The sequence below is a fragment of the Phalangium opilio genome, unplaced genomic scaffold (genome assembly GCF_054372755.1).
Source record: "Phalangium opilio isolate 3A_F unplaced genomic scaffold, DU_Popi_V2 ptg000042l_1, whole genome shotgun sequence".
Taxonomy (NCBI): Eukaryota; Metazoa; Arthropoda; class Arachnida; order Opiliones; family Phalangiidae; genus Phalangium; species Phalangium opilio.
In genome coordinates, this window is record NW_028324166.1 from 2,010,728 (window position 1) to 2,273,051 (window position 262,324).

The 262,324-nt window shown below is 37.5% G+C and overlaps 23 protein-coding genes, 3 long non-coding RNA genes and 3 other non-coding genes across 32 annotated transcripts; 10 read left to right on the forward strand and 19 right to left on the reverse strand.

The window, feature by feature from the left end:
• Positions 1-678: 678 nt before the first annotated feature.
• On the forward strand, positions 679-5,910 carry LOC149678237 (nose resistant to fluoxetine protein 6-like). The gene is made up of 13 exons (XM_089837014.1): positions 679-979; positions 1,471-1,709; positions 1,775-1,889; positions 1,963-2,050; positions 2,714-2,814; positions 2,883-3,059; positions 3,644-3,918; positions 4,750-4,829; positions 4,905-5,027; positions 5,101-5,221; positions 5,289-5,469; positions 5,532-5,674; positions 5,731-5,910. Exons 1-13 carry the CDS (start codon positions 679-681, stop codon positions 5,908-5,910), a joined length of 2,124 nt encoding a protein of 707 aa, XP_089693140.1.
• A 485-nt stretch (positions 5,911-6,395) lies between these two features.
• On the reverse strand, positions 6,396-10,765 carry LOC149678238 (cytochrome P450 4V2-like). Its single transcript, XM_089837015.1, has 11 exons — positions 10,573-10,765; positions 9,583-9,692; positions 9,418-9,503; positions 9,136-9,335; positions 8,238-8,307; positions 7,626-7,749; positions 7,405-7,560; positions 7,171-7,344; positions 7,023-7,089; positions 6,623-6,802; positions 6,396-6,562 (listed from the first exon to the last, which is right to left on the reverse strand). Exons 1-11 carry the CDS (start codon positions 10,763-10,765, stop codon positions 6,396-6,398), a joined length of 1,527 nt encoding a protein of 508 aa, XP_089693141.1.
• A 4,020-nt stretch (positions 10,766-14,785) lies between these two features.
• Positions 14,786-18,533, reverse strand: LOC149678239 (glutamate-gated chloride channel-like). The gene is made up of 11 exons (XM_089837016.1): positions 18,474-18,533; positions 18,306-18,387; positions 18,123-18,213; positions 17,964-18,049; positions 17,826-17,893; positions 17,123-17,358; positions 16,596-16,678; positions 16,368-16,511; positions 16,164-16,248; positions 15,699-15,972; positions 14,786-15,338 (listed from the first exon to the last, which is right to left on the reverse strand). Exons 1-11 carry the CDS (start codon positions 18,531-18,533, stop codon positions 15,024-15,026), a joined length of 1,524 nt encoding a protein of 507 aa, XP_089693142.1. The 3' UTR covers positions 14,786-15,023.
• A 7-nt stretch (positions 18,534-18,540) lies between these two features.
• On the reverse strand, positions 18,541-22,544 carry LOC149678240 (glutamate-gated chloride channel-like). Of its 2 annotated transcripts, none has more exons than XM_089836250.1 (9): positions 21,439-22,544; positions 21,278-21,366; positions 21,143-21,207; positions 20,835-21,073; positions 20,673-20,755; positions 20,407-20,538; positions 20,020-20,101; positions 19,709-19,958; positions 18,541-19,644 (listed from the first exon to the last, which is right to left on the reverse strand). In XM_089836250.1, the coding sequence occupies exons 1-9, from the start codon at positions 21,495-21,497 to the stop codon at positions 19,327-19,329; spliced, it is 1,317 nt and encodes a 438-aa protein (XP_089692376.1). In that variant the 5' UTR covers positions 21,498-22,544; the 3' UTR covers positions 18,541-19,326. The 2 variants fall into 2 exon arrangements, with proteins under 2 accessions (XP_089692376.1, XP_089692375.1); XM_089836249.1 differs by having other exon boundaries at positions 20,398-20,538.
• A 105-nt stretch (positions 22,545-22,649) lies between these two features.
• LOC149678241 (uncharacterized) lies at positions 22,650-23,849 on the forward strand. Its single transcript, XM_089836251.1, has 2 exons — positions 22,650-23,190; positions 23,466-23,849. The coding sequence occupies exons 1-2, from the start codon at positions 22,789-22,791 to the stop codon at positions 23,847-23,849; spliced, it is 786 nt and encodes a 261-aa protein (XP_089692377.1). The 5' UTR covers positions 22,650-22,788.
• A 674-nt stretch (positions 23,850-24,523) lies between these two features.
• Positions 24,524-28,505, forward strand: LOC149678242 (uncharacterized). The gene is made up of 2 exons (XM_089837017.1): positions 24,524-25,174; positions 28,075-28,505. Exons 1-2 carry the CDS (start codon positions 24,524-24,526, stop codon positions 28,456-28,458), a joined length of 1,035 nt encoding a protein of 344 aa, XP_089693143.1. The 3' UTR covers positions 28,459-28,505.
• A 2,530-nt stretch (positions 28,506-31,035) lies between these two features.
• LOC149678243 (xylosyl- and glucuronyltransferase LARGE2s-like) lies at positions 31,036-157,046 on the reverse strand. Its single transcript, XM_089836252.1, has 20 exons — positions 156,717-157,046; positions 121,537-121,649; positions 105,093-105,260; positions 66,658-66,751; positions 53,698-54,031; positions 49,679-49,787; positions 43,162-43,378; positions 42,456-42,642; positions 41,278-41,408; positions 40,663-40,746; positions 37,100-37,177; positions 36,782-37,009; positions 36,230-36,259; positions 35,997-36,155; positions 35,557-35,658; positions 35,281-35,493; positions 35,024-35,179; positions 34,655-34,959; positions 34,078-34,176; positions 31,036-33,652 (listed from the first exon to the last, which is right to left on the reverse strand). Exons 5-20 carry the CDS (start codon positions 53,798-53,800, stop codon positions 33,556-33,558), a joined length of 2,298 nt encoding a protein of 765 aa, XP_089692378.1. The 5' UTR covers positions 53,801-54,031; positions 66,658-66,751; positions 105,093-105,260; positions 121,537-121,649; positions 156,717-157,046; the 3' UTR covers positions 31,036-33,555.
• On the forward strand, positions 94,311-94,849 carry LOC149678244 (uncharacterized). Its single transcript, XR_016366051.1, has 2 exons — positions 94,311-94,716; positions 94,809-94,849. It is a non-coding gene; the product is annotated as an uncharacterized LOC149678244 (long non-coding RNA).
• A 1,531-nt stretch (positions 157,047-158,577) lies between the features above and the next one.
• On the reverse strand, positions 158,578-159,991 carry LOC149678245 (thiol S-methyltransferase TMT1B-like). The gene is made up of 2 exons (XM_089837106.1): positions 159,442-159,991; positions 158,578-158,916 (listed from the first exon to the last, which is right to left on the reverse strand). The coding sequence occupies exons 1-2, from the start codon at positions 159,913-159,915 to the stop codon at positions 158,677-158,679; spliced, it is 714 nt and encodes a 237-aa protein (XP_089693232.1). The 5' UTR covers positions 159,916-159,991; the 3' UTR covers positions 158,578-158,676.
• Positions 159,992-160,630: 639 nt separating this feature from the next.
• Positions 160,631-161,909, reverse strand: LOC149678246 (thiol S-methyltransferase TMT1B-like). Its single transcript, XM_089837018.1, has 2 exons — positions 161,433-161,909; positions 160,631-160,873 (listed from the first exon to the last, which is right to left on the reverse strand). The coding sequence occupies exons 1-2, from the start codon at positions 161,907-161,909 to the stop codon at positions 160,631-160,633; spliced, it is 720 nt and encodes a 239-aa protein (XP_089693144.1).
• Positions 161,910-162,565: 656 nt separating this feature from the next.
• LOC149678247 (thiol S-methyltransferase TMT1A-like) lies at positions 162,566-164,117 on the reverse strand. Its single transcript, XM_089837019.1, has 2 exons — positions 163,641-164,117; positions 162,566-162,805 (listed from the first exon to the last, which is right to left on the reverse strand). Exons 1-2 carry the CDS (start codon positions 164,115-164,117, stop codon positions 162,566-162,568), a joined length of 717 nt encoding a protein of 238 aa, XP_089693145.1.
• An 18,655-nt stretch (positions 164,118-182,772) lies between these two features.
• LOC149678248 (cytochrome P450 4V2-like) lies at positions 182,773-185,163 on the forward strand. Its single transcript, XM_089837020.1, has 7 exons — positions 182,773-182,977; positions 183,355-183,424; positions 183,656-183,779; positions 183,846-184,013; positions 184,064-184,237; positions 184,304-184,370; positions 184,633-185,163. The coding sequence occupies exons 1-7, from the start codon at positions 182,773-182,775 to the stop codon at positions 184,836-184,838; spliced, it is 1,014 nt and encodes a 337-aa protein (XP_089693146.1). The 3' UTR covers positions 184,839-185,163.
• A 279-nt stretch (positions 185,164-185,442) lies between these two features.
• LOC149678249 (nose resistant to fluoxetine protein 6-like) lies at positions 185,443-191,839 on the reverse strand. Its single transcript, XM_089837021.1, has 11 exons — positions 191,539-191,839; positions 191,123-191,349; positions 190,943-191,057; positions 190,782-190,869; positions 189,299-189,554; positions 186,523-186,602; positions 186,328-186,450; positions 186,134-186,254; positions 185,886-186,066; positions 185,681-185,823; positions 185,443-185,622 (listed from the first exon to the last, which is right to left on the reverse strand). The coding sequence occupies exons 1-11, from the start codon at positions 191,837-191,839 to the stop codon at positions 185,443-185,445; spliced, it is 1,815 nt and encodes a 604-aa protein (XP_089693147.1).
• An 11,092-nt stretch (positions 191,840-202,931) lies between these two features.
• Positions 202,932-203,024, reverse strand: TRNAI-UAU (transfer RNA isoleucine (anticodon UAU)). The gene is given in 2 exon segments: positions 202,932-202,967; positions 202,987-203,024. It is a non-coding gene; the product is annotated as a tRNA-Ile (tRNA).
• A 73-nt stretch (positions 203,025-203,097) lies between these two features.
• TRNAI-UAU (transfer RNA isoleucine (anticodon UAU)) lies at positions 203,098-203,190 on the reverse strand. The gene is given in 2 exon segments: positions 203,098-203,133; positions 203,153-203,190. It is a non-coding gene; the product is annotated as a tRNA-Ile (tRNA).
• A 74-nt stretch (positions 203,191-203,264) lies between these two features.
• On the reverse strand, positions 203,265-203,357 carry TRNAI-UAU (transfer RNA isoleucine (anticodon UAU)). The gene is given in 2 exon segments: positions 203,265-203,300; positions 203,320-203,357. It is a non-coding gene; the product is annotated as a tRNA-Ile (tRNA).
• A 9,362-nt stretch (positions 203,358-212,719) lies between these two features.
• On the forward strand, positions 212,720-216,332 carry LOC149678253 (uncharacterized). The gene is made up of 9 exons (XM_089837107.1): positions 212,720-212,922; positions 213,181-213,714; positions 214,017-214,050; positions 214,117-214,259; positions 214,843-215,386; positions 215,448-215,550; positions 215,727-215,859; positions 215,912-215,996; positions 216,062-216,332. The coding sequence occupies exons 5-9, from the start codon at positions 215,135-215,137 to the stop codon at positions 216,233-216,235; spliced, it is 747 nt and encodes a 248-aa protein (XP_089693233.1). The 5' UTR covers positions 212,720-212,922; positions 213,181-213,714; positions 214,017-214,050; positions 214,117-214,259; positions 214,843-215,134; the 3' UTR covers positions 216,236-216,332.
• Positions 216,333-217,491: 1,159 nt separating this feature from the next.
• LOC149678254 (adenosine kinase-like) lies at positions 217,492-221,095 on the forward strand. Its single transcript, XM_089836255.1, has 11 exons — positions 217,492-217,603; positions 218,110-218,184; positions 218,347-218,400; positions 218,478-218,556; positions 218,628-218,803; positions 219,245-219,350; positions 219,515-219,685; positions 219,897-219,932; positions 220,025-220,139; positions 220,641-220,727; positions 220,811-221,095. The coding sequence occupies exons 1-11, from the start codon at positions 217,587-217,589 to the stop codon at positions 220,936-220,938; spliced, it is 1,044 nt and encodes a 347-aa protein (XP_089692381.1). The 5' UTR covers positions 217,492-217,586; the 3' UTR covers positions 220,939-221,095.
• A 441-nt stretch (positions 221,096-221,536) lies between these two features.
• On the reverse strand, positions 221,537-225,789 carry beg (malonyl-CoA-acyl carrier protein transacylase beg). Of its 2 annotated transcripts, XM_089836253.1 has the most exons (6): positions 225,488-225,789; positions 225,174-225,304; positions 224,843-225,058; positions 224,639-224,726; positions 223,105-223,322; positions 221,537-221,990 (listed from the first exon to the last, which is right to left on the reverse strand). In XM_089836253.1, exons 1-6 carry the CDS (start codon positions 225,603-225,605, stop codon positions 221,595-221,597), a joined length of 1,167 nt encoding a protein of 388 aa, XP_089692379.1. In that variant the 5' UTR covers positions 225,606-225,789; the 3' UTR covers positions 221,537-221,594. The 2 variants fall into 2 exon arrangements, with proteins under 2 accessions (XP_089692379.1, XP_089692380.1); XM_089836254.1 differs by lacking the exon at positions 225,488-225,789 and having other exon boundaries at positions 224,843-225,063.
• A 2,435-nt stretch (positions 225,790-228,224) lies between these two features.
• On the forward strand, positions 228,225-230,518 carry LOC149678256 (uncharacterized). The gene is made up of 8 exons (XM_089837022.1): positions 228,225-228,430; positions 228,932-229,083; positions 229,139-229,394; positions 229,467-229,618; positions 229,676-229,767; positions 230,032-230,190; positions 230,257-230,326; positions 230,396-230,518. The coding sequence occupies exons 1-8, from the start codon at positions 228,225-228,227 to the stop codon at positions 230,470-230,472; spliced, it is 1,164 nt and encodes a 387-aa protein (XP_089693148.1). The 3' UTR covers positions 230,473-230,518.
• A 754-nt stretch (positions 230,519-231,272) lies between these two features.
• On the forward strand, positions 231,273-233,899 carry LOC149678257 (2-Hydroxyacid oxidase 2-like). Its single transcript, XM_089837023.1, has 8 exons — positions 231,273-231,487; positions 231,639-231,790; positions 231,852-232,107; positions 232,792-232,943; positions 232,998-233,089; positions 233,302-233,460; positions 233,533-233,602; positions 233,683-233,899. The coding sequence occupies exons 1-8, from the start codon at positions 231,273-231,275 to the stop codon at positions 233,766-233,768; spliced, it is 1,182 nt and encodes a 393-aa protein (XP_089693149.1). The 3' UTR covers positions 233,769-233,899.
• Positions 233,900-235,580: 1,681 nt separating this feature from the next.
• Positions 235,581-237,870, reverse strand: LOC149678258 (E-selectin-like). Its single transcript, XM_089837108.1, has 7 exons — positions 237,849-237,870; positions 237,468-237,550; positions 237,063-237,092; positions 236,789-236,974; positions 236,167-236,280; positions 235,998-236,093; positions 235,581-235,936 (listed from the first exon to the last, which is right to left on the reverse strand). The coding sequence occupies exons 2-7, from the start codon at positions 237,502-237,504 to the stop codon at positions 235,749-235,751; spliced, it is 651 nt and encodes a 216-aa protein (XP_089693234.1). The 5' UTR covers positions 237,505-237,550; positions 237,849-237,870; the 3' UTR covers positions 235,581-235,748.
• A 1,303-nt stretch (positions 237,871-239,173) lies between these two features.
• On the reverse strand, positions 239,174-241,376 carry LOC149678259 (sushi repeat-containing protein SRPX2-like). Its single transcript, XM_089837110.1, has 3 exons — positions 240,357-241,376; positions 240,182-240,289; positions 239,174-240,120 (listed from the first exon to the last, which is right to left on the reverse strand). Exons 2-3 carry the CDS (start codon positions 240,267-240,269, stop codon positions 239,933-239,935), a joined length of 276 nt encoding a protein of 91 aa, XP_089693236.1. The 5' UTR covers positions 240,270-240,289; positions 240,357-241,376; the 3' UTR covers positions 239,174-239,932.
• Positions 241,377-241,663: 287 nt separating this feature from the next.
• LOC149678260 (uncharacterized) lies at positions 241,664-244,145 on the reverse strand. The gene is made up of 4 exons (XR_016366258.1): positions 243,811-244,145; positions 242,186-242,266; positions 241,989-242,024; positions 241,664-241,911 (listed from the first exon to the last, which is right to left on the reverse strand). It is a non-coding gene; the product is annotated as an uncharacterized LOC149678260 (long non-coding RNA).
• A 287-nt stretch (positions 244,146-244,432) lies between these two features.
• Positions 244,433-245,877, reverse strand: LOC149678261 (E-selectin-like). Its single transcript, XM_089837024.1, has 5 exons — positions 245,838-245,877; positions 245,746-245,775; positions 245,210-245,401; positions 244,893-245,126; positions 244,433-244,614 (listed from the first exon to the last, which is right to left on the reverse strand). The coding sequence occupies exons 1-5, from the start codon at positions 245,875-245,877 to the stop codon at positions 244,433-244,435; spliced, it is 678 nt and encodes a 225-aa protein (XP_089693150.1).
• Positions 245,878-248,057: 2,180 nt separating this feature from the next.
• LOC149678262 (E-selectin-like) lies at positions 248,058-251,577 on the reverse strand. The gene is made up of 6 exons (XM_089837025.1): positions 251,135-251,577; positions 250,423-250,623; positions 249,892-250,071; positions 249,454-249,654; positions 249,101-249,328; positions 248,058-248,239 (listed from the first exon to the last, which is right to left on the reverse strand). The coding sequence occupies exons 1-6, from the start codon at positions 251,148-251,150 to the stop codon at positions 248,058-248,060; spliced, it is 1,008 nt and encodes a 335-aa protein (XP_089693151.1). The 5' UTR covers positions 251,151-251,577.
• LOC149678263 (E-selectin-like) lies at positions 251,183-253,678 on the reverse strand. The gene is made up of 7 exons (XM_089837026.1): positions 253,651-253,678; positions 253,560-253,589; positions 253,080-253,259; positions 252,445-252,657; positions 251,791-251,970; positions 251,261-251,347; positions 251,183-251,205 (listed from the first exon to the last, which is right to left on the reverse strand). Exons 1-7 carry the CDS (start codon positions 253,676-253,678, stop codon positions 251,183-251,185), a joined length of 741 nt encoding a protein of 246 aa, XP_089693152.1.
• A 985-nt stretch (positions 253,679-254,663) lies between these two features.
• Positions 254,664-261,474, reverse strand: LOC149678264 (uncharacterized). 2 transcript variants are annotated; one of them, XM_089836257.1, is made up of 9 exons: positions 260,160-261,474; positions 258,975-259,067; positions 258,799-258,896; positions 258,172-258,262; positions 257,950-258,102; positions 257,727-257,853; positions 257,451-257,668; positions 256,708-256,988; positions 254,664-256,019 (listed from the first exon to the last, which is right to left on the reverse strand). In XM_089836257.1, exons 2-9 carry the CDS (start codon positions 259,017-259,019, stop codon positions 255,761-255,763), a joined length of 1,272 nt encoding a protein of 423 aa, XP_089692383.1. In that variant the 5' UTR covers positions 259,020-259,067; positions 260,160-261,474; the 3' UTR covers positions 254,664-255,760. The 2 variants fall into 2 exon arrangements, with proteins under 2 accessions (XP_089692383.1, XP_089692382.1); XM_089836256.1 differs by having other exon boundaries at positions 258,975-261,474.
• On the forward strand, positions 255,786-256,316 carry LOC149678265 (uncharacterized). The gene is made up of 4 exons (XR_016366052.1): positions 255,786-255,858; positions 255,951-256,031; positions 256,104-256,187; positions 256,261-256,316. It is a non-coding gene; the product is annotated as an uncharacterized LOC149678265 (long non-coding RNA).
• Positions 261,475-262,324: the final 850 nt, after the last annotated feature.

A 262,324-nucleotide genomic window follows, 5' to 3' on the forward strand; every position in this document is an offset into this window, starting at 1 on the left:
GGCTTAATTACTGTTATTATTACTGTATATATTTAATTGTACCTTACAGATATATTTTTACTGCCCATGCGTCGAACTGCCTAACACCATACGTTTATTTTGCCTTAGAAATGTTCCCTGCTTAATCGATATACCTGAGATATAAAGTTTTAAGTAATTTTTGGCGAACATATTTTTCCTCAATTACCATTAATGATAAATTTTAGAACTCTTAAACATGCCAAAGTGAAAACAAACGATTAGAAGAAATAATTACGACCTGTCCATTTCAAATATTCGGATTCTATTTAAAATAATGACTTGTCTATTGTAATTAGAAGTCGATTAAAATCGTGGAAACTTCCCGTATTTATTTCCTATCGCGCTTGATTTTGAATTCGCGGTTGATAGCTAATTAGAGGTTGATCTGCTTATGTTAAATGTCAATAGGGAGGTAACAGTTCTGACCCTGAAACGTCAAACCCGTCTATCTCTTACTGGAGTTCATCCCCCCTAACGGTTGGAAACAGTATTCTACGCGCAAAAATGCCAACCAGAGGGGGGGGCTGCGTGACGTCAACTATCTCTTCCCCGTAGCCACTTGTTAGCTCTCTGTACATTTTCCAACTGAAAAGTTCTATATAAGGATTTTATAACGACCGGTTTCGTCATTACCCAAAAACCGAGCAAAGGAGCAGCATGAGAAATTTAACGTCCCTGGTTTTCTTGAGCGTTTTAATCGTCGAGAAATTGATCAGTTGTGACGCCGCAAAGTTTAGCGTTTTGCCAAACCCAGAAGTAGAGGTTTCCGAAAAAGAAGCTTACCTAAAAATATTAGATTTGGAAAAAAGATTGAAATCAGTGACAGAATCTTTGATCAAGAATGTTTTGCCATACGCCTACAGATTGGGTTCCGAAGCTGAACTAAGTGGAGAATGCTTGGGCACTCTACTGAAATTTATGACGGCTTTGAGAGACCTCAAACTATGGGCTGTTGAAAGTAAGTACATCTTCGTATCTCACATTTGAAAACGCAACGTTAATGCGAAAATAATTGTATACTCAATATTCGATTAAACGTAATTTTAAAATTGAAAAAAATAATTACCCTGAAATCTTACGAAAATCTTTTTCAGACGATAGAAATTTTTGACTCAATTAAATGGGTCAACTAGAGTTGAGTAAACTAGTAGGACGTGTGAACAATAGTTGAACAAGCTGAATCACCAAATTATAAATTGATAGCCCCTCGACTCGCAGCCTTTAAACAGAGCTAAAATTATTACCCTTACTAGGCGTACGGAAAATATGAGTGAAAAGCTCATCGAAATTTGCTCACATTAACAAATGATTAGCCGTAATCCTTGCTTCATTAAATTTACTTCTTTTATGATTGTAACAGCACGACACGAACGGAAAATCTGGTTCAATAGCCCCTAGATGCGCTAGAACCCTCGTTGGAAGACTTTAACACTTTTACACTTGTTACAGTGCTCGACGCCACTGCGAAACCTAACAGCGGAATGTTATCGGGGAATACGGTGTCACTCGGCAACTATCAACAATGTCTGAACATAGAAATTCCCGACGATGATAAGTACCTGCGAGTCCCACCTAAAACTGGACAGTATTGCATCCTTGCCATTCGAACGCCCTTACCACCCAGACCTGACAGATTGAAATTCTTTGGACAGGTTTTTCAAAAAATAAACGCCACCTTCGAAACCCAGGTTGTTGAAATAATAAAAGCAAAAAATTGTTGAAAACTAATTAAAATCATAATCGTATTGTTCAGCTAATGAATTACTTTCGAGAAAACTTATTCGGAATGTACGACCTTCCCGCCAAACTGGGACTTTGCGTACCTTCCACTTGCTCAATGGAAGATTTGACCAAGATAGCTACTCTGGGTATAAAATTTATATTTCTTTCATAAATGTGATAATAGGTTTTTGAGCATATGGAATGAATAATGCTTTACAGCGGGGAAAGAGTTGGGGATAAATGCTGAAATGGAATCTTGCGAATTGCCAGAAAAAATGCAACTCGACCAAGTACAAATCATCGTAATGTACGTTGTAACTTGTTCATTTCCAAACTAAAGAGCGTGTAAATTAATTAATGAATATTTGAATTCGGAATTACGCGTTTAACTTCTATATTCTAGCAATTACGATTTCGTAAAATATTCTATTGCACAACGAGGTCCACCCGCAACAATTTCCCACGTGTTTATGTTTCAGTTAAGAAAACGTAATTGCTCATATTGTCAGAAGTAGGATGAGACTAGAAGTAAAGAGCTCAAGCATTGGTAATAGATCCTGCATGCACTAGTGAACAAATTTGAGGATTTCATGCAGCTTCCATCGCGCCTACACTAGACTGAGAAAAAAATTGGTCGAGTTCCAAAAATATTTCCTACCCCCTTCCCCTCAACCTAAAGCGGCCGAACACGGACGAAGCGGGTGCTTGAATCTAGTTCGGCCGTCTACCACCGCGAGCGTCCCACGTTTTGGGGGGAAAATTCATAAACCGCTGCTAGAGGGCCAACCGTCTGTGTGTTATCAAGAATATTCACTTTCGCCAAGTGAAGAATTTGGTTAGCTTAGTACTTCTAGTCCCTTATAATACTTCTGATATTGGAGATATGGAATATTTACTTTATTATAAGAAAAGAAAATTTCGAAACGTTGATTTCAAGGCACGAATGAATGATGATGATTTTATGTTACAGATGCGGCTTATCAGCATTTGCAATTGCGTGCTTAGTGTCGACTATTGTGGTTGAAATTCACGATTGCAATCGAGAACCGGACGCTCACGTACATAAAAATAGTAAGTGCGCAGGGATAATTGGTCGAGATATAGATGACATTAAAAATGATGATGACTATTGTTTGCAGAAAGCTGGGCCTATCGAATGATATTGTCATTCTCTGTTCTGTCGAACTTCAAGAGATTCATGAGGACTACACCATCCAAACCTTTTTCATTGGACAGCACGATGGGTTTAAAATATATGTCGACGTGGATGGTCATTCTCCTCCACGCATACACTATTTTCGACACGAACTTGATAGGTAACAAAGTTTAATATATTCAATTGCGTATTAAAATAGATGTTTTATTTTTAAACTTTATAGGCAACCCCTACAACTATAAAGCAATGACAAAAGGTGTTTTACATATTACTGTCATGGGGACATTAATGTCCGTGGAAACATTTTTCTTTATTACGTAAGTCTGGTCAGGACAGAAGTGATTAAACCAAGGAGGTTTGGAGCCAGACAAAATGCAAGTAGTCCCCCGTTCAACAAACGATACTGTTCCCTTCCCCTTCCGCTACCCCCTCACGAAAATAGAGCGTATGTTCTCGCGCATGCGTTCAAGCCTCCTTGCTCTAGCCTAATGAGCTTGTTTATATTTTTCAATATCTCTCGTTTCCTAAAACGGTAACGTGCGGCTCGCCAACGGCAAGTTGTGCGTCGATATTGCGCACCACTGTACGCGGTAGCTACTAGCTGCCCCGTGTTTTAGCTCCTCCCTTTCCAGAACCCATCTCTCTCTCTCCCCTCTTATACATCCTCCATGATTAAACAGAAGGCAGTGATGCAGTGAACACTTTACGACAATAACTAGAAGAAAAGCTCGCTTTCGTTCTTAGCTCCACCTTTCTTTTGCAGTGCTACACTGATGTCATACAAAATAGTTCAGACGTACGATGCCAGCGGAATATATGATCCTTTCGTTCGAGTGCTACGCCGAATATGGCGGTTACTGCCGGCATTGTTAATCGTTACTGCCGTTGGTTTTTTACTGCCTTTACTGGCTTCTGGACCCGAATATAAATTTTTTATAGAAGACAAGGTCGAAAGTTGCAAAGTAAATTGGTGGAAAAATATATTGTTCGTTGGAAACTTTGTTGCACCCAATAAGATGGTAAATATCGTGACTTTCATTCCAAAAACGTTATCCTTCAGAAAATAGTTTTATCATTGTTTGCTGAAAATATGATCGAGATTTTTATTCAAAACTTTACCAATATATTGTGTAATTACGCTCCATCCTTGCTCAAAATTTCACTATAAATTCGTAAGAAATGTGGGCCTTAAGTTGTCACTGGTTACTGAGAGTTTGTCATGAAGTGATTGAGGTAGGTCATAGATTCTCGAAAACCAATTCCTGATGAAGTGCTGTGAAAGTCTTAGTTCAGATAGGAAGATGAACTGCAAAACCGATTTTAGACAATTCTAGCGTCGTTCTTGAACTAGCTCTCAGTAAGTCTCTAGCATTACGAAGAGTCATACTTATGAAACATATCTTATAAACTCATTATTTCACTAAGCCACCCTATTATGATTCCAAATGCGATAAATATTTGACAAAAAACGAAAAGATTTCTTTATTTCTATTGCTAACGTAAGGGGCTATTCACAAATTACGAAACACAAAAAAATTATCAATTCCGAACCTCCATTGTTATAAAAAGTAATAATCGGGGAGATCCAATCGTTTTAATTTTGTCACTGTCGAAAAGCGAGTTGAGACTGAAAACATATGTTCAAACCCTCCCCCCCCCTCTGCTTCATATCCACGTTAAATAATTAACGAGCTTGCTCTGTAGATGGTGCCAAATCTAATTTACTAAATTTAGCTTTATCTCTAATCTATCTGTCGTTTCCAAAATTTAATCCTTATTGAAATGAAATTTTAGTGGCTTCTCTAGAAAGCCTAAACACGAGTATAGAATTACCTTAAATGATTTTCCAGTGTTTGCCTCACTCGTGGTACGTGTCCGTCGACATTCAATTATTCCTGGTTGGTATCGTTTATTACGCCCTGCTGTTCAAGTACGTTCATTATAAACCCTGAGCATTAGAATCGAAAACATCTCTGTTAACCTCTCCAATTCATTTCCAAAATAGGAAAAGAATCTTGGGCACCGCGTTTCTCGCTTTGCTATTAGCGGGAAGTGTACTGTCCACCGGAATTATAACGTACATTTTTCAATATCCACCAGTTACTCAAGCCCAATACGTGGATTATAGGTATTTATTCAAATCCTCATTTGGAGAGGCAAGGGTTCCGAACTAATTATCACACATATTTCGATATCGCCAGTCTAGTATTTCAGTTTTTCAAAAACATCTACCTCCAGCCTTCTACTCATCTCGGGTCTTACGCGGTAGGGTTATTCCTCGGAACCCACCTAGCCCGACATCCAAAAATCAAACTTGCCACTGTGAGTGTCGACTATTGCCTATTTACAATCACATAAAAACAACTTAAATTAACCACCACTGTATTAGTTAACGTCACTTATCGGATGGGTTCTAGCCACGAGCGTTGGTGTTACAGTCGCCATATTCCCGTGGGGATCCGGTTTATCATGGACCATGCTCGAAGCGGCAATCTTTGCGGCCTTTCAAAGACCGGTTTGGAGTTTATACGTGGCGTGGATTGTTTTCGTTTGTTTCATTGGCAAAGGAGGTATTTGTTGATGATATATGATAATAATTATATCTTTATCACAAGCGTATTTTGAATTACAGGTCACGTGAACACTCTGTTGTCGTGGCGAGGGTTTCAACCATTGCTCAAAGTCTCATACATGATATATTTGATTCACTTTGAAGTGCTTCAGGTGTACACTTATTCCAGACAGGGTCCTTTGTATCTCTCCCATAGCACATTTGTAAGTTGAAACATAATTTGATGAACGCGATCAAATTTATCTCTTCGTGAATTTAGATCTACAATTTCTTCGGAACCTTATGCGTCAGTCATATCTTGGCCTTCGTACTATACATATTTTTCGAAGCTCCTTTGCTAGAGTTGGAGAGTGTGTTTTGGGCTTGGTACCGAGGGGAATTTCGTAAAACTGCTTGTGTTAAAGATATGGATAAAGATAAGTTGAGTTCGCGTTTATAAGACAATGTTTGATTGGTTCTATTCAAGGATAATGTTTAATGAAAAAAATGAAGTAAAACATTTTACTTCGATGATAAAAATACAAAGTATCGGATTTTTTCAATAAAACTTTAAAAAACACATATTTTAACTTCCTAGTTTGAAATAATTTTTCTTTGAAACGGAACGCACTTTCAGATATTTAGATACGCATTTCACAAAATGCCGACTCCTTCAATGCTTTCCTGGTTTAATGTTTTAATATTCGAGATTGAATTGCGAGGAAACTATATGGTTTTAATAAGTGGGACAGCTTTATAGTTCAGGCTGTATTGATCTCTCAAATTATTTAATATAATTTCAGAACAACTAATGTTTGTGTATTTACTAATATATTTTATCACGTGGCTCTTCAAAAAAAGCGCATTTGTCATAGTTTCTTCAAGGTTTAGTCACTTGTTAGAAAAAAATAAATTGAACAAGTGAAATTCAATACAAAAACATTCTCAATTATTCTGGATTCTGGACTCGAAATGGAGGGGCATTTCATGAAATTTTGTGACAATATCAAAAGCTGGAATTACTTTATCTCTCGGTAATTGGGAAGTGATTCGGAAATGGCGTAGAATGTTCGCTACAAGTACTTTCAATTCTAACATGGCGAATGCTTGTCCTGAAAAACAGTTGTAATGAAGTGAAGTTATTATTTTTTGAAAGGAAGGTGTTGACGAACCGATGCAATTGCGGGGACCGGCCGCAAATGGGATGTAGGCAAATGGGTGTCTTCCTTCGCTGTTCTCCGGGTTGAATCTGTAGGGGTCGAATACTTCTGGATTGGGGAAATACCGGGGGTCGTGATGAACGCCTTGAATCAAGATGCCGCATATAGCACCCTTTTTAAGAATTTTCTCGCCTAAAATTTGCAATGGTATTATTTTATCAAGATATTTTGAAATATAAATGATAGTGAATTAAAGCCAATGTTCTGTTCTAATTTTTAGACGTAGAAAAAATAGAGAAGCACACTTTGAATTACTTTATTTGCATGGGAACTTGGTAAAATAGTAAATTATTTATGTTAATTTTTTTTTTTTTATTTTAGTAAGAAAGAAAGTAGTAAGCTGAAAACGAACCTATTTGTAAGTCTTCTGTTAGCTCGCGAGCAATCAAAGGAACTGGAGGTCTTAGCCTGAGCGATTCCTGCAAAGGGTTAAGTTGCCTTTCACTTAATATTGGAAAACTTGTAATACATTTGCGATAACTATTGAACAAAAATTTAACCTTCATGACGTTTTCGAGGAAGGTCAAGTGTTTTAAATCGGTGTATTCAATGTCTCTTTCGATGTCCGTTCCACAGACGGAAGTCAACTCTTGGTAGACCTTTTCTTGAATCTCCGGGTAAAGACCGAGCATGTACAGGGTGAATGTAGTAGCGGTTGCGCTAGTGTCGAAACCCTGCGAAAGTAATTTCCTATGACCTTTTCACATTTTAAAGAGCACTTTGTTGTTTGTTACCGCTGCAATGAAAGTCACGGCTTCGTCTCGTAGTTGTTTATCGCTCATTAGTTCGGGGTTTTTCTCAAGCATTTGTAGAATTATGTCCGCAAAGTTCACATTACTAACGTTTTCGTCGGGCTCTTTCATATTCGCCTTAACTTTCGTCAACTCCGTCTGCGAATAAAGTTGGTTTGTTTTCGGAATGTGTCAGGTCCGAATTTCAAATAGCGTCTACTTACTTGGAACGTCTCGTCAATTAATTTAACCGCATTTACGACATCTTTTCCCTTGGCTGTCATTTGGAATATCTTGTCCGACATCAACCATGGCCGAACTAACCGGTAGCTGAAGCCTTCTTCGCAACTAGTGTTAATGAGGATTTTAGTTAGGGCACAATAATTAGGCGCGTAGAAATCGATTAATTTCAGGAGAGCCTTGAACTGTCGAACTTAACTGTCGCTTAAAAGTATATTATCTCACTATGCTAGCTCTATTTTGCCTCAACTCTATATTTTTTATTGATGTGGACTAAAATATTTAACTTGTCTTCTAAAGTATCCATCTTTATTTAAAGCCCGAAATATAATTGAACATCCGGTATGTGGTCAACAAAAGCGTTAGTTATGGTTTCAGACAAAGGGACTGCAGTGGACTGGTAACTTTAGCCCCATTTAACGTCTTTGGATCCACCTACCAGATATTCCGTCTTAACTCCACGCGACGTTCGACGTTCTTCTCACGTTAATTCGTTTTATTTCGCTTATACTAGGCCTAATTGCAGTTTCATAAAAGTGAAAAAGCTAAAAATAGGGAAAGTGGATGCGGAATGAATTTAGTTTTCTTGATGGTACCTTTTAATGGCTTTGAAAAAGATATCTCCAAGATGTTTGTTACTTTGATAATCTATGTCATTAACAGCGTCTATAAGAACAAATTATTAATGTTGTCTTTACTCTTAAGGACAGCTGAAACATTTGCGTACGTAACAGTTCGGAAAGTAAATGGTGATTAGCATTTTTCTGGTATGTCAAGGTCACTCAAAATTGCCAGTCAAAGAGGGGGAAATAAATTAAACCTATTTCCCACTGTGCAAGTGTCGGAAAAATTAAGTCCATGCTTAAAGGGAATGAGAAGCTTCGTTTGAAAAACCCCTGATTTATGTAACAAAAGATAGAATTAATTTCTGTGAATTCAAAAATATCAAGCTTTTAATTCTCCGATTTCTAGTTATTTGGCAATATGCATTTGAAAATCTTTCATATGAAATTATTTCAAATCCACTTTTGATGAAAGGCTAAAACGTTCCCCTTAGGCTGACGTCACAGATATATTTTTCACGTGAGATGGTGCCACTCTCTTCGCTATCAGACCCAGAGTTTAGACTGGCGAGAAGCTCGAGACGCGTATAGGATTCCCGCGCTTTTTTCCCTCACGTCATAGTGATGTCATCAAACGGGCGAACAAGCTCGACAATACTTTGTCGATTGATCGAAACTTGAGTTTTCAATGGATATTAAAAATATTAACTTTGGTTCAATTATATTAAAAACTCGATATTTTGAAAGTAGAGACTTGAAAGTGTAACATAATACCACTTTCGTGGGAAAATATGATATGAAATTTTAAATTCGCGTACCCTTTAAGCGTCACTCTGCAAACTAATATATGTCTAGGTTGTAATATAATGAAGTCTTGCCTGCTTGATGCCATACTTTATTTCGATACATCGCTTTAGGATTCTCAATTTACCCATGATTATGTATAATGCGCACTTCTTGATTGACTCCGATATGTCTATAATATTGGAATCAGATTTGGAAATGTCTCCTTGAAATTGAGAGATCACCATTTTGACGTGCTTGTTCATCATGGGAACGAACTCCTTGATGCTCCCAAGATGAAACATCGGATTCATCAATTTCCTCTGTTTCCTCCAAAGATCCCCATTGCTGAAAATTTCAAATTTAAATTGCTGTTTAGAATTTTGCCTGATCATATGATATGTAATTATATTTTTTAATTCACTCTTACCTCGTTAATAGACCATTTCCCAAAAATATGTGGAATAAATTGTAAAGGTCGGCTTTGTTGATTTCTTTGCTATTGGTTAGCGCAACCTTGAAATAAGTGGTCAATTGGGCGGGAGTTAGAGAGGTCAGTCCCAAATTTGTAGCCACACTTTGAAAGGTCCCTTACCTTAATTAAATCTGGATCAACCAATACTACGAGATTTTTATGAAATAAATTGAAATCGAAAAGTCCTTGACGAAAGATCGAAGCCATTCCCATAATGGTTTCCAAAAAATCTGAAAGTTGAAAGATCTTCAATTTGGAATGTGCAGGCTTATGGTTCCATCATTTTCCGCGTGTCGAGTGGCCATAAATTACGTCGAATAGTACAAGTACGTTTTAGTAAATGCTGTAACTCAATAATGTAAGCATTCCAGAATTAACTCTGACTATTATCAAAAGTACGTTAGAAAAATTACAAAGTGTGTAACAGGTATTTTAGAAGGCCTTTTTGAGCGGAAAGAATTATTTCTCCTAGTCAGAACAGTCTCGCTTATATTTCATCCTCCAAAATTGAACTTAAATAGTGACATTTCGTAGTGAAAAGTCGGGTGAGAAGTAAATACGGTCGGACATACGTAAGGAAGAACAGTCTTAAAGTAAGGCGCGGGTCCAGTGGATCCCCTACAAGGTGACTTTCCTTACTCCAGTTTTGGCTTGGCAAATACACGAGGCATTTGTGGGCGGGATTTACACGTGCACTTATAAATCCCGCCCGCTAGCCTTCGCCAAGCTAAACGCGGAGTTCAGGAGTAAAGTCAACTTGTAGGGGATCCACTGGACCCTCGCTTCGCTTTAACTACATTTCAGATAATTTTACATTTAATTAGCATTGTATTTCGGTTTCTGACTTAAATTTTAGGGGTCATCTGTAAAAAATTTCAATCTTAGCTTGAAAACGGTGGCCCGAAGGGGAATTGCCATAGAGCATTTTCGACTCAAAATCATTCAAATCCCCCTTAATTTATGGCAGACTTAACGGCAACACCCTGAATATTGAAGGTCGATATTTGAATGATCAGAATTGAATTTGCCACTAGTATTGGTTGGCTCACATCACCTCCATATGGGTATTCTATCTATAAAACAAGTTATTTAAAATGGTCTATTACTCACAAGTTGTAGAGGTGATGTCTTTAACGGGTGGAAATAATTTTAGAAATCTGGCGTGACCAAAGGCGAAGAGCGACTTGAAACCGTAATTTGGATACGAATTCCAAATAAATGGAAAACTTTTAAGCAGAGACGATATAAATGCCATCAATTTATGAATCACTTCAAACGCGAACAGTAATATCTTCAGCGACATGATTGCTTGTTGTTTGATGGAAAGACTAATAATGCAGTGATCAACAATTCGACCCGCGGTGTTTATACGCAGGATTGAGTTAATTTAGTCTAACTAGTCAAATCTTTTAATTTAAATTTGTTTTTCATTAAAATTTTAGCAAAAATGTTTATCTTAATTTGCATAAGAAAGTCTAGTCTTGGCTAACAAAGTGGTCATTAAGGAGAAAGCCAAACCAAAACCACTTATCATTTCAAGCTGATATATTATAAAGACATTACTTTCTTACAAACTTTCTTAATAAGAAGAAATCAGATTAAGATCTCGAAGTTTTATAATATTCTGGCACTGTTACTTCGTATTTATCTTTTTTATTTTGCAACTGGAAATAAAATTTAAAAATTCTTTTTGGTTTTTTTTTTCAAGTTTCACCTAAGGGTCTATCATTAAATATTGTATATATATTAAGGTATATCGTCTCGGTACGTTTTTACCGCCATGGGCAGTATGCGTCGACTAAAGTTACGTGTGGAAAAATGGCAATCATTTGAGAGCTGCACATCGAGGAATTATTCACTCACATTTTCTGCACGACTTTTAAGGCTTTCGTGTAATAATTTTAGCACTGTTAAAGGTACCGCAAGGAGGAACTATTCATAACAAATATAACAGAGGATTTAGTACCATTTGAGCAGTTATAGAATTCACCCTAGCACGGTGCGATAGTAACCCATCTGAAGTTTGATGAGCAAGGAGAGCAAACAAAAATGGTGCCATGAGCCCGGGAAGAATCATGTTACATAACTAAAGTATTAAGAGGATACAGAGTGTCATCCTTCTTCTATTATCCCCTTCTGCTTCTCCAAATTGTTAACTACGTGAGATGAAAGTAGTGTTGTCTTAATGCAAATTCAATCTCGCTTGGAAGCCCAGAAATAATAATATAACATGGAAAAGGGTTTTTATCCATCACTTTGAAGCGAAGCTTTCCGACGTTGATTGATGAAGTCTTAGGATGGCAACTATGCTATATCAACAAAAGTTTTAAAAGAAAACTTTCATAAAGGGTTTGTTACACTTGTGTGTTTTTGTCCCACGTCAAGACAATCGAGGTTTGTGCCTACTTGATTGCTGAGGATTTAGTAAATACCAAACAGTTATAGAATTCACAATAGCACGGTGCGATTTTTACCCATCTGAAGTTTGATGAGCGGAAGAGCACGCAAAAATGGTGCCATGAGCCCGGGAAGAATCATGTTACATAACGAAAGTTATGTTCTGGTTTTATATATTAGAACAGGTATAGATTTAATTTTTGAAGTAGGAATGGAGAACGGTTAGGATTTACTTCATTCAGTCCGACTCATAGATACCCAGTATAGAGCCCCTCCCTCCAACACGTAACGAAAAGTTTAAATAATCTTATTGGCTCACTTAAACAGTACGTTTTGATGACGTTACTGACGGAGACGGCGAAAATTACGTAATTCCTTTTTACCTCTGTCGCTATGACCCTCCCGCCTCTTCTTTCATACTCCCGCCCCCTGTCCCATGGATGGGGGTCCAGGACTTTGACGCGCGCCCACATTACTCTGTTCTCCATACCTACTTCTAAAATTAAATCTATCCCTGATTAGACTATAAAAACCTGCGTAGAGGCAACTAAAAAATTTTATTTAAAAATATCGTTAAGCCTTTTAATTGCATTTCGAAACTCGGCGCGTGTCAAACCAATAAACGGAGACTTTTCCTTTACGTGTCAATATGTAGGTAGCGAATATGTGTGTAGTGTAGAATTTTATAAACTTTGGTGATGCCTATCTACTACTCTCTTCGATGGCTTTTGTAAACACTTTTAGAAAGATGCCGTACATTATAAGAATTGCCAAACTTAAAAATATTGATTTTGCTCGAGAAATCTGTCTTTATCGAGGCGTACAGTCAATTTTGGTATTTTAAATATGAAACTAGGCCTACATTTAAAATAAAAAATCTCGTTTTCAAGGTTCAAAATTAATTACTACTTATGAAGACAAAATGGTTATATAATAATGGGGTGTTACATTTTCGCTTTTTGAAGGTGGTGTTATTTATTATCCCTAAAGGCTTAAAGACTAGATAATACTTTATTATCTGTCTAGACACAAATTTGAAATGTGATTTGCATTATGTTTTATTTAGAAAGAAACATTTTTAACAAATTTCAAATTTAATAAAACAATACTTAATTCCAATGATAAAATGTTACTGGTCTAGAATAATACGTTCTGAAAAGGCTTAATAGCTAGAGGGTTCGCGGACCCAGCCTTGGTGACCTCAACTAAACCACATCTAATGAACCTTAATTTCCCCTTGCGTTACTGCTATTAAACACGCAAATGTACAAGTTGTTACTGATAAGTTTGCCATAAATTTAAAGGTGTCTTCACTGAGTGAAAAGTGTCAAAGAACGTGGGGTCTAAAACATACAGTATAGTTTAGGTGGTGTGTGAAATTGGCACAGATGAGGAGTAAGACATATCAGCCTGCTCATCTTGTTTAGACAATTTCAATAGCCTCCAATCTAAGAACTTTAATAAGGCAGAAGTGTAAGTTTAAAGGTAGAAGTGTGTCTAAGCTGGTTATGTTAAAGTAGTTCAAATTGTAACAACACGATTAGCAAGGTACTGTGGGAGACGTTCATAGTCGGACTTGACCCATCACTATTTCTTCTCCATCATACTCTTTCCTCTAAGGTATCAGAGTTATCATCCCCTTTAAATACGTGGCGTATTTCTTTATTCTTGTCTCTCATAACGGAATAGAGAGAAAAAACGTCGCTGACGGAAATGGGTTTAAATTCTTGGTAAATTTCAAAAGAATGTTTAAATAGCTGAAGAGCAGAATTTTTACGCTTAAGGGCTCTTTTCCACTTTGGAAAAGAAGAGAGCTGCTTTTAACAACAAAACCCACTGCCACCTACACGTTACGGGGTTAGTAGATCAAATGGGAAGGTTCTCCCCCTTGCTAAATTATCAACTTTAATCAAAAATAGCCACAAATCGAAGTACAAATTAATAGACCCTTTTCAAAAGGACTAATATAGGGTTAAGATCAAGGAGGATGTATAAGTGAGGAGATGTTCGGAGTCAGACGACGAAATGCACGTAGTCCCCCGTTCCACGGTTACCATGGTTACCGCTACTACCTCAAGGCAAGAACGTGTACGTTGTCGCGCATGCGTTCAAGCCTCCTTGCTCTAGCCTCACGATCTTGGTTGTAATTTTGAATATCTCTCGTTTTCAACAACGATCACGTGCGCCTCTATTAACGGCTTGCACGCCACTGCATGCGGTCCCCACTTTTATACGTCCTCCTTGTTAAGACGGATCACTTGGCATGTAGACAACAAATACTACACATGACTTCAAACAAATGGACTATGTTGGACTGGTAAATTCTAAGCTCCATCTAACGACTTTGGGTTTAAATACCGGATGTTAAGCCTTAAGGCAACAACATGGCCAAACCGCAAACTATATTACCTCTGAATGTTTAAAGGGGTAATATTTTACAAGGACGTTATGCTAAGCGAGTTGTTTCTGCACCAACCTTCTCTTAATATTTATAAACCCTAAAGCGACATCTCTGGGCAAGAAGTAAAGAAAGAGATGGGATAGGTACTCCAGCGGAAGAAGATCTTAGAAAATGTTTGCAAAGATAATGGAAGCCTAATGGAAATTCTTTCCATAGCTTCCGTTGACAAGGCTAGGCTAAGAGACTTGGGCTACTGCTACTTTTAAAATTTTGAATTGAGAAAAAACTATTTGATCTAAGTTTTAACATAAAACTCGTTCATTACAAACTATGTAACCGATTGTCCTAAAAAATAGGCAATTCAGTAGGCAAAAATAATCATAATCCTATTTGTATGGATTACTAAAGTTATTTTTATCAGAGACAACAAACTAAATGTTTAAGATCCCATGTTTTTTGACATTTTCACTCAGTCTGACCCAAAGAACATTCCCTTTAATTATGGCAGACTTATCAGAAACACCCTGTATTATTACAGTTATTTTATTGACACTGATCACTATGTGAATCCATAAATTCGTTAGGTGAAATTTCACTCTGTACGTGATTTAAACATCAATTGATATTTGATTTTCACTTGTCACGTGTCCATGAATTTGAAGCCGCGTGTATAACCGGAGTTCGATACTTGATGGTGTTTACATTGATGAAGTAAATCTCAAAGATAATTGACTGTTTTAATATGCAAACTAACAAAGTCCTACTAATAGTGAAGTTCAGAGGCTAAATTCATGAAATGAACCCAATACATAACCGTGAAACCAATGAAAGCTAGTGGAAAGAAGATCCTCGATGCTCTATCCAAGGCATTGTCTCGTTTATTTGGTACTGGAGTAGGTTTTCCTTTTCCACACTGACAGCTGCAGCAATTTGAAACCACTGAGGTTTTGGTCTTCATTCGTCGATTTACAATGTCTTTGTTAATGTAATTTATTTTGACACAATTGTCAGACCAAGCATTAACCATTTGTCCTTTCTTTGACAAGGATCTGTTGTTATTTCTTCTAATTTTGGATATCTGTTCGAATTCAGAGTAATTAAGTATTAATATGATCGGAGTGTTGAAATGGCATCATGGATATGTATAAATTATAACGTATTATGGATTGCCAACTAGGCTAAAAAGCAGGGCACCAAATACAAGTTACACCCAGGCATGTGAGACGGCGGAAATAGCTAGGTCACGTGGGGAAGGAACTACATCTCTCTAGTGGGTTTGAAATTTTGCCCATGCGCAAAGAGAGATAGAATACGAATTTCCCTTTCACTCTCTAGGTGGGGGGTCATATTTTTCTCTGCTGAACGGGCGCTAAAGCGGAATGCCTTGTGGTAGGTAAGAGATGGGAGTCCTTACTACGTTAGTAGAAATGGTACATACGTTAGTATTTATCGTCCTACGAACTAAGTTTGGAGAATGTCGACTCCAAGCTTGGGCCAGAGTGAATTCAATCAAGGAGAGGAATACGGTTATCATGCAACCCAAGAGCCAAACATCCATGGCCGTCATGTAATCGAGGGTTGGTAATGAACCACGGGCCTGAGTAATCGAAGTTGCCAAAGTCAAAATGGCCGTCACTCCGAGGGTTACACGTCCAGGAACAGCCGCGACGTCAAGCCAGAAAGACACGAATGACAAACAAACGACAAGAAAACTAAACCGTAAGTAATTATTGGTTAAGTTTGGTCTATAGGTAGGGTATGTTTGCGCTAGAGTCGTTTTCTGTATTTGAAAATACATATTATATTTAACTGTTTTTGAATCTTCCCGATTTTTAAAGCTAATGAAGAAATACAGAGAACGATATGTTTCTTGTAGCTATATCGTTAATTGGAAATATAGTACCTTGGCACGTAAGTGTTTACAATACTGGCCATTAAAGATCTTACAAAGACCACGTTTGCAACTAGCAGTTCCTTAGAGCCGAAATCTGAAAGAGTTAACGCAAATCTCATCAGTTAAAAATTCTGTTGCAAAACTTGAAAAGTGGTAGACATTTTTAAACAATGTCTTTGGTCAATTTCCCACACTTCTAAAAGCATTACTTACGCCACGTTGTAATGTTGGTATTGAGAAAGATTATGTCAAAGTTGAGTGGCTTAATTTTGTTTTCGTAATACACTCCGTTGAAAGGCTTTAATTTCCTAACGTGATTCCACCACCGAAGGCGAATTTCTGACTTGGTTGAGGCAACTATACATTTAAAAAAACAATAAATGTAGGGACAACGGCTGAAGAAAGGAGTCGTCTGCTATAACAGAACCGCGAAGCACTTACGAAGTCCGATTTCCAGTGAGCAGAACTGTTTATCCATTGGATATAGATGGAATTTCATACTACAGCTAACCGTCAGCATGTACCTGATTTTAAAATTTAAATACCTATTTATCATTTAGAAAGAGCAAGGATGCGGAATGTAGGAGAGATAGGCGCTCTAACTGTGGAACAGCTAAGGTCTGGTGGGGCGCTAGAAAGTGGGATGCAATACTCGGAAAAATGGCGGGCGGTGGATGATGCGAAATATGAGAGAAATAGACCCGCGATTTTCCCGAGTATTCCTCCTTCATTTTCTAGCGTCCCACCGAACCTTAAGTGATCCGCATCCTTGGAAAGGGGGTGTTGAAAAAGTATTACAGCCTAACTGTGGCTGTTCAGTTCATTTCATTTTAATGGTAAGAACCAAGGTTCTAGATTAAAAGAAAGGATTTGGTTTATGTCAGTTGAAAAACTGAAATTAACTAACACAATAATCGAGGAAGACAAATTTAAAGGGCGAGTGAAAGAAAGGACCAACAAGTTCTTACCGCCCTTTTCGAAGAGCTTGAAGGGTTCCAGTTAAATTAGTTAGTCCTGTATAGGTATTTGGTAAAGTGCCCTCGTATAATCTCGACTTCTTAGCATTATGAAAAATTGTATCTGGCTTCCAAATGCACTTGTCTATGAAAGAAGGAAGTGTTTTGTGCCATCCTACTTGAGCCTCGGTAATGTTAATGGAACTATCTGTCCACATCTCCTGGAGTAATACTTGCAGTCCGAATTCCTGTTCGATGTGAAAAAGAACAATTAAAAACCTCAGTCTAAATGTAAATTATAGACTGAAGGTATTTGTTTTTTTGAGTAATAAGAAAAGCAAAGGACCACTCGTTGTAACCAAGAATTCATATATTTCTTCTACGTGGTATGAACTCTCTTTCTCTAAGGTTTACCCACATCAGCACAGATGTAGCCAGTGAGGTCGGAGAGACTAAATTCTCCGTCAGCCCCCTTACAAAACTGGTACCACCACCAGGGCAACCGCGGAGAACGTTCTCACTGTTCTAACCGTCGTTTCTTATTTACCCTTTTAAATTTCCTTCTTAACGGATCACGTGACCTCTGGCTCCTCCTCTGTGCGCCGAGGCACTGGAGGTAGGTGCGCGTGAGATACTGACGCGATGGTGTCGTTAAAATTACCATCTCTTACTTTGACCCTCTCCACTACCCCCGTGATGTAGCCATAAACCTTACCATATTTTCTTCGGATATATCGTAGACTGACGTGATGTGTAATATTACGGTTACAATAATCGGCGATGCTAAATTATATGTTAAAAAATTAATATAATTTGAGATTTCCTAATTAACAGAAAGTGATTTAGTACTCACAGGATTGTGTGTATTCTTCGTCATTAACACATACTTTTGGTTTTACTAATTTCCAATCGATGACTTCTTTTGCCTGTTGACCGAAACTGCAAACAAATTATCGATGATCTATTAGCATTCGAAATTACTTAACAAAAGTTTGAAACTAAATTTTTTTACGTAATTTGCCCATAAAAAAATCCTAAAAATGAAAAGATAACTAAATCTTTAATGATCATGGTGTTTCCAATGTCAAATCTCCATGAACAGTCTAATTTATCGGGAATAAATAAATTAAAGTTTAAAACTCATAAGTAACAACTGGTAACAATCAAATATTAAAGTTAATAAATTGTAACTTACAGTATATGGACTTACACGAAAACCTAAGGGGCGGTGGAGTCCCGAATTGGTCGATCCTGAATCTTTTATACCGAATGGTTCGCTATTAGGTAGCAAAATATACTTTATTCTCAGAGCGACATGGTAGGACAAGTTAAATAATAGCCGTCGATAAATGCACTAAAATACACGGCAAAGGCAGCTCGCTATTTGAACAGAAAATGCAATTTCCAGAACTTGGGTAGACATGCATCGTTGAATTTACGTGCGTACATTTATTTTTCCTATAAGAAATGCTACAAAGTTTTGTTCAAACGCACTTAACATTGAAGCGAAACTTGGGGCGTACTAATACTTAATGTTAAATCAATATTAAAAGAAAACAGTGTTTCTTTCTCAAGTGCACCATATAGAGATTTAATGGGAAAGCACCGAGGCGAGATAACATTTATGGGTCTTGAGATATTGCGCACGTTGACGAAAAAAAATAACAATTAGTGCCTAAGCGCGGTTAGCTAAGACCACTTCGATGTAAATAAGTGGGAAAGACACGGGGGGTAAAACTTTGCCTTCCATCCCGCTTTTTAGCGCCTGCGCAGTAGTCTTTTTGTAACATGAGAGTGCGCAAACACGGCAAGGGATCAACCTACTTGTATGCCAATACTAAGAGTTCTCAACCCCCTTTTTTACGTCGAAATTATCTATTGGTGCATTTTCTGAAAAGGTCACTTCATTTTTTGGTGTCAGCAATAAATATTGCACCTTTGGAAATTGCGCTTATTACGTTATTTGCTTGATTTGGCTATAAATTGCACCAGCTGAACAAACAGTTGGCTTCACTGAACAAACATAGGTGTTCTGAATTATTATTTTTTAGGAGTTCACTAACGTATGGAGTACTTGTTCATTTTGAGCAGATTCTGTATTAATACAAGTTGTAATGCTGTAGTACACAATAAACTATAGTTCAATTCAATTCAATATTTCCTTGCTAAAAAGAATCAATTGTCTTCCATAATCAAATCATTTCTAATAAGGATACTTAGTTATAAGCTAGATTCATGAAATACAGCCAATAGAAGACGGTGAACGAAGTGAAAGCCAATGGAAAAAAGATCCGCGATGCCCTATCCAAAGCATTGTCTTTCTTAATGACACTTTCTGGTTTCTTGCACATTGATTCGTCAACCTTGGATTGTGCTACGCGCATCATTCTTCGTTTAAAGAATGGGATACATCTCGTGGAACTTCGTCGCTTAACGTTGAAAGTGTTAGGGGATTTTATATCCACACAATGGTCGGTCCAACCGAAATTTGATTTCTTCACAAACTGCTTCGAATCTTGACTGGTTTTCGGTTTCTGCTCAAGTAGTAGATATGTATGTATAATTTTCGAAATCACCCTTATACAATATTCAACGTACTGCATTTGGAGTTTGTCGACTCCAGGCTTGAGCCAGGGTGAATTCAATCAAGGACAGGAACACGGTTATCATGCAACCCAAGAGCCACACATCCATGGCCGTCATGTAATTCAGAGTTGGTAAAGAACCACGGGCCTGAGTGATCGAAGTTGCCAAGGTCAAAATGGAGGTCACTCCGAGGGTTACGCGTCCAGGCACGGCCGCAACGTCAATCCAAAAAGACACCATAGACAAGCACACCACCAGAAAGCTAATATTAACAGAAGATCATGTTTAAGATATTTAACTTTGGGAAAAGGATGTAGACAAACCTTGGTACGTAGATGTTAACAATACTGGCCATTAAGGACCTTATAAAAATCATATTGGCGAGAAGGACTACATTTCTAGAACCTAAAGCCAGCGTAGCCGTTTAGTAAAAGGACTATACTTTTGTCACCCTTGACAATGGCGGAATTCCAGTTCATTTTGAGCCATTAAGTCTTTGATACATTCAGACAGAACATATCTGCGAAACGGGGTAGGTATTATTAAGTAACTCTCGCCCATTGTATAACTGAAGTTGTGCAATTATCGAGGGTAAACGGTAGAATAGATCTGAATTGGTTCCGCCGGCGGCTTGGAATTCATTATTTGATGGAACTCCGGAAGCCACCGTTGAAACCAATCACAATTACGAAGAAACGCACTTTTCGTACCTTCAGGCCAAGTAGAGTTTGCATCAATAAATACAATGTCAAAGTTAAGTGGTTTAATTTTGTTTCTGAAAGTAACAGCAATGGACTTATCTTCATCCCATACAAGATCAAAAGTGCTACTAGCAGATACCACTGGTATCAAAGGAATAATTCAATGGCATAGAGAGTAAATGCCATAGTTTCAAATAATAGGTTACATTTCAAATTATTGAATGTGTTACTCCTTCTACGTCACTATCACCAGGACAGAAAAAATTATGACTTACGAGTTGTAAGCTCAAGTGAACAGTGTTGGGTATCCAAGGGATATAAATGAAAATCCATATTGCAACCTACAATTAGCATATATCTGTATGATAGAAGACATGACGTTAATCATCTTAGAAAATGCAAGTTCTTTTGCGCAAATGAAGAAAGATTTTTTAAACCTCTCTACTTGATGTAGATGAAAAGATTCACCCTCCACAACTATTCTAGTCAGGCTATTTGGTATGGTGTCCGTATATAAAGTGGAACGTTTCGCGTTTTGGAATATAACATCCGGTTTCCAAATGCAATCCCGAATGGAATTTGGAAGAACAGCCCATGATACCGTATTGACGATCACGGTAAAATTTAAATACGGGTCCAACCAAGTCAGGGTTACTAGCACTTGCAACCCAAAGTCCTGCGAATAACGCAGCGGTATTATAACACCTTGTAAAACAGCGATTCCAAGACGATGAAGAAATCTAACCATGTTTTCTTCGGAAATTTCGTACACCGAAGTAATAGCTAGTTTGACTTGAACTTTTTTAACGTCTAAACCGCGTCATTATAAAAAAAAATCAACAAGTTATTATTGCGTCTCTGAATCATTTAACGTTCTTACCGGGAATGTTGAATTCGTCATCATTTACGCATATTTTTGGTTTAATCGTTTTCCAGTCTATAGGTTTGTCCTCGAGGTCTTCGCTTTTCCTTAATTTATGATAAAAAAGGGTTGTTAAGAAGAGCACAGAATTCTGCGCGTTCAAATATGTCTCGTATTACATTTGCAGGATTCCAAATTGCAATAACAGAAGATGGGCAAGCAATAATTGTTTCATCATTTTGTAATCGAATGACAGAAATTTAGTTAACAATTCGATTCAGTTACCAACTTGAGTTCAATACAAATAATGTAGAACTAACACTCGACGCTTATAAAGATTGGAACGAAGTAAATGGTTTTGTTTACGTATTTTGCGAACCGATAAAGGCTTTCCTCGTTGGAGTTGCTTCGATGAATTCATTCGCGTGCGTTAATGGCTCTAAGAAACGCAGGTGGGCATAGTCCGTGAAATAGAACTCCAAATAGTTTAGTAGAACCAGAACCATAAGCAATATGATAACTTTAAGTATTTCACCTTCCATTGCCATCATGGATATGGATTACAGTCTCTTACGTTCCATATGGCATTTCGCTTAGATACCCATACAGCAGAGAAAAAATATAACTAGTAACCCCCCTTCCTACCCCTTTCCAACCTTCTGAGTCAGAGAGAAATTCTTATTTTTCTCTCTCTGCGCATGGGCGAAATTTAAAACGTAAAAATGTTCGTAGAGAGATAGTTAGTTTTCCCCACGTGGCCTCGCTATTCCCGCCTCGACTTACAGCGTCGTGGGTGTAACGCGTATTTGGTGTCCAGCTTTTTGGCCTAGTTAGGAATCCATTATAAGTTAGTATTTATATTAATTCTTGTTGCTATAATGCTCAATTATTTAAAGGGTTTGTTTTCTACTATGTTACGCGTGAAAATGGGAGCGTTTACACGTTGAGGGCCGTTTAAAACCATGTAACTCCTTGCTGTTTATACCTATTGGCTCAGTACGTTTCAATGAAAGGTTTGAAAAATACATTTGTTGGCGGTAATCATAAACAACCACATTCAGTGTCGCATTTATTGTTATTGCGTTACATATGGTAGACCCCATAATTAAACATTCGACGCCGAGTTTTTGATTTACCAGTTTCTGAAACGGAGTTAATCTTTTGGTCCACGATAAATTATAGGCCGTGAAATTAACCTTACGGAAATCGAGAGCTCGATAAACCCAAATATAAATATTAAACGTTTTCAGCCTATGTAGAAGGATTCATACGATTTATGCATAATTTATCCTCCATGGCTATAACTCAACAATAACCTTTGTACAATTTTCCCTTATGATAAAAATAAAGTGAACGGTATAACGTACACTAACGCAAACAACTATTTTACCATATGCTGCTTCGAAATTCAATACATTTACACTCGAGCTAAAACCGTTTGTTGCTCGTAGTGTAAACGGAAGTCGCACTTCGTACCCGCATTTCGACTAGCTTGCAGATTATACTGAAAACATCGTAACGCTGCAAAAATGCCTGATCTACGAAACAAAGTGTCCATCATAACTGGTGCGGCGTCGGGTATTGGACGCGCAACCGCAGTCCATTTCGCTTCCTTGGGGTCCTTCGTGTCCTTGATAGATCTTAATGGTGATAACCTGGAAAAAACTCGGGAAATGTGTTTGAGTCAAGGTTTAACCGCTGACCAAGTCTTAACCGTAACTGGTGACCTGACTGAAGCCGACGTCCAACATTTGCTAATCAAGAGTACAATGGATCATTTCGGAAAATTAGATATCTTGGTTAACTGCGCTGGAATAGGTAAAACAAATCAATACGCCTCTTCAACAACTATGGAGGATTTTGATATCGTTATGAATGTCAACTTGAAGGCTGGTTGGACGTTGATTCAACTTTGCGTTCCATATCTGAAGGTAGGTTAAGTTTAAGTTTGTTTCATTAAAGAAAACCAAGCTGAAATTGGAAGCGTATCTATATGTAGAAGTAAGAGTCTAGACCGACTGACCACGTCAAACCGCTTTATAATGCATACAATAGCACTAAGGTTACCATAAGCGAGTATTCTTCTTTAAGTACCCATCATTAGGTTTTTGGTGGAACTTCTGCTGAACCCTTCATTTACGTCAGCGCCTAAGACTCTCAAGTATGAGGTTTATAAACCATAAAAATGCTATATCTATATTTTTAGGAAAGCCATGGTACCATCGTTAATGTGTCCAGTATGGTTGCTGAAATCCCTTTTCAAGGTTCCGTACCGTATTGCATCAGCAAGTCATCTATGGACCAATTGACCCGTTGCGCCGCTATGGAGTTGGCCCCTTTCCAAATCAGGGTCAATTCTGTCAACCCGGGATTCGTTGACACTAACTTATTACGGAATAGCCAAAAAATTGACGAGATAGAGCACGAAGCCCAGATGAAAATATATGCTAACAAAATCCTGTTGAAGAGATTAGCCCAACCGGTAGAAATCGCCAAGACCATCGCTTTCTTGGCTTCGGATGAATCGTCTTACATGACTGGTGTTAATTTGCTCGTGGACGGTGGATATATCCTTGGTTTAGGTTGTTAATAATAAGTAAATAAAAACCTCAATAAAGTTGAACATTACTAATGTAACTTGCGTCTAGTTTCTTTCAAATTATTAGGGATAGATGTAATTTTAGAAGTAGGAATGGAGAACAGAGTAATATGGGCGTGCGTCAAAGTCCCGGACCCCCTTCCACGGGACGAAAAGGGGTTTGAAAGAAGAGGCGGGAGGGTCATAGCGACAGAGGTAAAAAGAAATTTCGAATTTTTCGCCGTCCCCGTCAGCAACGTCATCAAAACGTAGCTTAAGTGAGACAATAAGATGATTTAAACTTTTCGTTACGTGTTGGAGCGAGGGGCTCTATACTGTGTGGTCTATGACTCGGACTGAAGTAAATACTAACCGTTCCGTTCTCCATTCCTACTTCTAAAATTGCATCCATCCCTGATATTATAAATATGCTATGTTTTAATAACTAACGCGATATATTTCTATCTTCTGAAAGTTACGTGCCTGTCTGTTACTAATTGACATAACTGCATTCAAGATTAATTAACACAAAAACACTACGTAATAATGACAATCACGGTGGGTGGCGGAGTTAACTCTTATTTTCACCAACACAAATTGTTATTTGCCAATCAAAACTAGCTTTCATAGAAGCATGTCCAATTCTATCAACCCCGGACCTGTTGACACCAAATGACCACACAAAAATGCCTATCACAAATGTTATGTTACCTGAACTTTTCCTTCAACAACGGCGCAACAAAAACATTTTTACCATTCATTGCCTTGAAGTTGAATACATTTACGTTCCAACTCCACAAATTAAACCTACACGTTGCTCGTACTCTAAACGGTACAGGCACTTCATAATAAATCCCACGAACAAAACAAAAGTACAACAAGTGTTAGACTCTCTATCCACCAGCTTAAATTTTTTAATCAAAACCGTTGTTAAAATGGTGAGTTTAAAGAGGAAAGTGTCCATCATAACTGGTGCGGCGTCGGGTATTGGACGCGCGACTGCTGTCCACTTCGCTTCTTTGGGGTCCTTCGTGTCCTTGGTAGATCTTGATGGTGATAACCTGGAAAAAACTAGGGAAATGTGTTTGAATGAAGGTTTAACCACTGACCAAGTCTTAACCGTAACTGGTGACCTGACAGAAGCCAATGTCCAGCACTTGCTAATTAAGGGTACAATGGATCACTTCGGAAAATTGGATACCTTGATTAACTGCGCCGGAATAGCTAGACCAAAGCAATACGCCTGTTCGGCAACAATGGAGGATTTTGATGTCGTTATGAATGTCAATTTGAAGGCTGGTTGGACCTTGATTCAACTTTGCGTTCCATATCTCAAGGTAATATTTTGTTATTGTTAATAAAACTGAAATGTACCTAGAAGTAAACGTCCAGGCAGACTGACCAAACCAAAACGCTATAAATATGAAGGTAGACCTGCAATATAGACCACTCAATGGTCAATATTCAGGGCGGAAGTTGAGGTAACAAAGTAGGTCATACATTCTTTCTGCTCAACCCTATGTAGTTATTTCTAGCAACTTTCAAGTTCAATAAAACTACGCTAAATTAGGCCATCGTAGATCTACAATGACCAGGGGTTCGCCACCGTCTCCAAGAACCCAACCACCAAACTACTTCTAATGAACCTTTCCTAGAATGCTACCGAAATGAACCATGCATAAAATTTGGTGAAACAAGAAAATAAGCATGTTCTGAATAAACATCTAAACTAACAAACACGTAGAATCACTTTCTGAAATATAAATAGGATAGGCAGATTGCACAGGCGTGCGCAGGGTTTTCAGTAAGGTCGGGCCGCCTAGTTAATTTTGCGCCCCTACCCCCTAACAAAAATGTTCTTAAGAATTCCAAAGGCCATTCTTTGGAACCCTATGGAGCCCTTGGGATCATTTCCTAAAGGAACAATTCCCAAAGACTTTCTTTGGAATTTCCTAAAGAAGTCTTGAGACAAATGTCCAAAGAATGTCTTGAGATTATTTTCCAAAGAAATTCTTTTGGAATTCTAGAGATAAATTTCCAAAGAAGGTATAAGGTTTATTTTCCAAAGAAACTCATTAGGAATTCTAAAGATTAATTTCCAAAGAAGGTATAACGAATATTTTCCAAAGAAATTCTTTAGGAATTCTAGAGGTAAATTTCCAAAGAATGTATAAGGTTTATTTTCCAAAGAAACTCTTTAGGAATTCTAGAGATTAATTTCCAAAGAAGGTTTAACGAATATTTTCCAAAGAAACTCTTTAGGAATTCTAGAGGTAAATTTCCAAAGAAGGTTTAACGAATATTTTCCAAAGAAATTCTTTAGGAATTCTAGAGGTAAATTTCCAAAGAATGTATAAGGTTTATTTTCCAAAGAAACTCTTTAGGAATTCTAGAGATTAATTTCCAAAGAAGGTCTTGGGTTTGTTTTAAAAGAAATTCTTTAGAAACTCTTGAGATCAATCTCCAAAGAACATCTAGGGAATATTTGCCAACGAAATTCTTCAAGAATACTTGAGATCAATTTCCAAAGAACGTATGTGGAATATTTTTCAACGAAATTCTTAAAGAATTCTTGAGATAAATTTCCAAAGAAAGTCTAGGGTTAATTTCCCAAAGAAATTCGATAGGAATTATTGAGATAAATTTCCAAAAAACGTCTATGGAATATTTTCCAACGAAATTCTTAAGGAAATCTTGAGATAAATTTCCAAAGAAGGTCAGGGGTTAATTTTCCAATGAAATTCGTTTAGAATTCTAGAGATGAATTTCAAAGGACCAGCAGATATATTAGCAATTATGCTTTACATATAATTATCTCAAAATATTTTACCCAAAATTGTTTTGCTTAAGTTTTCCTGCATAGGCATTGACTTGATAGCTAAATAATTAAAAACGTTTCACAAAGGCTTGTCCCGTAGCTAAGGCTCAGCAATTGCTGAAATGGTTTATCATATTTACCTATTTTCGTTTTTTTTTCCTTTAATAATTCGTGAGGTGTTTATGCAAAGGATAAATTAAATTAAAAGTAAAATACACGTAATTAAAATCGTGTTGTTTAGATTTACATGCAGGGAGTATAAGCTGGCAGTCGAAACTTTCGCTTTTGAAAAGTAAAATTAACCTTAAATTAATTCTTTTGTGACATGTTTTATCTTTATTTCGAGCGTAATTAGAGTCCCAAATAAATATTTTTTAAAAAATATTGTAGATAAAATTAGGTTAAACGCGTTTCTGGTACTCAAAAAACTCTCAGTGAAAATACATTATTAAACTTAACAACTACATATGTATCTACTGCTTGGCCATTGAAGCCTCCAAAACCCCCTTAGTAACCCATACAATTGCACAAGATTAAAACTTTCTGCCGTTTACGGATGTTTTTAAGTCGATTATATGTCTGACTTTATAAGCAGTTTCGCACTGCATGCGGGAACTGCCCGTGCTATAAGAAGTGTTGTTCAGCATATTAGAACTGCACTCCCTGCATTGGGATATGGTTCTGCATGTGAGAACTATCCTCGTTTCTAGAGGGCTAGATTAATTTACCCCATAATCTTCCCTATATTTCCCGAGAAAATTCCAAAGATATTTCCCAAGAAAATTCAAACGTTATTTCCCAAGGAAATTCCAAAGTTATTTCCCAAGGAAATTCCAAAGATAATTCCCAAGAAAATTCCAAAGATAATTCCAAAGATATTTCCCAAGAAAATTCCAAAGTTATTTCCCAAGAAAATTCCAAAGTTATTTCCCAAGAAAATTCCAAAGTTATTTCCCAAGAAAATTCCAAAGCATTTTCCAAAGAAAAAGAAACCAATATTCCCCAATTTCCCTAAGAACTCCTTAAGGATTTCTAAAGAAATTTCCCAAGGAATTTTCTAAAGAGTTCTAAAGAAGATTTTTGTAAGGGTTAACACCCGAGACTATACGAGAGAACACAAAATTTTCCCGTCCCCCGTCTGACCATCGCATTTCTCATAGTGGCTCTGTTATTCACATTTCCGTTCCCTTTCGGCGTTTCGCTGATGTTCCTGCAGTCTGCAGAACTAATACCCAAATTTTGCGTCCTTATTTTTCCGGCTTTTGCGCCCCCTTGAAACATTTCATGTCGGGCCAGGGCCCACCCTGCCCGACCCGTGCGCACGCCTGTGCCAGATTGTAGGCCATTTGGTTTCAGTTTCGCCCTCTAAATGTCATGTATGATGGTTATAAATCAAACATTTGTCAAAACTAATTTTAGGAAAGCCATGGTACCATCGTCAATGTGTCCAGTATGGTTTCTGAACAGCCCATAGAAGCTTCAGTACCGTATTGCATCAGCAAGGCGTCTATGGACCAATTGACCCGTTGCGCCGCGATGGAGTTGGCCCCTTTCCAAATCCGGATCAATTCTGTCAACCCGGGACCCGTTGACACTAACATAATACGGAATAGCCAAGTCCTTGACGAGAAAGAGCATGAAGCCTTGATGAAAATATGGGCTGACAAAACCCTGTTGAAGAGATTAGCCCAACCGGTTGAAATCGCCAAGACCATCGCTTTCTTGGCTTCGGATGAATCTTCTTACATGACTGGTGTCAATTTGCTCGTGGACGGTGGATACATCCTAGGTCAAGGTTGTTAATAATAAGCAAATGAAAACCTCAATAAAGTTAAACATTACTAAAGTAACTGGCGCCTGGTCTTCTTTTTCAAACCCGAAAGTTTTAAATACCAAATGCGGGATACGTATTTGAATCTTCTTCAAGTTATTTGTCTCTGAATTTCCTAATCTTCCCATTACACTTCTGTTGATAATATATATTAGTATTACCAACGTATAATTTAAGGGACTCATATTTACGGAAATAATTTTGCCACCTGCTGTTATGAAACCGAGTTGTTTACCAGTCGCTTTCTGTGTTAAATTTCTATACTTCCTGTTTCACAAATTGTCCAATGTTTCCGGATATCCGCTGACCCGAATTTAAGCGTGCGAACACGGAAACAAACACACCAAACTGAAACTCTAAATGGGAAATTCCCCCTACATACACTCGACTCGCATTTGAACGTGTCGTTTTTCTAGTTTACAGGCAAAAAAATGCCTAATCTAAAAAACAAAGTGTGCATCATAACCGGTGCAGCGTCCGGTATTGGTCAAGCCACAGCCGTCCATTTTGCATCATTAGGAGCATTCGTGTCCCTCGTGGACCTAGATGGAGATAATCTAAAGAAAACTCGTCAAATGTGTATAGACCAAGGCTTAGAAGATAAACAAGTCTTAATGGTAATTGGAAATCTGATTAAAGCAGACGATCAAGAGAGAGTCGTTCAAGAAACAGTGGATCACTTCGGGAAATTAGATATCTTGGTCAACTGTGCTGGATTATTTCGAAGTGATCAATACGCCAGTACAAGCACGATGGAAGAAGTTGATTTCATGATGGATATAATATTCAAATCTGGTTTGCGTCTGATTCAACTTTGTTTGCCTCATTTGAAGTTGACCAAAGGCGCTATCGTCAACGTGTCCAGTTTAGCGTCTAAGTTGGCGGCTTACCAATGTTTGCCTTACTCCGTGGCCAAATGCAGCGTTGACCAAATGACACGTTGCGCGGCGAAAGAATTCGCTGAATTTAAAATTAGGGTTAATTCTGTCAACCCCGGAGTAGTTGAAACCAACATATACAGAAATATGCCCAACTTTGATCCTGCCAATTTCGAAAATTTAAAGGAACAGTGTCAGAGGACAACTCCTTTAGGCAGAATTGGTCAAGCGGATGACATCGCGAAGGGCATCGCTTTCTTGGCATCCGATGACGCATCTTTCATAACTGGAATTAATCTGCTTATCGACGGAGGAAGTTTATTGAACTTTGTATAAGGCGTTAATGAAAAGCAGAAGTTTATTTATAATGAAGCACTAATGAATAATAGTTTACCTCCACTTCTATGCGTTACTACCTAAACATTAAATTACCTTTTTGCTAAAAATATTAGGTTTGTAACAAAGAATATATAAAATAAAATTCTTTCGGGACAGAAATTTGTTAATTCTGTTTAATTAAACGGTAAACCAAATCAAACTAAATGAATTTTACTATTAATCGGAATGGTATCTGATTAACGAGAATTAAGTGTAGGCAAAAGGTAGAAATAACCCGGGAACATCATAAAATAAATTTGGTTATGCTAATCCCAGTCAATAAAGAGCAACAGCGTAATCTGCCCGGGGCCATCTTGTTGAAAATATTTTAGTGGAAGATTTTGATGACGTACGGTGAAAATCCAACCTGATAACTGTCAGTCAACTTATTATTTAACAAAAACTATAGGTTCCATAGAAGCGACTCCTGGTGTGACAATAGGTATAAACACAAAAAATAAATATGATTTTGGAGTTCTTCCATGAAACCCCAAGCCCAAATTGATTGAGGAGTAAGCCTACTTCAGAAAAGAGAAATAATGTTGCTAGAGATTTGAGGAATACAAAGTTAACAAGACTAATTTCCCTTTCTACTTTGTTGCTTTACAAAATTGCATTAACCAGTCGTAAATTCTGTTGACTTTCTAACCATTGTCTAGTCTCATCAATTAACGTTGTTAAAGTCACGCAACTATAACCCTTGGTAAACGTATACAATTTGGTGTAAGGGTACACGCTGCCTACGAAAAACGTACAGGAACTGTGCCCTTTCAGACAAAGTTGCTCACAAAAATTATATACTTTTATCTACCTGTGGATTATGACGTGTTATTCACACATGCCTGACATATATATAATATATATAACTGCGCCGTAAAGTGTACGTTTTAAGATGTTATATAAGAATATAATATTTTAATACTTACGCAAAAAAGGTTATGTTATTGCAATCTGTTATTCCTTACCACGCAAATTCATAAGATATGTTCCATAAGTTTTTCACTGGTTATTGAGAGGTCACAGATTCTCGTAAAGCGATGCCTGGTGTCTGGTCATTGACCAGTGGTCAAGCGCTGTCAAAGGCTTAGTAATGCAGACTAAATAGGAAGATGGACTGCAAAATTAAATGAGTGTAGGACTTCAATCCTCCCTTATCGTTCACGAACTAGCTCGAGCTGTAAAGACTGGAGATAAAATTTTCTTTGGCTATAAATGCTAGAAACGATAATTAATAATTCTATCCCTTTAAGTTTGGGATATCTAAATTTATAAAATTAATTTTGAATAAAGATATTAATTTGAGTCAACGGATTTTCTTTTAATTATTCCGTTTGAATTCCGAGTTTCTTCGCGATTTTCTCGTTTACAATTTATTTAAACCAAAAATTTGGAATTTGAAGCAAATCATCGTGGTTAAAATATCTATCAATTTGGAAGAATATGTACTGTACTACTTTTGTTATTTAAAAAATATCGCGGACTAATACATCGTGTTCAGTAACAAAGGTGTGACAGTGTACTATATGTACACCGACAATGCTGTTACAGACCCTTTTCAAAAGGTGGAGGGGCCAGAGTGTCGTCTGCTTGATATAATAGGTTGAAGAGAAGACTAACTATCCGTCTTCCGTACTATATTTAGATCCAAAGACGTTAGATGGGGCTTCAAAGTTACCAGTCCAACAAACACCTTTTGTTTGAAGCCACATCTATTGTCTTTGGATAACAACTTCACAAGATGGTCAAACACCCCCGTGTTTTGAAAAAGGTCTATTATTGATGAACATACCGATACTAGTCTAGGCTGGAAACTAATAAAGATCGGGCATGTAAGCCTTGTCAGTAAAACCCATAAAAGTCCGTCCGTAGAACGCTTTCCAGGACCATGGGACGGGACTTTATAAGCATGCTAATATGACAGAAACATGAAAGAACAATTAATAATACAGCCCAATTTTATCTTCTAACGTTCTCATGAGTTAACATGAGTTGATGTATTTTAAAGTAAATGCTAATTAACATAAAGGGATGAGTACTAATAAAATAAAATCTAATTAATGCACTTTACATTAAAATAAATGCAACATAGGACTTATAACCTTTACACCTTTTTTTTTTGCTTTTCTTGCAAGGTTAGTGGACGAAAAAAATACGCTATTGAAAATAAAGTTTCACAAAATTCAATATATAGATGGCGTCACTACATTATTCTCTACGATTCGTCCTTGAATGGATTCATGTATAATGACACATTAATCCTTGGTTAAAAATTCATTGAACAGAAGCTGCCGTTTGAGTTTTTTTTTTTGCGCGCGCGTTTCCACTACGCCTGCGATGAACGTCACAACACGTGTAAATTTCCCGCCTCTTTTTCCCGCGAAAAAGCGGTATATTTACTCAGGAAGGTATGTTTCTATCGACCTTTATCGAGTTCCGGACGTTATTGTAAATTTATTAATTGGTTAGAGAGATTTAATTCCCTGGTTGGTTAATTGCACCATAAGTAACAATTTTTTTCTAATAACAATAAGTGTGAAACTACAATGAAATAAGTAGCGCATTTCGCGTTGAAAGCATATAAATAGGGCATGTGCAAATACTTGTAACCCGTATAGAGTAATTTCTTTCCCATATATGGGAACGTCATAACCCTCTATCTCTTACCTTAGTGATATCCCCCTTCCGGGGTCAAAATTAAATGTAGGAGGAAAAAATCGTCTGCTACGGGAAGCATTTAGCCAGGAGATAATGTATTTTTGTAAGTAACAAGGGTTATCCAGGTTTAGTATACATAAAGGTATCTTAGCGGCATCTATAGAGACCTTTCAGTGGGATGAATACTACGTCAGACCCTCCAAAGTCTTATCTCGGTTTTGGCAGGGAGAGAGGGAGATGCCGCGTGAATAGCGCGAGGTGTCTCTCTTTTGGGTGGGGAAGTAAATTTCCCAGCCAGCGGGGGTAGTATCGACCGGGCCACCGCGAGCTCTACTGCGCAAAATCCAAAGTTTTTATCTCATATAGCGACTATTCGTGATGTCACTTCGCGCATGCTCAATGATCCACCGAATGACCCAAGGTAGAGAGAGAGAGAACATAATATTTCATACCCCCGTTTTCAACCCCTTCCCGCTAGATACGAGTTCTGTTAGCATTAGACGGCTTCTCCCTCTCTCCCTGGTTTTGGCAGCCATATTGGTGGGTTTCAGCTTTCCTCCTGCATTTAACCCACCAATATGGTCGTGTAAATTATCTCACAATTCATAGCTCCTCCCACAACTGAAGGCTCTCTCGATTAAAGGTAATAAGGTAATCCAGCCTAAATGATACTCACTTAAAGCTAATTTCGGCATCTGTGGCGCTTCTAACATGCTGGTTAAATGCAGGAACCAATCAGAACTCGTCCATGCAGGAGGGCGGAGCTAAAACTAGCCTTTGCTAAGCTTAGAGTATCCTTATGAGCATTTAGTGACAAAGTTTAAACTAAATCATTATGAAAAACGAAATTCAGTCCAACCTATTGTTATTAGGTTACTTATGGTTGATATAATTGTAGCGGCGGCCATTTTGAATTGATAATACCCTGCATTCCTAGCTAGAAGCGCTGTAAAACTTGCAAAGTTTCATATATGTATATAAATATTATGTACATTTTTTTCTTTGCTCTGATTTCTGGTATATATAGTTTAGTTAATTCAGTCTCAGTTCTGTTCTGTTCTTACTCGTTTTAAGTAAATTTCAAGAAGAGGAAAAACCAGCACACAACACGCACGCGCAAGTCCGTATTAAGTTTCTTTAGTTTAATTGAGGTTCCGGCTACCTCTTTCGTTTTCGATCACCAGCCGAAAACTGTCGGCCACCGTAACGTTTCGAAAGATCCGTTACAAATTCACTTTTCAATATTTTCAAGCATCTGAAATTAAATTTTAATATTAAAGGTTATCCTAATTAAGTTAATTATGATGTTAAAACAATTATTTTAACATCCTAGTTAAGTTAATTATGATGTTAAAACAATTATTTGAACATCCTAATTAAGTTAATTATGATGTTAAAACAATTATTTGAACATCATAATTAAGTTAATTATGATGTTAAAACAATTATTTGAACATCCTAATTAAGTTAATTATGATGTTAAAACAATTATTTGAACATCCTAATTAAGTTAATTATGATGTTAAAACAATTATTTGAACATCCTAATTAAGTTAATTATGATGTTAAAACAATTATTTGAACATCCTAATTAAGTTAATTATGATGTTAAAACAATTATTTGAACATCCTAATTAAGTTAATTATGATGTTAAAACAGTAATTTAATGAAGTAATTACTTTCTGTATTGGTAACTGGAACGAAATTTGGCTATGTCAAAACTAGGAGCGTGTGGCATGTGGACAGCGAATCCATTGGGTAACACGATAAATTCGTAACTGAAATGAAACAAGTTACATTTAATAATTACGTAGTTAATCAACTGATTAATTAATATCGGAAGGGGATAATAGAAGAAGGATGACACTCTGTATCATCATAATACTTTAGTTATGTAACATGAATGATTCTTCCCGGGCTCATGGCACCATTTTTGTTTGCTCTCCCTCTCATTAAACTTCAACTGTTTGGTACTAAATGCTCAGCAATCAACACATAAACCTTGATTGTCTTGACGTGGCTGGGACAAAAACACACAGGCGCATAAGCCTTGTCAAATAGTTAAGCAGAGCTAATAGAGTAATGATGAGTAGGGAACTATTTATCGCGTATGTGATTCGGTTTAGTAACCTTGCTATAATAAATGTTAATTCTGATGTTGGGAAGAATCATGTTACAATTACCCCACCCGCTTTGTGATTGGTACACTTCTCTCGAAGAGAATGAAGTATTATATTAGAAAAAATATGTAAATACCCTTGAGCATAAAGTTCCATTATGTGCGACACTTTATTCCATCCGAATCCGACAAATCTCGTGTCGTATTCGGGAACATCACGACGCACGACAATGTAGGGTTCGAAGTCGGGTTCCCACTGCACTCGGTATGGTGTGGTCGCGGTTCGCCACTTGGCGTAATTGGTGGGGGCGTGACCGCGAGTCCACACGTGATACCGAAAGGTGAAGAGCGTCCCCATATCCAACATGGATAAAAGATCCGCTTTCGATTTAGGAAAGTTCAAACGATATCGCTGCGTTTCGAACGCCGGAACTATCAGAGCCTGAATGGACAATCAAATGCTCGGTTTGTAACGATGTCGCAATTAAGCAGGGACAGTTACTCACCTTCTTGGAATCGACTAGGCCAAGGGTCCCGAAGGACTTCTTGAGGTACTCGTAGAGACCGAACATGGGAAGAAAGTCAATGTCGGTTAGGAACACAAAGGGAGTGGTCACCTGTTGCAGAGCTACGTTCCGTAAGAGGTTCACGGGATAAAATGGCTGCAAAGACAATTACATTTTCTCATTTTCAAGTACTTAAAAGTGTCGTCTATGATCGCTAAGCCTAACAAATGCTAATAAGAATACGTTATTAAGCTTACCCCTTCTCGATAGACAATATGGTAGCCAACATTTTTTCTGCTTTGCAGGATTTCTGAATTTAGTGTGAAACTAAGAAATTGTTGGACTTCGGAATCCGACATGTAAAGAGCCAAACTAATGGGACCTTCCCAATGCTTGCACAAGGATTCCACCATCTGCAGTCTGTCCATAGAGAGCTGAGCGACTAGGGTCACGTCATTACCATCTGGAGTCTATCACATAATCATGACATATCTTTAAAAAAACCACTTCCAAATGATGAAGGATTCACTTACGGGTTCATAGTCGTACTCAATGTAGTATAAATGAGTTCTATGTTGAACCACTCTGGAGCGACGGAATTCGTAGCATGGATCGTCTTCATCCGTTACTTTCAACTAATTACAAGAGCTAGTTTTACTAATTTGGACTTAGGCATAGCATAAATTTATATGTTCTATTGGAATGGCCGTTTCGCATAGATCCTAGTTCAATGATGAAACGCGTAATGTGTGTGTACAATAATCTTAAAGCTCTTTATTGGCTGATAAGTTAAAAATACAGGGAGGAGATAACACCAAGGTTACTAAGCTCCATATAGAGTCTTTATATCTTGGCGTCACGTGGTGCCAATGACGTATTTCAAATAATTTGGCCTACTTTACAGTTCCTTTTAACTAACCTTGTCAGAGCCCGAAGTTTCGTACTAAATAACCCATAATTAATGAGTACTTACGGCTTCCTGGAGATGCGAAGACTTGGTGTTATTGCAACCAATCAGTTCTCGTCGTAAAAGATTTCCGTCATACTCCAAAAACGTCAAGTAAAGATTACGGAAGAATTCTACGTGTTTGTTGCTCACTTTCAACTTTTTTGGTGAATTCCAATGAATAACCTTTCAAATGTTTCAAGACAAAAAATTGGAATAAAATGGAGTCGTGTGTTACACAAACGTTTTCTAACTCTTACTTTTAAATCTTGAACTTCGGTGTAACAAAGCTGTAATATAAACAAAAGAACGTATTTCACGACCTATTTGCCTTTCATAATATCAGTGGGGGATAATAGAATAAGGAAGACACTCTGTATGTTCTTAATACTTTAGTTATGTAACATGATTCTTCCCGGGCTCATGGCACCATTTTGTTTGCTCTTCCGCTCATCAAACTTCAGATGGGCATCGCACCGTGCAAGGGTCAATTCTATAACTAATCAAATGGTACTAAATCCTCAGCAATCATCCCACAAACCTCGATTGTCTTGACGTGGAGTGACAAAAACACACAAGCGCATGTGCCTCGGCAAATAGTTTAACGCTAATATAGTAATGATGAGTAGGGAACTATTTATCGCGTATGTGATTCGCTTTAGTAACCTTGCTATAATAAATGTTAATTCTGATGTTGGGAAGAACCATGTTACAATTACAGTCCCCGCTTTGAGCTTGGTACACTTCTCTCGAAGAGAAGACGTATAATATACTTCTGATAATATTTAATTAATTAAAAGGGTTTGACGTACTTCGCTGAGAGTATTATCGCTAAGTTGTACGTTCCATTGGCACGGTAATTTGTATATCAAATAGGGATGTTGTTTGAGAACGGCGTTAAAGATATCCTGATCCGCCAAGGATGTGAATAACATGCTTAAGAGTTCCTTCTCAGCTGTCATCCGCCACATTTGCATCCAAGTCAGACTGTGAAGGCGACGCAAATACAGCAAAATCACGCCAGTATTGAAACCACGACCCTATTATAATATAAACATACTCTATTATTATACACTAATTTAATTATATAAATAATTAAATAATTAAATTTCATTATAATCAAATTGTACCAGTGCAGGCCAAGGTCGATGTTTCTTCCATAACTTCCCTAAATACCAATCACTCTGATTTTCCACAAGTCCAATCACCTGCAAAAATAATTTGGTAATTTAACAATTAAGAATACCGAATTTCTTTATCTACAACCAGGGATAGATTTAATTTTATTAGTAGGAATGGAGAACGGGTAGTATTTCTTCAGTCCGACTCAAAGCCCCTCCCTCAACACGTAACGAAAAGTTTAACTTATCTTATTGGCTAGCTTAAACTACGTTTTGATGACGATGCTGACGGGGACGGTGAAAAATACGCAATTCCTTTTTACCTCTATCGCTATGACCCCGCCTCTTCTTTCATACCCCTCCGTCCCGTGGAAGGGGGTCCGGGACTTCGACGCGCGCCCACATTACTCTGTTCTCCATTCCTACTTCTAAAGTTAAATTCATCCCTGTCTATACGAATGTTCACTATCTTTTCGCGTGAATTCATTAAATACAACTGTACTCTTAAACTTAATAATTAGAGAAACAATTTGCGTAAAATTTCATTACAAAAGAGAAACCGAGTTACGAATTATAAACTTCCACGACACGTCGCGCTAATTAATTTAAAGCTCTGAACTTTTACTTTTGAAAAGCAACCAAAAATCGGTGGAGCGCAAAAATCTAGGCCACACTCATTTCCGCTAACTTTGAAAATTAATAGCGTCTGTCTTTCGGGAGTGTTGTTAACAAAAGATAGTCTAAACTCGTGGGGTCGAAAACGTTCCGAAATTTTCAACATCAACATTTCAAAGAGAAAATGTTCGAGCACAATTTAGTAGGCCTACTTCAATCTCAAAACTTAAGCTTCAACAGCCGTTTAGGCACACGAATATGTAGTGTTGACTCGTGTAGGAATGAAAATAGTGTTGAAAATGTGAGACATAGACTTAACACAATCTTTGGTGAATTTAAGATCCAGGCCCAAAATTTGTATTAAATGGTTTCCGTCAAAAGCTAGTTACATAGACAACTGTCCGACACCCGCTATATTAAAACCCAACCGATCTAGGCCTAAGAGGAGAGTACGGGGTATTTGAATTGTTTTAACTTCTCGTAAAAGTCCATTGAAATGGCGAAGGCGGCCTCATTGGCTCACAATGACACCTAGCTTAATAACACTTCATATTTAAGAGTTTTAAAATTTTATATTTCTTTTAATCACCAACAGCTTTCGGAGATAGAGTTTCCTAGAAACCAATATGTACTTGAGAAATAGTAAAAAGTATCATAAAAAGAATAAGTTTGCAACCATAAACGAGATGGTGTTCAAAGTAAGGGTGAAATAGTAAATCAAGCGATTTTTTATCGATTCATCTACTAATTATAAAACCATTCTGCATAGCGAAACATCAAAATTCAAATTATTTTGAGGCTTCATAGACAAATTGGAATTTGCACCTCCGACCAATCACGTAACACCCCGCCTTCTTGCTGGCAAAATTTAAGTGGCACACTCCGTCTCGAATGAAATGCGCGAGATTTGATAAAAGTTGAGCGCAGTGTCGATGTGACAATCGTGGCTTGAGATATAGAGCGTGGCACGGGAATTTTTTTAAAGAAAGCAGGGCGTCATGTGATTGGTCGGAGGTGATAATTTCAAAATATCTATGAAATCTCAACCTAATTTGGAGTTTAAAAATATTCTGAGTAAATATTTCCTGGTTTGTTTCACAATGAAGATTGGTCTTATAACAAGTAGAATAATCTTTCAAACTCCTATTCAGAAATTTAGCATCACGATGGCAATTGAAAAAGTCACACTTATTATTAAGCTACTTATGATTCTCTAGGTAAAGTTTGCGGTTTCTACTTGAGAAAGAGAGGGGGTGGGGAAGTAGTGGGTGGACTAGATAGAAACATATATCGGCTTAATGAATATTTCAAAGGGTTGCTCGCGCCAGATGTGGAGGCGGCTACAACAGCAGCGAAGAATGGAGAGGCGTTTGCGGTCGGGGTATCTTTCTGCTATTCTAGACCAAAGTATGATTTTCTTGTTTTTAGTTTATACCCGGCAACGTTTTGCAATGCAAAATACCCCCAATGTTACGAAGGAAACGGCTGAAATTAGTTCAAGATGCGGTGAATCAGTTTCTAAGACAAAAACATCGTAACTGACCTAATAGGGATACCAAGAATAGGTTCCTCTACTTGGAATCTTTAAAAGGTAATTTTCTATTCATTTCTTCTTGAATTAAAGGGAAGTAGGGGTAGAAACCGTCACCCCTGACGTCCTAGATTATGTATTTGAAACTAGAAACCACGTGATTTTTACGTAGCTAGCGACCTCTACCGAGACTCCTTCGATCTATGAGTGCCAAACCCGAATATAAAAAAGTTGTCTTTGCGTATTCTAAACGAGTAAATCTAGGGTCAACGATTGTCCTATATATATATGATTAGCCAATGAAATACGAGGAAGGAGGAGCCTGTGATTTAACAAAGTTTTACTAAGCTCTTTCCCTTATCTTCAATCAGATATTTGTTTGGGCAGTGCCGGAATATCCACTAGGCACTGTAGGCACGTGCCTAGGGGCCCCCCGATGGTCAACCTTAAGCTCTCATCTGTCATATTGCAATGGGCCCCCAAACGCCAAGTGTCTAGGGGCCCCCGAGAGTGTTAACCCGGCACTGAGTATGGGGCCTAGGGTTTTAAATATTCCAAGTAGAAGAAATGTAAACCCGGTCACGTGTCTATGACCTATTTCAAAATATGTTTACCAACCTTCATTTGAATCTCTTTAAAATCAAACACTGTAAACACTGTTGGTTTTCGAACAAAAGTCGTTACGTAATTCAGAGCCAACCGAAGTTACTACCTTTTCTTGTAAACACATGGGAATATGTAGGCAGTGTTTCACTGTTTCTTTTTCCCCAACTCTTTCAAATCTCAATTTAGGGTTTTTGGGGGGTTTGGAAGTATGGATCCATCTCGGGCAAGATAGAGCTTAAGCTAGTTTATGAATTATTCAACAGTCGGTAAAGACGCCGTGTAAAAAGGCAATCAATGCTAATACGTTTTCAGATATTCATTTCTTATAGCGTTTTCCTTTGGGTCCTCGCGGAGCGCTCCCATGGAGGAATAAAACTAGGAGATCCTATTTTTCAAAAACAGTCTTTAACGAAGCTGGAAACTAGTAATACCATTTTTATTGCTCCTTGGGAGCGCTCCGCGAGGACACAAAGGAAAACGCTATGAGGGTGGTATGTACCAGCTTCCCTAAACCAACTTCCGAGATTCGTACAATCGAAAGTTAATAAAGATATAGTCCATACGTTTCATACTCCGCGAAGCTATTTACTCTTAGTTTCGCTATAGTGACGTCATTTAAACGTCATATGGGAGTCAATATCAATTGTTTTAAACGTGAAAGTATCATAATACAAGATGGGTGAAGGTTGGCAGTCAAATATGAAATTTCAAATTCAAATTCCCAGCTAACTTTTTGTTTCAGATTTCTAAATTATTTTCTATTATTGCACGTAGGGTTCAGGCCAGACGTTGATTGTCAATGTTAACAGTGGGAACTAACCTGTTTTGAAGTAAACTTCCTAAATATTCTCCATAGTTCAGCGATATCCGTAGCGAATGTAACGTCAGTATCGAGAACAATAACCTGAAATAAACAAGAATAGGAATTCAACAAAGCAACAGAATAATTTTTTATACAGACAAAATAATTCTTTTCAAAAAGAGGGTTGCCATATCGCCTGCTAGAAAGATACAGGATTAATACGGAACATTGATGGGTATATGAACAGCAGAAATGGCTTCAAAGTTACCAGTCCATCGAGGTCTTATCTAACGCCTTTGCTGTCGACATACACATCAATGTTCAATCATAAGACAATAAGGTGCTCAAACATCAGACTATTTTACAACTAACTTTTGAATTAAAGCCAATTAAATTCTAGAATGATTAACAGGAATTTAGAATGTGCTGATAATCCTAAACCGATTCAAACTAATAAACAAGAAATCAGCTTAAACTATTCTTTTACAGCCTCTGATGCGCACACCGATGCGTATGTACAACAAAATCGCAACTTCATAGACTATCACTACTCCCCTTTATAGACCCTCTCTGATTCTTGCTAAAAATAGGACACAAGTAGTCAAGACTAACGATGGTTCTTTCAATGTATACCTTTTCGAGATCGTCAGGTAATGCCTTAGGCAAGACTAGCTTCATTAGACCGTAGACTCCCGAGTAGTGCTTGTTGGGAATCCAGGCCACTTCGTTCTGTAGGTTGTCCGCCAAGTAAAAGCTCACGTCAACTGAAATTCAACCCGAAAGCAATTTTAACAAAGTTCCTCTCTACGTTACGTTCTTTGTCTTTGAGAAGTTGTATTCAATTCAGTTGTCTTAGAGAAACTGTACTATACGATCTCGATTTCAGTTTCTATTATTATTTAACTTATATCAATGGCTCATTATACTTTAAGTATTAAGAATCTAAGTTTTAACTATAGCCTGTTAAAGTATGAATGAAGCGGTGGGTTCATTATAAATTTTGTTCAAGTGAGAATGAAACTATGAGTCAACAATTTTTTTAATCGAATGTTTTTCTATTATGAACAGAGGTAAAGCGAATGAACAATTAGCGACCGACATCTCACGTGGCTTCACACCGCGATTAAAAAAAGGCGTGAACTTTGCTTCGACATTCTTCGATGGTTGCCAAAATACAAGTTTTGAGCAAATGTAAGCCATTTTTATCAAATTAGCTAAAAAAAAAAAGGTCTGAAACGCGTTTAACGAAATGAAACTCGAAACAAAGGGTATACGATTTTAGTGGCGGAATAAAGTTTGTGAGGTGTCGGTCGCTAATTGGTCACTCGCATTACCAGTCTTGGGCCTAAGTGGTCACTCACTTTACCATTGTTTTATTACAAAAAAAACAACTTTTGAAACCATTGAAAAAATATATAATATGAAATGAAAGGTTTTGGTGGAAGTTTAATTAATGATCTTGATGTTATTTTATCAATAGAAAGTTTTCACACATGGAGGATTCTCACCATTTGCACCTGGAAGCCAGGCTACCTGGAGGACAAAGCATGCGAGGTTTTGTCCTCCAGGTAGCCAGGTTTCCAGGTGCAAATGGTATGAATCCTCCATGTGCGAAAATTATCTATAGATCTAGTGATTAAAAAATGGTTGTGGGACCATTTCATTGCCCCTTTAAGCCCAATTCCAATTCCAATTTCAATTACCCATCGTAATCTGAAGGGGTTTTCGCTTTTGGGCACGTAATTCGTCGAGTACGTACGGGACTCGCAATCGATATGATTAAATGAAGTTATAGGGGAAGGTTTAATTACCAGCTGGAATGTTCCAAGTGTTGAAGAGCGTCTGCAAGATGAGCTGGGCGACGGAATCGGAAATGAAGTGGAAATGAAGGGGATTCTTCCTGTAGAAGAGAACGCTCTTGATCAACGTCACCACCGAACGGCTCGAATTGTAGCCCGCGCAAACAATCGCCACGTGGATCACTTCGCATTTAGGGACCTGTCAAACACACAAACACGCACATTCAAGTTCAAGGGTTAGCCTTAATTACTTTCTATTTACGGTTTCTAGTACGCTACTATAGTGGAATGCGCCTAAAGATGCACCGCTCTAGTACGCTATTAAGAGGTCATTGTTGTACCAGGGGTAGGTTTAATTTTAGAAGTAGGAATGGAGAACGGAACGGTTAGTATTTACTTCAGTCCGACTCATAGACCACCCAGTATAGAGCCCCTCCCTCCAACACGTAACGAAGTTTAAATTATCTTATTGGCTCACTTAAACTACGTTTTGATGACGTTGCTGACGGGGACGGCGAAAAATACGTAATTCCTTTTTACCTCTGGGGGGTACGGGACTTTGACGTGCACCCAGGTTACTCTGTTCTCCATTCCTACTTCTAAAATTAAATCTATCCCTGGTTGTACTACAATTACGCATCGCCGAAAGTTTTCAACTGCAGTCTGAGATTTGGATTCCATTTTCGGTACACCATTAAAGTTGGCCGTCAACGCTTACCTCAGGTTCTTGGTGAGCGCAGAGCACGGGTTGTTTCAACCTGGCCAGTTCATCGGGCGAAGGAGGTGAGTTGCCATTGATGTCATCTTGGGAACCATCGTTAAGGAAACCCTGGACGGCCAGACGAGCTTCCTTCAAAGCGGCAACGCCGGCGGACCCGTTTAACGCTTGAAGTTGCGAATCCGATAACAACTTCAATAAGTGGTTCTGGGAAACGCTGCAAAATAATATAAGTCCAGTAAAAATCAATACACGTTTACTTAAACTCTCTATAACCCAATTAGAAGATTATATATGAATAATTACTGGTTTATATTCTAACTGCACACGCATGTTCATAGCTATTTTTTATTCCAGGAATACATACAGATACTAGGTATCATTGTTGCTCCATATATATACCCCATGTACACTGGTTTGTAGGCCGGGCTAGGGAAATTACGCCTCACAATTCTTACAGTGATTTCTTATGTTGTGCATCGAGAGGTAAAATTCGTCATACATACTGATTAGTCTAGATCTCATCCCACAAAATCTACCTAGATAAGTTGAGAAAATCTCTACACAATGATTCCTATTGCCTTTATGCATTCCTGAGTATAGCCAAGGTAGTATTGACTTTTCCATATAAATGTTGCTCGATTTCTTCCACATTGCATAAAAAAATCGCCGCAAGGAAAACTTCTTGAATTCCTTTCAAAGTCTCTTAAAACTTTAAATCTAACAAGATATTTTACGACTACGTAAAAGCTACGTGTGTGAATTGCAAAATCAAATACCACCACCTCATAATAATTACCGTCCCCATTGAGGTTTTGATTAATTTCGGATTAAATTTAAAACGAAAGTCGGCACAGCGTCAAAATTAGGAACATACACTTTGAATAGTCCTGAATTTCTTATAAATAGATAAGCACCATTCCTGAGAATTTGGCACCAGAGGCACATATAATAGTTTAAAAGCCATCAATTAGTGTCAGGTGACGTTGCAGCGATTTATAGGTTTAACAGTGTAAGCTATTGCATTATTTGAGTTGGTAGTAATCAGAATTACCGGTTTAGAGAATTGTTCTTAAGAATTTCTTAGCAATTTTTTTTCTTCACGCATCTGATCTCAACCAAGAGATTGACGAAGCCACAAAAGTCTTTGGTGTACTTAGCCCACAAACAGGGCAACATCAAAAACCTTTCCTATAACCTATATTATGATCACATAACCAATCACGAAACTAAAAAAAACCTCATCATAACCAGTTCCTCACCAACATAATATTTCGCGTGCACTTACATCCACAAACACACATCCACTAACAGGGCCACAACAAACACCCTATAATGTAAATTACGTTAACATAACCAATCACGTAGCTAAGAAAACCTCTTCATAACCAGTTCCTCACCAACCTCAACTTTCGTGTGCACTTATATCCACAAACACACGTCCATGGCACTAACACAGTCACAACAAACAAACACCCATCCCATAACCTACGTTAAATTTAACCAACCAAATGGGGTAGATAAGAACCTGAAAAATTCTAAATGGTCCAAGACACAAACTTCCATTACATCATAAAATACAAATTGCAAGCGTTTCCAGCTGCTGAAAGTTCCGCGACGATGAACACGGAATCTTGATAACTAAAAAGGAATAGCTTAGGCCTATACGTAACATAATCCCCCCTAGGAAACCCCATAATTTCCTCCAAACCTACTATACCACATACTCCATCAAAAAAACTTGGGGAAACTAATCCTTAGAACGTGACTTACAAGATAGTAGTAAAAAAAGTTTTGGGAAATAAATAGGTGTAAAAAACGTAGTGGTGGAGAGAAAGGGGTGTGGTCTTCTACAAGCATTAACACCACGAACCGATGCTTAATGAGCGTTGAAGTTCAGTCGCCGGTAAAACTAATTAAGAGGCGGCGAGGCGTGAATATTAAGGGGTGGCCCGGGGGCTGGGACTCGTAGCCCACGTGCAAAGGTGTTGCCAGGAGATAAGTGCCCCCTGCAGAGCCGCGAATAATTGTTTTATCTGGTCGCGGTTAAAATTAATAAACAGATTTAAGGCCACTGCTGCCTGCTTCATGACGACGACGCTGTTCCCTACGCTTTATAACATAAGGGAAGGGAAAGTGAGGGGATATTTCCCCCTTTTCCTAAAGAGGTTCAAGGCTAAGAGGTTCCCAGTTTGCTGCTAGCCTTTAGGGGTGAAAGATGGTAGCCTTAACTTCCGTACGGGATTTAGATCAAGAAATGGTTATGACGTACTTTTGTTCAAAAGCGTTTTACAGGGTTGCCACAGGTTTTTCATTCCAAAATTCCCTGACTTTTCCACCAGGTTTTCTCTGACCATCTAAAGTCAATTTCCCTGAACAATTATCAAACTTACACAATTAGAAAAGTAAGAATGCAGCCTTTAAAAATGCCTTATTTATCATCAGCTTTGTACTTACAATTATGCTAATTTTATCACAGTTTTTAATTGAAACTACTATTTAGTAGTTAACAAAACTTTATTAGGAACTATCAGAATAAGTTAATGTAGGCCTATAGAACATTACAATTGTCCCGTATTTGAGCTGGTGCGCCTAGTTGGCTGTGACTTTAGATTTTCAAGTCAGTATGCAACGGAAATTCCATGACTTTTACGACAATTTTCAAATTCCCTGACTTTTCCAGGATTTCCAAGTACTGTAGCAACCCTGGTTTTAGTTCAAAATGAACTGACTAACTGCTTATAGTACAAGGTTGTTTGTCCAAGATTTTACCATTTTCAAAATTCCCCGACTCTACAGATCTAAGTACCGAGTTACTTCAATACTTTAACCAGTGACAAACTTATGGAACATAATCTTATGAACTTATGGAACATAATCTTATGAACTTATGGAACATAATCTTATGAACTTATGGAACATAATCTTATGAACTTATGGAACATAATCTTATGAACTTATGGAACATAATCTTATGAACTTATGGAACATAATCTTATGAACTTATGGAACATAATCTTATGAACTTATGGAACATAATCTTATGAACTTATGGAACATAATCTTATGAACTTATGGAACATAATCTTATGAACTTATGGAACATAATCTTATGAACTTATGGAACATAATCTTATGAACTTATGGAACATAATCTTATGAACTTATGGAACATAATCTTATGAACTTACGGAACATAATCTTATGAACTTACGGAACATAATCTTATGAACTTACGGAACATAATCTTATGAACTTACGGAACATAATCTTATGAACTTACGGAACATAATCTTATGAACTTACGGAACATAATCTTATGAACTTACGGAACATAATCTTATGAACTTACGGAACATAATCTTATGAACTTACGGAACATAATCTTATGAACTTATGGAACATAATCTTATGAACTTATGGAACATAATCTCATGAACTTATGGAACATAATCTCATGAACTTATGGAACATAATCTTATGAACTTATGGAACATAATCTTATGAACTTATGGTCCACCTGGAATTAATTGATAAGTTCGTAATAGCCCTGCTCAGTCCGTTAAAACATTTTTACTAATTTGCAAAACATGCAATATATGGGGAGCTAAAATTAAACGATCTGCTTTCCTAAGATAATAAGTTTGTTGCCAACGAAATTTGCAACTTCAGCTAAACCTTGGCCGAGAATTAAAAAAATAAAAAAAAAAACGAAAAATATATTTAATAGTGGATTTTTATTTTCTATTCAACGCTATCAGTTTTCGACATCCCCGGCCTCTATGGAGTAAACAGTGAAAGCATTTTTAATTAATTTTCGCCAGGAAAAAAAATAAATTAAATATTCAGAGTAGCTATATTTAAGATTAAAAGGTTAATATTAGATTAAACTAAAAAATGGAATTTTTCATTAAATTAATCTCTTTGATTCAGAATCAGAATATACAGAGTGTTTTTAAAAGGTCTACCAGAAATTAATTGGAGATGTTCTATGAGAAATCAATTTTGAGTCAAAAATGTTCAATGACATTTTGTCGTCCGGGCCATTATTTCCGAGTCATAATTTAGGTGTTTTAGGGACGACCCCTGAATTACAATAGAAATCATTGTCTCAATCAGTTTCTTAATCAAATGTAAGGGCTAAACCGTAAAATACTCCAAACATAACTTGAAACGGTGGCCAGAACGGCGAAAATGTTATAGAACATTTTAGACTCAAAATCGCCAAGTCAGGACTTCTACTCACACAGATAAAAGATCACGTGACTGACCTTCGAAAATCAACATTTTTGTGAAGCTAAAATAAAAAAATTTGGTTTCCTCACGATAACTCTCAAAAATTCATAAGAATCGGAGCTATACTTTGTGAAAAAAATCGCATTGTAATGAAACGAAATTTGAGTGTACCCAAAACAACATTTCCTCCATTTCTTCCGCCATTTTGTTTTCTTACAAATTGAGTAGAACTTAATGTAGCCTTTTATTAGAAGGCAGACATCGTAAAAGCGCGTAATTGCTATTGGATTGATCAGCAACTAGGGTCCTACGCACTCTCCATAATCAATTATAATTCCTTATTCGTTCCCAGAAGGGTTGCTTATTCGGTAAGACTTCATTTATTTGGCAAGGGCCAAGGCTTAGCAGTCTGGATAGAGAGAGAGAGAGAGAGAGAGAGAGAGAGAGAGAGAGAGAGAGAGAGAGAGAGAGAGAGAGAGGGAGTATAACCATAAGCTTATAAGATATGTATCAGATAAGTATGACACTACCAACACTTCGTAATGCTACTGAGAGACTTACAGCTCAAGCTAGTTCGAGAACGACAAGCGAGAATTGAAGTTCTACACTCGGTGGTGGTTAATTTTTCAGAACTTCATTCTTCCTATTTAGTCTGCATTACTAAGCCTTTGACAGCAGCGCCTCACCAGGTTACCTCGAATCTATAACCTACCTCACTCACTTCAAAATTACAAGCTCTCAGCAAGAAGTGATATCTGTTTTATTAGGCAGACGGTATAAATTCGCCTCCACATTTCCAGCTCCTTATCTCCAGTCCAAACGTATAGTAGGTACCCCGGAGTTAATCCCCGCCTCTAAATTACAACCAGCCAGCATCTCATTGGTTCTTGAAAACTCCTCACGTCAGCGCGACGAGAATGCCGAAAATTACAGTCATATTTTCCGACTGAGGAGAGAGTAGCGAAATAGCCCGGGGCCTCCTTTTACGTCCCCCCTTGTATTTTGAAAGGGGGACTAGGACTATGGCGCGCGAATACTTAGGAGGCATCTTAAACCTTCTCCCTAATAAACTACATATAACTTCTTGGCTCTCAGTGAACAGTGACAAACTTATGGCCTACATATCTTATGAACTTATGGTCTAACGGAGTGAAGAGGGAGAAAGGGAGTGCTAGGGGGAAGGAAGGTAGTTTCGTTTTCATCGGCACCATCCATTTATCAAGCGGCTAAATGGATTGAAATGAAACCTACGGGATCGGCCAGCTGACGATTAAAAGCATGCGGGCAAAATGAGGAAATAAAAGCCCAAATTGAGTGAATTCAGAGCCCGGAACTGATCCGCGAACAATGCAATGGGGCTAGTTATTCAGTCTTACGCAATTGTGAATGTAAAACTAACTTAGCCAACTCGTGGAGTAGAGGTTTTGCTTGGGATTAATAGCTTTGTGATTGATTTCATTTCGTTTCGTACAGAAAATGAACTAATTTTACTCGTAAAGGGTTAAAGTTTTATTTCGTCTAGCAAGAGGTTTTGATCGTTTGTGAAAATGAAGCTCAGTTATTTTTGTCAAAATGAAAATATTTTGAAAGTGGAAAATTAACATTACCATATATTTAATTGGTACAAATACTTCACTTGACGGATCTATGTTTATGTTTATATTTATGTGTGTTTTAACCTTCCATTACCACTGGATCTTATTCTTAATAAGAGTAAGCGCCATCTACACCGTCGTTAGGTAACTACATATCAAGCGTTATTAACAGACGGACAAAGAAAGTTGGCTATTGTTTCTTGCCAAAATATACACATTCTTGGTGCACACGGTATTTTCCGTCGCAGAAAGATATTTACACGATACAGTGAGTGAAAGTGAAATAAGCGCCATCTACACTAGCTTCCGGGCAACTACACATCAAGCGTTATAAACAGACAGACAAATGTTAATTGTAGCTCGACAAAATGTTCAATCGATTTGCAACGACGATGTTTGGCGTCTACACATCAAGCATTATTAACAGATAGAAATAGGTCCACTGTTTATTACCAAAATGTTTAATAATTTTTGACGTTGCAAATACTGCTTTACATAATACTTAAGCGCCATCTACACTAACTTCCGCGAACTACACATCAAGCGTTATAAACAGACAGACATAGAAAGTAGTCCACTGTATCTTGCCAAAATGTTGATACTGATGAAGTAATTAGAACTACCCGAGTTTCATACTCTTGTCTTATTTTCTCATTTACTTGAAAAAAAGGTAAATTTTTATTTACCTGAGCTGCATTCTGAGTAACTGATTCTGTTCCTCGACTTCACGGACTCTTTCAGCCAATTTCGCTTCTTTCTTGTTAAAACCAAGAAGATTATCGGTTGAAGGAACTTCTGAAAATACCCCAAAAAAGAAACAATTAATTCAAGAAAAACCAATCATTTAGAGATAAAAAAACTCAAATTTCAAATCAATATTAAACTAGAATTTCCGTTTTGTTCACCCTTAAAACTGTAAACCAATAGAAAAACACGTGAACCGGAAGTGAAACGACGCAACAAAAAAAACTCTTTAATTTCCTGACACTTAAAAAGGAACTATAATCTTGTAATTCTCTTTGAAAAGCTTGAAGCTAGTTGAAACGTATTTTCCGGCAGTAGCGGAACTTCCAAAAATAGCGAAAAAATAAACCCTCCATTGCTGCTTTCAGAAGATCTGTTTGAATTCGCTTAAAACGCATTGAAAATTTAATTTCCATCTCAGAACTAGGAACTTCCGGAAGCGATTCAATTGATTTTTACGGTGGTTGTCATAGGGCATTTCAACGCAGTGCGGAAGCCGTTGTTTCTATTGCGTTTAAAGGTATAAATAAATGGCTTAGGATGTACGTTTCAATTGTGCCCAAAAGGGTGGATTTAAAGGATAAATCAAATGATTTTTATCCATTATATTAGACCAATTTGCATAATGAAACATCCGGGGAATACCTCCTAATTATGTAAAAATTAAAATTATTTTGGGATTTCGTAGTTAATTTGAAATTGGAACCTCCAACCAATCACGTAAGGCCCCGCCTTCTGGTTAACAAAATTCCGGCGGCACGTTTAATGAAATTAAGCGCGAGATTTGATAACATGCCACGTGAATTTTGTTGACAAGAAGGCAGGGCGTTACGTGATTGGTCGGAGGTGCAAATCTCAAATTACCAATGAAATCTCAAACTAGCTTGAATTTTAATATTACTTTAGGATTTTTCATTAATGCTTGTTCACAGCGTGAATTTTGTTGACAAGAAGGCAGGACGTTACGCGATTGGTCGGAGGTGCAAATCTCAAAATACCTATTAAATCTCAAATTAACTTAAATTTCAAAATGACTTTGAGATATTTCATTAATATACTTCTTTACAACGTTAAGATAATTAAATTTAAGTAATATTTTAAATATTTTTCATATGTTTTTCTAGGAATTTTTGTATAATTTATCAGCGTAGAGTCCTTTAGAGAAAGATACGTCGATAACTCCATGGCATCATCTATAAATAACTGATATAAATTGACTTAGGGGGATTTGCCTTCATATATTAATGAATAGTAAATGAAGCCAGAGAGCTTCTCGGAATCACCATAAGCTTTCAAGGGATGTAAACACCGTTTCATCTTACAGATTCACAGAACGTGACCGAGTAATGGTATAAGTATATAAGATGGATGTCTCCAAAATAGTTTGAGTCGGATATAGTAGTTTAGTTTTTAAAGTATGGTTTCTCACTTGAAACAAATTCTTACAACGTATATTAAAATAACATAAGTTCATAAGATATGTTAGTCATAAGTTTGTCGATCACTGGTAACTTAGAAACTGGAGCTTGTCATGAAGTGAGTGAGGTAGGGCATAGATTCAGGGTAAAGCGACGCCTGGTGAGGCGCTGCTGTCAAAGGCTAAATAGGAAGATGGACTGCAAGACAGTGTAGTCAATTCTCGTTTGTCGTTCTCGAACTAGCTCGAGCTGTAAGTCTCTAGCATTACGAACTTGTATAGGTATTGTAACACTTGACTTATGGAACATATCATATAAACTTATGGTACGAAATTTTCCGATTTAAATTGGATGACTTTTTCCAGGTTTTCTCTGACTTTTTTTCTAAGATTTTCATTGACATTTTTAGTCCTAATTGTTATTGTTCTAAATATAAGTCCATTTTCATAAAACACACAAGGTTCCTTTTTTCTATTTTAGCAAACTCCTACTTATCGAACCGAATGGTTTCTTAACCGTAAGACCCTGAACGCACTCGTGAGTAAACCGTGGAAAAATTCCATCAATGAAAACCGCCTTAGGAACTGAAGAAATTCAAGTCCGAGGTATTAGTGTCATTAAAGACAATCTCCACGGACTCCATTATTGGAAATTTTCAATTAAAATCGGAACAGGCGTACGGGTAAGGACAACCGGCCCTAATCAACGCCTTTGAGGTGAGTATCTTATGAAGTTCGTTCTTTACACGTGAACGCACCGATTCGCATTCCATCCCATTCCCTAAGGATCACAGGAGCTCTTCAATCAACCAACTTCAAGGTACAATGAAATATAACACTGAATGACTACAATCAAGAAGTGACATCTAGTTTACTAGGAAGAAGGTATAAATTTATTCATCCACATTTCCAGCTCTTTATCTCCAGTCCAAATGTATAGTAGGTCCGGACTTTATCCCCGCCGCCTCTAAACTACAACCAGCATCTCATTGGTTCTTGAAAACTCACGACGCGAATAACGAAAATGACGTATTTTCCGACTGAGGAGAGTGTAGCGAAATAGCCCGGGGCCTCCTTTTACGTCCCCCCTTGTATTTTGAAAGGGGGACTAGGACTATGGCGCGCGCGAATACTTAGGCATCTTATAACTTCTCACTAGTAAACTAGATATCACTTCTTGGGTGGTGCCTATGACGTATTTCAAGTAATTTTTAACAAACCCGCCGATGCCTTTTCTACAGACACTGTAACTTTCATAATTAGTCAGTTAGAAGTACGATGTCTATTCAAAACCACGAACCCTACCAAATAGGGTAAGGGGTAATCCTTCAATTTCATTTTCACTTGGAAATCTTCTTGGGTAGAGGGCGCTAGGGTATGATGATGACGACGTGACAATTGTATATACATCGTACAGAGAATGAAAGTGGGACGATCGAATTAGGAGCACTTCCATCCATTGTTTTGTCGGAAGCTTCTAGCTTATTTCTCCCTAAGCGACGGTAGGGGGCTCTCGCTCGCTATCAGTCCATTAAGGTAAGACGCGCGGTGACTTCTTTGACTGGCTAATGAGAATCGCTTTAAGGCGGACTAATAATATAACCCCCTGCTATATAGCTATCATCTCCATTGGGGATTTCTCGGCTGAGACAGAATTGGTTTGATTGAATGAATGAAAGCCTTTATAAATCCCTCTTGGATATCTCGGACTATAGCAGAAGAATTATCCTTCCAAATCGTCCATTGCTATTAAAAGGATTTCCCCAACCCAATTCGCGAGCCAAATTACCAAGGGTTAGTTAGTAAACGAAATGCGTTGTCTTATACCATGGAGAAAGTTTATCTATATAGGCAGAAATATATATATAAATAGTTAAGCAGTGCTAATAGAGTAATGATGAGTAGGGAACTATTTATCGTGTATGTGATTAGGTTTAGTAACCTTGTGCACTCCAAATGTTAATTATAATGTTGGGAAGAATCATGTTACAATTACAGTCCCCGCCGCTTTGTGGTGGTACACTTCTCTCAAAGAGAAGTATTATATCCTTCTGATAAGAGATAAGTGTACCAACCACAAAGCGGATGTCTTAATTGTAACATGATTCTTCCCAACATCATTTTACATTTGGAGTGTACAAGGTTACTAACCCGAATCATGCACATACGCGATAAATAGTTCCCTACTCATCATTACTCTATTAGTGCTGCTTAACTATTTGCCAAGGCGCATGCATGCGCTTGTGTGTTTTTGTCCAACGTCAAGACAATCAAGGTTTGTGCCTACTTGATTGCAAAGGATTTAGTACCATTTGAACAGTTATAGAATTCACCCTAACACATTGCGATAGTTACCCATCTGAATTAAGTTTGTTGAGCGGGAGAGCAAACAAAAATGGTGCCATGGGCCCGGGAAGAATCATGTTTAATACATAACTAAAGTAATAAGAGGATACAGAGTGTCATCCTTCTTCGATTATCCCCTTCTGATAATCTTTAGTAAGTTGCTAAGTAATTTATGAAATAAAGAGAATTTTGACGTACCAGTTTCATAGGTGACGAGATAGAGCAGAAGAAAAACAGGAACGGAAAATATGACGAATAACCCAATCAAATTGAGCTTCCTCCGGCGAATTTTCGAATACATTTTTTATTTTAAATATGGCACTAAATTCGACTTCAACCGGTCTCAGCCAGGGTAGCGATGAGCGAGCGACTTGACTATGTAGAGAGGTTATCGAGGTACATTTGATCAGCGACGAAGGAAGGCAGTCTCGGACCACGTCGTGAAACGGCAAAACCCAATGTTAAGCCTCGGCCTCCGCACACAACTGATACTCGATAAACAAACTGCTTCAGTGGCCAGCATAACCAAATCCTGCAAAGAAAAAATAAATAACAGATCAAAGTTTTAGATTTATCTCTTTCAAACTAAGTTAGTCCCGAATCTATATCCTAATGGTAGGAATACAACCGACCATAAGTTTATAAGATATGTTCCTTCCATAAGTATGACACTATATATACTATGTAATGCTAGAGACTTACAGCTCGAGCTAGTTCGAGAACGACGGAAGCGAGAATCGAAGTCCTACACTCGGTGGTTAATTTTACATGCAGGACTTCCATCTAGGTCCTATTTAGTCTGCATTACTAAGCCCTTGACAGCGCCTCACCAGACGTCTTCACTTTACCTCGAATCTATGACCTACCTCACTCGCTTCAAAATTACAAGCTCCAGTTTCTAAGTTACCAGTGACAAACTTATGGCCAACATATCTTATAAACTTATACAGCTAATAGAAACCACTACGTAGCCAATTTCTCAACGCATCTAGGCGGGCTTTGTGGGAGGGGTTAGACCAATAATTAAGTATAACGAATTTCACCTCGCGAATAACGAATCTCGCTTCACTTCTAGCGATGCTATCAACCAATGAAATCACAGTAAGAATGACGTCAGAATAACGAAACGTACAACGCAATGTAGCCTATTATTCATTCCAACTTTATTTATTTAAACATTTAAATTTCTTTTTCATATTATAAGCGTCATAATTACGGTATTAATTGAGACAAACTACCTGCGACTAAATTATTCCTTAGAATATTTTTTTTTCTTAAACTAAATTAGAAAGGAGAAAGGTGTTAAACCAGATCTCCTTCATTTTTTTCTCTCGTCTTCCTTTTTAACGGAATGAGATTAGAAAGAAGCGACTCTAATGAGCTTATTACCATACCGGTCCCTTCAAGAAGAAATACTGACAAGTACAAGCAATAAACGGCCGTCTCCTTTCCCAAGGATGAAATTCTATAGAAAATAGCGTACTAAGTGGGCAGGTAAACACTGCTACCGAAGATAGCAGCGAATTTTGAGGAAAGAGCTAGACTAAAGGCTCTTTCAGACGATCCAACTTTTCGACTCTGTTTGATGGGTCAACTCGAGTTGAATCAACTAGTTGGATCGTGTGAATTGAAGCTGGATGAGTTGAGTCACCAAAAAAGTTGGACAAGTTGATACAACTTTTTGACCCATCGAGCTTAGTCAAAAAGTTGGATCGTCTGAAAGAGCCTTAAGACCAGGGAGAAAAGAGGTGCAAGTTGGAGCGACAATGATGATGGGCGAGCTGCTTTTCCCAGTGTACCTCGTGTACACGTCACTACCCTTTAGTAGGCGATTGTTAAGTGCTGCCGCGTAGCGCCATTGTATTTGTATGAGAACTAGCTTCTATTTTTAAGACACAGGTGGCATTCTTTACGTTTCATGTACTGTACGACCCTACCTAAACGCTGAGGATGATGGGAGGATTTCGGTGTAGTTCCGTAGGCAACGTTATAGGTATGGGGATGGGGATGACCGCTCCTACCCTTCTCCTTCAAGGCTATGACGTATTTTACCTAGCCAATAATCTTTCTCACTTCGCGTTGCACAAAGCGCGTTCGTAGGACCTCGCCTTCGTTCTCAAGCCCGTCCCACATAACCCGCATGGAAGAAAAGGATACACGAGTATTACAAATAGCTGTATGCATTCCTGCTTAAAATAACAGAATTTTACACAGTTGAGACTGGGATATAAAGCTTAATTCTCAGTGTCGGTTTTACCTTTGCCTGTTACCACTTAACACAATGACTCCTTGTAAAAAGTCTAAGTCTTTCTCGTAGGATAAGGCCCAAACAAGAAACTGGTGGGTATTTCTTTTATTATGTTGAGCCTAGCGTCCAGGCTTTTATCAGGGCAGAACGGACAGAAGCTCCGAGAGTATTCGCGGACATAAATCTTCATTTGCTTAGTCATTATGAATATTAATCACTCAGCTAGCTATCCCGTGGCCTGCCTGGCGAGCTCGTGGAAACGGGGAAGGAGAGTGTTGAAGGCATGACGTTGGACCGCGAGCTAGGGGATAACACTCTTAAAGGCCTTAATCGTTAATTATGGCTTTAGTTTTCCAAATTAATCCCGAAGCTTTGTATCAAGAATTAATTAGCGTTTCATGACCACGTATACTGGCTAAACCGCCCGACTGAGGTTCTAGAGTGACAAATTTCAGAAACAAAAATTAGGGTATGGGATAATAAATATGGTGAAAATTTGTGACGCGGTGACGGGATACGGTTTTAGAGACTTAAGGCCTATTCAGAAAAAAATTTCATATTGCCGTCGGTCACCTCGGTACGTTCATTTCCCTGTTCAGAAGTTAGAGTGGCGTTATGGTTATTTTTGAACCAAGACTTTTGAGTACGAAAATAGTTGCTCATTCAAAATGACATACACCGCACCAGGGTGGGAAATAAGGATTATTTTAAAACTGGACATTGGGCCAGCAACCCCCATGGTCTGGAATAAATAAACTTTTCCATGACCATTGACCAGGGCGCGTCGCCTGCTAAGATAAAGAAGTGGATTATTAAAATGGTTGAGATAATGTCTGGACTCTGGCTACCCTTGAATTTTCATAGTGGTCCCGTGGACATACTGACCCCCCTCCGATTTAATTTTTAAACTGGTCATTTGCCCTGTGCCACAGCCTTATTTCCCAAGCTGTCCCGCACCAACAATCCTAAAAGGTTTCATATGTCGTCTGCTACACCGCAGCTATCTCGATCACGCGTCAGTTACTTGCGTATGATCAGGTGAGCTATGGCTAAGGAAAAGGCGCTAATGAAGTGGCGCCATCTCGATTCACAGCCCAAAACGAAATTACAAAATTTTCAAACTACACCCGTACACGAATCTTTTACCTGTGCACTGATAACGGAACGAAATTTACGCATGCTCAGTAGAGCTCTATTTCATGGAAGATAAGCTCTACTATGAAGACAGGATATTGTACGTCCATTTGAACACCGCTTCGGTAAACCATGTTTTAAAAACTTCTTATTGATCTAAGACTCGAGTAAATAAAAATTATAGGTAAAAAGAGCGTGATTTTGGGATGAAAGTTGGCATAACAAAAAACCTAAGACAATCCGATAACATCTACCTAATACCCCGGGCCGTTGTTGCGTCATGCTGGATAATTCTTCTTGAATACAAAAGGAAGTAACTTCTAAGGTTTGGCCTTAGAGAAGATATTGCGATTTCGCATTTGAAACGCGATGCGATTGGGAGTTTTCTTATTGGTAAGGCTTTCGTTTCGACTTATTTTTTTTTCTTGACTTAGCAGATAATCGGCTTACTAAGGGAACTTAGCTGATATTATTACATCCCGAGATGCCAGCTTCAGCTTCCGCTTCCGTATTATCGGAAGCAAAAATCTGTTACCGCAAAGGTCGCACGGCCCGGCTTAAAAAGAAAAACATGTACGAAGATTTCTCGGTATACCTGTGGTGGATTTTCGCAATCTATAGTATACCGAATTGGAGTAATATTCGAGTAGACTTTGCTGAAATGTAACGCAATTTCAATTAAATTTACTTTAACTCCGATAATATTACTTAGAACATGGAGGATAACAATTGAAAACAACATAAAAAATTCATAAAAAAATTTGTTATCAACTATGGACTTTAAAATTCTAAAGAGGAGATCTCTGTGCTTATTTCCGGCCCTATCTTAGTTCTGTATCGAGAACGCAAAGCGCAATTTCATACTATCATCAGGGATAGATTTAATTTTAGAAGTAGGAATGGTGAATGGTTAGTATTTACTTCAGTCCAACTCATAGACCACCCAGTGTAGAGCCCCTCCCTCTAACATGTAACGAAAAGGTTAAATTATCTTATTGGCTCACTTAAACAGTACGTTTTGATGACGTTTCTGACGAGGACAGTGAAAAATACGTAATTCCTTTTTACCTCGGTCGCTATAACCCGCCTCTTCTTTCATACCCCCTCCTTCCCCGTGGAAGGGGGTCCGGGACTTTGGCGCGCGCCTACATTACTCTATTCTCCATTCCTACTTCTAAAATTAAATCTATCCCTGCTATCATCCAAAGGGTTTCTGATATCTGAGACTTGGATAATGAAAACTGAACATTTTCAGGAAAACAATGAAGTATCATCCATCCATAATTCGTATCTTTAACAACTCTTAGACGAAGCCGTACTATATAAAAAAGAAAGCAGCGTAAAAGCCGCCTCATAAAACGGCAATCCCCAAAATGATATTTCTTTTTATAGGTGAATGAACGTAAGTATCGGTCTGGTTTCATTACAGTGTTTCCGCGATGGTACTGTGCCTTTCTTTGTGGTGCCAAGTGACGTTGTATTTAAGATTATACTGGAATAGATGGTGATACTTTCGGATGATCGATCTTGGCTGGCGTGGAAAATGCCATAAAGTTACAATCTTTCTCGACGGACATTTTTTCCCCTTACCTAACGCCATATTCCCTCGGCATACAGGCCTGGCGAAACACGTGCTTGAAAGCCAATGCATAACCAACCATATTTGGTTCCGTCTCTTAATGCAACTTCTTAGCTCGAAACTCATATTATTCGCGATAACGTCGTTGTAGATGTAGAAGTTGTAGAAAAACGTATTTTTGTAAAGCCAATGCATAACCAGCCATATTTGGTTAGCGCACTTTCTTCATTCAGAACTAATATTATTGACTACAACGTCGTTGTAGATGTAGAAGTTGTAGAAAAACGACGTACTTTTGTAAACTCAATGCATAACTAACCAAATTTGGTTCCGTTCCTTAACTTCTTATCTCGAAAATAATATTATTCACGATAACGTCGTTGTAGATGTACAAGTTGTAGAAAAACGTACAGTTTTTGTGAAGTCAACGCATGACCAACCATTTTTAGTTCCGTCCCTTTATGCAACTTCTTCATTTGAAACTAATATTATTCACTATAACGTCGTTGTAAATGTAGAAGTTGTAGAAAGTTGTACTTTTGTATATTTTTGTCCCAGGAATGATAAGTCTCGGGGGATGTTCTTTGGGTGACTTTGAGTCGAAAATATTCTATGACACTTCGTCACCCGTTCCACTGTTTTCAAGATAAGATTTGAATGTAATTCAATTTAAAGGGTCATCCCTAAAATACTCTGACAATCTTAACTTGAAAACAGTGACTCGGACGGCAAAAAGTCGTAAAACATTTTCGACTCAAAATCACCTAGAGAACATACCCCACAACTTATCATTCCTGGGACCAAAATATTCCAATTATACTAAACAAAAGTACAACTTCTACATCAACAACGACGTTTACGCGAATAACATTAGTTTCGAGTGAAGAAGTTGAATAAAGGGACGGAACCAAATATGGTTGGTTATGCTGCATACAGTAAAATTCGGCGGTTCTACTCTAGAGAAGCCGGCATTAACACAGAGTCATCCCGTGTTGTTTGTCTTTTACATATATATCGATTGCAAGGTCGTAAATCTTTATAACTCTCGCAATGGTAAAGAAAAGTCGTGGCTTGTCGCGAATCTTACGCCAAAAAATGCGTTTCTTCCCCCTTATGTTAAAGCCAGAGCTTTTACGTTGCTCCTTTCACGCGTGCTTGAGTTCCCTATGCTTTACTTACACGGAAACTCTCCTTAGCTAGGCCTTGGCTTTGACTTTTTTCCCCATAATAGATGTCGAAAGCGTGCACGGGGATTTGCATGATTTCAAAATTCCATATATATTCATCCATAAGTTTATAAGATATGTTAAATGATAAGTATAACACTACTTATACTTCGTAATGCTACTGAGAGACTTACAGCTCGAGATAACTAGTTCGAGAATGACGGAAGCGCGAATTGAAGTCCTACACTCTGTGGTTAATTTTGCATGCAGGACTTCCATCTAGGTCCTATTTAGTCTACATTACTAAGCCTTTGACAGCGCCTCACCAGGCGTCGCTTTACCCTGAATCTATGACGTACCCCATTCACTTCATGACAAACTTATGGATCTCCCATAGAACAATCCCACTGTGTGTACATCTACTCGATGTCTGCGGTTGAAACGTAAGGACTTCATTTCTTAACAGGTTTTCTATTACATTTTTATAATGAATTAAAATTTCAAAAGTTTTTCTCTACGAAACTCATTGGGTAAATTTACAGAGACTAAAAAAAATAAGGAAAAATTGGGAATTCAATAAAATAATCGATTGATGCTGCAGTTGAAACGAGTCTGGATTAACATATAGAGAGCTAAATTACACGTGCAACCAGACCAATAATATAAATTTGAATATTAAATCAAAACCACAGTTTAATAATATGCGAGTCTTCGTTCGCACTACTACAAAACAGAATTTGGTCTAATTAATTCTGTTGCGGTAAATTCAATCTTGGGCCTCAGAGTTTCGAAGATAACCAGCAAATTAGTAACGAGCATACGAGGGAAGTTTAGATTAATACGTTAATTTATTTTAATTTCGTTTAAACAGTTATTATTTTGAAATTAATTCCGAGTGACCTCGGCATACCAGAAAAAAAAAATCTGAGCGCCATAAACCAAAACCTCCAAAAAGTAACTTGGTCCATTTGCAATTAATGATCCTACTCAGAGAAGTATTGCCACTCGTTTGTGACGGCAATTCAACAGCTATCTACAACATACTGAAAAGATTGCAGTATTCTGTTTGATTCAGTTCCAAAAACCCGAGGTTCTCCCAATTACTGGCAACACTGAACCACGGTTAAAGTTTAGAAATAGTAAAACTACAACTCATAATATAGTTCTTTACATAACACATTGCACATCCCTTTAAAATAGCAAGATAAGTTGAATTTACGACGACGAATGATAAGGTTACAATGAAAACAGGGCATCACTTAAATTAAACTAAACTTTAAAGAATTTAATTTTCCATCCACTACAGTATTTCATCATTGGCTTGGCGATAAGCAAAATTTAACAAAAAATATTTTGGAGTCTTTTTAAAAAGCCATCCCTGGATTTTACAACCTTAGAATGTCTTGACCAATCATATTAACAACGTATCGAAAAGTATCTATTCGAAGGGTGCAACGTTAATATAGCCGTCTGGCTTGAAAGGACCTGATAAGAGTAATGGTTTATTCAATAAAATTTCCATCGTCTGCGAGAAGGGGGCGCTGCACGCTCTATTGCCGGAAAGCCATTAAGATAGGCAATGGACACGAGCCTCGTCCGTGACAATGAAGCAGACGCATGCAAATCGAGACACAACTCGGCCTTGTGTGTGTAAGTATATAGAAGCAACCAGAAAAAACCAACGCCAAGAGTTTGCTAGCAGAATTATGCGAGGGATTGGACATTGTTCAAAAAACTGTAATTTACCAATAAAAATTTGGAGAAAGTAAAATTTCCAAAACAAATTTTGGGGATATTTATATTTGGGTGTTCCAGTTTAGGACTGACTGTTCCAAGTTAGGACTGTAGTCAACCTCCTGTTCTAAAACCCATTTTAATGGAAAATTATGCGCAGTAGCAGTGTGAAATTGGGTGCAATAGATCGGCAATAGTTCAAAGTTTATGTATTGGTCTGGGTGTTCCAGTTTAGGACTGACTGTTCCAAGTTAGGACTGTAGTCGACCTTTCCTTAAACCCAGTTTGCTAGAAAATTATGCGCAGTAGCAGTGTGAAATTGGGTGCAATACATCGGCAATAGTTCAAAGTTCATGTATTGGTCTGCTTGTTCACGTTGATCAGTAACTTATTTGGTGTTGAAATATCTGACTTTCGAAAGATTTCGAGAAAGTGTTACTGATTATCTATATCTATATAAATCAAAGTCCTGACTGACTGACTGACTGACTGACTGATAGGCTGACTGATAATCAACGCCCAGCCCAAACCGCTTGCCTTAGAAGGCTGAAAATTTGCAGGAACGTTACTCATAAGTAGTAGGCGCGTACTAAGAAAGGTTTTTCCAATCAGCCGCCATCTTAAAAAATGGCGCCCAGAAATGTAAAAAATCTTTTCTATGCAACAACGTCCGCGCGTTTCAACCGATTTCGCATATATTAAGTACACTGGTTTCCTTTAACCTATAGACGGGCTGAATGGTCTTACGGGTTCGATTTGTCGCCATCTTTTTAAATGGCGGCCAGAAATTTAAAAACCCTTCTTTATGGAATAATGTCCGCGTGAAAAGTAATCGAAAAAATGCATCCCTAGGGGCTGACGGGCAATGCCGAGGGCCTTCGCTCCAAAATTGGTCATCAGTTAAATCTGCCCATTCTTTGTATCATTTTGATGGAAGTTCTTATTATACGCCAGCGACGCCGCGGGTAACAGCTAGTATTACATAGTTTTGATTCTAAGAGCCAAAATTTGTAAACTGTTTGGTAATTTACCGGTAAATAGTCATTGTACCGCCATTTTGGTCATGACAAAGACTCATAATTTTAGCGAGTGTCCCACACCACCTTCCGTTTTAACCGCCTTGTATAACATCTCTTCATTGCCCTTTTGATGGTTGAACGGAATGTTAAGTCCGGACACAGGCATTGGTCCCGATCACAAACCAACCTGTGGTGGTACAACGCATCCGCACCCCCTGCCATCTATCGGGAAACCTATTACCTTTATCGTTCGTTTCCCGCTCTCTTAAAAAACCACAGCACCTACAGCCAGAGACTCCATGGTATTTTTAAAAGCGGCTCGATAATGGTATTTTGCCAATGAGTTTCGTAGCTTGAGCTATTGGGCCCACCTTTGAGCATGGGAAAAATATGGCTGGCACAGAGGAATAGACCGTGTTCAAAAGGGGGGGGGGGCGAATTCGTCTGCTCTATTTAGGGTTAATATGGAACATCCGGTATGTGGACCCAAAAACGATTGATGGGGCTTCAAAGTTGCCAGTCCTCTATATTGTTTGAAACCATATGAGTCTGTTGTTAATATACAAAACAATGTGCTCAAACATCAGACTTTTTACCCCCGACTTTTGAAAAGGATTTGAGAAATGTCCGGCCATAATTACCGCCCAATAAAAAAATGTCCGGCCATAATTACCGCCCAATAAAAAAATGTCCGGCCATAATTACCGCCCAATAAAAAAATGTCCGGCCATAATTACCGCCCAATAAAAAATGTCCGGCCATAATTACCGCCCAATAAAAAATGTCCGGCCATAATTACCGCCCAATAAAAAATGTCCGGCCATAATTACCGCCCAATAAAAAATATCCAGCAATAATTACCGCCCAATAAAAAATATCCAGCAATAATTACCGCCATAAAAATGTCCGGCAACACCAATGAAAATTCTCTATCGGCCCAATAAAATACTCTATCGTACACGTTAAAATGCCGTTGACAAAAATTTCCGTTTTGAAACTCGGTAACAAAAAATGCCTAAAATATCCGGTATAAAATTGGCCAAGAAAAATACCCGCTAAAAATAGTTCACACTAATTTGAGTCGTATTTGAATAGGAGATCTATTATACTTTTTTCCCCGCAAACAAAGTATGATATTGCGGCCACGAAAAGGGATTTTAGAAGCGGAATTAAAAAGTTTAGAAAAAAAAAGAATAAACGTCAATGGCTTGGATAATTAGCGGATAAGGGCTTCCGAAATAAAAGTAAAACGAAAAGGGTTGCAAAGAACAAAGAAGAATAAACCTTGTTGGCTTTTAAACATTGTCAAACTATCACTTGTTAAAGCTAAAAGGGATACTCAAGTTCAACTAGAACTACATTAAACACAACACCACTTGAAAATATGAAAAAAAAAAAATCCAACGAGTAATGTTATAGCTATCTTTATCACACAAGCAGAAAAGAGTCTTGGCGTCCTTTATCTGCCAGTAGGTTTTCGGGCCGCCATTTTTGAAGATGGCGGAAAATCAAAACCCAAAAGCCATTAGGCCCATCTTTAGGTTATAGGGAACCGGTGTACTAAATATTAGAGAAATAGCTTAAAACGCTAGGACGAAGATTTTTACGTTTCTGTCCGCCATTTTCCAAGATGGCGGAGGAATGGAAAAATATTTCTTAGTACCTGCCTACTACTTAAGAGTAACGTCCCTGCACAATTTCAGCCTTTTTGGTAAAGCGGTTTAGACTGGGCGTTAATTATCAGTCAGTCAGTCAGTCAGAACTTCGAGTAATTTTTATGATCGATTTATGTGTTACTTGCCCATTAATATAAATAAAAAAAAATTACGGTAATTAGATTTTGCAAAGTCTTTGAAGCTTTGATTTTGATTGAAATTTGAACTTAAATCTGAAACTGCCATCCCAAGCAATGGTTTTCAAATTTCACGACAATACGTTTCAAAATTCATAGAACACCACGCACATTCAACCCTAAAAACAAAACTGAACTGAACTGAACCACAAACTCCTACTGTTATCCAAGAACTGCATATCATCCATCGATCTATTCCGAATCATTTCTTGGTAAAAATAGAGAACATCGAACGTAATCGCGATTGCGAAGAAAATGGGAAGACGGGAGAAGCAAGTCGCTTGAGCTTATCATTAAGGTTAAACATAAAGAATAAAAACACCCTTCCTCCAACCCCAAATCCCATCTTGCTGGGGCCCCGAAAGAAAAGCGGACTACATATAGGCAAGGGCTATTACGTAACTTGGGCTGCAATCGATCAATAAACGAACTTTTGAAACTATTTCTATGGTATGAGGGTCAGGATAAGAAAACTGAAATGAATCAGAAACCCAAATCTAATTCACTGGCATCCAAGTTATTTTCACTATATCTTTTACGCTACTGCCACTGCTACTGCTACTGCCGCACGCGGCTATCTCTCTACTTCGTACAGATTACAGAAGCTTCCTACGAAAACGTTGGCAAATAACAAGTTCGACAACGCGAGGACTAAAATTCCCGAACAGATGAAATGTTTTAATTCTTGGATCTTTTACTAAACTGAACTTCAGTGTTTTCTTTGTCGATACAGAAATATTTATTAATGGTAGGCACGTGCAAGGATATAGGCAGGATTATGGTATGTCAAGGTCATTTTAAATTTTATTTTAGTACAGTTATAAGCTAGGCAAGATTTATGAATTTTATAACACCAACAAGCGATATCTAGTTTACTAGGGAGAAGGTATAAGATGCCTAAGTATTCGCTTGTCATAGTCTCAGACCCCCTTTCAAAATACAAGGGGAGGGGACGTAAAAGGAGGCCGGGTTATTTCGCCTCGCCTCAGTCGGAAAATACAAGTAATTTTCGTCATTCGCGTCGCGCTTTTCAAGAACCAATGAGGCGGGGATTAACACTGGACCTACGTTTGGACTGGAGATAAAGCTAGAAATGTGGCGCGAATTTATACCTTCTCCCTAGTAAACTAGATATCGCTTCTTGATAACACCTTATAGGGGATGCGAAGGCTAAAATATTTAATAACGGCACGCACTAGTAAGGGGATCGTTAAGATTCAGGTATATCAAGTTCACTTTTAAATTTTATTTTAGTACGGTCATAAAGTTGGCGTGAATTATGAGTTTTATAACACACTGTTGACGCGGGTTTAACACGGATTTGCCTGTCAATGGTTAGGCGGTCCAAGAATCCCACCCAGAAAGTGTGACACAAATAAACCCTGTAAACTATGAAATCTGGACAGATTAAAAAAGCGGGCATTTATGTGCGGGATTGGTAATAGTACGCACGATGCGTCGAGATTTGAGCGCGTGCTTGGAAATCAAAATTGAGGTCGCTTCATTAAAGGCTTAATGGTCCGAAAGCCGACATACTTTTCAATGGAAGCCACAATGCGATACGAGGGGGCGCCACCTAACACTAGAAAGAAGAGAAGAACGGGGGAAAGAAAGAAAAAAACGCTTAACGCTACCGAAATCATTTTCTAAGCTATTAAGAAGACAGATATAAACTTTTCTAACATTTTTTAAGTAAGCTTTACAACCCTACGTTACTTGGCAGCGATAACAAAGGTAGCCCCTACCTTTGTAACTCTACCTGAACTATGCCAAGTTGAAATTAAAAAAATAGAAAATAAAATGAATTCCAGTTGATATTGTTTACGGACTTAATGTAGCTTGCCTTACACGTTTTCGTGTACACGCAGCGTGATATTCCCAAGGATTTTTTTGGTACACAAAACACCAGTCCAGGTCAGGATGGGATAGCTAAGTACTATGCCATATGGACTAGTGGCAGCCCATGTTATTTCTCTATTGAGTTTAATACAGTCAAAGGTGGAATGCTGCCATTACTCTATTGGTTGCGGTGTGACATGGAATGGATGGATATTGGAGCTGTTCTTTATGTTCTCTTTAAAAGGCTAAGGTGATACCTGCATATTTCGGTCTTCACTGTTTTGTACAGTACGCCATTTTCAAAATAGTCTATTTCAATGTTTTAAATTAGGTTAAAATGAAACCTAAGCCGACCAAAGGGGAAGTTCAAAAGCTAGGCCTAATCGTTTATTGTTCTACCTTCGAAAAGTTTTCATTAAGAATTCGTTACGAGTGTGCATCTTTAACTGTAGCTAGAATTCTAGAATCATCTTTAACTATAATTAATTTAAATCTAATAATCAAGAACTTTCAATATTTTATCGCGGTACCTAAGCCTTGTCATTCAAATACTTCGCGATTACAGTTTATGAAAGAATTAGGCTTACCTAAATGATCACGTTTCTTCAAGCAATTTAGAATATCCACCCACCAAACGTCTTGTAGGAGTTTAACAGCGCTGATTCACAGGTTGAAATAAATCTGTAATTAAAATAATTATAACTTAATTTAATATACAAAGTAATCATTCAATTAATAAAAGTTAAAATAATTAAATCTAAAATATTAATATTCACCGTAATAAATTGCTAACCACACTCCACCAAAACCGAACGATAAAAACTAGACCGTTGATTCACGAAACTAAGACTCAGTTGCCTATTGGGGCTGCGCAGAAACCCAAATTGGGAATTTCGTTTTTAATAGGCCAGATTGGGTTCGAAGGTCAGGGTCCTAAAACGCGATTTTTCATATTGGCTATTTCCGTGGAGTAATTTCATTGGAGTGACAATGAGTTTCCTTAATAATAAATTAATCGCAGCTATATGTCTCCTTAAATATTGCTCCATGGTGGAATATTTTCTTAATGCCAATTGAAAATAGGTCAAAACATTTCCGCAAAACCAGAGTAGGCCTTGTTCTAATTTCACAATATTAAATTTTCTATCGGAAATTTATAACCGCCACTTTTGACGTCAGGCACAATATATTTGAACTTAGAAAAAACTACAGAAAGTTATTAATCTCCTACCGGTAACTATGTCAGACCAGGGATAGATTTAATTTGAGAAGTAGGAATGGAGAACAGAGTAATCTGGACGCGCGTCAAAGTCCCGGACTCCCTTACACGGGACGGGGGGTATGAAAGAAGAGCCGGGAGGGTCATAGTGATAGAGGTAAAAAGGACTTTCACCGTCCCCGTCAGCAACGTCATCAAAACGTAGTTTAAGTGAGCCAATAAGATAATTTAAAATTTTCGTTACGTGTTGGAGGGAGGGGCTCTATACTGGGTGGCTATGAGTCGGAATGAAGTAAATACTAACCGTTCTCCATTCCTACTTCTAAAAATTAAATCTATCCCTGGCCAGACTAACAAAAACTGATGGCCTAGGCGTCCTCTAAAAATACAAAGTCCTTGCCAGTAGGTTAAATAACCTTCAAATATAATTCCATTTCCTATTACGATTTACGATTGCCCTTGGCATTAGAAAAGCACTTTCAAGTGCTCAACTCAATCGGATCAACCGTCAAATGACATAATTAGGAGAGGACGACCAAAAGTTGAGTAAAAATAAATTCCAACAAAAATATCAAATATTTTCAAATCATTAAACCGATTTCCTCTCCTCTCTTTGGCGACTCGGAAAATTTCAAAAATCAAAAAATTACAAAATTCCCTTAACTCTCTAGGGACGCGAACATCCCTGTAATGGCAAATACTGGCGGTGCATTGAGTCATGGACTTTGTACACTCTAAAGGGGACTAGCAAGCAGCAGACACGTATAAGGAAGGACGCTCGGAAAGACCAAAATTCTCCACTGTTTTCGAGTTAAGATTGGATGAGTATTTTACGGATGTCCCCTTAAATTTAATTAAGAAACGGATCAATTAAGGGGTCATTCCTAAAACACTCAAACCTTAAAGGAAAGCGCGGCTCCGTTAATGCCCCTTATAGATGGGTTTTCTGCTACACAGTGGCTAAGCTTGCTAAAGGCTAGTTAAGCCAAAGGCAGGAACCAATGGGAACTAGTGCATTAGGTCTGATTGGTTCCTGCCTTTGGCAAGGTAAAATTCGTGTGCAGAAGATTAGCCAGAATGCTATGGGTGATCATGGAGCCGCGCTTTCCTTTAATTTGGAACCAGTGGCCCTTGTGGCAAAATGAAATAGAAGTTACCAGGGATAGCTTTAATTTTAGAAGTAGGAATGGAGAACGGAACGGTTAGTATTTACTTCAGTCCGTCCGACTCATAGCCACTCAGCATAGAGCCCCTCCCTCCAACATGTAACGAAAAGTTTCAATTATCTTATGGGCTCACTTAAACACTACGTTTTGATGGGACGGCCAGAAAAATACGTAATTCCTTTTTTATCTCTGTCGCTATGACCCGCCTCTTCTTTCATACCCCCTCCGTCCCGTGGAAGGGGGGTCCGGGACTTTGACGCGTGCCCAGATATTACTCTGTTCTCCATTCCTACTTCTAAAATTGAATCTATCCCTGAAGTTACATTTTCGGCTCAAAATCTCCCAAAGAACATCCCCCTTAATTTCACTGTACCACTTTTCCAATCCCATATTTATTTACTAGATCCATGGTTTAGTATATTATCCACTGGCATTGGTATCGAAAGTTGATCCGCCTTTCATTTTAGTGACAAGTAACCTTCGTTTAACTCATAGAATATTCATGGAATCAACCTTAACACTTAACATCACCGAAGAAAAATGTTCAAAGGATTAAGTTAGGGTCAACGCGGTTGGCCCTAATATATATAAAGTTACAGTGAAGCAATAAATACAAGGTGTGTAAGGAATCAAAAATGACCGTTTTAGAAGAGAACCAAACACCTAACACCATGGGGGCTTACCTAGTGTCAACACGCGCCGCTAGAGGCAGTGCGAGTCTAGCTCGCCTCCCTAGGCGTGTAGTGACCACTCGGGCTCCATCTGGCGCCAAGGAAATAACCCAAGATGGCAGCCCCCCCATGTGTCGGGGCATACGTTTGAGCATAAGTTTATAAGATATGTTCCATAAGTATAACACTATATATAGTTCGTAATGCTGGAGACTTACAGTGTTCGAGAACGACAAGCGAGAATTGCAGACTACACTCGGTGGTTAATATCGAAACTGTGCATTTTCCTATTTAGTCTGTATTACTAAACCTTTGCCAGCGCCTCACCAGGCGTCTTTGCTTTACACTGAATCTATGACCTACCTCATTCACTTCACGACAAGCTCCAGTTTCTAAGTTGCCAGCGACAAACTTATGGCCAACATATCTTATAAACTTACTTTCAGTTTGCAACAAAAACACCCTGTACATAGAGAGTCGGTAACAAATTATTCAAAGTGGGCTTCGCGTTAACGGGAAGGCGCGATGGTCGTCGGGTCGGGTTGGGTTGGGCCTTGGCGTAAGTTACAATAGCTTTATTTTTCTTCGTTGGGCGGCTAACAGCCAATATTCGCTCCATCAAATTTCTAACGGCCTTACGCCCGGGACCATCTAATGGTAGTCGGGAACCCATCATCCAAGGATGGGTGGAAGCAGAGCCAACCAAGGGTACGGGGAATAAAATCCCAAGGCCTTTAACCTTATGGCAGGCGACACTCAGTCTAGATTATACTTCAAAGCCAAAATATGGTAACTAACTGCATCGTAAACAACCTCTCCGGAATTGGTTAGCCATACAGGGATTGAAATTGAGACATCAAAGCGGTATATAGGATAGTTTGTTGCAAGATGCATGACTGCTATATTGTACGAGGCTATTCAAAGGGAGATATTTTGCAAACCTTAATTTGGTCTAATGAAATTTAGCGCGAGATTTGATAACAATTGCACGCGGGTGTGACAATCGTGGCAAGATATTTGATCATAATTGCAAGCAATGTGACAATCGTGGCGCGAGATTTGATCAAAGTTGCACGTGATGTGACAATCGTGGTGCGAGATTTGATCAAAGTTGCACGCGATGTGACAATCGTGGCACGAGATATAGAGCGTGCCAAGAAATCTATGTATTCCTGAAGAGTCTATGAATAAGCACTTGACTTTCCATTTCACCCTCCCTTTAAAGAATATTTTGTATTTTCTACTAAGGGTTGTCCAAGATAACACGTTTTTGTTGTAAGAAAAACATAGTCATAATGCGATGTAAATGTTGCCGATGTAAATGGAAGAAGGGTAAGGATGAAGTTATTGCAATATTGCTGCCTTTTTTGCGTCATAACCAATCCTCCATTAATAGAGTGAATGTCGCTATATGGTCTGGGAACACGAATAAGGAAAACACTCTACAAACCACGAGCAATCTTATCAACATTTCCCCAGGAGTAAGATTGTTTCAGAGAGAAGACAATTAAAATTAATTCAACTTAACTATCGCCACTTTCCCTAACATCTGTTCAACGCGGTGTCAAAAAAATCTTAATTAGGTGATCCACCCTTTAATAAAACTAGTTTGGTCTAGACGGCCGCCTGACGCACCATTGAACCTAAAACCAAAACCTAACCACGACCCTAACACCAACGCAGACCCGAACCCCAACACCAACGCAGACCCGAACCCCAACACCAACGCAGACCCGAACCCCAACACCAACGCAGACCCGAACCCCAACACCAACGCAGAGCCGAACCCCAACACCAACGCAGAGCCGAACCCCAACACCAACGCAGAGCCGAACCCCAACACCAACGCAGAGCCGAACCCCAACACCAACGCAGACCCGAACCCCAACACCAACGCAGACCCGAACCCCAACACCAACGCAGACCCGAACCCCAACACCAACGCAGACCCGAACCCCAACACCAACGCAGACCCGAACTCCAACACCAACGCAGACCCGAACCCCAACACCAACGCAGACCCGAACCCCAACACCAACGCAGACCCGAACCCCAACACCAACGCAGACCCGAACCCCAACACCAACGCAGACCCGAACCCCAACACCAACGTAGACCCGAACCCCAACACCAACGTAGACCCGAACCCCAACACCAACGTAGACCCGAACCCTAACACCAACGTAGACCCGAACCCTAACACCAACGTAGACCCGAACCCTAACACCAACGTAGACCCGAACCCTAACACCAACGTAGACCCGAACCCTAACACCAACGTAGACCCGAACCCTAACACCAACGTAGACCCGAACCCTAACACCAACGTAGACCCGAACCCTAACACCAACGTAGACCTGAACCCTAACACCAACGTAGACCCAACCCTAACCTTCGCCAACATTATTATCCAGGCCTGAGCGCGCTCCTATTTCGAGAATTTTTTCGGTATCTTTTAATTCGCCGAATGCGTCCGCAAGGGGCGCGCTTTAGAGCCTAAATTTCCCGCGAAATTTGAAACGCAGCAAAACTTGGTGTCGATCCATATAGTAGACGATGGTCATTCCCTCTTTAAATGGCTGAGGGATGAGATTAGGTAATAGAACATCAAGAATTATTAGAATATTAGGGAATAGTTGGAACTTCTAAATTTAAAATATAAAACAAGGAATTTAAGAATGAAAAAAACCTTTCTATTTGTTTAATTTTTCTAGTAAGTTTTTTTTATTTTATCTCATTTTAAAAATTGGAATTTACTTAATTAAAACAAAAGTGATTCAGATTGTTTTAAAACATTTTAAAACAATAAATAATATAGTGCCAGATTAAAACTACGAATAATATAGTGCCAGATTAAAACTACGAATAATATAGTGCCACATTAAAACAATTCTATTCCTATTTTTAAAATGTGACCCTATTTTATTCCTGTTTTTAAAATGTGACCCTATTTATGCCTATTTTTAAAATGTGGCAATATTTTATTTATATTTTTAAAATGTGACAATATTTTACTGCTAATTTTAAATTGTCGCAATATTATATTTATATTTTTAAAACGTAAAACTATTTTAGTCCAATTTTTAATATGTGACGCTATTTTATTTATATTTTTAATCGTGAGACTGTTTTATTCTTAGTTTTAAAATGTTGTAACATTCCTATGTGATAAGAAAAGGTAATTTTAAATGTAAAAGTGCAAACAATTCCCTAAGATTCTAATAATTCGCGATTTTGAATTACCCAAACTCATCTCTCTACCCCACAGTTTTTCTGGCTTTAAAATTTCGCGGGAGAAAAAAGGTTCTGAAAAGCGCCACCTATGCGTGGTGCCCAAATACGCCTTTACTCCCTTCCCGGAGATAGCGCGCTCAGGCCTGGATTAATAATGTTGGCAAAGCCCTAACACCAACGAAAACTCAACCCGCATAAGCACGACGTAAACGTATCTCTAACCAAACCTAATTTTAACCTTGTCCAAAGTTGAAACAACAATTGTAACACAAAACCCCTTTGCAAAAGAGCTAGGGTTCTGCTACTCGTGGCTTTCATAGTGTATATTTGGGTCGAATTGGACGATTACCAGGCAGGCAGGCCGAGAATAGTCGCAAATATAGTGATGTCACCATTGGCAACGCAGAGATCCATTAAATCCGTTTTTCCCCCCAAACCCCGTTCACCCTTGGCCAGGCTGTTTATTACTGTAGCCCTTAGTTCTCGGTATAAAAGCCTTGGGACCTAATCGTCCGTTCCGTTCATTTTGGGCCTTGGCTAAAATTTCCGGGCGAGACCCATCAGAACAGAAAGGGCCTCGGGACCAAGTAATGGAGTGTGCACCAAGCTAAGACGATATCGTCTAGGAAACTGCAGGAAGGATAAAAAGCCGGTGTCCAGCCCTAGTCAATGGTACGGAAATGGCCTGAAAAATATAGATGAATTCTTCACCCTTTCTGATTAGAAATTGGGAGGTGAGGAAATATATATAGCAAGCGGAAATGTCCGAAGACTGAGTGAGACTGGACAGTATTCACTAGTGTCTTATTGTTAATGGGGGAAATTGAAAGTGACCAATGGCTTTCTGAATTAAAACGCGGGCTCATAGAAACAGTTTGATATAAAAAAGATATTCGTATTGGTGTGTTTAAGGCTTAAGCAAGAATACATACAGTTAATTGGAATCATACTGTAGACATTTTCTCAACGTATCTAGGCGGGCATTGTGGGAGGAGCTAGACTAATCATTATGTCTGACGAATGTTGCATCACGAATAATTTATCTTGCTGAACATCCCGACCGCTCCTGATATCTCGCGTTGCTACGTCATAGTCATATGGTTTATACGCAGACAACCAACCAATGAAATCACAGTTAGAAAGACGTCAGAATTATGACTCGTGAAGGAAAGCACTCAGGAGTCAGGCCCCGCCCAAATATAAAATAACAAGAGAGATATTGAGGCAAACTTATTCCTAGTAGCTGTATGTATGCATTCCTGGTCTAAACAAAATCCGCCGATAAGCCTTGACTCTAGACGGCGTTCTTGGCAAAAGTTCTCAAAAAAAAAGAGATCTAAGAAGAAAAAATGGGGGTCCATTTTGAAATAAATTGCCCAAACTTAAAATCACTTTACAGCAAATAAAAACGCGAACGCAAAAACCTCGAAGAAAACAAGTCTCATAGTAGAGTTGGAGGTTTTATCACTCAAGAGTAAACGAAACGATTCACTAAAAGGAAATCGGGGATTGAAAAAATATTACATTTCCCAAACACCATCTGGGCCTACGGGGAAATTTTCAAGATGAAATTTTCCTTCCACATTCCTATATAGCATAATATTTGCCCATGTGTAATGTATACCACCCACAAAAACTCATATAGTTACTGAGAATGTTGCAAGATAGAGGTGCGGCTTCCATCAGGTGAAGGGGTTCGGGGATAAGACGCTAACCTGCCCACCATTGGAAGGTTACGGTTATGGTTTCGTTAGGTTTATGTTAATGTAAACTTCATTTTAGGGTTAAATTTATGCTACTTTAGGTTAGGCTTATGTTACGATAGGTTAGGCTTATGTTACGATAGGTTAGGCTTATGTTACGATAGGTTAGGCTTATGTTACGATAGGTTAGGCTTATGTTACGATAGGTTAGGCTTATGTTACGATAGGTTAGGCTTATGTTACGATAGGTTAGGCTTATGTTACGATAGGTTAGGCTTATGTTACGATAGGTTAGGCTTATGTTACGATAGGTTAGGCTTATGTTACGATAGGTTAGGCTTATGTTACGATAGGTTAGGCTTATATTACGATAGGTTAGGCTTAATTTAGGGTTAGATTTATGTTAGGTTAAACTAAGTTTATTTTAGGGTAAGTTTATGCTATGTTAAATTAAAATTATTTTAGGACTAAATTTAAGCTAAGTTTGTGTTAGGTTTATTTTAGGGTTGCGTTTATATTACGTTTATTATAGGGTTAGATTTAAGTAAGGTTAGGGTTCATATGTTCTCAGGTCATATATGGGTTCTTGACTTCAGAGATAGGTAAACAGTAAAATATGTAAACATGCATATATTCATACATTTAGGGACCAAGGGAACCGATTTAAAATAAGGAAGGACACACGAAAAGTTTATTTCCAAAGTCACGTATCTTTAGATTAAGTTATAAATGAGAGTTACGGACTTTTGGAAATAAGAGTTGACGGCATTTCATGTCACTTACATTACAATTATAAGTTGGATCAAACGCCGGTCGCGAGCCATAGATATTTGCCACCAATCCAGAAGGTGACACAGTTATGACGCCACCGCGCATTATATATTAGCAATTAACACTAGTATTTATTATTTATATTAAAACGAACCGACTAATAATATTTTTGAATATTTAATTAAGTTTTTTAATGATAATACGTTATTTCATCAATCTCGAACTATTAATAAAAATAGTTGAATGCAAATTTCATTATTTTAAATACTAGACAGGGGTCTACGATAATATCAAAAGTACTAGGGTGAAGCTGCCATACAGGCGGTTCACTTCTCATGTATTTTCCCATAGCCCCTGTAGAAATGTTTAACCCGCAGCACACCACTGTTCAGGGGAAAGCTAGCTTACAGAAATGGAAGATATTTTGTTTAAATACAGCTGCTTGAACGTAAGATTTTTAGTCTATGGTCTAAAGGGGCCTTGCATTTTCATGGGTCTGCATTTTAGCGTACCGATTTATTCCGTTGTCAATCTAGCGTCACTGTAGGCCATTGTACGTGGAATAAGTTTGAGGTGATTTATATTCCTACCAAGGATTTTTTTTATCCAATTTCAATTTGGCATTCTGCATAGGAATTGAATATTTCTATGGGGATATGGAGCGTGTGTATTGCTAGGCAAACACCGGTATTGTACAGGGTGTTTCTGATAAATTTAGGGGCAGTGTTCTTTGGGAAATTGATTTTGAGTCGAACATGTAACTTCTATCTCCATTTTGCAACGTAACTTGAGAACGGACGACAAAATGTCATAGAACATTTTCGACTCAAACTTGTCCAAAGAAGATCATCCTCTTTCATTTTGGACTTATCTTTCACGAACACCCTGTATTTCGCATTTCATAGTCGTCTCTATGCTTTGTTACGTGACATTTCCTCTTCAAAAGGTACGGCCAATATTCCCAAATATTACCACCATTTTTACTTGAATGCAAAATAATTGTAACTCCAAATAGAACGTTTTTTCTTTTTTTTTTAAAGATAGAACTAGATTTGTTGCGTTGAATTAATAACGTAATAATTTTCGATTGGCTCATTTTTTTGATCAAAGTATTGGTCGGAATATGGGTCAAAGTATTGGTCAATATATTGGTCAGAATATTGGTCAATATATTGGTCAATATATTGGTCAATATATTGGTCAATATATTGGTCAGAATATTGGTCAATATATTGGTCAGAATATTGGTCAAAGTATTGGTCAATATATTGGTCAGAATATTGGTCAAAGTATTGGTCAGAATATTGGTCAAAGTATTGGTCAGAATATTGGTCAAAGTATGGGTCAAAGTATTTGTCGGACTATGGGTCAAAGTATTGGTCTGAGTATGGGTCAAAGTATTGGTCGGAGTATGGGTCAAAGTATTGGTCGGAGTATGGGTCAAAGTATTGGTCGGAGTATGGGTCAAAGTATTGGTCGGAGTATGGGTCAAAGTATTGGTCGGAGTATGGGTCAAAGTATTGGTCGGAGTATGGGTCAAAGTATTGGTCAGAATATTGGTCAAAGTATTGGTCTGAGTATGGGTCAAAGTATTGGTCAGAGTATGGGTCAAAGTATTGGTCAGAGTATGGGTCAAAGTATTGGTCAGAATATTGGTCAAAGTATTGGTCAGAATATTGGTCAAAGTATTGGTCAGAATATTGGTCAAAGTATTGGTCAGAATATTGGTCAAAGTATTGGTCAGTGCATTGATCGGACTATTTGCCGAAATAGCACTTGCAATACTGAACAGATTCTCGCAAAAATAAAATATAAAAATGAAACAATAAATTCAATTAAATCTAAAAGCCAAACCCAAAATAAATCAGAAACATTACACAACACAACAAAACCCGTGCTTCGAAGTGCGAACCTGTCTTACATTTTTCAATTCTAAACTTGCCTAAAACTAATATTACACACATATATAGGCAGGACCTAGCGAGCGAGCGAGCGAGAGTTCTTCAAAGGAATTTCATAAACAATGTTTTAACTTCTTGGCCGCTTTTAAGAAAAGAATTTTTGAAGAGAAAATAAAACGAAAAATACTACAAGATTAAATTCTTGGAAAGTCTTGGTCTTGCTTACTTACGTAGACCAAAGTTTAGGTGAGATAGAACAATTGCAGCAAAGAAGAATGAGGGCTCACTCCTGTTTTGGTCTGTGTGTGTGTATGTGGGGTTGCATTGGGGGAGGGGCAACAGAGAGAGAGGGGGGAGGTGACGGAGCTAGCTAGGGGGTTGGATCTTGGGGGAGAAATAGGATCATGCAAGATTTAACGCGCTTCTTTCTTTCCGAGCGATCGATTTGGGGAGTGAAGGGGGCTATAGGGGGTAGAGGGGGTGGCGCCAACGGGAAAATAGTTCCACATGGACGGAGTCGAACGCCCCAGTCAGCCTGAGAATCTAAAACAAGCCGGGGTAAACCGTGTTAACAAGGAGGTTCACAATATTGTGATCCATCATCGGTGTTCGGAAAAAATAAATACAGGCATGTACAATGCGTTATGTAGGGGGGCGTGTCAAGAACTATATTTTGAAGTAGTGTTACTTTTTCCTGGAGTAGTGATTGGGTAATGTCACGTGATGGTCAGCGTGGAACGACAAGGCGGATAGATTCCGCCTAGAAATTCACGCATGCGCAGTAGAGTTGTATTTGATGGAAGATAAGCTTGATATAGGCCCCGCCCGTAGCATATTGAACATCCCATTAAGGTTAGGAGTATTTTAACACAGTCGCCATCTATTAGGAATTTTCGGAAGCTTAAAGTTTTAGATACTTTGTTATAACAATTTATCTAACTGATTTTTCTTTCACATGAAATAGGGAGTAACTAAATGAATGCCTGATAGGAATGAATAGCTATACCCCTTTTCTCTTAAAATGGCGGAGAAATTTATGGACTCTTAAGGCAAGTTCCCTTTACTCGCTGTAACAATCACGTGGGCAGAAACGGTAGGCACGTTTACCCTCTGCAATTTATTTTATGTAAAACCGGTTGAACAACTAAAATTGAGTTTCCCACTACTACTACAACAACAACGACATCTAACAACTCCACCGTGTACAAAAGTATTACTTTCCTAAAAGATCCAGTTAGAGAGTGGGGCTAAAAATTGAAAAAGACATTGGCGCCTCCATCGTAATACGTGGAGAGAAATGAGAAAATGGTTATACCTACTAGACCCTCTATATAATATAGCCACCAGCACCGAATCCCTTACCCGGAACATACAAAAAAAAAAGAATAACGAAACATATACAGAAGGTGTTAGCGAGGTGGAATAGGACCCCATATCCAATCCCCGGCACCACCGCTTCTTTTGGAAACGGCGGAAATTTGATCTTCGAATCCGGCGAAGGAGGTGAAAAACGGAAAAGGATGGACCATTTCGATCAGAAACATCTCCCCCCTTTGACAGTACATCAATTTTTTCACAAGTGATGCACGAGCAAAGGCAGGAATGAACAAGCTCTTAAATAAAATCGAAAAGCCCTATAGAAGAGGTCAAATCCGTCTTAAGATTGGCACCAGAGACATAAACGGGTCTTTACGCTTTTGACCCTACTGACAGATGACATTGGTGAAAAAAAGTCAAATGTCTTTTAAAAAATGGTGGTACATTTATTGTATAACGAATGTTGCGCCGTCTGAAGGCCCAGGTGAGTAAATAAAGCTTAAACGCCCTCCCTCCTGCAAATCTAAGCCGTCGCGCGTTCAGTTGCGTGGAAGTGACTGCCAAGGCTTAACGCTAGGGCGGGCTAAGAGTCTAAGACCCAAACCGAACCGAAAGTAAATAAAATATAACGAGCCCCCAGAATCACGGATCATATAAAAAGAATGAACAAGTCCAATATGACAAGCTTTAAACCTCTTCTACTAGTTTTTCTTGTAAGAAATGAAATAGCTGCTAAGAAAGGCCTGTTTTATAAGAAATGTTGAATGAAATACTTCAGGGTTTAAAATTGGATTGCGTGAAATACATGTTTAGTCGTATGTTAAGTTAGGTGTAAACTAGTTGTTTATTTGTTTTGGACTTCGCGCGTCGATAACCGTTTGAAATTTAAATACCATTTCGAAACCAGACTCGAAAACTAGATTATTTGAAAAATATTTTATAGTCAAAAATTCGATTAATTACCTAAAAAATTCAGTTGTTTCAAAAACCTAAAAATTCAATTCAATTGCAAGAAAAACTCGATTAATTGCCAGAAAAATTCAATTGCAAGAAAAACTCGATTAATTGCCAGAAAAATTCAATTGCAAGAAAAACTCGATTAATTGCATGAAACATTTTATAAATTGTTTGAAAGAAAGTGGAGTGGTTCGGAATTTGAAGCTATAAACATTTGAAAATTATTTCTTCTCAAATGTCAAAGAATTCGAGAATTTTTGTATTATATGCTTTCCAAAAATCAATATTGGAATTTTCTACGAATTTATAAAATTTCTTTTGCGATCAAATTACGTTAAAAATCGATTAATATATTCGAAAGAGGAGAATAATAATATTTTATAAATTTCTGAATTGGGACAGAGCAGTACAGAAATATTCCCTAATACCCAACGTCATAACCCGGCTTGTCCAATCAGCCTTAAAGGTGGCTCTTGCGCCGCGCCATCTGACGGCAATTTCGCAAACCTACGACGTAATTAAGTTACCCAATCTTTGTAAGTATTTTCCAGACCCACCACCAGTGGCGCTGAATAAGAATAAGACCTATTTATTAAGCTTAACAGCTAAACGTGAAAACTAAACTTATCACAAATAAATAAATCCAAACCAAAAATAATAATAATAGGGGCCTTTTTCATTGAACCATTAATCTTTGAAAGCGAAATCCGATGAAAATAATCGGCAATTTCCACCTGGCCCGCAAAACCGCGCGAGCGCTTCTCCATCCGATAATCGCTTAAAAAGGACAATGCGATCTATTATTGTCTTGAGACAAAAACAAACCCCCAAGAAGAAAGCAAAATTCAATGCAGCCGACAGAGATAGAAGGCGCTCGCTGAAAGGAGATCACTTTCGCCAGAAGTAGCTTGATAAAGAAAAGTATGAAAATAATGAACGTGCTTCCCATTGAGGAGCTCATAATTTCTTGGGACTGGGAAGTATGCATTATAAAGAAGAAGATGAGACGCGTTTAAAAACCAACGCAAGAGTAGTCCCCAGGGCGGTGTCTAGTGTTGTTACCGCCACTGTTCTCATACTCAGACCAGGGTCCCTCCCAAAACCAAGGCAATTAGACACAAGTTCCACAACTAGGGTCATAGCACATCATTGTTCATTGTTAAAGTGAGACAATCCTCGTTACATCGCTGTAGCTACTAGAAGTTCCCGGAATAGACCTTTTCGATGTTAAAAAAGAGTTAGGCAGTCCTCAGTATCGGGACATACATACAAGGGGGTTGAGTGCACATTGCCATCCGTCTCTGATAGACCTTTTCGATGTTGAAAAAAGAGTTAGGCAATACTCAGTATCGGGACATACATACAAGGGGGTTGACACATTGCCATCCGTCTCTGCGCACTCACATGACACAAAAAGACTACAGCGCAGGCGCCAAAAAGCGAGATGGAAGGCAAAGTTTTACCCCCGCGTCTAGTTACATCGAAATTGTCTATTTATCAGCGCCCCTCAAGTCCTTTGTGTTTAACAGGAGTTCGGGGCCAAGTACAACCCCTATCAAGACTACGATGCCAGAGGCAGCACGGTGCGCGGCCGAGTTGCGCAGTAGAGATACATCTCATATTGCATCCTCTCGCACCAAGACTTGAAATTGTAAACCACCCCGATCATACTGATTGCTACTACTACTATAATTGTACTCCAAGTTGCTTTCACCAAAGATAGCTTTGAAAGCGTTGGCGGAAATCATATTTCACATGAAAATACAGCATTGTGTCATACTTGTTGTTGTTACGATACTTATGGTATAGCCTTTATTCAGTGACTCAATGGGTATAGTAGTAATATTCTCAACATTGTCTCGACCAGAGATGAATGTTCAAAGCTTTTCCGCTGATAAGGGACATGCACTCTTCCATAACTTCCTCGGATAGCAGAATGTCACATATACCACAGGGAACTGAGTGCCAAATGGCATTAACTACGTTATGTGACAAAAAATAAAAACCCAGCGTTTCTTTGTTTAACCCACCATAAAAACCCATTTAATAAAACCCATAACTAAAATCGTAAATTTTGATGAAGTTAAATACTAAAATAATTTGTTTTTAATTTAAAGGCAGTTTAATTTTTTATTTAATCTTCAAAAATAAACTATTTAATAATATTAGAAGGGGATAATTGAAGAAGGATGTCACTCTGTATCCTCTTAATACTTTAATTATGTAACATGATTCTTCCCGGGCTCAAGGCACCATTTTTGTTTGCTCTCCCGCTAATCAAACTTCAGATGGGTAACAATCGCATCGTGCTAGGGTGAATTCTATAACTGTTTGGTGTTTACTAAATCCTCAGTAATCAAGTAGGCACAAACTTAGATTGTCTTGACGTGGCTGGGACAAAAACACACAAGCGCATGCGCCTTGGCAATAGTTAAGCAGCGCAAATAGAGCAATGATGAGGGGGAACTATTTATCACGTATCTGATTCGTTTTAGTAACCTTGTGAACTCCAAATGTTAATTTTGATGTTGGGAAGAATCATGTTACAATTACACCACCCGCTTTGTGGTAGGTACACTTCTCTCGAAGAGACGACGTATTATATACTTCTGCTTGCACTTATTCCCGTACGCGAGTTGTTCAATTCAACTGCAGAACAAACCGATAACGCGTACGTAACAAATGCCAACTACGCACTCGAAATGGAAAAATGCATAACCTCAGCTTAAATTCCAAATACACTTTGTAAACCAATATATTTGAAACAGTTTCAAAAAAAAAAGAAAACTTAATTTTCCTGAGTTATCGTATTTTTCCTCGAATAACGGGTGAATGCTGACAAAGGCATGGAAAAGATTGCACGGGGGTAGTTTCGCTGACTGCGGAAGGCTTTACAACACCGCAGGCACGACCCTAACAATTTCTAGTTGCATGTGGACAGATAGAGGGGATGCGGCCGATCAGGGGCCAAGCGGACACACAATCTCTCGCCATATATACTCTACACTCTTCTCCAATTTCTAAACTATACACTATAGAACTAAGATGCCTAGGACGAATAAGTTAAAGGAGGTTTAATCGTGGCATGCGCGAAAAGCAAATTTTTTCGTATCGATTCTGATACCGAGTATCGTTTAGAGTAATTTTTTTCAATCGATTATCGAGTATTTTAGGCTTATCAAAGTATCCAATAACTTTTCATAGTTCGATTATTTGTAGAGTACTCGATAAATATTATCGATCAGCACACGATAAATATCGGCAATCGTCTCGATTTGTAAAACTAGTAAAATCGATTATCGGATCGAGTACTCGATCATGACTATATTTCAAGGAAATGTCGGTTCTTGTGGCGCCCCTAGCATGCTGGCTAATTTTCTACGCAACAATTTTATCGTTGCCAAAGGCAGGAACCAATGAGACCTCGTTAACGTCGAGGGCGGAGCTAAAACTAGCCTTTGCAAAGGTTAGCGGGCCCTCCACCCCTTGACTATGGGAGCATCTAGTGGCAAATAAACTAAACCATAACCGAGACTCTCTTTAAAAAACAAAACATTTGAAAATAAATAAATAAATTACTTTAAAATATCCGAATTATCATTTTGTTTTTGTCAGTCCAAGACGAAGACGAGTGAGCTCGGGAAAGTACCCTAGTCGCGTCGAGATAATTTTGTCGATTGATTTTTTTAGGATCTTCTCTGTCTTAGCTCTTAAGCCCCATTCAGACTAGAGTAAAATCTTACGCTCCCATCGGTCGCCTCGTTAAGTTTATTTCCTTGTTCAGACGCCAGAGCAGACGACTTAATACGAGTCGCGTACATGGTGATAATTAAACCAATTATTTAGAATAGTAAAATAGAAGAAAATCCAAAATGACAAATACCGCACCTAGAATCCTAAAACTTTTCATATATCGTCTGCTAAAGCGTAACTCAGTAAGGCATGATCGAGTGAGCTATAGGCAGCGTGGAAAATAAGGCGGTGGCACAGGGCAAATGACCAGTTTAAAAATTGCCTAGACCAGTTTAAAAATTAAATCGGAGGGGGTCAGTGGTCCACTTGACCACTAATAAAATTCGAGAGTAACCAGAGTCCAGAAATTATCTCAACTATTTTAATTACCCACTTCTTTAGTTTAGCAGACGATGCGCCCTAGTCAATGGTCATGGACCAGTTTATTTATTCCAGACCAGAGGCCCAATGTCCAGTTTTAAAAAAATCCTTGTTTCCCACCATGGCTTGAGTAAAAGGCACTAACAAGGTGGCGCCATCTCGATGCACTGTCCGTCGAATATGAACATTTTCAAACTGAAACCGCGAACCTTTTATGTGTCTAATTAAGCGAGCAAAGTGACCGTCTGAATGGGCCTTTAGGGACGGGTTGGTCGTGGATGGATGGTTCTATAAGCTTGGAGAACGTGAGGGAGAGATGCTTTCCGAAAGATTGGAACCCTGCAGAAAAAGAAGTATATCTACGCCACGAATAAAGATAGATATATGTTCCACGCGCTCAGACAACGTAAACACGTCGAACCAACTCTTCATCCAATTTTTCCAATCTCGGAAGATGCTCCGCTTCTATAGTAACGCTGATTCGATATCTTTTCAGATCCATGGTTAGAAAACTAATACATTTGTTTGTCTTGTTGTATGTACTATCTGCAGGAATCATAGTGTAGCCATTTTGTCTCAAACTCCATGACTAACCTGACTTCGTGAAACGATATTAAAATTACTTGACCTTTCCCTAACCTTTTTGAACCATTTTAATTAGTCACCCTTGATAATTTTAATTTACCAGGTAAACTATATCAGGTTAAAAATACGGTATTACAACCATATTACGTTAGTTCTTAAGATGTGTTCCATAAGTTTGTCGCTGGTTGCAAACTGGAGCTTGACATGAAGTGATTGAGGTAGGTCATAGAATCAGGGTAAGGCGATGCCTGGTGAGACACTGTCAAAGACTTAGTACAGACTAAATAGGTGAAGATGGACTGCACAGTTAACCACCGAGTGTAGTACTTCAATTCTCACTTGTCGTTCTTGAACTAACTCGAGCTGTAAGTCTCTCAGTAGCATTACAAAGGATAGGTAGTGTCAAAATTGCTTGACCTTTTGTTGACCTAAAGTTACGGTATTACAGTCATATTTGTTACATAACAAACAAATCTGTAGTCACACCCAAGCATTAGACGCTGAAACCATTATAGACAACAGCCCCAACTTGTTCTCAATGTTCTAAGGTAGCATCCTTCGTTTGGCGATTTTGAAGAGAGAGAGAGAGAGAGAGGGAGAGAGGGAGAGAGAGAGAGCTCTGAATTACGGAAAAGGTTTATCAAATCAATATCAAGTGCTTAGAGCAGCTAGCTCCGTGCAGAAAGTGAGTGTAGCAGCAGTAGCTAGCTCCGAAAATGGAAATTTAAAACGTCCCTCAACGACTACTGCATCGAGAAGCCGTTTCTCTTCTTTTATTTTTCATACATGAAGAACACTAACTCTTTTGCTACCATAGCATCCCTACGCCTTTCTTCCAAATGCCATACCTTTACCCCTTCTCTTCCCCCAAATATGGCAATCTAATATTACTCTTCGAGAGCCCGGTGGCGGTGGGTGTAGGTGCAGCTACGTCGTCTATGCTTTATGATGGCTTTGAATTTAAAACCAGCCGACGGGGAGAGCTCACGACGTCACATTTTACGAATCGACAATTCACAAAAACATAAGTAACGTAAACATAATAAGTAGGCCTATGACTTGAAAATACTTTTCAGAACCTCCTGGAGGGGGGGGGGGTTAAGATAGAAACCTGAGCTCCCCCATTGTATTTGTAGTGGGTTACGTTTTGGGTTGAATCGGGTTGTTTTGGTTTTGGGTTGGGGTTGGGTTTTGGTTTAGGGTGGTTTACGTTCAAATTTGGTTTGGTTTAGGGTTGTATTGGGTTTGGTTTAGGGTTGTATTGGGTTTGGTTTAGGGTTGTATTGGGTTTGGTTTAGGGTTGTATTGGGTTTGGTTTAGGGTTGTATTGGGTTTGGTTTAGGGTTGTATTGGGTTTGGTTTAGGATTGTATAGGGTTTGGTTTAGGATTGTATAGGGTTTGGTTTAGGATTGTATAGGGTTTGGTTTAGGATTGTATAGGGTTTGGTTTAGGATTGTATTGGGTTTGGTTTAGGGTTGTATTGGGTTTGGTTTAGGGTTGTATTGGGTTTGGTTTAGGGTTGTATTGGGTTTGGTTTAGGGTTGTATTGGGTTTGGTTTAGGGTTGTATTGGGTTTGGTTTAGGGTTGTATTGGGTTTGGTTTAGGGTTGTATTGGGTTTGGTTTAGGGTTGTATTGGGTTTGGTTTAGGGTTGTATTGGGTTTGGTTTAGGATTGTATAGGGTTTGGTTTAGGATTGTATAGGGTTTGGTTTAGGATTGTATAGGGTTTGGTTTAGGATTGTATAGGGTTTGGTTTAGGATTGTATTGGGTTTGGTTTAGGGTTGTATTGGGTTTGGTTTAGGGTTGTATTGGGTTTGGTTTAGGGTTGTATTGGGTTTGGTTTAGGGTTGTATTGGGTTTGGTTTAGGGTTGTATTGGGTTTGGTTTAGGGTTGTATTGGGTTTGGTTTAGGGTTGTATTGGGTTTGGTTTAGGGTTGTATTGGGTTTGGTTTAGGGTTGTATTGGGTTTGGTTTAGGGTTGTATTGGGTTTGGTTTAGGGTTGTATTGGGTTTGGTTTGGGGTTGTATTGGGTTTGGTTTAGGGTTGTATTGGGTTTGGTTTAGGGTTGTATTGGGTTTGGTTTAGGGTTGTATTGGGTTTGGTTTAGGGTTGTATTGGGTTTGGTTTGGGGTTGTATTGGGTTTGGTTTAGGGTTGTATTGGGTTTGGTTTAGGGTTGTATTGGGTTTGGTTTAGGGTTGTATTGGGTTTGGTTTAGGGTTGTATTGGGTTTGGTTTGGGGTTGTATTGGGTTTGGTTTTTGGTTGTTTTGGGTTAATTGGGTTTGGTTTTGGGTTGGGTTTGCTTTAGGGTTGGGTTTGCTTTAGGGTTGGGTTTGCTTTAGGGTTGGGTTTGGTTTTGGGTTGAATTGGGTTTGGTTTTGGTTTAGGGTTGCATTGCGTTAGGTTTTGGGTTGGTTTGGTTTAGGGTTGAATTGCGTTAGGTTTTGGGTTGGGTTTTGGTTTAAGGTTCAATTGCGTGAGGTTTTGAGTTGAACTGGATTTGTTTTGGGTTGAATTGGGTTAAATTGGGTTTGGTTTTGGGTTGGGTTTTGGTTTAAGGTTCAATTGCGTTAGGTTTTGGGTCGAATCGGGTTCGGTCTTGGGTCGAATCGGGTTCGGTTTTGGGTCGAATCGGGTTTGGTTTTGGGTCGAATCTGGTTTGGTTTTGGGTCTAATCGGGTTTGGTTTAGGGTTAACCTTCCTAACTTATAAAAGGAACTGTAATACTTATAGTCTAGTACATTACTTCTGACAAAACTATAGAGGAAGGAAAATAATCTAAGAGTGTGATAAATAATATTTCTGGTAAATTTCCAATTTTCCTATATTATTCTTCGCGACTTTGTATATGCCGTGACCTAAATTTTCAAGTGTCTTTGACACGTATTTTTCATCAGGGGAGTCGAGAGGGAGATGCGGCCGGCAATAAAACGCAAGAGGTATCTAGAAGCACAATGGAGCAAAATCAAAATGCAGATTTCTAACACAATCTGTGACATGAACAGGAATAACAATTCCAAAATAAATAGTGTTACGGAACCTTTTTAATATTGGGAATAGACAGTTAATTTTGGTAACCCGTTACTTATTTATCGATAATTTCCTGTCAGGGGTCAGTTTCGGGTAACTTTTGTTTCCTGTTATTAATGACAGGCGAATCAATTTTGGAAAGTTTTAGTTTTCGTTTTCAATATATTTTTGTCGTATTTTCAATGGAGCATTCGATGTTAGGCCTAATCGACTGGCAAATTCATAATAGGCCAAAGTTAAGAAAGAAAATAAATTCCTTCTCTCCATTGATGATGGGTGTCTGCAAAGTTCGTAAACGCCTCTCGGGTTTGTTTGTCTTTTATATCTACGTTTCATTACATAACATGCAGTTTATGGAAACAGGGTTTCTGGTGGCCTTGAGTCTGTGTGTCTGTGCAGATTGTGTACACGAAAATAAGGTTTGAGAGTCTTTTATATCTACGTTTGATTATATAAACTGCAGGTTATGGAAGCAGGGTTTCTGGCGGCCTTGAGTTTGTGTGTCTGTGAAGGTAGTGTCCACGAAAATAAGGTTTGCGAGTAATAACTGCTTGTTGAAATCTCATGGAACATTTTCGACTCAAAATACTGGGTGTTTATGAAATCTTCGTCAGAAATTAGGGGGGGGGATGTTCTTTGAAAGATTCTGAGTTGATATTGTTCTATGACATTTTATCGTCCGAGCTATAGTTTTCGAGTTAAGATTGGAGTGTTTTACGAATGACTCCTCAAATATAATTAAGAAACTGAAAAACCATCCTAATTCAATTAAGGGGTATTCCATAAAACACTGAAAACACAACTTGAACACGGTAGTCCTTAGATCAAAATGTCACAGAATATTTTCAACTCAAAATCGCCCAAAGAACACGCCACATAATTTAGGATAAACCTTTCACAGAATCACCCTGATTATTTGGGGTAAATCATTATTTGCTAATATTCATACTCATACTAACCACACGTAGATATATTACATTATAACCTAATGTTTCTTGTTATATTTAGTCTCTAAGCATAAAAAAGAAATACCATTCTAAGTAATAACGTCAAGGGATAAAAACTTGGCATGTCGCTAAGGGTATGTCCCAATATAACATTACACGTCTTACACCAAACATCTCTAATTCCTAAGCCTTTTATCCACTGGAAAGTGAAATCAGAACCGAATATGGAGTAATTTCCCATATCACATGACCCTAAGCACTATTTACAATAAGATACGCAACGTACCTTCCGCCTTTGTGACAAGTGACACGGTTAAATACCAACGACGATTAGAAAGGGAGTGATTACGATACAAACAACCAACCAGAAGTAAATCACAAGGAGTACTAAACTTTATAAGGACAGGGATCAGTAAATGAGGAAGGACTACATACACTCCTGAACAGTAGGATGAACTTGAGGTGTAAATTGGTTGTAACAGGTCTTGCACAATTTTTACCGCCCCATGGAATTGTCAAGTTCGGACGAGTTTTACACTCCTCATCGATTCGCTCTTGATAAAACTCTACTCGAATCAAAATGCCAAACATATCCTAGATTCTCAGAGCAAAAGTTCCTCTACTCCTATTGGCTATTATTTATAAAACATTCCCACGTGATCTGCCTCCAAGCAATTACGCAAAGCAATGTAAAATGTCAAAGTATGTACACGCACGAGCTCATGAGTAAATAAAAACATATTAGCTAAACAAACGATAAAATAGTATCGTCAGTAAGTTCAGTTGAGATCTTAATGCCGAAGCTTAATAGACCATTCATTAATCAAGGCAGAGAAGAAAATACCACACTGCGTTCGCAGTTGGGAAATTGGTGCAAACGTGCTAGCAGAAAGCAATTTTTGGCTTCTACTCCATTATCATAGTTAGGGTTAAGATGTACGCGCGGCGATCGGCTTGGTTACGAGAAACGTCTAGCCTCCCAGAGTCCCAATGGCAGGGCTTCCACCGCAGGTTCACGTGACGTAATAGCGGCTTTTCTTATCATTTTTCGTGAATCAACCGCCTTATATACCCTAAATTTGTGAACATTATTAGAGGCATACACTTGAATTCAAACGTCAACAATAGCTATGTTTAAAATGATTTTCGGAATAAAGTTTCTTAAAACGATTTAACTGGAACGAATGCAAATTTCTGACGATTAAAATAATTAATATTAATTATATCTATTTAATTATTCAAGAAAAACCACTTTAACTTAATTGCGTCTCGACTCGGAGAGGTTTATTTTGGTTTCCCAACTTGTTATGTATAAATGTTGATTATTCCGTAGCATTTTTGATATTCTTCATTATTTAAAGTGCCTTGCGGTTGAATTAATTCTCCTTGAAAGGAACGAAACGAAAAAACCTAAGGAAAGGAAAAACTTAGGAAGAAGTAAAGAAGCTACAGCCATGAAGACAAATATAATACGCATCAACGAAAAGCAAATAATCTTCCCTGGTTCGCTGCTTATCTTGGCCACAAAAACAGAAGGCAAAGTCGGATCCTGCACCGGGATAAGCCTGCTCCCGGGCCGTAATAAGAAATCCCCTCTCTGCTATAATCGCCTTAGAGACGACCATGGATACCAAAAGACCCCCACCATAAGTTCATAAGATATGTTCCATAATAAGTTTGTCACTGGTAACTTAGAAACTGGAGCTTGTAATTTTGAAGTGAATGAGGTAGGTCATAAGATATGTTGACCACAAGTTTGTCACTCGTAACTTAGAAACTGGAGCTTGTCATGAAGTGATTGAGGTAGGTCATAAGATATGTTGACCACAAGTTTGTCACTGGTAACTTAGAAACTGGAGCTTGTCATGAAATGAATGAGGTAGGTCATAAGATATGTTCCGTTCCATAATTTTGTCACTGGTAACTTAGAAACTGGAGCTTATCATGAAGTGAATGAGATAGGTCATAAGATATGCTGGCCATAAGTTTGTCACTGGTAACTTAGAAACTGGAGTTTGTCATGAAGTAACGTAGGTAGGTCATAGATTCGGGGTAAAGCGAGTAAGCGACGCCTGGTGAGGCGCTGATGTCAAAGGGGGCTTAGTAATGCAGACTAATAGGACCTAGATGGAAGTCCCGCAAAATTAACCACAGAGTGTAGGACTTCAATTCTCGCTTCCGTCGTTCTTGAACTAGCTCGAGCTGTCTCTAGCATTACGAGTGTCATACTTATGGAACATAACTTATAAACTTATGGTGTTCTTGATACTAGCAAAAGCAAATATAGTAATAAAGGAAAGTAATCTATAGTAGGCGAAAATCGCGTGAGTCAAGGTCTGCAGTATAAACGCAAATATTTGCACACGTGATTCATAATAATTGCCTCTTTGTCATTGGATAACAAAATACAGGGTGAACTGTTCTTTCCAAACATAGTAATTATAGCTTCGAGGAGAGAGAAGGATGGGGTGGTAATATCTTCATTTGTTTTTGTAAATAAATAAGGACATCAGTTAGACATCAATTATTTAAAATTGGGGATACCACGAGGCGGCTAATTGCGGGTCAAATTGGAGCGTTCTCGGAGATCCGATAGAATGTGGCCGCAGACTACAAGTTTAGGAGCGGTACAATCGGTTACCAGAGAGGCGCATTCCGTAATCTAGTTGCTTGCTGGTCTGACCATGGGTTTCATCTCTTGGACTAAAGTAAGAAAGGACGTTGATTCATTTGTCTTTGGATTCGAATCAGTCTCAACCATCAGGCAATTTTACGTCGTGTAAGTTTAGTTGGCGCATAGTTCCAATTTCTCTCAATATGGGTTGGATGTTCGGCATTTAGACATTTCAAGATTATGAGGTTTTCATTGACTGAGATATTAAAAATTTTGACATCTTGTTCGAGAGTTTTAGATTTTCAAGGTGATTTCAAGATTTTTTTAAGGAGATTCCAAGAATTTTTAATGAGATTTCAAGATTTTCAAGAAGATGAGTTTTCAAGATTGTTTTTAATTTTATTTCGGGTTTTAGTGGCAAATTTTTAAACTTTGCAGTAGATTTCAAAGTTTAGTAATAAAATTCCGAGATTCAAAGAGTATTTCGAGATTTTGAAATTATGACATTTTAGGCTGACATTCCGTGATCTTTAGATTTTGACATGAGATTTTATGACATGAAGGTTGACATATTGTGATTTTTACTCAGATAATAAACGTGGAAACAATACTGAACTAGCCCAAACACAATTCTTAGAAAACATATTGCAACTCGAAATGATGCACTCTCCTTCAAAAAATACGTCTAAGAATCTTCTTCCCAGTTTTAGTTCCAGGCAACGGAGGAAGTAGCCGCTGGTTCCTCTGCAAGCTATAGCTGACTCGAAATCGATCAGAGAGAGAGGATCCTCGGAAAACGGGAGGAGTATTTTGGAGATTGAGATAAGAATGATAAAGCCATTCCACCCGATAGATCAACCTATAACACCACCGGCCGGGCCTCGCACGGAACACCCAAGCTCTACTCCATCTGAGCCTTCAACCATTCGGGGCTACCGAAGCTACTGGCTCCCAGTTTGACTAATGAGAAATTAATCCTTCCTCGAGATCCGATAGACGACTAAATACCGCCCAGATCGAATCACGGACGGACCTCCCCGGTGAAGGCACGTCCACCAGCACGTAACCATTTAAAAAACTACACGTCATTGTCATCAACCTTGAGTCTTTGTATTATATAAGATAGCATCGTTGTTGGACTAACCGAAAAACCTGTACTTGTACAGATACCTTGGAGGAAAGTGGTGCGACAGAGTAGAAATATGCCACTTGCTATACTTCGTAATGCTAGAGACTTACAGCTCGAGATAACTAGTTTGAGAACGACCGAAGCGAGAATTGATTGGCCACACTCGGTGGTTAATTTTGAATGCAGGACTTCCATCTAGGTCGTATTTAGTGTGTATTACTAAGCCTTTGACAGCGCCTCACCAGGCGTCCCTCGCTTTACCCTAAATCTATGACCTACTTCAATCACTTCATGACAAGCTCCAGTTTCTAAGTTACCAGTGACAAACTTATGCAAGAACATATCTTATGAACTTATGCCATAACCTTGCCTCTATATCCCCATCAATGGCAAGGAAGTCGTCCCAGCATACTCGGTGGAGTTTTGGTAGGGTCGTACGTGGTACATGAAAGTCGACAGTGCCCCCTGTGACTTAAAAATAGAAGCTAATTATTCCGATCTCTAGCATCACTTTTTAAATGGAGCTAGGTGGCAGCACTTAACAATGCCCTAGCAACGGTAGGGGCGTGCAAGAGGTACTCTGGGTACTTTCATTGTTGCACATGGCCCACCAACATTGCTACTCCGTTTCACCTCACTTCTCCAAGCTTGTACGTCAATGAGTATTATAACCCCCAAACAGGAGTTGAGGTCTTAAGTCTAACAATCATTTTTCAATTACAACCCGCAATAAGTAACTAATTAGTAGTCACTACACCACGCGACATCGCACGTTTTTGTTTTCGCGGTCACTAAAATGAGGGTTGCAGTATCGTCTGCTTCAATAGGGTCAGGGTTAAGTCGGATGGGTGGAAACCAAAGACTTTACCTTAGGTAGGGCATCAAAGTTACTAGTCCACTATATTATTTTATCATTATAAATCAGTAAAAATTAAAAATGGTAAGTGTTGCATTCTCCGCCACAAACAAATTAATCCTTTTAGCAAAATAAAAAAGAATCAGGATATTATAATTAAATTAATTAAATACCACCACGTTGATGTTAATTGCAGTAGTAACGCGATTATATCTCTAATACCAGGAACCTTTCACTGTTTAAAGATGGAGAGAGAGACTTATTTCTACAACAGAGTGAGGTGAGTGGCTCGGGACGGGACTCAGTAACTCAGAGTTCCACTAGCGAATCTGATTCGTAATTCACGGTTCGTTGGGTTCTAAAGAGTCCAAGTGCTAGATGTCCTCTAGCTCTAGCTCTCTCTCCCTGTCTCCATTTCCAAAGTTGTCCCCTTTTCTTCTGGATACCCAAGATAAAAAAGCTACCTCTAGTGTACGAGTCTAGAGATACTGAACGAAATCGACGTTCGATAAAAATCAGAAACGGGGATTGAGCCAGGAGATCCCTTTATAAGTACGCAAGAGTGCATGGGTAGACCGGCCAGCACCAAGGGTTCTTTGAAACAATTGTTAAAGGTACTTATCAACTTTCTAAGGCGCTGCTGGAAGGATTTGACTAACGAGTTTATGGTGTTAATATTCATCCAGATGTCCTGCCCTGAATGACAGATGAAATGTTACAACAGTACAAACAGCTTCACCTATAGAAGGCTGACATTTTTCAGGGACTTTACTCTTATGTAGTAGGAACGTACCAAGGAAGATTTTTGCAATCATTTGCCATCTTGAAAAATGGCGCCCAGAAATCTTAATCACGTTTCTTGAAGGAATGATGTTCTAGAGTTTCAACAGATTTCACTAATATCAGAAGGGGATAATAGAAGAAGGATGACACTCTGTATCCTCTTAATACTTTAGTTATGTGATGTTCATGATTCTTCCCGGGCTCATGGCACCATTTATGTTTGGTCACCCGCTCATCAAACTTCAGATGGGTAACTATCGCACCAAGTTAGGGTGAATTCTATAACTGTTTGGTGGTACTAAATCCTCAGTAATCAATCAACCCACAAACCTTGATTGTTTTGACGTGGCTGGGACAAAAACAGATAAGCGCATGCGCCTTGGCAAATAGTTAAGCAGCGCAAATAGAGTAATGATGAGTAGGGAACTATTTATCGCGTATGTGATTCGGTTTAGTAACCTTGTGCACTCCAAATATAAAAAGATGTTGGGACGAATCAAGTTACAATTACAGTCCCCGCTTTGTTCAGTACACTTCTCTCAAAAAGAGAAGTGATATATACTTCTGATAATAGCAATATATTACACGGATGATAAAACATTGCATTTCCCAGGCTTCGGTTTAACATAATATGATCTGTAATCCATTTTAGCAGCAGATCTTAATCCAATTTCCTATAACCATTACTTCAAGTAACGCTGGGATCACACTCATATTTGGGAACTGTGACGTATATACTCTGATATCCGGAGCTTGGTGGAAGGGGGTAAGAAATTCGGTTCGTTGTGCAATTTCACCAAATCCCGGACGCGCCCTGACAGTTCCGGATAGCCCCGAAGAAACTGATATATAAGTATTATTATAGACCTATATACGGGAAATAACAGGCTGATTTCTTCTGATTGTGTCAAAGGTCAAGACGAACGAACAAAAAAATGTAATTGGATTCACGTATCCTAGACCATGGATCTTATAAGTAAGCCCTATAGTGGGTATAAAAAAAAACTGGTAGAGATTTCTTTGTTGTTTTGATAAGTCTACCATAAATTAAATGGTACATATTCTTTAGGTCAACCTGGGTATAGAATGTGTCGAAAAACACGGAGTCTACAACATTTAGTTGCATTGATTGACCAGCGTACACATGGTACACTTCTTCTAGATGAAGGTTTATTATCGTTCTTAGTTTGAAGACTATTGAAGGCTGATGTGTCCAGGGAGAATTGAGGTAAGATCACGGAGCTTCTATTACAGGGAGAGGAAACTCGGTCTCTTCCCCCTCGCTCTTAGCGTACCTCGGTTCTGCGCACCGTTTTCATTCCTCGCGCGCACACTGAGCCGAAGTAAACAAAGTCTGACGTCATTTTCTTGTCGTAAGGAAGTTGGAGGAACGCTTGTAGACAAGGCTTACCGACCGCCGTTGAAAGTTTGAAGACGTTGAACGTGGTCGTGTAGCTCCGTTGTGCTCTGAACAAATCCAGATTATATTAAGCTCCGTGATTATGTTGAAAATAAAGGTTTTGTGACTATACAAATGGAGACAAAAGCCTCTCTCCCTGCTAAGACTAAAAAGGTACGGACTATAAACTTTAATTCCTGGCCATAAAAGGACGATTTATATCGTGAATCGCTTCTACAGCTTCCGTAAACACATTTATTCTTCTTCCCCTTTTTACAAACTAACTGATTGTAATCGCAATCCATTTTAATTTTTAAAATTGTACCAATTATTATAGGAATTAAACATTAAAAAGTCCGAGGCTTATGTCTTTCTACGAACGAGTGAAGGCGGCCATCTTTGTTGTTTACCTAGGCTCCAATTTTTTACCAGTGAAAACCGAGGGGGGGATTAAAAATGTGCCCCTTTTTATGGACAAATAGTGTCTACGTTTCCTAAGGGCCTTTACAGTACTTGAGGGGAAGGAAGTTTCCTCTCCCTGTTAATAGAAGCTCCGTGGTAAGATGGAGTGGTAAAAATGATGGGTGACTTGCGGAATGCACCGTAACTCTGGTGTACCTCGTGCACGATGCTACCCTTCAGTAGGCGATTGGTCAGCGCTGCCGCGTAGCGCCATTGTATTTGTATGAGACCTAGCTTCTATTTTTAATACACAGGGGGCGTCCCATACGATTCCGTACTGTATGACCCCTACCAAAACGCCACTAAGGATGCTGGGAGGACTTCGGTGCCGTGGGGGCACAGAGGCAACGTTATAGGTATGGAAATTACCACTCCATCCCTCTCTCCTTCAAGGGTACACATCTAGATAAAGGTAGAGTAGCGTTCCTAGTTTGAAGACTATTGATGTGGGGGTTCCCACTCCAACCCTCTCTACTTCAAAACATGTCTAACTCCAAATATTTCCTTGTTTTGGGGGAAAATCAATGTTGTACATCCCATGTTCTTTGACACATTTCAGTTCATAGTTTGACCCAAACAACACATTGATCCCTGTAATTTAATGCAAACTTATCAGAAACAGACTGTATACTCCTTCCCGTAATTTACTCCTGAATCTGAAGGCGATATTTAATTCCTACACTTTTAATATTTAAATATATGCTAATATTATTTAAATATACCGAATTATAAGTAAGATAAAATCAAATAAAAACAAAATTGCAAATATCTTATTTGAAGAATGCCTTATCTTACAACTAACGATATTTGAAATCTTAATGAAAAAATGTTTATGGAACGAACGAAGTTGTTAAAAGACTGACTCGATTTTATACTGAAAAGTTTATTTAAAGTTTGTAAGTAAACAAATCATAGGACAAATATAAAATAAGATATAAAAGAATTTCTTTTTTAACTTTAAGATTTCCAAAAATTCATCTTGCACTTTTAAAAGCTGTGCTATGAAAGATAGTGAACCAAGGAGTTGACTTTTTAGGGGTTCGTGGTGTCGGATACTTCACCAAAAATTTTTTTTTTAAAATAGTATTCCATTCTTCAGAATACGTAATAATTTGGTTTCCAGTTTGATATTCAAATAAGGTTTTAGTCACCGATTTTAAATTTAAAAAAAAAGGGTAAAAATATCCGACCCCTTCGATAAAGGACTGTATCAACTTTTGGCGCGAGATAGCGGGAGTTTTTAAGACTCTTCGAAGAAAATTTCAATAGAGCTTTGAACCAAGAAGAAAAAAGCAAAAAAAAATTTATATTTTTAAAAATTTTCTTTTTAAAATTAAGTTCACAGTAATAATTTCAAGAATCTTTTCACGAAAAGATGAAAAATTTATATAAAAAAAGAAAAGAAATTTCAGTTACTAGGAAAACAAGATAGCAAAGACAAGATAATAGTAAAAATATGTACAGTATGTACATGTACCTAGACCTATCTGGTTGAAATTTTAATAAGAATTAACATAACAAACTCATAAATAGAAAAATAATAGCAAATTAGCGTGTCGAATGAAATTCTAATTTAGCACGAGATTTGATAAAAATTGCACGCGATGTGACAGGCGAGATATAGAGCGTGCCACGAGAATTTTCTTTACACGAAGGCATAGCGTTACGTGATTGGTCGAAGGTGCTAATCTAAAATTACCTATGAAATCTCAAACTAAGTTTAGAATTTTAAAATCATTCGTTATGGGTATTCCTTTAATGTTTCACTATGCAGATTGGTCTCAAAATTAGTAGAGAATCGATAAACAAAAATCATTATGTTTACCTTTTGAAATGCTTTTAAATGCTCATCTAACCTACTGCTAAACTAAGCCATATGTAATGAACGAAACCAAACTAAAAACATCAAAACTCTTGTGAATATTGAAAGAACTTAATGCCTAAAACCACTGCATCATTTAAGGTGGTTTATACTGTAGTTCATTTCTAAAGACTAAACTAAACGATATTGAAATGGTTATGTGTAGTTCATGAAACCATGGATATGTATAAATATTTACGTATTATGGATTACCAACTAGGCCAAAAAGCGGGCCACTCGCGGAGGTAATTCTGCTGTAAATCATTCAAGGCCGAATGAGCTAGGTCACATGGGGAAAGGAACTATATCTCTCCGGAGAATCCTGATTGGTGGGTTTAAAATTTCACCCATGCGCAAAGAGAGAAAAACGGACGAATTTCCCTTTAACTCAAAATTGCTTGGAAAGGGGGGGGGGTTGCTAGTCATATTTTCTCTCGAAGCCTCGTGGAACGTAAATGAGAGATGGTAATCCATAATACATATCCATGATGGAACTACGACATTAAGTTCGATTACATAAGCACCCAGGCTTCGTTTGCGATGCATTTGAGAGGAAAGGATAAATTTTTAGGGCATAGAGACGATAGCAAACTTCAAACAGTGTTTTGATGAAAAGGGGTTTGAAAGAGAAAGAAGACGAGGGGGTTTTGTTTACTCAGCATTACGGACTTTTGTTAACCCTTCTGGAAAACGCGAATAGCTCTTTTTTTGGCGAGCACCTTTCTATATTCTCTCTCGCTCTCTCTCGTCTGGCCCCATTTTCAGCCCGCGAGCTGCTGCGCTCAAACTCACTCCGTCCCTAAGCTTTGCTCGCTCGCTCTCCCAAGAAGAAGAAGAAGTGACCCTAATGAATGCAAATTATTCACCTCTCTTTCCGTGCCAGCTTTCTACACCCCGTTTTATACAGTCTCGTGGAATACGCTTTTATCTCCACCGAAAAACCGTATGGGAAGCTAATGTAATGACGATTCTTGTAGTAGTAGTAGAGGTTGTTGTAGTACAAAAGATATATACACTCCGTATTACACAGTCTCTTAAATTATCTTTTTAGTTCCAATATAATAGTAGTAGTTGAGGCCGTGGTAGTAGTAGTTGACTATCAACACTAGTACACTCCACAGTCTTAATTCGCTTTTAGTTAGAACAAAAATGCAATGAGAAGATAATATATTCACGTTTCTTATAGTGTTAGTAGTTGTATTAGTAGTATTTGTAGTACTAGTATTATTAATAGTTGTAGTAGCAGTGTAGTATTAGTATTATTATAAATAGTTGTTGTTGTAGAAGTAGTAGTAGTAGTAGCGTTAGTAGTAATAGTAGTGGTAGTACCGCAGTAGAAGTTGTTGTAATAGTAGTACAAAACCTGATGAAGTAATAATTTTAGGAGGAAGTGGGCTGCTAGGTTTGGTACCTCACAAAACGAGGGTAATCATAAACATTCACTGAAAGTTATGTCTCACACTACAAACACAATTTAATTCAAAAAAATTGTAAATTATAATAAACCAAACGGGTACGATAAATTTTAAGATTCACCATAACTATTTATCGCGTCAGTTAATACAATCCCGGACATTCTAGTCATTTCTGAGCGAAACTAAACTCTCATACCATCCACCCAACTTGTTTATTTTCTCTTGGCTGTTTGAAGCCTGTGATACAGGGGGTTTGAATTTAGGCGAATCGTCGGCGGGAATCACGAATCCTTTGTACGCTTTGACACGCGTAAAGAGAATATAAAGAAAGTAACCCCCCCCCCATTTCACCCCCCCTCCTATCCAGCTGAATCTTTTGTTCCGGAGAATTTTTTCTTTAAAGAAATTCTTTGCATGTGTAATAAAAGAAAGAATAGAAAGAAAAAAATGAAGAAAAATTTAAAACGTTTCTTATAACACTAGAGAGAGAGAAAAATAATTTCACTCCTGGATATTTGATTAAGACGTTCTTTAAGAAGCGGCCGGGCTGCTTTGAACTGTAACTAATTAAGACAGGCGTCGAGCAAAAAGGTTGATATATATATAACACACACCTGAGATATTGTTTAAATACAGGTGGAATTAAAAGGATAGTGTTTAAAAGAGCTGAGGTAGAAATAACAGTTGAAGCAAGCAAGAACGGATTCAAGTAAATAATCTGAACGTTATACCAGCAAAGAGGCTACAAAAAGGGGGAGTATAAGGCTAGGCTGGAGTGTTTTCGCTTTGAAATTTTTCCTCTAAGCTTCCGGTGCGCGCGCATCTTTATTTTTCTCTGCCCTCTTATTGGTTGAAATATGGTGAACCGGATATTATGGGAATTGAATAAAAACTAAAAGCAAGAGCTAAAAGAAAATGCCTTGCCAATGTTGCTAGTTTCAACTCCCCTTCTTTATAACCTCCTTGATACCAGAGATACATATTACAGAATATAGATTATGAATTAAGGACTTAAAGGGAGGGTGAAAAGGAAAATAAACTGATTTTGTTATAGATTTTTCTACTGATTAAGTATAAGACTAATCTGTATATTAAAACACCTCCGACCAATCACGTATCGCCCTGCATTCTTGTTAACAAAACTTCCTAATTGGCAGGCTCTATGTCTCGCGCCATGATCGTCACAATTGTTATCTAATCTCGTGCTAAATATCATTCGACATGTAGCATGTCACGAGAATTATGTTAACGAGAAGGCGGGGCGTTACGCGATTGGTCGGAGGTGCTAATTTCAAAATATCTATGAAATCTGAAAAATAATTTGAATTTTAAAATCATTCATCATTGGTATTTATTGGATGTTTCATTATGCAGATTGGTCTTGTAATTAAGGCCATTTCAGACTATACAACTTAATGACTCAATTAAATGAATCAACTTGAGTTGAGTAAATAAGTTGTGTCGTAAGAACAAAAGTTGGATTGCAAGTTAAATCACCAAATTAAAAATTTATCACCGACCAACTTCTGTTGACTCAAGCTTTTGACCCATGTAGTTGAGTAGTCAAAAGTTGTATCGTTTGAAAAGAAAATGTCCTCAAGTAGAAGAATCGATAAAAACACTTGATCTTCCTCTTCTTCACCCGCCCTTTAATCAGGGCTAAAGGTAGAGGTATAATAGCGAAAGGGATTCCGTTCGTCTCATCTGACAATGTTTCATTAAGAAGGATGTGCATTATGAGCTAGCACAGGGTGAACGCCTACGCGTCAGGGATTTTGACGCTAACTTTTACACGTACACGTACATGTACATACGCCGTCCGGGAGTGGAAGGAACGATCAGAGTCAGACACTCCTCTATTAACGTGTCACAATCAAGGCGTCTTACTATTACCTAATAGCATTTTCGCTTACAAAAAAGCCTTAAAAGAATTAAGCTCAGTAGAAGAAGATTTTCAAGGGATAATAAAGGTTAATTCCAATCATTACAAATGCGTAAATTCTGACTTAAATGCGCATTTAAATTACGCAGAACGTTAATTTAAGCGAAAATATATTTGTTCATTGTTTTTCTATGTGGATGACCATTGTGGGCGGGGCCTGTCTTCAAAATTGCGAAGGGGAAATCATGAGGTACTAAGCTGAAGAAATGTATGAGTCATTTCTGGATTAAATTTGCATTTCAAATGAGCAGGCTAAAGTAATTGTGTTATATTTGGTCTATGTGGATGACCGTTATGGGCGGCACCTGTCTTCAACAATGTCATGGGATAATAAAGGAGATGTGTGTTTACCAATCATTAAAAATTCATAATATCTTAATTAAACAGGCCTTATTTAAAATTGCAGAAAGTTGAAATAATCCGTAAATATAAATATTTAATGATTGCCTATGTGTATGACTATTGTGGGCGGGGCCTATCTTCGGTAGTAGTAGTAGCCCACTCAGATAAGTTTAGGGCGAGGTAAACTGTCATTATAACACTGCTACATTAGCTCTTTACGTTGATACGATTGGCGGAAGAAGATTGGTGTTAGCATAAGATATATGTCATAAGTTTCATGCCGGTTATAGAGAGAGAGTTAGTGGTGAAGGGACGTAGGTGAAACGCCATTATTCCTGTAAACCCAGGCCTGGTATGGCACTTTCAAAGGCTTAATGGAAAATCATTGACTTCTCATTTTACAGCCAAAGGTAGGTAACTGTGAACTATACATAGGTTACAGGCATGGAGAATTCCTACCATTAACACAAGGAGACCAAGCGACTCAGAGCGTAAAATCGTCTGCTATTTTACACTCTAAGTTGCATGGTATCCTTGTGCAAATGGTATGAATCCTCCTTGCTTTTAAACTATGCATAAGAATACTTTTGGTTCTTATCTATAAACCTTTCTTATCTATAGCAAAAACACAGCATTACGAAGCACAACTAGAGTCAGACTTATCGAATATAAGCTTATGATTTCCATTCGATCCCATCCACGCTAAGCTATAGCGAACTAATTTCCCTCTAATGGGTTTCGCGCCAAAAACCGGAGTGACAGACAACCTTCGTAAACCCGAAAATATTCCATTCTTTAAAAGTCGTTTAAGCCTTGGCTCCTTTCTACGTTACGTCACGTTACACTACGCAAAAATGACGGGTGAACGAAGGAAAGGGGTGCGGGAAAAGTGTTTTACAAGAGCGGGGGGAACGAGAGAGTGTCGCCTTTAATTACAAAGAGGGCGCTAAGAAAAAAAAAAGGAATTGGCCAATCATCTATTCCGGATAATTTCACATCGTTTTCCCCGCGATTATTTACGGGCGTTTGAAGATTTATCCCGTCGGTAGGTGGATGGGTTGTCGGCGGCGGAGACACCTCACTACCTTCCTCTCGTTAAGGAAAAGGCTTAGAGAACCGAGCCAAGGCTTAAAAGTTAGGGGAGCTTGCTTGGCGGAAGCGGCCACGATTAAAAATTGATCATCTTTTAATTGAAACGTCAATTGAAAAGTCTACGTCGGCGGAAAGATAAAACGGGGTAGGATGGGACGTACGCCTCATCTACAATATCCGTAAAAGTTCCGCCCCCTCCCCTTGTCGAAGCGCCACCTACAGCAGCAGGGTCTCGTTTAAGTACGTGGTTGCTACTTACCGTATATACGATCATGTTTTTGGGTGAGGGATTGGAAAATTACGGGCCGGGTGAATACGAAATTGTTAATGAGCGAGATACACCAAAGTTGAAAGGCCATTCATTTCAATGGGTGGTGACTCAATTCGTACCGTGAACACCAGAAAAATACAGTTCATTTTACAACTTACTCGTGTGTTTATCACTAATTTCTGAGGTATCTTAAATTTATGATGACCTTGATATACTGGAATTCTTACGATGTAAAAATTTAATAGATTTTTCTATCGATAAACAGTAAGACCCAAGCATCATTTAGGATGCGTCGCACTTAATACAAAAGACTTTCAAACGAAATTACGTTCATAGGGGAAGCTGCCATATAGGCGGAAAACAGCCGGTGTTAATCGTACAGCCCCTGTAGAAATGTTTACCACTCAACACATCGGAGTTAACGGAAAAGCGACCCACCAGGTTATATTACAAAAACAAAGATTTATAGATAGATATAGAAAGATGCCAAAATGATAACAAGAACGGGTAGATTTTACTGATGACTAATATTTTTGTAGCACCCTAGGAGGGAAGGCACTCGGCGTTGCCCGTCAGCCCGTCGCGACATTTTTTATTACTTTTCTTGCGGAAGGGTTTTTAAATTTCGGGTCGTCATTTAAAAAAATGGCAACAAATCGAACCCAAAAGACCATTCAGCCCGTCTATAGGTTAAAGGAAACCAGTGTACTAAATATTTGTGAAAACTGTTGAAACGCGCGGACTTTGTTGCATAGAGAAAGTTTTTTACATTTCTGGGCGCCATTTATTAAGATGGCGGCGGATTGGAAAAATCTTTCATAGTACGCGCCTACTACTTATGAGTAACGTCCCTGCAAATTTTCAGCCTTCTATATTAGGGCAAGCGGTTTAGGCTGGGCGTTGATATCAGTCAGTCATTCAGGACTTTGATTAATATAGATTAAGATTTTGCAGCGATGTTAATCTTAAGTTAACGTCCGTTTCAACTCTTCTACTGCATATCCTCTATGGTAAATTGGCATACAGGGTGTTTCCGAAAAGTCCATCAATAATGAAGGAGCGTGTTTATTGGGCCATTTTGAGTCGAAAATGTTCTATGACATTTTGACGTCCGAGCCACTGTTTACGAGTTATGATTTGAATGTTTTAGGGATGATCCCTTAATTAAATTACAGTTGTATTTCAATTATCTAACTAAATTCAAGGGGTCATACGGAAATTACTTCAATGCTAACTTGAAAACAGTGGCTTGGAATGCAAAATAACATAAACACGCTCCTTCATTATTGATGGACCTTTCAAAAACACCCTGTATATAGAAAGAGGATCGAGCGATGAAATATAATTCCTAGATAAAAAAGCAAGCTTTTTCTATATATATATATATATATGGGCATAGTGGCATATCCGTATAACACGAGGTTCGTCTCGGCCCAGTCACTTTCTTTAAGTGGCAATCCGTGTTTTTACTCTTCTTTATATCGGAGCAATGCTCTTTTTTCTTAAAAAAGACGACGAAATGAACCAGCAGCTCTTTCCTTTCATAGAGGAACCATTTTCATCCGTGGGAAGGATTGGGGGGAGGGGGCCCCTTCGAAAGTGCCCAAAAAGTCGCTTACAACGCCAAGCTTATTCTCTTCGGGTCACTAAGCTAGGAAACAATATTACTGGCCCCCCTCTACATTGTCAGCTATAGGGGATGCACTTTAGCTTCGACATACACACAACCAATATTTCATTGGTTCAAACTTCAAAGATATTGATAGGTTTGGTTATTGGAGGTTCGTTACGTTTTATCGATTGGACTAAGTTCATTAAAATTAACAGAGTCATTAATTACGCATTGTAATAATAAGTCGAAGGGACAACTTCAATTTTCCGTGATAATTCACATCCATATTTAATTCTCCCTGACTTTTACCAGAAAATTCACAACCGTATTTAATTCTCCCTGACTTTTCCCAGAAAATTCACATCCATATTTAATTCTCCCTTACATTTCCCTGACAATTCACATCCATATTTAATTCTCCCTTACTTTTCCCTGACAATTCACATCCATATTTAATTCTCCCTGACTTTTCCCAGAAAATTCACATCCATATTTAATTCTCCCTGACTTTTACCAGAAAATTCACAACCGTATTTAATTCTCCCTGACTTTTCCCAGAAAATTCACATCCGTATTTAATTCTCCCTTACATTTCCCTGACAATTCACATCCATATTTAATTCTCCCTGACTTTTCCCAGAAAATTCACATCCATATTTAATTCTCCCTGACTTTTACCAGAAAATTCACAACCGTATTTAATTCTCCCTGACTTTTCCCAGAAAATTCACATCCGTATTTAATTCTCCCTTACATTTCCCAGAAAATTCACATCCATATTTAATTCTCCCTTACATTTCCCTGACAATTCACATCCATATTTAATTCTCCCTTACTTTTCCCAGAAAATTCACATCCATATTTAATTCTCCCTTACTTTTCCCAGAAAATTCACATCCATATTTAATTCTCCCTTACTTTTCCCAGAAAATTCACATCCATATTTAATTCTCCCTTACATTTCCCTGACAATTCACATCCATATTTAATTCTCCCTTACTTTTCCCAGAAAATTCACATCCATATTTAATTCTCCCTGACTTTTCCCTGACAATTCACATCCATATTTAATTCTCCCTTACTTTTCCCTCAAATTTCACATTCATTTTAAATTTCCCTGACAATTCGCATCCCTGTTTAATTTTCTCTGACTTTTCCAAGAATATTCACATCCATATTTCAATTTCCCTGACTTTTCCAAGAAAATTCACATCCATATTTAATTTTCCCTGACTTCTCCCTGAAAAAAACAAGACCTTAGTACTTAAGCTGAACTTCTACTCAAAACAATTTTCAGCGTCACAGGCTGAGGCTTGTGGTAGACCGAATGGTTAAATCTGCTACTATTCTTATTATTAAATGGCACCGAGTGCGGATCGAGTTAATTGATTATAGCACAAACACGACATAAACCGCGACAATTACAACGTAATTTACAAGTCAATAAATAAAGAGCACTTGTTAATCGTACGTGTCAAAGGGGATGTCGTTAAATAAAAGTACATAACCTTTTACGCGATGTCCGATTAAACACGAGATGACTGGCGTCGAGACATTTCGACAAGGCATGCAGTTGTATTGGATATGTATTCTTTTATGTACGTATATATAAACTTTCTCTTACCTCTCTCTTTCTCTTTCTCTCTGTTAAGAAACGTGTTCGTCGACAAAGGCCCGTCCCGAATTTCCAAATAAAGAGGCTTTTAGTTCCGTTTGTCCCAACTCATTCCGAAGACGTCACATACCACTTGGAAGATACAATTTGGCACATCCAAATAAAACACTGAATTCCCTGCAAAAATAAAGAAACATATTTGAAATAAATAAATGTACTATCTACTTGAAGTTGATTTTTAGCTCCCTGCGACGTAACATGGAAAAGTATCCAAGAAATTAGGCTTAGACTTAAGCCTAATCTTAAACACAATGTTATGGAACAACGCACTCGATCAGTGCAACTTGCTTTATCGAGTTGGCAGTGATTATGGCTAAGCCTAGTTTGAAATTTAATATTGATGCGCGTGCAACTTGCGTGATCGAGTTGGCTGTGGTTATGGCTAAGCCTAGTTTGAAACCTTATATTCAAGCGCGTGACTCGCGAGAGATGGCGCGTGAGCTAACGTCTGACGTAATTATGACGTAGTAGGTGAAAGTAAACGATTCCCGCGCATTTTGAATACCACAAACCAGCATGCATGGTTTAAATTATTTCAAAAATTTGTATATTGGTGAAATCTTAACCGATTTTAACGAAACTTGTTTTATTTTAAAGAGAAAAATACCCTATTCCTCATTAATTTAATTAGTTAAAAAGTGCATTTTAAATTAAACTTGCCCTTTAAATTAAAGGCCTTATCATGAAGAATTAATGCATTCCAAATTTCTCAAATTTTATTAAAAACGGAGAACAAAATACAGCACCCATAAAAAACTGAACAAAAACATAAGAAAGAGCCTTTTTCAATACATTATAATAATACTTTGCAAAAATAAAATGAACTAGCTTTTATACACGCCTCTTTGGATAAACTGACTGTATATACAATGGTACGGGCGGAAGTTAATAGGGGATAAGTCGATCTGGCAATAGGCATTGCACCATTGCGCTTCGTGTTTGTTCAATCTTTCTGAAAGAATGACTTTCATGGGCCATACATACAGTCGAATTATTCCCAGAACGTGCCGAACGAGCTTTAGCTTAAAGCACGGTTTTCCTAGATCGTTGCCGATTAGCGCCGGAACAAGTTGGGAAACCATTGAAGAAACTAACGCTTTCAGGGACTACAATTTTAAACTTTATACAGTTTAACCAAGAAGTGATATCTAGTTTATTAGGGAGAAGGTATAAATTCGCCTGCACATTTCCAGCTCTTCATCTCCAGTCCAAACGTAGCCTGTCCGGAGTTAATCACCGCCTATAAATTACAACCAGCCAGCATCTCATTGGTTCTTGTGGTGGTACACTTCTCTCGAAGAGAAGTATTATACACTTCTGAGTGCATGTAATGAATAAAAAATAAGTCCAGGGCCTAAGGAATTTTGTCAAGGCTCAGTACACGTCTCTTCCAAGCGAGGTATGTTCCACATTACTCAGTGTTCCAAAAGACCCTTAACATTCCAGATACTCTTAAACAATATAACAATAGTTTCGACATGAGGTTAAATTATAGGCGAAACTAAATAAAAATTGAAACTGATGATTTGGGGGGTTGGACTGGCTTTCACGCCTCATTTACTGCGCTTACATCTTCAAGAATACCAGCTCACGTACATTATAAGTACTCAAGAACAAACAATAAGCCACGCTTTATTTAAATCTCCCCGACTGCATGCACCGGTTTATTTTTAAAAGCTGCTGTTCTTGGTCGCCTGAGAAATGTTTTACCCATTACTCAAACGCCAAAGCACCCCATATTACAGACCATATTTATAGGATGCTGTGCCACTCCAAAAGAAAAGGTGTTTTTATGTTTGTCTACACCTGGAGAGCCAAAATAAAGGGTGCCAGTTTCTTAAAGGAGAGAGGGATGGAGTGGAAACCTATAGGGAGCTAACAACTGGCTACGGGGAAACTAGAGATAGTCTGACGTCACACAGCCCCCTCTGGTTGGAATTTTTGCGCTTAGAATACTGTTTCCAACCGTTAGGGGGATGAAACTCCAGTAAGAGATAGAAGGGTGTGACGTTTCAGGGTCAGAGCTGTTAGCTCCCTTGCCTCTGTACCCTCACCTACGGAACGGCACCGAAGTCCTAGCTCCCAGCATCCTCTGCGTTTAGGTAGGGTCGTAAAGGCCGCCCTTCTGTCTTAAAAATAGAACCTAGTTCTAATACAAATACAATGGCACTACGCGGCAGCACTTAACAAACAATCGCCTACCAAAGGGTAGCAGCGTACGCGAGGTACTCCGGGAGAGTTACGGTGCATGCCGCAGGTCGCCCATCATCACTCAATTCCACTCCATCTTACCTCAATTCTCCCTGGTCCATTCTACTTGAAATTACACGACCCAATACATTTTGTTAGATCACCCATACGAAGCAAAAGCTTGCCTATACCTAACTCACTTTCACCGTGAATGCAAGGTACACTAAATACATTTTGGGGTTTTCTTGCATAATGAGGCGTGTAATCGGGCTAATAGTATCCACCCCGTGTCGGTCGGTTGGGTCCCTTTGATACACAACGCATAAATTACGAGTTAGAGTCACGCCCAATAGGTACAAAAAAAAAACAACCTACAAGGCCTAGTAATTGTTGGAAAGCTGCGTACGCGTTACGTTGTTCGTTACAAGACAAGAATCAAATAGAAAGCAACAACAAACAAATACTGCAGGGTCGAAGGTCAGCGTGGGAAAAATAAGAAAAACAACCGGAAATAAAAGGCACTCTCTTTTTCTGTGTCTGAGTGCGTGGTGGAAAAAAAAACACGAGTACTACAGCGACCCAAATCAGACCAGCAACCAAGACAAAAGAATAACAAGACGGAGTCAGTGTTAAAGGTTTAACCGTAAGGTCATAAGATATGTTTAAATAAGTTGGTCTTTGGCTACAAACTGGAGCTTGTCATGAAGTGAGTGAGGTAGGTCATAGATTCGGGGTAAAGCGACGCCTGGTGGGAAGGCGCTGTCAAAGGCTTATTAATGCAGACTTAATAGGAAGATGGACTGCAAAATTAACCACCGAGTGTAGGACTTCAATTCTCGCTTGTTGTTCTCGAACTAGCTCGAGCTGTAAGTCTCTAGAATTACGAAGTATTGTCATACTAATGGAACATACCTTACACACTCATGGTAATTGAAGAAACCCTGGCAAAGCACTATATATAGTAAGGAAAAATATTTAGAACAAAAGGTATTTTAAAAATATATTCACCCAATTTCCCTATCAGCAAAGTAACAATCAAAACACCAACCACCACCACTACAACTACAACGACGACAACGAACTACACTATGCACAATTGCACTACTTCCATCGAAGCGACATTAACGGGACGGGGCTAAAACATCTACGGGGTAAATGTGGAACGAATTCAACGGTGGCGCACTCGGTTGATCAACTCTGAAAGGACCCCCTTCCCTACCCCGTCCCCAAAAAAAGAAAGAAAAAGTCGCGAGGACATAAATCACGTCGGTCAGCTCTAGGATAAAATAAGGTCAGAAGGTCGTCACGTGCCTCTTCTTACCAATTCAATGCCTAGACCCCTATAAAATCTCTCCCAAGTCGTTTGACAGCGCTACCAAAGGCAGGATTGACTGTCTCCAAATAAAGTCAGTTTCCTAGGTACTAAAGTTGAAAATGAATCTGTAACGTACGGATTGACCCCCTTACGGCGTGGTACGTGCAAAACTGATAAACGACCTAGAGGAAAACATTGTCACACTGACGTTTAGAACGGGGTAGGACACTTTCGATTCTGTACCCCGTGGATCGTTATTAAACAATTGCAATTGCTAAATCATGGACTTTGTAGTTCTGGGACGAGAAACGAAAGTGATTTCGCGCTACCGGAAGTTGAGAGGTTAGTTGCCTGTGACGTAGAAGGTGAAAAGTATGCGAGAAATAAGGCTTAGGCTTGCTTCAGCTCAATCTTATACACATCACAAGAAGAGATATCTAATTATTAGGGAGAAGGTTTAAATTCGCCACATTTCCAGCTTTATCTCCAGTCCAAACGTAGGTACCCCGGAGTTAATCCCCGCCTCTAAATTACAACCAGCATCTCATTGGTTGGTTCTTGAAAACTCACGTCAGCACGACGCGAATGACGAAAATTACAGTCATATTTTCCGACTGAGGAGAGGCGAAATAACCCGGTGGCCTCCTTTTACGTCCCCCCCTTGTATTTTGAAAGGGGGACTAGGACTATGGCACGCGAACACTTAGGCATCTTATACCTTCTCCCTAATAAACTAGATATCACATTTTGACATCGTTACTGCTAACCCTAGTTTGAAATTTTAAAATTGACTCGCGAGAGCTGGTGGGCATGCCGACCTCTACGTTACATCTCCCCCTTTGAAAGGGTCATGCAGTTACCCCTTACTTTGGTAATTCCTATTAACTTTTGTTATTATGCAATTCACAATTGCACCATCCATGGCAATAATATTAAAGCAATATTTGGCAGTAGTAAATTAACGAGATAGATCTGTACCGAACGGCATGCTAAACTTCAAACACAGAATAACACAAACCGGGCCATTCGTCAAAGCAGAGTATAGTTCGGGAATCAGCGAATAGCGAATCACACACATACACACGCGAAGCTTCTATACGAATCTATAAATTGTGTTTAACTAATGAAGTTTTGATGATTAAAGTGAGAGAGTGTAGGAAAGCAGAGAGGGAAGGGGTAAGGGGTTTCCCCGTATGGTTGAAGCTCGTTAACGGTTGTATTATCTCCGGACCAGTTAAATTCTGCTTTAATGATTAATGACGCTAAGGTTATTAGCATAAGTGCCTTAAGACGCTCCTTCCGCCGCTGCCAACGTCATGGCGACCGAAATATGGACAGGAGACAATATCGGAAATCATAATTTATGAGAAAATCATTCTGTACACGCCTTGCTCGTACGAGCCAAGATAGAAACTCCATTAAACATAATTTGACAATTTTTTTTTATAATATTTCAAATACTGTATTAATATATACTAAATCAAAAATGAATTTGTTTATATACTTTAATTAAATCAGTTTGATCAGAAGTATATAATACTTCTCTTCGAGAGAAGTGTACTGGACAAAGAACTGGAAAGAAGAAAGAACATGTGGTGGTACACTTCTCTCAAAGAGCAGCCAGTATTATATCCTTCTGGTTCAAACTGATTAATTATAAATAAATTCATTTCTGATTTTATGAACCAGAAGGATATAATACTAGGTGCTCTTTGAGAGAAGTGTACCACCACAAAACGGGTGGGGTAATTGTAATATGATTCTTCCCCCCAACATCGTTGACCAGAAGGATATAATAGTAGCTGCTCTTTGAGAGAAATGAACCACCACAAAGCGTGGACTGTAATTGTAACATGATTCTTCCCAACATTATTTTACATTTGGAGTTCACAAGGTTACAAAACCGAATAATGCACATATACGCGATAAATAGTTCCCTACTCATCATTACTCTATTAGCGCTGCTTAACTATTTGCCAAGGCCCATGCGCTTGTGAGTTTTTGTCACTCCACGTCACAAGACAATCAAGGTTTGTGGGTTGATGGCTAAGGATTTAGTAAATACCAAACAGTTATAGAATTCACCCTGCACGGTGCGATAGTTACCCATCTGAAGTTTGATGAGCAGGGAGAGCAAACAAAAATGGTGCCATGAGCCCGGGAAGAATCATGAACATTACATAACTAAAGTATTAAGAGGATACAGAGTGTCATCCTTCTTCTATTATCCCCTTCTAATATTAGTGAAATATATTGAAACGCTAGAACATCATTCCTTCAAGAAACGTGTTTAAGATTTCTGGCCACCATTTTTCAAGATGGCATCCTTCTTCTATTATCCCCTTCTGGCTCTACAAACAAAACCCCTAATAATATTCCAAATGCTATATAAAACAGAGGACTCAAAACATTCATAACCCTAAAACAAATTATGCAACTTCCTATATATAGTTAACCATTCTTAATCAAATAAATCTGTACAACCGTATTGTCCTTTATAAAAAGGTTTAAACTCGAGCGCAACAGCTACACCATCTTCAGGTTGCTCGCTCACGTGACCATGACGCAAACGTCTTAAAAAGGGAAGGGGGCGTGCATGCTGGCATTAAGGTTAATACCCAAGAATCTTTTGACAAAGCAAGCTGCATGGAACTTAAGTCACTCTGCTTCCGGAAGCAGACCAGGAAATATATATATAAGTATGTATAAAAAATTTGAACGAATATAGAAAAGTCAACCCTACCAGTCACTATCTCCGGGACCGGGAACGTTTCTTTCATGAAAATCGGTGGACAAAAAAAGGAAAGACTGCGTAGATTGTAGCAAGGACAGAAAGCAATGTGTCGGAAGGACGATATCTACGCCCCAACGACTTCGTCAACCCCCAGTTCGTCCTCAGCTCCAGAAAACCAGGGAATAAAAAAAAACCCTTTTCACGTTTTAAAGGCGTGCAGAATTGCTACGTTCATAAGATATTTTCCATAAGTTTGTCACTGGTAACTTAGAAACTAGAGCTTCTCATGAAGTGAGTGAGGTAGGTCATAGATTCGAGGTAAAGCGAGGGAGGCCTGGTGAGGGGCTGCTGTCAATTTGGGCTTAGTAATGTAGACTAATTAAGACCTAGATGGAAGTCCTGCAAAATTAACCACCGAGTGTAATCCATTGTCGCTTGTCGTTCTCGAACTTTAAGTCTCTAGGATTACGAAGTATAGGTAGTGTCATACTTATGGAACATACTGCATAAACTTATGATATGGTTATGGCCTTGGGTATAGACCATTTCGGAAATTACATACAGAGAACCAATTAACACACATGTTGAGACTTGATAGCCCCCCCCCCATTAGGTATTCTGCATCGCGCCAAGGAGCAATGTCAGCAAGATAAACTATTCGCGAATTAAAATTCGTCATTCACATTGATTAGTCTAGCTCCTCCCATAAAATCCGCCCAGATAGTTTCAGTGAATATTTCTCCGCTATCATTCCAATAAGTTGCATGTATTCCTGTTGATATCCATATCATAAAAACTGACTTAAAAATGGAGACTTAATGATAATTGAGGAAGTCGAGTTTAGAAAATATTCCCTATATTACAATATTCAGAAACTGCAAATTTTGTAAAATGTTGATGGAAGACACTCAGCACTACTTTAACTCTTACGAAATTTAACCGCACGTATCCCTACGCCATACCTTTCTCTTAAACATCTTAAAGAAAAGCTGGAGTGATTTTCCTACAAAGGAAATTCTTCAGTAAAGTATTTTCACTTTAACAAAAAATTCTTTCGTAGTTTTCTAACAGATTATCTCATCCCGAGTTTACATTACTTAGTAAGACATAACGTAACAGTCTTGGCTTACGAGTTTGCAATGAAAAAAGGCTATGCTACAATAGAACTTACAGTATGAAACGATCTTTTAGATTGCCTAGCTAGATTCCTCATGGGTTTTCAAGCGGACATAGAATAGAACGTCAAGAATATCGCAAAGTACTAGCGAGAGAAAGGGAGAGGATGAAATTTATACATAGTTTCAAATTTCATGTTTTAAATAAAATATCACTTAATGGAAAAGAAAGATCTTGGCTTAGAATATTATATCAAAAGCAAATAGAAATAATGCTAAGTGCATCAGTTAGAAAGTAAAGCCAGAAGGGGATAATAGAAGAAGGATGACACTCGCATCCTCTTAATACTTTAGTTATGTAATGTTCATGATGCCTCCCGGGATCATGGCACCATTTTTGTTTGCTCTCCCTTGCTCATCAAACTTCAGATGGGTAGCCAACGCATCGTGCAGGGTGAGTTCCATAAGTTTGGTATTTATTAAATCCCCTGCAATCAAGTAGGCACAAACCTTGATTGTCTTGTGACGTGGTTGGGACAAAAACACACAAGCGCATGCGCCTTGGCAGATATTTGAGCAGCGCTATGATGAGTAGGGAACTATTTATCGCGTATGTGATTGGGTTTAGCAACCTTGCGCACTCCAAATGTAAAATAATGTTGGCAAGAATTATGTTACAATTATCCAGCTTTGTGGCAGTACACTTCTTTCGAAGAGAAGTTCTGGTACGACGTATTTGACGCTCTAAGTGCAGGCGTACATACAATTTGTACGGTCCAGTCTTGTTAGTCGTCCATTTTTCTTTGTTGTGACCCGAGATTTGGAAATGTATGTATGTATTGGGGGTGATCCTTTTTCCTCCTTGTTGCTGTTTGGCACGCGCAACGGCAACTACTCTTCGAAAGTACTTTCTCTTGTTTGAAACCAACCGCGCCTCCGATGCTACCATGCAACTAGCAATGCATACGCTTCGTTCTTTTAAAGCTTATACCATAGGTTTATAAGATACGTCCCATAAGTATGAAACTTTAGAAGTAGGAATGGAGAACGGAACGGTTAGTATTTACTTCAGTCCGACTCATAGACCACCCAGTGTAGAGCCCCTCCCTCCAACACGTAACGAAAAGTTTAATTTATCTTATTGGCTCAATTCAACTACGTTTTGATGACGTTGCTGACGGGGACGGCGAAAAATACGTAATTCCTTTTTATTACCTCTGTCGCTATGACGTGGTCCGCCTCTTCCTTCATACCCCCCCCCTCCATCCCGTGGAAGGGGGGTCCGGGACTTTGACGCGCGCCCAGATATTACTCTATTCTCCATTCCTACTTCTAAAATTATATCTATCCATTCTCTGGTCTGTACTAAGCCTTTGACAGAGCCTCACCAGGCTATGTCGCTTTACCTTGAATCTATGACCTACCTCACTCACTTCGAAATTACAAGCTCCAGTTTCTAAGTTACCAGTGACAAACTTATAGTGAACACATATTATAAACTTATATGCAAAAAAAACGGCGCCGAGGCTTAGCAATATGGCTTACTATTTGGTAACGTAACTCTCGTGCATCAGAATAAATACACACGTTTTGGAACCACCCACCCAAACACGATGTTTTCTGTCCCCTCTAGAGATTGCCGAGAACTATTGATTCCATTTCCAGGTTTGGGTCTTTAACCGTTTGGGATTTGTTTTTGTCGTTTCGTTTTGTTTCTCCAGAGGGGAGATTTTGGTAATGTTATAGCTAAGCTAAGGTTGAACGCGAGTTTTACAGTTCTGGAAACAGGTAAGAGCGTGCGAAGAGAGCTTTTTTTCGGTTTCTTGGTCAAAAACGTGATCCCGCTTAAAACGGTTTTTAAAACGTCAAACGGTTGAAAAGCAGATATTTTAGCCACTTGACAAAATTGAAATTCATAAAATGTTGACTTTCCCTGACATTGTTGAAAAGTCATAAAATTGCCCTGACTTTTATGTACCCATAAAATTCTGAATTTTCCCTGACTTCGACGTATCCACAAAATTCTGAATTTTCCCTGACTTCGACGTATCCACAAAATTCTGAATTTTCCCTGACTTCGACGTATCCACAAAATTCTGAATTTTCCCTGACTTCGACGTATCCACAAAATTCTGAATTTTCCCTGACTTCGACGTATCCACAAAATTCTGAATTTTCCCTGACTTCGACGTATCCACAAAATTCTGAATTTTCCCTGACTTCGACGTATCCACAAAATTCTGAATTTTCCCTGACTTCGACGTATCCACAAAATTCTGAATTTTCCCTGACTTCGACGTATCCACAAAATTCTGAATTTTCCCTGACTTCGACGTATCCACAAAATTCTGAATTTTCCCTGACTTCGACGTATCCACAAAATTCTGAATTTTCCCTGACTTCGACGTATCCACAAAATTCTGAGTTTTCCCTGACTTCGACGTATCCACAAAATTCTGAATTTTCCCTGACTTCGACGTATCCACAAATTCTGAATTTTCCCTGACTTCGACGTATCCACAAATTCTGAATTTTCCCTGACTTCGACGTATCCACAAATTCTGAATTTTCCCTGACTTCGACGTATCCACAAAATTCTGAATTTTCCGTGACTTCGACGTATCCATAAATTCGGAATTTTCCGTGACTTCGACGTATCCATAAATTCGGAATTTTCCGTGACTTCGACGTATCCATAAAATTCCCTGTCTTTTCTCTTACTTTGACGCACTCATAAAATTCCCTAACATTGTTGAAATTAACAAAAAAATCCCTGACCTTTCGCTGAGCTACTTGACCCATTTTAAAATAGCCGGACCTATCCATATCCAGGTTATCCCTGACCTGTGGTGTGTCCTTCCTTATTATTCAGGTACCTACCCATCCGCATTACGACTCCCATTCTAGGTACTCTCTATACAGACTCTCAGTTAGCAAATTGCACCTTTAGTATATATATCGAACGGCGTCGTCCGACTTTTTCCCACGGACATGAAAAAGCGGTCAACAAAAGGATCTCTCTCTCCTTCTCGGAACCGCGGTGCAGTTTCACCCAACCCTCGCCCCAACCCGCCCCTACCTTGTTATCTTTCCGATACTCCAATTGGAATGGAATTCAGAGTTCATACCACTTGGAATATACCCTGGACTAAACAGTACCTCCGAGGAAAGGAAGAACTTCAATCAAAAGTACTATCGTTTTTGAAACATCCTGTATTTTTCATCAAGTTGTTAAAGGGATGGTGAAGTGAAGTGAAGTGATTTTTTCTAATAGATTCTTATTCTAATTATATTAGACCAATCTGCATTGTGAAACATTAAGGAAATACCAGCTCAGAATGATTTTAAACATTCAAATTAGTTTACTTAAGATTTTATGGATAATTCGAAATTGGCACCTTCGACCAATCAGGTAACGCCCCGCCTTCTTGTCAACTAAATTCACGTGCCATGCTCTATGAAGGATGAAATTTAGCGTAGCAAAATACCCATGATTAATGAATTATAAATTCAAATTAGTTCTATTAGATTTTATAGATACTTTGAAATAAGCACCTCCGACCAATCACGTAACGCCCCGCCTTCTTGTCAACAAAATTCACGTGCCATGCTCTAGGAAGGATGAAATTTAGAGCGAGATTTTATAAAAATTGTGCTTAATATGACAACCGTGGCGCGAGATATAGAGCGTGCCACGTAATAAATTTTGTTAACAAGAAGGCAGGCCGTTACGTGATTGGTCGAAGGTGCTAATTTCAAATTATCTATGAAATCTTAAGTAAACTAATTCGAATTTTAAAATCATTCATCATAGGTATTTCCTGGGTGTTTCACTATATGCAGATTGATCTTATAATTAGTTGAAAAATTAAAAGCAAACAGTTTTCCATTTCACCCTCCCTTTATCAACTTACCAAAACAACAGGGAAAAAAACCTAAGCCCCAGTTCTACATGTCAACGTTCTCGGGATTTAAATAGGTTCTTGATACCATTATTTGCTCTTTGTATAACTTTGAATCTTCGATCCTGGTTTAAGAAATGGTAATGGTGCATTTCAATGAAGCTATACTTGGATAGTTCAGTGGAATCTTGGTTTTAGCATTGTTAAAGAAACGCTGGTGTTTCGGGGTGAAATGGTCTATAGGAGGTTGGGATATGTTTTGGACTGTTGCGAGGGGCGAGGGGCGCGGACCATTAACTTTTGTGTTTGGCGGAAAACGGTCAATAAGGAACGCTTTAAAGGTAAATCTATTATTGACTTAAATTGCCTCCTGAATGGCTGTGCCCAGTCACTCTTTACCTATGGTTCGATAATACCGAGTATATTCTTAAATAATACTTTGAAGTCGCTGCATGCAGCGCCTAAGTTATAAAAATTTAATTTTCATTCATAGTTTTACAAATTCAATATTTTTACAGGGTTCATAAACTTCTGGAAAAGAGGTTTTCCTGATATTTTAAGGGGTTTTTGGCCACGTATTTCCCTGATATTTTAAGGGTTTTTTCCTATATATTTCCCTGATATTTTAAGGGTTTTTTTTCCTATATATTTCCCTGATATTTTAAGGGTTTTTTTCCTATATATTTCCCTCATATTTTATGGGTTTTTTCCTATATATTTCCCTGATATTTTAAGGGTTTTTCCCTATATATTTCCCTGATATTTTAAGGGTTTTTGCTATATATTTCCCCGACATATTCAGGTTTTTTTTCCTTCTTAAATATTTCCATGACATTTTCACGTTTTTCCTATGCATTTCTATGACATCTCCAGATTGTTCCCATGTATTTCCCTGATATTTTCCAGATTGTTCCCATGTATTTCCCTGATATTTTCCAGGTTGTTCTTTGTATTTCCAGGGTTTTGTTCCCATGTATTTCCCTGATATTTTCCAGGTTGTTCTTTGTATTTCCAGGGTTTTGCTCCCATCTATTTCCTGGTTTTTTCTCATGTATTTCCTTGATATTATCAGGTTTTCCCATGTATTTCCCTAACATATTCCAGGTTTTTCCCCATTTATTTCCCTGATATTTCCAGGTTTTTTCCCCATTTATTTCCCTGATATTTCCAGGTTTTTTCTCCATTTATTTCCCTGATATTTCCAGGTTTTTCCCCATTTATTTCCCTGATATTTCCAGGTTTTTTCCCCATTTATTTCCCTGATATTTCCAGGTTTTTCCCCATTTATTTCCCTGATATTTCCAGGTTTTTCCCCCATTTATTTCCCTGATATTTCCAGGTTTTTTCCCCCATTTATTTCCCTGATATTTCCAGGTTTTTCCCCCATTTATTTCCCTGATATTTCCAGGTTTTTTCCAATGTATTTCCCTGATATTTTCAGGTTTTTTTTTTCATTTCTCTGATATTTTCAGGTTATTTCCCCATGTATTTCCCTAAAATGTCCAGGTTTTTTCCCCCATGTAATTCCAGGTTTTTTTCAATGTATTTACCTCACAACAGGTCCTCTTTAAAATGGCGCAAGTCCATGTTTGAAAACTTTGGCAAAGAAATCATAAATGCATGACCGATAGTAAAAGGTTTTAACTTAAAACGTAATAAGAAACTCAAGTTTGAAATTCTAATCATCATGAAATTCTCTCCCTGCAGCATTTCATTTCATTTATTCTTTCTTTATACTATACTGGTCTCTTGAAAAGGTAAATCTTCAAGAGATAAAAGTGCATTAACAAAGTTCTTTAAAAATAAAGATCTTTCGAAAAGTTTCGGGATTGGATTCGCGAGCAAATAATGGAGAAGTACGTGAAGTGCCGAGTGCCGAGGAGATCACAGAGAGAAAGAGAGAGAGAGAAACAGAGGAAAATAAATTAAAAACGATCAAACACAAAATCTATCGGAATGAGTTACCATCAACTTCCTCCTTTACTTCCGTTTCCGGCGAAACAACTTCCACCCCCCACTTACTTCTTTAAAGGAACCAAACTTAAGTCCAAGATGAAAGAAAATGCGAAACTCATTACAATCCTCGATTTAGTTTGTATGATAACAAAAGTCCTTTAAAGTAAGTCTTGAATAAGTAAGAATTTAATGCACTAATTCTGATTAATTAGTGGAACTATGTTCAGAGTTTTCAACAATTTTTTAAATTATTTGGTCTCATTTTGGTCTAAATACGTCATAGACACGGGACTAAGGTAAGGCGTGGTTCAAAAAAACTTAGGTCGTTTCATTTCGAAAACTACCAATCACAGTATCACTCTGGAGGAATTTGCATTGCAATCAAAAGAAATATGACTAAGTGTCCAGTCCCACTTCATGTGGAGTCTTTGTATCTTGGCGTCACGTGATGCCTGTCACGTATTTCAAATAATTTTCCCCACACGTTAGTGCGACTACCAATGAAGTTGCATCAAATTTACTCCCATGATGCTAAGCAATTTGTACTGCTTTCCAATATCTCTTGTTGCTTCTATGACGAACATCCAACTGCATGGTTACAAGAGAGCCACGTGATACTCGATACTCATTTACATAGCAAAGAATGATTGACTTAAAGCTATTAACTTTTTGGTCATATAATCTATTTACTTTTGCTTTAATGAACTTTTAGACTATAACAAAATGAATTTGAGTATATATACTTCTTCTGAGTGAGTGTTATTATCGGTTTACTTTTGATAATGGAAAGTCTATTCTAGACGATAGAGCGAATGTTTTCTTGTATCGAGGCGGAAAAGAGAAAAGAGAGGAAGAGCAAGCAACGAACCGGAAGACCGGAAGTAACCGGAAGTGACTTTCCCAATCTCCCTCCCAACTCTAAAGCCAAATGCCGACTCCCGGAACTATATATAAGGGCTGAAACTGGGGTACCCCCGTTCATCTCCCGCTTTCTTTTCAACAAGAATGAGTCTCGATTGTACCAAGAATACGCAACACGATTCGATTTTATATTCAATCGTTAATTTGAGCCATCAAATATTGGATGCAGTGGATCTTAATATCATCAAAACTTGTTTATAATTAAATTTGATCAAGTTGATTTGATCACGTATGAACCAAAACGTTTTATATCCACGTACATGGTCAGTATAGGATCGAAGTTGTTGTGTTGTTTGATCGAAATCCAAATAGGTTACCAGAACGTGGAGCAACGAATGCTGATCAAAAAGGTTTACCAAGACGTGGAAGAACGATTGTTGATCAAATAGGGTTATCAAGACGTGGAACAACGAAGGCGTTCGAAAGGCTACCAAAAAATGGAATTTTCAACCAGAACATTCAACAAGTAGAGTGGAAAATACTTGAACGGCATAAATTGAAGTTCATGAAAATCAGGCATTTGTTCAACCCCCATTTATGCAATACGAATATAGCAGGGGTCACCAATTCCCAAAACATTTAACGCAAAATATCATTTGAACATACATCAAGTTCAACACCCTTCGAAAGACGTCTCAGTAAGTATCAATATTATTGGTGGTATTCAAGGCATTCTAGTTACATTACCTCCTAAAGAATCCTTCGAAAACTTCATTAGAAGTTTCAGGATGTTATTTAGAAGTAAATTAAAAGCACTGCCGAGTCCCTCTACGTATGCTTTAATGGGGAAAACACAATATAGTTCTGAGCAGAACAGAACAGAGGGAAAAGGGTATTGCGATGCTCGGGAGGAGGAAGCTGGGGAAAATGATGACATTCCTCTGGCAAGAGGTGAATTAAGGGTTTTAATTTAGCTAGGAACATTTAACCGCGCTCGTCGACGACTCTCGTCACTCTCCTTAATGTTCGCCAAATGATAAGTCGACTAGATTAATCTCCTGGAATTAATGCGTCTTCCATAAGCTACACTTTTCAGCATCAAGTCATTTCCCCTTTAAGCGTATTTATACACAAAGCAATTCTCCCGAAAATTAGAAAGAATATACGCTATATTTAACCGCTTTAATGTAGTTCTACGTGGAAGAGTTCGGCGTCTTTTCGTTACAAAGGGTCATCCCTCAAGTAACAACGTATGGCTCAAAATTACGTATCCGTTTTAGCATAAGTTTATCATGCCTTTAAGTAGAGAAATGGCTGCTACTCCTATGGCAAACCGCCTCTATCTCACGAGAGAGAGAGAGAGAGAGAGAGAGAGAGAGAGAGAGGGATTTTGAGGTTGCTTAAGTAAAATTCGTTCCCCTCCAATGCCTGCCTATACGAAACGTAAAAATCTCCTTTATTCCATTGGATGATTTTTTCACGTGACCCATTTAGTAATCGTCTCGACTGTTTGGTGGCTGCACCGCGACAGAAATTTCAAATTTTCTCTCTTCGGATCTTAGCGCTATACGAGTTCTGACGTCACAGTAGCGTGCGGAAGATGCCCAGTTGTAACCCATATTTGTGTACTTAGAGGCATGATAAACTTATGGTTTTAGTTAAAGCAGAAGTAAAATAAGGAACTATACAATGAATAGTAAAGCTGCCTACATAGACACGTTGAGCGAAAATGCCACGTACACAATTTTTCCTATTAGCCATATGCATTCCTGTTATCACTTATCAGCAACAGAGCCTAATATATTGAAAAACCAATAGGGCATGCAATGCAATGCAATGCATGGAGTTGTTAATCCGCAAATATACTTATTGGATAAACAGCTAGCCAAAAAAGAAAAAAAATTGAAAATAACCAATTTGAAATGAAATATGACATACATTTGGCGTGAGGCCAATAACACTTTAAGAGAGAGTCTATATAGAATCGAAACTCAGTCTTGAAATAAGTATAAAACACTAGTTCCTAACACGGAGATTTGATTCATTTCAAGCCTGGTAACTAGTATAGTATCAGGAGTGAATATAGAGAAGGCGTATGAAGTCTAAAACGAGGCGTCGTCGAGTTACGATTCAGCACCTCGATATTATGAAACGTGTAATAAAACACAGCCAATATATATTCGAATAACAGAACCCAGAGAAAAAATATGTATTTTCGGATTCAACGCCATATGGCTTTTTACCAACTCAACTTACAGCCGAGATACAATAACAAGAAGGATTGGCTGTGATAATAAGTGTACTTTAAAATCAAGCTTACCTTTCTTTACTTCGTTTTATGATTAAGTTATAAGATGGTAACAGCAGTAACAGCGACTCAAATGGAGAGATGGATATGTATTCTTTGAAACTGCGTCTCGTCTAGATCGGAACCTTAAAATAAAGCAAAATAATTTACAAAATTATTATTAATTACTCAATAAGGTTAACTATCACAGATAAAACTTAACATTAGTGGTGAATTTGAAAAAAACGCGGCAAAAAATATTGTCCTTATTCCCCACTCAACGGTACAGTCTTACATAAAAGGACACATGTAGGCCTAAGGCGCCATCTTTCTGCAGCTGAAAAATGAAGCGTTACAAACAGACGGACAAAGTCTTGTTCATGTTTCAAGCTAGAATTCATAGCGGTTACAGCTAGAGTAGTTAATCTAAAAACGCACTAAAAATGAAGCCACGGTAAAGTCTAAGTAAGGCGCCACCTTCTTGCAAATTCTAAGAGTTGAAGCGTTACAAACAGACGGACAAGTTAGAATTCATAGCCTTTACAGCTAAAATGGTGAGGCTTAAAATTCAGTAAAAAAATTGTCTTTTCATTCCACGGTACAGTCCTACTAAAAATAACACCTGTAGGCCTAAGGCGCCATCTTCCTGTAGCTGAAAGATGAGGCGTTACAAACAGACGGACAGCTTTCAAGTTAGAATTCATAACCTTTTCATCTAAACGGAGCAAAAAAATAAAGCCCTTCACTTCACACCACGGTACAGTCAACCACCTGTAGGCCTAAGGCGCCATCTACCTGTAGCTGAAAGCAGAAGCGTTACAAACAGACGGACAAAGTCTCGTGCATGTTCCAAGATACAATTCATAACCTATACAGCTAGAGTGGTGAATCTAAAAACGGAGTAAAAAAATGCAGCCTTTCCACTCCACAGTACGGTCTTACATAAAAGGACATAAGCCTATATTGGTTGGAATCGGAGACTAGAGGAGGGTTTTAGCGGGGCGTAAATATCCCGTCGCAGACATTCGAAACCCCTTTACTCTCTTTTATTTTTTTCAAACTTTAAATTCCCAGGGGCGTAGCGAGCTAGTAAATCAAAGACCCTGGTTTTAAAGGCTTGACTTGACCTCCATCCCCCCAAATCCCTGCTTTTTGACTTTTACCCTCGATAACATAGACCTTTTCTGTAAAATGAACGAGCGAAGTTCTAATAAGCCTTTGACAATGTAATAAGAGCATTTCTGATGATATACTGGTTAGTTAAAGAGATCGCAATGTTTAAATTGTCCTATCATAATATTTCGGTATTTTTAAATACTTGAATTTTAAAAATGTAAAGTAATTCTCTTCGAAATATCGTTAGAGATTATTTAAAATTCATTTCTCAAAAGACAGCGCATGCGCATTTAATTGCAAACTTATAAAATCGTCGTTAGTGTAAAAAATGCATATAGCTACTAGGAATAATAGCGTGTAGCCATTTTCTCAACGTATCTAGACGGGTATTGTGGGAGGTGCTAGTGACGAATTTTACCTTTCGTATAATCTATCCCACTACAAGTTGTACCTTGCGTGCGCCTATAGGAACCCGCGTTGCAACTAAAACTAACCAATGAAATTGCGGTTAGAAAGACGGAAGAATTATGGGGCGTGACTAACAGTAAGTTCTATCTAAGCCCCGCCCCCAAACCCCGCATAGAAATTTAATTAACATGTTAGATATGGGTAACAATGATTCCAATTATCTTTATGTATTCCTGGTACAGACAATAAACCTTACTTTCACTATGACATCAAATCACAATCAAAAAGGTCTATACAGACTCAAATCAATTTCATAAAAAATTAAACGTAGTAGCTATATTTCTTTTAACAGCAAAACATTTTCTTTCATTTCAGAAGGAAAGTTCAGAAAGGATCAAAATGGCGAGATATAGGCCTAGAGCTAATAAATCCAATAGCTTTAGAGAGAGTGCAACACAATTTTTTAAAAAGATAAAGATTTCAACGGAATTTGATTTGTATGACCCCGTTTGACCAGAAGGAGCACGTTTCAAAGGTAATAAAATGCAGCTTAAATTCGATTAAAGAAAAAATGCCTACGTGAATTTCTCTTTTTCCTATACGTGATAAAATGAAAAACTTAAAATTTAAAATAATGAATATTAGAAAAATGTTTTATCGACGATATGTGCTAGCTAATAAGTTAACTTACAGGAGGACACGTGATCTTAGTATAAATTAAACTGGTGAAAAAGTTTCTATTGGACATTCCGAATTTGATTAACACAACTTTGTGTGAAAAAATTTACAAAAAGGTTTGATAAAGGATAGTTTTCTCCAACGCCTACATATCATAGGGTAGGTTTGGTTAGGTAAAATTTATTATAATTCAGATAATTTAATATTTAAGGTCATAAGCCACCTAATAAAAATTGCAAAAATATGACAAAATATAAACAAATTTTCGAAAATATGACAAAATATTAACAAATTTTCGAAAATATGACAAAATATTAACAAATTTTCGAAAATATGACAAAATATTAACAAATTTTCGAAAATATGACAAAATATTAACAAATTTTCGAAAATATGACAAAATATTAACAAATTTTCGAAAATATGACAAAATATTAACAAATTTTCGAAAATATGACAAAATATTAACAAATTTTCGAAAATATGACAAAATATTAACAAATTTTCGAAAATATGACAAAATATTAACAATTTTTCGAAAATATGACAAAATATTAACAATTTTTCGAAAATATGACAAAATATTAACAATTTTTCGAAAATATGACAAAATATTAACAAATTTTCGAAAATATGACAAAAAAGTAACTAATTTTCGAAAAAGTCACGATTTGATAAAGTAACCAAGTCCGTGTTCAAATAAACAAGAAAACTCTTCACGGTTTCAAAGAACATTCATAACAACCAACGCAATACCAACAAGTAGCTTACCAATATTAGTAGTTGCGGAAAACTAAACTAAAAAAAGCCAGCTTAAAAAAATACAATATCTTTGTCGCGAGAAGTTTTCATTTCCATTTCGCATTTCCTTGGCATAATCTTTGATAGTGAAGTCCCTGCAGTAACGCGTGACTGAACGAAATTGACAAAAAGTACAGGGAGGGACAGGGACAGGGGAGTAAATACATTCCTAGATGGGAGGAATAAAAAGGGTGTGGGGAGACGATGCAGGACTAGCAGCACTAGCTTGTTTTTATTCCACTTGACTGTCCCCGGAAAAGGTTTTCTGCTCGAAAAAACAAAACGAAACGAAACGAAACGTTTCAGCGAAAAAGCAATTTTACGCCCCGATGTCGCTAACGAGTAACTAGACTCGAAGTACTCTTGGAAAGGGTGAAAATTAGTACACTTGTATTAAAGGAAACCGTACTTTTCAAGGTTGTAATAACGAATATCTTTAGCGACTGCCCCAAAAAGTGTACTAAATACAGAAAGAGTATATACAATGAACCACATCGTGAGACAACTTCTATTCCGAAGTTTCTAAATACGTATAAAAAGTATAAAAATGTACACCATCTTTAATATGAAAAATTAAACTTTAAAAGATATTTTGCCAAGTTTGAACTGCGTATTTCTCTATCAAGAAGCGATATCTAGTTTACTAGGGAGAAGTTATAAATTCGTTGCATTTCCAGCTTTATCTCCAGTCCAGGGCCCCCAGCCGAATTTTGAAAATATTTATAGGAATTATAGGACTTTTTTCATGAAAATATAGGAATTTATAGGACGTTTTTCCAGAATTATAGGATTATATAGGACACTAAAATATTAATTTTTACTTTTTTTTGAAGAACCAGTACCTACTGCAAACAAAGGCCGAGTAATTAAACAAAATTTTCAAAAACATACCCTCCATAGGATAGCATAACACTATACTTTGCAGGCCTATAACTCTGGTTCTACTAGAGATACGGGAATGTCCTTTGAGTATGTTATAGCCCAATTTCTCCCCCATCTAACCATACTAAAAACGTAGGGCTACGACAAACAGGGGCCAAGTAATTAAGCAAAACGTAAACAAACAACCCCCTCCATAGAAATAGCATTACACTAAACTTTGCGAGCTCGTAACTCTGGTTCTACTAGCGATACGGGTATGCCCTTTGAGTATGTTATAGTCCTATTTGCCCCCCATCCAACCATATTAAAAATTTAGGGCTGTGACAAACAGGGGCTTCCAGAATAATAGAAATATAGGACACTAAAATAAATGGCGGAGCACACTGAACGTTCTGTTATCAGAACCATAATATACCGAGCTATTTTTAACTAGTTAAGCTACATACGAGGGAAACCATCTCCATTTCATGGTTTTTTTTAGAACCGAATCCTGGTTTAACCGATGGTTTGCTTAGAATTCGCCCAAATTTCAAAATTATAGGATTTTATAGGATTTTTGGTGATTTTAACCAAAATTATAGGATTTTATAGGAATTATAGGACCTCTGGGGGCCCTGCCAGTCCAAACGTATAGTAGGTCCGGAGTTAATCCCCACCGCCTCTAAATTACAACCAGCCAGCATCTCATTGGTTCTTGAAAACTAACGTCAGCGCGACGCGAATGACGAAAATTACAGTCATATTTTCCGACTGAGGAGAGGCGAAATAGGCTAGCCTGGCCTCCTTTCATGTCCACCACCTTGAATTTTAAAGGGGGACTGCAGGGACTATGGCGCGCGAATACTTAGGCAACTTACACCTTCTTCCTAGTAAACTATATATCGCTTCTTGGTTTAATCATCTGTTTACAAACTGGAGCTTGTCATGAAGTGATTGAGGTAGGTCATAGATTCAGGGTAAGCGACGCGTGGTGAGGCGCTGTCAAAGGCTTAGTAATGTAGACTAAATAGGACCTGGATGGAAATCCTGCAACATTAACCACCGAGTGTGGGTACGTTACAAGTAATTTTTTCTCTCTCTGTTGAAGGGGCGTGTCTAAGCGACATCAAGCCTTGTGGAACGTTACGTAAGAGATAGGAATCCATAGAACGTTAGTATTTATGCATATCCATGGTTAACCGTAACCTTACAAGGACAAGGTTCCTAAGAATCTTAGTTCTAAATCACCTATTGATCATTATGCCGAAATTTTGACCCTGTCAATGTATTGAGAAAGCGTAACGGACGGAGGGAAGCGGATTTGTATTGTACTCTTAGATACAATAATCTGGCCCATGTCTATAATGGAAAGCACAAATCAACCTTGAAGCTACTAGCTCATATCAATAACAATTATTAATTCTCTCTGTTGCTTATATTAAGAATACATAAAACTACTAGGAATCATAATATAGACATTCTACACAATAACGTATCTAAAGGTGGGCTTTGTGGGAGGAGATAGACCAGTCATTATATATTACGAATTTTACCTCTCAAATAATCTATCTCTATAGACCCAACCAATAAATAAACAAGTTGGCTTGGTTTCGTCTCCATCACGTGACTAACAAAGTGAGCGACGAAAATAAAGCTCTTATTTTTCTGATTGGATTAGAATCTGACTCTTAGGGTAAACCAGGTTCTGCGCATGGCAAAAATCAAGCCAATCAGGTTATCCCTTTCTCGCCTCAAAACCCGAGCTCGAAATCTGAGCCGTTATAAAAATTCAAACGATTTGTTCGTTGGGTCTATTGCGCTCGCACCTAGGAACTCTTGTTGCTATCAACCAATGGCGTCTTTCTAACTTTAATGAGATTAAAGTTAGAAAGACGCCATCAGAATTATAGAGTGTGACGGACAGTAAGTTCTCGAGCCCCGCCCCATAGAACACTCGCATAGAAATTAACACGGGGGTTATGATTCCAAGTAGAGGTATGCATTCCAGCTTATATTCATTCCGAACTTCACACAATAGGGTTTAAATGACGCATCATCAAACGCTAACAAGAGGTTACACTCTCGCTCCGTGCACAAGGTGGTGGTAGTGGAGGTGGTCTAGGTGGTTGTCGCGCGAAATGGCTTCCAAATTAATGCAGACAAGCTCTCGATGCCGAGCAGAGACCGCCTATAAATTTAAGCAACCCTATTCTATAAAGGGATTGCATCTGAAGATGCTGCTACTCCCAAAGGTTATCAATAGCCCATCTTCCCCCAGTAATTACAGACTCCGCGCTGCTGTACTCTCTAATGCTAGCCCCCCCCCCTTCTGACGAAGACATGCCCTTTCATACCTAGCCACATTCATAGCGAAAACGTCTTAAGTGACATCAAACATGTTTCTGCGACCGGGTTCGAGTCCCAATGACTCAGCCCGAAAAAAACAATGGGTTTCATTTAGTTTGAACCGCCAAAGAAACCCACCAAAAATCGCACTTAATAAAAGCCATAATTAAAAGTTTTCCCTGAATTTTATAATAAATATAAATTTCCTTAAGTTTTCCATGAATTTTATTTAAAAAAAATATTTTTCCTCAGTTTTCTATTAATTTTATTTAAAAAAAAATATTTTTCCTCAGTTTTCCATTAATTTTATTTAAAAAAATATTTTTCCTCAGTTTTCCATTAATTTTATTTGAAAAAAATATTTTTCCTCAGTTTTCCATTAATTTTATTTAAAAAAAATATTTTTCCTCAGTTTTCCATTAATTTTATTTAAAAAAAATATTTTTCCTCAGTTTTCCATTAATTTTATTTAAAAAAAATATTTTTCCTCAGTTTTCCATTAATTTTATTTAAAAAAAATATTTTTCCTCAGTTTTCCATTAATTTTATTTAAAAAAAATATTTTTCCTCAGTTTTCCATTAATTTTATTTAAAAAAAATATTTTTCCTCAGTTTTCCATTAATTTTATTTAAAAAAAATATTTTTCCTCAGTTTTCCATTAATTTTATTTAAAAAAAATATTTTTCCTCAGTTTTCTATTAATTTTATTTAAAAAAAAATAATTTTCCTCAGTTTTCTATTAATTTTATTTAAAAAAAAATAATTTTCCTCAGTTTTCCATTAATTTTATTTAAAAAAAAATAATTTTCCTCAGTTTTCCATTAATTTTATTTAAAAAAAAATATTTTTCCTCAGTTTTCCATTAATTTTATTTAAAAAAAAATAATTTTCCTCAGTTTTCCATTAATTTTATTTAAAAAAACATATAAATTTCCCTTGAGTTTTCCCTGAAATTTACTAAAAAATTATAAATTTCTCTGATGGGTTTTACAGGTATCTACGAGCGCTATTTAGGTAGTACCCAGTGACAGGAATGACAGGACTAATACAGCAGGATTGTACCAAAAACAGACAGTTAACACAGTGCGATATTTCTGTATTGCCAATGGGCAAATAATTGACTTGACCTCTAACCCATCATAACAAACGTTTAAAGCTATAAATAAGAATGCCCGATCAAATTTCCCTTGTATTAGTACACGTTCTACTCGAAGTTAAGTAGCGAGCCAAATTGGAGTTACAACACTTTGGCTTGTAAGGTTCAAAGGGCCCTCTAATGCGGGATGGGTTCGTAACGTTAGAATTATTAGTTTATCAGATTATAATAGAAACCGTGGTCGTAAATAGACCCGACTTTCCGGCCGATACTAACACAATAGTCAAAGAACCCCTTCCTTCGCCTTCGAGAGCCAAGCATCTATCCCTACATTGTCAAAATCTAGTCCCAAAACTAAAAATTCAAGAGCTTACACAATTTGCATAAATTCCTATTAGTTCCCGACCTGTTGAGTAAATTATTATAGCGATTCATCATTGAGACCTCTCTCTCTCCCTCTCAGAGTGTAGGCCTACGAATAATGCTTTTTGACTTTAAATCTCAATCAGGGCTAGATTTAATTTTAGAAGTAGGAATGGAGAACGGAACGGTTAGTATTTACTTCAGTCCGACTCATAGACCACCCAGTATAGAGCCCCTCCCTTCAACACGTAACGAAAAGTTTAAATTATCTTATTGGCTCACTTAAACTACGTTTTGATGACGTTGCTGCGACTGGGACGGTGAAAAATACGTAATTTCTTTTTACCTCTGTCGCTATGACCCTTCCGCCTCTTCTTTCATACCTCCTCTCCGTCCTGTGGAAAGGGGTCTGGGACTTTGACGCGCGCCCAGATTACTCTGATAATTCTCCATTCCTACTTCTAAAATTAAATCTATCCCTGAAAAATTTAAGTACTACGAAATTAAGGTTGCAAACATGTCAGCAGTGCATCTAAGCAGTATTAGATCCGCTGATGGTCACTCAGCGGTCCGCCGTATCTTTGAGAGCTTGCAAATTTAAAGTATATTTGCCAAGTAGATTGTCGACGACGTGTCCATTGCATGTTCTTCGTTAATTGCTCATCTGTAATACAAGGTCACCAGCATCGTTCGTATATGGAGTTAAAGTGAACGCCGAGTTTGGAAGCACGTTGCCGACACTATAACTTGGTGTAATGGGGAGCAGAAACGCGTAAAGAGTAAACAAAGCCGATGGAGCGAAGCAAGACGAGACCATCCCTACCCGTGCACCTTCACTCCTCGATCGATGGCGCACCAAATCAACGAAGACTTCTACTTATCATTGATCCGCCTCAGGGTCTCCGGGATAGGACGGTAATGCATATGCAGGGTTCCTACTAATTCCCCCGATTTCGCATAGTTTTCGCACCAGTTCCCCCGATTTCGCATAGTTTTCGCACCAGTTTCCCCGATTTCGCATAGTTTTCGCACCAGTTTCCCCGATTTCGCATAGTTTTCGCACCAGTTTCCCCGATTTCGCATAGTTTTCGCACCAGTTCCCCCGATTTCGCATAGTTTTCGCACCAGTTCCCCCGATTTCGCATAGTTTTTGCACCAGTTCCCCCGATTTCGCATAGTTTTCGCACCAGTTCCCCCGATTTCGCATAGTATTCCCAGACCAGGTCTTGTATATCCTGTTTTCCACGTTCGTACGAACCCTGTTAGGAGAGACAGGAGGAAGGGCGTGAGTGGGCGAGCGCCCAAGAGTCTAGGACTGCTTTAGTGTAGTGCGGAATAGGAGGCCGTCTTACTATGTCTTGAAGCAAAATGAGTAATATACCAACAGAATACCAATGTACACTTCTTTTCACCCTACCCCCCTCTATAGTCTATTACGCTTGAGTACCGGCACCAAGATGAAAAACGCGATCTCCACTGTACTACACTGCCTCGCATCCAAACAATTCCACTAGCGATTGCACATATAATCATTTTAATGCAAAATAGAGGTAAATGTGAAATATTAAAAATTACACCTCTAATAGACTATTGCATTAATCACTTGCAGAGAAACCATGCAACACACAGGCGGGAAGGTTATTTCCCTGGTACCAAGAGGCAACACCAGACGGAGTTCACTACATGCGGAGAGGCTAGACGATTGGAGCTACCTCTAGCGGTGCTTCTTGGGACGAGGCAAATAACCAATGAAGGAGACTAACCTCCCCGGTGGTGTTGCCTCTCCTTACGTAATTAACGTAATGGTCTATTCGATAATTACTAAACTAAAGCAAGTACTTTGCAACCAAATCACAGAGAGCTTAGAGGAACCTTCGAACAACGTTTTGAATTTTTAGCCACATCGTATGATGGATATCTACGATGGGGCTCTTAGTTTGACCTGCCCTGTAGTAGTAGTAGTAGTAGTAGTAGTAGTAGTAGTAGTAGTAGTAGTTCCACAGTCCTGCCTTTGGCAGTATCAAATTTTTCGTTCGTCATTTTTGAACATCGAGAGAAAATATTTTAATTTTTAGTTAACGTTACAGTTCACAGGTGGAGTTAATTATGAGTTGTTTTTTTGTGAAATACAAGTGGGTTGATACATTGCTGTCTGCGCACTCTCATGAACCAAAATGAGTACAGCGCAGGCGCCAGAAAGCGAGATGGAAGGCGGAGTTTTACCCCCGTATCTTTCCCTCTAAGTAACATCGAAATGGTCCATTTGTTAGTAGAGCATCTCGGGTAGGTTTGGAACTGAATGGAACAGAATAGCTTTTCAGTCTGGCAACACTTGTACTTGCACACTATCTTTTACTATTTCCCTCAAATAAAATCCAACCAGTCTATTTAGAAAAATGAACTGGTTAAAAATAAACTTGTAACATTTTCGCAGTAAAACTATACAACCAGAGTTATTTTACGTCGCCCATAGTTTTTGGTGGAGACTGAAGTTCGGGTGGATCCCAGTTATAGGGATTTTTTACGGCCCATGTACTAAAGATAAAATAGTCCCATAGAGGAAGTAGGTTGGGGAAAAAGAAGGGAATTTGCCCATCCATGTATAGTGTAAGAGTATTTTCATCTCGTACGAAAAGAGACGAGACGCGTCCTACTAGAGAGATGTAAATTTGGGACAGAGTTTATGGGACAAACGGCCATACTGCATTATAAACATAGTCTTCTTCTTCTAAAGAGACTGGGACCTCCGGGTCCACTTCCCAAATACTAAAGGTCTATTCAGACACACTAGAATCTCACGAAGTCGATTTGCTCTCTTAATTAGACACGTGTTACAACGACTATTGTGCACGGGTTTAGTTTGAAAATTGTTCAATTCCATGGCTGGCAGTGCATCGAGATGGCGCCACCTCGTTTTCGCCTTTTCTTTATCCATAGCTTACTCGATCGTGCCTTGTATCAGCCACGCACGCGCCTCGTTTTAAGTCGTCTGCTCTTGCGTCTGAACAGGGAAATGAACACACCGAAACGAAATTAATTAAAACGGGAACGTACGTTTTTACTCTAGTCTGAATGGGCCTTGTACGACCAAGGCCTAAGGTCTCCAAGGAAACCAACCATTTGACCAAAGTTTTACGTAACTGTAATAGTAGTACAGGGAAAGGTTTCAAATATCAATGTGTAAAAGTATCAGGAAATATTCCGTTTTATTTGACTATTTCGAAATATGTCCAAAATATTGTAAAATTTGGAGGTACGTTTCCTCAACTAACATATTTGTTACTTAAAAGTTGAAACTCCTGTTCTTTAAGTAGGTAGGAAAGAAATCTGGCAATAACACAACTGCAAGGGACTAACTTAATGTTACTTTCGTCATAGATTAGTTCTGAAAAACTGCGACGACGAAGAGTTTGCAGATTCCCACAAACTCGAATGAGAAAATAATAGTTTTTAGAAAATATGTCACTATATGCAACTTGCAATAACGCCCCCTAGCGGTGGATAATGAAACTTATCAACTCAGTCCAATAGGAAGGAATATACAATGATACGGTGAGGACCTTGACACACCGCTACTTGTTTAATATTCAAAATATCTAAGATTAAAAAAATCTAAACCAAAAAATGATAACACTAGCTAGATGGAGCAGAGGAAAGACTTACACGGCAACAATGGATTGAAGTATTCAAATTCTGCTTAGTACAGAGAATACATTCGGTCTCGGTTTCGGCTGTAAACGTTTTACAAACACTCGAGATGAGACGTACGTTTCACCGTGAAAATCTGACACCTAATACCTTAATCCATAAAATAAGTTAGTACCTTGGAGTTGTATTATTACCTTCCAGGACATAGTTTAATTTGTACTAATTATGGTTACTACAATTCAAATTACTCAAGCATAGAGTTGTTTCTTGTATCTACAAAGATCTCTCTCACGGTTTTCCAACCCCCTAAAGGTTTCTATAAGATCCATGAACTAAACCGTTCATTCAACTCCATCGACAAATTTGAAAATGAAAACCTTCATTGAAAGTTCGATCCACTGAGTTATTTACCGTTGAAGTCATAGACCTTTCCAACGGCATCCTCGTGCGACCCTAAGCAACCACAATTAACACCCTGAAAACTCTTCTTACTAACCCTTTATCGAAATGGCCTATGGTAAGTAAGAATAAAGGTGTCTTACTCTATTATCTTCCATCTAAATTAAATTCCCGGGGGCCAAGATAAATTTTAAGCCATCTCTAATATAAACAGCACTGACAAGACACGTTGGTTTCCTTACATTATTTCAAAGGTTATAACGGAGACTAGGGTCATTGTTGATACGGGTACTGCAACGACACATCGGTTTGATTATGTTATCCCTATGGGAATTACCGAGACTAGTGTCATTGTTGATAAAGGTAGGGACGGCTGTCTTGATTATAGTGAAAATGCATTTGAGGATATGTCCCTGTCCCTAGATGCTCTTGACTGTGTTTGCCAAGGCATCCATCTAACCATTGGGCTCGATTAGAAGTGCCGGTGGGCATGACTTACGAGTACAAGTAGAGTAGACAATGATCCACTTTGACTTGACTTCTTTTACAAAATAGGAATGTCCGCTGCTGTCTGCCCTAAGGTGATGTTTTTTACATTGTTCTATTATTAAGGGTTGATCGAGGGGATAATCACTTGTAGATTAATCGTACACCGATTACAAATCTATATCTATACAGGGTGTTTGTGAAAAGTCCATCAATAATGAAAGGGCGTATTTATTGGGCCATTTTGAGTCGAAAATGTTCTATGACATTTTGCCGTCCGAGCCACGGTTTTCGAGTTATGATTTGAATATTTTAGGGATGACCCCTTCATTAAATTAGCGCTGTCTTTCAATTTCTTAATTAAATTTAAGGGGTCATCCGTAAATTACTCCAATCATAACTTGAAAACAGTGGCCCGAACGGAAAAATGTCATAGAACATTTTCGACTCAAAATGGCCCAATAAATACGCCCTTTCATTATTGTTGGACCTTTCACAAACACCCTGTATAAATCAAAGTCCTAACTGACTGATAATCAACGCCCAGCCCAAACCGCACCGCTTGCCCTAGAAGGCTGAAAATTTGCAGGAACGTTACTCGTATGTAGTGGGCGCGTACTAAGAAAGATTTTTCCAATCCGCCGCCATCTTAATAAATGGCGCCCGGAAATGTAAAAAATCTTCTCTAAGCAACAAAGTGCGCGCGTTTCAACCGATTTCGCAAATATTTAGTACACTGGTTTCCTTTAACTTATAGAAGGGCTGAATGGTCTTTTGGAATCGATTTGTTGCCATCATTTTAAATGGCGGCCAGAAATTTAAAAACCCTTTTTTATAGAATAATGTCCGCGTGAAAAGTAATAAAAAAATGTCCCTAGGGGCTGACGGGCAACGCCGAGTGCCTTCTCACCTAGGGTGCTACAAAAATATTAGTCATCAGTAAAATCTACCCTTTCTTTATATCATTTTGATGGAAGTTCTTATTACACGCGAGCGACGCCAAGGGTAACAGCTAGTGGTTGATACAGACTTTTCAGTTCAAAATTTCCTTGACTTAGACGACCATTTTCAAGTTTCGCCAGAATTTCTAGGTACTGTACTATCAAACCAGATTTTATACGGTAAAATATACCCCGTAGAGTGAGTAGCCCCTCTGTGTTAATTCTTCATTATTGATTTTTCCCCTTCGATCTTGGTGACGCGTGGTTAAATGTAATTTGGTCTTTTTGCTCGAGAACAAAAATTACTTTACCGCTAGATGGCATTGTTGCGATACGCTATTTTGTCAATGACTCAAAGGGCATGCAGGTTAAAAATCATGGTAGCAGTACCATAAGTGGTCAGTTACTGAGTGGACGGGTCCACTGATTTTAAAATTCATTATATTTACAGACAATTTGAAAAGAAATTAATTTCAAATTGTCAAAATTTTGAAAAGAAAATCGTAGTTTGGAAACTTGTCAGTTTACTCCCTTTTGCATCCTGTAGGGAAAATGTCTAGGGGCCCACGCACGTGATTTTGTGAAAGGTCATAATGAGGGGTTGGACATTTACACGAAATACCGAAACCAACCTTGAACACCAAAAACACAAAACGTTTATGAGGAAATAAGGAAATCTTTAGAAAAATAATAAAGCATTGGAATAAAATCACGAAATCTTTACGCTGATTTTGAAATTTTAAAGGAAATGTTACGATTATTTTGTTATCTTTTAAAAACATCGCATATTTTTCAGATAATATCCGACAACCAAAGAGCAAAGTCCCAAACTTTACTCGAGAAATATTTTAGACAAAATTTTAAAAAACGAACGAAGAAATCAAAAAATCTTTATAGAGATTTGAACTTTTAGAAATGACAAGAAAGTCTTTGACAAAATCCCCAACCAAGGACTTTATTTCATTAATGTCGTACCCCTCGGATTAAAAGTCGCGTCCGTACGTGGTCCAAGAAAGTTTTAAAGTTTTAAAAGTCTGTTTTTCGTTTTGTGGTTATAATGGTTTTACTGTTTCTTTGGTAACAGGCAATAAATTAGACAGGGGGCACACTCTACCTCGAGATGTTTCCCGAAAAAGGTCAAACCACGGTGACCTCAAAATTCTTACTTTCCTTTAGAAGGATACGCGTCACTTCTTGAACGTTTTACAGTATTTCAAAGAGGTCCCACATTTATTTTCCTGCCATGATGGGAACAAGTTTAAAAGTTTAAAACTCAAAAATGATTAAAAGTTTAAATCCAGGTGTATTTTCTTTATCTTTTTTTTTAAAAAAAAAATAAAATTTGTTACGTTTTAAGTCACGATTGAAAAATTTAACAGATTTTGGTCGAAAAACGATTTTTTGAAAACATAAAACACAAACACACTGCAATTTATTTTTGCCTTTCTCCAAAAATATTTGACGTATTTGTGCAAATAATGACAATTTAATCAGGTGTGACGTGTTCAGTCCATATTTAGGACTACTGGAAGGGTGTTTTGACAGACTGAAAGCAATTCCTGGCTTTTAGGGTACATTTTAAATACCCGACTTCAGCTGGCTACTTTTCTCCGATTTTGCAAATCTCCGACTTAAATACTACAGAGCATTGTTCTAATTTTGCGAATCTCTCACTTAATTACCTCAGACCATTCCTCTAAAATAATACTTCTATTCAAAGCGAGGTAATTGTAACATGATTCTTCCCAACATCATTTTACATTTGGAGTGCACAAGGTTACTAAACCGAATCACATACGCGACAATAAATAGTTCCCTATATACTCTATTAGCGCTGCTTAGGTATTTGCCAAGGCTTATTGCTCTTGTGTGTTTTTGTCCCAGCTACGTCGAGACAATCTAGGTTCGTGCCTGGTTGATTGCTGAGGATTTAGTAAATACCAAACAGTTATAGAATTCACCCTTCTTCTTCACGGTGCGATAGTTACCCATCTGAATTTTAATGAGTATAGGAGAGCAAACAAAAATGGTTTCATGAGCCCGGGAAGAATCACGAACATTACATAACTAAAGCATTAAGAGGATACAGAGTTTCATCCTTCTTCTATTATCCCCTTCTGAGAGAACCCATTAGCCCAATGAATCTCTTCCAGAACGATCCCGAAACCTGAATATTCACGAGATTAGTGTTCTTACTCGTGAAATCGTCGCGAGCGGAAACTCGAAACTTCCTCCATGGGTATATTCTAAAGCGTTCGCGTTCCTTTTGGTAATAAGATCTAAGGCTACAACACCTCTAATACCAATGACAAGTGAAGTAAGGTTCCATTACTGTTTAAACCAGCAAAAACCCGTGTCTCTTTACAGTATGAAAAATTTGCCTCGGTAATAAAAAGGTCGACTTAATATTGCGAGGCACGCTTCAGGAAATTCCTGGTTGGTTATATTTAGGGGGCCATATTGGTATGTATAATTGTCGGCCTTGTTTCTTCATGATGGCCCCTGAATTATATTCTCAACGGGAGGGTCTACCATTGGGGAGAAATATACTACTGAAGTGGTATTACCAACACCCTGTATATTGCCGCGTGGGCGAACCAGATTTTTTTTATCAGTTAAAATTTATCAAAATGAATTAAATTAATTCTGCACTCACTGTTTCTTAGAGAGAGATGTACTTAGTAGTATTTAACTCTGATTTAAAGTGAATTTAGAACACCTTGTTAAAATTGAAATAAATATCGATTTGGATTCGATAAGTTGGAGATTTTGGAATAAATAAATTAATTTACTAATTTACTAATTTACGTACTAGCAGAAGGGGATAATGGAAGAAGGATGACACTCTGTATCCTATTAATACTTTAATTATGTAACATGAATGATTCTTCCCGGGCTCATGGCACCATTTTAGTTTTCTCTCCCTTGCTCATCAAACTTCAGATGGGTAACTATCACACCGTGCTAGGGTGAATTCTATAACTGTTTGGTATTTACTAAATCCTCAGCAATCAAGTAGGCACAAACCTTGATTGTCTTGACGTGGAGGAACAAAAACACACAAGCGCATGCGCCTTGGAAAATAGTTAAGCAATGCTAACAGAGTAATGATGAGTAGGGAACTATTTATCGCGTATGTGATTCAGGTTTAGTAACCTTGTGCACTCCAAATGTTAATTCTGATGTTGGGAAGAATCATGTTACAATTACAGTCCCTGCTTTTTAGTAGGTACACTTCTCTCTCGAAGAGATGTATTAGGGTCAGTGTGCCTAACTTTGGACAGCTGCAACTTTAGACACTTTTATTATAAAAATCATATTTAATTACTGGATGCATCAAATTGATAATGAAATAGCTTATTTTAAAGCTTAGAATGTGAGGAATTTAGAAAAAAATACTTCAAAGTCGTAGAATAACATCCGACTACGTTACGAGCCAAATTAGCCCACTCCCCAAACTCGTCCATTTAAATTACGGCCAAATTTGACGGGGGTCAACCCTTTGGTCCCGGGAAATAAGGTTTGACGAAAATTAGAGAAATCATACCTGAACAAACTAGAAACCATTCGAAAGAGCAACTTTTTGGCTTCATAATCCGTATTTTAAACACTGTCTTACGCGGGAAATTCGACGAAATATTCAGCTTTAAAAACACCTGGGCAAATTTCTAACTTTGGACACTTTCATGCTGGCCGATTTCTCCGTTTGTTAACACTAATTAACTCGCGATAGGCCTAGTAGATGTAGGACTGGGCTTAAAAAGAAACGTTTTATTCCCCCCTATAGGCCTAAAAGGAATGAAGTATAGGTAGGCCTAAATAGGCCTAGGCCCTATATACGGCGTAAGCTTTCAAATTTCGCGGGCATTTTTGACAGCTAGATTATTTGGATTTCCGCTTCCGCTATACGCGATTTTTATTTTCATGCTTGCTCATTTGTTACCAAATGGCGCCATGTCTGTGCGGGGAGGCCAAAAACTATATTTTAGAATCGCTCTGAATGGCTGAAATAAGTCACGTGGTGTTGAGCTTTAGCGGATTTGAAAAGCTAAAGCGGGAAATATCTGTTTCGATTTGATCGGCGCGGAGAGAGAAAATCCGCTTAAGCTTTAAACTTTCAGCGGAATATTTCTGCTTTCACGAGCATGAAAACAACTGAAGCGTGTAGCGACAGCGGATTTTTAGTGTGTTTTGCCCGCTACTAGCGAGCATGGAAATGCACCTTAAGCCTATATTTTTACTTTTAAAATTGTGATTCGCCTAATGCGTCCCCAAGTCACCCTTTTTTCGCTGTCCAAAGTTAGGAAGGGGTGTCCAAAGTTAGGAAGGGGGCGTCCAAAGTTACATAGAAGTGTCCAAAGTTGAGCACGAATTCGGCCTTTGGGGAACTCTACTTTGTGAAAAATGTATTCCATTTAAAAAGTTGAAAACTTGTGAGAATGTGTCTTAAGAATGCTTCTCTCCATTGCTTTTTTAATTTTGAGTCTAACATATAAGCAACGGAAGTTATTCAAGGTTATGCAAAAAGTGTCCAGAGTTATGCATACTGACCCTATATACTTCTGGCTACTTTAAGTAATGAATATGTTAACAGCACCGAGATATATTCCCCATAGATCAATAAAACAGCCAATGCCCCATTACTGCCATTACGTTACCGCGCGTCATCATTTCCCGGCCATTGCATTTAACGGCTATGCTCTTTTAACCGTCGCCGATGAAGTAAATGATGCGGTTTCGATTTCAACGCAAAGAGCGTACCAAAGACAAGGGTATAAAACAAAATACCACAGAACTATGTGGCTAAAAGAGAGCGTGAAAATAATGAAAAATAAAAATTTATGGACACTTTTTCAAAAGTTGGGGTAAATAGAAGCTTGTGTTTGAGAACTTTGATCTTGTCTTAATCTTAAGACGAAACCTTAATGGGTAAGACTATTCAAACAACAGGGACTTTGGCTGGTGCAGGACTAGTACCGTTGAAGCAATATCTAGCCACGCCTGTGTTGTCCACATATATCAGATAAGTTCATAAGATATGTTCCATAAGTTTGTTACTGGTTACAAACTGGAGATTGTCATGAAGTGAATGAGGTAGGTCATAGATTCTTGTAAAGTGACGCCTGGTGAGGCGCTGTCAAAGGCTTATAGTACAGACTAAATTGGAAGATAGACTGTAAAATTAACCACCAAGTGTAGTCAAATCTCGAACTAGCTCTCAGTAAGTATTCCCAAGAAGTGATAACTAGTTTACTAGGGAGAAGGTAAAAAATGAGCCTCCACATTTCCAGCTCTTTATCTCCAGTCCAAACGTATAGTAGGTCCGGAGTTAATCCCCGTCGCCTCTAAATTACAACCAGCCAGCATCTCATTGGTTCTTGAAAACTCGTGCACGTCAGCGACTCAGCGCGAATGACGATAATTACAGTCATATTTTTCGACTGAGGAGAGTGTAGCGAAATAGCCCGGCCTCCTTTTACGTCCCCCCTTGTATTTTGAAAGGGGGACTGGGACCATGGCTCTCGCGAACACTTATTAGGCATCTTATACCTTCTCCCTAATAAACTACGTATCACTTCTTGTGTATTACGAAAGTATAGGCAGTTGTACTCCAAAACAAAATTATAATTTGTACTTCACCCTCCCTTTAAAGATAGTACTACAATCTCAATTTGAAAATAAATAAGAAGCGATAATCGATGAGTTTTTTCTCGCACGATTCCCTTCGCGGTTCCCAAATCGAACATGATTTTTCTAACGTTATCGAATTAGACACGGGTTATGAAACCCCGCAAATTACAGTCATTTTAAAGCCTTTTCTTCCTTGGTTATTTTAAATCTATTAGGATCAAAAGAAATACCAGTTCTCAATGGCGTTAAATAGCCTGAAGTTTTCATTTTTATTAAACGTTTGATTCGGTTTATGACGTTTAATAACAGAGATAGAACCAAAAACAAAATGAATAAAGTCGTTACCAAAATTCGCCTTTGGGGTTTTTTACAGGTGGTCCAACACGGGGACCAATGAGTATATATTTTATCTGCTACAATCATGGAGTAATAACACCGGGAGTGGTTATCCGAGGGGGTAGACGCTTTGGAACTCTGTGTACACCTGAGTTCAAAAGAGTTCAGCTTTGACAGTGCATTGAGTTCAAGTCATATTGTACACCCGAGTTCTCAAGTTTCTACCCCCTCGTGGTTATCATACTTGAAGCAACGCCTTCAGAGCAAACTTACTCAAACCCTCACAAATTTCCCTGAATTTTACCAGGGGTAGATTTAATTTTAGAAGTAGGAATGGAGAACAGAGTAATATCTGGACGCGCGTCAAAGTCCCGGAACCTCTTCCCAGGGACGGGGGGGTATGAAAGAAGAGGCGGTAGGGTCATAGCGAGCGACAGAGGTAAAAAGGAATTACGTATTTTTCGCCGTCCCCCTCTGCAACGTCATCAAAACGTGGTTTAAGTGAGCCAATAAGATAATTTAAACTTTTCGTTACGTGTTGGAGGGAGCTAGGGCTCTGTACTGGGTGGTCTATGAGTCGGACTGAAGTAAATACTAACCGTTCTCCATTCCTACTTCTAAAATTAAATATATCCCTGATTTTACTAAACATTCTCAATTTCCCAGAGTTTTTGGTCAACTATTTATTTTCCTAAGTTTTCCAGACCAGGGATAGATTTAATTGTAGAAGTCTGAATGAAGAACGGTTAGTATTTACTTCAGTCCGACTCATAGACCACGAAGTATAGAACCTCTTCATCTCTCCAACACGTAACCAAAAGTTTAAATTATCTTATTGGCTCACTTAAACACTACGTTTTGATGACGTTGCTGACGGGGACGTAATTCCTTTTCACCTCTGTCGCTATGATAATGGCCTGCCTCTTCTTTCATACCCCCCGTCCCATGGAAGGGGGTCCGGAACTTTGACGCGCACCCAGTTATTACTCTATTCTCCATTCCTACTTCTAAAATTAAATCTATCCCTGGTAAAACAACCCTTCAAGATTACTCCCGAAGTATTAACCCAACAATAACCAATGAAATTGCGAGGTTTCACTTGGTGTCACACGCTAATACACTTGGTTTAATATCTTTATTTAAAGGGGGAAAAAGTGCAATTTTCCTGTCCTGTCTTTATTGCAATTACGTATAACTTTACTTAACAAAACGGTTGCAGGTACAGTACCTTACATGGTAATTTCCATGTAACTTTAAAAGGCTTAACCATAAGGAAGAGAAGCAAAAAACGACAAAGTACTTAAGTAAGGTATAAATATAATGGGAACACGCTATTATGTAACCGCAAAAATATATTAATGCCCTATTAGTCGCTAAATACACGCCCTGATATGGAGGAACGCTATATATATTTTTATAGGCTCATTATTGTTGTACCGCTACATCATACTTTTAGCAAGAAAGCTAAAAATGAGGTATAATTTTTGGTTTTATTGGCCTAAAAAGAGATGTTTTAGAAAATATCTGTCCTTATTCTTTGTTTTGTGTTAAATATTCATGAAATGCGATTTAAAACTAAATTGCTTACTTATTAACATATCTTATGTTTGGAACAATGATAATTGGGACTAAAAACGTCATGAAAAAGCGTAGAAAAAGGTCAGGGAAACACCTGGAAAAGTCTGGGAAATTGAATTGGAAAATATCGTGGTAATCCTGCCACGGTTTGAGTCCAAAAACCCTACGGTTTTAGAGGGTTTTCATGTACTAATAAATAAATAAATAAAAACCTACTAATTAAAACCAGTGACTACAATCTTCAATTAATTTTGATGAGTTAAATGCTAAAACAATTTTTTTTAAAGAGTTTTAGATATAATTTTTAAACTTCTAAAGTAAATTATTGAATAATATTTAATATTTTTAATAAAACATTTAAAGAATTTCCTTTACTACTAAGCGATTTTTCAATGACAATTACTACAATTGACGAAACTGCTTAGTATAAAATGCGCAATAAGAATCCAGAAAACCCCAAAAAAACCCAGTAAAAAAAAACTAAAAACCCCAGTAAACCCAAAACAACTCCAATAGAACCCAGAAACGAAGCCCAATAAAGTCCAGAAAAAACCCAGAAACGAAGCCCAATAAAGTCCAGAAAAAAACCCAGAAACGAAGCCCAATAAAGTCCAGAAAAAAACCCAGAAACGAAGCCCAATAAAGTCCAGAAAAAAACCCAGAAACGAAGCCCAATAAAGTCTAGAAAAAAACCCAGAAACGAAGCCCAATAAAGTCTAGAAAAAACCCAGAAACGAAGCCCAATAAAGTCTAGAAAAAACCCAGAAACGAAGCCCAATAAAGTCTAGAAAAAACCCAGAAACGAAGCCCAATAAAGTCCAGAAAAAACCCAGAAACGAAGCCCAATAAAGTCCAGAAAAAACCCAGAAACGAAGCCCAATAAAGTCCAGAAAAAACCCAGAAACGAAGCCCAATAAAGTCCAGAAAAAACCCAGAAACGAAGCCCAATAAAGTCCAGAAAAAACCCAGAAACGAAGCCCAATAAAGTCCAGAAAAAACCCAGAAACGAAGCCCAATAAAGTCCAGAAAAAACCCAGAAACGAAGCCCAATAAAGTCCAGAAAAAACCCAGAAACGAAGCCCAATAAAGTCCAGAAAAAACCCAGAAACGAAGCCCAATAAAGTCCAGAAAAAACCCAGAAACGAAGCCCAATAAAGTCCAGAAAAAACCCAGAAACGAAGCCCAATAAAGTCCAGAAAAAACCCAGAAACGAAGCCCAATAAAGTCCAGAAAAAACCCAGAAACGAAGCCCAATAAAGTCCAGAAAAAACCCAGAAACGAAGCCCAATAAAGTCCAGAAAAAACCCAGAAACGAAGCCCAATAAAGTCCAGAAAAAACCCAGAAACGAAGCCCAATAAAGTCCAGAAAAAACCCAGAAACGAAGCCCAATAAAGTCCAGAAAAAACCCAGAAACGAAGCCCAATAAAGTCCAGAAAAAACCCAGAAACGAAGCCCAATAAAGTCCAGAAAAAACCCAGAAACGAAGCCCTATAAAGTCCAGAAAAAACCCAGAAACGAAGCCCAATAAAGTCCAGAAAAAACCCAGAAACGAAGCCCAATAAAGTCCAGAAAAAACCCAGTAAAATTCGGGGAAAACTATGGGAAATTTACGAATTTTGCAAGAATTTACAATATGAAGTAAAATTCAGGGAAAAATCTGGAAAATTTACAATTTTTAGTAAAATTCACTTAGAAACAAGGGAAATTTTCCTAATATTACTCCAATAAAACCACTATTGTAGTTACTAGGTATCATTACCCCTTGTAATGTCAGTGCAATCGGTTTTTCCAAAAGTAATGTAATGACATCAAGAAGTCCGAAAACCTTCCGTTGTTTGTTTTTAGCGTTAAGTGAAAGTTACGCTTTTGTTCGACTTCGGTATCTTATTTCCGAACGATTGACTTAAAGGGGTCATTGCCATTTGGGTTAAACGCCAGCGAATGCGGGGGTCCACTTCATTAATCACAACATTGGGCGGTGAGAAGGCAAAGGCAAGGCAAGGTCCCCTTCTTCTCAACCCAACCCAAATCTCTCCACGTCTAAATTATCACTGAGTAAATTACACACTTAAACGAGTCGAATTTCCATCGTTGATTCCTTCAAAACAAAGGGAATCCATTCCAACCAAATCATCCGGAAAGAAAAGTTAATATACAAAATAATGCCCCTTAATCATTGGTTCACTTCATTTTGGGGTGGAAAGTGGTCCAGCATCGAGTTCTTACTTAACGCTCCCTTTAACGGATGATTTTAATGATTTATTATACTTCGTATTTTCGTTCAATTTAATTTAGTACGTATTTTCGTTCAATTTAATTTAGTAATGTATCCTAAGTTAGGGCGGATGAATACGTAGTGTTAATTCGTGTATTTTTGGAAGTAGGATTTATCAAGTTTACTTACTTACTTGGGTGTTGAGTTTTTCAAAGTATAAACTTTGGATTAACTGTCTTTCAGTCGGGGTTTTTGATTGATTTTGGTTTCATTCGCATTGCATAAGTTTATGTTTGAAGTCAAAGTTCAGTAGCGATTACTTTTGACTGCTAAAATTAAGCAGGGTAAGAATAACACCGAGTTTTAATGGGTTTACTTTTGACTGCTAAAATTAAGCAGGGTAAGAATAACACCGAGTTTTAATGGGTTTTATTTGGGGGGTTTTTTTTTCTTGGTTTTATTGGAGCTGTTTTGGGTTTAAAGGGGTTTGTTGGAGTTTTTTCTTGGTTTTATTGGGTGTTTTTTCTTGGTTTTATTGGAGTTGTTTTGGGTTTACTAAAAATTGTAAATTTTCCTTAGCTTTTCCTGAATTTTACTAAAAATTTGTATATTCGCCATAGTTTTCCCTGAATTTTACTAAAAATGTGTATATTCGCCACAGTTTTCCCTGAATTTTACTAAAAATTTGTATATTCGCCACAGTTTTCCCTGAATTTTACTAAAAAATTGTATATTCGCCACAGTTTTCCCTGAATTTTACTAAAAAATTGTATATTCGCCACAGTTTTCCCTGAATTTTACTAAAAAATTGTATATTCGCCACAGTTTTCCCTGAATTTTACTAAAAATGTGTATATTCGCCATAGTTTTCCCTGAATTTTACTAAAAATTTGTATATTCGCCACAGTTTTCCCTGAATTTTACTAAAAATGTGTATATTCGCCATAGTTTTCCCTGAATTTTACTAAAAAATTGTATATTCGCCGCAGTTTTCCCTGAATTTTACTAAAAAATTGTATATTCGCCGCAGTTTTCCCTGAATTTTACTAAAAATTTGTATATTCGCCACAGTTTTCCCTGAATTTTACTAAAAAATTGTAAACTTCAACGAACTTTCCCTGAAGTTTACTAAAAATTTTAAAATTCCCCGAAATATTCTTGAATTTTCCTAAAAATTTTAAACTTCCCGGAGTTCTTCCTGAATTTTACTAAAAAAATTGCAAACTTCCCAGACTTTCCCCTGAATTAACAGACCATTTGGAAATGCCCACTATAAATTTAATCAATACAAATATCAGTAACGAAATAAATATAGGCGATAAATGTCGCCTTAACGGAAATTGAAGCCATATTAATGTTGAAATTGGATTGAAAAGGTTTACGAGCAACGAGTCATCGGTAATCGAACAAACCCTCAATTCCTGAAAATTAATTTAGCGGTTTCGGATATAATTTCCAAAATTAGCAGCATGCATATCCGATAGCTATTCCATCAAAAGGTATTATATATTCCCCATTTCCACTATAAGGACACTAAGGAAACACTTGACAAGTTGATTGCGAACGATTTTACAAGTGCGTGTACATACATATTATACCAGGAATACATACATCTACTAAGAATTATTGTAAACCCTTATTTCCATGGCCATGTTAATTTCTAGGCCGCTTTTGTTTAACGAGGTTGAGAACTTACTACACGTCACGCCTATTAATAATTGTGATGGAGTCTTTCTAACTGTAATTTAATTGGTTGATGTCAAAATGAGTTCCTAGGCATGCGCACAACGTGCAACGCGCAGTGAGACAGATTATAAACACGAGGGAAAATCTGTCATACGTAATTATTAGTTTATAGTTCCTCCCACAAATCCCGCCTAGATAAGTTAAGAAAATGATAGGTACACAATGATTCTTAGTAGCTGTATGTATTCTAGAATGGATCTATTCAATCTCTGTCCGTTAAAGTATAGGGAAATTATTTAACATAGTTACTTAGCATCTTAGGCAAGGCATGAATATGCACAGGGTGTTCTGATCAGTCTTTTAAATATTAAACGCTTTGTTCTTTGGGTCTGGTCCAACTGAGCTTTAAGATTGGATCAAGAAGCGATATCTAGTTTACTAGGGAGAAGGTATAAAATCGCCTGCACAGTTCCAGCTCTTTATCTCCAGTCCAAACGTATAGTTGGTACCCCGGAGTTAATCCCCACCCCTCTAAATTACAACCAGCCAGGATCTCATTGGTTCTTGAAAACTCACGTCAGCGCGACGCGAATGACGAAAATTACAGTCATATTTTCCGACTGAAGAGAGGCAGCGAAATAGCCCGGCCTCCTTTTATGCCCCACCCCCCTTGTATTTTGAAAGGGGGACTGGGACTATGGCGCACGAACACTAAGGCATCTTAAACCTTCTCCCTAATAAACTAAATATCGCTTCTTGGTTTCATCAAAGAACATGGAGTTCGTTATGGAGATTAGGGGTTCCAAACAATGATAGACCTCTAATAACAAGATGCTAAGGTTGTATAAATAACGATTTGAATTAAATTACTAGAGATTTTGGGGTCCGCCAGGAATATATACCATTTAAACTCGATTAAACTAAATCAATCAATGGCAACGGCAAAGCTCTACAAATAATCTAATTGCAATTAGAGCTACACCGTGCAACTATACAGGATAATTTAATTACATGCGAAATTAAATTAACTATTTAAAACAAGATTACGCTAAAGATATCGAAATTTACAAATTGATTCAAGGGGCTAACCCCTCAATTTGGTAACGCGATCAAAAGGTTTTTTTATTTAAACTCGTCTAGAAATTTGTAAAATTGTCAAAGGGTAATTAATATGGTAGTAAGATCAATACGTTAATAACAGCAAGAACTGGAGATTTGAAAAGGACGCCGGTAGTTTTGGTGGCAGTAATTTGGGGCGGTATGTAGAAATTCCATTAGAAACGTCATCGTACGTACTTGGTTTACTACGTAAACCCACGAGCTAACTTAATGGATTCAAACTGAATTTTAAGTTTTATCGACTCGACAGCGACAAACATCTTCAAACTATCTTAGGTTGCAAAACACGAGATATCACGAGGTGTCGGACACTTAACAGTTGAATTTATATTATCTAGGGGGCCTACAAATGAAAATTTTATCGCACATAAATTAACCATGAGTATAATACTCTAATGAAGTTGAAGCAATTCACAGAAAAATTGTAAAAAATAATATAAAATTGTAGAAGTATTAAATTAATATAAAATTTTAGAAGTATAAATTAATATAAAATTTTAGAAGTATAAATTAATATAAAATTTTAGAAGTATAAATTAATATAAAATTTTAGAAGTATAAATTAATATAAAATTTTAGAAGTATAAATTAATATAAAATTTTAGAAGTATAAATTAATATAAAATTGTAAAAGTATAAATTAATATAAAATTGTAAAAGTATAAATTAATATAAAATTGTAAAAGTATAAATTAATATAAAATTGTAAAAGTATAAATTAATATAAATTGTAAAAGTATAAATTAATATAAATTGTAGAAGTATGAATTTATATAAATTGTAGAAGTATGAATTTACATAAATTGTAGAAGTATGAATTTACATAAATTGTAGAAGTATGAATTTACATAAATTGTAGAAGTATGAATTTACATAAATTGTAGAAGTATGAATTTACATAAATTGTAGAAGTATGAATTTACATAAATTGTAGAAGTATAAATTTACATAAATTGTTGAAGAAAGTATAAATTTATATAAATTGTTGAAGAAAGTATAAATTTATATAAATTGTTGAAGAAAGTATAAATTTATATAAATTGTTGAAGAAAGTATAAATTTATATAAATTGTTGAAGAAAGTATAAATTTATATAAATTGTTGAAGAAAGTATAAATTTATATAAATTGTTGAAGAAAGTATAAATTTATATAAATTGTTGAAGAAAGTATAAATTTATATAAATTGTTGAAGAAAGTATAAATTTATATAAATTGTTGAAGAAAGTATAAATTTATATAAATTGTTGAAGAAAGTATAAATTTATATAAATTGTTGAAGAAAGTATAAATTTATATAAATTGTTGAAGAAAGTATAAATTTATATAAATTGTTGAAGAAAGTATAAATTTATATAAATTGTTGAAGAAAGTATAAATTTATATAAATTGTTGAAGAAAGTATAAATTTATATAAATTGTTGAAGAAAGTATAAATTTATATAAATTGTTGAAGAAAGTATAAATTTATATAAATTGTTGAAGAAAGTATAAATTTATATAAATTGTTGAAGAAAGTATAAATTTATATAAATTGTTGAAGAAAGTATAAATTTATATAAATTGTTGAAGAAAGTATAAATTTATATAAATTGTTGAAGAAAGTATAAATTTATATAAATTGTTGAAGAAAGTATAAATTTATATAAATTGTTGAAGAAAGTATAAATTTATATAAATTGTTGAAGAAAGTATAAATTTATATAAATTGTAGAAGTATAAATTAATAGAGATTTCAGAAAAATATTAATAAATTATTGCACATCGTAGAAACAATTTGAATAAATTTAGGTAAATTGTAGAAAAAAATTGTATAAAATAATTCAAAAACAGGAAAATATAATACAGATAAGTTAAACATCCTAATAACACATTCATACTTAAAAATTAATAAAATCAAGTAACTATCCAACTCCTTGACAAACCCTAAAATATTTTATTTATTTTACCCGAAAACGGTGCGTTCCCGTTAATTAATAGCGGCGTGTATAATTAAACGTCAATTAAACCGAACAGTATCGTATAACCCCCATTCCCCCCTCCAACCTCAATACCAAGTTAAATTGAAATTTCACGAACCGCGTTAACGAAAATACCAATCTAACTTGATAGTAGAGATAAAGTTAAAAACCCATTGAAATAACAGTACCTAGGTAATCGGGTAAAATCATAGAAACGATATTCCCGGAATGAATCTCCATAACCGGAACCTTTAACGAGTCAAAGCTGAAGTTAAGGCCTTCCGAAACTATTTGATGCCGTCACACCAAATTTCACCTAAACTCGAAAATGTATTCAATTTTACAGCAAAAGTATCGTATCTTCGAATATAGCTCACTTGGGAGTTACGTGGTTTTGTAATTACGTTAATTTCAACCCACGTTGTTTCCCCTTTAATGTAAAGTTAAGTCTTACTACATATCAATTTACAGCAAAAGTGTCGTATCTTCATATAAATTCCCTTTGGGAGTTACGTGTTTTTGTAATTACGTTAATTTCAACCCACATTAAATTTCCCCTTAATGTCTTAAAAGGCTTACTTAGATTACTACTCTATAGTTCTGTTCTTGTATTTAAACAAATTTATTAGATTTAACCAAACTTTGCACTGAAGAAGGTCAAGTTTCGGCCCGTTAATTTGGTCCTAAAGGGAGAGTGAAATGAAAAAACAATATTTTTTATACATTTTTCCACTAATTATTTCAAAAATTTGTATCTTGGTGAAATCTTAACCGATTTTAACGAAATTAGTTTTATTTTAAAGAGAAAAATACACCCTACTTAATTAAACTAGATCTAAAAAAGTGCATTATAAATGACACCCGCCCTTTAAACATCTACGGATGGTCCCCAACTATGGCACTTCAGTTCAGAATCAAACATCGGAGTTCAGACTCCAAGATTCCAAAACTCTAATACCCAATTTCATTTTCTTAATAACTATGATCTTAGACTCTCTCCGGAGGGCCGTTTTGCTAATTACAAATTAATTCTTTTGGCTTAATGGATATTTGAAATTACCTGGCGGTTTCCCTTTTCATAACGAGAGAACTAAATTAACTTCGGTAGACGTTTGTTTGACATAATACAAATATTTGAATCTAATTTTCTTAATCGCGATTTCACGGAAACAGGAGCAGATGACAAAGGAGTCTCGGACGCTAGCTTCCATAATGTAGAGGGCAATGGGATCCGCGAACGTCACGGATATTAACCAAAATCATTACGCCAGTGCCACCTCTCGTAGGAAATTTGAGCCTTATTTTCCAACCAATAGCGTGGCTGCAAAGTCTCGAAAGGAGATCTGGGAAATCGCGTCTGGAGCCTCTCTTTAAAAATACGTATCGTCTGCTTATAATTAGCCTAGGCTTAACGAGTATTAGAGTTAAAAAATGGATTTCAACGACTTTTTAATCTTTTTTTAGACTAAAATTGATAATGAAAAGCCCAGCGAGTGACGTATGTACACTATTAAAAAACTAAAATGTGTTTCAGTGCCAAATTTTTCTAAATTTCTTCTTGAATTAAATGATAGCTACAAGAGGTTGGGAAAAGAAATCACTCACGATCTTTTAAAACCCAAAAAGTAAGAGACAGTGATTTCGTTTCCAACCTCTTGTAGCAGTCAATTAATTCCTACCTTTAAGGTCGCAAAATGTAGTCTTATCTTTTATCTTAATACCAACGATTACAGCTGTTTGAATAAAGTAATTATATTGTGCATATTAATGTCGCGATCGGGTAAGACGAACCTCAGTAGCCACTGTTAGTCCGTTATTACAAAAAAAATTCCCAGCAGACTTTGGTGCCAGATATAATCCATCAAAAGCATCGTCTGCTATAATGTCTGATAGCGCCTCTATGGCGAACGATACCGCTACAGCTGTGACGTACGCGGGTCCCATTGCCCTCTATATTGTGGAAGCTAGCGTCCGAGACTCCTTTGTCATCTGCTCCTGACGGAAATTATTCCGGCATTTAATTTCTGTGGGGCAAATAATAGTAATAAAAAAATGATAAAAACAAGTTGGGAAATAAAAATGAACCTCTCCGAGTCGAGACGAAGACTATCTACTAAATTAACAAGTTTTTCTTAAATAATTAAATAAATATAATTGATATTAATTTTTTTAATAAGTCAATATTGCTTTCAGTGAACTGCGAACACGGTCCGGATTTTATGAACACGTTTGCTCAGATTTTATAACTGCGAACGTGGTAACAGACAGATACGTCCATTATAATACCTCTCTGTGAAGTCATCGTCACTCTGAGTAGTAAAAAAACCTGAATTGAGTATCGTACTAATTTGTTTTAGTTGTGTTTTCAATAATACATTTCGGGTAAAAATAATTTATCTTAATTTTTAATAAAAATCCTTAATTGGAAAAATTTGCAATTAAATGAAAATGAAATAACTAGAAACCTATAATTCAAAAAAAAAATTTAATAAGTATACTATATAAAACTAAAAATTATGAAGTATAGAAAGAGTTATAAAAGAATATTTTTATCAATGTATTACGATAATAGATAAGAAGTAATACAATAACGAAAAGTGCGACACAAAAAGATTTAACGATCTACCGGTTGATAATCGGTTAAAAAAGTACAAAAAATCAGCTAAAATCCTTAAGCATCGCACTTCACATTATTGCATAACTTCTACTTCAAGAATAAGTAATAATAAATATTATATTTGAGTTAGGCTTAACGGGGTAGAGTGTAATTACGATTCATTAAAAGTTTCAATATACTGAAAAAAGGCGTAGGTTTGGTTATAAATTGAGAAGTGGGGACGTTGTCCCCCCCCCCCGGTTAAAGAAAAACAGGAATTGAGAGAGAAAACTCCCAAAAGCAATTTCCAAGCTCGAATAAAAAAGAAAGTTTAAATTTTAAAATAGCTCCCTATCATTTAAAAAAAAACGAAAAAAAAGAAAGAAGATTATTTCGGTTTTTTTTTATCGATGAAATTGGTCCGATCACCACCAGGGGGATGGATAATATTTTAAAGAAATGGTGGTAGACTCCCAAGGAAGCTCCAAAGAATGTCTTATAAAAATATTAGTTTAATTTGGAATTTAAGTTCATTATTTTTAACTTATTTTTTAAACTATTTTTTTAACTTATTTTTTAAACTATTTTTTTAACTTATTTTTTAAACTATTTTTTTAACATTATTTTAAACTATTTTTTTAACATTATTTTAAACTATTTTTTTAACATTATTTTAAACTATTTTTTTAACATTATTTTAAACTATTTTTTTAACATTATTTTAAACTATTTTTTTAACATTATTTTAAACTATTTTTTTAACATTATTTTAAACTACTTTTTTTTTTATTTCAATTTAAAGGAAAAGTTCAGGTAACATGACTGATTATACCAAGAAGTGATATCTAGTTTAATTTGGAATTTAAGTTCATTATTTTTAACTTAATTTTTAAAAGTATTTTTAACACTATTTTAAACAATTTTTTTTAATTTCATTTTAAAGTAAAAGTTCAGGAAACATAACTGATTATACCAAGAAGTGATATCTAGTTTATTAGGGAGAAGTTCATTATTTTTAACTTATTTTTTAGAAGTATTTTTAACTTTATTTTAAATTATTATTATTTTTTATTTCAATTTAAAGGAAAACATAACATTATACCAAGAAGCGATATCTAGTTTATTAGGGAGAAGGTATAAATTCGCCTGCACAATTCCAGCTCTTTATCTCCAGTCCAAACGTATAGTAGGTACCCCGGAGTTAACCCCCCCCCCCCCCCGACCCCTCTAAATACAACCAGCCAGCATCTCATTGGTTCTTCAAAACTCACGTCAGCGACTCAGCGCGAATGACGAAAATTACAGTCATATTTTCCGACTGAGGAGAGGAGGCGAAATAGCCCAGTGGCCTCGTTTTACGTCCCCCCTTGTATTTTGAAAGGGGGACTGGGACTATGGCGCGCGAATACTAAGGTATCTTATACCTTGTCCCTAATAAACTAGATATCACTTCTTGGTAAAACGTTACGTTACCTGAATTTTTCATTTAAGTCTCTAATTTCTTAATGTAAAATTCTGGTTTTCAAGAAGCGGGTAGTCGGTCTATAATCAAATATACTTATTACGTGTTTTAGGTGCGACCATATTCACATTCTAATTATTTTAATTAAAGGCTAAAAAGCGGGTTTAGCAGCTTTAATGAGGCGAAGGTGATTCACTTTTTGTGTGTCATCCGCCGGTAACAAGAACAAGGCGCTCCGCCTTTAGTAAGGCTTTTTATTATCGCCTTTAATTCTTAATAAAAAGCTTGTTTAATAATACTCGCTAGTTGAATTGAAATACCCTATAGAAAAATATGGTTTCTAGAAACCATTATTTCATGGGCGGGTTTAATGGACTTTGCCAAATATCCAAATTGTTTATTATTGCTATTATATTAGTAGGAATACATAGAGCTATTTTGGAATCATTGCGACCCCATTTATCCCATGTAAATTTCTATGAAGTAGTCGAAATATACTAACGAGACAAACGGCACATTTAAACCACTTAAAAATTACTTGCTCTGGAACCATCTGCTTTACATTTTAAGTAACAAACTTAACTTACAAAAAATAAGAACGTTTCTTTTCATCTGGATTTTACAAAACCCTCCGAAAGTCAATTAAAAACTGCACCATACAAACGTGGGTATTTTTGAGTATAATCAGAAGGGGATAATAGAAGAAGGATGACACTCTAAATCCTCTTAATACTTTAGTTATGTAATGTTCATGATTCTTCCCGGGCTCATGGCACCATTTTAGTTTGCTCTACTTTGCTAATCAAACTTCAGATGGGCAACTATCGCACCGTGCTAGGGTCAATTCTATACTGTTTGGTATTTACTAAATCCCCAGCAATCAATTCACCAAACCTTGATTGTCTTGACGTGGCTGGGACAAAAACACACAAGCGCATGCGCAGTGCTAATAGAGTAATGATGAGAGAACTATTTATCGCGTATGAGCAAGATTCGCTTTAGTAACCGTAATTTTGCTTTAACAAATGTTAATTCTGATATTGGGAAGAATCATGTTACAATTACATCACCCGCTTCGAGGTGGTACACTTCTCTCGAAGAAAAGTATATTATACACTTCTAGTATACTTAAAAACTCAAAAAACCCTTTTGCTAATGTTTCTATGCCTATTCCGTTCTTAGACAAAGTCTAGACTTTAAACCTTATGTCTCAATTGGCAAGAGCTAAAAAACACTAAACAGGAATAACTAAGAGCTGCTAGAAAAGATTTTTTGTGTTTTAAAATTACAGATGGTAATTTAAAATATACAAAAATATTCAAAAGGGAAATGAAGAGTGTTTCAAAATAATTAAGGAGGGTAATTAAAGTAACTTAGTACACGAGTGGGATATTTCAGGGTTCATACAACTTTTGGAAAACCAAAGTTCCCCCAGATTTCCATGAGGTTTTTTCCCCATATACTTCCCTGAATTTTCCAGGTTTTTCCCCCCGTATATGGAGCAAATGTTAACGAAGGAGGAGTGGGGGGGGGGTGAATATGACTATTACATAATCAAAGGACATCCCCGTATCTCAAATAGAACCAGAGTTATGAGCCTCCAAAGTATAGTGTAATGTTAATTCTATGGAGGGGGGGTATGTTCACGAACATTTTGCTTAAAGGAATAGCGACGTGATTTAAAAATGATCTCAAATCTAAAGAAAACCTTACTTTTTTGAGAGTTAAAACTCTTCTGATTCCAAAAATATGCTTGAATAATATTTAAATTTGAGGGAAAACACAGAAAAAGCACTTTGAAAACTTGAAATTTGGGGGACAAAGGCAAATTTGCGGAGAAGATTTTTGGCGGGTTTTCTCCTTGCTACGTCACTCGCGGCATCTCGCGGAAAAGCCAAGCGCGAGACTCCCGAGTCTACTAATGCGGCGCGCGCGCGAATCTGAATAAATTAGGCTTAACGCGGCGCGGCGACACTAACAGGCGCGTCACGTGAGCGACATCTAAAGTGAAAATTTCTCCTTACTACGTCATCAAACGAAAGAAAATCTCAACTAGGCCTTTTCCAAACACAAAACTTTGATTGCAATTTAACAAATTGCTACGAAACCAAATAAAAAAGTAAACATACCATAATAAACTAGATTTTTCAAGGATTTTTTTCGCATTTTAAGTTTGTGGATGACGAAAATTATGTCACTAACACTTTAATTACTCGGCCCCTGTTTGACGCAAATTTCCCTGATTTCCCTGAATTTTACTAAAAATTCAAAATTTCCCTGAGGTTTATGTCAACTATTTATTTCCCTGATTTTTCCAGGTTTTCCCTGATAAAGTTATTTACAGACATAACTCGTAAACGGTGTCCCAGTTCCTAAGGACTAAAATGTCATAGATGATACATTTTCGACTCAAAAAGCACTTCGATTTTTTTTTTTTGGAAACTCCCTATTAGACTAAAACGTTATTTACAGACAGATTTATTCAAATCCTTTTCGTGGGGTGGCTCACTAATTTTAATCGGTGTAGACATTGTATCAATCTATTTAAGCCCTAACAGAGCTTATAATTAACCCTTAATAGAAGTACTGGTAATTTTAGTGGTTAGCCCCTCGGCCAGCTTACAAAAAATACCTAACTCAAACAACGTATCTGTTTTGGCATATTACCAATTCAGAATGCGATTACTATAAAACATTTCGTCTGTTAATTGCACTATATTGCCGCTTACCTCTCTATCGCGGTCTAAGTATATCACGTGACAGTTAACACTAATATAGTTCACACAAGGAATACTGAAGATTGGTATGGCCTTGATTGAATTCAGTTCGTTAAACTTTCGTCCCCAAGGTTCATTAAATTTTTCTATGTCATTTATAGTTCTTTAGCACCTTGCTACGATACCCTTTTTCACTTGGCAAAATTCCATATAAATGCTGTGTTTACAGTATTTTAAATTCAAAATTATTTCAGCTTGCCAAGTTGCTAAGGGAGTATACTTCATTCACGGCTACAATATATTCATCTAAGCATATTATGTTGATTCTTTCCGTCAAAATTCTTCTATGAATAAACCATACACAGAGTGCATCCCATTATACTATCTTTGCACTATATTTTTGGCGCGAAAGGAAAGCCCGCCATACATACAATCATCACCCCCTTTTTTCCCGCCAACAGCTGTGCCTCGCGATCTGTTTTGCCTTTATCAAAGCCAAAAGTAGGCCTAGGTTATAGAACTCCGGAGCGTAGACGTAGAACGTCAGCTGGTAAAGGTCTTTTAACCGTAACCCCGGGCGAAAATGAGCCGCACGAGGGTTGACTCAAATCGGCGGGAAAATACTACTCGCGTGGCTTCCGTCAAAAAAAGCGCCGAGACCAAGGCTTAACGAATAAAGAACTTAACGAACGAACGAACTCTCTATTCTATTGTCAACCCCTAGAAAGTCGCCTTAGTTTTACGATATTAAGCGTAAAATACACTTACCGTTAGGCCTAATTTGTGACGGACTTGTACAGATTGACGTCAAGAAAATCCATTCACGAATCACGAGCGTAAACTTGAACCGCTTGAACCAGCCGCGCCTTTACCGTTAAGGTTAAACGTAACGAACGCGACTTTAGCTGAGCTCGAATCGAAATAGCGGGAGTTTTGTTCGACTAGGCCCACCAGGGCGAGGTCTTAGCCCGCTCTCTACAGTTTCACAGTGGTACTACAACTAGCTCGCGGACAGCGGACTCCAATTTAAGCGCCACGACCCGCTACAACGAGAGAGAAAAATTTCTCTGAAACGATTCTACGCTTCGAACTACAGTACTACACACACGTCTTCGTTTTTAGGGAAGTGAGCGGGAAAAGTAGGCGGCGATTGTGGCGCCACTACAAGGAGTGGGGTGTAACTAGAGTTTAGAGCCAAAATGTCGTAACTTCAAATAATGCATTTTTGAGCAAAATACGATATTTTAAAGAAGATTTTGAGGATTTTGAAATTAAGATTAAGAAATTCATCGAAATCGTTTAGATAAATCTAAGAAATAAGTTAGACCAGGTTTTTTAGCCAGAATATCAGTTAAAGTTACATCAAGTGAAATTTAAACTTAATGGCAATTAAAGTGTACGCTTGCACATTTTGAAGTACCCAATTTGAATTGGGCAAAAATCTAGGGTTCTAAACCAAGGAAGCTCAAACTCGCTAACTACTTTCTTGTACGGGTTTTAACATAGTTTATCCATACGTTTTTCAATAAGTTCCTATACTCAACGCTGTAGTTACTCAAATGAAGGCGACCTAGACTAGACCATTAGGGTACTCTCCCTTGCGGCAAAAAGCAACACCAGACGGAGTTCACTACACGCCAAATGCTCAAATTTCAAATTTACTATCAAATTTCGAATTTTCAATATTAAATTTTCAAAAAAAAAATTGTAATCTTTAATATTTTGGAATCTGGATTTACTGCGTTGGGTTTCTCTGTATGTTATTTCCAAATGCTCAAATTTCGATTTTACTTTCAAATTTCAAATTTTCAATATTAAAATTTCAAAGAAAAAATTGTAATCTTCAATATTTTGGAATTTGGATTTACTACGTTTTGACTCTGAGAGTGATGAAGTTTAAATCGGTTTTCGAATGGGTTTATAGTACGGGTCTTTGGGCATTTGGTGTTGGCGCCATCTCGCGATTTAGTGGAGGGTTAATGGGCGAATGAACTGCAACTGAGATCTCGGGTAGTCCAAGAAGCTATTGGCGGGGCAGGCAGGCAGGCTGCTACTGCTATAGATGCGGTTTAAAGTTCATCATTCTTCGAAATACTTCTCTTATGGTTTCTTTTTTTGTTGTTGATGGTCCAAAAACGAGCAAGATACACTTTCGACCACACCACTCATTTTCAAATACGTTTTTTTTTTCTTTTCTTCTTTTTATAGGTAACACAATAACTATAAGTATGACCAGAAGGGGATAATCTGAGAAGGATGACACTCTGTATCCTATTAATACTTGAGTTTTGTAATAATTATGATTCTTCCCAGGCTCATGGCACCATTTTTGTTTGCTCTCCTGCTCATCAAACTTCAGATGGTTAACAATCGCACCGTGCTAGGGTGAAATGGTACTAAGTCCTCAGCAATCAACCCATAAACCTTGGTTGTCTTGACGTGGCTGGGACAAAAACACACAAGCGCGTGCATGCGCCTTGGCAAATAGACAAACAGCGCTAATAGAGTAATGATGAGTAGTGAACTATTTATCGCGTATGTGATTCGCTTTAGTAATTTTGGTTTCCCAACTTGTTTTAGTATCGTGAAGCCGATTTTTAAATGATATAAATATTGTAAAAACTTAAAACTACCTCAATTTTTTTCAAAAAAACTTTTATTTCAAAAATAATTGTAAATTCACTTAATTTTAATACGTTTGCTATTACTATAAATATGTTAGTGGTTCCTACTTAACAGCCACGCCCATGGTATGGGGCCACATGACTAGTACATTATTGTAAAGCCAAAAATGAACTTGATCTTCGACGGTCAGCTTTGACCTCTTGATTGCTTCGACGGAAGGATTGGTCAAGCAACAAGTGTCCAAGAATAAGCTCCATAAAGGCTGGATGAGGTATTGAATCCATCTGAAGAAGTAATAGTCGTCCGAAAAGCCGTGTTGCTCGTAGAAAAAGTATTTACCACCCTGTACAATATTTCAAAACAATTAATAATCAAGAAATACACTCTTAAACATTTCATGTCCACTAAATTCTTATATTGTTTAAAGTAATATCAGAAGCATGTAATAATACTTCTCTTCGAGAGAAGTGTTCCACCTCAAAGCGGGGACAGCAATTGTAACGTGATTCTTCCCAACATCATTTTACATTTATTATAGCAAGGTTACTAAACCCAATCACATACGCGATAAATATTTCCCTACTCATCATTACTCTATTATTGATTTTTGTCCCACGTTAAGACAATCAAGGTTTGTGGTTGATTGCTGAGGATTTAGTACCACTTGAACAGTTATAAAATTCACCCCAGCACGGTGCGATGCCCATCTGAAGTTTGATGAGCGGGAGAGCAAACAAAATTGTGCCATGAGCCCGGGAAAAATAATGTTACATGACTAAGCACTTAGAGGATACAGAGTGGCATACTTCTTCTATTAACCCCTTCTGCTCTTTCTAAATAAACCCATGAACAAATCTTTTGTACTTACCGGCACAAGTACTCGATGAAACTCTTCCAAAACCTGTGTCAAGTCATGAACGGAACACAACAAGTAGGTACCAATAACCACATCAACACTCGCATCCGGAACCTCGTGCATATCTTCGCCAACCCCGACAATATGTTTCTCGACTTTGACATGAGAGTATTTCTTCAACTTATCGTTAACCGTCTTCGAAAAATGCGTGTTTGGATCCACGGTAATGAGACGCGTACCAGCTGGGTAGAAGGATAAGTTGGGACAGGTACCCAAACCGACCTCCAAAACCCTGAGGACACCGGGACCTTCTTGCCGTAATACTGGATCACTGGATTCTAAACGAGCCATTGCGGAGAACAGTCTCCTTTTATGAGGAGTGTTTGACCATTCGACCAAGGGCGCGACTAACTGGTAGAAAACCGCGAATAACATATGACGCCATTGTGGAATTTTCGCGTACAAATCCGAACTCAGGCTAGGCATTTTAAAAAGAGCTTAGTTTACTATCTGAGAAGACACTTCCTCAAGTCTTTACGACTGGTTACGCTGGGTTTCCGGAGCTAAATGACTAAAGAGTAGCGATCTATTACAGTTATTATAGCTTGAACTATAGACTTTTTAAAACTAAAATGGTCGAGTACGGTGGGAAATTTTTTTATCGTCAATAGGCCAAAATTAAAGACAAAGTTCGATATTTATTGGAGAGGAAAATGAATGGGGTCGCATCATGTTTTCACCATAAGTTTATAAGATATGTTCACCATAAGTTTGTCACTGGTTACTGACTCGCTTGTCATGAAGTGAATGAGGTAGGTCATAGATTCGAGGTAAAGCGAGGGAGGCCTGCTGTCAAAGGCTTAGTAATGCAGACTAAATAGGACCTAGATGGAAGTCCTGCAAAATTAACTACCCACCGAGTGTAGGACATCAATTCTCGCTTGTCGTTCTCGAACTAGCTCGAGCCGTCTCAAGCATTAAGAAGTATAGGAAGTGTCAAACTTATGGAAAGAAACATATCTTATAAACTTATGTTTCCGTTTATTGGCTATAGCTGCCGGGATTAGTGCCTCCGTTTCAGTAGACGACCAAAGTGGAACTTTTTTGCTAACGAATTAAAAAATTAAATACATCATTAAAGTTTTATTGAAACATGTTTCTTTTATTTGTGAATATTAAAAAAAAGACTTTGATATTCAGTCTATTTGACGGCTACGCCCATGGTATGTGGCCATAAGACAAGAAGAAATAGTTTGTAAAGCCAAAAACTATGATAATCTTCAACGGTGAACTTTGACTGTAGAATGGCTTCAAGGGAAGAATTGGTTAAGCAACATGTGTCCCCAATTATACTCCATAAAGGCTGGATGAGGTACTGAATCCACCTGAACAGAAAATAGGTGCGGGAAAAGCCGTGATGCTCGTAGAAATAATATTTCCCGCCCTGTAGAATATTAGTCGAATTATTAAATAGACCATGATATACTAAAATGATAGTCTCCCCTAATTGGTTTTAGGTTTCTTCGTATCGACAAAGCGCCCTATATGAACTATGACCCAACAAGGTCTTGCTTCTTTTAAATAATACAATTCATGTTTGTAATTAACCCAGAAGTAAGATAAGGGACTAAAAGTATCGAGATAACCAAATTCTTCACTTAACGAAAGTGAATATTCTTGAAAATACACCAACGGTTGACCCTCTGGTAGCGGTTTCTGAGTTTTCCCCTCCAAAACGCGAGACGCTCGTGGCGGTAGACGGCTGAACTAGATTCAAGCACCCGCGTCCGTGTTCCGCGGCTTTAGGATGAGGGGAAGGGGGTAGGAAATGTTTTTGGATCTCGACCAATTTTTTTCTCTCCAGTGTAGACGCGATGGAAGCGGTGGCATAAAATCCTCAAATTTGTTCACTAGTGCCAGGATCTACTACCAATGCTAGAGCGCTTCACTTCTAGTCTCATCTCACTTCTGATTAAACCCATAAACAAATAATGTGTACTTACTGGCACAAGTACTCGATGAAATTCACTCAAAATCTGTTGCAAGTCATTAACGGAACACAACAAATAAGTGGCCACAACGACATCAACACTCGCATCCGGTATCTCGTGCATATCTTCGTCAAAACCGACCACATGTTTCTCGACTTTGACATGCGAATATTTCTTCAACTTATCGCGAACCGACTTTGAAAAATGCGTATTAGGGTCCAGGGTAATAAGACGAGTTCCTTCGGGGTAGAAGGGCAAATTGGAACAGGGTCCCAAACCGACCTCCAAGACCCTGAGGACACCGGGTCCTTCTTTACGTAATACTGGATCCATGGATTCTAAGTTCTTCATTTGGGAGAATAAACGCTTTCTAGTCGGTATGTTGGACCATTCGATAAAAGGCGCAAAAAACTGGTAAACAATGGCAAAAATAATTTGACGCCATTGTCGTGTTTTCGCGTAAAAGTGTTTCAAAATTAAATTAGTCATTTTGGAATTAATTATTTAAAAATAAGATATTGTAATTTTTGTGTCCACTTTCATTGACTTTCCGAAGTCAAGTGATTATGGAAAACATGCAAATTAAACCTTATAGAAACAGGTTATTTATTTTTGCAAGTTGTGTTAGGATAAGATGTAAATTATTACTAAGTTCCATCATAAAACATAAATTAACCAACTTAACCTGTTAGCACGCATAAGCAGCAAGAATCTCTGATTCAAATTTTGTATTGTACATATTTTATATTTGAGTTGTCATAAAAAATAGTATTATATTATCAAGAGTTACTACAAAAACGTTGTGTTTAACATTTTGAGTCGAAAATATAACTTCTATGTCCATTTTGTCGTCTGGTGCCAAAGTTTTCAAGTTAAGATCATTGAAGTATTTTACGGATGACCCTTAAATTGAATTTAGAAGCTAAAAGACAATATTAATTTCTAATTTAATTCAGGGGTTTTCCCTAAAGCACTCAAATCAATCACTCGAAAGCAATGTCCCTGAGGGTAAAATGTCACATAAATTGCATTTTCGCCTTAAATTCGTATGAAGAACATACATAACCCAGTAACAACCAGTAGATACAGAAATTTGCAAATATATCTATACGAGATATGTAATGGTTTGTGCTTTCGTGTGGTGTCTATTTGGCAGCCACACCCATGGTATGTGGCCACAAGACCAGAAGGTTTTGGTAAAGCCAAAAACAATGATGGCTTTCAACGGTGAACTTTGACTTCAGGATTAAGTCGTAGCATGGCGCAGTTAGGCAACAAGTGTCAAAGAACAGGTACCAAAGAGGTTGGACGATGTACTGAATCCATCTCAACAGAAAATAGGTGTCGGAGAAGGAGTGATGTTCGTAGAAAAAGTATTTACCACCCTGTAGAATATTTCCAAAAATTATTATGTTTGTTGGATTGAAATAATAAATTGTTTTCTGTTTAAGCATTTCTTGAAGGGATACTTCGGCTTATATTTTATTATAAATAGTATGCCTAATAAATAGTAAAATAATTTTCAAAATTATAAAATTCATCAATTGGAACAATGTTTTCTATTTGCAGTATTAAGGAAAATACAAGCCATAACGTTTCCGTAATGGACCCTACGCGTTAGGCTTCCCCACGATTGACGTCTGGGGACTACCCCTATTGGACGAATCCGTCAGGTGGTACTAGCCTTCCAATAGGCGTACTCCCCAGTTCTTCGCAGAGGAAGCCTAACGCGTAGTGTCCATAAACATAACTTAATTGTTTGTATTATATTTAATATTTTAGGTTTTAATAATTTAATTTCAGTTTATAATTTAGTTTAATTAAGGGTTACAGGAATACATATTTTTCTTCAATTTCGAATCTTTAACAGGTCATTTTCTGGACCTCTCTGCTTGAATTAAAGGGGGAGGAAGTTTTAAAACCGTCACCCCTGACGTGATGCATAACGTATTTCAACTTAAAAACCACGAGATATTGACATAGCTAGTCTGGTGTTTGAAAACCTTATTATCTTATAACGGAACATACGGTATGGAAATGCAAGGACATTAAATACGGCTTCAAACAAAATAATTTTGGTGGACTGGTAACGCCGAAGCCTCATCAAATGTCTATGCTGTGAGGCAACCAAACCAACCCAAAGCAGGCAAACGACACTGCATGCCTTCGTCCTTTTGCAAAAGAGTCTATTAAACCAATAAGTAAATATTGTGTACTTACTGGCACAAGTACTCGATGAAATTCACTCAAAACTTGTTGCAAGTCATTAACGGAACACAACAAGTAAGTGGCCACAACGACATCAACACTCGCATCCGGTATCTCGTGCATATCTTCAGCGAAACCGACAATATGTTTCTCGACTTTAACATGCGAATATTTCTTCAACTTATCGTGAACCGACTTTGAAAAATGCGTATTAGAGTCCAGGGTAATGAGACGCGTCCCTTCAGGGTAGAAGGGCAAATTTGAACAGGGTCCCAAACCGACCTCCAAGACCCTGAGGACACCGGGTCCTTCTTTACGTAATACTGGATCCATGGATTCTAATCTGTTCATTTGGGCGAATAAACGCTTTCTAGTCGCAATATTGCACCATTCGATAAAAGGTGCAATACACTCGTAAATGAAGGCGAAAATAATTTGACGCCATTGTCGCGTTTTCGAGTAAACGTCTTTCAAAATTAAATTAGTCATTTTGAAATTAATTATTTGCTTCTTTATGTCCACTTCCGTTCAGTAGCCGAAACGAAATAATAATGATACATCCAAATCAAACGATATAGCCTCAGGGCCACGTAGAATCAGGTTTATGGGACTTTTCAATAGGTTAAACTTTCTCTTAACATTTTTTTTCTTGTCTACCTAGTACTTTATCGCACCCGATTCCGTTTCGTAATATTATTTCCTTGTACGTCGACTTCTTACGATAAGTTGTAAATTATTACTTACTTTAGTTTAAAAAAAAACAACAATTCTACAGAAAAATGTTTAGTAATGCCGCAACAAAGTTAAATTCGTAAATAAGATATTTGTCATTGTACAGACTGTTAAAGAAGTCTTTGCGCGTTCCGTTTTTCGCACATATTTTACTATATTTCAAAAACTATTCAAGCTAGCGCTCTGGAATAAAGTGCGTTATAAAAGTTTTGCATTCCTCTTTCATATTTTACCCGTTCCACAGTTGTCCTTTGCATACTTATACCGGAAACCGGAAATGTCAAAATTATCAACTTTGAAAATATTGGATTCTCGAGGATATAAATGCGATTTTCGGATTCCTTGGTGTCGATTCATATTTGAAAAGTTTTCACCAAATTCAATTCGGATGAATAGGTCACGAGTAATGAGCCTTTATTCAAAATCTGGCAACTTCGATTTAAATGGCGATAATTCATAATCGAGAATCGAATCTTTGTCTTAATAATGCTTGTTAGATGTTATGGCACCTTATGCGTATATATATGATTGGTCTTGTGGCGCAATGCTTTGAAACAAATCAGACGTTCATAAAAGGGATGGTGAAATGGAAAATAAAGTAATTTTTTATTGATTTTTTTCCAAAAGACAGTGAAACATCCAAGAAATAACACCGAACGATTTTTAAACTACGATTAGTTTGAAATTTCATGGATAATTTTAAATAAGGATCTCCGACCAATCGTGTAGCGCCCTGCCTTTTTATCAACAATTTTCTCTTGGCACGCTCCGTGTTGAATCAATTTATCGAGAGATTTGATCAAATTTGCGCGATGTGACAATTGTGGCGCGAAACATGGAGCGTGCCACGAGAATTTTGTTAACAAAAAGGCACGGCGTTACGGGATTGGTCGGAGTTCCTTATTTAAAACTATTCTTAAAATCTTAGCCTAATTTGAATGGGAGGTATTTCCTGAATTTTTCATTATGCATACTGGTCTCATGATTAGTAGAAGAATCAATAAAAAATCACTTTAATTTCCACCTCCCCCTCTCTTTAAGAGAAAACCTGCGTCTTTTGAAGGAGAGAAGCGGTTTGAAAATATTGTTATTTGGGCCATAATATCATAATATTTAAAACTCACATTAATTACGTTTGGGTCTTCAGCCCGACTCATTGCAGCCCAATGAAAATCTCATTGGCATATGCGCTTCACGAGATCCCTTCAAATGGGCATATTCGACTATTCCATATAAGAAACAAATTCAGAGGAGATGGCTTCTATGCTAGGAACGTTCGCTACGCGATTGAGCTTCGCTAAACGGAGCCTGAGGTTGGGCTATAGCCTCCCGCGTTTACTGCAAATGTGAGACCAGGGATAGATTTAATTTTTGAAGCGGGAATAGAGAATAGAGTAATCTTGGAGCGCGTCAAATTCCACGGAAAGGAAGGGTCTGAAAGAAGAGGTGTGTCAAAGCAACAAAGGTAAAAAGGAATAACGTATTTTTCGCCGTCCCAGTAAGCAAGGTCATAAAAACCTAGTTTAAATGAGCCAATCTGAAATTTTAAACTTTTTATTACGTGTAGGAAGGAGGGGCTCTATACTGGGCTATGAGTCGGACTGAATTAAACGCTAACCGTTCTCTATTCCTTCCTCTAAAATTAAATCTATCTCTGTTGAGGCTTAATAATAAAGCCGACCGCAACCAAAGCATGGGCAAAGGCATATTTCACAACTGAGGTTCAAATGGAAAAGCCTAAAAATTAAATGAAAAAAATGAATGCCGGTAAGAATGATCACAACTGAAAATAATAGCCAACAGCTAAAACTAACCCGAACGGTAAACACTTGATGTTGGTCTCTCTGCGCTGCTGGTCTGCTACTCCTTTCGTTTATTTTCTATGGCAAAATTACACTCGTTAGAGGTATTGGGATATTAGGCCATTTTGTGTTTTAAGTCTTTTATTGTGTAGGAAAGAAAACGACCCTGTTTAACGAAACTTTGGATAATTTTTAATATTTAGTTAAAAGTTGAAAATTATTTATAAAATTTGGACGAAAATTGTTAAATAACAAGACTTCCTTTGAGTTTCAAATTGAAGAATGTTCGTGTGCTTTATTGAACTATTTTTTTACAAAAAAGACAGTCACTTTCAGTTTCAATTGTTGCTTGATATTTTATTGGACATCCCCTAGCCGTTAAAGGAAGGATAAAGAGGAAAATAAAGTGATTTTTTGATCGATTTTTCTTATTATAAGAGCATTAAATGCACATTGAAACATTCAGGAAATACAGTCTCCGAATGATTTTAAAATTCAAATTAGGTTCAGATTTTAAAGATAATTTGAAATAAGCACCACTGACTAATAGCTTAACGCCCTGCCTTCCTGTTAACAAAATTTCCGTTGCACGCTCTAAGTCTCGCGCCACCATAGTCACATCGCAAGCAACTTTTATTAAATCTCAAGATAAATTTCATTCGGCATGGAGCGTGCCACGAGAATTTTGTCACTAGGAAGGCAGGGGTCGGAGGTCATTATTTCAAATTATCCATAAAATCTGAACCTAATTGGAATTTCAAAATCATTCGGAGATATTTCCTGGATGTTTCACTATGCAGAATGGTCTTATAATTAGTAGAAGAATCGATAAAAAATTATTTGATTTTTCATTTTACCCTCCCATTAAACACATTCTTAATCGTATTCTAAAAGACAGACATAAACTAATGAAATTAGGAGGTAAAGCATTGTAATATTAAAAATAGATATCCGCCCTGTTCGCTGGTATTTTTTCTCCGTATGACTAACCAGCCCACGTCGTGACCGGTATTAATATTAATAACCTGATAATTATTCTTGACTAACTTAAAACATTGTTTTAATGTATGGTTTAGGCTCAGCAGGACAATTGCCCAGCCCATACATCCCGACTCGTTGCAAGATTTCTGGAGAAGGAAGGAATTGAAGCTTTAGATTGACCCGCTCTCTCGCCCGACTTGAACCCGATTTAGCGTTTATGTCTGTCATTTAATAAAATATTAAAAATTAGTTTAAGGGCTAAGGGAGGTTAAGTAAAATACAATTAAAACTGAAAGTGACAGTCTTGTTTGTAATAAATTGTTCAAGAACGCAGACGGTATTTCCTGGATGTTTCACTATGCAAACATTTCTTATAATTAGAAGAACAATCGATAAAAAATCACTTTATTTTCCTCTTCATCCTCCCTTTAAGGCAAGGGGATGTCCAATAAAATATCAAGCAACAATTCAAGCTGAAAGTGACTGTCTTGTTTGTATAAGATAGTTCAATAAAGCACACGAACATTCTTCAATTTGAGACTCGAAGGAAGTCTTGTTATTTGAAAATTTTCGTCCAAATTTTATAAATATTTTTCAACTTTTAACTAGTTATCAATAATGATATTAATAGTTATCCAAAATTTCCTTAAAAAGGATAGTTTTCTTTCCTACACAATAAAAGTCTTAAAACACAAAATGGCCTAAAATCCCAAAACCTCCCAAAGTTAGTATTTTTGCCATAGAAAATAAACGAAAGGAGTTGCAGACCAGCAGCGCAGAGAGACCAACTTCAAGTGATTACCGTTCGGGTACGTTTTAGCTGTTAGCTGTTATTTTCAGTTGTGATCATTGTTACCGGCATTAATTTTTTTTTCATTTAATTGTTAGGCTTTTCCATCTGTAGCTTTGAACGTCAGTTGTGAAATACGCCTTTGCCCATGCTTTGGTTGCGGTCGGCTTCATTAATAAGAATACAAAGGGATAGATTTAATTTTAGAGGAAGGAATAGAGAACGGTTAGCGTTTAATTCAGTCCGACTCATAGCCCAGTATAGAGCCCCTCCTTCCTACACGTAATAAAAAGTTTAAAATTTCAGATTGGCTCATTTAAACTAGGTTTTTATGACCTTGCTTACTGGGACGGCGAAAAATACGTTATTCCTTTTTACCTTTGTTGCTTTGACACACCTCTTCTTTCAGACCCTTCCTTTCCGTGGAATTTGACGCGCTCCAAGATTACTCTATTCTCTATTCCCGCTTCAAAAATTAAATCTATCCCTGGTCTCACATTTGCAGTAAACGCGGGAGGCTATAGCCCAACCTCAGGCTCCGTTTAGCGAAGCTCAATCGCGTAGCGAACGTTCCTAGCATAGAAGCCATCTCCTCTGAATGTGTTTCTTATATGGAAAAGTCGAATATGCCTATTTGAAGGGATCTCGTATGCCAATGAGATTTTCATTGGGCTGCAATGAGTCGGGCTGAAGACCCAAACGTAATTAATGTGAGTTCTAAATATTATGATATTATGGCCCAAATAACAATATTTTCAAACCGCTTCTCTCCTTCAAAAGACGCAGGTTTTCTCTTAAAGGGAGGGGGAGGTGGAAATTAAAGTGATTTTTTATTGATTCTTCTACTAATCATGAGACCAGTATGCATATTGAAAAATTCAGGAAATACCTCCCATTCAAATTAGGCTAAGATTTTAAGAATAGTTTTAAATAAGGAACTCCGACCAATCCCGTAACGCCGTGCCTTTTTGTTAACAAAATTCTCGTGGCACGCTCCATGTTTCGCGCCACAATTGTCACATCGCGCAAATTTGATCAAATCTCTCGATAAATTGATTCAACACGGAGCGTGCCAAGAGAAAATTGTTGATAAAAAGGCAGGGCGCTACACGATTGGTCGGAGATCCTTATTTAAAATTATCCATGAAATTTCAAACTAATCGTAGTTTAAAAATCGTTCGGTGTTATTTCTTGGATGTTTCACTGTCTTATGGAAAAAATCAATAAAAAATTACTTTATTTTTCACTTCACCATCGCTTTAATGAACGTCTAATTTGTTTCAAAGCATTGCGCCACAAGACCAATCATATATATACGCATAAGGTGCCATAACATCTAACAAGCATTATTAAGACAAAGATTCGATTCTCGATTATGAATTATCGCCATTTAAATCGAAGTTGCCAGATTTTGAATAAAGGCTCATTACTCGTGACCTATTCATCCGAATTGAATTTGGTGAAAACTTTTCAAATATGAATCGGCCCCAAGGAATCCGAAAATCGCATTTATATCCTCGAGAATCCAATATTTTCAAAGTTGATAATTTTGACATTTCCGGTTTCCGGTATAAGTATGCAAAGGACAACTGTGGAACGGGTAAAATATGAAAGAGGAATGCAAAACTTTTATAACGCACTTTATTCCAGAGCGCTAGCTTGAATAGTTTTTGAAATATAGTAAAATATGTGCGAAAAACGCAACGCGCAAAGACTTCTTTAACAGTCTGTACTTCATGCGTATCGGAATGAAGTATGAATATTTTAAACACGTTTCTTCTAAAGACCTCTTTTATTAGCCTTGGTTTGAAGGATTATTTTCTATTTAATCAACTAATATTTTCCTAAATACAGTGTTTTAAGTGGGATGATTTTATGGACGATTTTGATTGGATAACGTTGTATGACATTTGGCCAATTAGGCACACCCTAAACCTGATATGATTTTATAATATTTTATGGATGACCCCATTATTAAATTAGTATCGTCTTTCAATTAAATTTAAACTTAAGGGGCCATCCTTAAAACTCTTTAATCATAACTTAAAGTGTTAGTGACATAATTTTTGTCATTCACAAACTTAAAATGCGAAAAAAATCCTTGAAAAATCTATTTTATTATGATATGTTTACTTTTGTATTTGGTTTCGTAGCAATTTATTAAATTGCAATCAAAGTTATGTGTTTGGAAAAGGCCTAGTTGAGATTTTGTTTCGCTTGATGACGTAGTAAGGAGAAATTTTTACTCACGTGACGCGCCTGTTAGTGTCGCCGCGCCGCGTTAAGCCTAATTTATTCAGATTCTCGCGCGCGCCGCATTAGTAGACTCGGGAGTCTCGCGCTTGGCTTTTTCGCGAGATGCCGTGAGTGACGTATCAAGGAGAAAAACCCGCCAAAATTCTTCTCCGCAAATTTGCTTTTGCCCCCCAAATTTCAAGTTTTCAAAGTGTTTTCCCTCATATTTAAATATTTATCAAGCATATTTTTGGAATCAGAAGAGTTTAAACTCTCAAAAAAGTAAGGTTTTCTTTAGATTTGAGATAATTTTTTAATCACGTCGCTATTCCTTTAAAAACGATGGCTTTTATGGCAAAATGTTACTTGGCCTTGCCCGTGTGTTTTTATGACAGTGAAAACCTTGAAGAGTTTCCCGTCTATATTGACACTGAATTCTAAATAGTCTTAACTCGTGAGTTGGACCAGTCCAACATGTTTTTTGGCTTATAAACGCGAATTCTACAGGGCCGGTAGGCCCTTGTAGATATGACTTGATACCGTTTTGTAACGTTAAAGTAATATTCACCCGCTTTTGCTAATTTCCTATGGAGATTTACATGGGTTTTTCGTGATTTTTCCCCACCGCTAACTTAAAAATTACAGCGAAGTTACTTTTCGGAATTATCTTAAATTAACAATTAAGTATTCAGGGTGTGCTATCAGCCAGTTTGATGAAAACAATTAAGTCTAAGTATGTTAATTTTAGTTAATTACAGAAGTACGGCTTTGACCATCGTGATTGGACATAATAATTAGCTAGATCTCTTGGAAAACTCAGTGTTACTACGTATTTGTAGTGTGGTGGTTATCACGTCCGCTTCACACGTGGATGGTCCAGGGTTCGAGGCCTGATAGATACATATATTGACCATCGTGATTGGACATAAGAATTAGCTAGATCTCTTGGAAAACTCCGTGCTACCACGTATCTATGATGCAGTGGTTATCACGTCCGCTTCACACACGGAAAGTCCCAGGTTCAAGCCCTGGTAGATACATGTTTTGACCATCGTGATTGGGCGCTTGAATTAGCTAGATCTCTTGGAAAACTCAGTATTACCACGTATCTATGGTGTAGTGGTTATCACGTCCGCCTCACACACGGAAAGTCCCAGGTTCGAGCCTAGGTAGATACATGTTTTAACCATCGTGATTGGACATAATAATTAGTTAGATCTCTTGGAAAACTTAGACTTACCACGTGTCTGTGGTGTAGTGGTTATAATAAATATTTAACAATTATTTCACTTCACTTGGTTTAATAATGTGACATAGGTAGCGTACTTTTTCCCTACTTTTAAAACCATTAGACTAAGTAATATTAGAAGTTCAACAGATTGTCAAAGAAAGATGTTAAAAGCCACTGTAAATGGTGCTTAAATGCCTAATATTCCCTTAATACTTCCAAATAATATTAGTAAATGGCGTTAATTGATCATAGAAATGGGGTTAAAGTACACCCTAAATGATGTCTTTTTTGGCACTGGAAAAAACAGCATAAATGGCGTTTGAATGCACCGTTATATTTTAGAGTGCAATAGTATGACGGTAAAGCAAACATAATTATTCAAAATTTAATTACATTAAGACTGAAGTGACAGATATTATATAAAAACGTCTTGGTTTGGACCAAGGCCGAAAAAACAAATGATATGTGTGAGGTTTATCAATTGACTGAAGTTCAGATATTGAAATTTTTTTCTAGTTATTTTTATCCACTCAATCCTTAATCAATATTTAATTCAATCAACTGATTTTACTGTTAATCGATCTAGTCCTTTCTAAATTAATTGAAAAAATTACATATCTACGCTTTTTCAATAACAATTAATTTCATGATAAAATGTTTTCGGAAAATGGAATTATTCTTGAAAAACCGTAGATATGTAATTTTTCAATTAATTTAGAGGGACTAGATCGATTAACAGTAAAATCAGTTGATTGAATTAAATATTGATTAAGGATTGAGTGGATAAAAATAACTAAAAAAAATTTCAATATCTGAACTTCAGTCAATTGATAAACCTCACACATATCATTTGTTTTTTTGGCCTTGGTCCAAACCAAGACGTTTTTATATAATTCAACTTGTCTTTATCCATATCTTTAATATTAGAAATTCCTCTCGTCTATCTATAATTAAATCAGAACATTAGAAATGAAATTCCATATCGGGCGTTTTCTTTTTAGCGCGATTAACAGAGTTCTGAAAAAAATAATTTAATATAAATTAGAATTTTAATATTTCTCTATGATAGTTGAAGGTCTTTGCAAGCTAATATCCATAGATTAGAGCCAAGTGTTTTTGATCACTGCATTATTAGTCTTTCCGTCAAACAACAAACAATCATGTCGCTCAAGATATTACTTCTCGCGTTTGAAGTGATTCATAAATTAGTGTTATTTGTATCGTCTCTGCTTAAAAGTATTACATTACCGCCAATTTGGGATTCGTGCCCAAATTACGGTTTCAAGTCGGTCTTCGCCTTTGGTCACGTCAGATTTCTAAAACTATTTCCACCCGTTAAAGAAATCAGCTCTACAACTTGTGAGTAATAGACTTTTTTAAATAACACCTGACTAACTCTGCATTTGTAACAATAATGAAACATGGCATTTACTACAGCGGATCTTCCAGTCAATATGTTTGTGATTTTTGGTCGTTACGAATCTGCGCATCCCTGATAATGGATTCTTCTATTTTTAGATTTCTTGGAAACCATTACGGGAATGGCTAACATATTTCGTCAAGAAGGACTTTTCAACTTCAACATATTCAATCGAAAACAGGTTGTTTTAATTGATCCACAGTTAATAAAGGTAAGGGCTTTTTCAAAGTGTGGCAATAAATTTGGAACTAACCTGGCTAACTGTTTGCCGAATTGAACACTTATTTCAAGGTTGTCCTAAGCAGTAGCAAAGAAATAAACAAAAGCAAGCATTACAAGTTATTTAACATATTTTCAGGAAAGGGTTTAATAGCGAGGTAAGAGTTAAAAAATAATTACTTTTCGTTCGATCACGATGTATTCAAATAAGCAATTTAATTGCCGAACTTCCAGCGAAGGAGATCATTGGAGGAAACAGAGGAAATTGCTGAATCCGATGTTTCATCTTGGGAGCATCAAGGAGTTCGTTCCCATGATGAACAAACACGTCAAAAAGATGATCTCTGAATTTCAAGAAGACATTTCCAAATCTCATTCCAAGATTTTAGACATATCGGGGTCAATCGAGAAGTGCGCATTCTACATAATAATTGGTAACTTAATCTGTACTGCAGATGATTTGTTAAAATCTTCTCTGTGACATCAACCGGGGAACTCATTGCATAGAATTTAGACGTATTTCTGTTAAGTATTAGTAACTATAGCCAACCATTCCTAATAGCGGCTTCAGGTTAGGTTTGTGTTTGGTTAGGCTTAGATTATGGTTGGTTTTCACTGACCAAAATTTCACGGAATTCAGTAAAAAATAGTTGCCGAAAACTACTCAACATATTGGTGTACTTATATTGTTTAATTCTTAAATTGAAGTTAACTCAAATTTAATTTTCTTATAGACGCAGTTTTTGATTATGAAAATGAAAATGAAAAGATTTTACAACATGGAGTTTTTGAACCTATTAAAAGGTAAAAACACGAAAAACATTCTCTGCTATCAGTCGAAACAGAACTAAAATTTTGTACTTCAACTCTTCAGTTTTCAAGGGTTTTTTTTACCAAAACCTTAATTAAGATAACGGATTTTTAAAATGTTGTGCTACCGGAAATTATTTTCCAACCATTGGTTAAATCAGTAATAAGATGAGAATAGAAGTACTGAGCTAACCAAATTCTTCACTTGGCGAAAGTGAATATTCTCGATAACACACCAACGGTTGGCCCTCTGGTAGCGGTTTCTGAATTTTCCCTCTCCAAATCGTGAGACGCTCGCGGCGGTAGACGGCCGAACTAGAATCAAGCACCCGCTTCGTCCGTGTTCCGTAGCATTAGGTTGAGAGGAAGGGGGTAGGAAATATTTTGGAACTCGACCAATTTTTTTTCTCTCTAGTGTAGGTTGGCGCGATGAAAGCTGCATAAAATCCTCAAATTTGTTCACTAGTGCCAGGATCTACTACCAATGCTTGAGCTCTTTACTTCAAGTTAAATAAACACCGTAATAAATTTATGTTAATAACTAACAGAAAATATTCATTAAAATTAGATGCGAAGAAAGCTTCGGTTACCGGTTAATTCGACCATGGTTGCAATCGGACAACATATTCAAAATGACAGCTAAAGGAAAAAAAACCGTAAATGCAGTTAAAATAATAGACGAAATCTTCCAAGTAAGTAGACGCTTTTTGAAATTCGAACTCGACACATTACTTAAGTTAAAAACAACCAATTCGTTCGCAGACGTTGTTGATGAGAAAGAAGGCGAATATGAAAGAACCCGACGATAACGTTCGAAGCGTAAACTTTATGAACATCCTTCTAGAAATGCTCGACAGAAACCCCGAATTGATGAGTGATAAACAACTTCGAGACGAATGCATAAATATCATTGGAGGGGTAATAGAACAAGTGCGCTTTAAATGAAAAGGTTATATTAAATTATTTTCGTAGGGTTTCGACACTACCACTACCGCTACAATATTTACCCTGTACATGCTCGGTCTTTACCCGAAGATTCAAGAAAAGGTCTACCAAGAGTTGACTTCCGTCTGTGGAACGGACATAGAAAGAGACATTGAATACACCGATTTAAAACACTTGACCTACCTCGAAAGAGTCATCAAGGTTCAATTTTGTTCAATAGCTAAAGCAGGGTCAATATTAAGTGAAATACAACTAAACCCTTTTCAGGAATCGCTAAGGCTGTGTCCTCCAGCTCCATTTATTGCTCGCCAGCTCACTGAAGACTTACAAATAGGTTCGTTTTCCTCTTATTATTGGTAACTACTTCGTTGCAAGTGTAGGTAGGAACTATTTATTTCTTACTTCAGAGATTTTGACATTGATTATAAAATATTTTACAATCTAAAACCAGAAGTGAGATGAGACCAGAAGTACTGAGCTAACCAAATTCTTCACTCGGCGAAAGTGAATATACTTGATAACACAAGAACGGTTGGCCCTCTAGTAGCGGTTTCTGAATTTTCCCTCCAAAACGTGAGACGCTCGCGGTGGTAGACGGCCGAACTAGATTCAAGGAGCCGCGTCCGTGTTCGGCCGCTTTATGTTGAGAGGAAGGGGGTAGGAAATGTTTTTGGAACTCGACCAATTTTTTGTCTGTAGTGTAGGAGCGATTGAAGCGGCATAAATTCCTCAAATTTGTTCACTAGTGCCAGGATCTACTACCAATGCTAGAGCCCTTCACTTCTAGTCTCATCTCACTTCTGCTAAAACGTATAACCAAAATTTTATATTTTCGGGTCTAAAATTACGACTAAAGTCCACTATCGTTCAGTTTGCGAATAATGTTCTAAAAATTTCATCATTTTACATTTCCATGTATAGTTTCAAATAATTATATCGCCAATTTCCAGGCGAAAAAATTCTTAAAAAGGGGGTTGAGTGCGGCATCTTGATTCAAGGCGTTCATCACGACCCCCGGTATTTCCCCAATTCAGAAATATTTGACCCCGACAGATTCAACCCGGAGAACAGCGAAGGAAGACACCCATTTGCCTACATCCCATTTGCAGCCGGTCCCCGCAATTGCATCGGTTCGTCAACACCTTTCTTTCAATAATTAATAACTACATTTCTAATAGTTAATTTCAACTGTTTTCAAGGACAAGCATTCGCCACGATTGAATTGAAATTATTGCTAGCGAACGTTCTTCGCCATTTCCGAATCACTTCGCAATTACCGAGAGATAAAGTAATTCCTGACGTGTTAATTTTCGTAAAAATTCATGAGATGCCCCTCCATCTGGAGCCCAGAATTCATAATAATTGAAAATATTTATGCATTGTATTTCCTTTGTTCAATTTATTTTTACTAACAAATGATTACACCTTGAAGAAATAATTCATCACAAATGAACCATCTTTTTGTAGAGCCTCGTGTTAAAATGTATCAATAAACACACAAACATTAATTGTTCTGATCAATTCGGGAGATCAATACAGCCTGAACAATAATGCTTTCCCGCCTATAAGTAAGTGGCCACAATGACATCAACACTCGCGTCGGGTATCTCGTGCATATCTTCAGCGAAACCGACCACATGTTTCTCGACTTTGACATGCGAATATTTCTTCAACTTATCGTGAACAGACTTCAGTTCTTCATTTGGGAGAATAAAAGCTTTCTAGTCGGTATGTTGGACCATTCGATAATAGGCGCAAAAAACTGGTAAACAAAGGCGAAATTAAATATGTTACTGTCATGGGTATATTCCATTGACATTTGAAGTTGTCGATAATTTGTTTGATCCTGTAACAGCATTACGCGAAATTAGGTTTTTTTGCCGCCAGCGCCAGCAACACAAAATTGGCCCAAAGGAAAAAGGTATTACATTAACTAACGTCTGTTTGTCAGCGACGCGGCCACGCCATCAAATCAGTTGTGGCAGGTGGTAGGCAAATTCGCGAATTTTTCGATCATTAACTGAATTTGACCCCGCTTGGTACCACAACATCATTCGCGATTTGCCAACACTGCATAAAATACTCGAGCCTAAATCGTCGCCTTAAATAGCGTTTATGAACTTTGTGAAGCACTAGGAAAGTATTTGGGTATAATTTTAGTATTTTTAGTTGCTAAAACTTAATATTATTTAAATATAAAACGCTTAAGGTAAGAATTATCATTAAATTTGTAAATTATTGTAAATTAATCTATTTCATTTCACTAAGCCTTGGTCAAAACAATTTATGCAGTATGGTGCTTATTATTATTACCCAGGTTTCCTCATATCCTCTGTTTTTAACTTCGAAGTCGTAATTATGCTATGATTTTATGCTTTGATTATCTCGCCAACATAGGTAACAGAAGCGCTAGTTAATTCAGGATACCGTTATCTAAATTGCTCAAACAGGGTAGAAAACCATGTAGTCGTGTTCTTTAGTACACATGTGCTTTTATCCCTTACCGCTATTTCCATATCTCCACTGTATCATTTCCGCCTTTATATATGGTGAAAATATTTTCCTTAACAAACTGAATATTTCCCTCACATAAAGTTTGACATGCGTGAGCCTTGTTCATTTCGGAGGCTCCGGTTGATTGTACTTCATGCGGTTTATTTTAAACACGTTTCTTTTGAAGACCCCTTTTATTAGCCTTGGTTCGAAGTATTAATATTAAGGTGGTTTATCTTTTTTTCTTCTTAATAAACTGATATTTTTCATAATACAGTGTGTTTAGTGGGAGGATTTTATAGACCTGGCCAAAGCCTTCGACACCATTAGTCATGATATCCTATTAGATAAGCTTTATAAAATTGGTATACGTGGTATTGCTAATGATTGGTTTCAAAGCCTTTTAAAGAATCGTAAATACTTATAGTACGCCAGAGTTTTTCTTACGTGGAGTTCCACAAGACACGCACTATCCTGGGTCCCATTTTATTCTTAATTTACATTAATGAGTTATGTAGAGTGAAATATTCAGATACATTGAACGCTTTTGCTGATGATACGGTTGTAATATACGAGTAGGTAATACCTGGTCTGAAGTATATGAAAAAGCTAACATTGGTCTAATAAAGGTTACAAACTGGTTAAACAAAAACTTATTAAATTTAAATGTAGAGAAAACTAAATATATTCCTTTCTCGATGCCAAAAGGTATTATTGCTCCAGAGTTACTGATTCATGCAAATAATAAATGTGCTGAAAACTTAACTAAAGAGTAAATGTATTTAAATACCTGGGAATTTATAAGTAGACTCTGAGCTAAAATGGAAACCCCAAATCCAAAATCTAGGCAAAATATTAAGATATAGTTTTAAATGTGAAATTACTCCGCACGGTGTACTTCGGATTGTATACCAAAATCCCCCCAGCCAAAATCCCCCCGGCCAAAATCCCCCCATTTAACGCAATGCGACAAAATCCCCCCAATGTGCGACAAAATCCCCCCAATGTAGGACAAAATCCCCCCAATGTAAGACAAAATCCCCCCAAATCATTATAACAAGACAAAATCCCCCCAAATCTATATCAGAAGACAAAATCCCCCAACGAAAATCCTCTGAGAAATATATAACCAGACATACTGTGTGGTTTTGCATTAAATATATTTTTAATTAATAGGAAAATCTTTTGGAAAAGGTGGCAGATAATTAATAGGAGAATATTTTAGAAAAGATGGTAGCTAATTAAAAGGAGAATATTTTGGAAAATGTGGCAGCTAATTAGTAGGAGAGTATTTTGGAAAAGGTGGCAGCTAATTAGTAGGAGAATGTTTTGGAAAAGGTTGCAGCTAATTAATAGGAGAATATTTTGGAAAAGGTGGCAGCTAATTAAAAGGAGAATGTTTCGGAAAAGGTTGGAGCTAATTAATAGGAGAATATTTTGGAAAAGGTGGCAGCTAAGTAGTAGGAGAATGTTTCGGAAAAGGTGGTAGCTAATTAATAGGAGAATATTTTGGAAAAGGTGGCAGCTAATTAATAGGAGAACGTTTTGGAAAAGTTGGTAGCTAATTAAAAGGAGAATATTTTGGAAAAGGTGGTAGCTATTTAAAAGGAGAATATCTTGGAAAATGTGGCAGCTAATTAGTAGGAGAATGTTTTGGAAAAGGTTGCAGCTAATTAATAGGAGAATATTTTGGAAAAGGTGGCAGCTAATTAATAGGAAAATCTTTTGGAAAAGGTGGCAGCTAATTAATAGGAAAATCTTTTGGAAAAGGTGACAGCTAATTAATAGGAGAATATTTTGGAAAAGGTTGCAGCTAATTAATAGGAGAATATTTTGGAAAAGGTTGCAGCTAATTAATAGGAGAATATTTTGGAAAAGGTGGCAGCTAATTAATAGGAGAATGTTTTGGAAAAGGTGGTAACTAATTAAAGAGAGAATATTTTGGAAAAGGTGGTAGCTATTTAAAAGGACATTATTTTGGAAAATGTGGCAGCTAATTAGTAGGAGAATGTTTTGGAAAAGGTTGCAGGTAATTAATAGGAGAATATTTTGGAAAAGGTGGTAGCTAATTAATAGGAAAATCTTTTGGAAAAGGTGGCAGCTAATTAATAGGAGAATATTTTGGAAAAGGTGGCAGCTAATTAATAGGAAAATCTTTTGGAAAAGGTGACAGCTAATTAATAGGAGAATATTTTGGAAAAGGTTGCAGCTAATTAATAGGAGAATATTTTGGAAAAGGTTGCAGCTAATTAATAGGAGAATATTTTGGAAACGTTGGCAGCTAATTAATAGGAGAATGTTTTGGAAAAGGTGGTAGCTAATTAAAAGGAGAATATTTTGGAAAAGGTGGCAGCTATTTAAAAGGAGAGTATTTTGGAAAAGGTGGCAGCTAATTAGTAGGAGAATGTTTTGGAAAAGGTGGTAGCTAATTAAAAGGAGCATATTTTGGAAAAGGTGTCAACGAATTATTGGAACCAAACCAAACCTAACCGTTAAATATAATTTGGAGGGATTTTGTCGATTAAATATGATTTTGGGGGGATTTTGTCCATTAAATATGATTTTGGGGGGATTTTGTCCATTAAATATGATTTTGGGGGGATTTTGTCCATCAAGTAGGAATTTTAGGGGGATTTTGTCCATCTAGTAGGAGTTTTGGGGGGATTTTGTCCGTTACTTATGATTTGGGGGGATTTTGTCCGGGGGGATTATGTCTGGGGGGATTTTGGGTCACACCCTGTACTTCGCATTGATTCAGTCATTACTTACGTATTGTAACGATCTTTTTAGGTATCGTTGACATTCACTACTACGGCTAAAAGTACTAAGGGTATTTTAAATATAGAAAGCAATACTCAAATGGTTTATTTCAATTCTATAATGAATTTAATTGCGTACTATCTAATTTCGCATTTAGACCTTAAAACTATACACAGCTACTATATCCTAACATAACTGTGAAGCTAAATTATCCCCGACAGTTACTTTATATTCCCTCCAAAATAATCATGCACGCGAACTCGACCAATGTCATTTAACTGTAGTGTTATTTAGCCGTAGTAGTGAATGTCAACGATACCTAAAAAGATCGTTACATTTTGGGGGTCCGTCCGGGATGAGGTCAGGCTATGATAAACTATAGTGGGGCATTTCCTAACTCTATTCAAAGCTATCCCATGAATGAAACTAAAAACCCAATAATCATACAAAATATAAAGGGTTACTGAAACTGCGAAAATATTTCGCTACAGTGTGGCATTATTGGATGGGCAAGTGCTACTAAAACCTGCATAGACCCAATAGAAAAACTTCAAAATAGAATTCCGTGAACTCTCCTAAAAAAACGTGGTTTTAAAATACTAAGTTGCTTTATACTGAATTTGATGTTTTGACGATAAGAGAATTACATGTAAAACTATACTGGTAGAATGTAGGAAAAATTATTCCATGTTATATACCCAGGAGCACTGCACTATAGTATGCAAGATTCTCTTAACTTCCAAATCCCCAAGTTTCGAAAGGCAAGCAGTCAACGAAATGTCACATTTCATGGGCCTAAAATATTTAACTATTTAAATACAACAATTAAAGCTGAACATAATCAAAATCGATATAAAGTGGAGATACAAAAATGGCTAACAACAAAATATTCTATAATAGCTAATTGGTTTGGTTTGGTTGGTAAATAACCTATTACATTTCGTTACAAAAAAAACAAAAAAACATACCATCCGTCCGAAAAATAACATATTATAAGCATGTACGCCTTCTGCGCTCAAGCTTTTCGCTTAAGCAGAACGTGGGCGTGGCGTATAGTACATTCGATATAAAAAATCCATATTGTAAATCCGAATGATAAAAGTACAAGAAAAAAAAATGAAATAAAAAAAAATAAAAATAGCTATAATTAAATCAGAATATTAGAAATTATATTCCTTTCGGGCGTTTTCTTTTTAGCACGTTTAAAGAGTTAGTGCCATATTTTTCGTCATCCACAAACTTAAAATGCGAAAAAAATCCTTGAAAAATCTAGTTAATTATGATATGTTTACTTTTGTATTTATAAAATTGCAATCAAAGTTTTGTGTTTGGAAAAGGCCTAGGTAAAATTTTGTTTCGCTTGATGACGTAGTAAGGAGAAATTTTCTCTCTTGATGTCGCTCACGTGACGGTTGTTAGTGTCTCAGCGCCGCGTTAAGCCTATTTTATTCAGATTTGCGCGGCATTAGTAGACTCGGGCGCTCGCGCTTGGCCTTTCTGCGAGATGCCGTGAGTGACGTAGCAAGGAGAAAAACCCGCCAAATATCTTCTCAACAAATTTGCTTTTGCCCCCAAATTTTAAGTTTTCCAAGTGTTTTTTCCCTAATATTTAAATATTTATTAAGCATATTTTTGGAATCAGAAGAGTTTAAACTCTCAAAAAAGTAAGGTTTTCTTTAGATTTGAGATAATTTTTAAATCAGGTCGCTATTCCATTAACAGAGTTATGAAAAAAATAATTTAATATAAATTAAAATTTTAATATTTTTCTACGTTAATTGAAGGTCTTTGCAAGCTAATATCCATAGATTGGAGCCAAGTCGGAGTATAGACACCGCAGGTCCAAGTGTCTTTGGTCTTTCCATCAAACCACAAACAACCATGTTGCTGAAAATATTACTTTTCGCGTTTGAAGTGATTCATAATTTGATGGCATTTGTATCGTCTCTGCTTAAACTTATTCCATTACCGAGAGTTTTGGTTTCGTCCCCAAATTACGGCTTCAAGTCGGTCTTCGCCTTTGGTCACGCCAGATTCCTAAAACTATTTTCACCCGTTAAAGACATCACCACTACAACTTGTGAGTAATAGACTTGGAATAAATTGTTTTGAAGATAAAATTGAGTAAAGTGAATACCCACATTATTTAAATCCGAGTCATCGGTTGCGACTTTTTTTTTCAAGCTAATGCATTCGAGTAACAGATCCTTGAAATAGGCTGTACAATTAGGCCTTACTAATGTTGATGGATTGAATTTTTAGAATATTTAAGTTATAAAAGGTTAATATAGGGAGAGTGCAAACCCATTCTTACCACGTCATAGGTTTATATCTCTTACCTCGAATTTCAGTATAGCGGCTACAAACGCTCCCCTATTTTTAAGATTTCTTGGAAACCCTTATGGGAATGGCTAACATATTTCGTCAAGAAGGACTTTTTGACTTCAACCTTTTCAATCGAAAACAGGTTGTTTTAATTGATCCACAGTTAATAAAGGTAAGGGGTTTTTTTCGAAGTGTGGCAATAAATTTAGAAATGACCTAGATAATTCCCGCCGAATTGACCTCGTATTTCAAGGTTGTCCTAAGCAGTAGCAAAGAAATCAACAAAAGCAAGCATTACGAGTTATTTAACATATTTTCAGGAAAGGGTTTAATAGCGAGGTAAGAGTTAAAAAATAATTACTTTTCATTTGATCGCGATGTATTCAAAAAAAGCAATTTAAATGCCGAATTTTCAGCAATGGAGATCTTTGGAGGAAACAGAGGAAATTGCTGAATCCAATGTTTCATCTCCAGAGCATCAAGGAGTTCGTTCCCATGATGAACAAACACGTCAAAATGATGATCTCTCAATTTCAAGAAGACATTTCCAAATCGGATTCCAAGATATTAGACATAACGGGGCCAATCGGGAAATGCACATTCTGCGTAATTATGGGTATTTTGAGAATCAGCATATGCACAAATCTTCTCTGTGACATCAACCGGGGAACTCATTGCATAGAATTTAGGCGTATTTCTGTTAAACCGTTTGAAGAATGTCGCGGAATTCACTGCTAAACGAATTTTTCTCTTTTAACTATATTCAAAAGCGCAGTTATCAATTAACCCTTCCCAATAGCTGCTTCAGGTTAGGTTTATGTTTGGTTAGGCTTAGATTATGGTTGGTTTTCTCTGACCAAAATTTCACGGAATTCAGTAAAAAAATAATCCGCAGAATTTTGCCGAAAACTGCTCAACATATTGGTGTACTTACATTGTTTAATTCTTAAATTGAAGTCAACTTAAATTTAATTTTCTTATAGACGCAGTTTTTGATTATGAAAATGAAAATGAAAAGATTTTACAACATGGAGTTTTTGAACCTATTAAAAGGTAAAAACACGAAAAACATTCTCCGCTATCAGTGAATTCTTCCCGTCCAAACAGAAGTAAAATTTTGTACTTCAACTCTTCAGTTTTCAAGGGTTTTTTTTCCAAAACTTTTATTAAGATAACGGATTTTTAAAATGTTGCGCTACCGGAAATTATTTCCCAACCATTGGTTAAATAAACACCGTAATAAATTTATGTTAATAACTAACGGAAAATATTCATTAACATTAGATGCGAAGAAAGCTTCAGTTACCGGTTAGTTCGACCGTGGTTGACATCGGACAAAATATTCAAAATGACATCTAAGGGAAAAGAAACCGTAAATGTAGTTAAACTAATAGACGAAATGTTCCAAGTAAGTACGCAATTTGGGAAATTCGAACTTGAAACATTCCGAACAAAATTGCGAATCCATTCGCAGACGATGTTGATGAGAAAGAAGGCGAATATGAAAGAACCCGATGATAACGTTCGATGCGTGAACTTTATGGATATCCTTCTACAAATGCTCGAGAAAAACCCCGAATTAATGAGCGATAAACAACTACGAGACGAATGCGTAAATATCATTGGAGGGGTAATAGAACAAGTGCGCTCTAAATGTAAAACAAAAAAGGTTATACAGAATGACTTTCTCAGGGTATCGACAGTACCACTCTCGCTACAACATTTACCCTGTACATGCTCGGTCTTTACCCGGAGATTCAAGAAAAGGTCTACCAAGAGTTGATATCCGTCTGTGGAACGGACATCGAAAGAGACATTGAATACACCGATTTAAAACACTTGACCTACCTCGAAAGAGTCATCAAGGTTCAATTTTGTTCAATAGCTAAAGCAGGGCCAATATTAAGTGAAAGACAACTTAACCCTTTGCAGGAATCGCTAAGACTGTGTCCTCCAGCTCCATTTATTGCTCGCCGGCTGACCGAAGACTTACAAATAGGTTCGTGTTCCATTTTTTATTGGTAATTACTCCGTTGCAAGTGTAGGTAGGAGATATTTATTTCTTACTTAAGAGATTTTGACATTGATTATAAAATCTTTTACAATCTAAAACGTTTAACCATAATTTTATATGTTCCATTGCAAAACCTGTTCCGAAGTCTGAAATTAAGATTAAAGTCCACTATCGTTCAGTTTGCGAATAATATCATCATTGTATATTTCAATTCATACGTTTAAAATAATTATATCGTGAATTTTAGGCGAGAAAATTCTTAAAAAGGGGGTTGAGTGCGGCATCTTGATTCAAGGCGTTCATCACGACCCCCGATATTACCCCAATCCAGAAATATTCGACCCCGACAGATTCAACCCGGAGAACAGCGAAGGAAGACACCCATTTTGTTACATCCCATTTGCAGCCGGTCCCCGCAATTGCATCGGTTCGTCAACACCTTTCTTTCAATAACTAATAACTTCATTTGATTTCATCTATTTTTTAGGACAAGCATTCGCCACGATTGAATTGAAATTATTTTTAGCGAACGTTCTTCGCCATTTCCGAATCACTTCGCAATTACCGAGAGATAAAGTAATTCCTGACGTGTTAATTTTCGTAAAAATTCATAAAATGCCCCTCTATTTCGAGCCCAGGATCCAGAATAATTGAAAATATTTATGTATCGTATTTCACTTGCTCAATTTATTTTTTACTAACAAATGACTAAACCTTGATGTAATAATTCAACACAAATGAACCATCTTTTTGTAGAGCCTCTTATTAAAATGTATCAATAAACACTCAAACATTAATTGTTCTGAAATAATATCAAGTAATAAGGGAGTTCAATACAGCATGAACAATAACACTTTCCCGCCTAATAAACGCTAAAGTTTCCTGATTCCTCGAGTATGAAACGAACTGCCATTTTGTCAAACATGTAACTATATATGTAAAAGCGCGCTACGCTTCAAATTATTTTTAATTCAAAACAGACACTCAAAATATGTGTTTTTCAAAGTTTCATTGAAAACATCCGAGGCAAAGTAGTATTTTTAATTATTATATTGGCTTATAAACGTGAATTCAAATTATCTTTACCCGTATCTTTAACACTAGAAGTGTTACCTAATTCCCCTCGGTACCAAGCCCAAAACACATTCTCCAACTCGAGCAAAGGAGCTTCGAAAAATATGTATAGCACGAAGGCCAAGATATGACTGACGCACAAGGTTCCGAAGAAATTGTAGACCTAAATTCACGAAGAGATAAAGTTGATCGCGTTGATCAAATTATGTTTACAAACTTACAAATGTGCTATGGGAAAGATACAAGGGACCCTGTCTGGAATAAGTGTACACCTGAAGCACTTCAAATTGAATCAAATATATCATGTATGAGACTTTGAGCAATGGTTGAAACCCTCGCCACGACAACAGAGTGTTCACGTGACCTGTAATTCAAAATACGCTTGTAATAAAGATATAATTATTATCATATATCATCAACAAATACCTCCTTTGCCAATGAAACAAACGAAAACAATCCACGCCACGTATAAACTCCAAACCGGTCTTTGAAAGGCCGCAAAGATTGCCGCTTCGAGCGTGGTCCATGATAAACCGGATCCCCACGGGAATATCGCGACTGTTACACCAACGCTCGTGGCTAGAACCCATCCGATAAGAGACGTTAACTAATACAATGGTGGTTAATTTAAGTTGTTTTTATATGATTGTAAATAGGCAATAGTTGACACTCACAGTGGCAAGTTTGATTTTTGGATGTCGGGCTAGGTGGGTTCCGAGGAATAATCCTACCGCGTAAGACCCGAGATGAGTGGAAGGCTGGAGATAGATGTTTTTGAAAAACTGTAATACTAGACTGGCGATATCAAAATATGTGTGATAATTAGTTCGGAACCCTTGTCTACCCAAATGGGGATTTGAATAAATACCGATAATCCGCGTATTGGGCTTGAGTAGCTGGTGGATATTGAAAAAGGTACGTTATAATGCCGGTGGACAGTACACTTCCCGCTAATAGCAAAGCGAGAAACGCGGTGCCCAAGATTCTTTTCCTATTTTTCAAATGAAATGGAGTTAACAAAGATCTTTTCGATGCTTTTGGTCAGGGTTTATAATGAACCTACTTGAAGAGCAGAGCGTAATAAACGATGCCAACCAGGAACAGTTGAATGTCGACGGAAACGTACCAGGAGTGAAGCAAACACTGGAAAATCATTTAAGGTAACTCTATACTCATGTTCTGGCCTTCTAGAATAACCACTAACTACATTCCAATAAGGATTAAATTTAGGATTCCCGATTGTTACTTTTTATAACAATGGAGGATCGAAATTGATAAATTTTTTTTGCGTTTCGTAATTTGTGAACAGCCCCTTACGTTAGCAATGGAGATAATGAATTTTTTTCCGTTTTTTGTCAAATATGTAACGACATTTTATTTATCTAACTAGAAATTCATTATCCCTTTAAATTTATTTCATTATCCCTTTAAATTTATTTCACTATCCCTTTAAAATACTTATTTCCCCAGATCATCCACAGCTTATTTTAAATAAATTCCCCTAGCTTATTTTAAATAAATTCCCCTTTGACCCCTTTCTATGAAAGCCTTAACGCTGGTCGTGGGTCGTAATAGAAAGGTCATATACCCTTAGCTAGCATTCTTTAGGCCAAGAGAATAGCGATGCTACCTCAAAATTACAATCCGTGAAGTTACACCCCTATTTTTATCTACTGGTATAAAGCGTCTCCATAGAAACCCATGCCTTCTTACAAATATATAAGTCATTGAGAGTTACCAAGTATATTGTTGTAAATAGTTTAAATATTGTATATACTCAAAATACCGAACAAAGTGTACATAGAATTCTTTAATAAGCGCGAAGAAGAGTTTCACCCGCGGTACCCGATGTACGAAACAAACGGTCAAGGACCCTAACACCTGCGCGAGTGGGACAAAACGCAGATCCCCAGAAATACCCAAACGGGACGATGAAGGAAGGACTGACGTCAAATAACCATTGACGTCATATGCAAAGACCACAGAAAGCGAGTCGATGATTCGCCAACAAGGTCAAGAGGAAAAGTATAAAAGCTCAGGCCTTCAATAGACCAGTAATCAAATGACACCGGCCAGTTCCAGCCTAAGGCTCTGCCCAAAGATGACCAGACTCCATTCCTCACGGCTACTATAGTTCGCGCCAAAATATATGTTAGGACTCTAACCCGAAACCGAACTTGATCGCAAAATCCTAAAAGAACTCTAACTCGATCTCGAGTCTATGTTAATCGCGGGTATGCCGATTTTACCATAATCGCGAATTCAAAAAGAACTTTGCCGCTGGAGTTAATCTTTGGACTACTACTAATGCCGGACTCCTAAAACAAAGACAGGACCGATAAACTTGGACGCCGTCACCATCGTCTAAAACCTTCGCCCGATGGAAACCATCCCATCTATATATATCGTTCGTTCGTCCCTTGGGACCGTGCCTCGCGAAAAGGACGCTTAATAAGACTTCCCGTTATGGACTTCTAAACTCACGTATCGTTGTATTTTAATTACTGTTTATCTTACTTTATTTATGCAATGTATAGTTTTAGTTTAATTCTTATGATTAGTGTTTATGATTCATTATTTTAGGTTAGATTAAAAAGCCAAAGGTCATGACCAGTTAGAATTTATTAGCTTAACTTAAGTATTTGTTAAATCATTAAATCATGGTAACTCTCAAGACCGCCTTTTTATTATTTCCCCACAAATCCCCTAGACATAACTGACCATTCTTAAAATTAACGCTATAAGCCTATAGATGAAAATAGGTAACCGAACCGGACCAACCATTTATTTCATTCCCCTTTGTAGCTAGCTATACTTCTTGGTTTAAAGATATGATGAACCGCATTGGTTTTAGTATCTACCCTTTAACTAGAAACTTTTAGCGCTACAAACATTTATCGCATTTGGAATCATAATAAGGTGGCTTAGTGAAATAATAATAATAATCTAGCTTTATTTCGTGTCCATAACACTCAGTGGGCTATATTTCAATAGGTCACGATTTCAATGCATAGAGAGGTGTTGGATAGCCCCGTCTGCCCCACTGCTAACCGGGTAAGACCGCGGAGGAAAACTCCTTTAACAAGCGGGGAGAGAACTTGCAAACTCTACGCGGAAGGATTTGTTCCCAGATTTTTCACCCGGTGCCACAGTCCGGGATCGAACCCGGAACCCTCTTGCTGCGAGGCGAAAGTGCTAACCACTTCACCACCCCACATATCTTATAATGAGTTTATGAGATATGTTCCATAAGTACCTATACTTCGTAATGCTAGAGGCTTACTTAGAGCTAGTTCAAGAACGACAAGCGAGAATTGACTACACTCGGTTTTGCAGTCCATCTTCCTATCTGAACTAAGACTTTCACAGCACCTCACCAGGACTCCCTTTACGAGAATCTTTCATGTCAAGCTCCCAAAAAATCAGTGACAACTTATGGCCCACATTTTTTATGAATTTATAGTGAAATTTTGAGCGAGGATGAAGCGTAATTCCGCAATATAATTGTTGGGGGATAAGTATTCCTAGTATGTGACTATGTATTCTAATATAGTGAACTTTAACCCATATGCCGATAACGACCTATAAATAGAACCCACTGCGATAATAACGGGGCAGAGTACTACGACGCGTGAGCCGATAAGGCTGACTAGATATTATCTTATCATGTATTTAATGTAACTTAAATAAACTTAGAAATTAGTAAATGTGTCGACTTCATAACTCAACAATAATGATAATTAAAGTTTGATTAAAAATCTCGATCATGTTTTCAGCATCCAATGATAAAACTATTTTCTGAACGATAACGTCTTTTGAATGAAAGTCATGATATTTACCATCTTATTGAATGCGACGAAGTTTCCAACGAACAAGATATTTTTCCACCAATTTTCTTTGCAACTTTCGACCTTGTCTTCTATAAAAAATTTATATTCGGGTCCAGAAGCCAGTAAAGGCAGTAAAAAACCAATGGCAGTAACGATTAACAATGCCGGCAGCAGCCGCCATATTCGGCGGAGCACTCGAATGAAGGGATCATATATTCCACTGGCATCGTACGTCTGAACTATTTTGTATGACATCAATGTAGCGCTGCAAAAGAAAGATGGAGCTAAGAAAGAAAACGAGCTTTTATTCTAGTTCTTGTTGTAAAATGTTCACTGCATCTACCCTGTCGACCATTTCCAAAAAAACGTAGAAGTCTCTCTGCCTCTTTATGAAAATGGTTTAGAGTGCAGGTGCCAAAAAGCAGGATTCAAGGCTCTTGGTTCCACCAAAGTGGGTTCTGGAAAGGGTGGAGGTAAAAAAGGGCAAGATACTGCAATCTCGACTCACAGCTTTGCTTTGGCGAGCGGCACGTTATCGTTTTTGGGAACGAGAGATATTGAAAATTATAAACAAGCTCATCAGGCTAGAGCAAGGAGGCTTGAACTCATGCGCCAGAACATACGCTCTATTGTCGTGAGGTGGTAGCGGAAACCATGGTAATTGGGAAAGGGAACAGTTTCGTTTGTTGAACGGGGGACTACTTGCATTTTGTCTGACTCAGAATTTTCCCTCTTATAGGCCTACATTCTCCTTGATTTAATCACTTCTGTCCTGACCACACTTACGTAATTAAGAAAAATGTTTCCACGGTCATCAATGCCCCCATGACAGTAATATGTAAAACACCTTTTGTCATTGCTTTAAAGTTGTTGGGGTTGCCTATAAAGTTTAAAAATAAAACATCTATTCTAATACGCAATTGAATACATTAAACTTCGTTACCTATCAAGTTTGTGTCGAAAAACATGTATGCGTGGAGGAGAATGACCATCCACGTCGACATATATTTTAAACCCATCGTGCTGTCCAATGAAAAAGGTTTGGATGGTGTAGTCCTCATGAATCTCTTGAAGTTCGACACAACAGAGAATGACAATATCATTCGATAGGCCCAGCTTTCTGCAAACAATGGTCATCATCATTTTTAATGTCATCTATATCTCGACCAATTATCCCTGCGCACTTACTATTTTTATGTACGTGAGCGTCCGGTTCTCGATTGCAATCGTGAATTTCAACCACAATAGTCGACACTATACACGCAATTGCAAATGCTGATAAGCCGCATCTGTAACATAACATATGAGCTATTACGTTTTCTTAATAGAAATATAAACACGTGGGAAATTGTTGCGGGTGGACCTCGTTGTGCAATAGAATATTTTACGAAAATGTAATTGCTAGAATATAGAATTGAACGCGTAATTCCGAATTCAAATATTCATTAATTTATACGCTCTTTAGTTTGGAAATGAACAAGTTACAACGTACATTACTATGATTTGTAGTTGGTCGAGTTGCATTTTTTCTGGCAATTCGCAAGATTCCATTTCAGCATATATCCCAAGCTCTTTCCCCGCTGTAAGGCATTATTCATTGCAAATTCTCAAAAACCTATTGTCACATTATCAAACTAAATATAAGTGTTATACCTAGCGTCGCTATCTTGGTCACATCTTCCATTGAGCAAGTGGAAGGCACGCAGACTCCCAGTTTGGCGGGAAGGTCATACATTACGAATAACCTTTCTCGAAAGTAATTCATAAGCTGAACAATACGATTATGATTTTAATTAGTTTTCGACAATTTTTTGCTTTTATTATTTCAACAACCTGGGTTTCGAAGGTGGCATTTATTTTTTGAAAAACCTGTCCAAATAATTTCAATCTGTCAGGTCTGGGTGGTAAGGGCGTTCGAATTGCAAGGATACAATACTGTCCAGTTTTCGGTGGGACCCGTAGGTCGGGAATTTCTACATTCAGACATTGTTGATAGTTGCCAAGTGATACCGTATTTCCCAATAGTATTCCGCTGCTAGGTTTTGCAGAAGCGTCGAGCACTGTAACAAGTACAAATAATTAGTGTTAAAGACGTGAAACGCGGGCCATAAAATCTCATTTTCTGTTCGTATCGCGATGTTACAATTATAACACAAGTAAATTTAACGAGGCAAGGATTACGGCTAATTATTTTATCATTGTTAAAGGGACTACTTACGCAAATTTCGATGATACGAAGATGTACTTACTTTCAACAGCCCATAGTTTGAGGTCTCTCAAAGCCGTCATAAATTTCAGTAGAGTGCCCAAGCATTCTCCACTTATATCTACTTCGGAACCCAACCTATAGGCGTATGGCAAAACATTCTTGATCAGAGATTCTGTCCCTGATTTCAATCTTTTTTCCAAATTTAATATTTTTAAGTAAGCTTCATTTTCGGAAACCTCTACTTCTGGGTTTGGCAAAACGCTAAATTTGGCGGCGTGACAACTGATCAATTTCTCGACGATCAAAACGCTCAAGAAAACCAGGGACGCTAAATTTTTCATGCTGCTCGGGTCCTACTTTTTTGGGTAATGACGAAGCCAGTTGTTATAAAATCCTTATATAAAACTTTGCAGGTGGGAAATGCATGTTCTTAAACTTTAATAAAAAAAATTTTCAATGCTAAGAAACTGGTTAATTTTTTATACCGATTTGCATTTTAAAACGATATCAAAAGAAACTTCACTTTTTATGCAATATAAAACTTTATTAATGTTAGTTTAAACCACAAGGCCATTAAAACAACACGGACAAGACCCATATTAAAGCCACATCTTTCTCATACTCCAGCTCATATAAGGCGTCCATTTCTGTTAAAAACAACGGAAACAGTGCACTGTAGGTGTCTTCAGGGATAGATTAAATTTTAGCAGTAGGAATGGAGAACGGAACGGTTAGTATGTACTTCAGTCCGACTCATAGACACGCAGTATAGAGCCCCTCCCTCCAACACGTAACAAAAAGTTTAAATATATATATCTTATTGGCTGAGACTTAAACTACGTTTTGATGACGTTCTGACGGTGACGGCGAAAAATACGTAATTCCTTTTTACCTCTGTCGCTATGACCCTTCCGCCTCTTCTTTCATACCCCCCCTCCGTCCCGGGGAAAGAGGGTCCGGAACTTTGACGCGCGCCCAGATTATTCTGTTCCCCATTCCTACTTCTAAAATTAAATCTATCCCTGATGTCTTTAACGAAAATCAGAATATTAGAAATTCACAGGTTATAAATAATTATTGGGCGTTTTCATTTTGTCACGTTCTCAGAAATATGTATTTATCTCTGAAATTTTTATTTTCAATGCCGTCTGCTTCATCATATCAAACCATCTCGCAAAGTGCCAAGGCTTAATCAATTTCTTTACAATTTAAAGAATTTCCGAAAGTGTTTTGCTAAAACTATTTTGAAATCAAATTATATGACTCTTAGTAAGAATAATTTTCCCATAGTTTGGGAAAATATTGAAAATAGTTCTTGAATTATTCGTCAAACACTTCTAATGGATCGCGTACAATTTATCAGTCGCCATTTAAAATGACGTCACGAAAATGATTTCCATCGAAAAAAGTTCTCTAATTTTAGTTCTTTTCCCGTGTTTTGAACGGATAAGTACGTACGTTCATGTAATTTTTGCTGTACATGGAATCCCAGAAACTTTTACTGTGTAGTAGCTCCAAAGCGAACCTGGGTATATAATGTTTTTGGTTACTCTGGTTATAGGACATAGTGAACCTTGTTAGGGTATTAGCCATTTGTTCTAAGACAAAAGAAAAGTAAGAAAACAATGATTTTAGGTAAAATATTTTCCTTGTTTCGCCTCGGAAATTGAAGTTCAATGAAACGGTAATCATTTCGCTTTCTATTACTGAGCACGACATAAAAGCAACAAACAAGACACCCAATTTACCAAGGAGGAAATATTTCCGAATAAGTTTAAAACGATAACCCCTTTTCATTTTGGCCATGGCTCACTCGATCATGCCTTACTGAGGAGTAATCGACTGAGCTATGCTTTAGCAGACAATATTTGAAAAGTTCTAGGAGTCTTGGTGCTGTATTTGAAATTTAGTATTCAAAAGTCTTGGTTTGGTTGCAAGAAAGAAAATAAATTAATTAATAAGAAACTAAAAGTTGTCACGACTTTCAAACAGGGTCCAAACTGGGTCTATTCTATTTCCGGAAATTAGTGCCACCTGTGACTTGTTCTGTCATCGTGAAACAAGAGCCAATAAGAGAAATACCCCACTTTTGAAATCAACCCTAAAAAGCTCTACACTTCTACAGGCGATGCTAAACCTTCTGCTCATGGTTCAAATACCAACCATGCATTTAACTCATTTTAAGTCGTCTGTTCTCACGTCTGAACAAGGAAACGAAGGTACCAACGTGACCGACGTTAATGTAAGATTTTACTCTAATCTAAACGGGGCTCTACTTATCGTACTCCTTGGAAAGAGAGTATCTTATTAGCAACTGCTACTCTTATAAGTCTCGCGCTTGGGTGGCCCTTAAGGGATCGATTTTCATTGGCTGTTTTGACTGTACGGCCAGCCAACTGTAATTTCTTTCTAACTGCCTTTTTCCGATTTCAATATATAGCTTCGAATTACTTTTTATTTCTTTGGCGCGCTAGTTTGGTCATTCAGCCAATGATCTTTTTATTATCCGTTCTAGAACAGTTCGCCTCGCGCGACAATTACTGGGGCGAGCCGACGGACCCCCAACCGGAAATAGTAATTCTGAAAAGTAGAGCATTTTTAACAGAAATCCCAGAAAGTTGGCCACTGTCTATTATGGCTTGATTGGCGCCGTTTTAGACGTACAATTAAGTATCATCAGAAGGGGATAATAGAAGAAGCGTGACACTCTGTTTTCTCTTAATACTTCAAGGGATAGAATCGGATTTATCTGAGTTGGTCAAACTAACATTGGTTTTCTATAAATTAACCACCCCTAAAAACATGGGGGTCAGTAGAAATCGCGAGAAAAATTTATTATTTAAAATAAACGTGAATAAAAATTTAAATTTTGAACGCCAGATTTAAAACCGGTCGCCATTTTCAACCCATTACCTACGTAGGTAAAGTTCGGCCTCTGATTGGTTGCTAGTAGTTGGAATGAAAACTGTCGTTTTAGGAGTAAAAAGTAGTAGGAACGAGAATTACCCTTTTCACACTTATGGCCGCGCTTGAGCAGTTGTAATGTTTGGCGCCTTGAGTTTTAGGCTTCTATGGAGTTAACGTGTAAAATGAACTACGATTTAACGAGTTTTAGAATATTTTGTGATTTATTATTAAAATAAAATGCCAAATATTTAAACCCTGAGAGTAAAATTAAAACCACGTTAAGAAATAAACAGTGTTTAAGTTCTAACGGAAACGGTGCAATGATAATAATTGGTTTAAACTCACTAAGCCTCGGCGAACGTATGGGATCGCCGAAGCGGCCGATGCCGTGCCGAAAGTCGGCAGCGTTACCCCGCGTAGTGACGGAACTCCCGTCAATCTGTATCATACTGCGCTCACAGAATGAATCCCCCTACCAGTAGGAAAAACACTACGGAGCCTAAGAGACTTATGGTAGAGACTATTGGTAGAGACGAACTAGTAACGTTTTTCGGTGGTTCGACTCTGTATCACCAGGTGTCCTCATGATCGCAAAACAATAGAATTTTGGATCTTTTAATCGTAATTTAAAAATCATTAATTAAACTAAAATATAAAAACATATATATTTTCAGAATCCTTATTTGTCTATCTATCGAAATAAATTAACCTTATAGGGATTTATTGCAATGAAATTAAATGAAAGTATCCCTTTAAGTTATGTAACATGATTCTACCCGGGCTCATGGCACCATTTTTGTTCGCTCTCCCGCTCATTAAACTCCAGATGGGTAACTACCGCACCGTGCTAGGTTGAATCAACCCACGTGTCTGGGACAAAATTCCACAAGCGCATGCATGCGCCTTGGCAAATAGTTAAGCAGCGCTAATAGAGTAATGAGGGAACTATTTATCGCGTATGTGATTCGGTTTAGTAACCGAAGAGAAGTATTATAAACTTCTGGTATCATACGTTTATGACCATAAGTGAAAAGCAAGTAAAAATACAGAACGCATTTAACGCCTTAGTCAAGTTTCGTTGAAGGGGATTGTTAAGTGCTGCTGCCTAGTGCCAATTAAAAATATTAACTAGTTCTCATGAATTTGCCAAGAATAACAATGCTCTTTGAGAGATTGTAACGGGATAATTCCTACGATCCGTACTTTTAAGCTATTTCGCGAGGTAGAGCATACATCGTGCTATTAAGGCCAATAGATAATAATTAAAGAATACTTTACGTAAAATAGTATATCCTTTTATTCATAACATAAAACTCCCTTATCCGTATGGGGATGTGTTGTCCTGATCCGTGACCCGGACCCCGCTAACTGCTCCTAATCCAGGCCGCCGCTTAACTGCCCTTACTAAAGGTTGACCGGGCTTTATATTCTAAATACTAGTGTACGTGCGGGGTCAAAGTTCGGGTCACAACGGTACCTAGCGCCATCTGGCGGTGGCCGTTACATATTCCCCCCAACACATTCCCATATGATAAGTATACATAAATATTTAAAAGGTTACAATCGTTAGGGATAATTATTATATAATAACATTAAGTAACATAATTAGTGTAAAATTTAAAGTTGAGTATAGTTAATGAGTTGAAACATTGGTCGACATCCATGTTCTTATCGACTCCAATGTCTCTCCTCGAGCCTGTATCGCCTGGGATACTATGTGAACATTCGTCGTCGTCTTTCGGGTTTGCTTATAGCATGTCGGCTTCTTGGTCGGTGATCGAGCATCAAACTTCCGTTGTCGACTCCGCTTCCAGGGCGCGTGATACGGTCCCCCATCAGAAGATGGTAACGGGCCATTAGTGCACAGGTCCTTCCGTAGTTCTGCATTCGGGAGCCTGCGATGACGGTAACTCCTCCGGCGGTTCAGGTTATGGTAGGATATTCGGTCCCCATGATGCTGACGAAACCCTCCAATGTCGGAAAGAGCTGACTTCCCCAGGAGTTCCGATGCATTAGACACCATGGACGAGAGGGACCGGTGATATTCCTCCAAAACGACCCGGAGTTGTTTGCGCAGTGCCTTTGCTGCTTGTTTAGGGGCGGAAGGTACCTGTAACATGCTAGATTTCGTACTCACGTCCCTGTTCGGAGATTTTATCGGCTTCTTTGAGGCAAAATTTCGATTGGTTGGCACTGTAGTTAGAAGTGGCTGGTCTGTCGGTTGAGCCGTTGGTTCACTGGCTACGGTAGCGGGGCTCAATGATCCTTCGGATACGGCGCCCACTGTTGAAGGATTGAGGATATGGTGACAGTAAGGGCATTCCCCCGGACCTGAGATCGATCCTCTGGCTTCCGTTGGAACCGGGACGGGGGCATAGCTGTCCCACCGTCTCCTCAATTCTACCAGTACGTCGGGAAATTGATACGTAAGGAATCGACGTATCGCATAACCAAGGACGAACATCATGAGAATACAGTCCATAACGTTAACGTTATAGGCTTCCTCGCCCAATAATGCAGGTTCCGTCGTCATTCTTCCCCCAGTATGAGGAGGTGTCTCCGGCGTTGTACTCCGCAAGTGAAACGGCAATAGCTAGTGGATGAACACGAGCCACGCGTAAATCGGCCCTCACTTGTTGAACGTAAGGGGAGTAGGCGAGTTAGGCACAAACTAGGCTTAGCTAGAAGGACGGCAATTACGGTAAAGTCCGGTACGGTAAGACGTAGACAGCGGTAATTAATTACGTTCGCCGAGGCTTAATGACGTTCCCCCCATGGGCCACCATATGTAACGGGATAATTCCTACGATCCGTACTTTTAAGCTATTTCGCGAGGTAGAGCATACATCGTGCTATTAAGGCCAATAGATAATAATTAAAGAATACTTTACGTAAAATAGTATATCCTTTATTCATAACATAAAACTCCCTTATCCGTATGGGGATGTGTTGTCCTGATCCGTGACCCGGACCCCGCTAACTGCTCCTAATCCAGGCCGCCGCTTAACTGCCCTTACTAAAGGTTGACCGGGCTTTATATTCTAAATACTAGTGTACGTGCGGGGTCAAAGTTCGGGTCACAACGGTACCTAGCGCCATCTGGCGGTGGCCGTTACAAGATGAAAAACTACAGGGTCACGGTTAAGGAACTTTCTTGTTTCCGAGTTTCAATTTCAACGCCTTTTAGATGGATCATTTAACCCAAAAGCCATATACTATCTTTGAAGCCAAAAATAGTTCTTCCATATCAGTCTGTCTTCGCATTCATTCATCGCGACTCTATTATTTCGGCAAAACGACAACGTTTTCCTTTAAGTTTCACCGAAACAATTCTGATTTATAACGAAAATCTTATTGTACATTATGTTATCTCCCACCATTTTAGAGAAGTTAAGAAACTTGCCAGATATGTGTACCAGGGTGGGTGTTCCAAGGGTCAAGGGAAACCTGGATCAGGAAATTTATTAAAAATAAGACAAAAAGGGCAGAATATTTTGAGGTTAGGGATTTTAACAAAGCGTATTGTAAGAATTTTAACAATAGAAGGGAATTTAACAAAGCGTATTCTAAGAGTTTTAACAAGGTTAGGGATTTTAACACAGCGTATTCTAAGAATTTTAACAAGGTTAGGGATTTTAACACAGCGTATTCTAAGAATTTTAACAAGGTTAGGGATTTTAACACAGCGTATTCTAAGAATTTTAACAAGGTTAGGGATTTTAACACAGCGTATTCTAAGAATTTTAACATAGTCAGGGAATTTTTGCATATTGACGAAAGGTTCTTGCTACAAACGTTAAATGTTGCGTTTTAAAACATAATTTCCCTAAGATTACAATAACATAACAACACTGACAACTTTTAGCCTAAAAAAGGTCAGAGAAAAATCCCTGAAAATAGTCAGGGAGAAAATTAAAATTTCTTGAACTTGTAGACGCCATTCAAACTAACGCATCTACAGCGTGACCTTTCACAGCTTCTTCACTGAATTTCTTAAACTTTCTACTTCCATATCGAAGGGGTGTTTGACCATCATCTATTGACTGGGTGCTATGGTGGTCACGGTGGAGACTGCAGGGGTTACGCGGTTCAATCAGCCACCTCAAATCTCATTTCTTTCTGTCTTTTCATCCAGTCGCGGCGGTCGAGGAAAACCAGTCAGCTTTGACCTCTTTTCCCGCAATTTTTCTTACTCGCTACTTCCCGAGCTACCGCATCTAAGACCTTTGCCCCAATCTCGATAAGGGACTAAAACTAGAGCTCTATAACACGTTCTTTTTTTCTTGTCAAGATAGAACTGAAATTTTAAAGCATTAATATGAACAAAGACCTAAAAAACTAAAGCTTAGATTGGGGCTAATCACTTGTACAGAGGTTTTGCAAATTTTGAAGGCATTTTAATGGGAAATGTTTAATGTTTAGTTTATAATTTAAAAGCATTTATTTAGAAATCCATAATTAAGTTTGGTAACATTTAGAAAATTTAATTAAATCAATTGATTTTACCTCTTTTCAATTAAGTCACTCTAAATTAATTGAAAAATGTACCTATATTTTCGAACAATTTCAAAAATATTTTAACATTATATTAATTATTTTTAAGAAAGTACTTGTTGAGCGTTTAATTTTAAACATTTCAAGTACTCTACTCAGTCTACTGTTCGTCCACAAAATAGTAAGCCACCTTTGATAGGATTCGTCTGCAAATTGCAAAAATCCTAACCAAAAGCGTCGATCCACAAAGAAATTAATTTTTTTAGGGGACCCCAACTAAGTTAAAGTACTTCCCCAAATGGGCATCTACAACAAAATCTTCTAAATTAATTTAGAGTGACCTTGATATACTAGTGAAAAAACACAGATCGTATTTTTCTTTCCCCCTTAGCATAAATTGATGACCAACCATTAAGTTTCCATGCCTGAATGGGATCTATAGAGGAGCAGTTTTTCCCCCTGTTTCCTATAATTGGTCTCACCCCAATCTGGTATTAAATTATACGAGACACTACCACCGTGAAAGCCTTGCATATAGTTTAATCTTAATGATAAAACCCCTCTCCTCTCCTCCACCGAAGAGAGTCAGGCCACGCCTATAAACACGTATCTTAGCCACGAGCAGTGCTACCAGGTAAAAAATACCTCGTGGATTTTTGGTTCCCGTTCTCTGTTAGGGGCTGACGTAGAAGAAGGGGTCCAGAGACGTAAAGATGGACACTTAAAGAGGATTATCCATTTATGCCCTTAGCTAAAAGCCAGAGGAAACGTCCCTAACAATATGAACTTGAATGGCCGGCGTTGCACCCGTACCATAAAACGAATTGCTCTACACCACACCACCATAAAGACTCGAGCTTTCTTGTGGATATAAATGCGAGCTGAAAGGATGCAACTTTTCTAAGCTAATCATGCGAAGATACGTGATTTTAGCCGGTAGTTGCTTTGAACTCGAACGTTTAAGGCCATTACTAGGGGTATCAATAAGCCCATAAAGGTTAAGCTATCGGAAAAGGAAGAGCTGCGGATCGAATAGCCTATAACCGAGTTGGAAGAAATACAACCGTTCATGCTACAAGTAGGACTAATAACATTAGGATAAGGTTTTATACCTTATTTCCGCCATTAACAGTCATCCTCAAAATTACAGAGTCTAAGTCTGTGGAGCTTTGGTGGTTTTAGATAAACGTAAGTCCATAATGCATAAGTATCGGTCTACCGTAGAGGCTTATACTATTGCCAATGCCTGGAAGGAGGCTTGGAGAGACGAAATTCTCCGTTAGGGTCCCTTTCAAAACCGGTACCCAGAGTTCCGCACATGCGCAATCAGAGCAAAGGAGAGAAAAAAAATCAGAGAGAAATTCGTTTACAACTTACTGCCGAGGCTTAGCTCTGCTCGTTCATGCTTACCATAGTCTAAGCAAAAGCTAACCACGCTTACATCAGGGGTGGGCCTCTAACCATCATTTCTTATATACCCTTTAGAATTTCCTTAAAGGATCACGTGATGTCTGGCTCCTCCCCTCTGTGCGCAGGGGTAGGTGCGCGTGAGGTACAGATACGACTGTGCCGTTCAATTTACCTTCCCTCTTCCCGCTTTGACTCTTCTTTCTCTACTTCATCCGTGTTAAAAATAGTGTTACAATTAGACTTCTGTGCAATGTAAAGTTCAATTATACATGTACAAAAACTTACGAGCAAACTTAAATAAGAAAGTTAAAACATTCAGAATTTTGTCTTAGATGTGTCTTATCTTTTAGAAAGCTCGTATATGTCAGTTAAATAAATTGCATTTTGTTACCCAAAACTCAACCTTCAGCTCAGAGAGTGACGTATAAGGCGTTTGAAGATTTTAAAGTATGTTAGGTACAGGCAGAAGTATATAATACTTATCTTCGAGAGAAGTGGCGAACTGGCGATGCCTATCTTAAATTAAGTTTGATGAGCAGGAGAGCAAACAAAAATGGTGCCATGAGCCCGGGAAGAATCACGTTACATAACTAAAGTATTAAGAGGATACAGAGTGTCATCCTTCTTCTAATAACCCCATCTGTTATAGGGTAGAAAGAAAACTCCCACTCCGTCGTGAGGAAAGCGTCAATTTCACCTTTTAAATTGGCGGAATTTACGACAATCGCTTTCGCCCCGTCTGTTTACGCGCTAATAAATAGATCCATTGTTTTCAGCCCCCCCCCTCCCCCCGTTTCCAGCCAGATCCAAACTTTTCAACATCATCGTCACTAAGAAAAAAGAGAAACACTTTAGTTACCACCCGGGAATAAATCTTACTCCAATTCAGAGCAAAAATATACTAATTTAAACTATTCAAGAAATAATAATAACTTTAAAATTCTTAGGAACCTGTAGGCTTGTAAGCTTATGTGTCTATGTTTCTAAGACATTTCTGTTGGCAGTATTTAAGCTGTCAAGAGTTTAAAAATGAAATTATGGATGCTCTAATGAAGTTTATATTTTGCGCCTTCGATGTAGTCTTTTTTATCAAGAGAGTGCGTAGAGACGGGACAATGTATCCCAAATACCAAGGGTTGCCTACCCCCTCGTATGTCCCAATACTAAGGGTTACCTACCCCCTCGTATGTCCCAATACTAAGGGTTGCCGACCCCCTTCGATGTCCCAATACTAAGGGTTGCCTACCCCTTGTATGTCCCAATACTAAGCGTTATCTACCCCCTTGTATGTCCCAATACTAAGCGTTGTCTACCCCCTTGTATGTCCCAAATACCAAGGGTTGCCTACCCCTTTTTTACATCGAAAAGGTCTATTACATAATCATAGTTTTGCCTACATAATCCTTTGTCTATTCAACCTTTCTGACTTACGTTGTTTTAGCTTAACCCTTTAACAGTTATAATGGAATCTCTGAGCGCGCGGCGTTGGGCCTTCGGGTCCCGATGTCGTTAAATTGATCCTCTCAGCCCAAGTTGAGTCGAGCTGGGAATAAACTTGACTCTTTTCTATTTAACAGAAGATATCGTTTGGGGTCCCCCGCTTTTATTCACGGCGGTGGGCCAAGGCTTAGGCTTTTAACGTATCTTAAATGATAATAAAATCTAGCTTAATGTCCCGTGGATAAATTTTACGGCCCCCCTGTGCCCAAAACCCCTATTTTGTGGCAAGACCTTTCGACTTTGTGAAAGCCAAGTTATACCCTACGATTGTTTAAAAAATTTATAAAACAATCTAGAAGTTTGACATGATGTACGGTTTGTTTTAAACTTAAGGATAAGTTCACTATAGCTTATCTTTAAAGTTTAATTTTTATAGAGAAGGAGAATGTTATAACCATACGTGTTTAAGAAATGAAGCTTGAATATTTTCCGTGCAGTTTTTAAAATGCGAATTGTTTTAGGGTTAACCTTAGGGTTATCGGACCTTAACAACAATTGCATATGAGTCCTTAAAATTGGACATATCTTAATATAAGCATTGTTCATAGTGGTTTAAGGCAAGCATACTGCTGTACACTTTTGCGTCCTAGTTTCATTTTAAAATGGATTGAGTAAAACCAAGAAGTGATATCTAGTTTATTAGGAAGAAAGTATAGGATGTCTAAGTATTCGCTCGCCATAGTCCCAGTCCCCCTTTCAAAATACAAGGGGGGACGTAAAAGGAGGCCGGGTTATTTCGTGCCTCTCCTCAGTCGGAAAATATGACTGTAATTTTCGTCATTCCCTAATAAACTAGATATCGCTTCTTGGTAAAACTCCATCAAAACACTCACGCACAGTAAAAGAATTTCGGAGAAAAAACACGCTATTAACAAGGCAATTGACTAGTTTTTGTTCATGCGCATCAAACTCACCGTTGCTAGGCGCATGGTTTTGCATAATAACAATAACATAAACTAAGGCTTTTCGACTGCAAACGGAAGTAAAGATATTCTGCATTAAAGAGGTATGCAAATAATCTTGGTTCATTTTCATTCAACTATTGCAGTAAGGAAGTTTCAAAATTTCAATTTCCTTTAAATTAAAAACATATGTTCAAATGCTTAAGTAACAAAATCACACTTCCCCTGGCGAGGCTCGAACTCGCAACCCCGGCATAGCTCGCAAGATACTGCTGTATAAGTACCGTGCGCTAACCAATTGCGCCACAGGGGATGAAACCAAGGATTAAAATTAAAGAACATGTTCTGGTAAAGTATGTTCAATGGCTTAAATAACAAAATCACCCTTCCCCTGGCGAGGCTCGAACTCGCAACCCCGGCATTGCTCGCAAGATACTGCTGTATAAGTACCGTGCGCTAACCAATTGCGCCACAGGGGATGAAACCAAGGTTTAAAATTAAAGAACATGTTCTGGTAAAGTATGTTCAATGTCTTAAGTAACAAAAACGGCAGTTCCCCTGGCGAGGCTCGAACTCGCAACCCCGGCATAACTCGCAAGATACTGCTGTATAAGTACCGTGCGCTAACCAATTGCGCCACAGGGGATGTTGACAATCAATCACGGACCTATTTAAATGATACTTAAAATCACGCTTCAATACCAATATCATTATCTATCCTTGATTCTATTAATGATTAAACACCAACTAATCTTAAACACTCTATCCTTTATCTTATCAATTTCAAAACCGATGCAGAGAAATAGGCGCCATCTATGGTGAAATTTAGCAACTAACATTTCAATTGAACAGCCACAATGTTTTGCGAAAAATTCAAATTACTCAAATACTTGTATCTGTTAACCCTAATTTCAATATTAGAATTGAAATGCATATATGCTGATATATATGTTACTTTAGTGTACTATAATATGGCCAGATGGCGTTGTAAGCTTATCCAGTTGGGTCCCCGTGACTCGACACAACGCGCATTCACCAGTATTGTTTTGTTATGATCGACGCCTAGTCGAAGTCTAAATGTATGCCGAATAAGATTAAAGTTTATCTTAACATTAAAGGACAATGCACAATTATTTAACCAACTAAATAAGGTTAAGCAAGTTTGATATTCTAACTAAATAAATAAAGAATATTACATGGTGTCAGAGTAAACTTTCGATCTACCGCCTTTCGTTACGGTAAGCCTTGGCTTGTTTTTCCTGCGTCATTATGAAACCGCCGCCGCCATTCGTACCTGGGGAGTCTCCTTCTTCATCGTGGGAGCTCTGGCGGGAAGCCTTTGGCCTTTACGCCGATATAGAAGCACTGAGCACTAAGCCTGTGAGTCTCCAACGCTCTTATTTTTTGCATTCCATCGGTTTGGAAGGGCGTGAGCTGTTAAAAACTATAACTATTCCGCAACAAGGAGATGCTCGTACAGTGGAAATTCTTATGGATGCTTTGAGTTTATATTACAGACCTTATAAAAATCGCACATACCATAGGCATCAATTTCATGAAGTTTCACAAGGTAGTCGTAGCATAGACGAATTTGTAGCTGAGCTTAAAACGAAAGCACGAGACTGCGAATTCGATACACAGGAAGAATCTCTAATCGTTGACAGAATGATCGGAGGTCTAAGAAGTTCGGAATTAAGGGAGAAGCTACTACAAGAGGCAAATTTATCATTGGCTCTGGCTATAGATTTGGGCCGATCTTACGAACGTTCTAAAGAACAAGCTAAAGAGTTAGGAGCGTCTTCACAAGTAGCCGTAGACATGTTATCTAAAAATAAACAGTCAAACAATGGGAATAAGAAATTTCAGCAATCTAGAAGAAAGGTATCAGCTCTGCAGAAGCCACAGACGCAAGGGTCTAGCACACATTTCCAAAAACCCTGTTACAAGTGTGGACGATTCCATAAAATAAAAGAGTGTCCAGCCTTTGGGAAGCGTTGCAACAACTGTAACGTACTAAATCATTTTTCAAGTGTTTGTAGGAAGGCTAAACAAATACAAACCTTGGATATAAATGAGTCGGAAGATGACGAGGAAACAGATACCCTATTCGTTGGAGCTTTGACGCTTGATAGTTTAAGACAAGACCCGTCTAACATGACAGCTAATATCACTATAGAAGATCAATTAGTAACTTGTAAAATAGATACCGGGTCCCAGGTTAATCTGCTTCCACTGGAGATTTATAATTCCTTGAAGTCACGACCAAAACTGCAAGCTTCTGACGTAACGATTTCAGCTTTTACCGGGCATAAAGTAAACGTTCTCGGAAAATGCAACCTGATGTGCCAAAATAGAAGTTTACAAGCCTCAGTCCCATTCTATATATCCAAGGTCAGCTCGTCAGCTTTGATTGGTGCTAAAACTTCAGTCGATCTACAATTAATCGCTAGATTAGACAACATAACTAAAACTCCAGAAACTAAAGCAAAGCTGGCAGAAACTATTAGTCCTAGATGTCAAGACCTTCTAGAACAATATAAAGATGTTTTTGAAGGACTGGGTGAACTGAAACGGGTGCACACCATTAGACTACAAAAAGATGCAATTCCATACGTCGCAGCGCCTAGAAAAATACCGTTAGCGCTTCAAGACAAAGTCAAGACGGAATTGGATCGCATGGAAAAGATCGGAGTTATTCGGAGAATAGATGAGCCTACGGAATGGGTTCACCCAATCGTGGTGGTATCCAGACCAAACGGAACGGTTCGAATTTGCATGGATCCAAGAGAGCTAAATAAAGTCATACTGAGAGAGCATCATTCCATGCCGACACAAGAAACGGTTCTAGCGCAAATAGAAGCAGCTAACTTATTCACAGTACTAGACGCTTCGGATGCTTTTTGGCAAATTAAATTAGATGAAGAGAGTTCTAAACTCTGCACGATAGCCACACCGTTTGGAAGATATTCTTTTCTTCGACTTAGCTTTGGATTAGCAAGTGCACCTGAAGTACTACAAAAAGCGGTGCAAGAAATTATCTCGGATTTGGATAATTGTACCAATTTCTACGACGACATTATTATTCGAGGAATAGATAATAAACAGCACGATGACGTGTTAGAAGCGCTACTTCAACGAGCAAGAGCCGCTAATTTCAAATTTAATAAGAAAAAGAGAGTTATCTCTACTCCAGAAGTCAAGTTCTTAGGACATACGATATCCGGAGCGGGTATCAAGATAAACCAAAGTCGACTTGAAGCTATTCAAGCAATAAGTTCGCCAAGTAACTTAAAGGAACTGCAGACATTCTTGGGCATAGTCACATACGTATCTCGATTTGTAGCCAACCTGTCAGAAAAGACTGCGTATCTCAGAACCCTATTGAATACTAAGTCCCAATGGATATGGGACTCCCAAGCTGAACAAGTTTTTCAAGATTTAAAGCGGATCATCTGCAGTGCAGATGTTTTGCAACTTTATGACCCTAAAAAAGACATTGTTCTTTCCGTGGATGCTAGTCAATATGGTCTTGGGTTTGCCATGCTACAAGATAAGAAACCCGTCGCATACGCTTCTACCTCGCTATCACCTACACAGATGCGATATGCGCAAATCGAGAAAGAAATGTTGGCAGTTACCACAGCATGCGAGAAGTTCCACTATTACGTTTATGGTTGCAATTTTACCATTCAAACGGATCACAAACCCCTGCTTGCCATTGTGAAAAAACCCATGGATGCTATATCGCCTAGATTACAAAGAATGCTGCTTCGATTGATGCGATATCAATTTCAACTCGAGTACGTTCCAGGTTCTCAGCTCTTGATAGCGGATGCGTTGTCAAGAAACCCAATTAAAACAGACCTGGTGAACACCGATTATTTGGACTGTGAAGGACAAGCAGTATTGGCTATTTCTGTGGTAATTCCACCGACAGAAGCCAGAATTAAAGAAGCAACTAAGAAGGATGCTGCACTAAACCTCGTGGCTAAATACATAAACGATGGGTGGCCTACGCATAAAAAACTTGTCAAGCTAGAAGTCCAAGAATATTGGAAAGTCAAAGACGACTTATGGATGAACGACGGCTTAATTTACAAGGAAACCAAAATAGTGGTTCCGACAGAAGTAAGGCCCGACATATTGCAGATCATTCACAGTGCGCATCAAGGCGTGGTGTCATGCAAGTTAAAGGCGCGTCAAGGACTTTTCTGGCCTGGAATGACTCAGGACATAGAAGAATATGTATTGTCCTGTCAAATCTGTCAAAGCAGAGCTAAAGCTAATGCCCACCAACCGTTAACAGTGCATGAGGTTCCGGAATTCCCATGGGAGAAAGTAGGAACAGATTTTATGAAAATACAGAACGATACCTACCTCATCGTTATGGACTATCATTCTAAATATGTTGAAATACAACGTTTAACATCAACAGCTAGTGGTCCTGTTATTCAGGCCATGAAGGCAATATTCGCTCGACACGGTATACCAGTCACAGTGTTCTCTGACAATGGCCCACCGTACGATTCTCAAGCCATGAAAATGTTTTACGACCAATGGGGTATAACAAGCGCAACCTCTAGTCCACATTATCCTAGATCGAATGGAATGGTCGAACGCCATATCCAGACTGTAAAGAACATGTTGCTTAAAGCTCAAGCAGATGGAAATGACGTATACAGAGCCTTATTGGAATATCGAGCATCGCGTACCGCGACATTACCGTCTCCAGGTGAAATGTTGATGGGCCGAAAACTTCGTACTACTTTACCGATTCACCGCAGCGATCTGAAGCCCAAGTTTCCGATAGCCGATCATGTTCGACAATTACAAGCACGCCAGGAACACATGAACAAATACGGGAACCATCACACTAAACCACTCTCCCAGTTCAGAGCTAATCAAGAAGTCTGGTATACAACTAAGACCAGAGAATGGTTACCGGCCACTGTTCAATCCCTTGGCCCGGATGACAATAGCTATTGGATCAGAACAGCCACTGGAGCCGTATATCGACGAAACCGCGAGCATTTAAGACCTCGTCGAGTGCTGCAACAGGAGATGGACAGGTCAAGAGAAATGTCACCGCCCAAGCCACAATGGGCTCAACACCCTGTCACGCCATTCGCGCAATCAGAGATTAGAGGTCCGGATGCGATATCGCCTCCGAGTAGTTCCGACCTTCGTTCTGAAATCAGCAACCCTGAAGGACCGGTTTTGTCTCGATCGCCTCACAAAAGATCTTCACCGGAAAGCCCAGTTTTGTCTTCCTCACCGGTCCTACAAAGCCCTGCAGAAACACCCACCGAGCGTGTTGCTACTCCCACTACTCCACTTGTCAGGCGAACTAGGAGTGGTCGAGTAGTAATTCCACCGAAGCGGTTCACAGACATTTAAAACATTTCCACATTAAAATTTTTGGGTTATAGAAAGTCATCTATACAATATCTGTGAAATATTTAAAAAAAAAAAAAAAAAAAAAGAGCGTGATATATATGTTACTTTAGTGTACTATAATATGGCCAGATGGCGTTGTAAGCTTATCCAGTTGGGTCCCCGTGACTCGACACAACGCGCATTCACCAGTATTGTTTTGTTATGATCGACGCCTAGTCGAAGTCTAAATGTATGCCGAATAAGATTAAAGTTTATCTTAACATTAAAGGACAATGCACAATTATTTAACCAACTAAATAAGGTTAAGCAAGTTTGATATTCTAACTAAATAAATAAAGAATATTACATATGCAGCTTCTCTTGGCGTTCGAATTTGGAAGATCAAAAGTTTTTATTCGCGGTTTGTGCTCAAGTTCTTGGACCTTCTTAATTCATATTAAATGTAAAATATCATAATTAGAGTTTAAAATCTATGCATACATAATGGTAGAGACTAGATTAACATGTATTTTGAGTAGTAAAATGTCACGGTATTACTCGTGAAAGCAGATAAGTCACAATTACTCAAATTAAGTGTTCGACTTATCTGTTCCACCATGTTGATTAATAATTATTATAACCATTAATGTTTAGCTTCATCTCAACTTAGTTTCAAAATTATAAGGAAGTCTTTAGCGTGTCTTCAATCTTATTTAAGTACAATAATTTTTTTAAAAAAATGTATGCCTATAAATAAGCGGCGGTTATGAACAGGCATATAACGCGTAATGTTTTGAAGCAAAACTCGGCTCTTTTGGCGCCCTAACATGCAGGCTAATCTTAATCACACAGATTTTACAGTTGCAAAAGGCAGGAAGCTAGGAACCAATCAGAACTCTTCCACGAGAGTGAAGAGGTAAAACTAGTCTTTGCTAAGCTTAGCGAGCTAGTTAACTCTACTCGACTCTGGTACCATCTAGTGGCATTTGTTTAAACTAAAGCGCAGCCGCCCGAGACTCGCTTTAAGCTGATAGAGACAAGATCAGAGAGTAAAATTTAGTCCCGTACTGGCGCTCATCGATTTATGGATGAAGTTTGCTCGTAAATCATTATTAAGCCATCCCCGCTACTTGAAAGCAGAAAAAAGGGGTACAAATTTTGTAAAGCAGAGAAATGATATTATTCGCTGCATTGACGGCCTAAAGTAACATGATAGAAAAAAGTACGGCACAACATTAGCCTAATTCTATCAAATAAAATACAGTTTTATGTTAAACATTACCTCAGAGAGATTTTGATGACATCAGGGATAGATTTAATTTTAGAAGTAGGAATGAGAACAGAGTAATCTGGGTGCGCGTCAAAGCCCCAGACCCCTTCCACGGGACGGAGGGGTATGAAATAAGAGGCGGGAAGGTCATAGCGACAGAGGTAAAAAGGAATTACGTATTTTGTGCCGTCCCCGTCAGCAACGTCATCAAAACGTAGTTTAAGTGTGAGCCAAAAAGATAGTTTTAATAATAACTGTTCGTCACGTGTTGGAGGAAGGGGCTCTAAACTGCATGGGCTATGAGTCGGTCGGGTTGAAGCAAATACTAACCGTTCCGTTCTCCATTCCTACTTCTAAAATTAAATCTATCCTTGATGACATACTTCGAATTGAATATAAAAAATTGTGCAAGATCAGGGACCAGTTTATTTATTACCGGTCAAGGAGGGGGTCGTCGTTCAAATGACCACTTAAAAATTCCTTATTTAAACCCCGACAACGTCAGTTCTTTATCTTCCGGCTTACTTCTATTTATCATGTTACTTTACGTCCTTGGTCGGACTACGCTAGGACATTCTTACTTGGCACTAAGCTGAATGTGATATTATGGCTTAATCTAAGTGTTTTAATATTGTCAAACGACACTGTCGGGTTAAGTAAATCCCGGGATAACGAGGATAAAGCGCTCGAGAGAAGCTAATAATTCACAATTACTATGAGTAGCCGAAGTTTGACATTTTTGCAATAATGTAAGGGTAATACCAGAAGGGGGTAATAGAAGAAGGATGACACTCTGTATCCCGTCTTAATGCTTTAGTTATGTAACATGAATGATTCTTCCCGGGCTCATGGCACCATTTTTGTTTGCTCTTCCGCTCATCAAACTTAATTCAGATGGGTAACTATAGCACCGTGCTGGGGTGAATTCTATAACTGTTTGGTATTTACTAAAACCTCAGCAATCAATTAACCAACAAACCTTGATTGCCTTGACGTGGGACAAAAATCCACAAGCGCATGCGCCTTGGGAACTAGTTACGCGCTAATAGAGTAATGATGAGGGAACTAATTAGATCGCGTATGCGATTCGGTTTTGCACTCCAAATGTAAAATGATTTTGGGAAGAATCATGTTACAATTACCCCGTTTTGTAGTTCGTACACTTCTCTCGAAGAAAAGTATTATACACTTCTGGTATTACCTAATCCCCTAGCTTTGTTCCGTTCCATTATTAGGTAACGCTTTTCCAGTTTTTACTGCACCCTATGAGGAAAGATGTGAGATGGAGTAGAAAGGTTGGTGGGCCATGTGTTGAGATGAAAGTCTCAACTTCTCAAGGACTACTTTGCGCACGACCCTACCTTTGGTAGGGGATGTTAAGTGCTGCCGCGTAGCGCTATTTAAAAATAATAAGCTAGTTCTCATGAATTAGCTTCTATTTTTCAGACACAGGGGGCATTATCGACGTTTTCATACCGTGTACAACTCTACCAAAACGCCACTTAGGATGCTGTTAGGACTTCGTTTCAGTTCCATAGATGGGTAGGGTATAGAGGTTTCGTTATAGGTATGGAGATCACGACTCCGTCTCAACTTTCTCCTCCAAGGTGCACCGGTATAAGATTATTTATAGCCTTATTGAAGACCATTTTGGTTGGGTACCTTGGATTATCATAATAATATGAAACCGTAATGTTTAAAAATAAGTCCTGATTGATTGATCATCATGGCCCAGCCCAAACTTAAATTGCTACCTATATCTGGGATACTGAAACCTTATTCTTAGGTAGTACGTGCTCACTTAAAATGCTGTTTTTTTTTTCGCGGCCATCTTGAATAAAATGGCTGCCAGAAAATAATATTATAGAATAAGGTTCTATTAGCGGAATTAAGAATCGGTAAAAACCACTTTAATTTAGCTTCATCCCCTCTCTAAACGTATTTTGGTCCATGTAAATAAACACGGTTTCACTATTACGATTATAAGGAATACATATACGGTTTCAAGGAATAATTTTTCGGACATTTCCTCAACGTATCTAGACGGATTTTGTATTATCATTATGTATTACGAATTTTATCTTGTGAAAAATCTATCTCGCTGCGCGTGCGCCTGCCTGAACTCGCGTTGGTATCAACCAATGTAACAACAGTTAGAAAGACGGCATCAGAATTATGAGGCGTGACGGATGGTAAGTTTTTCACTCAAAATTAATAAAAACTCAAGCCCGTCCCACAAAACCCGCATAGATATTAAGATGAGGCACAATGATATAACGTTTTAAGTTTAGATATAACGTAGAGAATAATTTCGTTCGAAGTTGCGCTAGTCTGCGGTTCAATTCCAAAACATATCTAATGGTTTCAGTCTGCTATACCCGTTTCATTAAATGATTGACGGGTTTCCATAAAAGTAAGTCTTTTTTGTTCAGTCAAACTTTGTATTCTAGCGTTTAAAATCATAAGAATATGGATATTCTCTTGGGCAAAAAATTTAAAACCAAAATTATTGATCGATTCATACGCTGCAACTTATTTTATATTGGTTTAAAGAGTTGCCTCACTTTGTCACGTTTTTAGAACAATACCTTCAGTACATTTAATATTTACAAAACAAAGCGCTAAGTCTAAAGTCATACTAATTTATAAAAAATAAATGAGCACTTCCATTACTTCTATTGTTACGTATAACCTGTTTATACTTCATCTGGAATATTTCCCATTAAAGGTATAGTCGCAAATTAGAAATTACCGTATTGAAGAAGTATCAGCAATAATTTCACTATTAACTGTCGTTGCTTTTTATAAAACCTAGCACGTGATACCTTACTTAGTCCACGAGAGAGGCACGTGATACCTTACTTAGCCCACGAGAGAGGCACGTGATACCTTACTTAGCCCACGAGAGAGGCACGTGATACCTTACTTAGTACACGAGAGAGGCACGTGATACCTTACTTAGTACACGAGAGAGGCACGTGATACCTTACTTAGTCCACGAGAGAGGCACGTGATACCTTACTTAGTCCACGAGAGAGGCACGTGATACCTTACTTAGCCCACGAGAGAGGCACGTGATACCTTACTTAGTCCATGAGAGAGGCACGCGCTATAGTTTCGCAACTAATAACGTTATTTACAGATAGACAGATAGTTTCTACGTTTTATTATAACCAATACTCTTTGCTTTTTATAACTGGCTTGTAAAAGGATCACTCCAACCATCAAGACTCCTTGCTTTTAAATTTTTGAAACTTACACGTTAAATATCCCTTGTTTACCAGAAAGAGAAGTGAAAGCCATCTATCTGCACCTAAAGTATAAGCGTTATTAATAGATAGATAAACAAACAAACAAACTTATTATAAAACTACAGATTATTTGACAGTAACGAAAAATTTCAACAGATTTTGCGACTTCCACTTCAAAGGTATTGATTTGCAAAACTGTTGCTTGGAATACTTGGTATAATATGGAAAATAGACGCGTATGAACACGTAATGTTCAAACGTGTAAGAGAAACTTGGCCAGTATGAAGTGGCGTTGCATTTCAGCCTAAATAATGGTAAGTTACAATGTTAGAAGGGATCAGTTTTCAATTGTATTTCTGAGGGAATTGAGATCCTTTTAAAGCTCGTATACACATAAATTACGCATGATTAAGATCAATATCGCAAGAGAGTTTTATTATGTATGTTAGTTTACTTAAAGTATGTACTAAAGTTTTTCGTTAGCGTTTCTAATGTTTATAAGAGACATTAAAGATTTAGATAATGTTAAGCGCTTAAAAATTAAGTATTCGGAATCGATTTTAACCTGGTAGCTCAACAACAGGACCTCATTCAAGTACAGTCTTGGATGACGCAAATCCAACGCACGTCTATAAGTGTTTGTGTCCTCGATCGAACGCGAACTACAATTCCACAAGTTGATATTTAACAAATCAGCTGTTGAATTGAAATTTTTCTGTAAATTTAAGTAGTGGTGTAAAATTTAAGTGAGCTCAATATACTGGACAGTGGATTTGGTTTGAATCGAACCAAATTCTTGCTTGAAATTTGCATGTAAAGTTCAATGTGCTTATTTGAAAAAACGGACCAGGCATGTTTAAACGATACGGAAGATTCAAGAAAACACTTTCTGTCAAAAAACGGACCATAAGTACACCAAAAGCAAAGAAATTCAACTTCACAGAATGTTTGAAAGTATTTTTTTACCTTGGTGTCGGATCAATTTGTTTCTACCAGTTGTACATTTTTTTGAAACTGTACTTCACATATCCAACCAGTGTTTTTTTGAGCATAGAAGAAAATGGTGAAGCATTCATACCAGGAGTGACATTTTGCGACGCAACTACGTAAGAATACACTAGTGTGTTCCATAAAGGGTGGTAGTGTTCAATTACAATAGGTTCAATGGGAGATTATGAGTTGAAAATGTTACTATAACATTTTAACAACAGTTTTCTACTTATGATTTAAGTGTTTTAGGGATAACCCCTTAATTAAATTATCATTTTCGTACAATTTCTTACTTAAATTTAAGGGGTCATTCGTAAAACACTCCAATGTTCATAAGTTGTTTAGAGATGTCCCTTGATGAAAATTGTAGGTAATAGTCTAAATAATTAAACTAATTACGCAACACTTAAAATTACAGGTTTCGTAAATCAGCCTTGGATAAAATGTTACAAGTAATGGATTCTTTAACATTTTCAACGTTGAACTAAAATATTTACGCGTTGATTTTTGTAAATTAGATGAACATATCTAAGGAAAGTATTGAACAAACCATGTTAATGCGAAGGTTTGAGTTGGTGACCAAACAGGAAAATTTGATAAGGGTGATAAAACTTTACTTGGATGGAAAAACGTCTATGAATGTCAAGGACAAATGCATTAAGTAAGGGATCATAATAATCTTTGATGAAACAAAAGGCAAATTGAAATAACAGTCAGGCCTCGAATACCACAAAAAAAGTTGAACTTGAAGTTCTCGATTAAGAGACGGCAAGATAACTGCAAGTTCAACCATTATTAACGTATTAGGCCCACCAAATACGCGCTACTCTCGCGAATGTGAGACGGCTGTGAATCGAAGCAGAAACAGCTTGGTCACGTGGGAAAAGGAACTATATCTTTCCGGAGAATCCTGAGTGGTGGGTTTGAAATTTCGCCCATGCGCAGAGAGAGAAAATACGAATTTCCCTCTCGCTCACAAGATGGAGGGCAGGGGGGGGGGTTACCAGTCATATTTCTCTCTCTGCTGAACGGGTGCCTCGTGGAAGGTTATCCATAATACGTTAGTGTTTATACGTATCCATGGTTGAATCCTGATTGGCTAACCAAAGAAGCTAGAAAGAAAAATAATGAAACTCATATTGGAAGTGCCTCACTTTCGGTCATTTTCATTTGCCTTTATATTATCCGATTTCCTTTAATTAATTTTAATTTAATTATATAATTTTGCTTGACAAATGTATCAGAGAATCAGTCTGGGTCCTGTTAGGGATAAAAAGATCCTGTTGGTGTTTAAATCCAATTTGGAAAAATGCCACTTACACGACAAAAGAAGAATATACGGGCAAGTATTAGTATGATAATATATTTTTTCCACAATTAACTGGAATACATACATCTATTGGGAATAATTGCGTACCCATTTTCACTCAACATAGCTTGTCGGATTTTGTAGGACGAATATCCCTTCCCAAATGGTGTTTTTATAATCAACGATTTAAGCTATTATTAAATTTAGCTCTATCGTTAAACATACACATGGATCCTTTGGAAACAACAAACGAGACGTTTCAGAGCGCCAGCGTTTCGTCAGGCTACTTGTACTTGCACAATGCTGATTATTCGCCTACTATGAAGACATTTAACGTACGGATCGTTTCCGGTACGCATTACAGCGTACGATTCGTCAAGACCACGGTTTACCTACTTGAACCACCTTATCAAACGATGTGTTACAATTACACAGAAAAAATCAAATGTGGAAAATGGTCAAATCTCCTCAATAAACAAGTACTCAAAACACAACAAGTTTCTTAGATTGTTGCACAGTAATATTTTGCCAATTTTGCAGATTTGCGAACAAGATTGCGTTTGGGAAAAATTCCATTCAAATTGTAAATGCATTCCGATGGGAGAACCTGTGCTCAAAGATATGGTCATTTGTGATAAAAACAGTCAGTATATGATAACTTGTTAAGCAATTACCAACTACTTGAAGACCCAAATCCCAATACCCAAAAGATCATTTATCGATTCAAATTTGACAAAAACGAATATATTACACTTTTGAATTGTATACTTCGAGGGATGCTTTATGAACTTCTGTTTCTTGTTTTTATTCACGATTTAGGCCTAGATAAAATTCTATGCAACGAAGGAACATTCACGAAAGAAACAAAACGAAATTGTTCAATGAAGTGTCCCACATCTTGCAAAGTGATTTTCTACGATTTTTTCGTTAGCTACACGTCGGGGATAGCCAAGTAAGCTTTGTTTGGTTAATGTCTTTCTCGTGTTAAGGCCGAACTATCTTAGTTTGTTGAAGAAAAGCGTCTCGACAATTCACATCGACGCAGGCAGCGCCAGAAACGTGGTGTATTCGCACTATTCAAGGTTTTCAGTAAGTTCAAATAAATAATTAATTAAAATATTATTGTTTGAAATTATTTTCTATTTATTTTGCAGCAGGTAGAAGTGTTCAGTAACGTAGGTGGTTACTTGGGAATATGGTTAGGGTTTTCGTTTCCCTTATTGTACAATTTCTTCGAGTATTTTCTAGTCAAAGTTATGTATAATAGAAAAACATCGAGAAAGAGTTCGAAAGTTCAAACGTTTTCTCCTAAGTTACGTTTGTATTAATAAAATAATTTCCCAATAATTTTTTTGAACCAAAATCTCATATAAATTGTTAAAAATTTCGATAATAAATATTTCAAATTATCTATGAAATCTTAAACTAATTTGAATTTAAAATCATTCATCATGGGTATTTCTTTTAATGTTTCACGATGCAGATTGGTCTTAACAAATGATGAGAGAATTAAGTTGCGACCTCTATGCAGAATTGTTTTGACCCGATGCCACTGCCCAAGGATCGAACCTGCGAGGCGAAAGCAATAACCGCTACGCCACCACTCTGAATTTTAATTAAACTTAGTCTCTAGGCCTAGGGTTTATCTATTTCATAGTCTCGTGATTGTCCTTGAAGAATTCAGGTAGAGAAGTAACTAATTTTTTATGTTAATACTTAAAGTGTTAGTCGTGTACGTTGGTTAAAACTTTCCAAAAATTGGAATAATTTTGCTGCGCTAATTATAATCTAATGCAATAATTTCTAAGAATACCAAAACGTCCCAGATTTAGTCAGATTTTACCTCAAATATTACGATAATTACATAAAATTGTAACCACTAACAAGTAAAGTTCGACAAAAGCTTTTCATAAAAATATTAATCGTATTGTTCCCCCATATTTTCCATCTTAATTTCTATAAGGGTTTGTGGGCGGGGCTTGAGTGGTTTTGGTCACGTATCATAATTCTGACGCCTTTCTAACCGTAATTTCATTGGTTGGTCTTCTGCTGATACTCCCAACGCATGGGCAATAAATTCGCGAGGTCATATGACTGTGACGTGGCAACGCAGCGAGATACGTTATTCGTGAAGCACAATTCATCAATCATAATGATTAGTCTAGCTCCTCCCTCTAAGCCCGCTTAGATACGTGGAGAAAAATGGATGTAGCGCAATGATTCCAATTACTTGTATACATTCGTGATCGTACCCTAAATCATCTGCGACTACACATTCAATCAAACATCGTGTTATCTTATATCTCAAGTCTTTCAAAATCAAGTTTTTATTGAATTCCCATTTTCGCCAAACAAATTAAATTTTACCACTTGTTTTCAAAGAGACCTTTAAAGATAACCAATATCTCCGAATTCTAATCATCTATTTGGTTTCGAGTTCCTTCAAATAATTAGTTTTACGATACGTTTAAAGCTAAAGTACACACTGAACAGTTAGGAATGTAAGGAGACGACGTTCAATGTGAAGATAACTATATACGCAACGAAGATAGTGAAAAAGCCTTGAAAATAACAAGTTAACGATAAAGACAAGTTGCGATATTGCGAAGAAAGAATCAACTATCATTACTTTGAAGACACACCCGCGTTAGGTTTCTGTGTTACAATTCGGTTTTTGCTATGGAAACACAAATAAAGTAAGTTCGAATTTTAAATTATTTTTTACAACGGATTTTAAGTGTTCACCGCGTTGCACGTGTGACAATTTAGCACGTGGCCTTAAAGGAAAATATCAGATAACATAACATTATACCAAGAAGTGATATCTAGTTTATTAGGGAGAAGTTATAAGATGCCTAAGTATTCGCGCGAGATAGTCCCTGCAGCCCCCCCCTTTCAAAATATAAGGGTGGGCGTAAAAGGAGGCCCGGGCTATTTCGCTACACTCTCTTCAGTCGGAAAATATGACTGTAATTTTCGTCATTCGCGTCGCGCTGACGTGCACGAGTTTTCAAGAACCAATGAGATGTAGGTTGTAATTTAGAGGCGGGGATTAACTCCGGACATACTATACGTTTGGACTGGAGATGAAGCAGGAAATGTGCAGGCGAATTTACATCTTCTCCCTAATAGACTAGATATCACTTCTTGGTATAATATTATGTTATCTGGATTTTCCTAATAAATTAACCTTATGTTCTAGGGAAGGTATTTTGTTCGGAATGGGGAGTCCACTTCTGGACATCTCGGCAAACACATCGGATGAATTTCTATCAAAGTAATTAAGACTAAATACCCTAGAATTAACGGAAAGTAATTAGGCACTGTGGGTGATAATGAAATCCACGAGTTGTGAATTCTCACTATGGTTTACAACGCACTATCTCACATTCTGTCATTTTTAAGACCAATTGCAAATTCTAATTGAATTTATCCCTAGATATGGTTTAATGCCAAACGATCAAATATTGGCAGAAGAAAAACACATATCAATGTAAGTGCATTAATTAAGACGATACTGAAGAGTAAAGTTCCATTTAGTAATTAATTAAAACAAATTACCATCTTCAGGTATCATGATTTGGTAAACAATTATCCAGTAGAATACATCGCAGGAGGATCAACGTTAAATAGCATAAGAGTTGCGCAAGTAAGTAGGTTTGCGTGTAGTACCGAGCGTCGATTATTCGACGAGTGACGAATGATTGAGTCGCATTTTAGTGGATATTGAAAAAGAAGAAAGCTTGCGTATTTACCGGTTGCATCGGCAACGATGCATTTGGAAACATTTTACAATCAAAAGCGCTAGAAACGAACGTGGACACTAGGTTTCAAATTCACGAAACGCAACCTACAGGGACATGCGCAGTTCTTGTCACCAACAACGGTCTAAACAGGTATTTCTAGTCGCCAATTAGGATTAGCAGAAGTTTATACTACTTCTCTTCGAGAGAAGTGTGTGTACCACCACAAAGCGGGGACTGTAATTGTAAAATTATTCTTCCCAATATCATTTTACATTTGGAGTGCACATGGTTACTAAACCGAATGACATTCACGATAAATAGTTCCCTACTCATCATTACTCTATTAGCGCTGCTTAACTATTTGCCAAGGCCCATGCGCTTGTGAGTTTTTGTCACAGCCACGTCAAGACAATCAAGGTTTGTGGGTTGATTGCTGAGGATTTAGTACAAACGGTGAGATGCCCATCTGAAGTTTGATGAGCGGGAGAGCAAACAAAAATGGTGCCATGATCCCGGGAAGAATCATGTTACATAACTTAAGTATTAAGAGAGGAAACAGAGTGTCATCCTTCACACTTACATCATTTTTAGGTCACTTTGCGCTTATTTGGCAGCGAGTAAACACTTTCACAAAGAACATCTTGAAAAAATTGAGAATTTGGAAGCGATACATAACGCCCAGTATTACTACATTGCAGTACGCCTATTAAAATTATTCGTCATCTGACTTAGAACCAATTAAGTTCAATGCAGGAAGGAAGAAACGCACGTTAATACTGCGACCAATTTCTGCCTTTTACTCCATTGCATCATAGTCAGTGATAACGCCATGATCACAAGTTAATTTTCTCTCTTACCTAGGGGTTCTTTTTGACGGTTTGCATGGACTCAATATTAAAGGTTGCGAAACACGCGGCTCAACATAATAAAGTGTTCACGATGAACTTAAGCGCACCTTATCTCAGTTTAGCGTTTAAGAAGCAACAGGAACAAGTTTTGCCTTATATTGATATCCTGTTCGGAAATGAAGCGGTAATTATTACCAAAGTTTAAAATTTAGATATGTTCCATAAGATTGTGACTAGTTGCTGAGAGCTTGTCATGAAGTGAACGAGGTAGGTCATAGATTCTGGGTAAGTCTCTAGCATTACGAAGAATAGGAAGTGCCTGTCATACTTATGGAACATATCTTATAATAAACTTACGATATTTTATAATTATTTGCGTCAAAATGATTTTGTAGGAAGCCGAGACGTTTGCAAAAGCTCATAAATTAAAAGTAAGAAAATTACACGTAGCTTTGTGCTGAAATTTCCACTTCACTTTGAATGTTAGTGATTAAATGTTTTCACTTGTAAAATATGAATGAAGAGTACAAGTCTTCATGGGATAGCGGTTGAAATTTGTAACTTGCCGAAAATAAACACGCAATATCCGAGAATAGTCGTCATAACGCAAGGAATGGATCCAATCATAGTCGCCAGTGGTAAGTAGTAAGATTGCCCCAGAAGTGCGGTATTTGAACAGTACCAAAAATTCAAAGATAAAAACGAAAAATACACTTCATTGAAGCTTGCTCGCTCCGTGTAATAAGAGAAACCCCCTTTTACCTCTCAGAATAGTGTCGACCCGCTCTGCGTATGATTACTATCACGACCGTAGCACAGGGAACGTGCGTGACTAGGCTCAATATAATAGCCAACCAAGTACTAAGAGTTAACGTTCGGATCACCACCATAGAGTTCTATTTTTATACAAACCTTTGACCTCAAAAAAGGTCTTCTCTGATTGATTGGTTCGTGTAGGGACTAGGGATTGAGAGGAAGCTCATTTGCTTCTCATTTTAAATGGCGTCTACAGCCAAAGGGTGGAACTGGGAACTGTGAACGAAGTACACTTTTGTTTTAATCTTTGAACGTTTGTCACTACTGATTGTTCGCATTTGATGGTTTCAACATCAATCAATTTAAATACTTTTAATGTTCAGATAATAAAGTGATGGAATTTGAAGTTGAGGCGCTAAATCAGAATAAAATTGTCGACACAAATGGTGCCGGCGATGCATTTACAGGAGGTGAGAACCAATTCGTGATTTCTTAATTGATTCAAACCACTCACTTTATACAAATGTATAATTTAAACTTAAATTTATCGCAGGATTTTTATCACAATTGGTGCTAGGAATGCCACTAGAAACATGTGTAAAATGTGGTATATACGCTTCACGTGAAGTCATACAAAACCCGGGTTGCACATTTCCATCCAACCCAAACTTCAAGGCGTGAGCCATGATGGAGTCACAATGTGATAACTGAGAACATAGAAACCTTGGATGGCATGTTCTAACGACTTAAATGTGTTCTTGATATGTTCTATATACCCTTTGTTAATACTTTTGTAAGCAACTAAATAAAACACTTAACAATTTCGTGTTACAAGGAAGACTGCTTGAAATTCGAAACATTACCATGTTCAATCACTCAGTAAATGAAATATAATACGAACACAACCCCATCTCTTAACGCACGCGTTCATTTCTAACAACCATGACCAAACTTTATTAAAACTACAGATACAATAGTGCAATTTTTAATCACGTGTTCACGTAAATTGCGGAATGGAGTCACAATGTGATTACCGAGCACATAGAACCCTAGTAGGACAATTCACATGTTCTAACGACTTAAATGTGTTCTTGATATGTTCTACATACCCTTTGTTGGCAATTTTGTAAGTTAATAAATAAAACACTTTGAAAACGGACTTAACTTTTTCATGGAACAAGTAGGCCTAAGACTGCTTGAAATTCGAAACATTACCATGTTCAATCACTCAGTAAATGAATTATAATACGAACACAACCCCCATCCCTTAACGCGTTCATTTCTTACAACCAGGACATATTTTATTAAAACTACAAATACAGTAATACAATTTTTAATCACGTGTTCACGTAAATTGCCTTTTCCGCGGCTTTCCTGTTAACGTATTTTAAAATCATCGTTAAACTTCGACCAGGTCCGCATTCGTATGTTTTTGGGAATTCGGTATCGGCGGGTCTATTGTACACCAGATGCAAAGTCTGTTCCCATTTAACGGGATTGAACAATTGCAGTTTCAGCTTGCGCCGCATTTCGTTAACGTTTTTGTAAGGATTCGAGTCATAATTAGAGTAAACCGGTATCAACGGTTTGTTTATGTTAATCGAGGCCAAGGCCTTTTCGAGCACCATTTCGGCTGGTCTCATAAGTTGCGTGTGAAAAGCTCCGCTAACAGGAAGCCTTTTCAGTCGTCGAAACTTGAAGTCGTCTTTATTTAGTTCGACGAACTTCAAGGCCTAAATGTTTTGTGTACAATTATATCGAAAAATGTACTTTCGAATTGTTCGTGCAAGAAATGGCAACCATTTAAAGTGAATAGAGCTATCCCAGAAGCCTTTGTGTGACGTCACCCATGCTATTTTCCAATAGAACCGAAGTGGTACCAAAAATGGCCGCCCGCTGCCAAAGCTAAGCCCGTGAAGACCATTTAAAGTGAATAGAGCTATCCCAGAAGCCTAAGTGTGACGTCACCCATGCTATTTGCCCATAGAAGCGAAGTGGTACCAAAAATGGCCGCCCGCTGCCAAAGCTAAGCCCGTGAAGACCATTTAAAGTGAATAGAGCTCTCCCAGAAGCCTTAGTGTGCCGTCACCAATGCTATTTGCCCATAGAACCGAAGTGGTACCAAAAATGGCCGCCCGCTGCCAAAGCTAAGCCCGTGAAGACCATTTAAAGTGAATAGAGCTATCCCAGAAGCCTTAGTGTGACGTCACCCATGCTATTTGCCCATAGAAGCGAAGTGGTACCAAAAATGGCCGCCCGCTGCCAAAGCTAAGCCCGTGACCTGACGTCACAACTGAGATTGCTCTATTATGAACCGAGTTTTGACTGAGAAAAACCAACGTGCATAATGCAACATAGCACATAAATTTATTGCAAAAAGGCTACTACGTTCTAATAAGGCAAAATTGCAGATATCAATAAGTGTTGCTCACTTGGCCGCGTTTGCTTATAGAAGGCGGTCGCATTTGCTTAAAGAAGGCATTGCCGGGTGTGTAAAAATTATTTGCAATTCGTCACAGACACTACGTGACGCCAAGATACATAGACTACACATTGAGTGGGACTGAACACCATGTTCCGTGCAAACACAATACAACCCTTTCAAGTAAGTCCCCATTAAAGATGTCCAACAGACGCTTGCGCAACGCATTGCATACCCTCACAACACCAGTCATCATGCAGTTAACAAAATATAAAAGTGTTGTACGATGTTTTGCAACAAAAATGCATTCGATAAATTGCCCGAGTTGCTCACTAAAAGCAAGCTTGAATGCAAACCCAAAAAATGCATTGTACCTTACTTCAAGTAAAGCACCATTTCTACAATTAAAAAAAGGTTGACAGTACCTCTTCATTTCCAGCGATGACTTGACAATGAGGAAACAAATAATTGGCCACTTCGCAGACTGGATCTTCAATTCCTTCTTGTTTGCACCATTCTTTGGCAGCGTGGCACGCGAACTTCAATTTAGAGTCTGGCCCATAAAATACGGTCATCATGCCACTAGGGGTCAGTTCCGACGCCGCTTGCATGGCTTCGCCCCGGATCTTCACTAGTCTCACTCCTTTTAAACAATACCGGAAATAATATGCCTTATATAATGGAACAGTTCAACTTCCATGTTTTACAAATTAAAGTGGGGGGGGGGGAATGTTTTCCCTTCAATAGAGTGGTACTGAGAGGGGAGGAGCTACGGAGACGTCACGTCACTATTGGTAGTCTAAAATATATGACGACTTTCAATGTGGTCCAGAAAGCCGAGGTAAGAGATTAGAGGGTGTGACGTCACGAGACCGTACTTAGTAGTACTTAGCGCAAAAGTAACAAGACGGCCCCGGGCATATTACAGTTTTGCGCGGCTTCCAATTTAGAATTAACATTATTAAATTTATCATAATAAGTTAGGGGAGTAATTACAGATAGTTTGCACTAGATGGGGTTAGAGAAATTTTATTCCCCTTGTTTTTAACTTTAACTGCGTTTCAGAGTTGCCAGTAATTTCGGGCTAGGAACTGATTGATCTGAGTCAATCAAAACTACAAGCTGTTTAGTCTGTTGTAGATAGCGATTGAATTGCACTCACAAATGTCTCTGCACACTATCTATATTTTGCAGTTTCTTCTTTTGAATATTAAATATCACTGCAGTTATGAATAAAATCATTCTAGTATGATTTAGTTTACATAATAATGGAATCTGTAGTTTTTTAACATAATCTAACTGTCCCAAAATCAACTTTAGTTGCAGGGCTCCTATAGTCCTACTCTCCAGTGGGCACTTAGAATATTCGGGTAGCGCGTCAGGATGAATGAGAGCTGACCATAAGAGTGTAATGGTTTGATTCCCAGTAAGGGAGTAAAATAATTTTATATTGAAATATAATTTGTCACGCAACCTATGAGCTGTAACGTGAACTGGAATTGCATTTTCTGTGGAAAATTGGCGGGATATTTGCAATATGAGGCACTTTATTTATAAAAAAGCTAATTCAGGTCACACCAAAGAATGAGGAAGAAAAGGGGAAAACGCCACCCAGCCAGAAGGGGTCGGAACAATACTTTTACATCCCTTTATAGAGCGCAAAAGTAAAAATAAATAATTTTACGTCATCCGTTTTGAGAAAAAACTATTGCAGTTTAAATAATATTTGGCGACATCTTTTGACACAAATTACGCCTTTTAACCTGACAGCATTGCTATAGTTAAGTCATGATGCAAACCAATCAGGAGCAACTCAACAAATCTTTCCCATAAGAATTAATCTGGACTTAACAGATTTTCCCTGACCTTTTGTAAATTGTCACCCTTGAACCTTCCCTTATATGAAACAAGGGACACAACAAGTACGTCACGTGACAACCAACAACCAATTATATTTACCATCTTCAAATGAAATAGCTCCAGCAAAGACGAGAGCCGTAAATTCCCCAACACTAAATCCCATAGTCGCCACACAATTTTCAATAGCCTGAAAATAAATATTTATCTCAAGTTAAATTAAATTAAATTAAAAATTATTATTTTTTTTAAAACCTCAAGACATAGTTTAGTTATCCCGTTTTAATTAATAAATTAATTAATTACCTCTGGTTCCGTTTGTCGCAGCTTTTCCACAGCAGCTAACGAAGTAACCATCACCGCAGCTTGACAATTAGCAGTCTTATCCAAATCCATCTTAGGACCATTCATGCAAAGGTCAAGGAGATCGTATTTGAGAATAGAACTGGCCGTTTCAAACATTTCAGGAACATTGGGAACGCTTAATACTTCCTCCGTTACCATGCCAACATACTGAGATCCCTACACTAGTCATAAATTTAATTATAAACTATGTTAATTACATTACAATTAGTTTGAATATGATTAAACAATAATTATGTTAATTTGGTTAAAGAATGAAATAAGTGTAATTTACCTGACCAGGGAACGTAAAAACTGAAGTTCCGCGTGGATCTATTAGAGGTCTTTTCGAAACTTTAGTTTGTTCTACGATTTCATGATTAATTTCATCATTAAGAACCTTTGATGACGTGGAAATTGATGATCCTGCATTAATTAAACATTAAATACATTATTTAGTTTAATCATTAATCTATTAATTAATAGATTCATGGTTTAACGGAGTTTTTCATTTACTACTCTACAAGAGAGTTTCGGAAGCAGATTAGTAAATGAAAAACTGTAATTAAGAGTCAAACAAATGATTTAAAAGCTTGAAAATAAACCTACGATTTATAAATTTCCAAGACGTGATTAAATTATTTCTATTATAATTAATTAAATTTGAAACTTTTCGCAATTTATTCATAGTTAGTGTGGTAGCATTTATAACAGACTTTAAGTTCATAGTGGCAATTGTAGAGCTAAATCTGATCTTAATTTAACGAAATTTTAAATTATGATTAGATTAAACATTATTTTATACTAAATTTCAAAGGTAAATGCTAAATTTATAGCTATTTTACAGAGAAGAAAGTTTCAAAACCCTACGAGCGCGCGCTATAAAGATTCGCCGGTTCAGAAATACAAGCAGACTACGGTTATGTTTTCGAAGAGCAGAGAGAGAGAGGGGCTGTAAATAAGTAATACAACGATAAAGCGAGCGGCTAGATCCAGGGCCGGAAATAAGAAAAATTTCTTATAGGACATGTGTCCAGTGACCCCCTGTTTGACTGGAAAATTTATAGGACATTGTGACTGGAGTGTGCAAAAATAGTGTCGGATCTTCATAGTCAAGGTATCAAAACTTGGGAAAATTTATTGGTCAAAATGTCCAGTGACCCCTTAGTTTTTGAAAAAAATATGGGACATTTTAAAATTTAATGGACAATGTCCAGTGTCCTGTGCTTATTTCCGGCCCTGGGCTGGATCAAGCAGTGAAGAAATACTCTTATTGGTTCAACTATTTGAATAACTGAAATTGACTTTATTTGTCCAAAAATTGAACATAACTTGTCCAAAAACTGAACATAATTTGTCCAAACGTTGAACATAAAGTGTCCAAACGTTGAACATAAAGTGTCCATACATTGAACATAAAGTGTCCAAACATTGAACATAAATTGTCCAAACGTTGAACATAAATTGTCCAAACGTTGAACATAAATTGTCCAAACGTTGAACATAAATAGTCCAAACATTGAACATAAATTGTCCAAACATTGAACATAAATTGTCCAAACATTGAACATAAATTGCCCAAACATTGAACATAACTTGTTAAGTTAAAGAAAAGCATTTTCTTCATCAAAATGAAACTTTTAAAATTTGATTTTAGCTACTAAGATGTTTTCGTAAATGTCTGTGATAAATTAGTTAAGGATTGAAGTTTCTATTACCATAAGGAGATGATCTACCACTAAGTAGCTATCTGTGAGTGTTTGGCGTAACGTCGCGCCGGCGTGATGAAATTAACTTGGGAAAGAAACTTTTATCACGTGATTGATGTGATCTTTAACTAATCTTCACCCAAATCCCCCCGAGAGCTTAGAGGGCGTATTACAGATATATATTCATTGTTGTATAGATTGAAGGAAGAAAGTTTAAGTGACCATAATTTAATACCAGGTTGGGGTGAAACGTAGTGTAGGCTGCAGGCAAATAAACTGATTCTCTATCGAATCCTTTCAGACATCGTTTCTTGAGGTATATAATCAGCTTATGATATTAGTTAGCCACGCTGTTTTACCAGTTAAACACTGCCAAAGCCTTACAAACAGAGAGACGATCAGATTAAGCCATCACATCTCATCTTTACTGACTGAAATAAATCCACGTCTCACTTTGCTTAATTATATAACACGCTAATTAGAGATTGCTCAAAATAATTAGCATTTGTATTATGTAAGTCTTGATAAGTATTAATGTAGATTTTGATAAATACCGCAGTTGTTTTGTAAATATTTTGTCCTAGTAAATATTCTATTGATGTTATAAGGATGATTTATAACACCAGCTGTATTTGTATCAATTCGTCAATATCCATAAAAACTAAAAAATTGTTAAAGTAATATAAGATGCCGGAAACAAAGGGATTCCCCGATATCAATCAAAATTCTCAGATAAGTGAATAACAGTGTTGTTAGACTTCATTGTTATTATAGCGTAGGGGTAAAGTTACTTCAAAAATGATTGGATGTTTTCGTAGCTTTGTACTCAACTTTAAAATTTTCGTGAATTTCAAACATTTAAAACATTACAAACTGTTATTGTTCTATCCTCTTTATGCAAACACATCTAGAATTTACCTTTACTTCGACCAGGGATAGATTTAATGTTAGAAGTAGGAATGGAGAACATAGTAATTTGGGCGCGCGTCAAAGTCCCGGACCCCCTTCCACGGGACGGAGGGGGGGGGGGGGTGGTATGAAAGAAGAGGCGGGTCATAGCGACAGAGGTAGAAAGGAATAACGTATTTTACACCGTCCTTGTCAGCAACGTCATCAAAACGTAATTTAAGTGAGCCAATAAGATAATTTAAACTTTTCGTTACGTCTTGGAGGGAGGAGCTCTATACTGAGTCGAACTGAAGCAAATACTAACCGTTCTCCATTTCTACTTCTAAAATGAAATCTATCCCTGCTTCGACTGCTACACAGTTATTCCCACGCAGTGAGTAATATCAAAAATAAATAATATTTATTTTTGGTAACGTCGTTGTATCTCTTTCTCTGTCTCCTCTACCTGCCTTAACAATTATCATTACTAATTGCTGGTACAACGTCGCCATTGCTGAGATCGCATTTTTACTAAGCCACTCTTTCTGTAGTTCGAAATAGTAGTGGATGTGTCCAAATGCTGTGCTGAGTTATTAGATTTATGCCACTCTGTACAAAACAAATATATGTCGTGTTTTGTTGTAAACAAGAAAGGACTCTCTAGATTCGTGTTGCATTCAAATACTGGAACGCGACCCATAAGCATTGTTCTTTTTATTTCAAACAAATTTCATTAACTTAACAAAAGGATGAATTCTCATTTATTCTTTGCCTCGTTTCTATTTGCTCTACTTAAAATATCCCGATCGCATTTTATCGAATGCGAGGGTTTCGTTAATGTTCAAGATTTTCACGATTTTGCTAAGGATAATGTGGAGCCAAGGGCCCTGCATTATTACGACGGGGTTGGGCTTTTGGGCAAAACGTACCAAGATAATATTGATGCCTTCAGTAGGTAAGAATATTTAAATATCTGGACTTCGGTAATTAAATTTCGTTCAATTATCTATTATATTTTCAAGCATTTTACCACAAAGAGAGTTTAAATTAATATAATTTGATAGATGTACAATTTTAATCGGAATAATTTGATTATTAGACCTTTTTAATCAGAAAAATTTGATTTTTAGACCTTTTTAATCAGAAAAATTTGACCATTAGACCTTTTAAATCAGAACAATTTGATCATCAGCCCCTTTTAATCAGAACAGTTTGATAATCAGACCTTTTAATCAGAACAATTTGATCATTAGACCCTTTTTAATCAGAACAATTTGATCATTAGACCTTTTTTAGATCAGAACAATTTTACCATCAGACCTTTTTGATCAGAACAATTTTACCATCAGACCTTTTTAATCAGAATTATTCTATTCTACCAAGGTTTTAGTTTTTAGCATCACAGCAACCCCACGAAGCTTTGCGATGCAATTCATCGTTGTTGGTAATTTTTTAGGTTACGAATTCGACCCCGTTATATGAGAGACGTTTCTAACCGCAGTTTAGAAACGACCATCTTGGGCCATAAAGTTAAGTTTCCCATTGGAATATCCCCACACGCTGCTCAATGCGGAGCTCATCCTGATGGAGAAATAGGGACGGCTAAAGGTATCCACTTACATTTTATTGTTATTCATTTTCAAGCCTAACCATAAATTGGTAGCGGCTAGAGATTCGGGAATTATAATGATCTTGAGCAGCTACTCCACCATTTCGATGGAAAGAGTGGAAGCCGCTGTACCCAATGGACTACGATGGTTTCAAATGCACATATTTCCCAGTCGAAATTTAACCCGTGATTTGGTGAAACGAGCCGAAAGAGCGGGTTACAAAGCCCTGGTTTTGACCATCGATTTCGCCGAAGAAGGAATTAGATATTTTTGGGATCGAGAAGCTTACAGCTTTCCTGATGGATACAGGTACACCAGAAAAGTCACGTTGTCCTTATAGTTAACAAAAGTTATCGTATGTATATTACAATTCTGAAATAGTTATGGTAATTTTGACTTGTACGTCAATCGTCTGCATTCGAGCATCGTTCTTAAAGAAGCCAGTGACCCTGACCCCAACGCAACATGGCGTGATTTATTGTGGCTAAAGTCAGTCACCAACCTTCCCGTGGTGGTCAAGGGCGTTTTAACTGGTAAGACATAAAATAATTTCCACCCTTACAACTTTTGTAAAATGTTTCCTTCATAAGCTGAAGATGCCAGATTGGCAGTGCAATATGGGGCATCGGCAATTCTAGTATCTAATCATGGTGGAAGGCAGTTGGACGGTGTACCTGCGACTGTAAGTGGGAAAGACCATTTTAACACTAACTATACTTCGTAATGGTAGAGACTTATTGGGAGCTAGTTCGAGAACGACGCGAGAATTGACTACACTCGGTTTCGCGGTCCATCTTAGTGTTTAGTCTGTACTAAGCCTTTGACAGCGCCTCACCAGGCGTTGCTTCACGAGAATCTATGACCCACGTCACTTTATAACAAGTTCTCAGTAACTTATGGCCAACGTATCTTATAAATTAATGGTGATATATTACCATCATCTTAGATTGAGGCACTTCCGGAGATAGTGGAAGCAGTTGGAAACGAAGTAGAAATCTACATAGACGGTGGGTTTCGAACCGGAGCTGACGCTTTCAAAGCATTGTCATTGGGAGCTAGAGCCGTGTTCTACGGAAGACCTAACGTTTGGGGACTATCATATAAAGTAAGTACACAATTTGGTCTTTAACCGTTAACTACCAGTTTAGACTAAACGGTAAATGTCATACAGGGCGCTAATGGAGCCAAATGCGTCATGGACATTTTTAAAAGAGAGTTGGATATTACCATGGCACTTGCTGGTAAGTTATATCAAGATTTCTGTTTGTTAACTTGCAATTTCGATGTAGTAAATGATGTTTTTATGTCAGGTTACAAGAATGCTGGTGACATATCGAAGAGAGCAGTTGTTAAAGAGGAATACTACAGACAGCAACGATGGCTATAGCACTTGGTTTTAATTAAAGATACTATAAATATATCAACTTATTTATAAAGTCTTTTAAACCGTAATACCGTTATCATTATAATTATAAGCAATTACTTGGACTAATAAGGTTATTGTGTGGTTTTGTGTAATATTAAAAAAATTGAAAAACCAATTTTCATTTGTAAATTCTTATTAATGACATAAGCAGTTAAAAATTATCAATTAAGCATTTTCCAACATTCCTAGCGCAGTACGAAGGGTACAAACCCAATTCGTTAAATAAGAGAGCAAAGGTTTTCTAATAAATGCAAGGTTATCTTCAATATGTACTGCCTACATGGATATGTATAAATACTGATCCGTTATGGATTCGCAACTAGGCCAAAAAGCCGGCCACCAAATATGTGATACACCCGCGGATGTGAGACGGTTATAAATCGAGGCGAAAGTACCAAGGTCACGTGGGGGAAAGGAAACTATATCTCTCCGGAGAATCCTGAGTGGTGGGTTTGAAATTTCGCCCATGCGCAGAGAGAAAAATTCGAATTTCCTTCTCAATAGCAAGGTGGGGGTTGATAGTCATAGTTTTTCTCTGCTAAATGCCTTGTGTAACGTTAGAGATGGGAATCCAAAATACGTTCGTATTTATACATATCCATGCTGCCTGGGTGGTAAATGTGTATGCTTGTAAAACGGTTTACAACATCAGATCATACACAAGAAATAGCTCAACTAGTGATCTAGTTTAACGGCGATTAAAAAGCTAAAAGGTTGCGTAAGAAAGGTTAAAGCAAGGCTTAAGGACGGAAAGTTTAACAATGAGTACATTATTATGGACCGTAGTACTTCTAGCTGTACTTAAAACCTCTCAATCGCAATCGCAATCACAATTTATCGAATGCGAAGGTTTAGTTAACGTTCAAGATTTTCACGATTACGCTAAGAATAATGTGGAACCCAAGGCCATGCGTTATTACGATGGAGTTGGGCTTTTGGGCAAAACATACCAAGATAATATTGATGCATTCAGTAGGTAAGAAAATGAAGACGTTTCGAATAGACAAGGTTTTGCAAATTATTCAGAATTATTCTGATCTACTATAGTTAAGTTTAACACCACAGCAAGCCACGAAGCCTTGAGCTGCAATTCATCTCTGTTTATTAACGTTTTACATCTGTTTTAGGTTACGTATTCGACCACGTTATATGAGAGACGTATCTAACCGCAATTTAGAAACCACAATCTTGGGACATAAAGTTAAGTTTCCTATTGGAATATCCCCACACGCTGCTCAAGCTGGAGCTCATCCTGATGGAGAAATAGGCACGGCTAAAGGTACTCAATTATGCATACATTTTTATATTTCAGCTTTGATATACTAATCATAATTTGGTAGCGGCTAGAGACTCGGGGATTGTTATGATCTTGAGCAGCTACTCTACCATATCGTTGGAAAACGTAGCAGCGGCTGTGCCCAATGGATTACGATGGTTTCAAGTGTATATATATTCAAATAGAAATTTGACTCGCGATTTGGTGCAACGAGCGGAAAAAGCGGATTACAAAGCTCTGGTTTTGAACATCGATTCTCCCGTTGAGAGCATACGATATTTTTGGGATCGAGATGCTTTCACCGTTCCAAGTGGATACAGGTAGGCGAGACATAAGTTTTTTCACGACTTAATCGATGTGTTCCGATGTACTTGACGAAAGAGTATGAACGATGTTAAATGTCTCAACAGGAATTGATTTAATTTTAGAAGTAGGAATGGAGAACGGGGTTAGCATTTACTTCAGTCCGCCTCATAGAGCACCCAGTATAGAGCCTCTCCCTCCAACACGCAACGAAAAGTTTAAATTATCTTATTGTCTCACTTAAACTACGTTTTGATGACGTTGCAAACGGGGACGGTGAAAAGTACGTAATTCCTTTTACCTCTGTCGCTATTACCCTCCCGCCACTTCTTTCATACTCCCCCGTCCCGTGGAAGGGGGTCCGGGCCTTTGACGGGCGTCCAGATCACTAGTTCTGTTCTCTATTCCTACTTCTATAATTAAATCTATCCCTGGTCTCAGTAAGGAAAGTAGTGTTGGTGAAGTGCGCCTGAACACTATCAGTACTTAAAAGCTGGTTGAACGAACAACTCTTTACATTAACATTCATTCGAAATAGTTTATGTTTATGTAGATGGAGTTTTGTGTCGGGTTGTTACGTGCCCAATTCCAATTATAAAAATTAAAATAGATGTGTCACCGGATTAATTAAATGTTATTTTAACTTTCTAGACAAGTATTTGTACAGTAAATTAACCTAATTTCAATTTCAATTAACACAGCTATGCTAATTTTGAGGTGTACGTTAATGACCTTCATTCCCGTACCTCTGTTGAGGAAGACCGTGTCCATGACATTACCGCAACGTGGCAAGACTTAGCTTGGCTCACGTCAATCACTAATCTTCCCGTTGTTGTCAAAGGCGTTTTAACGGGTAAGACATGAAATAAGTTATCATATCAGAATGTGAAATTTAATATCTGTATAGCCGAAGACGCCAGATTGGCAGTGCAGTATGGAGCAGCTGCTATACTTGTATCCAATCATGGAGGAAGGCAGTTGGATGGTGTGCCTGCTACTGTAAGTGGACTAATGATTGCAATAAGACCTTGGAGTAAAGTGACGTAAATGAAACATTGTAATGAGACTCATGATGACAGTTCTGCAACACAGTCATAGTGAAGGGCACTGAAGGTCCATATGTTATAAAATTACACTGGACCGAATTTAGTTTTATTAACAGTAGCGGAATGCACTCCATTTTTTTATGTGAAATTGACCAATTATCTTAGATTGAGGCTCTTCCGGAGATAGTGGAAGCAGTTGGAAACGAAGTAGAAGTCTACATAGACGGCGGGTTTCGAACCGGAGGTGACGCTTTCAAAGCATTGTCATTGGGAGCTAGAGCCGTGTTTTACGGAAGACCTAACGTTTGGGGACTGTCCTATAAAGTAAGTAGGCAATTTAACATCGATGTTAATGAATCCTGTGTGAAGTTGGACTCGGGATTAAATATATTACAGGGTGCCAAGGGTTCCAAATGCGTCATGGACATTTTCAAAAGGGAGTTGGATAGAACCATGGCACTTGCCGGTAAGTTATAATGATTAATTTCAAGAGAACTTTTGTTAATTGGAAATTTGGATAATGTAGATTATATTTTGTTACTACAGGTTACAAGAATGCGGTTGATATATCGATGAGATCGGTCGTGAAAGAGGAGTACTATAGACAACCGTTGCCATATCGTTTAGAATAATTACTTTAAGGTGATTTAAAATTAGAAAATTTGATTTAAAGAAATATCAGCTTGTTTTATAAAAAGGGTTCGTTTGACCTATATTAAAAATCCTTAATAATTCTGGAAATGGTGTAAGCGTTTCGATTATATTCATGTTTAGAATAACAAATGTTTCATCGATTCATATGACCATTATTAAAGGGACTGTAAAGCATTCATCGGCTGATGGTAAAAATATTATTTGAAATACGTCACAGGCACCACGATATAATGGGCACCTAGTAATGGTGTTTCACGACATTGCAACGCCAATTCCGTGAATTGCTAGTTTTCGAAATAAAACTAACTAAGCCACTTGACAGACCCTTTAAATTAAATATAATGCTCTTTTGTAGAACAGTCAAAAGCATTGTATTGATCCAAAGGGTGTTGCCCAAACATTGCATTGTCGTTAAGAAAATAGAAAACGTTTTTCTTATACAATAGCCTATACGTCAAAACCCCAAACAGAAATTCAGTTCGTGATAAAACAAACTTCAGTGTTGGTCTTCAACATGATCATCCCAGGTACCAGGATCGAACAAAGTCGCTCTATATCGCGCAATATTAAACGGCTGAAAATTACCTACTTGATTTACTGTACAGCGGCCATGTTTTATTTCGGCTATACGTTACTCGCCACCTTAACTTCCATGTCGAAGAGTCCAGTTAGCAATCCGTTACTAACCGTTATTCAACTGTCTCTCGGTGACGCAGTTGGTTTTTGCATTGCCCTAAACCTGGTGTACAACCGTAATAAAACTGAGAAAACATCTGTTAAAATTTTGACAAGTATTTGGTCACTAAATCCGAAGATATACTTGGCTATTAAACGTAAATTTAAAATCGCGTGTGGTCTACTTCTTGTCTATTTCTTACTAATGACTGCTCTAGTGGTCACGTCGCATTTAAAATACAACAACAACTTCATGCGAAGGAAGTTGGTCCTGATGTCTTTTCAAAGTAACATTTCATCGTGGAGTCATGAACGCAAACGTATCTCATTATCATTGTTGGGTTTCAGCTACACGTTGTTCTACTTACTATCGGAATTTCTGAACGAACTAATTTTCACCACGTTATTTTACACTCTAGCACAGCTGGCGCTACTTAACGGCACGCGCATACGCGAACTAGCTGGGAAAAATTGGCGGGAAATTTCTCCCGCCTTGCCGAAGTTAAAGGAGAGCATTCACGATTTACGAGGTTTAGTTGACGAGTTGAATGAATTGTGTTCGTACATTTACCCGTTATGCTTCATCGGTAGTGTATTTTACACATGCCAAGGTTTAACTAAAGCAATAAGCGCCTATGGTGAACCGGGCGAAGAATTCGTAATCTCATCCCTTAGACTGCTGATAAATGCTCAAATATTCACATTGCGCATTGCGTTTATGTGGATTCTATCGAAGTTACCAGAAAACGTAGAGAAATATTACGTGAATCTACATCTACTAATGGATAAGGTACCCAGAAAGCAAAAGTGCGAAGTCGCATCGTTATATCAGATAATAGAGAAACCGTTCATTGCCGCCAATGTTGGACCATTTTTCGCAATTACCAAGAACTCTATCATGTCCTACATAGGACTGATTTTAACTTACACCATTGTGTTTTTTCAGTATAATCCACGCGCTTACAATAAGATTGGAAATTAAATTACTGGCTAGTATTGTTAGATTCTCACCTTTGACGATGTGCTCATCTTTTGTAGTAAGTACTTCCTAATTTGAAGATTTAACATTATAAAACACATTATTATGCTTCATTGTATTATTCAATTATGTTTAATAAAATGTATGAATTGTGAAATGTTTGTTGAGCATTCTTTAAACTTAACATATTAAAAGTGTTCACTATAAGGCTTACCACAGACTACAGTGATTTCGTTATCGAATGGACAAATACTTATATAACATTAAACGTATGGATCGTGCATTACAAACGCAATAAACTAAATTATACGCAAGTTGGTGCTGCACCAGACCAAGTTCCATCAGGATTGCAAAGCAAAGATGGTAGGCCTTGGAGCTTTCTTCCTTCTTGACAGACGAACTTACAAACATCTTTACTTTTGGCGCTGCTACATATGCCCGATGTCATACCATTGGGTGGTGGATTTATATCCGAACACATTTTCTCGCCATCTATTACAAAACATCGGAAACTCATTAAAGGATATTGACAAGTATAAGAGACAACTCTTACTTTGAGTTGTCTGTTGTTGATTTACTGTTTGTTGATCGCAAACAGGCATGGTTCCACTCCATTGTCCATTTTCCATGCACTTAAGACTAACGGTTGCTGACGAAACGAGGAAAATCGTCTATAAATTACCTTAATGCCAATTTTTATTTGTAATCGCAATAATACTTACCAACATTGGATTGCGTGGTACATTGCGCTACGCAAATACCACCAACTTTGGACCCAGAACATTCCCCAGTAAGTTGTCCATTTATCGGTGGTACAAGAGCAGGACATAAGCTTCCTATTTCGAAGAAAATATACCATTATACCTTGACGACCGTCGAAGAGCTAACATTAATTTATATTATTTCAATCATAAGCTTATAAGATATGCTCCATAAGTATGATACTTGCTATGCTTACTAATGCTAGAGACTTACAGCTCGAGCAAGTTCGAGAACGACGGAAGCGAGAATTGACTACACTCGGTTAATTTTACAGTCCATCTTCATATTTAGTCTGCATTACTAAACCTTTGACAGCTCGCCTCACCAGGCGTCGCTTTACCCTGACTCTCTGACGTTTCACCTACGTCACTTCATGACAAGCTCTCAGTAACCATATCTTATGAACTAGTGTTACAATCTATATCTATATAAGTCAAAATCTTGGCTAACTGACTGATAATACGTTTCAACAGATTTCACTAATATTATTAACGGACTTTATGGCTTATGGATGGCCGCCATATTTTAAAATGGCGGCCCGAAAAAGAACGAAAAATGTGTATTTATAAACTTAATTCCTACTTTCGCACAATCCGAACTGATTGGCCCAAATGGCTTGGCTATTCTGTTGGACGCATTGAATTTTGGACACGCCCAAATTCCTGTAGCCTTCGTCACACTCCAACGAACATTCGTCTCCTACTCGGGGTTCCTGACAAGCACCCACGAGTCTTCCAAACATCGGATTTGGTAGAGGTGGACATGGAACTATATTTTTAAATTTGAAAAAACAATAACTCAGATATTTTAAAGTAAACCATCTATTACCAATATTTAAGAAAATAAGTTTACAGACTTTTATCATCAGAATGTACAATAGCCACAACTAGAAAATCACAATGAAAAATACTTTGTAAGTTAAGGGACTGAAAACTGCAAAGAATTTATCGTCTATGTTGTCACTAAACGCTAAATAGAATAGGCTTTGGGTCCACCCCTTTTTCCAATATCTAGATGATTATGTTTTTTACTTTTTCGCGCAATTTAGCGATGCGCAAAAGTTTACGTTTAAAATGGTAGATTCGCTGCCCCCTCTTATCACGTTAAATTAGAAGTTAATCGTAAAGCTAATTAAAATGAAAGGGGTAGTCTAGAATATATACGATATATTCTATAAATGTGACACTTTGAAATGCTATAATTTTACTGTGAACCAGTACGAGCAATTATATACTAAAATTTAAAAAAAAAAAATACTTACGAACAGATAAAACAACTGTCACCGCAATTTTCGACATATTTCAGCTTCGATTACCTCGTTTACCACCGCTCTGTATAATAACACTAAAAAGATTAAATAAAATGAGGTTATTTATAGCGAAGAGTCAAATTTATATATAGCGTGACATTAACGTCAAGGCTAATATGTTGACAATAACAGCGCGGAGTGACTACTCGCTTGGATGGAATTATTGGTAGAGCTGTTTAAGCAAGGAAATTACGATAAAATAACATGATAAGCATAAGTAAAGTAACAGAGGTAAGTATGAAACAGATTAGTGGTATTCTCATGATCAAGGGCCTTGGACTTAAAATTGTTTTAAATTTCATATAAGCTATACAATTTCTGAAAAAAACATACAGAGAAAATAACGCAAAGGGACGAGACTGCCATTAGGGTATTCTACTAAAATCACCGCTAGAGGCGTGTAGTAAGCTAGGGCTCCACCTAGCGTTGCTTCTTGACACCAATGGCTGCCTTGCGCCTGTGTGTTGGTTTCTCTCTTTGTAATTTCAAAAGGTCTTTTTAACACTGCGTATGCTTACTCCTCACCTTTCCCATTTTCTAAAGCACACAGTGCAACGTTTGACTCTGTGGTGACGTCATAACTGAGTCGTCATCTTATGAAAACTATAGATGGGTATCTGTTTTGTCATACTTCTATGTTACTTATATATAGTTACAAAAATAAAATAAAAACTTTCCATAAAAAAAAAGATATTCGAGTAATATTTTAACGATGTTATTTTAGATTATGAGGGAAATTATACCGCAACACGCGAACATGTTTTTGCAATTTTTTGTTTGCCGAAGTATAATCTGCTTTCACTGAGACTACAAATAAAGGATGAACTGCGTAGCACCGAGTGAAAACTATTATTTAAAAAGTTTTTTGAATTTTTACAGCTAATGCGTGAGAATTATACAGTTTTTTTAAGCTCATACAATCGCCGGTAATATTTGACTGAATGAACTCTGTTTCCTTTCCAACAATAGGAATTTCGAAGTAAAAAGGGGACAGATACATCGCAGTCCTTGTGCTTTTATGATGTAAAAAGACCACAGCGCAGGCGTCAAAAAGCCAGATGAAAGACAGAGTTTAACCTTCATCATGTCTAATGCCTTTCCATTTTAGTTGAATACTTCGAAATGGTCTATGGAGAGCTTTCGTTTGGGGGGATGAACTAAGATTCGTGAGATATTTAACACGGCCCTGCTGGTGGGTTCAATGCAGAAGGAAAGCTAAAAACCTACCATTATGGCTGCCAGAACAGTGGAGAACAAATCGACAAATCGGCAGCCTCTACCTTACTCCTACAACCCTCCCTCCACGGCACTGAAAGCCCCCTGGATACCACACTCCCACTTCACAACTCCCCAGCTGCACCTACCAACTTTCTATACCTATCCATTTTGAAAACGTCAAGTGGCCCTACTTCAAACAGATGTATTTTTGAAGGACATCCTTTCCAAAATAAAGTATGTAAATAAACCAAGTAAAAAAACCAATACCAAGTTTCCAAACTAGAATTGTTCCAAAGGGTGTTGCCCACACTTTGCATTGTTGTTAAGAAAATTCAAAATTATCAAACCCCCAAACAAACTCAGTTCGTGATAAAACAAACCTAATTTTTGGCTGTCGCGAAACCACAGAAGTCTTCAAAATGATCATCCCAGGTACCAGATCAGAACAGCCTTGCTTTATATCGTTGAGGAGATGCATTTACGCATTATGTTTCATAGGTAGTGTTTTTTACACATGCCAAGGCTTAACTAAAGTAATACGCGCCTATGGTGAACCACACGAAGACTTCGTAATCAGATCTCTTAGGCTGTTGACAACGTTGTGTGTTGCGTTTAAGTGTATTTTATTTATGGAAGTTGTCAGAAAACGTGGAGAAGTATTATGTCATGACACATTTTTTAATTGATAAGGTACCCAGGAAGAAAAAGTGCGAAGTCACTTCGTTATATCAGATAAAAATGAATCAGTTTATTGCTGCGAATGTCGGACCATTTTTCGCCATTACCAAAAACTCTATCATGTCCTACATGGGACTCGCTTTTTCTTACACCATTGTGTTCTTTCAGGATAGTCCACGCGTTTACAACAAGATTGGAAATTACACTACTGTCTAGTATTGTTAGGGTCTATTGTTTAAAATTATACTAAGGTTGTCGTTACGAATAAGAATTGAATGGTTATATTCAAAAATGTTTAATAAAATTTATAAATTGTAAAAATTAACTACTGAGTATCAATGAAATGTTTGTTGAGCATTCTTTAAACTTAAAACATTACTATGAAGTGTTCATAATGGCCTACCACAGACTACAGTGATTTCGTTATCGAACCAAATAATGGCAGTGGACAAACATTTATAACATACATAATACATGAACTGTCAAACATATAGATCGTGCATTACAAACTATTGAAGTAATTATACACAAATCGGTGTTGGACCAGACCAAGTTCCATCATTATTGCAAAGCAAAGATGGGAAGCCTTGGAGCCTGGTTCTTTGATGACAGGCGAAGTTACAAACATTATTACTTCTGGCGTTGGTACACACGCCCCATGTCATACTATTGGTGGGTGGAGTTATGTTAGGACACACTCTCGTGCCATCTGTTGAACAATGTCAAAAGTTCATAAACGAATATGGAAATATGTTAGAGACGAGCCTTACATTGAGTTTGTTGTTGAGTTCCAGCTTGTTGACTTCCGGCTTGTTGATAGCAAAAAGGAATGGTTCCACTCCATTCTCCATTGGCCATGCACTGAAGGGTTACGGTTGCTGAGGAACAGAGATAGCCCGTTAATAAATGATGCCCTTTTGTATATCCAATTTTAATAAGACTTACCAATGTTGGTTTGTTTGGAGCATTTTGCTACGCAAATACCATTAACTTTAGACCCAGTACATTCCCCCGAAAGCTGGACTCCATTTATTTCTGGTACAAGTGCGGGACATAAGCTTCCTATATCGAAGAAAAGATATTGTTAAACATTGACGACCGTCCTTTAGCTAACATTAATTTCACTTTATTACTATCAACATAAGTTTATAAGTTATGTTCCCTAAGTATGACACTTATTGTAACTCGTAATGCTAGAGTCTTATAGCTTGAGCTAGTTCGAGAACGACAAGCGAGAATTGAAGTCCTACACTCGGTTAATTTTGCAGGACTTCCATCTAGTCCTATTTAGTCTATATTACTAAGCCTTTGACAGCGCCTCACTAGACGTCGCTTTACGAAAATGCATGACCTTCGCCACCTCATGACAAGCTCCAGTTTGTAACCAGTGACAAACTTATGGAACATATCTTGTTAACTTATGCTATCAGGAATACATCGATTTTTTTCAACTTGGAATCATAAACGGCTCATTTTCTTTGAACCTTTCTGCTTGAATTAAAGAGGAGCTTGAATTAAAGAGGTGCTCATATAAAATCTGGCACCCCTGACGTCATGGCATATTGTATTTGAACTTATAAACCACGTGATATTGACGTAACTAGTGACCTGCGGGTGCCTTAACAAAGTCTTAAGCCCTTCCCATTATCTTCAATCAGATATTAGTTTGGGTTCAATGGTTTATTAAAGATTCGAAGTAGAAGAACTATATATGTATTCCTAACAATCTATAGGCTATATTATACAAAAACAAAGTTTACAGTACTTCAAAGTCCTTAAAAATTGCATTTATACCCAATCCTTGGCGAAACAGAGACACTTCAAACCCAAAAAGGGCCAGAAATTAGAAATTAATATATGTACTGAAATTTGAAATTAAGTTTAATCGATTTGAAAAATTTGGTTTGCGTAGTTATAATTCGAAGTTTTACAACAAAGACGGGTGTAAATACGACGTTTCGGAACAAACAGCTAAATCATGAACGATTATGAATCAAGTTCATAAGATTCTATACGATTTCATACATGAAAATCTGAGCTCCGTTTTTTTTCGAAACGCCGTATTTATACCCATTTTTTTGGTTAAAAAAATTTCGATGAAATGCAGTGCGTGCTTGCACGTGAGCAGCATGGTTTAAAAATATTTTTTTTTAAATTTAGGCCTATTCAAATTGGTCAACGTGACTTTTGAGTTTCGACTTACCGCCATATTTTAAAATGGTGGCCCAAAAATGAAATAAGAATGTTCCGACGAACTGACCGGCAAAGACGGGTGCCTTTGCCACTAGATAATTATAAACTTAATTCCTACTTTCACATAATCCGAATTGATTGGCCCAAACGCCTCCGTTGGATCCTTGAACGCATTTAATCGTGGACACGCCTAACCTTCTGTAGCCTCTGTCACACTCCAAAGTGCAATCGTCTCCGACTCGGGGTTCCTGACAAGCACCCACAAGTCTTCCATACATTGGATTTGGCAGAGTTGGACATTTAACCACTATGTTAAATTTGAAACAACGATAAGTCAGATCAAACCTTCTATGATCAAATATTTTGTAAATTTAGTTTACAGACCTGGTGATCTATGTTCAGAATGTACAATGGCCACAACTAGAAAATCACAATAAAAAAAATATTTTTTACTATGAGCAATAGCACAAGTTTATACGATATATTCTATAACCGCTACACTTTGAAATTTGAAATGCTGTATAGTCTTACTGCGAGTTAGTGAGGACCAATAAGTACTAAAATTTAAAACTTGTACTTACGCACAGATAAAACCACGGACACCGTAACTTTCGACATATTTCAGTTTTTTATTACCTCTTTCACCGCTCTTTATAACAAGACTAAAATGATAAAGTAAAATGAGCCTAGTTTTAGCGAGGATTAAAATTTAAATATAGCGTGACTTTAACGTCAAGGATAATGCGTTCCTTCTAAATGAGCAACTACTCGTTTATATGGAATTATTGGTAGAGCTGTTTAAACAAGGAAATTACGATGAAATAACATGATACGCATAGGTAAAGTAACAGAGGTAAGTATGAAACGAATTTTTGGTATTCTCATGGTCGAAGGCACTTGCTTTTTACCTCTCCAAGTGACTATGACGTCAAGGAGGGGTATTACACCGGACGTTTCTGAATGTGTGTTTGTCTGTCTGCATAAGACAAAACAACACCAAGAAACACCGCTCGAGGCGGTGCAAATTGGCTTACCTACCTCCGCGTGTAGTAAACTAGGGCCCCATATGGCGTTGCATCTTGGGGCAAGGGAGAATACCCCAATGGAGGCCTTGCCCCTGTTGGTTTCTCTATATGCAATTTCCGAAATGGTCTATTTAACACTGCTTATTGTTACTCTTTTCATCTTTCCAATTTTCTAAAGCACACAGTGCACCGTTTGAATGGGTGTTGACGTCATAACTGTGTTGGATTCTTATGAAACAGATAGTTAGGTATCCGTTTAACCAAGAAGCGATGTCTATTTTACTAGGGAGAAGGTATAAATTCGCCTCATTTCCAGCTCTTCATCTCCAGTCCAAACGTATAGTAGGTCCGGAGTTAATCCCCGCCGCCTCTAAATTACAACCAGCCAGCATCTCATTGGTTCTTGAAAAACTCACGTCAGCGCGACGACGCGAATGACGAAAATTACAGTCATATTTTCCGACTGAGGAGAGGCACGAAACAGCCCGTCCTCCTTTTACATCCCCCCTTGTATTTTGAAAGGGGGACTGCAGGGACTATGGCGCGCGAATACTTATGCATCTTATATCTTCTCCCTAGTAAACTAGATATCACTTCTTGGTTTAACTATGGAACCCTCTATGATCTAAAATGGGATATTGTCATACTTTTATGTTACTTATAGTTATATAAAAGAATAAAAAACTTTCCATAAAAAAGATGTGACTGGACTCGACTAGTACTTTAATGACATTATTATATATTTCAACGGAAATTATATCGCAACACGCGAACATATTTTTGTGTTTGCTTTCACTGTGTCCACTGATAAAGAGTGAACTTCCTAGCACCGAGTATAAGGCTATTGTTTAAAAAGGTTTTTGAATTTTTACAGCTAGGCCTAATGCGTGTGATAAATATACTTTTTTTTAAGCTTATGTAGTAACAATGGGATTATCGACAAAGAGGGTAGGCCAAAAGGTTGATACATCGCAGTCCTTGCACGCTTTCATGGTGCCAAAAGACCACTGCGCAGGCGCCAAAAACTAGATGAAAGACTGAGTTTAACCTTCATGCCCTTCCTTTTTAGTTAAGTATTTCGAAATGGTCTATAGAGAGCTCTCGTTTGGGGTATAAGCTAAGTGTCGTGAGATTATTTACACGGTCATATTAGTGGGTTCAATGCAAAAGCTGAAACCTACCAATATGGTTGCCAGAACCGTTGTAGGACTTTGAAGGGGGTGACGTACGACACAGTCAACGGAAATCATTCTCTAATGAAGCTGTTGTTTCATGATTATGGCTAGAAATAGAATTAAACTAGGCTTAACCGTGAGTACAGTGCACCAGGAGTAACAAAGTGAGGCTTTAATACGGCGATGCTAGCGCCGCCAAGCGATTGATATAGACAAATCGAAAACGACAATTACCACCAAGTGCACGCCGAGAATCCAATAGCGTTTCATATATCGTCTGCTAATGCATACCTTACTCGATCATGCCCTAAGAAAGCCTCTAACGAGGTGGCGCCATCTTGATGCACTGCCCGACGAAACTGAAAATTTTCAAACTAAACCCGCGAATTTTTTACGTAATCGTTGGCAAGTGTGAACAGTCTAATTAAGCATGCAAAGCGACTTCAATTCATGAACAGAAGATTTTAGTCTGAATGGGCCTTTACTACCCTTTAGTACCAAAATTTTGCAAAATATAAATTTTATTTAAAAGATGTAAAGTTGTAATACATTGATTTGTTTGTGTTCTGTGAGTATACATATTATTGACTTGTGGGGGGGGGGAAAGAACAATGTCAGTTGTTGGTTATCAGTAGCAGGATGGTGTAGCGCCTGACCACGACCCATCGGGGTTGCAGACCAGAGATGGTATTCCTTGAAGTCTGAATCCAGTTGAGCAAGTGAATTTGCATATTTCTCCTTGTCTGGCGCTGGCGCATTTTCCGGAAACCATTCCGTTTATTGGAGCGTTAATGTCCGGACACATGCCGTCTGAAGTTGGAAACCAATTTTACATTTTCCAAAACACTTTTGTCAGATTTTTAATCCATGTGCATATTTATTTGATGTGCAATTTTCCCAATATGGTGCTTTTATGGTGCAAACTTTATTGAGAAGTTGTGCATAGAACTAGCAAAAATATTGCCTTGAAAACCATTTTGTGCAATCCCTAACATAAATATTGTGTTCAAAGATCCATAAATGTGCAGAATACTTGAATTCGAAAATTTCTAAACCATTGTGCAGTATTATTTCCCATGTTCCCTTACTCATGTTCGATCCAGGTCGTCTGTTACTATTCATGTTTATCTGGTTCATCTGTCTGATACACATTGGCATTGAAGTACTCCATTGTCCACTCTCCATGCAAGTCAAACTTTGAGCTCCTTGGAGTCTATATCCGGTAGAGCAAGTCACCATGCAAACGCCGTTGACTTGCGCCTGGCTACATTGTCCACTTAGCTGACCGTTCAAAGGAGCTTGAAGCATTGAGCATGTCAATCCTGTAGTTTGGCCAAACATCAGAACATTTACCATCGTCTTCAAGTTCAAAACTAGATTTTCTATACTGATGACGTGAACTTACGTTCGCAACGTCCTAGTTGGTTTTCCCATCGACCATTACTTCCGTCAGAGATACATCTAACCCTGGTGACACCGGTGACTCTGAACCCGGGGTCGCATTCCATATAACATTCGTCCCCAACACGTGGTTCCAAACATTCCCCCACTAATCTACCTCCAGCGGGAGACATCAAATTTGGACAGCGAGGTATGGCTAAAGAAAATAAACAAGTTTTTACTTCTAAATTATTTGGCTTCCTCCAAAAGTTAGGCTTCTGATTTTTGTCCAATTTAATCTGATTTCTATCAAATTTAATCTGATTTCTATCAAATTTAATCTGATTTCTATCAAATTTAATCTGATTTGCATCCAATTTATTCTGATTTCTATCCAATTTAATCTGATTGGTATCAAATTTAATGTGATTTGTATCAAATATAATCTGAATCACATACAATTTAATCTGATTTCTATTCAATTTAAACTAATTTCTATTCAGTTTAATCTGATTTGACCCCTCAAATATCAAGTAAGTTAACCATGCGTTAATCACTTACTATTTTGCATAGCAACTGCGAGTGTACCACCTGTGTAAAGAAATCATCTTAATAAATTTATTTGCAATTTAAAACTAATTAATACTGCTTACCGAAAATTAACCCAACAAAACTCAATTTTAAACCGATCATTTTTTCCTTCTAAAACGGAGTGACGAAGAATCAAGCAAATATATTTCGAGTTATTGAAAAGTTTGTGAATTATATTGGACCACTCTCGTATTTATACAATTTTAAAGCTTGCGTGACGACATTGTGAAAGAACGGTGTATATTTCCGGGAAAATTCCTATACGAATCGAATGTGCCAAATATTAGACCCGCGAGGTAAACATTATGCAAATTTTGTCATTTTTAAAGGGATAGTATCATTTCTTTTTGACTTCCTTAACCCAATCAGAACTCGTCCATGAGGGCGGAGCTAAATCTAGCCTTTGCTAAGCTTAGAAGGCCCGTCAACTCCATCTCTTGATTATGGGAGCATCTAGTGGCATTTTTTAAAAATAAACTACTGGTCGAGACTTGCTATAATACTTGAAAATGTCCCAATTAAGTAACTAAATACTTGAAAATGTCAAAATTAACCACCTAAACACATGAAAAATGCCAAAATTAATCAGCAAATAAATTAGATAAATTGTTGCATCGCAATATTCGAAAACTCATCGTGGCTGATGAGCCTTTTAGTGGGAAAGATGTAGCATGTGACCTGGATTTTCCATCATAGACCGTCTCACGTGTCTCAGTAACGGTGACGTCATAAAAGTGTAACTCTTATTCAAAATATCGCCAAAGATTATTTAAACTGTGTTTAGATATTTCTCAAAACATGTTTGCATGTTTACATCGAATGTTTTCTGTGTTCTTTTATTAGAATCAAAATCTAACGATAAATTTACATGCTACTTTCCCTTTACTAACGTGTATTTTTTTCTTATAAAAGCTGAACACACTAACAAAGAATTCCCAATAACAAAAAACATATTTTTATAAAGAAAGGCTAGGATGTAACATACGCCTGTTCAACAGCCCTTTATTAACACTACTGTTTTCCTATGATATTTAACATTATGTATCCCTACGCCTTAGCTTGAACGATGTTATTACGTGCCTTTGATCTTCATTAAAGACTTGGTAAAAAATATTTACTAAGGTGTTCAATTAAAAATAGATTATTCGGAACAAAATACCTGCAGAGTTCAATGATATCTCGAAAAACATGTTTTTATAGATAATGCAAGCTGTCTATAGATGAAATAATGAGTTTTTCCGACACATTAATATTACTTAATACCATTAATTTAAGCAAATTATAGCTTATTTTAATTAAAATTAGATTAGAGTTCATTGATATCTCGAAAAACATGTTTTCATAGATAATGCACTCTGTCTATAGAAGCAATAATATGAGTTTTCCCCACACATTAATATTATTTAATACCATTAATTTAAGCAAATTAGAGCTAATTTTAATTAAAATTAGTTTATTTTCCCGGTCATATTCAGATACATTTTTACAGACAGAAATAATAGATGCTTTTACGTTTCGCACGCGATTAAAGAGTTGCGTGTAACACGATAAAATTTCTATGATGTTTTTTCCGTTTTCGAAATGGATCGCGTTTTAAAAGTGTTTGTGCCGAAACGTCAATGGAAAATAGGCAACGTTTTTGATACGCATTCAATTTTTAAAGCATACGAAAAGGGCACGACGAAACTGACAAATAAAATCGGCTCACGGTCAAATCATCAGCTTTGATTACGGACTTTGGTGGTTCATTTGCTTATCTTCGTTGTATGAAGCAATGTGTGCAAAATTTCGTAAACAAAATTGTTGTTATTTTTAGAGGAAGAGTAATACTAAGAGGTCCAGGGGAGGGGCGAAGTATCGTATAAAACGGAACACGCAACAAAGACGATACATAGGGCTTCAACCTTACCAGTCCATCAAAGTCATTGTTTGAAGCTGTATTTTTCGAATTGGTCCATACCGCATAAATTCTGATGTCTATGCTCTAGAGTTCAAAGTTATGTAACTGACTTGTGACGTTACATTATGGTATCTTTATATCCCAGAGGGGATAGGATAACTTGGTGACAAAAATTACAGGTCTTCTTGAAAATTACAAAGATAGTGTTTTAGCAAAAAACAGGTATTTTTTTATAAAGCAATTCATTCTTTGTACCAAAGTTTAATCGAAACCATTTTTCCAAAATGTAAATTGTATTTGAAAGATAAAAACCTATATAGATTTATTTGTTTATGTTATATCAGTGACTTAATTGGAAAAGTAAGTCAACGTCGGTTGGTTATCAGTAGCAGGATGGTGCAGCGCCTGACCACGACCCATTGGGGCCGCAGACCAGAGATTCTGGGCCTTGGAGTCTGAACCCAGTTGAGCAAATGAATTTGCACTTTTCGCCTTGTTTGGCGTTGGCGCATATTCCGGATACCATTCCGTTTATTGGAGGGTTAATGTTGGGACACGTGCCGGCTGAAGATGGAAACCACAATGGGTATCTCCAAATATTTTAATCTATACATATTTTTCAGCCTAGGAGTATTGACACAATTTACCCCAGGAGGCGAGGCTACTTTGTTCTCTAAGTAGTCTGGCCTCTTGGTGTAATTGATATCAACCCTCTTAGTATGAAAACTATGTATTATGCTCAAATTCACGTTCTTCTAAAGCATTTTTATTGTTGTCTTTTCTAATCAAACCTTTTTCCCCAAAACAAATTGTGCTCTATGCTTCTTAATTCCTCGTGTTTTACTGTGCAATTTTTACTGAGAACTTGGGCATAATATTTGTTTTAAAGTAACAGTGCGCTGTTGCCCAACAAACGCTGCTGATTCCTTCAAATGAGCCAATCTGTGCAGTTTTACTCAAATAATGTACTTAAAGATGCATTATGACAGAGGTATACAAAAGTTCCCTTCGAGAGAAGTGCATCACAAAGCGGGGTAATTGTATTATGATTCTTCCCAACATCATTTTATATTTGGAGCAAGGTTACTAAACCGAATCACATAGGCGATAAATAGTTCCCTACTCATCATTACTCTATTAGCGCTGCTTAACTATTTGCAAAGGCGCATGCATGCGCTTGTGTGTTTTTGTCCCACGTCAAGACAATCAAGGTTTGTGGGTTGATTGCTGAGGATTTAGTACCAAATAGTTATAGAATTCACCCTAGCACGGTACGATGACCATCTGAAGTTGATGAGCGGGAGAGCAAACAAAACGGGTGAGCCTGGGAAGAATCATATTACGTAACTAAAGTCTTAAGAGGATACAGAGTGACATTCTTGTTCTATTTTTTCCCAACAATTTAGCAGTTTTTCTATCTCATACCCAAACCAGATCCTCCGTTACGACTCTTGTTTTTCCGGTTTTTCTGTCTGACGCACGTCGGCAGTGGATGGTTCCACGATCCAGTCGGCACGCAAGTCAAACTTGAAGGTCCTTGGCGTTGACATTTTTTACAGCAAGTCACCTTGCAAACGCCGCCGACTTGCGCCTGGCTACATTGTCCACTTAGTTTACCGTTCAAAGGAGCTTTAAGAGTTGAGCATGTCGACCCTTTTTGACCAAAAATAAAAACATTACGCTTATCTTCGAGTTGTTTTCTCTACGAGTAAGTTTTTCTCGAATCCGTTCAAACTTTGTTCGTGCGTGACTTTTCTCAACAATTTAGCATTATTTACTTATATCCTGACTCGCCGGTATAATACACATCGGCAGTAAATCACTCCATTCTCCACTCTCCATGCAAGTCAAACTTGAAGGTCCTTGGAGTTGACATTTTTTACAGCAAGTTACATTGCAAACGTCGCCGACTTCCGCATTGCTACATCCTCCGCTTAGCTGACCGTTCGAAAGACCTTGAAGTCTTGAGCATAGCACTCCTATTTGGTCAAAATCAAAACATTACCATTGTATTCAAGTTCCCCAACAAACCCAACGGATTCCTTTAAACTTAAATTGCTCCAAAAATGGCACGTGACGACTCGCAAGCTCGTTAAGGACAAGATAGAACAGGGGAAATGAGCCAATTTGCGCTGATGGTTTTTATCAATTCCGTTGAAAAAAATTTCGTGAGCAATTCTTTCCAAACAATTTAGCTTTATTTTATGTTCCCTTACTGATGCACTTCTGCACTGCACCCATCCAATATCCATCCTTCCCGCAATACATTTTTGTAGGTCTTGGGAGTCTATATCCGGTAGGGCACTTCACCTCGCAAGTGTCGCCGACTTGCGCCTGGGTACAATTTATTATTACGCGCTGATGCGGATCAGATTGAAGTGCTGCGCATGTCACTTCTATTTGGAAAAAAATCAGAACATTACGATCATCTTCAAGTTCCCCAACAAACTCAACGGATTCCATCAAAGTTAAATTATTCCAAAAATGGGACGTCACTGCGTGCAAGCTTGTTGAGAACAAGTAACTTATAAAAGCGAAAATGAGCTCATTTTACTCATATGCTGTACTTATTCCATTAATGCCACAAGAGTAGAAAACCTTTCTTAGTACGCGCCTACTACTTATGAGTAACGTTCCTGCAAATTTTCAGCCTTCTAGGGCCAGCGGTTTGGGTTGGGCGTTGATTATCAGTCAGTCTGTCAGTCAATCAGTCAGGACTTTGATTTATATAGATATAGATTATTTACTTGTATCCTGACTCATCGGTCCGATGCACATCGGCAGTGAACCACTCCATTGTCCATTCTCCATGCAAGTCAAACTTGGAGCTCCTTTGAGTCTGCATCCGGTACAGCAAGTCACCTTGCAAACTTGGCCGACTTGCGCCTGGCTACATACTCCACTTAGCTGGCCGTTCGAAGGATCTTGAAGCGTTGTGCATGTCATTTCTATTTGGTCAAAAATCAGAACATTACCATCATATTCAAGTTCCCAAACAAACGCAAAATGGCTCGTGACGACGTGCAAGCTCGTTAAGAACAAATGAGCCAATTTGAGCTGTTCAACTCAAATAATGCACTTAAAGAACCAGAACTTGTTATCGCTCAAAGCCTCATTTTTATTTAACCGTTGTGCTGTATATGAGAACATTTAAACTTATTATTTTAATCCAAAAACTGTGCATTGCGATAATTATAAACTATTCCATTAAAGCAGATCTTGGGTTATATCTCTCGCGCCAAGAAGCACCGCTAGAGGTAGCAAGAATCGACTAGCTTCCCACCATGTGTAGTGAACTCGGGTGAACTCCGTCTAGCGTTGCCTCTTGTCGCGAGAGAAATAACCTAAGAGGGCGGCCTCCAGCTCATGTGTGTTGGTTTCTCTTCTAGCAATTATTGGAATTATCGTTTTCCTCAATACCGTCAAACTTAATTGGTGAGCAATTATATGTTTTCTTACTGATGCATTTCGGCATTGAAAAGTTCCATTCTCCATCCTTCCCGCAGGTCAAACGTTGAGATCCTTGGAGTCTATGTCCGGTAAAGCAAGACACCTCGCAAACATCGCCGGGTTGTGCACGTCTACATTGTTCACTTTGCTGACCGTTCGAAGGAGCCGGAAGCGTTGGGCATATCACTTCTATTTGGCCAAAAATCAGAACATTACAATCATCTTAAAGTTCCCAAAAAAACGCAGAGGGTTCCTTCAAAGTCAAATTGTTCCCAAAATGGTCAGTGTCTTTGTGAAAGCTCGTTAAGAGCAAGCTAGAAGAGGGAAAACGAGCCAATCTGTGCAGTTTTACTGAAATGATGTACTTAAAGAACCTTAGCTGTGCCCAGAATATAAGGTGTGCAAATACTAATTATATTTCTTATTCTTTGTGCACTAAGTGTGATCTTTTAAAATTGTTATTCCCCCCCCCCCCAAACTGCATTACGAAAATGATAGACGATTGCGTTAATGCTATAAGAGAAGGAACTCTTGGGTTATAGCCTTCGCGCCAAGAAGCACCGCTTGAGGCAGTGAGAATCGGCTAGCTTTCATAAATTTCGTTCAAACTTTCTTCGTGCGTAATTTTTCCCTACAATTTAGAATTATTTTATATATTTAATTACTGATGCATTTCGGCATTGAAAAGTTCCATTCTCCATCCTTCCCGCAGGTCAAACGTTGAGATCCTTGGAGTCTATGTCCGGTAAAGCAAGACACCTCGCAAACATCGCCGGGTTGTGCACGTCTACATTGTTCACTTTGCTGACCGTTCGAAGGAGCCGGAAGCGTTGGGCATATCACTTCTATTTGGCCAAAAATCAGAACATTACAATCATCTTAAAGTTCCCAAAAAAACGCAGAGGGTTCCTTCAAAGTCAAATTGTTCCCAAAATGGTCAGTGTCTTTGTGAAAGCTCGTTAAGAGCAAGCTAGAAGAGGGAAAACGAGCCAATCTGTGCAGTTTTACTGAAATGATGTACTTAAAGAACCTTAGCTGTGCCCAGAATATAAGGTGTGCAAATACTAATTATATTTCTTATTCTTTGTGCACTAAGTGTGATCTTTTAAAATTGTTATTCCCCCCCCCCAAACTGCATTACGAAAATGATAGACGATTGCGTTAATGCTATAAGAGAAGGAACTCTTGGGTTATAGCCTTCGCGCCAAGAAGCACCGCTTGAGGCAGTGAGAATCGGCTAGCTTTCATAAATTTCGTTCAAACTTTCTTCGTGCGTAATTTTTCCCTACAATTTAGAATTATTTTATATATTTAATTACTGATGCATTTCGGCATTGAAAAGTTCCATTCTCCATCCTTCCCGCAGGTCAAACGTTGAGATCCTTGGAGTCTATGTCCGGTAAAGCAAGACACCTCGCAAACATCGCCGGGTTGTGCACGTCTACATTGTTCACTTTGCTGACCGTTCGAAGGAGCCGGAAGCGTTGGACATATCACTTCTATTTGGCCAAAAGTCAGAACATTACAATCATCTTAAAGTTCCCAAAAAAACGCAGCGGGTTCCTTCAAAGTCAAATTGTTCCCAAAATGGTCCGTGTCTTTGTGAAAACTCGCTAAGAGCAAGCTAGAAGAGGGAAAATGAGCCAATCTGTGCAGTTTTACTGAAATGATGTACCTAAAGAACTTTACCTGTGCCCAGAATATAAGGTGTGCAAACACTAATTATTTTTCTTAATCTTTTAAAATTGTTATTTCCCCCCAAAAACTGTGCATTACGAAAATGATAGACGATTGCGTTAATGCTATAAGAGAAGGAACTCTAATGTTATAGCCTTCGCGCCAAGAAGCACCGCTTGAGGCAGTGAGAATCGGCTAGCTTTCATAAATTTCGTTCAAACTTTCTTCGTGCGTAATTTTTCCCTACAATTTAGAATTATTTTATATATTTAATTACTGATGCATTTCGGCATTGAAAAGCTCCATTTTCCATCCTTCTTGCAAGTCAAACGTTGAGATCCTTGGAGTCTATATCCGGTAGAGCAAGACACCTCGCAAACGCCGTTGACTTGAGCCTGGCAACATTGTCCACTTAGCTGACCGTTCAAAGGAGCTTGAAGCGTTGGGCATATCACTTCTATTTGGCCCAAAATCAGAACAATACGCTTATCAAAATAAATCTGATTTGAATTCAAATAAATCTGATTTATATCAACATAAATCTGACTTATATCAACATAAATCTGACTTATATCAACATAAATCTGATTTATATCAACATAAATCTGACTTATATGAAGATTAATCTAATTTATATCAAGATAAATCTGATTTATATCGAAAATAATCTGATTTATATCGAAAATAATCTGAATTTTATCCAATTTAAACAGATTTGGTCGCTCTAACATAAGCACGTTAACCTTGCTTCACTTACCTCTTTCTAAAGCAATTGCGAGTGTACCACCTGAAAAAATTCATTCGAATCAATTTACTTTAAATTTAAAAAAATAATTAAGATTTCTTACCGAAAATTAATGCAACAAAACCTATCATATTTTTCCTTCTAAAACGGAGTGAAGATGAATCAAGCAAATATATTTCGAGTTATTAAAAGGTTTAGCGAATTATAGTAGACCAATCTTGTATTTATATACTTTTAAATCTTGCGTGACGACATTGTGAAACAACGCTATATATTTCCCGTAAAATGTCTACTAAGCGAACTTGCCAAATATTAGACATTATGCAAATTCTGCTGTTGTTAAAGGGATAGTGGCATCTTATTTTGACTACCCTAACCTAAATGCTTGAAAATGTCAAAATTAAATACATAAATACTTGACAATGTCAAAAATATCTAAATACTTGAAAATTTCAAAATTAAATACATAAATACTTGACAATGTCAAAAATATCTGAATACTTGAAAATGTCAAAATAAAGTATTAAATATATGAAAATGTCAAAAATAAGCACTTAAATATATGAAAATGTCAAAAATATCTGAATACTTGAAAATGTCAAAATAAAGTATTAAATATATGAAAATGTCAAAAATAAGCACTTAAATATATGAAAATGTCAAAATGAAGCCCCTATATACTTGAAAATGTCAAAATGAAGCCCCTATATACTTTAAAATGTCAAAATAAAGCCATATATACTTGAAAATGTCAAAATAAAGCCTATATATACTTGAAAATGTCAAAATAAAGCCTATATATACTTGAAAATGTCAAAATAAAGCGCCTAAACACACGAAAATGTCAAAATGAAGCTCTATATACTTGAAAATGTCAAAATGAAGCCCCTATGTACTTTAAAATGTCAAAATAAAGTCCTATATACTTAAAAATGTCAAAATGAAGCCCCTATCCTATATACTTGAAAATGTCAAAAGTGAGCACCTAAATGCAAGTTACTAGATACTCGAAAATTAAGCGCATACGCATTTTTGGTGCGTTATTCAACTTGTTCCTTCTCGATCAAAATGGAGTCTGCTTCAGCAAATTCAAACAGATCGTACCAAGACTGAAACAATTTAATATTTTCATTATAATTTTAGTAATACCCAAAATTCTTGGGCAAATTTTTAAAATATTTTCTGAATTATTCGTACAGTTAATATAACGGTCTCCAATGTGCCCAACGCTGCGTACGATAGCAGTTACTGAACGTAGCTAAAGTGAAATAAGTTATAGATTGAAAAATACACATTAATAGTCTTTAATACTATCAATTTAAACCGTATTAGGGCTAATTTTAATTAAAATTAGTTTTTATTTCCTGGTCATATTCAGATACATTTTAACAACCAGAAAAAATAGATGACTTTATCGTTTCGCACGCTATATTAGTCGAATTGCGTGTATTACCATAAAATTTCTATGTTGTTCTTCCCGTTTTCGAAATGGATTAATGGATTCGAGTTTTTAAGTGTTTGTTACAAACATAGTAATCATTTTTGGTAATCATTATATTATTATCTTTAATAAAAAAGAAATCGTTTACGAAAAATGCATGAAACCGACAACAATATTCGGCCCACAGCCAAATCATCATATTATATTGTATTCGTGATACCAAGAAGTGATATCTAGTTTATTAGGGAAAAGGTATAAATTCACGCCACATTTCCAGCTTTATCTCCAGTCCAAACGTTACGTAGACGTGTCCGGAGTTAATCCCCGCCGCCTCTAAATTACAACCAGCATCTCATTGGTTCTTGAAAACTCACGTCAGCGCGATGCGAATGACGAAAATTACAGTCATATTTTCCGACTGAGGAGAGTGTAGCGAAATAGCCCGGTGGCCTCCTTTTACGTCCCCCTTGTATTTTGAAAGGGGGACTGGGACTATGGCGCGCAAATATTTAGGCATCTTATACCTTCTTCCTAATAAACTAGATATAACTTCTTGGTGCTACGAAGCAATGTGTGTGATATTTCGTAAACAAAATTGTTCTTATTTTTAAAAGGATGAGTGATACACAGTTTTGCAAGTGAAGGGGCGTAGTAAAATCGTTCAAAACTGGACAGACGAAGAGAAAATAGTTTTATAGAACTGTATTCATAAGCGACTTCCCGCCTAAAAACGTCACGTGATTCTAGCAAAGGCCCGAAAAGAACCGTATAACTAGACGTCTTGCGAAACGCTCCAGTTACTTGTGCTAATCTCTATGATTGGTTTAACGCACTGTACGAAATACTCTAGAATGAAAACGACGAAACTGAGTATGTACGCGTAAATGAGTAGTTGAAACAGGCGCTGAAAAGCGTCCAAATTGATCAAAAATAACGTGTTGTCATTGTGTTGTATGGAACAGGGATGAAGTTCGAATTTCATTGCAGGATCCAAATCTTCCAAACAATCTCCTTCGTGCATTCTTCTTAATCTGATATGAAAAGTTGCGTAAATTATTCTTAAACGATGTATATTTCCAGTTGGTCCATTGATTCAACAATGAATTTAACTTTAGGATTAATTTGAAGTTGAATAGTCCATCTAGTGCAGGAATTTAGCGCAATTTTCAGCAATAGATGAAAAGCAACTACCAAAAATGGTGAAGCTATAGTAAAGATTTCACAATATGTGTATTCATGATGAAGGTAGTAACATTAAACATTTACCCCAAGGTAACATCAAATGTGAAGCTAGTTAAGTTTCAGTAATATATCAAATCAAAGGTGAAGCTATAGTTAAGTTTCATCAACATATGAAATCAATGGTGTACATCATAACTACGACGCGGTGCTGCAGCAAATTTTAGAAGATTTACAGACCTTGGGTTTCAGCAATATAACTATCATTCAATGTTTGCAGCTTAGACTACGTTCAGAAATGCATAACTTTCAGCTACCATTTCAGCGGTGCAATTACAAACTCAACAGTTCCACTAGCTTTCTATCAAGCAAAACTACAATCAGATCTATGGTACAGCTACTAATTCAACACCATTTGAACTACAGTACAACGTAAGCTTCATAGAAGTTCAGTGCAGTGATGCGAGATATATTACGATTAAGCCTCAAAATCAAAGAGAACCAAGATTAAATCTATTAAAATTTATGAAACACTCTTACCTCATGTTAAAAAACTGCAGAACATTTTGCGATATATTGCTTTTGAAGTACATCACTTTGGGAACCATCTTGAATGGCTTACTGATTTTTAAGAAACAGGTTCCTACTTGATTGAACCTAGTTTTAATTATGCTCGCACTGGTCGTTGCTGATGTTAAGACAATTCGTTTCTGGTTCTCTATGTCCGACATTAATGGCTCACTTTCGTACAATATTTTCATTGTCGTTACTTGAGTCCGACGTACAACTTCTTTGAAAGCTTCGACTTTCTCGGAATTTTTCTGCTCAGAAATGCTCATAGTGTTAAAATAGGTCATACGCATCTTACATGTTAAATGTTACCAAGAATACATAGATTTCTTCGACTTGGAATACTTAAGAAGCCCTAGGACCCAAACTAATATCTGATTGAAGGTAAGGGGAAGGGCTGAAAACTTTGTTAAACTGCAGACTCCTCCTTCCTCGCGTATCATTGGCTATTGCCAAAAATAGATCAACAGTCGATCCTAGATTTACTCGTTTAGAACACGCAGAGAGAACATATTTACATTCGCGTTCGACACTCATACGTCGCTAGCTAGGTCAGTATCACGTGGTTGCTAAGTTCAAATACATTATGCATGACGTCAGGGGTGACGGTTACTACAACTCCTCCCCTTTAATTGAAGCAGAATGGCCCAGAAAATGACCTGTTAATGATTTCAAGTAGAAGAAATCTATGTGCTCCTGGTCGTAAGCTTTACCTCAACAAATGACGCCGTTGCGGAATCTTTGATCATGATAGGTATGACGTCATTAAAAAGCGTTATGTCACTAATTTCGTCGATGAACCTCTCCTCTGTTGTAACCGAAATCTGTGACGTCACTTCGGCCGATAAAATGATCAAGTAAAACATCGTACTAAAACTCCATATAGCGGCAAAATACGACAAAAGACCGGCATTTTTAATTGCAGCCGGACCTGCAATTTGTACGTAAAATTATTTAATGAAAACAAATTTGTCTTACAAATGACTCACTTGCTCCAACTGCACATTGTACAAAATACAAAAATGGTATCATGTTTTTCCTAGTGTTAATTTTACTAGTATACAGTTTACCAAGGCAATACATTGTTAGAAAACTTAAACAAAGTCCCAGAATTACCTGAAATTAAATATACTTAATTTAAAAATCCGTTAAACTATAATGAAGTTCATAATATTATCCTTAGAAGTAAAGTATATCGATGTCATAATTTACTTTATAATCCCATGACAAGTGAAAATGAAATTCATCCTTCTTTTTGCTACCAACGACGATATTGGCTGAAGTCAATAACACAGGAATTGAAGATTTGAAAGCGTTGAATCTCGAATATGTTAAAGTAGCTGGTGATACGCACACATCGGCTTGCTGTAAAACTCATAATATTTTAGACTAACTATTAGAATTATCTGTTAACATACTGAAATCAGTTTTTACATTTCTTTGTAGATATCCCAAAAGTCCCGTCCATCGATTGCCAGCAACCTTTTTACCCCATGAACCACTCGGGCTACGACTTAAAGTGTAACTGTTAACAAATTTGAAGTTGGATTTTAGGACAATAGACTCAATTCAAATGGGGAGGGGTGGTGCAGTGTCGTCTGTTTGGTATAGGGTTAAGACTTATCATCCGGAGGGTATGTGGGTAACAAAGACATTATACAGGGCTTCAACGTTATCAGTCCACAAAGACATGCCTTGTTTGTAGTCATTAAAACAAGGTGAAGTAACACAGGACTCTAATTTTACTCCGAGATTTGGAAAGAGCATCCAGGGTCAAAGAATATGGGTTCTGAAACATTTAGTTTTGGTTCCCAAACATTGACCCCTAAAATAAGGAAATTGGCACAGATGGGGAGTAAGACATATCAGAGTGTGCGTCTTGTTTAGACAATTTCAATAGCTTCCAATCTAAGAACGTTAATGAGCCTTTATCTAGCAGAAGTGTATGTTTGAAATAGAAGTGTGCCTAAGCTGGCAATGTAAAAGTTGTTCAAAGTGTAATATATTTCACAAGGTAATAATGCACTTGTATTATTTTCTTGTGTTGATAGAAAAGCTCACTTGAGGTTATAATTTCGTTTCAGGATATACAAAAACTTCACCATGTAGCCCTGCAATTCGGAATTGTTTTTGCTTCGATGCATTATGTAGGGCGCAACCTTTTGGGGGAAAAAATATGTTAAGGTGCGTGAACACTGATACGTATTCTCATATTTCAAAATGAGAAAGTTGATCACTTCATTGTAGATCAGTCGTAGATAATCTGTTACGTTTCCATCCATCACAAATTACAATCCATTCCCTGAACTCGTCAGTAGTTTAGCAAAGTTCTATGGGTATTTCAAATCATCTTGCAATTAATTTTTATCAATTATATCAGAAGGGGATAATGGAAGAAGGATGACACTCCGTATCCTCTTTATACTTTAGTTTTGTAACATGATTCTTCCCGGGCTCATGGCACCATTTTGTTTGCTCTCCAGTTCAACAAACTTCAGATGGGCATTGCACCGTGCTGGAAAAATTCTATAACTGTTGGTCAACTAAATCCTCAGCCATCCACCCACAAACCTTGATTGTCTTGACGTGGGACAAAAACACACAAGGGCTTGCGCCTTGGCAAATAGTTAAGCAGAGCAAATAGAGTAATGATATGTAGGGAACTATTTATCGCGTATGTGATTCGGTTTAGTAATTTTGTGCACTACAAATGTAAAATGATATTGGGAAGAATCATATTACAATAACCACGCTATTGGTTGGTACACTTCTCTCGAAGAGTTGTATAATAACCTTCTGATATTAGCCATATATATTCATAGTTATATAAATTTAATATATTTATTCCTCAACTCCCATTAAAAGCAACGACCACGTAGACCTTTTAACAACAACAAAATTTAACAAACCTTTTCGGAAATCCTAAAAAAATGAAGTTCTAAATAGGTCACACTCACGAACAGAGTTGAACGCGTATGCACTTCACTTTTAGTACTTAAAGAAAAAAAGCGTAATGTTATGAACACCATTCAAAAACATTGTGATACTCTTTTAAACGCGAAGAAAAAGCAAAAATATTGATAATCGATAAATGTGACCCTTTATTTTCATCAAACGGTCAACCCGTGTTACAACTAAGAGTGACCCTAAAAAGTGAATGCTTTTAGTAGGGAACACATTAAATGCATTAACTTGTATAACAAAGCATAAGCAAAATAATTTACAGCTAAGTTTACATAAGTCAGCAGTGAAAAACGGACTTGCTAACAAATGAAAGAAATACTGTTGAATGTATCAAGAACGGTGCGAAATTATTTCTAACCGCAAAGGAAACCGATTTTCTAACCTCTACACTGCGCAATTTTCCTAACTCCGTATCTACCAGATACATGACGCTATTGCATTATTTCATTACAACTTACGTAATAATCAATTTATATATCAGGCAGGCACAAACGATTGACGTGTAGGAATTACAATGAATTTCCAGGTGGCAACCATCAAGGAAATCAATTCCACTTTTTCGCAGTTGGCACGTTCAAAGTCCATAAAGGCAAAGTCAGGAACAATGATAGGTATAAATGTTAAAGGGTATGAGAAGCTTCGTTTGAAAAACCTCTGAGTTATATAGCAAAAGATAGAATTAATTACTGTGAATTCAAAAATATAAAGCTTTTAATTCTCCGATTTCTACTTATTTGGCAATATGCATTTGAAAATGCTTCATATGAAATTATTTAAAATCCATTTTTTAAAGTTTTTAAGAAAGGCTACAACGTTTTCTTGTTTTTGACGTCACACACGCGAGATGGTGCCACTCTCTCCGCTATCAAAGCATGGACAGAGCTCGAGACGCGTATAGCTCGCGCTGGCGCTCGCGCGTATAGGTTTCCCGCGCTTTTTTCCTCAACGTCATAGTGATGTCATAAACCAACCGAACAAGCTGACAAGACAAAATTATTTATACATCGAAACTGAGTTTTCGTGATTTTCCAATCGATTTTAAAAATAGAAACTTTGGTTCAATTATATTAAAAACTTTATATTTTGAAAGTAGAGACTTGAAAGTGTAATATAATACCACTTTCGTGCTAAAATATGATACGAAATTGTAAATTCCCATACCCTTTAACGTTTGATGGATTCCCATCTCTTACTTATCATGAGGCATTTTGGCTTTTGCTTGTATGTCCGTTCAGTAGCGAATAAATATGACTTGCAATCCCCCAGAGTCAGAGGGAAATTCGTATTCTCTTCCTCTGCGCATGGGCGAAACTTTAAACCCACCAATCAGGAGCCTCCGGAGACTACAGTTCCTTTTCCCCCACGTCGCCTAAATCCTTTCGACTCACTTTAAAAATATCCCACATCCGCAGTTACTTAAGTGGCCATATTTTGGTACAAAGTGGGAATCCATAAGCGCGATGCCTCACTGACGTCACATAAGCCTCAAGTTACTCTTTGAATCTAGAAATCTGAACAAAAAGACAGCGCCATCTAGCAGGTGTCCAATATTGCGGCTTTTGGAGCAACGACAGAGTTTTGGCATATGTAATATTCAAAATAAATGATACAATTTTATCGGTTATAAAATAGGGGGATGTAATGCGAGCTCATTGTGAGTTCCATGATCGCCAAAATATCCCGCTTTTCTTGTTTTCTTTATAATTATCCCATCTTAATAACGTCAATAAACTACACAATTCTTGACTTAAAATCTATAAACTCTGGTCGGTGCTTTTGGTACCAACCAAGGGTTCGTGACGAAAACGTTCATTTGGTCAAAACATAAGTGCGGTAAATGTGTTTCTTTGATACGCTTTTAACGGTAAAAATGCGAGAACTTTACTCTAGTTGGAAAATTGGAACGAAAGTGTTCATATCAAAAACGTGCAGCACCAAACTATTTGGGCGTAACCTAATAAAAAGGGGAATTAGATCTAAGGACAGAAAAAACCTAATGTTTGTGAAGCCAGGTTATCATTAAGGAAAAATGACACTGAAGTCATCATCATATCAACAGTTGTACTTATTCTTTTTAGTTTATGACTATAACTGCAAAATTTCGAACATTAATTGCTATGCTGCATCCCATCAAAATTCGAATTTTAAAAAGCATTCACGTCCCACTTGCTCTCTCACTGGTACTAACAACAAATGACCACACCACGCCCCTTTTAACTAGTTTAACGGTTTTTTATTTTTTAGGTGCAGGCTTCTGATGTGAACTTCGGTGGGGATTATAGGCTTCTGCCTAAACCAGGTGAAACGATTCAGATAAACATAAAATTGTATTTCGAAACCTTCATGAAAATTCACAAACTAAAGCTAGACTGCAAAGCGTGTTGTGCATTAATTTGGTTAAGTGCGTTTTGGAGCGCAATTATGCATGTATCGCTCCATTTAACAACTGACTTAGCGAAAAATATGACACGTGTCGGTGGGTGCCGAACGTCGGCGGAGTGACACGATATAATAAAGCTCATAGAAACAAAGTTATCACTGACAAGTAATTCAAGGTGAAATAGTCCTAGCAACTAAGTTCGCTGACACTGCTATTATCAGAAGCGTATCACATGAAGTAAAA

What these genes read in the sequence shown, in the direction of transcription:
- LOC149678262 (XM_089837025.1), bottom strand. An exon ending in ACCGGCGAGTCAGGATATAA is followed by an intron (nt 249,329 to 249,453) that starts GTAAATAATGCT and finishes TTGGTCAAAAAG; the next exon opens with GGTCGACATGCTCAACTCTT. An exon ending in TAACGGAGGATCTGGTTTGG is followed by an intron (nt 248,240 to 249,100) that starts GTATGAGATAGA and finishes TTCCATCTTCAG; the next exon opens with CCGGCACGTGTCCCAACATT.
- LOC149678239 (XM_089837016.1), bottom strand. Translation starts at nt 18,533, where the DNA reads ATGTCTACCCAAGTTCTGGAAATTGCATTTTCTGTTCAAATAGCGAGC. An exon ending in TAGCGAGCTGCCTTTGCCGT is followed by an intron (nt 18,388 to 18,473) that starts GTATTTTAGTGC and finishes GCTACCTAATAG; the next exon opens with CGAACCATTCGGTATAAAAG. An exon ending in TTCGTGTAAGTCCATATACT is followed by an intron (nt 18,214 to 18,305) that starts GTAAGTTACAAT and finishes CCGATAAATTAG; the next exon opens with ACTGTTCATGGAGATTTGAC.
- LOC149678247 (XM_089837019.1), bottom strand. Translation starts at nt 164,117, where the DNA reads ATGACTAATTTAATTTTGAAAGACGTTTACTCGAAAACGCGACAATGG. An exon ending in TTCATCGAGTACTTGTGCCA is followed by an intron (nt 162,806 to 163,640) that starts GTAAGTACACAA and finishes AATATTCTACAG; the next exon opens with GGTGGTAAATACTTTTTCTA.
- LOC149678246 (XM_089837018.1), bottom strand. Translation starts at nt 161,909, where the DNA reads ATGACTAATTTAATTTTGAAACACTTTTACGCGAAAACACGACAATGG. An exon ending in TTCATCGAGTACTTGTGCCA is followed by an intron (nt 160,874 to 161,432) that starts GTAAGTACACAT and finishes AATATTCTACAG; the next exon opens with GGCGGGAAATATTATTTCTA.
- LOC149678245 (XM_089837106.1), bottom strand. Translation starts at nt 159,915, where the DNA reads ATGCCTAGCCTGAGTTCGGATTTGTACGCGAAAATTCCACAATGGCGT. An exon ending in TTCATCGAGTACTTGTGCCG is followed by an intron (nt 158,917 to 159,441) that starts GTAAGTACAAAA and finishes AATATTGTACAG; the next exon opens with GGTGGTAAATACTTTTTCTA.
- LOC149678254 (XM_089836255.1), top strand. An exon ending in ACCAACAACGGTCTAAACAG is followed by an intron (nt 218,804 to 219,244) that starts GTATTTCTAGTC and finishes CATCATTTTTAG; the next exon opens with GTCACTTTGCGCTTATTTGG. An exon ending in CCCAGTATTACTACATTGCA is followed by an intron (nt 219,351 to 219,514) that starts GTACGCCTATTA and finishes TCTCTTACCTAG; the next exon opens with GGGTTCTTTTTGACGGTTTG.
- LOC149678259 (XM_089837110.1), bottom strand. Translation starts at nt 240,269, where the DNA reads ATGGCCAATGGAGAATGGAGTGGAACCATTCCTTTTTGCTATCAACAA. An exon ending in AACTCAACAACAAACTCAAT is followed by an intron (nt 240,121 to 240,181) that starts GTAAGGCTCGTC and finishes ATTGTTCAACAG; the next exon opens with ATGGCACGAGAGTGTGTCCT.
- beg (XM_089836253.1), bottom strand. Translation starts at nt 225,605, where the DNA reads ATGAACTTAAAGTCTGTTATAAATGCTACCACACTAACTATGAATAAA. An exon ending in TTTTTACGTTCCCTGGTCAG is followed by an intron (nt 225,059 to 225,173) that starts GTAAATTACACT and finishes TGACTAGTGTAG; the next exon opens with GGATCTCAGTATGTTGGCAT. An exon ending in TGCGACAAACGGAACCAGAG is followed by an intron (nt 224,727 to 224,842) that starts GTAATTAATTAA and finishes ATTTATTTTCAG; the next exon opens with GCTATTGAAAATTGTGTGGC.
- LOC149678256 (XM_089837022.1), top strand. Translation starts at nt 228,225, where the DNA reads ATGAATTCTCATTTATTCTTTGCCTCGTTTCTATTTGCTCTACTTAAA. An exon ending in AATATTGATGCCTTCAGTAG is followed by an intron (nt 228,431 to 228,931) that starts GTAAGAATATTT and finishes GTAATTTTTTAG; the next exon opens with GTTACGAATTCGACCCCGTT. An exon ending in TGGACGGTGTACCTGCGACT is followed by an intron (nt 229,768 to 230,031) that starts GTAAGTGGGAAA and finishes CCATCATCTTAG; the next exon opens with ATTGAGGCACTTCCGGAGAT.
- LOC149678257 (XM_089837023.1), top strand. Translation starts at nt 231,273, where the DNA reads ATGAGTACATTATTATGGACCGTAGTACTTCTAGCTGTACTTAAAACC. An exon ending in ACCGTTCCAAGTGGATACAG is followed by an intron (nt 232,108 to 232,791) that starts GTAGGCGAGACA and finishes CAATTAACACAG; the next exon opens with CTATGCTAATTTTGAGGTGT. An exon ending in TGTCAAAGGCGTTTTAACGG is followed by an intron (nt 232,944 to 232,997) that starts GTAAGACATGAA and finishes ATATCTGTATAG; the next exon opens with CCGAAGACGCCAGATTGGCA.
- LOC149678248 (XM_089837020.1), top strand. Translation starts at nt 182,773, where the DNA reads ATGCCGAATTTTCAGCAATGGAGATCTTTGGAGGAAACAGAGGAAATT. An exon ending in TAATAGACGAAATGTTCCAA is followed by an intron (nt 183,780 to 183,845) that starts GTAAGTACGCAA and finishes ATCCATTCGCAG; the next exon opens with ACGATGTTGATGAGAAAGAA. An exon ending in ACCTCGAAAGAGTCATCAAG is followed by an intron (nt 184,238 to 184,303) that starts GTTCAATTTTGT and finishes AACCCTTTGCAG; the next exon opens with GAATCGCTAAGACTGTGTCC.
- LOC149678249 (XM_089837021.1), bottom strand. Translation starts at nt 191,839, where the DNA reads ATGAAAAATTTAGCGTCCCTGGTTTTCTTGAGCGTTTTGATCGTCGAG. An exon ending in CAAACTATGGGCTGTTGAAA is followed by an intron (nt 191,350 to 191,538) that starts GTAAGTACATCT and finishes TACTTGTTACAG; the next exon opens with TGCTCGACGCTTCTGCAAAA. An exon ending in TTGTTTCATTGGCAAAGGAG is followed by an intron (nt 185,824 to 185,885) that starts GTATTTGTTGAT and finishes TTTGAATTACAG; the next exon opens with GTCACGTGAACACTCTGTTG.
- LOC149678253 (XM_089837107.1), top strand. Translation starts at nt 215,135, where the DNA reads ATGGATCCTTTGGAAACAACAAACGAGACGTTTCAGAGCGCCAGCGTT. An exon ending in GGTCATTTGTGATAAAAACA is followed by an intron (nt 215,551 to 215,726) that starts GTCAGTATATGA and finishes TTCACGATTTAG; the next exon opens with GCCTAGATAAAATTCTATGC. An exon ending in CGCACTATTCAAGGTTTTCA is followed by an intron (nt 215,997 to 216,061) that starts GTAAGTTCAAAT and finishes TTTATTTTGCAG; the next exon opens with CAGGTAGAAGTGTTCAGTAA.
- LOC149678240 (XM_089836249.1), bottom strand. Translation starts at nt 21,497, where the DNA reads ATGATGAAACAATTATTGCTTGCCCATCTTCTGTTATTGCAATTTGGA. An exon ending in CATCTACATCAAGTAGAGAG is followed by an intron (nt 20,756 to 20,834) that starts GTTTAAAAAATC and finishes TCTATCATACAG; the next exon opens with ATATATGCTAATTGTAGGTT. An exon ending in GTCGACAAACTCCAAATGCA is followed by an intron (nt 19,645 to 19,708) that starts GTACGTTGAATA and finishes CTACTTGAGCAG; the next exon opens with AAACCGAAAACCAGTCAAGA.
- LOC149678238 (XM_089837015.1), bottom strand. Translation starts at nt 10,765, where the DNA reads ATGTCGCTGAAGATATTACTGTTCGCGTTTGAAGTGATTCATAAATTG. An exon ending in CGCATTATACATAATCATGG is followed by an intron (nt 8,308 to 9,135) that starts GTAAATTGAGAA and finishes TTGTTCTTATAG; the next exon opens with ACGCTGTTAATGACATAGAT. An exon ending in AACAGAAGACTTACAAATAG is followed by an intron (nt 6,803 to 7,022) that starts GTTCGTTTTCAG and finishes TGCAAATTTTAG; the next exon opens with GCGAGAAAATTCTTAAAAAG.
- LOC149678237 (XM_089837014.1), top strand. Translation starts at nt 679, where the DNA reads ATGAGAAATTTAACGTCCCTGGTTTTCTTGAGCGTTTTAATCGTCGAG. An exon ending in GACCAAGATAGCTACTCTGG is followed by an intron (nt 1,890 to 1,962) that starts GTATAAAATTTA and finishes AATGCTTTACAG; the next exon opens with CGGGGAAAGAGTTGGGGATA. An exon ending in CAAAAATCAAACTTGCCACT is followed by an intron (nt 5,222 to 5,288) that starts GTGAGTGTCGAC and finishes CCACTGTATTAG; the next exon opens with TTAACGTCACTTATCGGATG.
- LOC149678258 (XM_089837108.1), bottom strand. Translation starts at nt 237,504, where the DNA reads ATGTCGAAAATTGCGGTGACAGTTGTTTTATCTGTTC. An exon ending in GACAGTTGTTTTATCTGTTC is followed by an intron (nt 237,093 to 237,467) that starts GTAAGTATTTTT and finishes GTGATTTTCTAG; the next exon opens with TTGTGGCTATTGTACATTCT. An exon ending in TGTACATTCTGATGATAAAA is followed by an intron (nt 236,975 to 237,062) that starts GTCTGTAAACTT and finishes TTAAAAATATAG; the next exon opens with TTCCATGTCCACCTCTACCA.
- LOC149678243 (XM_089836252.1), bottom strand. Translation starts at nt 53,800, where the DNA reads ATGTATTCGAAAATTCGCCGGAGGAAGCTCAATTTGATTGGGTTATTC. An exon ending in TACCTGACGATCTCGAAAAG is followed by an intron (nt 40,747 to 41,277) that starts GTATACATTGAA and finishes TGTTTATTTCAG; the next exon opens with GTTATTGTTCTCGATACTGA. An exon ending in GCCTAGTCGATTCCAAGAAG is followed by an intron (nt 34,960 to 35,023) that starts GTGAGTAACTGT and finishes TTGTCCATTCAG; the next exon opens with GCTCTGATAGTTCCGGCGTT.
- LOC149678261 (XM_089837024.1), bottom strand. Translation starts at nt 245,877, where the DNA reads ATGATCGGTTTAAAATTGAGTTTTGTTGGGTTAATTTTCG. An exon ending in TTTTGTTGGGTTAATTTTCG is followed by an intron (nt 245,776 to 245,837) that starts GTAAGCAGTATT and finishes TTCTTTACACAG; the next exon opens with GTGGTACACTCGCAGTTGCT. An exon ending in CCAACTAGGACGTTGCGAAC is followed by an intron (nt 245,127 to 245,209) that starts GTAAGTTCACGT and finishes GCCAAACTACAG; the next exon opens with GATTGACATGCTCAATGCTT.
- LOC149678264 (XM_089836257.1), bottom strand. Translation starts at nt 259,019, where the DNA reads ATGGATGGAAACGTAACAGATTATCTACGACTGATCTACAATGAA. An exon ending in AAACGAAATTATAACCTCAA is followed by an intron (nt 258,263 to 258,798) that starts GTGAGCTTTTCT and finishes ATTTGTTAACAG; the next exon opens with TTACACTTTAAGTCGTAGCC. An exon ending in ACTTGTCATGGGATTATAAA is followed by an intron (nt 257,854 to 257,949) that starts GTAAATTATGAC and finishes ATTTAATTTCAG; the next exon opens with GTAATTCTGGGACTTTGTTT.
- LOC149678242 (XM_089837017.1), top strand. Translation starts at nt 24,524, where the DNA reads ATGCCTATCACAAATGTTATGTTACCTGAACTTTTCCTTCAACAACGG. An exon ending in TTTGCGTTCCATATCTCAAG is followed by an intron (nt 25,175 to 28,074) that starts GTAATATTTTGT and finishes AACTAATTTTAG; the next exon opens with GAAAGCCATGGTACCATCGT.
- LOC149678263 (XM_089837026.1), bottom strand. Translation starts at nt 253,678, where the DNA reads ATGATAGGTTTTGTTGCATTAATTTTCG. An exon ending in TTTTGTTGCATTAATTTTCG is followed by an intron (nt 253,590 to 253,650) that starts GTAAGAAATCTT and finishes GAATTTTTTCAG; the next exon opens with GTGGTACACTCGCAATTGCT. An exon ending in TTCAATGCCGAAATGCATCA is followed by an intron (nt 251,971 to 252,444) that starts GTAATTAAATAT and finishes TTGGCCAAATAG; the next exon opens with AAGTGATATGCCCAACGCTT.
- LOC149678241 (XM_089836251.1), top strand. Translation starts at nt 22,789, where the DNA reads ATGCCTGATCTACGAAACAAAGTGTCCATCATAACTGGTGCGGCGTCG. An exon ending in TTTGCGTTCCATATCTGAAG is followed by an intron (nt 23,191 to 23,465) that starts GTAGGTTAAGTT and finishes CTATATTTTTAG; the next exon opens with GAAAGCCATGGTACCATCGT.